Below are 288358 nucleotides of genomic sequence, written 5' to 3' on the forward strand. Positions count from 1 at the left end.
AATTTTTTTTTTTATTTTTTTTTACATTCAACACATTAGCCGGATGATGGGACTACTACTGTCCCATCATTGGCTAATGTGTCAATCACTGTCATGGTAGCAGGCATCGCCCGATGGGACTTGTAGTCCCATCGGACGATGCCTGTACAGACCACCGGAGCCTGCACAGACCACCGGCAGGCCGGCACAGACCACCGGAGCCTGCACAGCCCCCCGGCAGGCCGGCACAGACCACCGGCAGGCCGGCACAGACCACCGGAGCCTGCACAGCCCCCCGGCAGGCCGGTACAGACCCCCGGACAGTCGGCACAGCCCCCCCGAAGGCCCGAACTGACGGCGCATCATGATGCGCACAGACAGCGCATCATGATGACGTCATTTCGGCAGCCAATCGGAAAGCTCAACACTAGTCAGCAGGGGGACACAAAATCGCTAAGACTCCTATTTTTTTTTTTTCAGAGTTTAATACAAGCAATTCTAGTTTCTTAGCGATTTTGTGTCAGCAGGGGGACACAAAATCGCTAAGAAACTAGAATTGCTTGTATTAAACTCTGAAAAAACTAGGATTGCCATTCCCCATTCATTAACATTGGACTCGCTAGACTTGCAACGAATAGCGAGTTTCCGACTCGGACTCGTTACAGTCTAGCGATTCCGAGTATTTCAGGATTCGCCCATCCCTAGATCAGACAAAAGACAAGCAGATCAGGATCCAAGTCAAGTCAAAACCAGGGAGTCAGCACACTAAAGGAAAACACTGAGTCAGGATGGGAATAGAGGAAAACAGAGACACGGGATCAGCAAACGTAGAAGGACCAATCAGAGCAATCAGAGTCAGCTACAGCAACCATAGGCAAAAACTATCACTGACATCACCTGTGTAGTGACCCAGTCCAGACTAGGTATGTCCCTTTAAGTAATGATGGACCATACACTACAACTCACTCCTACGTTATGCTTTTACTGTTATATGGTTTAAATGAATTGAAAACTCACTAATCTCATATATTCCTCAGGTATGTGTTTCAGTGTTCTTTTAAGCGCACTTTTCATTTGGTGTGTTCCAGCACCATACACTGGTGAAATGCATGATTTATATATTAATCTCACAATGTGAAGTCTGACACCAGAATTGAGAGTTATCCTATTGGTCAGTGACCCTGTCACCAAGGTTCAATGAGAGGAGCTTCCTCTAGTGTCTGTCTAGACAAGACAGGGTTCTGGAAATTTCCCTGAGGATTCTGGTTGAAGATGTGACCCAGAGCAGACCTCATTTGAAGGGTCTCCTGACCCCCCTCCAGGCTCCAAGCCTGGAGGTTCATCCTTCTCTTCATCTCAAGACTAATGCCTTGGATCTTCCCCTGACTTCTACAGCCAAGATGGCTAAAGACTTTTAACCTTTTTTTTAGCCTTGGATCCCCGCTGTCCGGTTTAAGGTGTGCTTCTCCAGCTTTACGTTGCACTAATTGTGTACAGAAGAACCTATTGCTCCGCGTGTTGAGGAAATCGAGGGTCACCCGCCTCACTGCAAGTTATCCGTTATTTACTTCAAAGTATATTTCTGCACGTACCGTGACCAGCTGAGAAAATGAATACGGGATTTCAGGTCTGTAAATATTGTCATATATTCCATCTTCTGCCTTTATGCCACCAAGTGACTTTGAACTCTCTTATAATTACCTGCAAATACTGCTTCTAACTAATACAGATTCTTAAAGCTCCGGAACCTCAATTCTGTGCCAGAATCCAATCCTGAACTGTATTGGCCATGGATTCCCCACGTGAACTGTAAACTACTACTTCAATGTTATATCTCCCCATTCTGCTGAAGTAAAGCAGCTGTTATCCCCGAGACCTGTTGTCTGTGGTTATTCTATTGGCTGTGGACACTGCATGGGGGTGGATAGCAGTGAACAGAATGGCCCCATACCAGGGTTGTTGCAGCTGCAGGAAGCAGTGGAGATAAATAGCAAACCTGGTCCCAGACTGAGGCAGAGAAAGGTTAACTCATACATGACCAGACCGGGAAAAAGGAAAAACAGGACTCCAACCCAGGTCTGGATCATGACACTGAGATTGTTTTTCTTTCGTGATACATTGTACTTTATGTTTGTGGTAAATGTAAGTCAATATGTTTTGCATTTAATTGTGAAAAATTCGGAATTTTGGTGAAAATTTTGAAAATGTTGCCATTTTCAAATTTTCACATTTTACATCCTTAAACTAGCTAGTCATGCTGTACAAAATAGATAATACATAACATTTCACTTATGTGTTATTTACATTTGCATCATTTTTCAAATGTCATTTTTTTTGTTAGGCTGTTAGAGGGGTTACAAGTTTAGCAGCAATTTTATCTTTTTTTTTCAAGAAATTTTGAACATACAGTCATGGCCAAAAGTATTGACACCCCTGCAATTCTGTCAAATAATACTCAGTTTCTTCCTGAAAATGATTGCAAACACAAATTCTTTGGTATTATCTTCATTTAATTTGTCTTAAATGAAAAAACACAAAAGAGAATGAAGCAAAAAGCAAAACATTGATCATTTCACACAAAACTCCCAAAATGGGCCAGACAAAAGTATTGGCACCCTCAGCCTAATACTTGGTTGCACAACCTTTAGCCAAAATAACTGCGACCAACCGCTTCCAGTAACCATCAATAAGTTTCTTACAATGCTCTGCTGGAATTTTAGACCATTCTTCTTTGGCAAACTGCTCCAGGTCCCTGATATTTGAAGGGTGCCTTCTCCAAATTGCCATTTTTAGATCTCTCCACAGGTGTTCTATGGGATTCAGGTCTGGACTCATTGCTGGCCACCTTAGAAGTCTCCAGTGCTTTCTCTCAAACCATTTTCTAGTGCTTTTTGAAGTGTGTTTTGGATCATTGTCCTGCTGGAAGACCCATGACCTCTGAGGGAGACCCAGCTTTCTCACAGTGAGCCCTACATTAAGCTGCAAAATTTGTTGGTAGTCTTCAGACTTCATAATGCCATGCACATGGTCAAGCAGTCCAGTGTCAGAGGCAGCAAAGCAACCCCAAAACATCAGGGAACCTCTGCCATGTTTGACTGTAGGGACCGTGTTCTTTTCTTTGAATGCCTCTTTTTTTCTCCTGTAAACTCTATGTTGATGCCTTTGCCCAAAAAGCTCTACTTTTGTCTCATCTGACCAGAGAACATTCTTCCAAAATGTTTTAGGCTTTTTCAGGTAAGTTTTGGCAAACTCCAGCCTGGCTTTTTTATGTCTCGGGGTAAGAAGTGGGATCTTCCTTGGTCTCCTACCATACAGTCCCTTTTCATTCAGACACCGACGGATAGTACGGGTTGACACTGTTGTACCCTCGGACTGCAGGGCAGCTTGAACTTGTTTGGATGTTAGTCGAGGTTCTTTATCCAACATCCGCACAATCTTGCGTTGAAATCTCTTGTCAATTTTTCTTTTCCGTCCACATCTAGGGAGGTTAGCCACAGTGCCAGGGGCTTTAAATTCTTGATGACACTGCACACGGTAGACACAGGAACATTCTGGTCTTTGGAGATGTACTTGTAGCCTTGACATTGCTCATGCTTCCTCACAATTTGGTTTCTCAAGTCCTCAGACAGTTATTTGGTCTTCTTTCTTTTCTCCATGCTCAATCTGGTACACACAAGGACACAGGACAGAGGTTGAGTCAACTTTAATCCATGTCAACTGGCTGCAAGTGTGATTTAATTATTGCCAACACCTGTTAGGTGCCACAGGTAAGTTACAGGTGCTGTTAATTACACAAATTAGAGAAGTATCACATGATTTTTCGAACAGTGCCAATACTTTTGTCCACCCTCTTTTTTATGTTTGGTGTGGAATTATATTCAATTTGGCTTTAGGACAATTTTTTTTGTGTTTTTTCATTTAAGACAAATTAAATGAAGATAATAATACCAAAGAATTTGTGTTTGCAATCATTTTCAGGAAGAAACTGAGTATTATCTGACAGATTTGCAGAGGTGTCAATACTTTTGGCCATGACTGTATGTTTCTTTACGGACCTATTCAGATTTAAATAAACTTTGAGGGGTCTATATATTGAAATCTCCGCAAAAGTGATGCCATTATAAAAACTGCACCCGTCAAATACTTCAAAACTGTTGCAATTTTTTTGCGCAAAAGTAGTAAAGCATAAAAGGAAACTTGATAAAGTTGGTATACAAGGAATCGTATTAACCTGAAAAAATGGCAAGTAAACCTAATAGTAAATGGTGTTAGAAAAGCATGTACGGTAACTAAAATTTACATTTAATTGCTCGTTTTGCCTCCTAATTAGTTGAATGAAAAGTGACCAAAAAGTTTCACATACCACAAAATAGTACCAATAAAAACTGCAGCTTGTCAAGCAAAAAATAAGCCCTTATAAAGCCGACTTAAAATTTTAAAACTTATTTGCAGCAGAAAATTCCAGAAGGCGATTTTATTGCCAATTGTTCCAAACTCAATATCGGTGGAATATGCAGGAAAAAGGTGCAAAGAATTGACATTCTGCAGTTTCAAGGACACAATAAACAACGTGTTCATGAGACTTCAGGATTCTCATTAAATTTGCTGACCTGAAATCTTTCAGGTTTTGTTTCAAAACTAAACGAAAAAAAGAAACAACAAAAACACGTGGGCACATATACTTTCTCAGATAATGGAGACACAAAAACCGATGAATTTTTCTTTGAAGTTGTATTTATTGTACAAAATAATAAAATCTAAAACTTTAGAAATTTGGTATTGCCATAGCTATACCATCCTATCAAATAAAAGTTAGCAAATTTCTGCAAAGCAGTGAATCGTGCAAAATTTCAAATGGCAAAATATAAAAAAAAAACGCTGTATTCGAATTGTTAATTTATATTAGCTCCAATCAAGACTTAATAAAAGTTTGTTAATAACTGATATGTACCACAAAATGATTCCACAGGAAAAATACAGGTCATCCCCTACAAAAACAACAATCCCTGATAAGACTTTGCCGCCATAAAAAAAAGTTAAAACATAAAACTGGAAAAAATACTTATCAGTTCTCCAGAAGCGTAGTATAGCCCTGGGATCTTTCAATAAAGGTAGGGATGCGCGGAAGGAAAAAAATCCCAGCTGAATGATGGGAAAGGCAAAGGAGCAATAGAAAAAATCCAGCAATCCCGAAGGAAAAATGGAGAATATTAAAACTTCACGTTTAATGAAAAACAATTAAAAACATGCTAAAGGGGAATTAGAAAAGGAGGCTTTGTTCCCTCCATAAGTATCTGGTGATTTTTTTTGGGATGTAGTAGATTTTCAGCAGTACTCCTGCACCTGTTAGCTAAACTAGCTTACTTGCAGGTTTTTTTCATTGCGTTTTTAGTGCATTTTTTGTACATGCATGTTTATTGCGGTTTTGCTGCTGCGCAGCGTCACCTTTAGATATTTGAAATTTATTAGATAATTTCATATTTTACTATTTTAGGAACCTTGTAGGATATTTTTAACTGGACAAGCCCTAAAGAATTTGCAGCCATCTTACAAACACTAAATAATCATTTGAAAAATGCACCAGTTAATTATATGAGCATCACGTGGCATTTAAAAAAACAAAACAACAAACTACAAAAATCAAAATCATGGTCCGTTAACATGTTATGAATAGAGATGAGTGCATCAATTCGTAATTAATTTGGTATGAATTTCCCAAACAAGTATGAGGACCTTTAACGTGGGTTGCAAACCCTCTTCACCTTCAACCGTCTGGTCCTTGTTGCATCTTCTGATCCCAGCTGCTCGCGGTGAAATCCTGGGGCCTCTCATACAGAACACTAAGGTTTCTGCAAAAGCACATGGCAGGTCAAGACTAGCGTTGAGCATTCAGATACCGCAAATATCAGATATCGGCCGATATTAGCGGTATCGGAATTCCAATACTGAGTTCCGATACTTTAAGTATATCGGAGACCGGAATGGGAAGTTCCCATAATGCTATTGTCATGGTCACGTGTGTCAGGACGCAGATGATGCCGCAAGGCGAACCCATAACACACGTGACCCTGGATACACCGCCTCCAGTGGGGCGCATTTAAATAATAAAAACGTGCAGGTGGATACGCCACCTCCACCTGGCGAATTTAGGTATTACATGTTATACATACAATATCTGGAAACACCGCCTCCGGTAAGGCGTATTTAAATAATAAAGGAGGAAACCTGGGAAACTTTAACAATGGTGGGCCCTGCAATAGGGAAAAGGGAATTGGAGACCTCCTGAGCTCCCCTGAGCCAGTGTCCCTGCACTCCTAACGTTCCCTATGCCGGTTTCGCACCGGGCGCCGCATGCGTACCTCAACGCCCTTGCTCACCCTGAACCTAAACCCTCACTAGGGAATGGGTCGGTGCGGAGACTAATCCCACCACTGCACTAATAACACACATGAGGAAAGAGACAATACAGGGGCAACACCACTTAGCTTTGCTCTGTTGCGTGCGCTCCTAGCAACAGAGCCCACCACCTGCGTGCGTCTTCTCCTCCACCCAGATCCATCACCATAACAGGACCCTTCACCTTAGTGCAGCCTCGGAGCAGAGTCCAACACCAGTTGCAGCTGCTTAGAACCAGAGTCCCAAGGATGAGTTCAGCTGCTGACACGAAGTCGAGCATGCTTGAGTCCAGCTCAGCGGCCAAGTCCCACATGGTGAGTGCCACTCTCCATAGTCGCCACTCCACCAGCCCATGCAGACACTTTCTGCTGACACCATCACTGCGACTCCACCACGCCATGCCAGCCCTTCGTCCAGACACCATAGCTGACACTCTTCCCCCCTGGCTAAGCTGCGCAGGACTCCTCACCAGCTCCATTCTTCATCCAGGCTCTCCAAAAACAGAGTGAACACAAACTCACAATATCACAGGCAGTGATTGCACACCTCTAGCACACCTTTATAGGGTGTAACACCTGATACATGATTAAGTGCACAAAACCTAAAGTGCAATATCAAAACCACCACCGGGGACAGTCAAGACACCTTGGAACTTTCCAAAGTAAAAAAAAGTTCACCCAGTGATTTAAAACTGTCAGATCACTTCAGATCATGACAGTACCCCCTCCTTAATGAGGGGCCTCTTGACCCTCAAGACCACCCCTCATTAGGGAAACACCTACAGCGGGGACGCCCAGACCCTGAGTTCACCCCACCATTACCTGACACTTCAGGTTTATGACAAACGCACCGCTGGTATTGGCAATAAAGTTCATTTTGGAGGCACCACTCATCTCCACAGCGCCGACCTGGGAACGAGTTTATGTATGTGTATGTTTGTTTGTTATGAGCTGATCAGGCTCCACAACACACTTCCACAAGATGTTTTTTGGTGGCACACATACATGCTCGTTCACACACAGGTCCGGACCTGAACGTTTATTACACACATTCGTTTGTCAAAAAATTGGTGAACTCATTCAGGACCTGATCACAGAGGCGTCCCCCTGTGTCACCACACTCACACCCCCGCTATTCAGCAAGGGATCACCACCCTCCAACCCTCTACACCATGAGGTCTGCGCCTCCCAGGGTTGGTTTAATGGCGAGGGTTGAGATTTGTCCCTACTCCCCCGCAGCACACCTGCTGCTCACACCAGGAGGAGAGGGAACGCATATGGAGGAAATATACACTCACTGGCCGCCTCCACACGGCCAGGAGGGGCGGCTTCTACGGTGGTATTTGAAGATTTGGCGTAAACCCCGCGGACTCTACACCAGTCTGCTCATCACTGGAACGCACCCCTTCACCTCGGGGAACACCAAGCAGCTCCGTGGGGCACCATTCCTCCCACCTGCCTGGGTACGCCCACGTGCATGAGCAAGTCCCGCTCCCCAGCAGCGACTCCAGGGGCTTTTGCCAGACCCGCAATTTGCCAAAGCCGCCATTTTTGATTTCCTGGTTACCTGAGCAGAGGCCCCAGACCGTGATAACTGCTGCTGCAGCGGCTCTAACACACCATGCCGCTCCCCACTAACCTCAGTGAGGCCCGGCAGCAATAACTCAGCGGTCTCCACATGGCCAAAGCGCACCAGAAAAAAAAACTGTAGGGCCTGTGATAATGTCATGGTCACGTGTGTCAGGACGCAGATGATGCCGCAAGGCGAACCCATAACACATGTGACCCTGGATACACCGCCTCCAGTGGGGCGCATTTAAATAATAAAAATGTGCAGGTGGATACGCCGCCTCCACCTGGCGAATTTAGGTACTACACGTTATACATACAATATCTGGAAACACCGCCTCCAGTAAGGCGCATTTAAATAATAAAGGAGGAAACCTGGGAAACTTTAACAATGGTGGGCCCTGCAATAGGGAAAAGGGAATTGGAGACCTCCTGAGCTCCCCTGAGCCAGTGTCCCTGCACTCCTAACGTTCCCTATGCCGGTTTCGCACCGGGCGCCGCACGCGTACCTCAACGCCCTTGCTCACCCTGAACCTAAACCCTCACTAGGGAATGGGTCGGTGCGGAGACTAATCCCACCACTGCACTAATAACACACATGAGGAAAGAGACAATACAGGGGAAACACCACTTAGCTTTGCTCTGTTGCGTGCGCTCCTAGCAACAGAGCCCACCACCTGCGTGCGTCTTCTCCTCCACCCGGATCCATCACCATAACAGGACCCTTCACCTTAGTGCAGCCTCGGAGCAGAGTCCAACACCAGTTGCAGCTGCTTAGAACCAGAGTCCCAAGGATGAGTTCAGCTGCTGACACGAAGTCGAGCATGCTTGAGTCCAGCTCAGCGGCCAAGTCCCACATGGTGAGTGCCACTCTCCATAGTCGCCACTCCACCAGCCCATGCAGACACTTCCCGCTGACACCATCACTGCGACTCCACCACGCCATGCCAGCCCTTCGTCCAGACACCATAGCTGACACTCTTCCCCCCTGGCTAAGCTGCGCAGGACTCCTCACCAGCTCCATTCTTCATCCAGGCTCTCCAAAAACAGATTGAACACAAACTCACAATATCACAGGCAGTGATTGCACACCTTTATAGGGTGTAACACCTGATACATGATTTAGTGCACAAAACCTAAAGTGCAATATCAAAACCACCACCGGGGACAGTTAAGACACCTTGGAACTTTCCAAAGTAAAAAAAGTTCACCCAGTGATTTAAAACTGTCAGATCACTTCAGATCATGACAGCTATGAGCCAGTTTGCTTTGATTCAGCCAATGGGAACCTTCAGAAGTGTGGGCACATCCTGTTAGGCATGTAGGCATGTTAACTAATGGCACGGCTGTGATTGGCTGCTGAAATGATGTCATGATGCACTATAAAAGCTGCCGCAGCTGCCATTTCTGATTCACTCTGCTGTGAATTCAGTTAGGGACAGGCTGCTGTTGAAGACTGTGAGGGGCAGTTAGAGATAGTGATTGTCAAAATAAATTTGTGCTTTACCCAGGCTACATAATCAACCACTGTAGCTTTCTTTTGCCTAGCAGCGCTGTTCACAGCTGTCTGCAAGGGCTGTGTGAGTGCAGCTCACGCTGTGTAGTGTGTCCTTCAGCCACGTCTGGTTGTAGGCCGCCCAGCGTGTGTCACTGCCTCATACATATTTTTCTTTTATTGCTGCTTATTTTTCATAAATTCTATATAGTGTGCTTCCATCCGTATCCATATACGTTGGTTGCAAACACTAGTAGTAGACAGCGGAGCCTCTCTGCAGCCTTTCAGTGCTAGTGCCAAGTTATCTGCACTGTTCTTGGCTGTCTCAGAGGTCTCTGTGTGTGAGTGCAGCTCACGTTGTAGTGTGCTCTGCAGCCACATCTGGTTGTAGTCCGCTCAGCATGTGTCACTGCCTCATACGTAGTCCTTTTTTTATTTTTTGCAGCTCATTTTTCCTGATTTTTTTCTCCTATATTAGTGTGCTTCCATCTGTATCCATCTACATTGGTTGGTTGCAAACACTATATAGGAGTAGATAGAGGAGCCTTTTTGCTAGCTTGTGCCCTGCAGGCCCAGCCAGATTAGTATTACCCTATTTTTTGGAGCCTCATCTATTGCATTGTAGGTTTGCTTCCTGCATTGTAATAGCTCCAAAAAGTTTGTGATACTATCCCTTTCACATCTGTCACATCCTTATTTTTTTTTTTAAAAGAAAAAGGAAAAAAAGTTCACCAAACACTCCACTTTACAGTTGTGTAGGCCACAGGAGCTTATATTAAAGTGTAGTCCACACACTTTATAAAATTAGTGTTTCTTATCCCTGTTAGCAGCTGTTCAGGAATAAGCACACTAAGCCCCCCTTTTTTACTTTTCTGCCTATCTTTATCAGTCTGCCAAGATGAAGAAGGCAGGGAGTAAGGCACGTGGTCATGGGCGTGGAGTTGCAGCAGGGAGAGGACGTGGGGATTCAGCAGGGAGAGGACGTGGGGATTCTGTGCCTGCTGCGGGCACCAGTGACCCAGCATCCCCCAGTTTTATCAGGCAACAGTCCTTTATGCACAGCTTTGTAGGACCTCGCCGTACCCCACTGCTGCGGGATGAACAAATTGAAGCCGTTGTCGGATGGATGCTGGATGGCAGCAGAGGGAAAAGTGTCAGCAACCTCAATATGACAAATATGTGGAAACATGTGCGGGCCAAGCACGTGTTGGAGTTACAAAGACACAATGAAGACGTAGGCCACCCTACAGCACCACCTACCACCTCTTCAGCTCGTGTTGGTGCCTCTTCCTCCAGCTCACACACAGCTGGTTCGGCTTCCTCACAGGATCGCCATGGAAGAACCTCTAGCACTGTTGTCCAGAGACCCATTGACATTCCACCCACAGCACCACGTTCCCAGTCATCCTCACACTCCCAGGCCACTCTACAGCCATCGGTAGCACAGGCATGGGAGAAAAGGCGGCCATACTCGGCAAACCATCCCCGAGCACAGGCTCTGAATGCTGGCATAGCCAAACTACTGGCCCTTGAAATGCTGTCATTCAGGCTGGTGGAGACTGACACCTTCCGGAACTTCATGGCATTGGCAGTCCCACAATATACCGTGCCCAGCCGCTTTTATTTCAGCAGGCAAGCCGTCCCTGCCCTGCAAAAGCATGTGGAGGGAAAAATAAAACATGCGCTACTAAACGCCGTCAGTAGCAAGGTCCACCTGACCACCGATGCATGGACCAGTAACCATGGACAGGGACGATACCTTTCTCTCACTGCCCATTGGGTCAATGTTGTGGAGGCGGGAACAGATCTGGAGAGTGGCGCTGTACGTGTTCTGCCAACTCCAAGGATTGCAGGAATCCAGTCTGTACACATTGACTAATCCTCATACTCAAGTTCCTCAGAATCAGCGCAGCAGGAGCCTGTTACGACCGATATGAGCACAACCGTGGCCAAACGTCAACAGGCCGTACTCAAATTAATTTCTTTGGGGAATCAAAGCCACACAGTGCAGGAGCTCTGGAATGCCATCAATCAGGAGAGCGACGTGTGGTTTGTGCCAGCGAATCTCCAGCCAGGCTTGGTAGTGTGTGACAATGGCCGAAATCTGGTGGCAGCTCTGGGCCTAGGCAACCTCACTCACATACCTTGTCTGGCACATGTGCTCAACTTGGTCATGCAGAGCTTTCTGAGGGACTATCTGGATCTTGATGCACTGCTGCACAAGGTCCGCATAGAGTGCGCTCACTTGCGGCGTTCCAGCATGGCAAGATCGTGCATTGCAGCTCTGCAACGCCGATTCCGCCTTCCGGAACATCGCATCATATGTGACCTCCCCACCAGGTGGAATTCTACGTTACATATGTTGGAGTGGTTGTGTGAGCAGCAGGCAGCAGTAATGGAGTACCAGCTGCATCAGGCGCAAACAAGTCGCACTGTGCGTCGGTCACACTTCAGCACCACAGAGTGGGCCACTATGAAGGACATCTGCCAAGTTTTGCGTGCCTTCGATGATTCCACACAGATGGCAAGTGCAGATGATGCACTAGTCAGCATGACTGTCCCCCTTATCTGCCTGCTTCAAAAAACACTGCAAGCACTAAGGGACGAGGTTTTGGAAGAGGTGGAGGATGAGGAGTCACAAATGCCATCTGCTTCTGGACAGTCTGCGCAACGTGGTTCCTCACAAAGGCCTAGGCAGGGGACACTTTGTGAGGAGGATGAGGAGGAGTCAATGGAGGAGGAAGACATCTCTCCAGAGGAAGGAGGTACACAAGGCTCTAGTAGTTAGTATGTACAGCGAGGGTGGGGTGATGCAGAGCAGGCAGAGATGACGCCTCAAGCAGGGGACAGCGTTTCTTGGCCAGTTGGGAGTCTTCAGCACATGTTTGATTTCATGCTGCAGTGCCTGAGAAACGACCGCCGCATCGCCCACATTCTCCACACGGCTGATTATTGGGTGTACACCCTCCTAGATCCTCGCTACCGGGACAACTTACAAAGCCTCATAACACCGTTGAACCGGGAGCGTAAAATGCGGGAGTACCAAGACACACTGGTGCAGTCCATCATGTTCTCCATTCCACCCGAGAGCAGTGCTGCTAGTGCTTTTCAAAGCAACTCTGTGCGTCGAGGCAGTGGAGGAAGCTCTGCACAAAGAGGGAGCAAAGGCAGCGCCGCAGCACAAGGCAAGACCAGTATGGCCCAAATGTGGCAAAGTTTTGTGTGCCCGCCAAAAATGGCTACACCATCACAGACGGCTCCAGTCAGCAGGAGGCAACGTTTCCGTCAGATGGTGACAGACTACATGTCTTGCCCTGTCAGTGTACTCCAAGACGGCTCTTCCCCCTTCAAGTTTTGGGTCTCTAAGCTGGATAAATGGCCAGAGCTTAGCCAGTATGCATTGGAGGTGCTGGCTTGCCCTGCTGCCAGTGTATTATCGGAACGCGTCTTTAGTGCCGCAGGTGGTGTACTAACAGACCGTTGCACGCGACTATCCTCTGATAACGTTGACCGGCTTACATTTCTAAAAATGAACAAGGCCTGGATCTCCCCGGAATTTGCCAGTCCTCTTCCAGAATAAATAATTGGCTGGCAACTGTATCCAGGTCTCCTGTTGTGTTCATGTTTCTACCACCTGAACTGTAATACCTGGGCTCCCACACTGCCAGTTGTTGCTCAGAAGTGCTTTATGCACAGAACAAAACACTCGTTCCTGTGTAAGTGGGGTTCAGTAACGTCAGCTGTTCCCCTGCTGTGTGTACGGCAATATCTTCTGCTGCCTCCAAAATCACACACCCTCAGATATTAAACTTGCTCCTAGTAGGCCTCAGCCTACACCCTGATTGTTCCTGGGCTCCAACACCACCAGTTGGTGCTCAGAAGTGCTGTAGGCACAGAAAAACACAATCGTTCCTGTGTAAGTGGGGTTCAGTAACGTCAGCTGATCCCCTGCTGTGTGTACAGCAATATCTCCTGCTCCCTGCAAATTCAAAGTACATTATACATAAAAATTGCTCCAAGTAGGCCTCATTCTACACCCTGATTGATCCTGGGCTACAACACTGCCAGTGTGTGCTCAGAAGCGCTTTATGCACAGAACAAAACACTCGTTCCTGTGTAAGTGGGGTTCAGTAACGTCTGCTGTTCCCCTGCTGTGTGTACGGCTATATCTCCTGCTGCCTCCAAAATCACACTCCCTCAGATATTAAACTTGCTCCTAGTAGGCCTCATCCTACACCCTGATTGATCCTGGGCTCCAACACTGCCAGTTGGTGCGCAGAAGTGCTGTAGGCACAGAATAACACAATCATTCCTGTGTAAGTGGGGTTCAGTAACGTCAGCTGATCCCCTGCTGTGTGTACGGCAATATCTCCTGCTCCCTGCAAATTCAAAGTACATCATACATAAAAATTGCTCCAAGTGTCACGTCCGCCATGTCTGCCATGTCTGTTTGTCTCAAGAACTCCTGGAGCGATGTGCATGCGCATGTTTTGTCTGCTGTCCTGCATGTTCGCTAGAGCTGTGTGCAGACTCACCTCATGTCTGAGCTGCAGGATCCCTGCGTTTCTGCTCTGCCTTCTGTGATCTTCTCGTCATGTCTGGAGTCCTTGATCATGTGATGTTTCTTAAGATCCTGCACTGTCTGGTTCTGCAATCATCTCGTCATGTCTAGAATCCCGGATCATGTGTTCTTCCTAGGATCCTGCACTGGTTGGTTCGGTGATCATCTCGTCATGTCTGAAACCCTGATCATGTGACGTTTCCTAAGATCCTGCACTGTCTGGTTCTGCTATCATCTCGTCATGTCTAGAATCCCGGAAGTTCTCCCCTGGTCCTGACCTGGAGGAGGAGGTGCTATGCCCTATATCAGGCCGCCTCTTCCTATGCTCAGGGCCTGATTATTGTGTTGCTTCCCTGCAAGGCTCTGGGTCTGTGAGGTTGCTCCCTCTATTCTGTGCCCTTGCACTTTGCTCTGTAGTGCGTCTCTGCACACGCTCCGTGCTTGTATTCCGCCTCTTGTCTTGTGCCATGTCTTGTGTTGTCTCTCATGCCATGTTTGTCTTTGCCTTGCTTTGCCTTGTAGTCCTTCTGCTGTTCTTTGTCTTAGTCTGTTTTGCTATGTCTCGCCTTAGCTATGCTTTGACTTGTAGTCCTCCCTGTGTTCTCTGCCTTGCTATTCCTTGCTTTGTGTTCCTCCCTATGGTCTCAGTCTTTGCTTGCTCTGCCTCGCTCTCTCCTATGGTGCTCTGTAGTGCTCCCTGGCACACGCACCATTTCTCCTCTCCTTAGTGCTCGTTTCTTTGTCTAGTCCCAAGGTCTTCCCTTGGCCCGGCTCTGGGCTTCTGCCTACGCTCCGCTGCTAGACTCTGTCCTCTCTCTGACCTGGCTCTGTTTCTGCCTGTATTCCTTGCCTTGTCCTTGCATTGAACCCCGGCGTGGGTTCCCCTTGGCCGTCTCCTGTGCCGTGGTAAGTGCCACGTGTTTGTGTACAGCCGTGTGTACTGGCCAGTGTGGCGTGCCCCCTGCGTGGCTCCTAGCATGCAGCCCTTCCTTGTGCCCTGGCGTGGCTCCTAGCACGCACCCTGCCTTGAACCCTGGCGTGGCTACTAGCACGCACCCTGCCCTGAACCTGGCGTGGCTCCTAGCACGAAGGTTCCTTTGCCCCCTCCTGTGCCTTAGTCGTGCCTCGTGCTGGCGTTACAGCCGTGTGCATTGGCCAGTGAGGTGTGCGTCCCTGCGTGGCTCCTAGCACGCAGCCCTTCCTTGTGCCCTGGCGTGGCTCCTAGCACGCACCCTGCTCTGAACCCTGGCGTGTCTCTACACGCACTCTGTCTTGTGCCTTGGCGTGTCTCTACACGCACTCTGTCTTGTGCCTTGGCGTGTCTCTACACGCACTCTGTCTTGTGCCTTGGCGTGTCTCTACACGCACTCTGTCTTGTGCCTTGGCGTGTCTCTACACGCACTCTGTCTTGTGCCTTGGCGTGTCTCTACACGCACTCTGTCTTGTGCCTTGGCGTGTCTCTACACGCACTCTGTCTTGTGCCTTGGCGTGTCTCTACACGCACTCTGTCTTGTGCCTTGGCGTGTCTCTACACGCACTCTGTCTTGTGCCTTGGCGTGTCTCTACACGCACTCTGTCTTGTGCCTTGGCGTGTCTCTACACGCACTCTGTCTTGTGCCTTGGCGTGTCTCTACACGCACTCTGTCTTGTGCCTTGGCGTGTCTCTACACGCACTCTGTCTTGTGCCTTGGCGTGTCTCTACACGCACTCTGTCTTGTGCCTTGGCGTGTCTCTACACGCACTCTGTCTTGTGCCTTGGCGTGTCTCTACACGCACTCTGTCTTGTGCCTTGGCGTGTCTCTACACGCACTCTGTCTTGTGCCTTGGCGTGTCTCTACACGCACTCTGTCTTGTACCTTGAACCTTGGCGTGTCTCTACACGCACTCTGTCTTATACCTTGTACCTTGGCGTGTCTCTACACGCACTGTCTTATTCTATGCTTTGGCGTGGCTACACACGCACCCTGTCTCGTTTGCGAACCTTGGCGTGTCCCCTACACACGCACCTCGCTTTGAACCCTGGCGTGTCCCCTACACACGCACCTAGTCTTGGACCCTGGCGTGTCCCCTACACACGCACCTAGCCTTGGACCCTGGCGTGTCCCCTACACACGCACCTAGCCTTGGACCCTGGCGTGTCCCCTACACACGCACCTAGCCTTGGACCTTGGCGTGTTCCCTAAACACGCACCCTGCTTGGATATCTGTCGTGCCTCCTTGCCTGAACCCTGGTTTGCCTGCTGGATGCCCGGAACCAGATGACTACGGCCTGATGTCCGGAGCTGACGTCCGCAGCCTGATCCCTGGACCCTGTCGGTTTGCCAGCAGTCCGGAGTCCGATGCCATCTTGCCATTACCTGTGCCTAGGCGTGCCATCTGGCACGTACCATGTTATGGACCTTGGCGTGCCCACGCGCGCACCTTGCACGTTTTGCTTGTGTTCTCTGTATGTGATCTTGTGTTATTCTAATGAAGATACCTTGCACCTACGTCTAGTCTCGTCTTGCTTCCTGCTTGTCGTCAGACACTCGTCTAGTGTCCCCTGAGCCGGCCGTCTGGTCCCAGCAGTCGTGGTGGCTCACCCCCTTGGTCTTGCCCCTGACACTCCCTGTATAGGGGGTGGATTCTCACAAGGTCAGCTCGCCCTCGGTGGGTGGGTGCCACGACCCAGAGGGTCCACTCAAAAAATGGGCTCAGCAGGAGCTGAGTCCGTCACAGTTAATCAGGCCATGGACTCCGCTGGTACCTCGGCTACCCGTCTGATGACCCGTCTGTTATAGATTCTGATCTGCTCTGTCTCCTGGACTCTCTTGAATATGGCGGTACCCCGGCCACTCTTCTGATGTAAATCAGACCTGGCCCTTGACCTCTGGACTCATTTGGAAATGATGGCAGCCAGAGTAAGAAGACTTGCTTGTCTAACCGCAGTCCTCCCCACTGGATCTTCATGTCTCGTTAGCGGCTCCTGTGTCTTGACCGGTGCAGGTGTCCGTTTCAGATGTCGGATCAACATTGTTGGAGTGGTTTGTACTAAACTCTGGTTTCTGCCGAAGAAAATTTTTTTTTTTTTTTTTTTTTTCTTCTTTCCAGCCCCGGTGAGAGGGGGCTTAAAGAGGGGGGTACTGTCACGTCCGCCATGTCTGTTTGTCTCAAGAACTCCTGGAGCGATGTGCATGCGCATGTTTTGTCTGCTGTCCTGCATGTTCGCTAGAGCTGTGTGCAGACTCACCTCATGTCTGAGCTGCAGGATCCCTGCGTTTCTGCTCTGCCTTCTGTGATCTTCTTGTCATGTCTGGAGTCCTTGATCATGTGATGTTTCTTAAGATCCTGCACTGTCTGGTTCTGCAATCATCTCGTCATGTCTAGAATCCCAGAAGTTCTCCCCTGGTCCTGACCTGGAGGAGGAGGTGCTATGCCCTATATCAGGCCGCCTCTTCCTATGCTCAGGGCCTGATTATTGTGTTGCTTCCCTGCAAGGCTCTGGGTCTGTGGGGTTGCTCCCTCTATTCTGTGCCCTTGCACTTTGCTCTGTAGTGCGTCTCTGCACACGCTCCGTGCTCGTATTCCGCCTCTTGTCTTGTGTTGTCTCTCATGCCATGTTTGTCTTTGCCTTGCTTTGCCTTGTAGTCCTTCTGCTGTTCTTTGTCTTAGTCTGTTTTGCTATGTCTCGCCTTAGCTATGCTTTGACTTGTAGTCCTCCCTGTGTTCTCTGCCTTGCTATTGCTTGCTTTGTGTTCCTCCCTATGGTCTCAGTCTTTGCTTGCTCTGCCTCGCTCTCTCCTATGGTGCTCTGTAGTGCTCCCTGGCACACGCACCATTTCTCCTCTCCTTAGTGCTCGTTTCTTTGTCTAGTCCCAAGGTCTTCCCTTGGCCCGGTTCTGGGCTTCTGCCTACGCTCCGCTGCTAGACTCTGTCCTCTCTCTGACCTGGCTCTGTTTCTGCCTGTATTCCTTGCCTTGTTCCCTGCCTTGTCCTTGCATTGAACCCCGGCGTGGGTTCCCCTTGGCCGTCTCCTGTGCCGTGGTAAGTGCCACGTGTTTGTGTACAGCCGTGTGTACTGGCCAGTGTGGCGTGCCCCCTGCGTGGCTCCTAGCATGCAGCCCTTCCTTGTGCCCTGGCGTGGCTCCTAGCACGCACCCTGCCTTGAACCCTGGCGTGGCTACTAGCACGCACCCTGCCCTGAACCTGGCGTGGCTCCTAGCACGAAGGTTCCTTTGCCCCCTCCTGTGCCTTAGTCGTGCCTCGTGCTGGCGTTACAGCCGTGTGCATTGGCCAGTGAGGTGTGCGTCCCTGCGTGGCTCCTAGCACGCAGCCCTTCCTTGTGCCTTGGCGTGGCTCCTAGCACGCACCCTGCTCTGAACCCTGGCGTGTCTCTACACGCACTCTGTCTTGTGCCTTGGCGTGTCTCTACACGCACTCTGTCTTGTGCCTTGGCGTGTCTCTACACGCACTCTGTCTTGTGCCTTGGCGTGTCTCTACACGCACTCTGTCTTGTGCCTTGGCGTGTCTCTACACGCACTCTGTCTTGTGCCTTGGCGTGTCTCTACACGCACTCTGTCTTGTGCCTTGGCGTGTCTCTACACGCACTCTGTCTTGTGCCTTGGCGTGTCTCTACACGCACTCTGTCTTGTGCCTTGGCGTGTCTCTACACGCACTCTGTCTTGTGCCTTGGCGTGTCTCTACACGCACTCTGTCTTGTTCCTTGGCGTGTCTCTACACGCACTCTGTCTTGTACCTTGGCGTGTCTCTACACGCACTCTGTCTTGTACCTTGTGCCTTGGCGTGTCTCTACACGCACTCTGTCTTGTGCCTTGGCGTGTCTCTACACGCACTCTGTCTTGTACCTTGGCGTGTCTCTACACGCACTCTGTCTTGTACCTTGAACCTTGGCGTGTCTCTACGCGCACTCTGTCTTATACCTTGTGCCTTGGCGTGTCTCTACACGCACTCTGTCTTGTGCCTTGGCGTGTCTCTACACGCACTCTGTCTTGTGCCTTGGCGTGTCTCTACACGCACTCTGTCTTGTGCCTTGGCGTGTCTCTACACGCACTCTGTCTTGTGCCTTGGCGTGTCTCTACACGCACTCTGTCTTGTGCCTTGGCGTGTCTCTACACGCACTCTGTCTTGTGCCTTGGCGTGTCTCTACACGCACTCTGTCTTGTGCCTTGGCGTGTCTCTACACGCACTCTGTCTTGTGCCTTGGCGTTTCTCTACACGCACTCTGTCTTGTACCTTGAACCTTGGCGTGTCTCTACACGCACTCTGTCTTATACCTTGTACCTTGGCGTGTCTCTACACGCACTGTCTTATTCTATGCTTTGGCGTGGCTACACACGCACCCTGTCTCGTTTGCGAACCTTGGCGTGTCCCCTACACACGCACCTCGCTTTGAACCCTGGCGTGTCCCCTACACACGCACCTTGCCTTGCACCTAGTCTTGGACCCTGGCGTGTCCCCTACACACGCACCTAGCCTTGGACCTTGGCGTGTTCCCTAAACACGCACCCTGCTTGGATATCTGTCGTGCCTCCTTGCCTGAACCCTGGTTTGCCTGCCGGATGCCCGGAACCTGCCGACCGTTGCCAGAGGTCCGGAACCAGATGACTACGGCCTGATGTCCGGAGCTGACGTCCGCAGCCTGATCCCTGGACCCTGTCGGTTTGCCAGCAGTCCGGAGTCCGATGCCATCTTGCCATTACCTGTGCCTAGGCGTGCCATCTGGCACGTACCATGTTATGGACCTTGGCGTGCCCACGCGCGCACCTTGCACGTTTTGCTTGTGTTCTCTGTATGTGATCTTGTGTTATTCTAATGAAGATACCTTGCACCTACGTCTAGTCTCGTCTTGCTTCCTGCTTGTCGTCAGACACTCGTCTAGTGTCCCCTGAGCCGGCCGTCTGGTCCCAGCAGTCGTGGTGGCTCACCCCCTTGGTCTTGCCCCTGACACTCCCTGTATAGGGGGTGGATTCTCACAAGGTCAGCTCGCCCTCGGTGGGTGGGTGCCACGACCCAGAGGGTCCACTCAAAAAATGGGCTCAGCAGGAGCTGAGTCTGTCACACCAAGTAGGCCTCATCCTACACCCTGATTGATCCTGGGCTCCAACACTGCCAGCTGGTGCTCAGAAGTGCTGTAGGCACAGAAAAACACACTCGTTCCTGTGTAAGTGGGGTTCAGTAACGTCAGCTGTTCCCCTGCTGTGTGTACGGCAAAATTTCCTGCTGCCTCCAAAATCACAATACTACCGATTTAAAACAGTCTCTGATTTGGCATCTGGCTCCACTCTGTCTCTAGTATTTCCCCTGGCCTCCAACACCGCCAGTTGCTGCTCAGAAGTGCTGTCTGCACAATCAACCTGCTCTGTCCACATTCCCATAACTAGTAGTGGGAATGTGGACAGAGAAGGAGACATTGCCGGACACACATTAGGGGATCAGCTGACATTACCGAATCCCAGTAACACAGGAACAAGTGTTGATTGTGCAGACGGCAACTCTGTGCATCAACTGGCGGTGTTGGAGGCCATGGTAAATACTGAAACAGAGTGGAGACAGAGGCCTAATTGGAGCACGTTGACAATCAGTAGTAGTCTACAACCGATATTAGACTTGATGCAAATAGGCCTCAGCCTACTCCATTATTGTTCCTGGGCTCCAACACTGCCAGTTGGTGTTCAGAAGCGCCGTCTTCACAGAGAAAAAACACTAGCTCCTGTGTTAGTGGGGTTCAGTAACGTCTGCTGTTCCCCTGCTGTGTGGACGGCGATGTCTCCTGCTGCCTCCAAAATCGCACTACATCAGGCCTCAGCCTGCTCCATGCTTGATCCTGGGCTCCAACAACGCTAGTTGGTGTTCAGAAGTGCCGTCTTCACAGAGAAAAACACTAGCTCCTGTGTTAGTGGGGTTGAGTAACGTCTTCTGTTCCCCTGCTGTGTGGATGGCAATGTCTCCTGCAGCCTCCAAAATCACACTACATCAGGCCTCAGCCTGCTCCATGCTTGATCCTTTGCTCCAACAACGCCAGTTGGTTTTCAGAAGTGCCGTCTTCACAGAGAAAAACACTAGCTCCTGGGTTAGTGGGGTTCAGTAACGTCTGCTGTTCCACTCCTGTGTGGACGGCAATATCTCCTGCTGCCTCCATATTCAAAACACATCAGGCCTCAGCCTGTTCCATGCTTGATCCTGGGCTCCGACAACGCCAGTTGGTGTTCAGAAATGCCGTCTTCACAGAGAAAAACACTAGCTCCTGTGTTAGTGGGGTTCAGTAACGTCAGCTGTTCCCCTGCTGTGTGGACAGCAATGTCTCCTGCTGCCTCCAAAATCACACTACATCAGGCCTCAGCCTGCTCCATGCTTGATCCTTTGCTCCAACAACGCCAGTTGGTTTTCAGAAGTGTCGTCTTCACAGAGAAAAACACTAGCTCCTGTGTTAGTGGGGTTCAGTAACGTCAGCTGTTCCCCTGCTGTGTGGACGGCAATATCTCATTCTCCCTCCAAAATCACACTACTACTGATTTTTAACCGTGCTCCAATTAGGCCTCTGGCTCCACTGTCTCTAGTATTTCCCCAGGCTTCCCACACCACCAGTTGCTGCTCAGAAGTGGCGTCTGCACAATCAACACTTGTGAACATTGACCTATTCAGATTTAATTAAACTTTGAGGGGTCTATATATTGAAATCTCCGCAAAAGTGATGCCATTATAAGGCTGAGTGCAAACGGACTTTTTGGCCCTGCGGATTTTTCCGCGCAGAATGGAAGAAATCCGCAGGTCAAATGACCTGCATTTTTCCTGCGGATTTCTTCCATTTTTCATGCGGTTTTCCTGTGTTTTTTGTGCGGTTTTCCATCGCGGTTTTTCCCCCTGTGGATTTGGTGACAGAGGATATGGAAAACCGCACAAAAGAAGTAACATGCTGCGGGTTTTGTACCGTGGGAAAACCGCGCGGAAAAATCCGCAGCGTCTGCACAGCGTTTTTTTTTTTACATTGATTTAAAGGCTACTGTACATCACAATGCGGATATGCAGCGTTTCTGCGCGGTAAAATCCGCTGCGGAACCGCTGCAAATCTGCATCGTGTGCACACAGCCTAAAAACTGCACCCGTCAAATACTTCAAAACTGTTGCCATTTTTTTGCGCAAAAGTAGTAAAGCATAAAAGGAAACTTTATAAAGTTGGTATACATGGAATCGTATTAACCTGAAACAAATGGCAAGTAAACCTAATTGTAAATGGTGTTAAAAAAGCATGTACGGTAACTAAAATTTACATTTAATTGCTCGTTTTGCCTCCTAATTAGTTGAATGAAAAGTGACCAAAAAGTTTCACATACCACAAAATAGTACCAATAAAAACTGCAGGTTGTCAAGCAAAAAATAAGCCCTTATAAAGCCGACTTAAAATTTTAAAACTTATTTGCAGCAGAAAATTCCAGAAGGCGTTTTTATTGCCAATTGTTCCAAACTCAATATCGGTGGAATATGCAGGAAAAAGGTGCAAAGAATTGACATTCTGCAGTTTCAAGGACACAAAAAACAACGTGTTCATGAGACTTCAGGATTCCCATTAAATTTGCTGACCTGAAATCTTTCAGGTTTTGTTTCAAAACTAAACGGAAAAAAAAAACAACAAAAACACTTGGGCACATATCCTTTCTCAGATAATGGAGACACAAAAACAGATGAATTTTTTTTTTTTAAGTTGTATTTATTGTACAAAATAATAAAATCTAAAACTTTAGAAATTTGGTATTGCCATAGTTATACCATCCTATAAAATAAAAGTTAGCAAATAATTTCTGCAACACAGTGAATCGTGCAAAATTTCAAATGGAGAAAAAAACAAAACTGTATTCGAATTGTTGGCTATTTATATTAACTCCAATCAAGACTTAATAAAAGTTTGTTAATAACTGATATGTACCACAAAATGATTCCACAGGAAAAATACAGGTCATCCCCTCCAAAAACAACAATCCCTGATAAGACTTTGCCACCATAAAAAAAAAGTTAAAACATAAAACAGGAAACAATACTTATCAGTTCTCCAGAAGCGTAGTATAGCCCTGGGATCTTTCAATAAAGGTAGGGATGCGCGGAAGGAAAAAAAATCCCAGCTGAATGATGGGAAAGGCAAAGGAGCAATAGAAAAAATCCAGCATTCCCGAAGGAAAAATGGAGAATATTAAAACTTCACGTTTAATGAAAAACAATTAAAAACATTGTAAAGGGGAATTAGAAAAGGAGGCTTTGTTCCCTCCATGAGTATCTGGTGATTTTTTTTGGATGTAGTAGATTTTCAGCAGCACTCCTGCACCTGTTAGCTAAACTAGCTTACTTGCAGGTTTTTTTCATTGCGTTTTTAGTGCGTTTTTTGTACATGCATGTTTATCGCGTTTTTGCTGCTGCGCAGCGTCACCTTTAGATATTTGAAATTTATTAGATAATTTCATATTTTACTATTTTAGGAACCTTGTTGGATATTTTTAACTGGACAAGCCCTAAAGAATTTGCAGCCATCTTACAAACACTAAATAATCATTTGAAAAATGCACCTGTTAATTATATGAGCATCACGTGGCATTTAAAAAAAAACAAAACAACAAACTACAAAAATCAAAATCATGGTCCGTTAACATGTTATGAATAGAGATGAGTGAATCGATTCGTAATTAATTTGGTATAAATTTCCCAAACAAGTATGAGGACCTTTAACGGGGGTTGCGAACCCTCTTCACCTTCAACCGTCTGGTCCTTGTTGCATCTTCTGATCCCAGCTGCTCGCGGTGAAATCCTGGGGCCTCTCGTACAGAACACTAAGGCTGTGTGCACACGCTGCGGATTAGGTGCGGATTTAGTAAAATCCGCAGGTGAAACCACAGGTCAAAAGACCTGCGGTTTTACCTGCGGATTGCTCTGCGGTTTGGCCCTGCGGTTTTTCATCTCCTCAATGGAGGAGATGGCAAACCGCAGGGGAATCCGCAGAAAGAATTGACATGTCAATTCTTTCTGCGGATTGAAAACCGCAGATAATCCGCGTGGAAAATTCCGCACCATCTGCACTGCGGTTTTTGATTCCCATAGGGAATCATGGTACTGTACACCGCAGCAAAAACTGCTGCGGGTCCGCAGCGGCCAAAACCGCTGCGGAACCGCAGCAAAATCCGCAGCGTGTGCACACAGCCTTAGGTTTCTGCAAAAGCACATGGCAGGTCAAGACATCATAACATGAGCCATAGCCTTGAGAGACCCAGAGCTTTCAGAGTGAGCAGCAGGGATCATAAGATGCCACGAGGATCAGACAGGTGATGGTGAGGAGTAGAGAAAATGGAGAGGTGAGCAGTCAGGTATGAATTTTTTTAACCTTCTGATGGTCCTTTATGCTTCAGAGAAATGGTGGCCAAGTGGAAAAAAACTGTATTTTCGTGAATGTGGATATATTAAAAAATTAAAATAGAAGTCAATTCCACTCGAATTTATTTGCTTATCTCTAGTAGACATGAATAAAATATTATGACATTTTTATATCCATATGTTAAAATAAGAGATGAGCATATTGATCCGCTGAGAATTAATTTTGAATTATATTTCCTAAAATTCTTAGGTCCCCACAAATTCAAACAAGTTACAACTCGATTGGGAGAATTGCAAAAAAAATCTGCCTGCACTCTGTTGTAAGAAGGACAGTACAGCGGGTATCTGTTCTGTGCCTGTTCTGGAACTTTCGGGGCTGTCTCCTCTGTTGTCCGGGGAAAAGCTTAAGGGACCGGACCAATCCTTGCATGCGGAATCAGGAGGCATGGTAAAGGGGGTACAGCTTCAGCACACGCAGGAACAGACAGCATGCAACTGGGACCAGCGAGTGCTCCGGCCCCGGAGTATCCATACAGCGCAGGCCCGCATCCAAGCAACACCACCTCCACCGCTGCTGGCAGAAACTGGCGGTCACCTCGAAGTGAGGTGTCATATGATCCAGGCCTGTGAGAACCGTGCATGTGCCGCCCAAGAGAGACCGGGTGTGGGACCATTATTCGCGCCCTGATTCCCAGTCTACATCCGTCGGATCACGGTGGACGCAGACAGTGTGGTGGCCCACACTCTCCTGGCTACATCAGTATATGGACTAGGGGCAGAGGAAGGTACCGGAGACCGACCGCTGCTGCAGAAGACAGATCTGCCTTATCTTCCAGACCCCCACCAGACAAGTACCACACCCACCGCTGTGGACATCATCTCCTGCTCTGTGATTCATCCCATCCTGGGGAATGTCTGACAAGATAAGTTACCCAACAAGAACTGTGATACCCTTCCAGCTGTTCTTTAACTCTGCATATTGATTAGACTTTGAATTGCTTACCATTTATCTCCCTGCATGGAGTATTAACCCTTGCTCTGCCTTCTGTCTGTCACCGCAACCCGCAGCCTGCTCACACTGTCATACACTGATGAAGATTGCAGCAGAAAAAGGGCTAAAGCAGTCAGGCGCTGCCACCTGTCACATCACATGGTCTGGTGCAGCCAATCAGGGGCACTATTACAGCAGGAAAAAAAAAGACCACTGCTGGCCATTCAGTGCCATTTTAGGCTTCTACAGTGTAGGACTAGGAGGTCAGAATGCACAGCTTATAGAAATAGAAAAAGGCATAAATCTGATCGTGGTGTACAACTACAGTGCTGAAGCAGATTAAAAACTGGTGTGGTAGTCTCAGTCTGTGAAAAATAGTCAAAAGATTCAAGTAATATACGGAGGTGCTGGACCTGCAGCGTCAGTGTGACTGTGAATTAATTAATATGTGATAGGCTGGAGTCACACTAACCAGCGCAAAATACGGTCCGTAGTTTACATGCGTAATACGGATGAATGACCCCTAAATAGTGCTCCGTAGGTCATCCGTAAGCCAGGTGCGGTCGCGTATTTTGCGCATGTCTGCATCCGTATGTAATCCGTATGGTATCCGTATGCAATCCGTACAGCGAGATTTTCTCGCAGCCTTGCAAAATGGACATTTAACGGTTTTGAGGCCTGCTAACTATTTAAATCATTAGCCTGCACCCTATTTCTACACTCAGAAACAGGTGGCTGCCTCCATACTGTCCATTTGTGAGCTTGCTTTCACGAGGTGTGTTGGTGTTCTTTGTGCAACATGGCAGAGGGTCTGAGATTCAATACAACTGAGCAGGTTCTCTTGAACTGGCTTTTGTCATGGCGCTTTGGGCAACCATACCCAGCGATAGTGGATCCGCGGAGGAGGAGACGCATGTGGGTCCATCCACTTTTGAGGCAATGACTCACAAGAGGTCATTTTCACCGCCTCTATTCGTCTCTGCGGGAGCATCCTGAGAAATTTTACCAGTACTGTCGCATGAGCATTTCCACATTTGATCGACTCTTGGAGACAGTGCGCCCTGGGATAACCTTTCAGGACACAAGGATGCGCAAAGCGATATCTGCAGAGGAGCGACTTCTACTCACAATACGGTATGTACTACACAACCACATTCTCTATGTTCATAATGTGTGTGCTAAAGTATGTTTTTTTGCCTTCTTGGACAAAGTTTTATGCCCTCATCTTACTCCAAATATGTTTCAACTTACACACCAGAATATTAGCTCTAATATGTCCTGCATATCACTTAGTCATTGTGGAACCAAATATGTGTGTGTTATTCTATCTCAATTCCTCCCAAGTTTGGTCGGCATGTAACTGATGTTTTTGGACTTAATGCATTCTAAACTTATCAATTTATGTTGTTCTACAGCTTCCTGTCCACTGGCCTGTCTTATGCCACCCTCCACCATGAGTTTCTCATTGGAAGATCAACCATTTCAGGCATAGTGAGGTCTACATGTACAGAAATCTGGACAAGACTCCATCAAGTGGTCATGCCCGAGCCCAGGATGGAAGACTGGTTGAGGATATCAAGGGACTTTGAGGAGGACTGCCAGTTTCAAAATTGTATTGGGGCCCTGGATGGCAAACATATCCGGGTGCGTAATCTGCCGAACTCTGGCTCCCAATTCTTCAATTCTAAACAATACTTTTCTGTTTTATTGTTGTCTCTGGTAGACCCTCAATACAAGTTTATAATTGGTGACATTGGGCCTATGGAAGGACGGGAGACACTAGAGTCTTCAAAACTTCCATAATGGCTCGGCGGCTACGCACCAACCAGTTGGATCTACCACCACCACGCCAGCTACCAGGCTCCCCTGAAGAATCAGTCCCTTATGTCCTTGTGGCAGATGAGGCCTTTCTGTTATTGCGCAATGTCATGAGGCCATATCCCCAGCGCAACCTTGACCACAGGCGCTGAATTTGTAACTTGCGCCTATCACGTGCTAGGCGACTGGTGGAGTGTTCCTTTGGGATTCTTTGTGCCAAATGGCGGGTACTACAGTAGGCATTCAGTTGAGTAAGCAAAATGTGAATGAAGTTGTGAAAGCCTGTGTTGTTCTGCATAACTTTACCAGGATACATGATTGTTCCTCCTCTGATGGTGTTGTGCGTAGGCCGGACAATGTGCGCAGGGTGAGACCACCTATGAACCCTCAACGTAGACCGCTCTCTGGCCTCAAAGTGCGTGATATTTTCACTAATTACTTTATCTCACCTGAGGGGGCAACTTCTTGGCAAGAGCATGCTGTGTCTATGTTATCATTTGTTTCTTTAAGTGTGTCTAAATATATATTACTCAACCCCTTATGATTGTATGACTGTTTCATTGCATTGGTTAGTGTATGTTAGTATGTGGTGAGGGATTGTGAAAAATCACACAGAGACGTTAGCTATAGTAGACAAATTTTTAGTTTTGCCTTTTTTTTTTGTTTGCTTAAAGGCAAACATAATATTGCCATAATAACATTTTGGCAATGGGCAAAATGACCCTTTGTGCCTTCTTTAACTTTTTTGAAAAGTAACATTACATAACATAACCCAAAAAAAGATTAGGCAATAACAACATTGCTGCCTGACAATATTAAACTAGAATAGAAAAAAAAGGTGAGCTCCATCACCAAAATAAATGCTAAAAGATAACACTCACATTTCTTCATAATGTTTTCCAATCATAGAAAGATTCCACCATGACAGGCAAGGCTACCTCATGGCTTTCAGACAGATATTACCTGTCTGTAGAACAGAGAATATTTAACCATGCTATACTGGAAAGGATGACAAAACAAAACTCACTTGTTAAGACATAGAGCGAGCGTGATATTCTGAAGGCTGGTCGCCTTGATTTGTTTTACTAGAGATTGCTAGCAAAAAAGGTGACTACTTCACTAAGGCCAGCACGCCTTTCCTAGGCATTAGCAAGTGAGTAGTGTATTTTCATCCTTTCATTTTACAGTATAGCGCGTTGAAATATTCTCTTTTGTACACACATGTAATATCTGTCTGAAAGGTGTGAGGTAGCCTTGCCTGTCATGATGGATTCTTAATATGATTGGAAAACATTGTTAAAAAATTAGAATGTTAAATTTGGTAACAAAGTTTGGTGATGGAGAACACCTGTTTTTTCCTTTCTATTTGGAGCACCAGTTAAACCGCACTGGACATCTCCGGCCATCAGACTCATAAATCCTCATAGGTTGGGGAAGGGGAACGTGGAAGAGCAGCCTGTGGGTGCTGCTGGACACTGTGGCCAACATCGCCCTGTGAGGGGCCATACTGTTGCCCATGATACTGGAATTGTCCTGCCTCCTGGGACTGTTGGGGATACTGGCCAGAGTAATGATGATGGTGAGGGGCATCTTGTTGGCTGTGGTAGGCACGTGGCTGATACCCACCAAGATAGCCAGATCATCCCCAACCAGGTTGGGACCAGCCTCCAACACTGGGTGGGTACAAGTGGCGATATTGGTGGGGTTGGCTAGAGGCTGACATTTGGGGCTTCGGAATAGAAGGTTGGGTAGTGGGAGGAAGGGGTTGAGGTGTTGGCCCACGTATTAGGGGCTGTTCGGACCCTGCTTGAGCAAGCATCTGTGTGGATGGTCTCATGCGCATTAGATTTTGGGGGGAGAGCTGCCACCTCTCCAGAAATTCGAAAACCTCATATGTGGTATTGAGGGGGGTGCTTGCATCAAGCAGGATCTGAATACATCCCCTAATATGGAGCCTGAGCTCACGGGTAAGGGCACGGAGATAAAGGGTGAGGCTACGTGCGTAGGCCTCCTCCCCATCATCTGCAGTTACTCTAGATAAATAATTGAGCACCCCTGTGTCCACATTGGTCCTGCTCTCTTGAATAGTGATCTGGCACCTTCTTCGTGTTCGGCGTGATGTAAGAGCAGCCTGTGGGGAGGCCCTGATCTGGCCAGTTGGGCTGCTGCTCAAGTTGCCCGGCTCTTCCAGGATGGGTGATGGGGCAGCAGCAGACCGTCCTGGTGGTGTTGTGTGTTGGGCAGCCATTGGGTTGTCCTGTGATGCCTCATCTTATGCCATCCTTCTTGTAGGGGGAGAAGATGGGCCAGCCACCTCATCCCCTACAGGATCTATTATGGGCTCTGCCTCTGAGGCCATTCCTCGATCTGTAAGGTTGGATTGAGTTCTGTTATGAAATAGAACAGAGGCAAAAATACATCAATATTTTTGGCCCTGTAAAGTATTTGTGTAATGTGGTGTGAGGTATCTACTTACGGTCTCAGATCCAGAATTGGGGCGAGGAAGGACAGCCGGTCATAGTAGATGTACTTCCTTTTAACATATCCAGCATCCCCACTCCTGGATGGCTGCTGGCGTTCCCGCTGGTCCCGGATGCTTCGCCAGCGTTTCATCACATCTTCCACTGCAATGTGACAGGAAATATTGTCAAATTCACATATTTGAGAGGTCACATTTTCTACCAGTAGTCTAGGCATGGGGCCTTCTTTCTACCCATGGTGGCATATGTAATTGGGCAGATACACAGGGTCTCTTTAGCTACACTTAATAATTGTTTTGTCTAGGAGGATGAGGAGCTTGTGGCCTAACCCCAAATTATGGCTGTGTGAAGCCACGTGTCACATCCAAATGTAACGGCCTCATGAGGCTAAAAGTACATGCACAGGAAGGGGGGTGCTGATTCTATATTCCTTTTTTGTTGCGCGCTAAGGTTACTGATGTTTTGCGTTGTACTTACGAATTTTATGCTGCTCCTCACGTGGTCGGTCACAAAAGTCATGGTACATCTGGCGACAGATGCCCCTCCATGACGCCTCCTTTCTTGCCCGGTTTGCATAATTTGCATCGCGTTGGTCCCAGATTTCGGGACGCTCCTGCACCAGGACAATGAGCATCTCAATATTTATGTACGTGGACGCCATGCTGCTGCTGTACTCCGTGGAGGCGTACTTCCTGGATGTCTGGAGCCCTTTTTGAGCTCATTTGCATGTCTAGGCTTCCTGATGATGGATTGGCCCATTTCCTGTCACCAGCCAAAAGACTTGCGTATTGCTCGCAGGTCACACGTCTGGTCCGTGTGTAATCCGTATTTGTTGCGCGCCCATAGACTTGCATTGGCGTACTACGGGCGTAGTACGCTGACTCTCGCAGCATGCTGAGATTGGCACGGAGCGTAGGATACGGATGAGAAATATACCGCCTGGTGCGAGTGACCCCATAGAGAATCATTTGTCCGTGTCTAATGCGTGCTTTTAGCGCCTCTCACTCGTCCATATTCCTCTCTAGTGTGACGCCGGCCATATACTGCAGTAACATGGCCTTAACCCCTTAACAACAAGGGGTATTTTTGGTTTTGCATTTTCATTTTTTGCTCCTGTTCTTCCCAGAGCCATAACTTTTTTATTTTTTTGTCAAAATGGCCATGTGAAGGCTTGTTTTTTGCAGGACAAGTTTTACTTTTGAAAATCACAATTGGTTTTACCATCTCATGTAACAGAAAATGGGGAAAAAAAATTCCAAGTGGGGTGATATTGCAAAAAAAAGTGCAATCTCACATTTTTTTTTTGTTTGGCTTTTTTACTAGGTTCACTAAATGCTAAAACTGATCTGCCATTATGATTCTCCGGGTCATTACGAGTTCATAGAGACCAAACATGTCTAGGTTCTTTTTTAACTAAGTGGTAAAAAAAAATTACAAATTTTGTAAAACAAAAAAAAAAGTTGCCATTTTCTGAGACCCATAGCGTCTCTATTTCTCAGGATCTGGGGCCGGGTGAGGGCTTAGTTTTTGCGTGCCAAGCTGACATTTTTATTGTTACCATTTTGGTGCAGATACAATCTTTTTATCGCCCATTATTGCATTTTATTGCAATGTTGCAGCGACCAAAAAAATGAAATTCTGGCGTTTCGATTTTTTTCCTCGCTATGCAGTTTACCTATTCTTTTTATGTATTGACAGATCGGCTGATTCTGAATGCGGCGATGCCAAATATGTGTATCTTTTGATTTTTTTTTTTGTTTTATTTTGAATGGGGCGAAAGGGGGTGATTTGAACTTTTATATATTTTTTATTTTTTTATATTTTTAAAAACATTTTTTTTTACTTTTTACTTGCTTCAATGGTCTCCATGGGAGGCTTGAAGCTGAACTGGTCTGATCGCCTCTGATACATAGAGCAGGACTGCAGCCCTGCTCTATGTATCAGAAATGCTCACTTGCTATGAGCGCCGACCACCAGGCATCACTCATCGCGATGCAGCAATGACAACCACAGGGGTCTTCTCCTGATCCTGGGTTGTCATGTCAACCCATCGGTGACCCTCGGTCATGTAACACGGGCGCCAATGGGAGCAGGATAGGACAAGCTTCCTGCACGTCCATGTTAAATGCCGCTATCAGAGTTTGACAGCGGCATTTAGGCTGAGTGCAGACGGAGTTTTGAGCCCTGCGGATTTTTTCGTGCAGAATGGAAGAAAACCGCAGGTCAAATTACCTGCATTTTTCCAGCGGATTTCTTCCATTTTTCACGCGGTTTTCATGCGGTTTTTGTGCGGTTTTCCATTGCGGTCTTCCCCCTGCGGATTTGGTAACAGGGGAGATAGAAAACCACACAAAAGAAGTAACATGCTGTGGATTTTGTACAGCAGGAAAACCGCGCGGAAAAATCCGCAGCGTCTGCACAGCGTTTTTTTTTTTTCATTCATTTTAAAGGTACTGTACATCACAATGCGGATATGCAACGTTTCTGCGCAGTAAAATCCGCTGCGGAAACGCTGCAAATCTGCATCGTGTGCACATGGCCTTAACATGTTAACAGCCAAGGGTGAATTGCGATTCTACCTGTGGCTGTTAGAATCATAGAATCATAGAATCGTAGAGTTGGAAGGGACCTCCTGGGCCATCTGGTCCAACCCCCTGCTCAAAGCAGGATTCGCTAAATCATCCCAGTCAGATGTCTGTCCAGCCTCTGTTTGAAGACTTCCATTGAAGGAGAACTCACCACTTCTCGTGGCAGCCTGTTCCACTCATTGATCACTATAACTGTCAAAAAGTTTTTTCTAATATCTAATCTGTGTCTCCTCCCATTCAGTTTCATCCCATTGCTTCTAGTCTTTCCTTGTGCAAATGAGAATAAAGTTGATCCTTCTACAATGTGACAGCCCTTTAGATATTTGTAGACAGCTATTAAGTCTCCTCTCAGTCTTCTCTTTTGCAAACTAAACATTCCCAAATCCTGCAACCTTTCCTCATAAGACAGGGTTTGCAGACCGGTCACCATTCTGGTCGCTCTTTTCTGAACTTGCTCCAGTTTGTTGATGTCTTTTTTAAAATGTGGTGCCCAAAACTGGACACAATATTCCAGATGAGGTCTGACCAAAGAGGAGTAGAGGGAAATAATGACTTCACGTGATCTAGACTGTATGCTTCTGTTAATACATCCTAGAATTGCATTTGCCTTTTTTGCTGCTGCATCACACTGTTGACTCATATTCAGTCTGTGATCTATTAGTATACCCAAGTCTTTTTCACATGTGCTGTCACTTAGCCCTATTCCTCCCATTCTATATATGCTTTTTCCATTTTTATTGCCCAGATGTAGTACTTTGCATTTCTCCCTGTTAAAAACCATTCTGTTTGTTGCTGCCCACTTCTCCAGTTTATTTAAATCTTTTTGAATCCTCTCTCTCTCTTCTCTAGTATTAGCTATCCCTCCTAGCTTTGTGTCATCAGCAAATTTAATCTGTTTACCCTCAATGCCTTCATCTAAATCGTTGATAAAGATGTTGAACAATACAGGGCCCAGGACAGAGCCCTGTGGTACCCCACTTGAGACATTCTTCCAACTGGATGTGCAGCCATTTACGACCACTCTTTGGGTCCGATCACTAAGCCAGTTATGAATCCACCTAACAGTTGCCTTGTCTATTCCATACTTAATCATTTTTTCAATAAGGATTGTATGAGAGACTTTGTCAAATGCTTTGCTGAAGTCAAGATATACTATATCTACAGCATTTCCTTGATCCACCCAATCAGTGATACCGTCATAGAAGGAAATTAAGTTAGTCTGACATGACTTATTAGTTACAAACCCATGCTGACTCTGTTTAATCACTTCATTCTTATCCAGGTATTGACATACATGTTGTTTAATAATTTGTTCAAAGATCTTTCCTGGTATAGAAGTCAGACTCACCGGCCTATAGTTACCTGGGTCCACCTTCTTCCCCTTTTTGAAGATAGGAACAACATTTGCTCTTCTCCAGTCTTCTGGCACTTCTCCAAGAATTTTCAAAGATTATAGAGAGGGGTTCAAAAATTTCTTCTGCTATCTCCTTCAGTACTCTGGGGTGTAATTCATCTGGACCTGGAGACTTGAATTCATTTAGGCTAGCTAAGTGTTTCCTCACTATCTTTCTGTTTATAGATATCCTGGATTCTTCTATTCCCTTAATAGGACAGTGAATAACAGTTGATGTTACATTTCCTTTCTGAGAGAAAACAGATGCAAAATAGGATCATGACAGCTGATCAGATCACTTGCCCGGAAAAGGTGCGGGCTCATCACCGGAGGCCACACCAAACAGGGGAAGGCCTCCAATGACGGACTGTGTCCGTCATTGGATGTTAAGGGGTTAAAGCACTTTTCCAGCAGTTTTTTGTATAACAGCACTGTAGTGGTGCAACTGATCTAAATTCCATGACCTTAGTATTATACTTACCAGCCGGCAGGTCACAACTTGAACAGATAAAGATGGCAGCTAGTAAGGATACTAAGTGACACGACTTCAGAAATAAAATTAAAAAAAACTGGAATTGGCTGTAAAAGAGCATTTTTATTCTTCACACATTGCAAACAAGGAGGGCAGTTCAGTATCCCTCTGTCTAAATTTTCATACAGAAGAGAAATCCCGATACCAATGCTTGTATTTCACAGAGAATGTATTGAGCTATGGGCAGACTATATTTTCTTCTTCTAAAATGGACAAAGGAAAAATAGTCCAATATTAGACTTTTATATAGCTACAGCAAGACAGGCATGTGCCCACTAAAATGGATAATTTGGGGGATGTTTTTACTACTTAAGTAGTCTAAAAAGTCTGATATTGCAGTTTGCTTTTACTTAGTCTCTTACCATCGGTTACCATCCGTTTTCCTCGAGTCAGATAAGTTGAGGTCAATTGGTCATAACGAAGCTGTGTTTGCATTAAAGGGGTTCAGAACAATGCTAGAAGATGTCAGTGTAATGCACAAAATTTCCGGGCGTTTAGCGGCTGTGCAGCAAATGAAATTTGTAGAGAAAATTTAGCAAAACTGATAAGTTCGAACTGTGAAAGATTCCTTCATCTTTTGTGAAAAAACATCAAAAACTCAAGGTGTTGCTGTAAAGATTGGCAAGAAATTAGACAGATTGATGACCTTTTTATTTTAGTCCAATAAACTCCTAGGGCTTTTTACATCTTACAAAGTGATGGCATATTGCTTGGACTATTCTTTGATTGGAGGTAGTGATGAGCGAGTATACTCGTTGCTCAGGTTTTTCCAAGCATGCTCGGGCAGGGCCGGGCTGGGACTAAAATTCAGCCCTGGCATTTGAAGTTACACAGGCCCACTAGTCACATGGTGACTATATAATAACTTTGTACACTTGTAGGTTACAAGAAGTGAGAGGAGATTAACACGACTATATAACATATAGTCACAGCTGCGCCTAGCATTTCAGGTCAGTCCTATTTATTGCTTTTAGTTGCAGAACTCCTCCCAAAGCTCTGTCCCCTTTTGTACGCACGGTGACAGAACTGCTATCCATTGAGCAACCAGACCCCCTGGTCATAGCCGCCCCTATCATACCTCCCAAGTTTTGAAGATGGGAAAGAGAGACAAAGACTGCCGCAGCAAATTTTAGGCTACGCCCCGGCCACATCCATTTCACAACTAGTCACACCCATGTCCACACCCAATCGCAGCCATTAAGCACTGCTGATCACACTGACTGGTACTGAGGGCACAGTGGCTGGCATTATGGGCACAGTGACTGGCACTAAGGAAGAGAGAAAACAGAGAGTGAGAGAAAAAAGAAAACAGAGAGAGAGAAAGATAGGAAAGCGAGAGAGAAAGAAAGAACAGGGAGAGAAAGAAGAAAGAACAGAGAGAAAGAAAGAGGGGAAAGAAAGAATTAACAGAGAGAGACAGAGAAAGAACAGAGAGAGAGAAAGAAAGAAGTAAAGAAAAGAAAGAAAGAACAGAGAGAAAGAAAGAGGGGAAAGAAAAAGAAAGAAAGAGGGGAAAGAAAGAACAGAGAGAGAGAAAGAAAAAAGAAAGATTAGAGAGAGAGAGAGAAAGAACAGAGAGAAAGAAAATGAGGGAAAGACAGAACAGAGAATGAGAAAGAAAGAAACAGAGAGAAAGAAATAAAGAAAGATTCTATAAAGACACTATAGCAGCCCGGCTCCCATTGTAATGCCCACCTGAGCCTCCCGGTGCAATCCCCACATGTATTCAGGCTGTCCAGCAGTCACAGCAGTCGCTGTCTAGCACGCCAAAATACTCGGAGGACACCCGAGCAGGCTTAGAAAAATGGTCCTGTGACCCTAACCTTAGGAAAGGCAGTACTTGCTGCAGTTGGATCCCAATGAAGTACTTTTGTTAAACTTTCATAGTCAGTAAAGTAGACGAGAGTAGAAAATGAAAAACTGAAATTAGACAATAGGCAACATGGTCTTAGAATAAACTGTGAAGCAGATTGAGTAATCTACCTCTGTAAAGACATTTATGAAGCAAGCCAACAAGCCTTTTTACACCTTTAAAGTAATAGATGAAGTTCATCAAAACTGACTGATTGAATTATCCGTACTGTGAGGAACAAGCTTAATATTATTAGCAAAGACATAACCTGGAGCAAATTGTAGAAGACATCAAATGGATTAATCTACCTTATGTACAAGATCCAAATGAAAGGTACATTCTAGAGATGACTGGAACTGTCATCAGATCAAACATCTGGGACCAACATCAGAAGACAAGCAATGTCAGATGAATCAGACAAAAAAACTTAAAAAAAAATGGAAACAGAATGAAACTGGAGAAGATAATGGAAATCAAAAAGGATGACAGTATTTAAAACACATACACTAAAGCATGTATAACTGGAGTGGAGAAACATTTGAGTTCCATTTTCCGTTGGTGACACACTACATCTAGTCAGGACTCAGTCAGGAAATACTTGGAATGTAAGTTGCATTGATGATCCGGGTGAGGGTGGTAGAAATAGCACTATCTGGACAATCCTAGGCCAAATAATGTCAATCATCCTGTTTTTCATCAGTACACAGTAGCAGAGTGATCATGCGGAGAAGCAGGGAGTGACCAATACTACTCAGTCTCCAAGTCTTGTCCAATCTCTTGGCTTCCTGTATGTGCAATTTCATGTAGAAAGCAATCGGAGGTTGTAGCTAGAGATGAATGAGACTTCCGAAATTCAAATCCATTAGATTCATTCAACTAGGTCTGGGAAATTCAATTTGCATTGAACTTATTTGATTTGAGTCAAAAATACCCCGATTGTCATTAATGGGACTCTGTCAGCACAGAATGAGTGTTCAAACCAAGTACAGGCGCTCAGTGCATCTTAGCATGGTCAAAAAATTATGTGCACCTTCCCACATGCTTGTTTTTCTCAATCTCCACCTCTCTTTTCTTTGGTCAACAGATCTGGCTTCATAGAGCCAGAGAAGAGCAGAAATAGATGGAAAATAAGCAGGTGGGAAGGTGCACTTAAACGCTAGGGCCCGCCATCATGCAGCGAGCACCTCTGTTTGATTTGAACAGTCATTCTTTGCTGACAGAATCCCTTTGAAATACATTTATTATGCTCTGAGTTCTTTCTTGACCCCAAAATATTAGAAATGGATGACTGGAAATAGGTTAAAAATAATTAAATATTATAATCGCCTGTCCGGTGGCTAAAGCTTTCCACCAAGTTCTCCACTAGTTCTATAATCTTCCAGCACTCACTCCTAGTCTTCCGGCACTTACCATATGTACTAAGATGCATATGCATGTCACTAACATCTATGAAATGTATTACGCACCCATGATCAAGGTATAATGGACGTCATGTCACGTGGATGCCACAACAGAATGGGACCAGAAGATTGTGGCGTCTGATTACACTTAATCTGCGCTAGTTAGAACTGCTTTGTCTTCCTATTAGCAGTTCAGGTTTTCCTTGCTCTGTTCTTGCAAAGGTTAATCAGTCCATTTTGTCTCTTGAAGCTTTCCATTTTGAGTTGTCTCAGCTGTTTTGAGTTCATCACTGTCCTCTGGTTTAAATACTCTCCTCTATGCTTCCGTTGTTGCCAGTGATAGCTTGCCAATACCTGGTTTGGAACTGAAGGAGTGAGCTGAGAAAGGAGCAGGCGTTTGGAGTTGTTTCAGGAGCAGGGCCGGTGTTAGGGGCAGGCAGACCAGGCAGCTGCCTAGGGCCCCTGCTCCCCCAGGGCCCCCCAGCTAGCGGCACATCACGCAGCCATTATGGGACCCCTGTGAGGCAGGGGCGCCCGCCTGCCCCCAGCATGGACTCCCCCCATCGCCGCTGCATTGAACTATACCGGTGACTGCATTATACTCTGTGGAGTGGCTGCATTATACTCTGAGGGGTAGCTGCATTATGTTCTAAGGGGTGGCTGCATTATACTATAAGAGGGGGGCTGCATTATATTCTATGGGGGTTACATTATATTGTATGGCAGGGCTGCATTATACTCTGTGGGGTGGCTGCATTATGTTATATGTGGGTTGCATTATACTGTATCGAGGACTATGGGGAGTACATTATATGAAGAACTATGGGGTGCATTATACTATGGGAAGGGAATTGCACTACATGGATGACTGTGGCGGTGCATTATACTATATGGAGCACTATGAGGAGTGTATTATACTATATGGAGGACTGAGCAGTGTATTTTAATGGAGGGCTATGAGGAGTGTATTATAGTATTTTGAGGACTGAGGAGTGTATTATACTATATGGAGGACTATGGGGCACATTATATTATATGGAGGACTATGGGGTGTAAACTGTAGATGTGCTGGTGATAACATGATACTGTATGGTGATCTGTTAGTGATCCATTAGTGATTGTTCTGTTCCCATCATTCTTTCTCAGATGGTGGAACGAGGCCGGGAAACAAGTGTTGAACGACTTCAATATTGTCGATGACACTCATTTAGCGTCCTGAACACAGCGCATGTAACTACAACCGAAATGCTTCTGTGTGACGTGCAATATATTAGCATTTGGGGCCCCATTTTAAATTTTGCCTAGGGCCCCACTTTGCCTAAAACCAGCCCTGTTCAGGAGATACTGTATCTGCGTGTCGTTGGGTGGTAATTAGGGTAAGACAGGGATAGATACGTGATTGTCACATGGGGTGAAATAAACTGTCTAGGGACACTAGGAAGCTCAGGGTGGCACAGGGCAAGTTTCAGTGGTCCCCCTTGTATCCTTCCCTAGTTGCAGAGCTTTCTTCCCCTTCTGTTTTTCCGTGTGCCATTTTGCTTCTGGTAGAAGCATGACATGTCAATGGCATGAATATGGCCTGATCCCTATGAGATGGACCCATTACCTAGGAGTCAGAGCCACAGAGAAGGGTGGATAAGGAGTGTAGCTGCAGTAGCATAGCAGGTGAGAGGCATGGTGTGAATAATGAAAGAGCCCAGCAAAAATGGTGCCTGGCCAAGTATCATTTTGTTGGATTCAAGCTAATTAATTGATGAAAGGAATTCGATTATGGCAAATCTGAATTTGTAGTCTCATGAGATACCACCATGGGGCAGAAAAATTATTTTTTCCAATTGAGCTTCCTTGACCTGTGTCGGGAGGATGGCATGGATCTGTCAGCTGTCCTGCGTGGTGTAGTAAATAGAGGATCTGTCAGCTAAGCACTGCATACCAGGAACACCCTTCAAGAACTATTGTTTTGTATTTTGATTCTACAGTTTCTCAGATCCTTAAGCTTACCCATTTTCCTGCTTTCTAAACATCAACTACAAGAACTGACTGTTCACTTGCAGCATGATATAGTGACAGGTGCCATTGTCACAAGATACTTAATCTTAAACGCTCCACCATTCAATGCTTTTCTTGGCTGATTTTTTCAGTAGATCATTAGTGCTTACCTTAATGCCACATTCAAAGTATTTGAATGACGTCACTGATGCTGCACAGACTCACAGCCTGACCTGCGAAGAACTCGGCAGCATGGGAAAATGAACTGTCACTTACCCACACTCAAGAGTTCACCTCGGGTCAGGCTGGGAGGTTGCGCTGACGTCACTGATGCTGACGCCGGCAGCTTCTCATTCATTCTTCAGTGGTTTACAGCCGGGGCAGTAGTATTATCACTGCTCCCGGTTGTAAACTATTTAACCCCCAAATATGGATTACGCCATGGGACTGTTCGCCAGTCAGGTATGGTGTATTGTTGTTTTGTTATTTATTACAGGAGATCGAGGGGATCGTTTGGATTAGCAGAAGAATAAAGATGGTAAAACTGTGGCAAATTTGTGTTGTTTAGTGTTCCCTTTATTTTTTTGAGCAGTATGTGTGTGTGTGTATATATACAGTATATATGCAGTATATCTGGTATATACTCGAGCATCAGCCGATCCAAGTATAAGCCGAGGCCCCTAATTTTGCCACAGAAAACTGAAAACTTATTGCCTCGAGTATAAGCCTAGGGTGGGAAATGCAGCAGCTACTGGTGAATTTCAAAACTAAAAATAGATACCAATAAAAGTACAATTAATTGAAACATCAGTAGGTTAATCATAGAATCATAGAATCATAGAATTGTAGAGTTGGAAGGGACCTCTTGGGCCATCTGGTCCAACCCCCTGCTCAAAGCAGGATTCGCTAAATCATCCCAGTCAGATGTCTGTCCAGCCTCAGTTTGAAGACTTCCATTGAAGGAGAACTCACCACTTCTCGTGGCAGCTTGTTCCACTCATTGATCACTCTAACTGTCAAAAAGTTTTATCTAATATCTAATCTGTGTCTCCTCCCATTCAGTTTCATCCCATTGCTTCTAGTCTTTCCTTGTGCAAATGAGAATAAAGTTGATCCTTCTACAATGTGACAGCCCATTAGATATTTGTAGACAGCTATTAAGTCTCCACTCAGTCTTCTCTTTTGCAAACTAAACAATCCCAAATCCTGCAACCTTTCCTCATAAGACAGGGTTTGCAGACCGGTCACCATTCTGGTTGCTCTTTTCTGAACTTGCTCCAGTTTGTTGATGTCTTTTTTAAAATGTGGTGCCCAAAACTGGACACAGCATTCCAGATGAGGTCTGACCAAAGAGGAGTAGAGGGAAATAATGACTTCACGTGATCTAGACTGTATGCTTCTGTTAATACATCCTAGAATTGCATTTGCCCTTTTTGCTGCTGCATCACACTGTTGACTCATATTCAGTCTGTGATCTATTAGTATACCCAAGTCTTTTTCACATGTGCTGTTGCTTAGGCCTATTCCTCCCATTCTGTATATGCTTTTTTCATTTTTATTGCCCAGATGCAGTACTTTGCATTTTTCACTGTTAAAAACCATTCTGTTAGTTGCTGCCCACTTCTCCAGTTTATTTATATATTTTTGAATCCTTTCTCTCTCTTCTCTAGTATTAGCTATCCCTTCTAGCTTTGTGTCATCAGCAAATTTAATCAGTTTACCCTCAATTACTTCATCTAAATCGTTGATAAAGATGTTGAACAATACAGGGCCCAGGACAGAGCCCTGTGGTACCCCACTTGAGACATTCTTCCAACTGGATGTGCAGCCATTTACGACCACTCTTTTGGTCCGATCACTAAGCCAGTTATGAATCCACCTAACAGTTGCCTTGTCCATTCCATACTTAGTCATTTTTTCAATAAGGATTGTATGAGATACTTTGTCAAATGCTTTGCTGAAGTCAAGATATACTATAGCTACAGCATTTCCTTGATCCACCCAATCAGTGATTCCATCATAGAAGGAAATTAAGTTAGTCTGACATGACTTATTAGTTACAAACCCATGCTGACTCTGTTTAATCATTTCATTCTTATCCAGGTACTGACATACATGTTGTTTAATAATTTGTTCAAAGATCTTTCCTGGTATAGAAGTCAGACTCACCGGCCTATAGTTGCCTGGGTCCACCTTCTTCCCCTTTTTGAAGATAGGAACAACATTTGCTCTTCTCCAGTCTTCTGGGACTTGATGCAAAATGCGTTTGATGCGTTTGATGCAAAAAACTTACGAATTGTGAGCCCACTCCAAGCGTCTGTCCACCCCTTCCTTCTTCTTCTGGGAGCTCCTCTTCATCTTGTGATTCCTGTTTTGAAATAAAAGGCAATGAATAGACATATATTACAGAGATGATGGATTTTGGAAATAAAAACTTACCGTCAAACGCTGACGATGCGAGGGAGGGCTCCCAGAAGAAGATGTGCTGTCCTGTTGATGGCCAGACTCCATGGCAGTGGGTATTGCTGCTGCCAGTGATGCCATTTCTGCTGCTGCTGCTGCATCTCTTTGGCGGCTGTTGAATAAAGAGAAACAAAGGGCCAATGAATATCTTGATATTCCATGGCCCTAGTTTGGAGGAATGGGGGATTTGATAATTACCGTCTCTCATCTGCTTCTGGACTCCCCTCCCGTTCAGCATGCTGCTCCATTTGGGGTGTTGCTGCTGCTGCTGCTGCATCTCTTTGGCGGCTGTTGAATAAAGAGAAACAAAGGGCCAATGAATATCTTGATATTCCATGGCCCTAGTTTGGAGGAATGGGGGATTTGATAATTACCGTCTCTCATCTGCTTCTGGACTCCCCTCCCGTTCAGCATGCTGCTCCATTTGGGGTGTTGCTGATGGTGCTGCTGCTGCATCTCTTTGGCGGCTGTTGAATAAAGAGAAACAAAGGGCCAATGAATATCTTGATATTCCATGGCCCTAGTTTGGAGGAATGGGGGATTTGATAATTACCGTCTCTCATCTGCTTCTGGACTCCCCTCCCGTTCAGCATGCTGCTCCATTTGGGGTGTTGCTGATGGTGCTGCTGCTGCAGATGTCTGCTGCCTTCTCCTGCGCCTGGTTGCTGTCTTGGGTGGCATGTTGGGTGTGGCTGAGGGTCCCATTGTCTTGCTTTTATATATCTCCTGTGGGCAGAGCTACTGAGCATGCTCAGACCAAAAAAAACGGATCCGGCCACCGGATCCGGCTTTCGCCGGATCCGGCGCATTGCGGCGCTCATAGGCTTTCATTGTGTGAAAAAGCCGGACGCGCCGGATCCGGCGTGTCCGGCTTTTTCGCCGGAGACAAAAAACGTTACAGTAGACGTTTTTTCCAGACGCCGGATCGCGACACATTGCGACACATTGCCGGATCCGGCGAAAACCGGATGAAACGCATGGCCATCCGGCGCGATCCGGCGCAAATGCAAGTCAATGGGGGGGAAACCGGATCCGGCATTGCATTTCGCCGGATCCGGTTTCTGTCAAAAGTGCCGGATCGCGCCTGACGGCGAAAACCTGATGTGTGAAAGAGGCCTTACCCAAACATTTTCCACCGAACTCCCAGTCTCTGAAGCTTCAATCTCTGTGCAGATATACGCGTTTCTAAAATACAATGCGACACCTCCTCCTCGTTTATCAAGTCTGTTTCTTGCAAATAAGTTGTATCCTTCTAGTCTTGTATTCCAATCATGTGTATTGTCCCACCACAAGTTTCAGTGATTCCAATGACATCATATTTATTTTCCTGTGTTAGTAGTTCCAATTCTCCTTGTTTGTTGCCCATGCTTTGTGCATTAGTATAGAAACATTTTAGTTTGTGATTGGTTTCTCTTTCTCCAATATTTTTATTAATTAGATTCTTTTGTCTTTGTTCTTCCTTTCCACTTCTAATAACATAGTTCTCAATAGCAATTGTCAGGTGTATGGCTTTTTCTGGTCTTTTGCTTCCCTTCCCATGTTGTTCTAGTTTAAAGCTCTCCTTACAAGTGTAGCAAGGCGACTTCCAAATACATGTTTTCCAGTCTTCGTAAGGTGCACCCCATCTCTAGCAAGTAGTCCATCGTAAAGGTAATTCACTCCGTGATCAATAAATCCAAATCGTTGCTGATGGCACCATCGATGTAGCCAGTTGTTCACTTGCAGAATCTTATTCCACCTCCTTGTTCCATGGCCATCCACTGGGAGGATGGAAGAGAAGACCACCTGCGCTCCCAGTTCTTTCACTTTCTTGCCTAAGTCTTCAAAGTCTCTGCAGATGGTTTCCAGGTCGTTTCTTGTGGTGTCATTTGTCCCCACATGTAGTAGCAGGAATGGGTAGTCATCTGTAGGTCTGAACAGTCCTGATATCCTGTCAGACACATCTTTAATTTTTGCACCTGGAAGACAGCACATTTCTCTTGAAGTTATATCCGGTCTGCAGATAGCGGCCTCTGTTCCTCTCAACAGGGAATCCCCCATGACCACCACTCTCCTTTTCTTCTTCACAACATTTTTCTTTCTCCATCCAGGAGGACTCTGAGGGCGTACAAGGTTGCTGTTTGTGGGCAAAGTCTTATCCTGATGTATTTCTTCATCATTTTCCTGCGTGAGAGCCTGGTACTGGTTCCTGAGAAGTATGGATGCTGACTGCCTCCTGATCCTCCTGCTTCTCTGGGTCACATGTCTCCATTCCTCTGTTTCTTCAGGTGCACTTCGAATTTCTTCTCTTTCTGTAACATGAAGAGATAATTCTGCTCTTTCTAAGAACTCTTCACCTTCCTTAATGATCTTCAACGTAGCTAACCTCTCTTCGAGATTTTGCAACTTTTCCTCCAACAGGGACACAAGCTTGCATTTGTGGCATGTGAAGTTTGGCTTTTCCACTGGTAAGTCTGTGAACATGTAGCAAGAAATGCAGCTCACCAAATGGCTCCTGGCCTCTTCCGTATTGAGATTTCTTAAAAACGATGAAAGATGAGCCAAAATTCGCGCACCGACAGGCCCGCGGTTTTCCGATTTCCTCTTTTCAGCTGCAATGGCCAAAATCCAGTGATCGTTGAGCTCGCTGAGTCATCTGTAGGTCTGAACAGTCCTGATATCCTGTCAGACACATCTTTAATTTTTGCACCTGGAAGACAGCACATTTCTCTTGAAGTTATATCCGGTCTTCAGATAGCGGCCTCTGTTCCTCTCAACAGGGAATCCCCCATGACCACCACTCTCCGTTTCTTCTTCACAACATTTTTCTTTCTCCATCCAGGAGGACTCTGAGGGCGTACAAGGTTGCTGTTTGTGGGCAAAGTCTTATCCTGATGTATTTCTTCATCATTTTCCTGCGTGAGAGCCTGGTACTGGTTCCTGAGAAGTATGGGTGCTGACTGCCTCCCGATCCTCCTGCTTCTCTGGGTCACATGTCTCCATTCCTCTGTTTCTTCAGGTGCACTTCGAATTTCTTCTCTTTCTGTAACATGAAGAGATAATTCTGCTCTGTCTAAGAACTCTTCACCTTCCTTAATGATCTTCAACGTAGCTAACCTCTCTTCGAGATTTTGCAACTTTTCCTCCAACAGGGACACAAGCTTGCATTTGTGGCATGTGAAGTTTGGCTTTTCCACTGGTAAGTCTGTGAACATGTAGCAAGAAATGCAGCTCACCAAATGGCTCCTGGCCTCTTCCATATTGAGATTTCTTAAAAACGATGAAAGATGAGCCAAAATTCGCGCACCGACAGGCCCGCGGTTTTCCGATTTCCTCTTTTCCTCTTTTCAGCTGCAACGGCCAAAATCCAGTGATCGTTGAGCTCGCAGAGACTCTTCACTTATCCCAGAAGGCACTGGGAATATGCAAATGATCTCCTCAAGACTCTTCCCCCTGGTTTTCTGATTTCCTCTTTTCAGCTGCAACGGCCAAAACCCAGTGATCGTTGAGCTCGCGGAGACTCTTCACTTATCCCAGAAGGCATTGGGAATATGCAAATGATCTCCTCAAGACTCTCCCCCTGGTTTTCCGATTTCCTCTTTTCAGCTGCAATGGCCAAAACCCAGTAATCGTTGAGCTCGCGGAGACTCTTCACTTATCCCAGAAGGCACTGGGAATATGCAAATGATCTCCTCAAGACTCATCCCCCTGGTTTTCCGATTTCCTCTTTTCAGCTGCAATGGCCAAAACCCAGTGATCGTTGAGCTCGCGGAGACTCTTCACTTATCCCAGAAGGCACTGGGAATATGCAAATGATCTCCTCAAGACTCTTCCCCCTAGTTAAATGTTTTTGAATATCCATATTGAATCAGGAGCCCCATATAATGCTCAATACAGTTCATGATGTGCCCCATAAGATGCTCCATTAAAAAAATACGCCCCATATAATGCTCCACAAAGTTCATGATGGGCCCCATAAGATGCTCCATACAAAAAATATGCCCCATATAATGCTGCACAAAGGTTAAAAATGGCCCATAAGATGCTCCATAGAATAATATGCCCCATATGCTGCTTCATAAAGGTTGATGGCCCCATAATATGCTCCATAGATATATATTTGCCCCATATGCTGCTCCATAAAGGTTGATGGCCCCATAAGATGCTCCATAGATATATATGCCCCACATGCTGCTCATAAAGGTTGATGGCCCCATAAGATGCTCCATAGTTATATATGCCCGATATGCTGCTCCATAAAGGTTGATGGCCCCATAAGATACTCCATAGATATATATGCCCCATATGGTGCTCTGTAAAGGTTAATGGCCCCATAAGATGCTCCATAGATATATATGCCCCATATGCTGCTCCATAAAGGTTGATAGCCCCATAAGATGCCGCATATAATGCTGCATAAAAGTTGATGGCCCCATAAGATGCTCCATAGATATACTGTATATGCCCATATGCTTCTGCTGCTGCAATAAAAAAAAGTCATACCTACCTCTCATTGCTGGGGGCCAGGTGCCAGTGTCCTGAGCAGGTGGGGACACCAGCGTGCTATGGGGGCCAGGTGCTGGTGTCATCGCTGGCTCAGGACCCAGGCACTTGTGATATTCACCTGTCACCGTTCCACCGCCGCACGCCGCTCTGTCTTCCGGGCCTGTGCAGTGACTGCTCATGCAGAGGGCGTGCACTAACCACGTTATTGCGCCCTCTGACCTGAACATCACAGCCACACGGAAGACAGAGTGGCGCACGGAGGTGGAACGGGGAGAGGTGAATAGCGCATGGCTCTTCTCCCGTCCTCCCCTTCATAATCACCCCCTAGTATAAAAGGAAAAAGATAGCCAGCTCACCTGTTGGCATGTGTTGTGGGAAGCACAGACCACATGCAATCATCACGTAGTAGTCAGAACAAAGTGGAAAAAAGGTCCAGCTTCACAAAATGTCCAATTCATTTATACAATATAGACCAGAAATTTACTCATGTAAATTTTACTGTTTCTGGACTATATTTTATACAATAAATTCGACTTTTGTGAAGCTGGACCTTTTTTCCACTTTGTTCATACTCACCCCCTCCTGACACAGTCTCTCGACTTCTTGCTTCTCCGATGGTCTCCGGCGCCGGCAGCTCCTTCCAGTGTTCAGCGGTCATGTGGTATTGCTCATAAAAGTAATGAAGCATGTAGAAGTGGTGCAAATGTTTCTATTATGGTTTTCCTCTGGTTCTTTGACTCCTGGTTTTGACTTACAAATACTGGGGTAAAATACTCACTAAATACTCAATGTGTGCACATGGCCTTACTAGATGCAAGGAAATCGCATCCTCGCATTGAAAACGGATTACATACGGATCACTGTTCAGGGAACATTTGTGCGATTCTCGGCCGTCAAAATCGGACCAATTTTTTTATACGGTAAGTGTGACTCCCAGCCTTAAAGTATAATACAAACACGTCACCACTTCTGCATTTTCACAAACACCTGATTTTGGCTTACAGATACGTGAACGTGGCCAAAGAGTATGTTCACACACTGCATTTTATTGTCCCAGCAAAGTAATGAGATTTCTGATCTCGTGCTCATGCTGCTTATTTCTCCATTGCAGATTTGAAGCAGTTTTAAATTTGCAGCATGACAATTCTTCCAGAGTTTTTACAGCGTTTTTCTTCTATTCTATTGAATGGGAAAAAAGTATTAAAAAATGCACCCAAAAATGTCACAAAAATGCACATTTGTATGCAGTGTTTTTTTTTTTTTGCCAGGCGACACATTTTTGATGCAGAAATGAGTGCTCCAAATTCTTTACGTGTCCACACACCCTAATGGTGAAGTCGCTAAGGGTTAATTGTTTTGTTCATTATTTCTTTTTAACGGTTTTGGAAATTTCTTCATGGATGTTAGCACTTATCTGTGTAAAATGTCCCACCTTGTCACAATGATTAGTGCAGTGAAGTGATATGATAAAAGCAAATGTCTTGGCACTCGTGGAGTCAGTTGGGGAAACCCTTTGCACAGCACGTACTGAAAGTGTTGCATGATATTTTGGAACAAAGCGGTCAATAGAAATATGAAAGCTCATGTATAAATCTAAATTATTGAGAATGAAAAGTATGACCAAGAAAAGCCTACATTTCTTTTGCACGTTTAGGAAGGACGAGATTTAAATGACTAGCATGAAGATTAAAGAGACTGCTCATTTTTTACTTTGATTGGCTCTCGATCTTATGTGTGAAGGGTGATATCCCGCGAGCCTTTAGCAGCAGATGTCATAGGGAAAAAGAATGAAAAATTTTTACATGATTTAACTTTTTATTCATACAAAAAAGAGGAGTCATTGCCAGGAATCTTTCCCCATGCAATTAAACATTCATGCTCATCATAACTAATTGTGTTTATTGGTAAATCAATGGGTAAAATTGCTGTAGAAACAAAGATTGTTTGCTGTCTCTTGTGTGCTGCTGACTTAAAAAGTTGTTCAGGTTTAAAAAGATTTTGCTTTCTCCGTGTCATATACTATATCTGATATTCCAGGACATGTCTATTTATTTGAACAGTGAACACCTGAAAAATCCTTTTAATGGGGCTATCCGACACATCGGAATGTGAGAAACTCTGCTGATGTGTTGAGAACCACCTAAAGCTAGGTTCACATTGCGTTATGGCAGTCCGTTTAACAGATGCGTTACAAAACGGCATCAGCGCGATGTAACGCAACCGTTAACGCACCCATAACCTAGCGCATCGTTAACGCATGTCAAAATCGGTATGCATTAGCGATGTCCCGTTATGCTGTGATGGACCCTCGGATGCAGTCTACCGCGTTCGAGGGTGCGTCACAGCTAGTGCAGAAGGAGCAGCTGCACTAATGTGATCGCTCAAACGCGATCAAAAGAAGACTAGTGTTAGCGCAGTCCGTTTAACGCATCCGTTAAACGGATTGTCATAACGCTATGTGAATCTGGCCTAAAGGGAGCCTGTCATTAAATTCATGCTTACCAAACCAGTTTGAAAATTTGGCCAAGGACTATAGAAAAAGACTTGTTTAGTCTGGTGTGACCCCAGGCCAACTTTTCTTTACTCTGTTTCAGTAGATTGACAGATCTCTCTCATGTATGTACAAGTGGAGAGACCTGTCTATCAACAGGTGCAGAGCACGAAGAAGCCGAATGGAGGCCGCAATGGACTAGTCAGGTCTCTCCTTACAGTCCCAACTGGTTTACCAAATAAGTTTTCTCTGAAGCGCCATAGCATTTCAGTGACAGACATATCTGCCTGCAATCATGCAGCAGCCAGGTTCTGATTCATGCTCAGTGTCAGACTGAAGAACATTGGGCCCACCAGAGAATTTGATTCTGAGGGCCCACCTTTCTCCCCCACTCAAGACACCCAATGCAGCTGCAAGGTTTGTACTATGAACTCTCCTGAAGAAGCCAGGGCCCACCGGAGGATTCTCCGGTTCTCTGGTGGGCCAGTCCAACCCTGTTCATGCTGCCCTTATTTTGGCCAGCATGAATCTAATGACAGTCATGACTTTATCAGGTCTTGTGCAAATGTGATGTTGTCAATAGCGGTAGTTATGACTGACCTGCTGTCGCATTATGCTCTGGCACTTTACAGGAAAACAGTGTCACAGTCCCAGGGTGCTATCAGGTGTAGGGTGCATCACACTTACTTGTAGACAGCATACCTTAGCTATCTCCAGGCCTTCCTCATCAGGAACCGCAGCACACAACTCAGGGGACACCAAGTTAATTTCAACCAATAGAAGTTTACAGGATAGTTCATGATTGTAGCATGTGGGATCACGGAATGTGGGAACACTTCTTGGTCCTTACTTCCTTGGAACAGCACATCTTCAGCCTTATCATTCATTCCACCTGCAGTATCCCTGTTCCCACTGGCTCTGTCAGCCGTAGGGATTTCCTGTACAGTTCCACAGTGCACCCGGGATCCACTACCTTCATTTCACACAGTTCAACATTCATCTTGCCCTGTGCATGTCACGATCCCACTTGGTACCACCGATATGTCACGGACCAGGGGATGTGACCTTTGGCCGCACACGGCTATCACAGGCACAGGGGGCTTATCTTAGTTATCCCACTGCTAGCAGCATGTGATAAAAACAGCAAGCTAGTCTTGCCCTAACAATTTACTGCAGGGGGGTTTATTTTGGTTATCCCACCACTGCCACAATATGTTACAAGCTGTCGGAATTTATGGATATCCTAATTTCCCAGTTCCACTTTGGAACTTGCAGCTCTCCGGCGCCCCCTCACCCTCAGGTCAGTCAGAGAACTACACCTAGGATAATTGGTTGCCGGACGGGCTGCTTGTTGTGCAATGGCTATTAGGCCCGCTTGCAGTGAGGAAGTTATAAATGCTTTGGTCACAGCCACACAATCAGCTTATAAAACCCGCTCAGTCACTGCCAGCCCTACCCACCTAGCCAGAACACACTTCGCTGCCACCAGCTAATAATTCCTCATATTAATATTTAAAATTAACAGAGGGGTTCGTAGCAAACCCGAATCAATAACGTAATTATCTTACAGGCACATGAATTCGTCTCAGAGCAAGGAGGCAGAACTAATAAATTTTATAGTTTATTGCCAAAAGATGGACAGTGTTTACAGACGATAAAAAGGCTTTACGAAATGAGACAATAAAAGATGTACAATATGATTACAAATAAAAGGGGTTTAAAAGCAGAGAGATACATTTACATATTGTTTAGATCACTTCAGGCAGAACCATGCTGGGGGTGGAGCCAGACATCGTAGTTCATGGAAGACGTCTTGTTGCACAGAGCTCCCAAGCAGCAAGTAAATAGGGGGCTCAGTTGCTGACTTATAAGTCTGGGCTTGTGACATCACCAAAAGGGGCTGGCTGGTGACGGTCCTTCCCTTTTTCAAAGTACAGATTTGGGTCCTGAAAACTTATAGCCATCAAATCTGGGCTTGAGAACCTAGCAGAATATCGGCAGAACCATCATTCATCTTATATTGAAATTAGCTTTGTAATGACATCAAACCCTAGCTGTTTATTCCGCTCTGTTCAGGAGAACTCCGTTTCTCGGATTCTGTTGATGCTAGAATTTAGCAAGAACCACTGTAGTGAAACCCAATCGGCGCACATTACCAATATATAGTTTTCATATTTCTGTCATGGATGGGGTCTGAGGTACAGCCCCTTTAATATTTCCCACACTTATATCCACCACATGTTGAGGACAAAGGAAAATCTTCTCCTGGCTAATTAACATTCCTTGCAGTGAGGAGGGGAGGACAGGAAAGAGCGGGTGTAGGGTTACAGAGAGCGTGTGTGAAGCTTCAGATGCTGGCACAGAGCTGCAATATGTGACAAGGGGGAAAGAAGAAGGGGGGTCACCTGGCTCTGGGCTGCTATGAATAGAAGGGTCTGGAATGTTCCAGAAATAGGGTAATCAGGGGAATCTTAAGTCATATTTTACATTACCATTACAGTGCGCCAGAGAGCACAATGCACACTTTAGCCCCATGCCAAGCCTTGAGCTCCTGATGTTTACGGAATGTCTGCAATGGATTCAGGTATGGCCTCCCATGTCCTTGAAAGGTAGTTATATGCAGCCCATTGCACTTCAACTTGACCTTATCACTGTACTTCCCTACCTTACAACTTCCAGGAAGTGAGTCCCTTTTCTAGCCTCACCAACCTCTACCCACTATAGTCTAGTTCAAAACATTAACTATATATTATCCTATATCAGTATTTAACAAGCCTATTGATCTTATCCTTATACTTTGCACTATGTTCTATAACACTGCCAAGTTACATAACTTCAGTGAGGAAAAAAAGTATTTAGTCAGTCACCAATTGTGCAAGTTCTCTCACTTAAAAAGATGACAGAGGCCTGTAGTAGACCACAACTATGAGAGTAGTGATGTTTTGGGCCTGTCACTGGGCAACATGGATTTTCAAATCCCTCCAAAGATTTTCTATGGGGTTGATGTGACGCTAGTCACTTCTCACGGCCATGCCGCGAGTCAGAGTGGTCAAGGAGTCCAAGGTCAGAAGCCAGGAGGGTGCATCATAAACAGAAGGAAGAGACAAAAGCGTAGTCAGGTAATGTTCTGAGGTCAGAGTACCGGGAGGTTAACGGATAAGAGCTGAAGGGGTTAAACTGATGAATGGTCAGTACGAAGTCCAAAGTCAGGCAACAGATCAAGCAAGCAGAACACAAGGCACAGGAAAGCACAGAGCACAAACCTCACAAGATGAATGTATGTCTGGCAGTGGTGTGGGAGAAGCTGCTCAGTTAAGTAGGCATTGCAATTACTCGGGATAGTGAACACCGGAGACAGCCGACACCTCCCAGTCAAAAATTGGCTAGTCGAGCTGTCAATCAACACACTGACAGCTCAGCACGCCTTTGCACCAGATTGAATGGCCATGTTATCCATCAAACTACTGACAGCTTCAGCACGCCCCTGTATCTGATTGGACAGCCGAGCTGTCAGTTACTGCACCCCAGACACCCTGAGTGGTGGAACCGTGACAGTTGAGATCTAGAGACTGGCTAGGCCACTCCAGGACCTTCTTATGAAGCTACTCCTTCATTGCCCTGGTGGTGTGCTTCGGATCATTATCATGCTGAAAGACCCATCCACACTTCACCTTGCTGATGGAAGGATGTTTGCACTCAAAATCTCACAATACATGGCCCCATTCATTCTTTCATGTAGACGAATCAGTCGTCCTGGTCCCTTTGCAAAGAAACAGCCCCAAATCATGATGTTGCCATCCCCATGCTTCACAGTAGGTATGGTGTTCTTTGGATGCAACTCAGCATTCTGTCTCCTCCAAACACGATGAGTTTTATTTCTACTAAACAGTTCTACTTTGGTTTCATCAAACCATATGACATTCTCCCAATACTTTTCAGGATAATCCAAATGCTCTCTAGCAAACTTCAGACGGGCCCGGACATGTACTGGCTTAAGCAGGAGGACACTTCTGGCACTGCAGGACCTGGATCCCTGGTGGCGTAGTGTGTTACTGATGATAGCCTTTGTTACGGAGGTCCCAGCTTTACGCAGGTCATTCGCTAGGTCTCCCTGTGTGGTTCTAGGATTTTTGCTCACCGTTCTTGTGATCATTTTGATCCCACTCAGTGAGATCTTGCACAGAGCCCCAGATGGAGGGAGATTATCAGTGGTCTTGTATGTCTTCCATTTTCTTATTATTGCTCCCACAGTTGATTTCATCACACCAAGCTGCTTGCCTATTGCAGATTTAGTCTTCCCAGACTGCTGCAAGGCTACAATTTTGTTACTGGTGTCGTTCGACAGCTCTTTGGTCTTCACTAGAGATGAGCGACTTTGCCTTTTTTCGGGTCGAGTCGGGTTTCACGAAACCCGACTTTCACAAAAGTCGGGTCAAACGAAATCGGCCGGTTATCGTGACAAGTCGAAGAAACACGAAACCCAATGTAAGTCAATGGGGAAGAAAAGTTGGCAGTGAGTGGAGGACAGGAAACACACATAGAGTGCCCATTTTAATGACAAAAACATCCATTCTTATTCCTTAAGCTTGTCAACCTTAATTTACTTTATAAGAATAGTTAGGCATTGAAAACTGGGGGTTATTTGGCTAAAGTTGTGGGGGGGTAGTGCTGGCTCCAGATTTTCGTGGGCCCAGGGCGAAAGAGTGTCACTGGGCTCCTGTAACACATGCCACAATTCATGATCCTCTGATACGGCAGAGAAATAGCGGTATAGTACAATGAAAAATACTTCAATTCTTACATCACATGACTGATATCCATTTTAAATTCTCCAATAGCTCTAAAAACAGACAGTATATTCCTCCATACAGTATTATGGCCACCGCATAGTGTGCCATACAGAGTAATGAGGCATACAGTATATGATGAGCTCCACATAATGCTACAGTATATGTTGTTCACCATGGATGAAGCTCCAGTGTCTTATGGGCCCAAATAATGCTCCATATATAATGGGCCCCATTTCTAATGCTCCAGTGTATAATGGGCCCTGTAAATGCTGCTCCAGTGACTGATGTCCACCTTTGGAATGCTCCAGTGTATGGTGGGCCACAGATATCATTCTCCAGAGTATCGTGCTCCCCAAAAATTGCTCCCAACCTTTAAAACAATTGAATAAGTCTCCTCACTAGGGAATCCCTGTACTCTGGACTCCTCGTTGTCCCCATCTTCCTTCTCTCTGCACTTGGACTGTTTAGGCAAAGGGCGTACAGATGTGATGTCATCGCGCTCTTTGACCAGAATGTCACTGTCAGGAAAAGTGTTTGGTTTCCGGGGGCAGTATGGTTGCAAAACTGAACCTTAACGGAATGTCCAGAAGGGCACCACCAGGAGTGGAGCCTGCAGCTTAATTGGACTCAACACGGGCAATCTCAACCCTGCCATCTACAAAAAAGCTGCACAGATTGCAAGCTTAATTCCGTTAATGAACAAGACTCAGGCATGCCCCCGCGGTCCGCGTTCAGCTTACTAGAGGGACACGCGAGGCTCTGGCACGCGAGATCGGCCAATAACAGTTCTGTCATGCCCTTACATGTCCGGGGCTGCACACGTGCTGCAATGAAAGGACCAGCGTGTATCGCTTACAGGTGTGGATAACACTCTGACCCCCTTTAGTGATGGGAATCTGGGATTACAATTCTTCCCCGCGAACAAGCATTTCCCAGTAAGTGCAGGTCAACCATAATTCCGGAATTAGGCCTAAACGGCATTCCAGAAAGAATGTGAAAAAATTAAGTGTCCAAACCACAGGTGCTGTAGCTTGCTTAACAGCTGGGCTCCTCTGCTGGGTAGCGCACAGTTCTTACATAAACAGGCGGCATAGCTTGGTTCACGGGTGGCCAACTCTGCTGAGTGGCAAACACAGTTACTAGGCCCAAAGTATTAAGTGGTGTAAATGCAGTCAAAAACTGCACGTGAAGTCATTATTTCCCTCTACTCCTCTTTGGTCAGACCTCATCTGGAATATTGTGTCCAGTTTTGGGCACCACATTTTAAAAAAGACATCAACAAACTGGAGCAAGTTCAGAAAAGAGCGACCAGAATGGTGACCGGTCTGCAAACCCTGTCTTATGAGGAAAGGTTGCAGGATTTGGGAATGTTTAGTTTGCAAAAGAGAAGACTGAGAGGAGACTTAATAGCTGTCTAAATATCTAAAGGGCTGTCACATTGTAGAAGGATCAACTTTATTCTCATTTGCACAAGGAAAGACTAGAAGCAATGGGATGAAACTGAATGGGAGGAGACACAGATTAGATATTAGAAAAAACTTTTTGACAGTTAGAGTGATCAATGAGTGGAACAGGCTGCCACGGGAAGTGGTGAGTTCTCCTTCAATGGAAGTCTTCAAACAGAGGCTGGACAGACATCTGACTGGGATGATTTAGCGAATCCTGCTTTGAGCAGGGGGTTGGACCAGATGGCCCAGGAGGTCCCTTCCAACTCTACGATTCTATGATTCTATGATTCTATGATTCTATGATTCTACTCATCGCCATCAAATTTTGATCACAGGGAGAGATGTAGACAAGGTCCTCACTGCCTATCATGATCTGTCAGGTAACTTTGGAGTGCAAAAGACAGAAGCCACAGGCTGTAGGCGATTCTATTGGATTGGCATGAGAGGGCACATTTAAAAATGTGGGCAGGAATGTCACACGTCTGTGAGTAGGAAAACTGTGAAAGCTAATGATAAACCACCACTGCATCTCACTGTGAGTCGACGTCCATAAGAAATGGAAGCCATTGATCATCTGAAGCTAGAGCCCGGCCAGCAGGACAGGGCATAGCTACGTCTTAACCATCATCTATCTCATCTATCAGTTCACCAAATTTGTAGTGGCAGACCCAGGGAAGGATTTGACAGCCCAGACTACACAGCGGAGGAGCAGGGAGAGGTAAATATTACAAATTCTGGGGCCCTGCCCAAGCAAGGGGGGCCCACTCGTGGGCGTCGGTACTGGCACTGGGCCCTCTTAGTACGCCAGTGTGTCTGATGGCGGGTGTGCACCCCCACCATCAGAGACACTTGATTGCACTATGAGGGACCCTGTGCCAGTTCCGACGCCCAAGAGTTGGCCCACCCACCTGTCCAGGGCAATGGCACTCGCACGGTTGCGTGCGCTAGGTGGTGACCCCGGCCATGGGGGGGAGGCAGCCCAGTTAGGGAGGTTTAAAAAATGGCATATGTTGATGTTGGACATTCAGCAGCTGCAAATGGAGGAATTGGAGAAGTCTGAGGAAGAGGAGGACAAAAGCGAGCCATTTTTCTGGCAACCTATGTGTCATCAGGGGAAGGTGGGACAAAATCCTTTGAAACCCATGCATGGCTCATTTTAATGAAGGTTAGATCATCAACATTTTGGGTCAACAGACGGGTCCTTTTTTCTGTCAGGATTGAGCCAGCAGCACTGAAGACTCTTTCCGATAGCACACTAGCAGCAGGGCAAGCGATCTCCTGGATGGCATATTGTGCCAATTCAGGCCAGGCGTCCAGTTTAGAGGCCCAATAGTCAAAGGGGAATGACCTGTGAGGGAGAACATCGATATGGGACGAGAAGTAGTTTGTAACCATAGTTGACAACTGCTGTCTCCTGTCACTTTCAATCGATGCAGTATTACCAGTCGTGTGAGCGGGACTTGAAAAATCAGTCCACAACATGGTCATGAAACCCCTGTCTCCAAAGCCACTTCTGATGTGTGCACCACGAACACCTCTTCCATGTTTCCCCCTACGCCTCGTTGGAGAACCATCACCGCTTCTGTGTGCTGGGAATGCCTCAAACAAATGGTTTACCAGAGTTGCTTGTTTGTTAGCCAATATTAGGTCAAAGTTCTCCTGTGGCATGATGTTTTGTAATTTGCCTTTATAGCGTGGATCCAGGATTCTGGCCAACCAGTAGTCGTCATCGTTCATCATTTTGGCAATGCGGGGGTCCCTTTTTAGGATCTGCAAGGCATAAACTGACATGTGGGCCAATGTTCCAGGTGTCAATGATGCACCGTGAGTGCTGGGTGGAGGAGCACTTTCTGGCAAATCCACATCCCTCCAGTCACGCACAAACCCTGTACCAGACCTTGCCACGCCAACATTTTTTCTTGCCCCACGAGAAGCATCCTCCTCCCCTCCTCTTCCTCTTCTTCCTCCACCTCGTCCAGGAGAGATCCCGGAGCAGAGAATGGCTGACTGTCATCAAGGATTCCCTCCTCCTCTTCCTCATCCTCCTCGGCTGCAGACGCCTGCTCCTTAATGTACGTCAAAGTTTGCATGAGCAGACGCATAAGTGGGATGCTCATGCTTATGATGGCATCGTCTGCGCTTACCAGTCGTGTGCATTCCTCAAAACACTGAAGGACTTTACAGAGGTCTTTCAACTTCGACCACTGCACACCCGACAACTCCATGTCTGCCCTCAAAGTGCCTGGCCTTGTATCATCCCACAAATGCATTACAGCCTGCCTCTGTTCGCACAGCCTCTCAACCATGTGCAGGGTGGAGTTCCACCTTGCTGCAACGTCGATAATTAGGCGGTGCTTGGGAAGGTGGAGCAATTGCTGCAGCTTCTGCATACGACTGGAGTGTACGGGCGACCGGCGGATGTGCGAGCACAGTCTTCGGACCTTCTGGAGCAGGCCTGTTAACTCCGGATAATTATTGAGGAAGCACTACACCACCAAGTTCAAGGTGTGAGCCAGGCAAGGTATGTGTCGGAGTTTTGAAAGGGCTATGGCTGCCACAAAATTCCAGCCGTTATCACAAACTACTTTGCCTGCCTCAAGATGTAGACTGCCCAACCATGACTCAGTTTGTCGCTGCAAGTAGTCGGCCAGTACCTCCGCGGTGTGTCTGTTGTCACCCAAACACATCATCTTCAACACAGCCTGCTGACGCTTACCACTAGCTGTTCGATAGTGGGACACCGAGTGTGCAACACTGGCAGCTGCGGATGGAGTGCTCGTGCGACTGCGCTAGGTGGACGAGCTTTCACTTCTAGAGGTGGAGGAGGAGGCGGGTTGAACGCCTACATCCAACTGATTCCTATACCGTGGGCTAGGTAGCACTGTCCCACCGCCGCTGTCCCCTGTGGACCCTGCATCCACCACATTAACCCAGTGCACAGTGATGGACACGTAAAGGCCCTGGCCATGCCTACTGGACCATGCATCTGTTGTGAGGTGCACCTTTCCACTCACTGATTGCTTGAGTGCATGGACAATGCGGTCTTTCACATGAAGGTGGAGGGCTGGGATGGCTTTGCGCGAAAAGAAGTGTCGACTGGGTAGGTCATAGCGTGGTACTGCGTAGGCCATGAGTTCGCGGAAAGCTTCGCTTTCAACCAACCGGTAGGGCATCATCTCTAACGAGATTAGTTTGGCAATGTGGGCGTTCAAACCCAGTGTACGCGGATGAGAGGATGAATACTTTCTTGTCCTACTCATAGTCTCTGGTAGGGTGATCTGGACTTGAGAGCTGCATATGGTGGAACTAGCGGTGGACATGGCGGACTGAGAGAGGGTTGATGATGGTGATGGAGTTGGTGTTCTTTCTGATGGCCTAGATTCAGTCTTTCATAGCAATAACATTGTGATTCCCTGACTGCTTTGGCCTTGCAATGACACCTCAACATTTGCTGCTGGTGGTGTGCTAACCGGTGGGCTTACAGTGGGGGAAACGATGTAGCGTTGCTGACTACCTTCATTGGGAGCAGTTGCACATGTGGTACGTGCGGTTTGGTAGTCCGTCCACGCTTGCAAGTGCATGGTGGTTAAATGTCTAAGCATGCAACTGGTATTCAAATTTGTCCGATTTTTCCCTCGGTAAAGGTCTTTGCGCACTTCTTACAGATAACCTTTGCCTGATCATTAGGATTTTGTTCAAAAAAGTGCCACACTGCACTCTTCCTACTATGGAAGACATTTTGAGGCCTTGCACGCTGTGCTAATTTGACCGTCTGGCCTAGCTGTCCTGCAACTCTTTTAGTTTTTGTAACCCGTTTTTGGACTGCTCCGGGCCTGCCAGATAACAGCTGTTGTGATGTCGATGCCTGCTGCGGATGCTCCTCCTCCTCTTCTGAGCTATTGGCAGCAGCACCCTCTTCCCCCAATGGATGCCAATCTGGGTCAACAACTGGGTCATCCATCACCTCCTCTTCAATGTCATGTGCACCTTCCTCTGTGTCACGATGTAAGGTCGTATAGTATGCGGGAAGGGGCACCTGAGTTTCATCAGGGTCAGATTCTGGCTCAGTACACTGCGAGGACAATGTAGTGCTCAGAGTGAATGTACCAGCAGATAAATCTAGCAGTGGCTGAGCATCAGTGCACTCCATTTCAGATTCTTCTTGGACTGGGTAATTCACGATTTGACTTGATAACCCAGGCATGGTTTGTGAAAAGAGCTCCATGGAGTAATCTGTAGTGTGGCCTGCCGCATCCTTTACTTTTGGTAGGGGTGAAGGACACAAGGAAAGGTGTGGTTCCTGACCATGAGCCTCCAATGACGACTCAGTGCTTTTATTTTTTGAAAGTTCAGAAGAGGAGGCGATAGAGCTGGAGGCTGCGTCAGCAATGTAAGCCAAAACTTGTTCCTGAAGCTCCGGCTTTAAAAGCGGTTTACCTACTCCCAGAAAAGGGAGCCTTCAAGGCCTTGTGGAGCCAGACGATGACACAGGCTCAACACCTCCTGCATTAGGTGCTATTGTGCTTTTGTCACTACCAGCAGATCCACCACCACCAGCAACACCATCATTACCAGCCGGCAACCCACGTCGACTTCCACGGCCTCTTCCAGCACACTTCCTCATTTTTGGGAAAATGTACCCAAAATACCACTAGCAATATGGTACTGTAAAACAAGGTACAAGGTGTATATAGTAATGGGGAGAATTTGAATCTCCCTACAGACTTGAGGACACTGAACTAATATCTCAGGCCCAGTGTAGATTACACCTCAATATAACAGGCTGAAATTGGATGAGGTATAAAATGTCTATATAGGACTGGGGAGAATTTGAATCTCCCTACAGACTTGAGGACACTGAACTATTATCTCAGGCCCAGTGTAGATTACACCTCAATGTAACAAGCTTAAATTGGATGGTGTATAAAATGTCTATATAGGACTGGGGAGAATTTGAATCTCCCTACAGACTTGAGGACACTGAACTAATATCTCAGGCCCAGTGTAGATTGCACCTCAATATAACAGGCTGAAATTGGATGGTGTATAAAATGTCTATATAGGACTGGGGAGAATTTGAATCTCCCTAGAGATTTTAGCAAGCTGACAATGATGCTCTCAGTCCCAAGTATGGCAGCAGGCAGCCTAATAAGCAGGACTGCTGCACACAAAAGTGTGGAAAAATGAACGCTTGGTAACTGGGCAAAAAAGAGGATGAAAAGTATTTTTGCTTTTAAAAACGCAGTTTGCACTATCAGTATGAAAACAGCAATGCAGCTATCAGGGAGCCTTATAAGGCAGCCTAATAACCAACAGAGCTGATGCACCAAAATATAGCCTCCCCTTGCACTGCACACTAACTGGTGTGTTGTACAGGCAAAATCGCTAGCAGCAGAAGCAGTTTTTTGTATCTTCTTCCCTGCCTAACGCTCTCCCTACAGAATCAGCAGCAGCAGCAGCTCTCCCTATTCTGAAATCAGGAGAAGTAAGATGGCGGCCAGCGTGCATGCCCTTTTATAGCCCCTGTGACGCCACACAAAGCAAGCCAATCACTTGCATACCCTTCTCAAAGATGGTGGTGACCGCTGCCTATGTCATCGTGTTGCCCACAGTGTGCATCCTCCATCATTGGCTGAAAAAGGGCGCTGAAGCATCATTTGAAACGCAACTTTGGCGCCATGGTCGCCAACCTCGTGGCCGACCTCACGCTATGGTCGGGTTTCGTTTCATGAAACCCGACTTTTGCGAAAGTCGGCGACTTTTGAAATTGACCGACCCGTTTCGCTCAACTCTAGTCTTCACCATAGTGGAGTTTGGAGTGTGACTGTTTGAGGTTGTGGACAGGTGTCTTTTAAACTGATAACAAGTTCAAACAGGTGCCATTACTACAGGTAATGAGTGGAGGGCAGAGGAGTCTCTTAAAGGCATGTTTTTAGGTGACCAAATACTTATTTTCCACTATAATTTGAAAAATAAATCTTGCCAAATCAGACAAGGTGGTTTTCTGGATTTGTTTTCTCATTTTGACTCTCATAGTTGTGGTCTACCTATCATGTCAATTACAGGCCTCTCTCATCTTTTTAAGTGGGAGAACTTGCACAATTGGTGGCTGACTAAATACATTTTGCCCCACTGTATATTAACAGTACTTATATTATACCTTATTGGTAGCTGTCTCTTTCGCTCAGCTACCCGCTCAAAAAACAGAAACAATTCTACATCATCACCCGGGGTCATTTTCTGCATCATATCGCCTTCTGTACGTACTTGTCATCACCTGGAATTGTGGAATGGGTTTCCGGACTCCCACGAACCGCCTCGGAGAGCAACTCAATCTGCTGCTGCTGCTGTTGTCTGAACTGGTCCGGTTGGTATTGCTGCAGTTGTTGGAGCTGCTGCTGTTGCATCTGCTGGATAAGCAACTTACTCGTTTCCTGATGTACCAGCTGTTGATGCTGCAGCGTGTTCACCAGATGCTTGATCAAGTACTCCATTTTGCCTGACGTCTGCTGGCTTGTGGTTTCCTTTACCCAGGACATGTGGTTTGACCATGGCTGCTACTGGTGTTCCTGGAACTTTGACTGCATCCTCAACCACTTGTGGTAGTTCAACTCACTTGGCGGTAAATGGAGGTAGTAAAAAGGAACACTGTCTCTTTAAGTCTTCAGTTGGTTTGTTATATGGCAGCATAAACCAACCAGAAGGGGAAAGTAAACAGCCTTTCAGGCAAAAACAGGAAAACAACAAAGAAAACAAAATGCTCTAACAGAGTCCATAGGTTGCGGGTAACATCCCGCTCTGGAGCAACACGGCTTTAGTCTTTCTTCCACAAGACACCAACCACTAGAGAATCCTCCTCCAGTCTTGCTTTAAGCCCCAGGCCATGTGACTCTTCCCCCATGTGACTGAACACATGACTGTGACATCACACAGGTCCTGTCAGCACATGACTGTGCTGGCTCTGCAGTTGGAGATAAGATGGACACTCTTCCACCCACTCTATGGCTGTCGACATAAAAGCCAGCTCATTACGGAACTTAGCTTAAACCTCACAGCACATAGGGTGCTGGAGGAAAACACTCTGGGTTTTACATCACTGACACCATTAAGCGTAGTGACACATATCAGTACTTTAGTATTTCAGTACTGGTTAAGTACTTTATATCAGTACTTCAGTGCTTAACCAGTGTCACATAGGGTAGAGGGCTTTAAACATTTCCCCATTCATCTACACGTTAAGGTCTCTTACATGAAAGAAAACAGACAAATTATTTTGATCAGACTTTGATCAGTGTGGTAAGAGTGTGGTTCGGGTGTCAGCAGTTTTTATTCGTATATGAAGAAAAAGAAAAAAAAAAGTTCTCCTTTCTGACACTGCGTGAAAATCGGAAAGCACTCGGATGTCAGTGCGGTATGATTTTTTTCACGGACACATAGACTTACATTGCTTATTTTGACCCTTAAATCAAAATCAGACATGTTACCATGATTTTATGTCGTCTACTCAGTCCACGAAAAATGACATGTAAGTGGCCCCATGGACTTCCACAGATATGAGTGCTATCCGTGAAAAATACAGCACTCAAACGCAAAAAACGGAAATCGGAATGAGGTCTAATTTATATATCAGAAAGAAACTTTTCAGCATCTGTGGAGCCGGACGTGAAGAACAGAACTTGGTGGACTTCTCTGCAAGACTCCAGTCTGTCACCTCTCACAATGTGTCACCTCATATTTTTCTTATTATACACTTTCCAATTTTAGTCAGATAATCATAAAAGGTCAAAAAGAGAATTACAAATTTCATGAGACAATTGATTCCCGCAGTGAAGAATGACAGATTATAATGTGTCACTGGCAAAATTACTGACAAGGATACCTGGTCCATCAAAGGAATGTCTCATCTAATTATGAAGAGCCTAAGTAAAAAGTAACGGACTGTAAATACGTAGTGACTTACAGGAAAGTATATCCATCTTATCTTTATTACCTTTACTGAACAGTTACTAATGAATGACATAGAATTGACATGCACCACACCAGCAACTGACCTTTACTATATTTGCTGACATTATACAGTATGCTGTCAGAGGCCTTGTAACTTTTAAGGGATTTTCTCAGCACTATCAATGGTTAAAACAACCAACTTTCCAATTTACTTCTTATTAAAAATCATCCCAATTATGAAGAATGAAGGTATTTTTAATTTAATTGTTTATTGCTTCTTTTTAAGGTCACCGCCCACCACGGCCGGGACAAAGCATTTTGATGTCCTAGGCAGATGATGCCAATGGCACAACTCCCCACCCACCCCCTCCCCAAAGCAAAGGAATTGCACAGAGACTAAGGTAACAGGACCCCTAAAGCCATCTCCCCCTTCAATGTCGATGGGTTAGGGAGCAAACTCAGATGACCACTTCCGCTAGAATTGTTACCTTTTTCACAAAAAAAGTTATCAAAAGTAAAAAAGTGGTGTAATTTAGAAATGTGACTTAACGGGGAGTGCAATTTCAAAGTTAGATAGAGAATCAATGATTTTTGCCTGGTCATTTACACAATACAGAGGGAAACAATATATGGTCAAATTGAGGTACCACTGCCTTTCCCATGACCCATGCGTTACATTCATCTTGGCCAAAAAAGAGTAACAGTTGTTCACTTTGCTAGACTTATGCTGCAAGGAAAACTTTTCATCTCTTTCTGTGGGGGAGAGGTCTACTAAAGTGGAGACAGGGAAGTGTTGGCTGAAGGTACCTTGGCATATATGGCCGACGTTATGTACGGATGCCTTTCCCATGACCCTCACATTATTTTCATTTTGGCCAATAAGAGTACTGGTTGGTCACCCTGCTAGACCCACACTACAAGGGCAACCTTACATCTCTCCTTCCTGAGGGGGAGAGGTCTTCTAAAATGGTACTACACCAGAAGGCCATTGTGGAATACATGTTGAAAAAATTTGCGTTAATGAGATGCTCATGCTCAGGGGTGGGACTGTAGGCAAAGTCTTATCTTGGTGCTCCAGGCCAGAGAAACCAAGAAGAGACTGGCCCAAAAGCCCGTTTCAAAGCACAAACATGTTCTTCATCATAGAGACAGAGGGAGAGAGAGACAGACTACTTGTGCTTCGCGGCGTCCAGTGGGCAGGTCTCTTCTTGGTTTCTCTGGCTTAGAGCAGGGAGAGAATACTCTGCTTACAGTCCCGTCCCAGAGCACGAACATGTCATTAACTGAAAACTCTAGCACTATATACACAAGAGCCACAACATGGATTTCTTCACCCCGTGTATCATTTTAATCAATATAAAAGTGCCAACCTGACAATGCCTGTAGTTTTGAAAACCTAGGCAGAATGCAAAGAGGGTCTATCAAGTAAAAAAACAAGCAACTCTAAAAAAAAAACTTAAAAAATAACTTTTATTAGTATTCTCAACCCCTTTCCGACATCGGGTGTAATAGGACGCCGATGTCTGACTCCCTCCCTTTGATATGGGTTCCGACGGTGAGCCCACATCTTTCCTGGGACATGTCAGCTATTTTAAACAGCTGTCATGTGCTCGCAATAGTCGTGGGTAGAATCGCAATCCACTATTACCTAGTTAACCCCTTAACCCCCAAGGGTTGTTTGCACTTTCATGACCGGGCCAATTTTTACAATTCTGACCACTGTCCATTTATGAGGTAATAACTCTGAAACGCGTCGGATCTGATTGGTTCTTTCCAGGGTACTGGAAGGTCCCGGAAGCGCATGGCTCTAAAAAGCCCTCATGGCGGCTCGGCCATGCGCTAGTGTAGCATATTATGCTGAGTGTGAATGGTGATGGATGCATGTTCTGGTGACTGACTTATTAAGAAACCCCTTCCCTCTGATAATACGAATAGTGACAGAGTGTTAGTTCTAGTCAGCGCCAGGTAGTGGCAGGCTATACGCCACTGTGTTCTCCACACCTAGCACTAGCGTCCGACAGTGTCCGGCTCCTCCGGCACTGTCGTCAAGCAACTTCTGTTTACGTTGCGCTGCAGTCAGCAGCACCTCTTGGCATTCGCGGCTGCGACGCCACACGCTGGCTGGCCCTGTGATGTGAACAGGCCCAGTGTTTATTTCTAAATTACTCTAGGGCCTCTGTGCCTTAAACAGAGCCACTCCTAGCACCTCGGGTGACGCTAACCCGAGCGCTGTACTCCGCCCTCTGGCGAATCTGCCATTATCCAGCAGCGGTCTTTACACCTACTGCACGGTGGACCCTGGGCGGCAAACGCAGCTCCTATTATTTATATTTGGTGCGTTCCACCGTCCCTAACATTACACCAGGGTCTGGCTGGTAATGGCAGACGTGCAGCAGTTGCAGCGCTATATTCGACAGCTGGAGAGCAGGTTGGCGGCTATTGAGAGCGCCAACTCAGCTGCGAATACTGCACTAGCTGCTGCTCAGACAATTGCTGAGGCTGTCACACGTGTGCCCGCACTTTTCCCACGCGGACAATTACTCGCCTCCCGCTTCCCGATAAGTTTTCGGGTGATAGCGCCACCTGTAGGGGATTCGTGAGCCAGTGCTCAATTCAGCTCGAGTTACTGGCTGCACGGTTTCCTACAGAGCGGGCTAAGGTGGGCTTTATTGTGTCACTCTTGTCTAGCCAGGCATTACAGTGGGCTACACTGTTGTGGGAACGTGATGATCCGGTGGTTCAGGGTGCTGCTCAGTTCCTCGCGGCCCTGAATCAGGTCTTTTTGGGACCACGGATCACACACGACACCTCTCTTCAACTTCTGTCCCTAACACAGGGGTAACTCTCGGTCAGCTATTATGCTGTCCGATTGCGGACATTGGCTTCCGAATTAGAGGGCCGGACAAAGCATTAGTCCCGGTGTTTTGGAGAGGGTTGGCTGGGCATGTAAAAGATGCTCTAGCTACTAGAGAAGTTCCCACAAGTCTGGAGGAATTGATTGCAGCTTCCACCCGCATTGACCTCTGGTTTACGGAGCGCGGCTTGGAACATGCACAATCCAGACGAAGGGTTAATTTGGCTCCCACTTTCACCGAGCCGCTGAGTTATCCTGCACAGGAGCTCGTACCCTCTGAACCTATGGAGGTGTCTCGCACCGACTCCAAGCCACCACCGGTGCGAAGCTATGTACGCTACTGTCAGTGCCGACAATTTGGTCACTCGGCTAGCACGTGTCCTTTGCGGGCGAAAAAACGCCTACTTCCTGTGGTCATAGGAAGTGGTCAGTCCAACATGAAACCCTTCTCACCCAAACCGGTATTCCGTGGCATCTTAGACAGTGGGTCCTCCACCTGGGAGGCAGAGGTTACTGTGGATTCTGGGGCTGAGGGGAACTTTATGTCTTCTACCTTCGCCCTGAAACACGCCATTCCCCTGGTACAATTACCACAGCCTCTGACCATCAGGGTGGTTAACGGAGCACCGTTACCCTCTCAGGTGACTCATCAGACAGCTCCACTTGGGCTCTTTATCTCACCCTCTCATCATGAGACTCTGTCCCTGCTCATGTTGCCAGATGGCATCGATCAGGTGCTTCTCGGGGTTCCCTGGCTCCGTTGCCACTCGCCTCATATTGAGCGGGCGACAGGGAAGATACTCGCCTGGAGCAAGGACTGTGAGGGAAGGTGTCTGAGGGGCAGTCTTCAGGTGGCCTCCACTGAAGTACCTGCGGATCTCTCTGCGCTACCTAAACCCTACCACCAGTACGCGGACGTCTTCTCCAAAAAATCTGCGGAGACGCTCCCGATGCACTGTCCATACGATTGCCCGATAGACCTCATGCCAGGCACAGAATCTCCTAGAGGCTGTGGGTATCCACTATCACTCCCCGAGACAGAAGCTATGCCACAGTATATCCTGGAGAACCTGGCTAGGGGTTTTATTAGAAAGTCGGTGTCGCCAGCTGGTGCAGGGTTCTTCTTCATTCAGAAGAAGAGCGGAGAGTTACGTCCCTGCATTGACTACAGAGGTCTCAATGCCATAACTAAAAAATAAATACCCTCTTCCGCTGATCTCTGAACTGTTTGACAGGTTGCGAGGGACCTGGATCTTTACAAAACTAGATCTACGGGGGGCATACAACCTGATCCGCATTTGCGAAGGAGACGAGTGGAAGACAGCCTTTAATACCAGGGATGGCCACTATGAATATCTGGTCATGCCCTTCGGCCTTTGTAATGCACCTGCTGTCTTCCAGGATTTCGTCAACGACGTCTTCCGCGACATGCTCTCTACCTCGGTGGTGGTCTATCTGGATGACATTCTCATCTTTTCACCAGATTTGGCCACTCACTGAAGAGACGTCTGCAGGGTCTTCGACCGTCTACAGGCGAACTCCCTTTTCTCCAAGCTGGAAAAGTGCCAGTTTGAGCAGGAGTCCTTGCCGTTCCTGGGCTACATCATTTCGGCCCAGGGGTTGGCTATGGATCCTGCCAAACTGCAAGCGGTAATGGATTGGCAAGAACCTCATTCACTCAAAGCGATGCAGCGCTTTTTAGGGTTCGTCAATTATTACCTCCAGTTTATACCTCTCTTTTCTACACTGGTTGCTCCTTTGGTTGCTCTCACGAAGAAAGGAGCTAACCCTAATGCTTGGACTGAACAGGTCTCCAAGGCCTTCTCGGCTATAAAATCTCATTTTGCTGGTGCTCCCATTTTACATCGTCCCGATGTGAACAAACCATTTATACTGGAGGTAGATGCCTCTTCTGTCGGTGCAGGAGCAGTTCTTTTCCAAAAGGATGCTCAAGGTCGGAAGCATCCCTGCTTCTTCTTCTCAAAGACCTTTGCACCGGCGGAGAAGAATTACTACATCGGGGACAGGGAGCTGCTAGCCATGAAGTTGGCCTTTTCAGAGTAGAGACATCTCCTTGAGGGATCTCTGTTTCCCTTCCAGGTCTATACGGACCATAAAAACCTGGTCTACCAACAAAAGGCCCAACGCCTGAATTCTCGTCAGGCCAGGTGGTCGCTCTTTTTCTCCCGCTTCCGCTTCACCTTGCATTACCTATCAGGAGAGAAGAATGTCCGTGCGGATGCTCTCTCACGCTCAGTGGTCTCGGCAGACGAAGGGGAGGCTGAGCCTCGGTTAATCCTCCCGCGAGAGTTTTACGACCGTGGCTCCAGTGACTCTCGAGTCAGTGCCACCAGGCCTAAGGTCCTCGCTTGGGCACATGCCTCCAGGGTGGGTGGTCATTTTGGTAATAAACGGACCACCGAACTCCTGGCAAGGTCAAATTGGTGGCCACATATGGCTCGAGATGTTAAGGAATACGTGCAAGCATGCATCTCGTGTGCTCGGAACAGACCCTCTAGACAGAGGCCGGAGAGGCTGCTGTATCCCCTGCCAGTGACAGATAGACCTTGGGAGATGGTTGGCATGGATTTCTTGGTTGGCCTGCCCAAGTCTGGTGGCAGAACGGTCATCTGGGTGGTCACCGACCATTTTTCCAAAATGGTGCATTTGGTGCCACTCGCACGGTTGCCGTCCGCTCGTGGTCTTGCCACTTTGTTCATCAAGCACGTATTCTGCCTACATGGCATGCCGGACAAAATTGTTAGCGATCGAGGTCCCCTGTTCGCGTCTCGGTTTTGGAGGGAGCTCTGCAGCTTACTCAGCATCGAGCTAAATCTGTCCTCCACTTATCATCCCGAGACGAACGGATTGGTCGAGAGAACCAATCAGACCTTGGTCACCTACCTACGGCATTTTGTTTCTGCCAGGCAGGATGACTGGCCATCCTTGCTACCATGGGCCGAATTTGCCCTAAACAATGCGGTGGCTGATTCCACTGGTCAGACGCCCTTTCTCCTGAACTACGGCCAACATCCACACGTCCCTGTCCCGATGCCAGTCTTCTCCACTGACTCCAGGGTGGCATACTGGGCAGTGGAGGCCCGGGACATTTGGGATTGCACTCAGGATGCTATCCGTCCTTCTAAGGAAAGGATGAGGACGTCCACCGACACGAATCGGCGACCCGCTCCTAGCTTCTCCCCTGGCGACATGGTGTGGCTCCCCACCCGAAATATCAAACTGCGGGTCGAGTCCCCCAAGTTCGCGCCACGCTACATTGGACCTTTCAAGGTCCTCGAGCGAATTAGCTCAGTAGTCTATCGCCTTGCTCTTCCTCCACATTTAGCCATTTCGGACGTGTTTCATGTGTCCCTCCTCAAACCAGTTCACATGGCCCGGTTTTCTGAGTCATCGGCCGGGTCGTCTGACGAGTTTGAGGATAATGCCATTGTAGGGCGCAGGTTTGTCCGTGGCAAAAAATTTTATTCAGTAGATTGGACGGGTCATGGGCCCGAGGCTCGAACCTGGGAGCCGGTGGAAAACATCCACACACCACTCCTGATTGCGGCCTTTGAGCACAGTTAGGCGGTAATGTTAGGCACCAGATTTCTGGCTCTGCATAGCGGGAATCCAGAGCCGTACATTCAGCGGTCTCCCATTCCGCTCCAACCACTCAGGGCCCTGCTCAGCAATCACGGCGAGCCAAGCGTGCTGCTCAGACTTGTTCTGTGAGCCTGGATGTTGCTGCCTCCTCTGGTGCAGCAATGGTAGCGCAACCTGCTCAGCAGGGTATTGCTCCAGAGGCTAAGTCCTCGTGCCATGCTACTGAGCATGCCCGCAACCTGACCGCTAACTGGAGAGCAGGGGTCATGTGCTCAGGTCCTGCGTCGGATCTGATTGGCTCTTTCCAGGGTACTGGAAGGTCCCGGAAGCGCATGGCTATAAAAAGCCCACATGTCGGCTCGGCCATGCGCTAGTGTAGCATATTATGCTGAGTGTGAATGGTGATGGATGCATGTTCTGGTGACTGACTTATTAAGAAACCCCTTCCCTCTGATAATACGAATGGTGACAGAGTGTTGGTTCTAGTCAGCGCCAGGTAGTGGCAGGCTATACGCCACTGTGCTCTCCGCACCTAGCACTAGCATCCGACAGTGTCCGGCTCCTCCTGCAGTCAGCAGCACCTCTTGGCATTCGCGGCTGCGACGCCACACGCTGGCTGGCCCTGTGATGTGAACAGGCCCAGCGTTTATTTCTAAATTACTCTAGGGCATCTCTTAAACAGAGCCGCTCCTAGCACCTCGGGTGACGCTAACCCGAGCGCTGTACTCCGCCCTCTGACGAATCTGCCATTATCCAGCAGCGGTTTTTACACCTACTGCACGGTGGACCCCGGGCGGCGAACGCACCTCCTATTATTTATATTTGGTGCGTTCTGCCGTCCCTAACACTAACTCACCAGTGACATCTCTAGGTGAAGTCCTTCATCCTTGCTTTTCATTCATCCAGCACAGATCGCCATCACATCTTCCAGCCAGGACTCATCTCTGCAGGAAATAACACAGTTATCTAGAGCTCCGCTTGCAGAGCACAACTTCTACATTACACCACATGAAGAAAAAAAGGTGACATAGTGTCGCTCTGCACAGTAACAGGACCGCCCCCCCATTTAAAACAGTATCCTCAAAAAATTAAATACATCACTGCAGTAATAATATCCCTTAATTAGCCCCTATGGTAATAATATCCTCCATCCTGACCCCCGTGTGTCTCATTCCTGGCTTTAGCCATATGTTCTCCCATCCCGCCCTCATGAGTATCCATTCTGCCCCTATATGATCTCCATCGTAACCATCCTGCCCCATGATCTTGTGCGATCTGTCTCCAATCATGCCCTGTATCTCCATTCTGCCCCAGTCTCCAGCATTCTGCCCCCATGTTCAGCATTCTGCCCCATGTTCAGTATTCTGCCCCAGTCTCCAGCATTCTGCCCCCATGTTCAGCATTCTGCCCCCATGTCTAGCATTCTGCTCCCATGTTCAGCATTCTTCCCCAGTCCAGCATTCTGCCCCAGTCCAGCATTCTGCCCCAGTCCAGCATTTTGCCCCATGTTCAGCATTCTGCCCCATATCCAGCATTCTGCCCCATATTCAGCATTCTGCCCCATATCCAGCATTCTGCCCCATATCCAGCATTCTGCCCCATATCCAGCTTTCTGTCTCATGTCCAGCATTCTGCCCCCATGTCCAGCATTCTGCCCCCATGTCCAGCATTCTGCCCCATGTCAAGCATTCTGCCCCCAGTCCTGCATTCTGCCTCATGTCCAGCATTCTGCCCCATGTCCAGCATTCTGCCCCAATCCAGCATTCTGCCCCATGTCCAGCATTCTGCCCAAGTCCAGCATTCTGCCCCATGTTCAGCATTCTGCCCCAGTCCAGCATTCTGTGCCATGTCCAGAATTCTGCCCCCGGGCCCCCTGGATCGCTGCTGTCAAAAAAAAAGTTCTCCTTACCTGGCAGCGGTCCAGCGGTGGGCGAGGCTCCCTCCGTCCCTCCACGCTGCAGCGCTCTCTAGCCGGCGACTGACACTGACGTCAGACGCCAGCGAGGTGTGCGCTGCGGCTGACATCCGATTGGCTGGCAGCTGTTAACTACTGACGTGCGGGCCACCGGGCCCGCATGTCAATAGCGTTTAGCTGCCAACCGCAGCGCCGCTAGCCAGGGCCCGGTTTACCTGCCAGTAGGGGCCCGGTGAGCAGAGGAGACTGGGCCCGATGTGGGCCCCCTCTGCCCGCCAGGCCCCATACACCAGTCAGGGCAGTAATGCCCTGATGGCGGCCCTGATCCTGCCCCATGATCTTACCCCATCTGTCTCCATCCTGCCCCATGATCCTGCACCATCTGTCTCCATCCTGCCCCATATTCCTGCCCCTGCTGCTTCCATCCTGCCCCATGTCTCCATTCTGTCCCCGTGTCTCCATTCTGCCCCTTGTCTCTATTCTGCCCCTTGTCTACATTCTGCCCCTTATTTACATTCTGACCCCGTGTCTCCCATCCTGCCTCAATGTTTCCATCCTGCCCCGTGTCTCCAATCTTGCCCCCTTGTCTCCAATCCTACCCCGTGTCTCCATTCTGCCCCTTGTCTCAATTCTGCCCCATATCTCTAATCCTGCCCGTGTCTCCCATTCTGCCTCCATGTCTCCATCCTGCCCCATGTCTCCAATCCTGCCCCTGTGACTCCCATCCTGCCACCATGTCTCCAATCCTTCAATCTTGTCTCCAATCCTGCCCTATGTCTCCAATCATGTCCTCGTGTCTCCATTCTGCCCCGGGTAGGATGGAGACACATGGACCATGTGTCTCCATCCTGCCATTGAAACATATTGTGGCTTGCTGCTTTCAATAAAAATAAAAAACCTTTCTCCTAACCTGGCTGCGCTCCTGCGATATTGATCTCTCCAGGCGTTTCAGGCGCAAACTTGCCGGTGAATGACAGTGATGTCATACGCCAGTGACGTGCGCACTGACGTCAGCTGCCAGCCTCTGATTGGCTGCTGGCTTTAACTGTTACTGCACCAGCAGAATCCTGCTGCTGGGGCCCGATCAGCAGAAGAGATAGGGCCCAATGCGGGTGCCCCTCTGCTGATCGGTCCCCATACGCCAGTAAGGGCAGTAATGCCCCGATGGCGGCCCTGATTTCAAGTGTTTATTTCTGTTAATGTGGATGATTATGGCTTACAGCAAATGAAAACCCAAAAGTCATTATCTCAGTAAATTAGAATACTTTATAACACTAGCTTGAAAGTACCAGCTGTAAGTCATTATACAGGAGAGAATGTTTCTTTACTTTTTTTCCTGTAAAATGCAATTTGTATTATTTGCTTGTCAGTCCTTAAAGTGGAGTAAAAGTGTGACACCATTGTTCTCAGCAGTGATTTGGAAGTCAGGGCTCATACCCACTTGCGAGAAACTTGCACGATTCTCGTGCTAGTCTCTCGTATGAACACCCGACAGTGCTGCCGGCACTGGGACCGGAGCATGTGGTTGCATAGAAATACATGTAGCTGCATGCTCCGGTCTCAGTACCGGCGGCTGTGCCAGGTTTTCTTGCGAGAGACACGCATGAGAATCGTGTGAGTCTCTTGCAAGTGAGTATGAGCCCTAAGGCCGGAGTCACACGACAGCGAGATACGGCTGAGTCTCGCAGGTTAAAACCAAGCTCTGGCACCAGCACTCCAGAGCGGAGCGTGCAGCTCCATGTATTGCTGTGCGGCTGCACGCTCTGCTCCGGAGAGCCGGCGCCAGAGCTTGGTTTTAACCTACGAGACTCGGCCGTATCTCGCTGTGTGTGATCCCGGCCTAAGAGATGTTCCAGGTGTCTTTCCCATGCTGTTCTCCTCCCATTTAGCACTTTTCACAACCCTTTGAACATTTCCACTGACCCCAGTATTGTCTGCCGGAAAAAAGCTTGGCTTTCCTGTTGACTCCCATTATACTCGGTACTTGAAATGAGCATGCAAGCATTAGGAATTGCTTGGTTTGAGTAACAAGCATCTGAGCATTTTAGTGTTCGCTCATCTCTAGTAGCTTCACTATATGACATCTGACTTTTTTTGTGTCTGTAAGGCCGTGTTCACACATTGTATAAATACTGTTCTTTTTTGGGGGGGTTTCTGCAAGTGTCTGCACTAAATAATAACAATCTTCCAAATTTTTGCTGCATTTTTAGGCCTTTTCACACTTATTTTATGTCTTTAGTGCAGATGTTAAGCCGCGTTTTTAATGTGTTTTTTTATCATTCAGAAAAACTTTGGTTTTAGGCCGGGGTCACACTAGCGATTAAATCGGACAAATGCAATGCGATAAAAAATTGCATTGCATTCGTCCCAATGTTATTCTATGGGGCAGCGCACATCATGCGATTTTTTTATCGGATCCGATCCTCGGACCGAGACAATCGCAGCATGCTGACCGGAGGGGGCGTGGCAGGGGCGGAGCTTAGCAGCGGCCCAGCGCTGTGCCTCATAACGCAAGTGTGCAAGTAGCCTTATTAAGTCCCTGTGAGTATGCGATAGTGGAGTTGATGGAAGGCATTACTAGCGCAAATCAGCAAGAAAGAGATTTAAATGTCATCATCAGTGGTTTACAGCAGCATCTAAATCATTAAATAACATTGATTGGTGCTAGCTGATGTTAGAGTTCAGTGCCAGCAGTGTAACACAGCTTGCATCTGGCTCAAATATATCACAAGCTCCATGCATTCCCACAAGATATGTGCAGTACTGTAAATGTCAGGAAGGGGTTAAAGGGAAACCTTCTGGACAGTTTTTCTATTGAAACTACTGGTTTGTCTGTATAATACTAATACAACACTAAAAAAATACAAGAGTACGAAAAATAAGCCTGCTTGTATTAATCTGATGTTCCAGTGCTGAGAAATCATGCTGCAAGCGCATGCAGGGAAAAACCTGTCACTCCAGAGCAGCAGGCAGGAAGAAACCGCCGGCGATTAAACTATGTTTTCCTCTGAAACACCGCAGAATTTCACAGTATAAAATAAATGGCTGAAATCATGCAGCCAGTGTCTGATACACTCTGCCTGCGGCTCTATACTGTCATAGAATTGGTTTTAGTAACAAAATCTCTGTGACAAGTTCCCTTTAAGTGCATTTTGTTTTGATTGGACTATGACATTTTTAAAGGTGACCGCCACCATCTCTATGCTGCCTTAGGCTGTGGCTACATGACGATATGTGTTACACAATCAATTCTGATACAAGTCTCAAAAGTGGGCAAGTTGTACAACCAAAAACATTTATCAGTCTTTCTAAAAAAAAAAAAAATTAAGTCAATCTGCATGCAGCTGGCATTGATGTTCATGGCGAGTGACTAGGAAACTTTTGTGACTCTGTGTTGCACTCGTGGTAAGTTACAGACATCATAGCAAATCATTGGATGCAATGTCATAATTCAACATCACGATCTCAATGTCACACGATACATATTGCCATAAAGTAGAATGCCACATTTTATGACATCATGAGTTATTAACATAGAGCTCAATTTATGGCTTTGGTTACAGAAGTTGATGGGTGGTGCGCTGTACTCTTAACCCAGTGAACTTCATCTATTTGCACACTGTGTCTGTCCATATACTGTTATATTAGAATGGTGATGATTGCAAGAACTATAAAAATCCTCAACAGGCTGCAATTCAGGTCACAACCTTTGTATTGCCACATACAGGACAAAGCATACCTCCCAACCATTCCAGATTCGGCGGGACTGTCTCGATTTGAGAGCTTGGTCCCGACTTCTAAGGCCGGAGTCACACTAACCTGCGCAAAATACGGTCCGTAGATTACTTGCGTAATACGGATGAATGACCCCTAAATAGTGCTCCATAGGTCATCCGTAAGAAAGGTGAGGTCGCGTATTTTGCGCATGTCTGCATCCGTATGTAATCCGTGTGGCATCCGTATGCAATCCGTATGGTGAGATTTTCTCGCAGCCTTGCAAAATGGACATTTAACGGTTTTGAGGCCTGCAAACAATTTAAATCATTAGCCTGCACCCTATTTAGACACTCAGAAACAGGTGGCTGCCTACATTCTGTCCATTTGTCACCTTGCTTTCACTAGGTGTGTTGGTGTTCTTTGTGCAGCATGGCAGAGGGTCTGCGATTCAATACAACTGAGCAGGTTCTCTTTACCTGACTTTTGTCACGGCGCTTTGGGCAACCATATCCTGTGATAGTGGATCCGCGGAGGAGGAGACGCATGTGGGTCCATCCACTTTTGAGGCAACGACTCACAAGAGGTCATTTTCACCTCCTCTATTCTTCTCTGCGGGAGCATCCGGATAAATTTTTCCAATACTGTCGCATGAGCATTTCCACATTTGATCAACTCTTGGAGACAGTGCGCCCTGGGATAACCTTTCAGGACACAAGGATGCGCAAAGCCATATCTGCAGAGGAGCGACTTCTACTCACAATACGGTATGTACTACACAACCACATTCTCTATGTTCATAATGTGTGGGCTAAAGTATGTTTTTTGGCCTTCTTGGACAAAGTTTAATGCCCTCATCTTACTCCAAATATGTTTCACCTGACACAGCAGAATGTTACATCTAATATGTCCTGCATATCACTTAGTCATTGTGCCACCAAATATGTGTGTGTTCTTCTCTCTCATTTCCTACCAAGTTTGGTCGGCATGTAACTGATTTTTTTTTACTTTAGCCATTCTAAACTTTACTATTTCTGTTGTTCTACAGCTTCCTGTCCACTGGCCTGTCTTATGCCGCCCTCCACCATGAGTTTCTCATTGGAAAGTCAACCATTTCAGGCATAGTGAGGTCTACATGTGCAGAAATCTGGACAAGACTCCATCAAGTGGTCATGCCGGAGCCCAGGATGAAAGACTGGTTAAGGATATCAAGGGACTTTGAGGAGGACTGCCAGTTTCCAAATTGTATTGGGGCCCTGGATGGCAAACATATCAGGGTGCGTAAGCCACCGAACTCAGGCTCCCAATTCTTCAATTATAAACAATACTTTTCTGTTGTATTGTTGGCTCTGGTAAACCCTCAATACAAGTTTATAATTGTTGACATTGGGGCCTATGGAAGGACGGGAGACTCTAGAGTCTTCAATACTTCCATAATGGCTCGGCGGCTATGCACCAACCAGTTGGATCTACCACCACCACGCCAGCTACCAGGCTCCCCCGAACAATCAGTCCCTTATGTCCTTGTGGCAGATGAGGCCTTTCAGTTATCATGCAATGTCATGAGGCCATATCCCCGGCGCAACCTTGACCACAGGCACAGAATTTTTAACTTGCACCTATCACGTGCTAGGCGACTGGTGGAGTGTTCCTTTGGGATTCTTTGTGCCAAATGGCGGGTACTCCAGTCTGCCATTCAGTTGAGTGAGCAAAATGTGAATGAAGTTGTGAAAGCCTGTGTGGTTCTTCATAACTTCACCAGGATACATGATTGTTCCTCCTCTGATGGTGTTGTGCATAGGCCGGACAATGTGCGCAGGGTGAGACCACCTATCAACCCTCAACGTAGACTGCTCTCTGGCCTAAAAGTGCGTGATATTTTCGCTAATTACTTTATCTCACCTGTGGGGGCAACTTCTTGGCAAGAGCATGCTGTGTCTATGTTATAATTTGTTTCTTTAACCCCTTCACCCCCAAGGGTGGTTTGCACGTTCATGACCGGGCCAATTTTTACAATTCTGACCACTGTACATTTATGAGGTCATAACTCTGGAACGCTTCCATGGATCCCGGTGATTCTGACAGTGTTTTCTCGTGACATATTGTACTTCATGTTAGTGGTAAAATTTCATTCAAATAACTTGCGTTTATTTGTGAAAAAAATGGAAATTTGGCAAAAATTTTGAAAATTTTGCAATTTTCCAACTTTTTATGCCCTTAAATCACAGAGATACGGCACACAAAAAACTTGATAACTAACATTTCCCACATGTTTACTTTACATCAGCACAATTTTGGAACCCAAATTTTTTTTTGTTAGGAAGTTATAAGGGTTAAAAGTTGACCAGCGATTTCTCATTTTTACAACACCATTTTATTTTTAGGACCACATCACATTTGAAGCCACTTTGAGGGGTCTATATGATAGAAAATACCCAAAAATGACACCATTCTAAAAACTGCACCCCTTAAGGTGCTCAAAACCACATTCAAGAAGTTTATTAACCCATTAGATGCATCACAGGAATTTTTTTGAATATTTAAAAAGAAATGAACATCTAACTTTTTTTCACAAAAAAAATACTTCAGGTTCAATTTTTTTTATTTTACCAAGGGTAACAGGAGAAATTGGACTGCAAAAGTTATTGTGCAATTTGTCCTGAGTACGCTGATACCTGACATGTGGGGGGGAACGACTGTTTTGGCGCATGGCAGAGCTCAGAATGGAAGGAGCGCCGTTTGACTTTTTCAATGCAAAATTGGCTGGAATTCAGATCGGACACCATGTCGCGATTGGAAAATCCCTGATGTACCTAAACAGTGGAAACCCCCCACAAATGACACCATTTTGTAAACTAGACCCCCCCAAGGAACTTATCTAGATGTGTGGTGAGCACTTTGAACCCCCCAGTGCTTCACAGAAGTTTATAACGCCCGGGCGTGAAAATAAAAAATTTGTATTTTTTCCACAAACATGATCAATTAGTCCCCAATTTTTTCATTTTCCCAAGGGTAACAGGAGAAATTGGACCCCAAAAGTTGTTGTCCAATTTGTCATGAGTACGCTGACACCCCATATGTGGGAGAAAATTACTGTATGGACACACGTCGGGGCTCGGAAGGGAAGCAGTGACGTTTTGGAATGCAGACTTTGATGGAATGGTCTGCGGGTGTCATGTGCGTTTGGAGAGCCCCTGATGTACCTAAACTATTGAAACTCCCCACAAGTGACCCCATTTTGGACACTAGACCCCCCCACGGAACTTATCTAGATGTGTGGTGAGCACTTTGAACCCCCAAGTGCTTCACAGAAGTTTATAACGCTCGGACGTGAAAATAAAAAAATCATTTTTTTCCACAAAAATGATATTTTTGCCCCCAATTTTTTATTTTCCTAAGGGTAACAGGAGAAATTGGACCCCAAAAATTGTTTTGCAATTTGTCCTGAGTAGGCTGATACCCTACATGTGGGGGTAAAACACTTTGGGCGCATGGCAGAGCTTGGAAGGGAAGGAGCACCATATGACTTTTTCAACTCAGAATTGGCTGGAATTGAGATCAGACGCAATGTTGCATTTGGAGAGCCCCTGATGTGCCCAAACAGTGGAAACCCCCAATTCTAACTCCAGCCCGAACCCCAACACACCCCTAACCCTAATCTCAGCCCTAACCCTAGCCCTAACCCAAGCCCTAACCCTAGCCCTAACCCTAACCCTAACCCTAGCCCTAACCCTAGCCCTAACCCTAATGGAAAAATGGAAATAAATACATTTTTTTTATTTTATTATTTTTCCCTAACTAAGGGGGTGATAACGGGGGGTTTGTTTTACTATTTATGGCGGTTTTTATGTTTGGCAGCTATCGCACGCTAAAAGACGCTTTTTATTGTAAAAATAGTTTTTGTATCACCACATATTGAGAGCTATAATTTTTCCGTATTTTGACCCACCGAGTCATGTGAGGTCTTATTTTTTGCGCGACGAGTTGATGTTTTTAATGGTACCATTTTCAGGCACGTGACATTTTTTGATCGCTTTTTATTCCGATTTTTGGGACGCAGAATGAACAAAAACCAGCGTTTCATGAATTTCTTTTGGGGGAGTGCGTTTACACCGTTCCGCGTGCGGTAAAATTGATAAAGCGGTTTTATTCTTCGGGTCAGTACGGTTACAGCGATACCTCATTTAGGTCGTTTTTTTATGTTTTGTCGGTTTTATGCAATGAAAACTATTTTATATAAAAAATAATTATTTTTGCATCGCTTTATTCTGCGAGCTATAACTTTTTTATTTTTTCACTGATGATGCTGTGTGGCAGCTCGTTTTTTGCGGGACAAGATGACGTTTTCAGCGGTACCATGGATATTTATATGCATCTTTTTGATCGCGCGTTATTACACTTTTTGTTTGGCGGTATGATAATAAATCATTATTTTTTGCTTCGTTTTTTATTTTTATTTTTTAAGGGGTTCGCTAAAGGGGTTAACTAATGGGACAGTTTTATAGGGCGGGTCGTTACAGACCCGGCGATACCAAATATGTGTACTTTTATTGTTTGTTTTTTTTTTTATTTTCAAAAAATGAATTTATTGGGGAATATTTTTTTTTTTTTTTACTAATTTATTTGGCGATTTTTTTTAAATTATTTTTACACTTTTTTTTTATTTTTTTTTTACTTTATTACATAGTCCCAGGTGGGACATCACTGTCCTGTGACAGATCGCTGATCTGTCACATCACAGTATCACTGTGACAGATCAGCGATCTGTCACAGGGAGTGCCGAAGGCTTCCTCATGCCTGCGCTTTGCAGGCACTGAGGAAGCCAGCTTCCTGCAGGCCCCCGTCGCCATCTTGGATCCGGGGGCCTGTAGGGAAAGAGCCCCCCGCAGCAGTGCTGCACATTGCGCTGCCGTGGGGGGCTCAGGGAAGCACGGAGGGAGCCCCCTCCCTGCCGATGCTTCCCTTTAACTCCCGGTACACCGCAATCATGTTTGATCGCGGTGTGCAAGGGGTTAACGTGTCGGGGGCGGTCCATTGTGCCGGGTGTCAGCTGGGATAATCAGCTGACACCCGGCCGCGATCAGCGGCGCTCACCACGTGGGCGCCGCTGATCGCGGTAGACGTACTATCCCGTCCACGGTCATATGGGCCCGGGTACCGTGGACGGGATAGTACGTCGGATGTCAGGAAGGGGTTAATTGTGTCTAAATATATATTACTCAAGCCCTTATGATTCTATGAGTGTTTCATTGCATTGGTTTGTGTCTGTTATTATGTTGTGAGGGATTGTGAAAAATCACACAGAGACGTTAACTAGAGTAGACAAATTTTTGGTTTTGCCTTTTTTTTTTTTTGCTTAAAGGCAAACATAATATTGTCATAAGAAAAATTTGGCAATGGGCAAAATTACCCTTTGTGCCTTCTTTAACTTGTTGTAAAATTAACATTACATAACAAAACATCAACAATGATTAGGCAATAACAACATTGCTGCATGACTAGATTAAACTAGATTTGCCAACAAAAGGTGAGCTCCTTTACCAAAATAATGGCAACAAGATAACACTCACATTTCCTCATAATTTTTTCCAATCATAGAAAGATTCCACCATGACAGGCAAGGCTACCTCACAGCTTTCACACAGATATTACCTGTCTGTAGAACAGACAATATTTAAGCATGCTATACTGGAAAGGATGAAAATACAAAACTCACTTGTTAAGACATAGAGAGAGCGTGATATTCTGAATGCTGGTCGCCTTGAATTTTTTTACTAGAGATTGCTACCAAAAAAGGTGACTACTTAACTAAGGCGAGCACGCCTTTCCTAGGCATTAGCAAGTGAGTAGTGTATTTTCATCCTTTCATTTTACAGTATAGCGCATTTAAATATTCTCTTTTCTACACACATGTAATATCTGTCTGAAAGGTGTGAGGTAGCGTTGCCTGTCATGATGGATTGTTTCATATGTTTGGAAAACATTGTTTAAAAATGTGAATGTTAAATTATGTTCTAAATGTTGGTGATGGAGAACACCTGTTTTTTCATTTCTATTAGGAGCACCAGTTAAAACTCACTGGACATCTCCACCCATCAGAATCATAAATCCTCTTAGGTTGGGGAAGGGGAACCTGGAAGAACAGCCTGTGGGTGCTGCTGGACATTGTGGCCAACATCGCCCTGTGTGGGGCCATACTGTTGCCCATGATGCTGGAATTGTCCTGCCTCCTGGGACTGTTGGGGATACTGGCCAGAGTAATGATGATGGTGAGGGGCTTCTTGATGGCTCTGGTAGGCACGTGGCTCATACCCACCAAGATAGCTAGATCGTCCCCAACCAGGTTGGGACCAGCCTCCAACACTGGGTGGGTACAAGGGGCCATATTGGTGGGGTTGACTTGAGGAAGACATTTGGGGCTGCGGAATAGAAGGTTGGGTAGGGGGAGGAAGGGGTTGAGGTGTTGGGTCACGTATTAGGGGCTGTTCGGACCCTGCTTGAGCAAGCATCTGTGTGGATGGTCTCATGCGCATTAAATTTTGTGGTGAGAGCTGCCACCTCTCCAGAAATTCAAATAAGTATTGGGGGGGTGCTTGCATCAAGCAGGATCTGAATACATCCCCTAATACGGAGCCAGACCTCACGGGTAAGGGCACGGAGATAAAGGGTGAGGCTACGTGCATAGGCCTCCTCCCCATCATCTGTAGTTACTCTCGACAAATAATTGAGCACCCCTGTGCCACATTGGTCCTGCTCTCTTGAATAGTGACCTGGCGCCTTCTTCTTGTTCGCCGTGATGTTAGAGCAGCCTGTGGGGAGGACCTGATCTGGGCAGTTGGGCTGCTGCTCAAGTTGCCCGGCTCTTCCAGGATGGGTGAGGTGGCAGCAGCAGACCGTCCTGGTGGTGTTGTGTGTAGGCCAGCCATTGTGTTGTCTTGTGATGCCTCATCTTCAGCCATCCTTCTTGTAGGGGGAGATGATGGGCCAGCCACCTCATCCCCTACAGGATCTATAATGGGCTCTGCCTCTGAGGCCGTTCCTCGATCCGTAAGGTTGGATTGAGTTCTGTTATGAAATAGAAGAGAGGCAAAAATACATCAATATTTTTGTCCCTGTAAAGTATTTGTGTAATGTATTTGTGTAATGTGGTGTGAGGTATGTACTTACGGTCTCAGATCCAGAATTGGGGCGAGGAAGTTCAGCCGGTCATAGTATATGTATTTTCTTTTGACATGTCCAGCATCCCCACTCCTGGACCACTGCTGGCGTTCCCGGCGGAACTGGTCCCGGATGCATCGCCAGCGTTTCATCACATCTTCCACTGCAATGTCAAATCACATATTTGATTCTAACAGTAGTCTAGGCATGGGGCCTTCTGGGGTGTGCGTTATACCCATGGTGGCATATGTAATTGGGCCGATACACAGGGTCTCATTAGCTACACTTAAACTAATTTTTATTGGCTAGGAGGATGAGGAGCTTGTGGCCTAACCCCAAATTATGGCTGTGTGAAGCCACGTGTCACATCCAAATGTAACGGCCTCATGAGGCTAATAAAAGTACATGCACAGGAAGGGGGGTGCTGATTCTAGATTCATTTTTTTGCGCGCGCTAAGGTTAATGATGTTTTTATGGTTGCACTTACGAATTTTATGCTGCTCATCACGTGGTCTGTCACCAAAGTCATGGTACATCTGGCGACAGATGCGCCTCCATGACGCCTCCTTTCTTGTCCGGTTAGCATAATTTGCATCGCGTGGGTCCCATATTTCGGGACGCTCCTGCACCAGCACAATTAGCATCTCAACATTAATGTATGTGGACGCCATGCTGCTGCTGTACTCCGTGGAGGCGTACTTCCTGGATGTCTGGAGCGCTTTTTGAGCTCATTTGCATGTCTAGGCTTCCTGATGATGGATTGACCCATTTCCTGTCACCAGCCAAAAGACCTGCGTATTGCTCGCAGGTCACACGTGTGTTCCGTGTGTAATCCGTATTTTTTGTGCACCCACTGACTTGCATTGGCGTACTACGGGCGTAGTACGCTGACAATCGCAGCATGCTGCGATTGGCACGGAGCGTAGGATACGGATGAGAAATATACGCCTGGTGCGAGTGACCCCATAGAGAATCATTGGTCCGTGTCTAATGCGTGCTTTTAGCGCCTCTCACTCGCCCGTATTCCTCGCCAGTGTGACTCCGGCCTAATACTCAACTCTCTCCGATGGTTTCATCGCTCCGTTGATTCTCTTTCTCCAGGGGGCAGGACAGCATTTCTCTGCTCAGTGCCTAAAAAATAACTCACTTCTGTCATAACGTTTCCCCAGGATTCAAACTTGCATCTCCATGATGCCAGACGGCAACACTGTCGTTGAGCCCCAGCCCACAATGATAAACATAGGAGAATTTGGAAATCTTGACCTGTATTGCAGGCAGTGAACTCAGAAGCAGATCATACTATTATTCATAGAAATTCATTGCATATAACAATGTAATTCTATGTTCCCTGTATACCAAGGTGAAGAAAAAGTTGAATTCTTTTGCTACTATAAAATTACTGAAAATAATAAAGAGCAATTACAAAAGTGATTTTTTTTTTCTTTTTAGTGAATCTTTCCGGTATTTGAATCCACAACCTTTAACGTTACAAGCAGGAGCTAAAGCTGCTGAACCAGAGGCTCCAGTGATATAACATTTTGTGTACTTGATCTATATTGCAGGATCTGACTCCACAGTCAGATTGTACTGATAATTTGTATATAGCCATTTATTTCTATGTATTTGTATTCTAGAGGGAGAATAAAAGAGATTTTTTTTATCCTATAAAATTATTTAAAAATTATGAAAAACAATTTAAAATAATGCAAGAAACAGAAAAAAAGGTGTTTCAGCTCGCCAAACATTCATCCAACTGAGGTCACTCCAGAGTTAGTAGAGTGCAGTGCACGGACATGGAGCTCCTGAGCCGACTCCCAAGTGAATAAACCATATACAAAAAAGAAAAAAAAAAGGAGGAAGTCCAGCCCCCAGCAAAATGGCGTATTTAGATAGAGGAAAATTAGGCTGTGATATAAAAAAAAACCTTTATTCTTAAGGCTATGTGCCCACGTTACGGAATTGCCACGGAAATTTCCTCGGGAATTCCATAATTTCATTCCGCGGGAAATATGCGAGAAAATTCCCACCTATTTTCCGCAGAAAAACTAGCGATTTGCAAGCGTAATTAGCTTGCAGAATGCTAGCGTTTTCCAAGTGAACTGTAGCATCGCTTGGAAAACTGATTGACAGGTCGGTCACACTCGTCAAACATAGTGTTTGACGAGTGTGACCAACTTTTTACTATTGAGGCAGCATCAGTAGTAAAAGGATCTAATGTTAAAAATAATAAAAATAATAAAAAATGGTGCTTTTCTCAGCTTCCGACGTCCCGCGCAGCGTTCCCGATCGTGAGACTGCGACGTCATCAAAGGTCATTGTAACAATACATCACTGGGAACGGGACCTGCCGGGTGCATCGCAGAGGCCTGGTGACGCTGCGAGGGACATCGGAAGGTGAGAATATGACAATTTTTTTATTTTAATTCTATTTTTTACAGGGATATGGTACCCAGAGCCTGAAGGACAGTCTCCACTCCTCCACCCCCTGGACACCATCCGCAAATGTTCTGCTTACATTTTGCATGGTGTGCACAGCCACGTGCGGAAAGTAAGCAGAACAATGCATTCCTATGGGTGCAGAATCACCGCGATTCCGAAAAATTAATGAGCATGCTGCGGATTTTTCTGCGATGCGATTCCGCCATGGAAAAATCCACAGCATTTGCACAGCATTGCGGAATCCCATAGGATTGCATGGGATGCTTATTTTTTGCGTTTTCGCTGCAAAATCGCACGTTTAAAAAGCCGCAAAAAAAAAAGCTACGTGTGAACACAGCCTAATTTTAGTTTAGTTTCATAAAAACATCTTGCTTGTGCCATTTTAGCCCACACAGGGTCCTTAGTCATAGCAAAAGCAAGTTTTTTTTTATATCATAGCCTAATTTTCCTCTATCTAAATGCACCATTTTGCTGGGGACTGGACTTCCTCCTTTTTTTTTTCCATATGACTTAAAATAATGTAATTATTAATTTTTTTTTAAAAATGCTAAACATCACAAATAACACTGACATATTTGATGTCCTTGTAATCGTAACAACCCACACAACACAGCGATCCGATTTTTTATGGGGATCGGGTAAATGACGTAAGAAAAAAAAAATGGTGTGATTGATATTTTTTCTATATCAGGCTAGTTTCACACTAGCATTCTTGGGCGCAGCGCAGGGCCGCCGCTAAGCCCCGCCCCCGGTCATGCCCCCTCCGGTCAGTCCAGTCAGCGTTGGATACGCTGATTGTGCGCTGACCGTGCGCTGGTCTGATTTTGCTGGCGCTGCGCCCAGCGCACAAAAATGCGCTGTGTTGCATTTTTGTGCTCTGGGCGCAGCGCCAAAAGAGTGTGGCGCCAGCAAAGTCAAACCAGCGCACGGCCAACGCACGGCCATGCGCTGGTATGCTTTTGCGGGCGCATGCGCCTCTTTGGCGCTGTGCCGAGCGCACCAAAATGCAACACGGTGCGTTTGGCGCACATCGGCGCAGCGTCAAAAGCATACCAGCACATGGCCTGCGTACCCAACACTAAATATTGGGGACACAGGTCGCATGCAGCGTCATGTGCCCATAGGAGGAGCTGACCGGAGGGGGCGTGGCAGGGAGTGGAGCTTAGTGGCGGCCGAGCGCTGCGCCTCATAACAAAAGTGTGCAAGTAGCCTTAGAAGGGAAGTTGGTGATACCATGGAATGTAAGAGTTTGGGCACCCCAGTTCAAAATGACTGCTTTTGTGAATAGTTAGGGTATGTGCACACGTTGCGGATTTGCCTTCCGCACAGTATCCGCATCTCTTGCCAGAAAATGCAGGTGCATTTTTGATGCAGTTTTTCATGCGGATTTGTATGCATTTTTGTAAGCTAAATAAAGATATGTTATTTAACAAAAAAAAGATTTGTGATGTAATTTCTGTCCAACCTCCTCTTTTACATTTCTCCAACCCACACTCCATTACACACAGATAGACAGATAATAGATAGATATGGGATAGATAGATAGATAGATAGATAGATAGATAGATAGATAGATATGGGATAGATAGATAGATAGATATGGGATAGATATATCTAGCTATAGATATATCCATATCCATGTTTATTAATGAACACTGTTTCATAAAATAAAAAAAATGGCGTGGGCTCCCGCACAATTTTCTGTGCCAGAGGGGGAAAGGCAACAGCAGGGGCCAATATTTGTAGCCTGGGAAGAGGGTAATACTCTAAGATGCGCCAATTCTGGCACTTAGCCCCTCTCTTCCCACTCCCGTGTAGCGGTGGGATATGGGGTAATAAGGGGTTAATGTTGCTATTGTAAGGTGACTAGTGTTGAGCATTCCGATACTGCAAATATCGGGTATCGGCCGATATTCGCTGTATCGGAATTCCGATACCGAGTACTGATATTTTTTCAATATCGGATATCGGAATCGGAAGTACCCATAATGCAATGAGCCATTGTTTTGGCTCTGATTGGCTGCCGAAATGACGTCATCATGATGCGCGGTCTGTGCGCATCATGATGCGCCGTCAGTTCGGGCATTCCGGGGCATCTGTGCCGGCTTGCCCGAGTGTCTGTGTCGGCCTGCCCGGGTGTCTGTGCCGTCCTGCCCCGGGGTCTGCACCGGCCTGCCCGGAGGGTCTGTACCGGCCTGCCCGGGGGGTCTGTACCGGCCTGCCCGGGGTCTGTACCGGCCTGCCCGGGGGTCTGTACCGGCCTGCCGGGGGTCTGTGCCGACTGCCGTGGGTCTGTACCAGCCTGACGGGGGGTTGTGCCGGCCTGCCGGTGGTCTGTGCCAACTGTCCGGGGGTCTGTGCAGGCTGCGGGGGTCTGTGCAGGCATCGTCCGATGGGACTACAAGTCCCATCGGGCGATGCCTGCTACAATGACAGTGATTGACAAATTAGCCAATGATGGGACAGTTGTAGTCCCATCATCCGGCTAATGTGTTGAATGTAAAAAAAATACATACATACTACATATATACTACATGCATGCAACATACATACTACATACATACTACATATATACTACATGCATGCAACATACATATACTACATACATGCAACATACATACTACATACATGCTACATACATACTACATACAGTATATACTACGTGCATGCAACATACATACTACATATATACTACATGCATGCAACATACATATATATTACATATTTACTACATGCAACATACATACTACATATATACTACATGCATGCAACATGCATACTACATATATACCACATATATACTACATGCATGCAACATATATATATACTACATGCATACTACATATATACCACATGCATGCAGCATGCATACTACATGTATACCACATATATACTACATGCATGCAACATACATACTACATATATACCACATGCATGCAACATACATACTACATATATACCACATGCATGCAACATACATACTACATATATACTACATACATGCAACATACATACTACATACATGCTACATACATACTACATATATACTACATGCATGCAACATACATACTACATATATACTACATGCATGCAACATACATATATACTACATATATACTACATGCAACATGCATACTACATATATACCACATGCATGCAGCATGCATAATACATATATACCACATATATACTACATGCATACTACATATATACTACATGCATGCAACATACATACTACATATATACCACATGCATGCAACATACATACTACATATATACTACATGCATGCAACATACATATATACTACATATATACTACATGCAACATACATACTACATATACACTACATGCATGCAACATGTATACTACATATATACCACATATACTACATGCATACTACATATATACCACATGCATGCAACATGCATACTACATATATACCACATATATACTACATGCATACTACATATATACCACATGCATGCAACATGCATACTATATATATACCACATGCATGCAACATGCATACTACATATATACCACATGCATGCAACATGCATACTACATATATACCACATGCATGCAACATACATACTACATATATACCACATACATACTACATATATACTACATGCATGCAACATACATATATACTACATATATACTACATGCAACATACATACTACATATACACTACATGCATGCAACATGCATACTACATATATACCACATATACTACATGCATGCAACATATAAATACTACATGCATACTACATATATACCACATGCATGCAACATGCATACTACATATATACCATATATATACTACATGCATACTACATATATACTACATGCATGCAACATACATACTACATATATACTACATGCATACTAAATATATACCACATGCATGCAACATACATATATGCAACATATATACTACATGCATGCAACATGCATACTACATATATACCACATATACTACGTGCATGCTACATGCATGCAACATACATACTACATATATACCACATATATACTACATGCATACTACATATATACCACATGCATGCAACATACATATATACAACATATATACTACAAGCATGCAACATGCATACTACATGCATGCAACATACATACTACATATATACCACATATATACTACATGCATACTACATATATACCACATGCATGCAACATATTGTACATATATACAACATATATACTACATGCATGCAACATACATATATACAACATATATACTACATGCATGCAACATACATATATACAACATATATACTACATGCATGCAACATGCATACTACATATATACCACATATATACTACATGCAACATACATACTACATATATACTACATGCATGCCACATGCATACTACATATATACTACATGCATGCAACATACATATATATACACAACATATATACTACATGCATACTACATATATATATACCACATAGATACTACATGCATGCACCATACATATATACTACATGCATGCAACATACATATATACTACATATATACTACATGCAACATACTACATATATACTACATGCATGCAACATACATACTCCATACAGACTACATATATACTACATGCATACTACATATATACCACATGCATGCAACATACATATATACAACATATATACCGCATGCATGCAACATGCATACTACATATATACTACATGCATGCAACATACATACTACATATATACTACATGCAACATACATACTACATATATACTACATGCATGCAACATACATACTACATACATACTACATATATACTACATGCATACTACATATACCCCATGCATGCAACATACACCCCATGCATGCAACATACATATATACAACATATATACTACATGCATGCAGCATAAATACATACTACATATATACTACATGCATGCAACATACATACATACTACACACATACTACATGCATACTACATATATACCACATGCACGCAACATACATATATACAACATATATACTACATGCAACATACATACTACATGCTACATATATTGCACATGCATGCAACATATATACTACATATATACTACATGCATGCAACATACATATATACTACATATATACTACATATATACTACATACATGCAACATACATATATACTACATGCATGCAACATACATACATACTACATACATACAACATACATACATACTACATACATACTACATATATACTACATGCAACATACTACATATATACTACATGCATGCAACATACATACATACTACATACATACTACATATATACTACATGCATACTACATATACCCCATGCATGCAACATACATATATACAACATATATACTACATGCATGCAACATACATACTACATATATACTACATGCATGCAACATACATACATACTACATACATACTACATGCATATTACATATATACCACATGCACGCAACATACATATATACAACATATATACTACATGCAACATACATACTACATGCTACATATATTGCACATGCATGCAACATATATACTACATATATACTACATGCATGCAACATACATCTATACTACATATATACTACATATATACTACATACATGCAACATACATATATACTACATGCATGCAACATACATACATACTACATATATACCACATGCATGCAACATACATATAGAGTTGAGCGAAACGGGTCGAAAAATTTCAAAAGTCGCCGACTTTTGGCAAAGTCGGGTTTCATGAAACGAAACCCGACCCTAGGATGAGGTCGGCCACGAGGTCGGCGACTTACGCGCCAAAGTCGCGTTTCAAAAGTTTGTTTTGCGCTCTTTTTCAGCCAATCAGGATCCACGGACACTGTGGGCAACGTGATGACATAGGCAGGGGTCACCACCATCTTTCAGAAGGGCATGCAAGTGATTGGCTTGCTTTGGTGGGCGTCACAGGGGGTATAAAAGGGCGTGCACGCCGACCGCCATCTTACTTCTGCCGATCTCAGTATAGGGAGAGGTTGCTGCTGATTCTGTAGGGAGAGCGTTAGGCAGGGAAGAAGACAAAAAAACTGCTTCTGCTGCTAGCGATTTGGCCTGCACAACACACCAGTCACTGTGTGTGCAGTGCAAGGGGAGGCTATATAGTGGTGTATCAGTGGTGTTGGTTGTTGGGCTGCCTTCTAAGGCTTCCTGGCATTCCTGCATTGCTGTTTACCCACTGCTCCGCAAACTGCTTTTTTAAAAGCAATCCCAATTTTTTTTTTTTGTCCTGCTGAGAAGAAAAAAAAACTGCTTCTGCTGCTAGCGATTTGGCCTGTACAACACACCAGTCACTGTGTGTGCAGTGCAAGGGGAGGCTATATAGTGGTGTATCAGTGGTGTTGGTTGTTGGGCTGCCTTCTAAGGCTTCCTGACATTCCTGCATTGCTGTTTACCCACTGCTCCGCAAACTGCTTTTTTAAAAGCAATCCCAATTTTTTTTTTTTGTCCTGCTGAGAAGAAAAAAAAACTGCTTCTGCTGCTAGCGATTTGGCCTGCACAACACACCAGTCACTGTGTGTGCAGTGCAAGGGGAGGCTATATTGTGGTGTATCAGTGGTTTTGGTTGTTGGGCTGCCTTTTATAGCTTCCTGACAGGCTGGCATTGCTGTTTACCCACTGCTCTGCAAACTGCTTTTTTAAAAGCAATCCAATCTCCCTTATCCTCTAGTCACTTTTGTCACAGCTGTGCCATCGAGCCTGTGACATAGCGCTCAGATATCAGTGGCCCTCACACAATCCAAAAGTGTCCAGTGTCCACAAGTGTCTGCAGAAATTCAAAATCTCCCTTATCCTCTAGTCACTTTGGTCACAGCTGTGCCATCGAGCCTGTCACATAGCGCTCAGATATTCATTGGGCCTCACACAATCCAAAAGTGTCCAGTGTCCACAAGTGTGTGCAGAAATTCAAAATCTCCCTTATTCTCTAGTCACTTTGGTCACAGCTGTGAAATCGAGCCTGTCACATAGCGCTCAGATATTCATTGGGCCTCACACAATCCAAAAGTGTCCAGTGTCCACAAGTGTGTGCAGAAATTCAAAATCTCCCTTATCCTCTAGTCACTTTGGTCACAGCTGTGCCATCGAGCCTGTCACATAGCGCTCAGATATTCATTGGGTCTCACACAATCCAAAAGTGTCCAGTGTCCACAAGTGTGTGCAGAAATTCAAAATCTCCCTTATCCTCTCGTCACTTTTGTCACAGCTGTGCCATCGAGCCTGTGACATAGCGCTCAGATATCAGTGGGCCTCACACAATCCAAAAGTGTCCAGTGTCCACAAGTGTGTGCAGAAATTCAAAATCTCCCTTATCCTCTAGTCACTTTGGTCACAGCTGTGCCATCGAGCCTGTCACATAGAGCTCAGATATTCATTGGGCCTCACACAATCCAAAAGTGTCCAGTGTCCACAAGTGTGTGCAGAAATTCAAAATCTCCCTTTTCCTCTAGTCACTTTGGTCACAGCTGTGCCATCGAGCCTGTCACATAGCGCTCAGATATTCATTGGGCCTCACACAATCCAAAAGTGTCCAGTGTCCACAAGTGTGTGCAGAAATTCAAAATCTCCCTTATCCTCTAGTCACTTTGGTCACAGCTGTGCCATCGAGCCTGTCACATAGCGCTCAGATATTCATTGGGTCTCACACAATCCAAAAGTGTCCAGTGTCCACAAGTGTGTGCAGAAATTCAAAATCTCCCTTATCCTCTAGTCACTTTGGTCACAGCTGTGCCATCGAGCCTGTGACATAGCGCTCAGATATCAGTGGCCCTCACACAATCCAAAAGTGTCCAGTGTCCACAAGTGTCTGCAGAAATTCAAAATCTCCCTTATCCTCTCGTCACTTTTGTCACAGCTGTGCCATCGAGCCTGTCACATAGCGCTCAGATATCAGTGGGCCTCACACAATCCAAAAGTGTCCAGTGTCCACAAGTGTCTGCAGAAATTCAAAATCTCCCTTATGCTCTCGTCACTTTTGTCACAGCTGTGCCATCGAGCCTGTGACATAGCGCTCAGATATCAGTGGCCCTCACACAATCCAAAAGTGTCCAGTGTCCACAAGTGTCTGCAGAAATTCAAAATCTCCCTTATCCTCTCATCACTTTTGTCACAGCTGTGCCATCGAGCCTGTGACATAGCACTCAGATATCAGTGGGCCTCACACAATCCAAAAGTGTCCAGTGTCCACAAGTGTCTGCAGAAATTCAAAATCTCCCTTATGCTCTCGTCACTTTTGTCATAGCTGTGCCATCGAGCCTGTGACATAGTGCTCAGATATCAGTGGCCCTCACACAATCCAAAAGTGTCCAGTGTCCACAAGTGTCTGCAGAAATTCAAAATCTCCCTTATCCTCTCGTCACTTTTGTCACAGCTGTGCCATCGAGCCTGTCACATAGCGCTCAGATATCAGTGGGCCTCACACAATCCAAAAGTGTCCAGTGTCCACAAGTGTCTGCAGAAATTCAAAATCTCTCCTGTCCTATAGACACCTTGTACCTTGTTTTACATTACTATATAGTTTGTTGGATTTTGTCTACATTTCTACCAAAAATGTGCAAGGCTGGTGGAAGAGGCCGTGGAATTGGGCGGGGGTTGGCAGCTGGTAATGATGGTGTTGGTGGTGGATCTGATGGTAGTGGCAAGAGCAAAATAGGACCGAATGCAGGAGGTGTTGAGCCTGCGTCATCGTCTGACTACATAAGGCCTCGAACGCTTAGTTTTCTAGGAGTTGGCAAACCGTTTTTAAAGCCAGAGCATCAGGAAAAAGTTTTGTCTTACATTGCTGACTCAGCCTCCAGCTCTATCGCCTCCTCTTCTTCAGTTGTAAAAAGTAAAAGCACTGAGTCGTCATTGGAGGCTCATGTTCATGAACCACACCTTTCCTTGTGTCCTTCACCCCAACCAAGATTGAAGGATGACGCAGGCCATACTACTGATTACTCCATGGAGCTGTTTTCACATACCATGCCTGGATTATCAAGTCAAATGGTGAATTACCCAGGCCAAGATGAATCTGACATGGAGTGCACTGATGCACAGCCGCTGATGGATGATTCTGCTGGTACATTCACTCAGAGCACTACATTGTCCTCGCAGTGTACAGAGGCAGATTCTGACCCTGATGAGACTCAGGTGCCCCTTCCCGCACACTATACCACCATACACGGTGACACAGAGGAAGGTGCACATGACATAGAAGAGGAGGTGATGGATGACCCAGTTGTTGACCCAGATTGGCATCCATTGGGGGAAGAGGGTGCTGCTTCCAATAGCTCAGATGAGGAGCATCCACAGCAGATATCGACATCGCAACAGCTGTTATCTGGCAGGCCCGGAGCACTCCAAAGACAGGTTCCAAACATCAAAAGAGTTGCTGGACAGCTTGTCCAGAGGGTCAAAAGATCACAGCGTGCTAGGCCGCAAAATGTCTGTGTCACGGGGGCTTAGTTCAACTAAGGCTGAAATACCCGGGGCCCCTGTGGTGTCCCTTTTACTAGGGGAAACCCTGTCTGACCCTCAACCCAGGGTTTTTGCTGAAGGTGCAAATGCCTGAGCCTCCGACCTTTCCTTATCTCCTGCTCAGCCCTGCACTTAACCCTCCACCCTCCACCCAGTGAGGAGTCACACCACCAAAGCCCCCACACAAATAATGACAGACAGGGAGAACTTAAACTGCACTGCGCCGCACACACACAGGAATAAACAGTAATGTGAACAGGGCACAACTAAACACAAATATGGGACGGAGAAAGGATAACGACGGATCATACGACACCAGATATGAATCTCTCTCTCTTGAACACCTCCACTCCAGACCGGAACCACTTGGTATGAAACACAAGCTATAATCGGCGACGCCCATATGCCAGTATGACTATTTAAAGACCGTGGGCATGACTAACCTTCCAACCTGGTCTCCAGCAGGATTAACCCCTGAGAGCCTGAAGATCAAGCCGGCGCCACTGAGGCTATAGTGGCTGGAGGTGGAACTACCTCTGCCTGCCGGACGCTGTGGTGTGAACAGCGTCCGACATGACAGTACCCCGTCTTCTACGAGGGACCCCAGGGCCCTCAAGACTCATAGGACCCGTCTTGTCCGGATGACGACGGTGAAAAGAACTGACCAGCCGATCCGCATGTATGTCTGAGGCTGGAACCCAAGACCTCTCCTCCGGACCATACCCCCGCCAGTGCACCAAATACTGAAGAGTACGGCGTACTACTCGAGAGTCCACTACCTTGGCGACCTCGAACTCTAAATCGCCATCCACCATGACTGGAGGTGGCATCGGCGTCGTGTCCACCAAGCCTACCACCTTTTTCAATAAAGCCCTGTGAAAAACGTTATGTATTCTGTACACCGCAGGAAGTTCCAACCGATAAGCCACTGGGTTAATGATGGCAGAAATCCTAAAAGGCCCAATAAACCTTGGACCCAGTTTTAAAGTTGGGATTTTGAGTTTTATGTTCTTCGTAGCTAACCACACCCATTCACCCACACACAGGTCCGGACCTGGCACGCGTCTACTGTCAGCCACCCGTTTGTACCTGGCACTCATGCTCAACAAACGCTGTTTCACCCGCCTCCAGACTGATGACAATTGGGCTCCTAGCTGATCCTCCTCCGGGACACCCCCGGAGTCACCCTGACGTAAGGTACAAAACTGAGGATGTTGACCGTACACACAAAAGAATGGAGACTCTCCTGATGACTCTTGGCGGTGATTATTTAACGCAAATTCGGCCAGAGGAAGGAAAGTAGACCAATCCTCCTGGTTGTCGGACACAAAGCATCGTAAATACTGTTCTAGATTTTGGTTCATGCGCTCAGTTTGTCCATTAGACTGTGGATGAAACGCCGATGAATGTGACAACTTGATCCCCAACCTTGAGCAAAAAGCTTTCCAAAACCTCGCCACAAATTGCGTACCCCTATCAGATACTATGTCAGACGGTACTCCGTGGAGTCTGACCACCTCCTTCACAAATACCTGAGCCAACGTCTTAGCATTGGGCAAAGAAGACAACGCCACAAAATGCGCCATCTTTGAAAAACGGTCAACCACCACCAGGATGACCGTGTTCCCTGCCGAGGCTGGCAAGTCAGTGATAAAATCCATGGAGATTTCTGTCCATGGCCTATTGGCTGTAGCGTGCCAGCAGGACGGGTTCGGGGTGACTTAGCCTTAGCGCACGTGATGCAAGCTGCCACGTACGAGACCACGTCCTGCCGGATTTTGGGCCACCAGAAACGACGCGATACCAGCTCTAAGGTGCCCTTCACCCCTGGGTGACCAGCCAGTACCGAATCGTGGTGTTCCTTCAACACCTTAAGCCGAAGATGCAGGGGTACAAATGATTTGTTGGCGGGAAGACCTGTTGGTACCTCCTCTTGGGCCTCGGCAATCTCCGCCTCTACCTCAGTCGTGAGAGCCGAGACCACTACCCCTTTCTGGAGGATGGGTACCGGCTCTTCCCGAGGTTCTCCCCCGGAAAACACCTAGACAAAGCATCCACCTTGGTGTTTTTAGCCCCGGGACGGTACGTCACAAGAAAATTGAAACGAGTAAAAAACAATGCCCAGCGAGCCTGCCTAGGAGACAGACGCTTGGCCGACTCCAGGTAGAGCAGATTCTTATGGTCGGTGATAACTGTGACCTGGTGAGCCGCCCCCTCCAAGAAGTGTCGCCATTCCTCAAAAGCCAGTTTGATGGCCAACAACTCCCTGTTGCCGATATCATAATTCCGTTCGGCCGGCGACAGCTTCTTGGAGAAGTAGGCGCATGGATGCATCTCGCTCAAGGACGAGCCTTGAGACAGTACTGCCCCCACTCCCACCTCCGACACATCAACCTCTACCACAAAAGGTTTAGACACGTCTGGTTGCACCAGAATGGGGGCTGAAGCAAAACTATTCTTCAGACGCTCAAATGCACGTATAGCCACCTCAGGCCAGTTCGCCAGATCGGCACCCTTTTTTGTCATGTCCGTGAGCGGTTTGGCGACAGTCGAAAAGTGTTTTATAAATTTCCTATAATAATTCGCAAACCCAAGGAACCGCTGGAGTGCTTTCAGACTCTCCGGCCTCTCCCATTGCAGCACCGCTTGCACCTTGGCGGTGTCCATTTTAAAACCGGCTGCGGACACAATATATCCCAAAAAGGGCAACTCCTGGACAAAAAATAAACATTTTTCCAGCTTAGCATAGAGCTGGTTCTCCCGGAGCAACTGTAACACCTGCCTAACCTGCTCCAAATGAGTGTCCCGATCGCTAGAATAAATGAGGATATCATCCAGGTATACAATCACAAATCTCCCCAGGACATGAGCAAATACATCATTAATAAAATGTTGGAAAACGGCAGGCGCGGTGGTCAACCCAAACGGCATAACCAGACTCTCAAAATGACCCTCAGGAGTGTTAAACGCCGTCTTCCACTCATCCCCCTGACGGACCCTTATGAGGTTATACGCCCCCCTGAGGTCCAGCTTGGAAAACCATTTCGCCCCCGCTACCTGGTTGAACAAATCCGGGATCAACGGCATTGGGTAGGGATCACGGATAGTAATCTGGTTTAACTCTCGGAAATCAAGACACGGGCGTAACCCCCCATCTTTCTTCTTAATGAAGAAAATCCCCGCAGCTACAGGCGAGGACGAAGGCCGGATGTGACCTTTGCTCAGACTCTCCGCGATGTAGTCTTTCAGAGCTTGTCTCTCAGGACCAGAAATATTAAACATCCTGGCCTTAGGTAATTTGGCCCCGGGTTTTAACCTAATCGTACAGTCATGGGCTCTATGTGGAGGCAGTTCTGAGCAACCCTTCTCAGAGAAAACATCCGCGAAATCCTGCAAAGCCTCCGGCAGGCTGGGCGTCACGGCGGACACACATGTGGCCAAGCATATTGTCTTGGCAGAAACCACTCCATTGTACTATGTCCTGAGTTTTCCAATCAATTACCGGGTTGTGCCTGGACAGCCATGGAAAACCCAGGACCATTTGAGCTGGGAGATTACGGAGGACCCTACATGTAACCGACTCAGAATGTAGGACCCCAATGTGGAGTTTCACCTCTGCCACAAACTCAGTAATCTCCCCTTGAGGGAGGGGAACAGCATTAATGGTCACCACCTGTATGAGGTGAGGAAGTTTTTCGATCTTAAACCCGGCGGTGTGTGCAAACTCCTCATCAATGAGATTGGTGGCGGAACCGCTATCCACAAACACTGATATAGGTAGCTCTCTGCCGGCGATAATAACCTTGGCAGGGAGCATACATTGAGATATCATGGAGGATATGCATACGCTCAGTTGGGTCTCCTCCATACCCTCTGAGCTTAACAGTTTTCCGCCGGTGTGACCCTCTTAGGTAGTACCGGGCAAACGTTAACAATGACCTCCTTTACCACAGTAGACACATGCTCCGGGCTTCCGGAATCCCGGAGCGCGAGGCTGAACCTGTGCCATGCCAGCAATCTGCATAGGTTCAGGGGACTCATCTACTTCAACCACACCTGCACCTCTGTTTTCCCCCAGAGGTAGCGTCTCCTGTGCCCCCTGACGAAAACGGCGATCAATTCGTATCACCAAACTCATGGCAGACTCCAATGATGCCGGAGTCTCATACATCAGGAGGGCTTGTTTCACCCTCCCTGATACCCCATGAATAAACTGGCTCCGCAGTGCTGGGTCATTCCACTGTGTGTCTACAGCCCAGCAGCGAAATTCCGAACAATAGTCTTCTGCCAAGCGCTCCCCCTGGCGGAGGACGCGGATTTTAGATTCCGCTAGAGCCAGTCGGTCAGGGTCATCGTAAATGAGCCCGAGGGCAGAAAAAACATTATCGACTGAATGAAATGTAGCAGAGTCAGCTGGTAAGGAAAATGCCCATGCTTGGGGGTCACCACTCAGTAATGACAACACCAGCCCTACTCGCTGGGCCTCATTACCTGAGGATATTGGCCGCATGCGGAAGTATAATTTGCAGGCCTCCCGAAATACGACAAATTTGCTGCGATCGCCTGAAAATCGTTCTGGCAGCAGAAACTTCGGCTCTGCACCGATACCTGCAGATGCCGTTTGCACCTTTGCTACTACCAGGCCCTGCTGCTGAACTGCCCCTTTCAACTCGGAGACCTGTATGGACAGCGCCGCCAACTGGCGGGTTATGGAATCTAATGGATCCATGGACTCCTGAAAAAATGTGGGCCGATTATAATGTCACGGGGGCTTAGTTCAACTAAGGCTGAAATACCCGGGGCCCCTGTGGTGTCCCTTTTACTAGGGGAAACCCTGTCTGACCCTCAACCCAGGGTTTTTGCTGAAGGTGCAAATGCCTGAGCCTCCGACCTTTCCTTATCTCCTGCTCAGCCCTGCACTTAACCCTCCACCCTCCACCCAGTGAGGAGTCACACCACCAAAGCCCCCACACAAATAATGACAGACAGGGAGAACTTAAACTGCACTGCGCCGCACACACACAGGAATAAACAGTAATGTGAACAGGGCACAACTGAACACAAATATGGGAAGGAGAAAGGATAACGACGGATCATACGACACCAGATATGAATCTCTCTCTCTTGAACACCTCCACTCCAGACCGGAACCACTTGGTATGAAACACAAGATATAATCGGCGACGCCCATATGCCAGTATGACTATTTAAAGACCGTGGGCGTGACTAACCTTCCAACCTGGTCTCCAGCAGGATTAACCCCTGAGAGCCTGAAGATCAAGCCGGCGCCACTGAGGCTATAGTGGCTGGAGGTGGAACTACCTCTGCCTGCCGGACGCTGTGGTGTGAACAGCGTCCGACATGACAGTCTGCCAAAGTAGGAAGAGTGCAGTGTGGCACTTTTTTGACCAAAATCCTCATGATCAGGCCAAGGTTATCTGTAAGAAGTGCGCAAAGACCTTTAGCCGAGGGAAAAATCTGAAAAATTTGAATGCCAGTTGCATGCTTAGACATTTAACCAGCATGCACTTGCAAGCGTGGACACAACACCAAACCTCAAGTGCCACATGTGCAACTGATCACAACGAAGGTAGTCAGCAACGCTACATTGTTTCCCCCACTGTAAGCCCACCGGTTAGCACAGCAGCAAATGTTGAGGTGTCGTTGCAAGGCCACAGCAGTCAGGTAATCCCACTGTTATATCAACGAAAGACTGATTCTAGGCCATCAGAAAGAACACCAACTCCATCACCATCATCAACCCTCTCTCAGTCCGCCCTGTCCACCGCTACTTCCACCATATGCAGCTCTCAAGTCCAGCTCACCCTCCCAGACACTATGAGTAGGTCAAGAAAGTACTCAGTCTCTCATCCGCGTACACTGGGTTTGAACGCCCACATTGCCAAACTAATCTCGTTTGAGATGATGCCCTTTCGGTTGGTGGAAAGCACAGCTTTCCGCGAACTCATGGCCTATGCAGTACCACGCTATGACCTTCCCAGTCGCCACTTCTTCTCTCGCAAAGCCATCCCAGCCCTCCACCATCATGTGAAAGACCGCATTGTCCATGCACTCAAGCAGTCAGTGAGCGGAAAGGTGCACCTCACAACTGATGCATGGTCCAGTCGGCATCGCCAGGGCCATTACGTGTCCATCACTGCGCACTGGGTTAATGTGGTGGATGCAGGGTCCACAGGGGACAGCGGTGGTGGGACAGTGCTGCCTAGCCCACGGTATAGGAAACAGTTGGCTGTAGGCGTTCGACCCTCCTCCTCCTCCTCCTCCAGAAGCGAAAGCTCGTCCACAGAGCGCAGTCGTACGAGCACTCCATCTGCAGCTGCCACTGTTGCACACGATGTGTCCCCCTATCGAGCAGCTAGTGGAAAGCGTCAGCAGGCTGTGTTGCAGATGATGTGTTTGGGCAACAGACACACCGCCGAGGTGCTGGCCGAGTACTTGAAGCGACAAACTGAGTCATGGCTGGGCAGTGTACATCTTGAGGCAGGCAAGGTAGTTAGTGATAACGGCCGTAATTTTGTGGCAGCCATAGCCCTTTCAAAACTCAGCCATATACCTTGCTTGGCTCACACCTTGAACCTGGTGGTGCAGTGCTTCCTCAAATATTATCCGGAGTTAACAGCCCTGCTCCAGAAGGTGCGAAGACTGTGCGCGCACATCCGCCGGTCGCCTGTACACTCCGTTCGTATGCAGAAGCTGCAGCGATTGCTCCACCTTCCCAACCACCGCCTCATTATCGACATTGCAACAAGGTGGAACTCCACCCTGCACATGGTGGAGCGGCTGTGCGAGCAGAGGCAGGCCATAATGCATTTGTGGGAGGATACACGGCCAGGCACTTTGAGAGCAGACATGGAGTTGACAGGTGTGCAGTGGTCGAAGCTGAAAGACCTCTGTAAAGTCCTTCAGTGTTTTGAGGAATGCACACGGCTGGTAAGCGCAGACGACGCCATCCTAAGCATGAGCATCCCACTTATGCGTCTGCTCATGCAAACTTTGACGCACCTTAAGGAGCAGGCGTCTGCAGCCAATGTTGATGAGGAGGAAGAGGAGGAGGGAATCCTTGATGACATTCAGCCATTGTCTGCTCAGGGACCTCTCCTGGACGAGGTGGAGGAAGAAGAGGAGGAGGAGGAGGATGATGGGGATGATTACTTAGGGGAGGAGGATGCATCTCGTGGGGCAAGTGAAAATGTTGGCGTGGCAAGGTCTGGTACAGGGTTTGTGCGTGACTGGAGGGATGTGGATTTGCCAGAAAGTGCTCCTCCAACCAGCACTCGCAGTGCATCATTGACACCGGGAACATTGGCCCACATGTCAGATTATGCCTTGCAGATCATAAAAAGGGACCCACGCATTGCCAAAATGATGAACGATGACGACTACTGGTTGGCCAGCATCCTGGATCCACGCTATAAAGGCAAATTACAAATCATCATGCCACAGGAGAACCTTGACCTAATATTGGCTAATAAACAAGCAACTCTGGTAAATCGGTTGCTTGAGGCATTCCCAGCACACAGCAGCGGTGATGGTTCTCACACGAGCCGTACGGGCCGGGGGCAGCTTGGCAGAGGTGTTCGTGGTGCACACAGCAGAAGTGGCGTTGGAGACAGGGGTTTCATGACAATGTTGTGGACTGATTTTTCAAGTACCGCTCACTCAACTGGTAATACTGCATCGATGGAAAGTGACAGGAGACAGCAGTTGTCAACTATGGTTACAAACTACTTTTCCTCCCATATCGATGTTCTCCCACACAGGTCATTCCCCTTTGACTATTGGGCCGCTAAACTGGACACCTGGCCTGAATTGACACAATATGCCTTACAGGAGCTCGCTTGCCCAGCTGCAAGTGTGCTATCGGAAAGAGTCTTCAGTGCAGCTGGATCAATCCTGACAGAAAAAAGGACCCGTCTGTCAACCCAAAATGTGGATGATCTAACCTTCATTAAAATGAACCACGCATGGGTTTCCAAGGATTTTGTCCCACCTTCCCCTGATGACACATAGGGTGACAGAAAAATGGCTTGCTTTGGTCCACCTCTTCCTGGGACTTGACCTATTTCACCTTTTGCATCAGCTGAATGTCCAACATCAACATATGCCACTTTCTAAAACTCCCTAACTGTGCTGCCTCCCCCCCCATGGCCGGGGTCACCACCTAGCGCACGACACCGTGCGAGTGCCGTTGCCCTGGACAGGTGGGTAGGCCGACTCTTGGGCGCGGGCACTGGCACAGGGTCCTTCATAGTGCAATCAAGTGTCTCTGACGGTGGTGGTGCACACCCGCCGTCAGACACACCGCCGTACTATGAGGGGCCCAGTGCCAGTACCGACGCCCACGAGTGGGCTCCCCTTGCTTGGGCAGGGCCCCAGCATTTGCAATCTTTACCTCTCCCAGCTCCTCCGCTGTGTAGTCTGGGCCGTCAAATCCATACTGTGCCTGACACCGTCTGAGCCTGCCTCCTGATGTATAGACATATATTTTGAATGTGTACGCTATCCATACATGTTATCTGGGGATACGGTACCCTTTCTAACCTTTGTGCAATCACGTGCAATCCATACTGGGCCTAACACCGTCTGAGCCTGCCTCCTGATGTATAGACATATATTTTGAATGTGTACGCTATCCATACATGTTATCCGGGGAAACGGTACCCTTTCTAACCTTTGTGCAATCACGTGCAATCCATACTGGGCCTAACACCGTCTTCCTGCCTCCTGATGTATAGACATATATTTTGAATGTGTACGCTATCCATACATGTTATCTGGGGATACGGTACCCTTTCTAACCTTTGTGCAATCACGTGCAATCCATACTGGGCCTAACACCGTCTTCCTGCCTCCTGATGTATAGACATATATTTTGAATGTGTACGCTATCCATACATGTTATCCGGGGAAACGGTACCCTTTCTAACCTTTGTGCAATCACGTGCAATCCATACTGGGCCTAACACCGTCTTCCTGCCTCCTGATGTATAGACATATATTTTGAATGTGTACGCTATCCATACATGTTATCCGGGGAAACGGTACCCTTTCTAACCTTTGTGCAATCCATACTGGGCCTAACACCGTCTGAGCCTGCCTCCTGATGTATAGACATATATTTTGAATGTGTACGCTATCCATACATGTTATCTGGGGATACGGTACCCTTTCTAACCTTTGTGCAATCACTTGCAAGCCATACTGGGCCTTACACCGTCTGAGCCTGCCTCCTGATGTATAGACATATATTTTGAATGTGTACGCTATCCATACATGTTATCCGGGGATACGGTACCCTTTCTAACCTTTGTGCAATCACGTGCAATCCATACTGGGCCTAACACCGTCTGAGCCTGCCTCCTGATGTATAGACATATATTTTGAATGTGTACGCTATCCATACATGTTATCTGGGGATACGGTACCCTTTCTCACCTTTGTGCAATCACGTGTAATCCATACTGGGCGTGAGAACGGCTGGCGAGCTGTTAAGCAAGCTACAGCACCTGTGGTTTGCACACGTAAGTTTTTCATTTTTTCAGGAATGACGGTTAGGCCTAATTCCGGAATTGCGGTTTACCTGCACTTACTGGGAAATCATTGTTCGCGGGTAATAATTGTAATCAGTGATCCCCATCACTAACGTTGTTCAGCGGGTTATCTGCACCTGTAAGCGACAAACGCTGGCCTTTTCAGTGTAGCGCACATGCAGCCACGGACATGTAAGGGCATGACACACCAGTTATTGGCCAATCTCATGTGCCAGAGCCTCACGTGTCCCTCTAGTAAGCCGGACTCGGACCGCGGGGCATGACGGAGTCTCGTTCGTTAACGGAATTAAGCTTGCAATGTGTGCATCTGTTCTGTAGCTGGCATGGTTGAGGTTTCCCAGGTGGAGTCGAATTTAACCGAAGGCTCCACTCCTGGTGGTGCCCTTCTGGACATTCCTTTAAGGTTCAGCTTTGCAACCATACTGCCCACGTAAAACAAACACTTTGCCTTCATGAACGCTGTTTGGAGGGTCATGACTCGTGGGAATAACGCCGCCCAATCAGTTAACCTGCTAGAGAGATCGATCGTTGCTCCCAAGCATGACATCACACTCCCTAGGAAGAAGGTAATGCCACTGTGGCGACCATACTCCTGGGGGCGACACAAGTGCACTGATGCCCAGCCACTGCTCGATGAATCTGCTGATACATTGACCCAGACCACTACATTCCCCTCGCACGCTACACGACCTGAATCTGACCCTGATGAAACTCAGGTTACCCTTCCCATATACAATTCCATCTTACACGGTGACAAAGAGGAAGCTGCAGATGAAAGTGCAGGTTCGGCCCACCCGCCATCAGACACACCACCGTACTATCAGGGGCCCTGTGCCAGTGCCGTCGCCAACGAGTGGGCCCCCCCTGCTTGCTCAGGATCACAGCACTTGCAAAGTTGAAATACTGTGCAGTGAGATGGAAGATGGGGACGACGAGGAGTCCATACAAGTACAGGGATTCCCTAGCGAGGAGACTTATTTGATTGTTTTCAATGTTGGGACAGCAATTTTTGGGGAGCACTATACTCTGGAGAATGATAGATGGGGCCCACCATACACTGGAACATTCCAAAGGTGGACATCAGACACTGGAGCAGCATTTACAGGGCCCATTATACACTAGAGCATTAGAAATGGGGCCCATTATGTTTGGAGCATTATTTGGGCCCATAAGACAGTGGAGCTTCATCCATGGGGACCAACATATACTGTAGCATTATGTGGAGCTCATCATATACTGTTTCAAACATTATATGGGACCAATGATTTTGTATGGAGAAATAGATGGGCCTCGTCATGAGATGTAAAATGTGAGGTATTTTTCATTGTACTATACCGCTATTTCTCTGCCGTATCGGAGCATGATGAGTTGTGGTATGTGTTAAAGGGGCGCTCTTTCGCCCAGGGCACATGAAAACCTGCAGCCAGCCCTCCCCCCCCACAACTTTAGCCAAATAACCCCCATTTTTCAGTGCGTAACTTGTATTATGAAGTTAATTAAGGTTGACAAGCTTAAGTAAGAAGAATTGATGCTTTTGGCATTCAAATGGGCACTGTAGGTGTGTTTCCTGTCCTCCTCTCACTGCCGACTTTTATTCCCCATTGACTTACATTGGGTTTCGGGACGACCCCGACTTTTCCCTATAATCGGACGATATTGCTCGACCCGACTTTTGGAAAAGTCAGGTTTCACGAAACGAAACGCGACCCTAAAAAACCAAAAGTCGCTCAACTCTACATACATATATACTACATACAATACATTCATAAAATACATACATATAGACATACAGTACATATAACATAGAGTACATACTCACCATCACTTGTCACTTTGATCCCTGAAGCCATTGTCATCTGAGGAATAAATATTAAAATAACAAACCACCAATATACTTACCCCTGATCCGCAGATGTCCACGAGTGTCCCACGACGATCATGCGTGGAGAACAGCAGCATCAGCTGATGCTACCGCTCTCTACGGGCCCCAGGAATCCAGTGTCAGGAGGTAGGTATCCTTCCGCACTGTATTCCTCCGCCACTGTAAAAAGAAAAATTCCCTGGTCTCACTTTATGGCATTGCTGTGTGAGAAATTTCCCACGCAGCTTTTGCCATAAAGTGAGACTAGGGACTTTTTTTTTTTACAGTGGCAGAGGAATACAGTGCGGAAGGATACCTACCTCCCATCATTGGATTCCTGGAGCCCGTAGAGAACGGTAGCATCAGCTGATGCTGCTGTTCTCCATGCAAGATCATCGTGGGACACTCGTGGACTTCTGAGGATCAGGGGTAAGTATATTGGTGGTTTGTTATTTTAATATTCATTCCTCAGATGACAATGGCTTCGAGGATCAAAGTGACAAGTGATGGTGAGTATGTACTCTATGTTATATGTACTGTATGTCTATATGTATGTATTGTATGAATGTATTGTATGTAGTATATATGTATGTTGCATGCATGTAGTATATATGTAGTATGTATGTTGTATGTAGTATATATGTGGTATATATGTATGTTGCATGCATGTAGTATATATGTTGTATATATGTATGTTGCATGCATGTGGTATATATGTAGTATATATGTGGTATATATGTAGTATGTATGTTGCATGCATGTAGTATGCATGTTGCATGCATGTAGTATATATGTAGTATATATGTAGTATGTATGTTGCATGTGGTATATATGTAGTATATGTATGTTGCATGCATGTAGTATATATGTGGTATATATGTAGTATGCATGTTGCATGCATGTAGTATATATGTTATATATGTATGTTGCGTGCATGTGGTATATATGTAGTATGCATGTAGTATATATGTAGTATGTATATAGTATGTATGTATGTTGCATGCATGTAGTATATATGTAGTATGCATGTTGCATGTAGTATATATGTATGTTGCATGAATGTAGTATATATGTAGTATGCATGTTGCATGCATGTAGTATATATGTTGTATATATGTATGTTGCATGCATGTGGTATATATGTAGTATGCATGTAGTATATATGTAGTATGTATGTATGTTGCATGCATGTAGTATATATGTAGTATGTATTTATGTGGCATGCATGTAGTATATATGTAGTATGTATGTTGCATGCATGTAGTATATATGTAGTATGTATGTAGTATGTATGTATGTTGCATGCATGAGGTATATATGTAGTATGTATGCATGTTGCATGCATGTAGTATATATGTAGTATGCATGTTGCATGTAGTATATATGTAGTATATATGTATGTTGCATGCATGTAGTATATATGTGGTATGCATGTAGTATATATGTGGTATGTATGTTGCATGCATGTAGTATATATGTAGTATGTATGTTGCATGCATGTAGTATTTATGTAGTATGTATGTTGCATGCATGTAGTATATATGTAGCATGTATGTAGTATGTATGTAGTATGTATGTTGCATGCATGTAGTATGTAGGTAGGATGCATGTAGTATATGTGTAGTATGTAGTATGTATGTATGTTGCATGCATGTGGTATATATGTAGTATGCATGTGGTATATATTTAGTATGTATGCATGTTGCATGCATGTAGTATATATGTAGTATGCATGTTGCATGTAGTATATATGTAGTATATATTTATGTTGCATGCATGTAGTATATATGTGGTATGCATGTAGAATATATGTAGTATGTATGTTGCATGCATGTAGTATATATGTAGTATGTATGTATGTTTCATGCATGTAGTATATATGTGGTATGCATGTTGCATGTAGTATATATGTATGTTGCATGCATGTAGTATATGTCTAGTATGTATGTTGCATGCATGTAGTATGTATGTTGCATGCATGTAGTATATATGTAGCATGTATGTAGTATGCATGTAGTATGTATGTTGCATGCATGTAGTATATATATATATAGTATGTATGTAGTATGTATGTATGTTGCATGCATGTGGTATATATGTAGTATGCATGTGGTATATATGTAGTATGTATGCATGTTGCATGCATGTAGTATATATGTAGTATGCATGTTGCATGTAGTATATATGTATGTTGCATGCATGTAGTATATATGTGGTATGCATGTAGTATATATGTTGCATGCATGTAGTATATATGTAGTATGTATGTATGTTGCATGCATGTAGTATATATGTAGTATGCATGTTGCATGTAGTATGTATATATGTTGCATGCATGTAGTATATATGTAGTATGTATGTTGCATGCATGTAGTATATATGTAGCATGTATGTAGTATGTATGTAGTATGTATGTTGCATGCATGTAGTATGTATGTAGTATATATGTATGTTGCATGCATGTGGTATATATGTAGTATGCATGTGGTATATATGTAGTATGTATGCATGTTGCATGCATGTAGTATATATGTATGTCGCATGCATGTAGTATATATGTGGTATGCATGTAGTATACATGTAGTATGTATGTTACATGCATGTAGTATATATGTAGTATGTATGTAGTATTTATGTATGTTGCATGCATGTGGTATATATGTAGTATGCATGTGGTATATATGTAGTATGTATGCATGTTGCATGCATGTAGTATATATGTATGTCGCATGCATGTAGTATATATGTGGTATGCATGTAGTATATATGTAGTATGTATGTTGCATGCATGTAGTATATATGTAGTATGTATGTATGTTGCATGCATGTAGTATATATGTAGTATGCATGATGCATGTAGTATATATGTATGTATGTTGCATGCATGTAGTATATATGTAGTATGTATGTTGCATGCATGTAGTATATATGTAGTATGTATGTTGCATGCATATTGCATATATGTAGTATGTATGTTGCATGCATTTAGTATATATGTAGTATGCATGTTGCATGTAGTATATATGTATGTTGCATGCATGTAGTATATATGTGGTATATATGTAGTATGCATGTTGCATGCATGTAGTATATATGTTGTATATATGTATGTTGCATGCATGTGGTATATATGTAGTATGCATGTAGTATATATGTAGTATGTATGTATGTTGCATGCATGTAGTATATATGTAGTATGTATTTATGTTGCATGCATGTAGTATATATGTAGTATGTATGTTGCATGCATCTAGTATATATGTAGTATGTATGTAGTATGTATGTATGTTGCATGCATGAGGTATATATGTAGTATGTATGCATGTTGCATGCATGTAGTATATATGTAGTATGCATGTTGCATGTAGTATATATGTAGTATATATGTATGTTGCATGCATGTAGTATATATGTGGTATGCATGTAGTATATATGTGGTATGTATGTTGCATGCATCTAGTATATATGTAGTATGTATGTTGCATGCATGTAGTATTTATGTAGTATGTATGTTGCATGCATGTAGTATGTATGTAGTATGTATGTTGCATGCATGTAGTATGTATGTAGGATGCATGTAGTATATGTGTAGTATGTAGTATGTATATGTTGCATGCATGTGGTATATATGTAGTATGCATGTGGTATATATTTAGTATGTATGCATGTTGCATGCATGTAGTATATATGTAGTATGCATGTTGCATGTAGTATATATGTAGTATATATGTATGTTGCATGCATGTAGTATATATGTGGTATGCATGTAGAATATATGTAGTATGTATGTTGCATGCATGTAGTATATATGTAGTATGTATGTATGTTGCATGCATGTAGTATATATGTGGTGTGCATGTTGCATGTAGTATATATGTATGTATGTTGCATGCATGTAGCATATGTCTAGTATGTATGTTGCATGCATGTAGTATATATGTAGTATGTATGTTGCATGCATGTAGTATATATGTAGCATGTATGTAGTATGCATGTAGTATGTATGTTGCATGCATGTAGTATATATATAGTATGTATGTAGTATGTTTGTATGTTGCATGCATGTGGTATATATGTAGTATGCATGTGGTATATATGTAGTATGTATGCATGCATGTAGTATATATGTAGTATGCATGTTGCATGTAGTATATATGTATGTTGCATGCATGTAGTATATATGTGGTATGCATGTAGTATATATGTTGCATGCATGTAGTATATATGTAGTATGTATGTATGTTGCATGCATGTAGTATATATGTAGTATGCATGTTGCATGTAGTATGTATATATGTTGCATGCATGTAGTATATATGTAGTATGTATGTTGCATGCATGTAGTATATATGTAGCATGTATGTAGTATGTATGTAGTATGTATGTTGCATGCATGTAGTATGTATGTAGTATATATGTAGTATGCATGTAGTATGTATGTTGCATGCATGTAGTATATATGTAGTATGTATGTAGTATTTATGTATGTTGTATATATGTAGTATGCATGTGGTATATATGTAGTATGTATGCATGCATGTAGTATATATGTATGTTGCATGCATGTAGTATATATGTGGTATGCATGTAGTATATATGTAGTATGTATGTTGCATGCATGTAGTATATATGTAGTATGTATGTATGTTGCATGCATGTAGTATATATGTAGTATGCATGATGCATGTAGTATATATGTAGTATGCATGATGCATGTAGTATATATGTATGTATGTTGCATGCATGTAGTATATATGTAGTATGTATGTTGCATGCATGTAGTATATATGTAGCATGTATGTAGTATGTATGTTGCATGCATGTAGTATATATGTAGCGTGTATGTAGTATGTATGTAGTATGTATGTTGCATGCATGTAGTATATATGTAGTATGTATGTTGCATGCATGTAGTATATATGTAGCATGTATGTTGCATGCATCTAGTATATATGTAGTATGTATGTAGTATGTATGTATGTTGCATGCATGAGGTATATATGTAGTATGTATGCATGTTGCATGCATGTAGTATATATGTAGTATGCATGTTGCATGTAGTATATATGTAGTATATATGTATGTTGCATGCATGTAGTATATATGTGGTATGCATGTAGTATATATGTGGTATGTATGTTGCATGCATGTAGTATTTATGTAGTATGTATGTTGCATGCATGTAGTATGTATGTAGTATGTATGTAGTATGTATGTTGCATGCATGTAGTATGTATGTAGGATGCATGTAGTATATGTGTAGTATGTAGTATGTATATGTTGCATGCATGTGGTATATATGTAGTATGCATGTGGTATATATTTAGTATGTATGCATGTTGCATGCATGTAGTATATATGTAGTATGCATGTTGCATGTAGTATATATGTAGTATATATGTATGTTGCATGCATGTAGTATATATGTGGTATGCATGTAGAATATATGTAGTATGTATGTTGCATGCATGTAGTATATATGTAGTATGTATGTATGTTGCATGCATGTAGTATATATGTGGTGTGCATGTTGCATGTAGTATATATGTATGTATGTTGCATGCATGTAGTATATGTCTAGTATGTATGTTGCATGCATGTAGTATATATGTAGTATGTATGTTGCATGCATGTAGTATATATGTAGCATGTATGTAGTATGCATGTAGTATGTATGCTGCATGCATGTAGTATATATATAGTATGTATGTAGTATGTTTGTATGTTGCATGCATGTGGTATATATGTAGTATGCATGTGGTATATATGTAGTATGTATGCATGCATGTAGTATATATGTAGTATGCATGTTGCATGTAGTATATATGTATGTTGCATGCATGTAGTATATATGTGGTATGCATGTAGTATATATGTTGCATGCATGTAGTATATATGTAGTATGTATGTATGTTGCATGCATGTAGTATATATGTAGTATGCATGTTGCATGTAGTATGTATATATGTTGCATGCATGTAGTATATATGTAGTATGTATGTTGCATGCATGTAGTATATATGTAGCATGTATGTAGTATGTATGTAGTATGTATGTTGCATGCATGTAGTATGTATGTAGTATATATGTAGTATGCATGTAGTATGTATGTTGCATGCATGTAGTATATATGTAGTATGTATGTAGTATTTATGTATGTTGTATATATGTAGTATGCATGTGGTATATATGTAGTATGTATGCATGCATGTAGTATATATGTATGTTGCATGCATGTAGTATATATGTGGTATGCATGTAGTATATATGTAGTATGTATGTTGCATGCATGTAGTATATATGTAGTATGTATGTATGTTGCATGCATGTAGTATATATGTAGTATGCATGATGCATGTAGTATATATGTAGTATGCATGATGCATGTAGTATATATGTATGTATGTTGCATGCATGTAGTATATATGTAGTATGTATGTTGCATGCATGTAGTATATATGTAGCATGTATGTAGTATGTATGTTGCATGCATGTAGTATATATGTAGCGTGTATGTAGTATGTATGTAGTATGTATGTTGCATGCATGTAGTATATATGTAGTATGTATGTTGCATGCATGTAGTATATATGTAGCATGTATGTAGTATGTATGTTGCATGCATGTAGTATATATGTAGCGTGTATGTAGTATGTATGTAGTATGTATGTTGCATGCATGTAGTATATATGTAGTATGTATGTTGCATGCATATAGCATATATGTAGTATGTATGTAGCATGTATGTAGTATGTATGTTGCATGTATGTAGTATGTATGTTGCATGCATGTAGTATATATGTAGTATATGTAGCATGTAGTATGTATGTAGTATGTTTTTTTTTATATTCAACACATTAGCCGGATGATGGGACTACTACTGTCCCATCATTGGCTAATGTGTCAATCACTGTCATGCTATCAGGCTTCGCCCGATGGGACTTGTAGTCCCATCGGACGATCCTGCACAGACCCCCGCAGCCTGCACAGACCCTCGGACAGTCGGTACACACCACCGGCAGGCCGGCACAGACCCCCGCAGCCTGCACAGACCCCCGGATAGTCGGTACAGACCACCGGCAGGCCGGCACAGCCCCCCCGGCAGGCCTGTACAGACCCCCGGCAGTCCGCACAGACCCCCGGGCAGTCGGCACAGACCCCCGGCAGGCCGGCACAGACCCCCGGCAGGCCGGCACAGACCCCCGGCAGGCCGGCACAGACCCCCGGAAGGTCCGTACACACCCCCGAGAGGCTGTACAAGGACAGAAAAGGGTTTTTCTTATTCCGATACCGGAAGTCCCATAGACTTGAATGGGACTTCCGGTATCAGAATCGGCGATACCCGATACTTTTTTCATATCGGGCCGATACCATCCGATCCGATATTTTAGGGTATCGGATGGTATCGCTCAACACTAAAGGTGACGCTAAACCCGGTTAATAATGGAGATGAGTCAATAAGACACCGATCCATTATTAATCTTATAGTTTGAAAGGGTTAAAAAAACACACACGCATAAGACTAAAGTATTTTAATGAAATAAAACACAACAGGTTTTCATATTTTTCTTGCACGCCCAGATCCAAGCGATGCCCTCGGTCTCCTATATTAAAAAGTAAAAAAAAAACGTATACTCCCTGTCTGACACAGTCCAAATAGTAACGAGTGTCCCACGTCGATTTCCCCCTATAGAACAGTCAGGTGATGTCACTGCTCTATAGGGCCTCCCAGTGATGAACTGACAGGAGACAATAGACCCGGCAGAGCATCACTGAGATTACCTGAGTTCAGGCTCTCACTTTACAGCAATGCTGTGGGAGAATTAGGGTTAGGGTTACGGGACCTCTTTCCCAGCGGTGGAGGGATACACAGCGGAGGATTACCTCCACCTGTTATTTCATCGCTGGAGCCCCTGTAGAGCACTGACATCACCCGATGTCAGTGTTCTACACCAGAGATCATCATGGGACCCACGTTATTAACTGGACTATGGCGAAAAGGTGAGTATAGGTTGTTTTATTATTTTATTTTTATTAAAGGAGACGAGGGCTTCAGGGATGAAGTGATTGGTAAGTATGTGTTGTATGTTATGTGTTGTATGTTATATGTATGTTCTGTATGTTATATGTTGTATGATCTGTATGTTTTTGTTTTTTTTTACATTCAACACATTAGCCGGATGATGGGACTGTTACTGTCCCATCATTGGCTAATGTATCACTCACAGTGTAGCAGGCATAACCCGATGGGACTTGTAGTCCCATCGGACGATGCCTGCATACAGACACAGCCCATGCATACAGACCCCCCCGGCAACCCCCCGCAGACCCCCCCATGACAGCCCCGACAACCCCCGCACAGCCCCGGCAACCATACGCAGACCCCCCCTGGACAGCCCCGGCAACCCCTGCAGACCCCACACACACACACACACACATAGCCCACACATGCACACAGTCACTGCCCACACTCTATACACACAAACAGTCACCGCCCACACTCTTCCCTCCTCCTGATCTGCAGCGTTTCATCCGCAGCAAAACCGCAGATCTTTTTTAGTCCTGCGGTTTTGCTGCAGATGTGCCTGACTCAATGCAAGTCAATGGGTGCAGAAACGCTGCAGATCCGCACAAAGAATTGAAATGCTGCGGAAATGAACCCGCAGCATTTATGCTGCGGATTTTTTCGCAATATGTGCACAGCGTTTTTCATTTTAGATTGACATTAATGGTACTGTACAACGCAGGAGAATCTGCTGCAGATCCACAGGGCCAAATCCGCTGTGGATCCGCAGTAGAATCCACAACATGTGCACATACCCTTAAGTAAGTTGAAGATGAAGTGATCTCTAAAAGGCCTAAAGTTAAAGATGACAAGTTTCCTTTATATTTTAGGCAAAAAATATACATATTGTCATTTTTTACATTTTAAAAATTACAAAAAAGAAAATGGGCAGTCTCAAAAGTTTGGGCCTCCTTGAAGCTGGTGCCAAAAAACTGCAGCCGTAGGTTCTTCTAAGCAGCTGCCTAGCACTCTGTAAAATGATGGAGGCCCACAAACCAGGAGAAAGCTATAAGAAGATAGCAAACTATTTTCAAGTTGCCCTTTCCTCAGTTTGAAATGTAATTAAGAAAAAGCAGCTAACAGGAACAGTGACAGTCAAGATAAGGTCTGAAAGATCAAGCAAAATTTCAGTGAGAGCTGCTTGTAAGATTGCTAGAGAGGCAAATCAGAACCCCTGCCTGACTATAAAAGACCTTAAGAAAGATTTAGCAGATTCTGGAGTTATAATACATTGTTCTTCTGTTCAAAGACACCTGTGCAAATATGGTCTTCATGGAAGAGTCATATGAAGAAAACCTTTCCTGCATCCTCACCCAAAAATTCAGAGTCAAAAGTATGCAAAACAACATCTAAACAATTCTGATGCATTTTGGAAACAAGTCCTGTGGACAGACAAAGATAAAATTGAACTCTCTTGCCACAGTGATCAAAGGTAAGTGTGAAAAAAAATGGCACAGAATTTTAGGAAAGGAACATCTCACCAACCCTTAAGCATAGATGTGGATCAATCATGCTTTGGGGTTGCATTGCAGCCAATGGCATGGGGAGCATTCCCCAGGAAGAATGGATTCAATGAAATTTCAACAAATTCTTAATGCAAACCTAACACCATCTGTAAAAAATAAAAAAGTCAAAGTTGAAAAGAGGATGGCTTCTACAGATGGATATTGATCCTAAACATTTAAGCAGGTTGCGGAATGCAGTGACGGGCAGGAGGCAGAGCAAGGGTTAACAATTTTTAATAACAGGGGAATACTCCACGCAGGGAGGTTCACAGTTACACGGGTGGTTAAACAGTACAATTGGCAAAGGATATTCTGAGTTAAAGAGTAAAGGTTCAGGGAATGACATTTCTGTTGAATTCTGCCTAGAAAGTCAGTAACTCCTCAGACTATGAAGTCAATAGCGCTGACAACGGCAGGTGCGGTGTCTTTTCCAGTGGTAACCTGTAAACAATGCCTCGTCATCTGGCGGCAGCGGTCGGTCTCCGGTACCTTCCGCTGCCCCCAGTCCATATGCTGAAGTGGCTGGCAAGGGTGCGGGCTAGAGTCCTGTACGAGCCCGACTTGGCTCAGCAAATAAAAACTGGCAGAACTCAGGGCACAAGTGTCAGTCCCGTACCTGGTCCATCTAATGTGGCACGTGCACTGTACTCACGGACCCAAAGTGTTTTGCACCTTGTTCTCTGTAGTCACCGTGCACACACTGCACCTCGCTCTCTTTCTGGTCCCTGCTGTTGGCGGCTGGAGACGGTGGATTCTGGTCTGCACGATGCTGATGCTCCCAGGACAAAGCACGCCTCTCCCTGGCTGCTGCTGGACACACGGCTCCCCGCAGCACAGCGGTCCCTCTGCAGACGGCAGGGGACCCTCTCAATGTGGCCTGTCGTAGCGACAGTACTCTGCGTGGGGAATGAGGCGCACCGATCACCTGACTGTGTGCTGCCCCGGATTGGTGCCAAGCTCCCCTTGCTGCATCCACTTTTTCCTTTATATTCCCCCACGGTCAGAAGATTGGTCCAGCTCGCTCTTGGTTTCCCCAGAGAATAGAGGTGCAGCCCTAAGAGTTCCGGACTCGGCACGCTGGTACCCGCGGTCTGGTCACCCCCCTCCCCTTACAAGCACACGTCAAACTCCACAATAGACGACCTCAAACGACACAAGCTGAAGGTTTTACAATGGGCCTCACAGTCCCCTAATGTGAACATCATTGAAAATCTGTGGCTAGACCTCAAAATAGCAGAGTATGCAAGACAAACGAATGCGATTACAAACTGTGATACTTTCAAAGCCCATTTTTTTTATGTAATTTTTAAAGTGTAAAATATGAAATTATAAATTTATCTACCTAAAATACAGAGGAAATGTGTCATCTTTCAGTTTAGGCCTTTAAGAGATCATTTCAAAACAACTTTCTTAGGCTGGTTTCACATTAGCGTACCAGGGCTCTGCAGAGGGCTGCGTACTTACTCCCTGAAGCTCCGCCCACTTCCGCACTTCTTCCATTTAGGTCCGCCTACTTCTGCATGCGTCCTGTGTACCTATATTTAACATTGGGTAAGCAGGACATGCGGATGCGTCGTTTTGACGTGCCCGCTGTCTGCGCAAAGCGCAACTTGCTGCATTCCCGTGCAGTCAGTGGGCGCGTCAAAAAAACGCATCCGCATACATCCGCATGTCCTATGTACCCAATGTTAAAAATAGGTATGCAGGACGCCTGCAGAAGTAGGCGGACGTAAACGGAAGAAGTCTGGAAGTGGGCGGAGCTTCAGGGAGGAAGTACGCAGCCCTCCGCAGAGCCCCAGTACACTAATGTGAGCCTAGCCTTAACTGTTTACCATAACAGTAATTCTGACAGGGGTGTCTAAACTTTTACATTCCACTGTATCTTCTCACTAACATTATTTCTTTTTGGTGTATTTACTGGTTTCTTTACTCATTATGTTTGTATTAGACTGTGTCCACACTATTTAAATACCTTGATTATACTCCACTGCATGCTGTGTACGCTTTATTCAATGTTTATTACAATATCATATGTTGTTAACCCGCCTATAGATGTGAACCTATATCTGATATAATTCATAGTCTTTCGTGTAGCTCCCCATTTTATTTTTATGACTTTTTCCGTATTTTTTTTTAAATATATATTTAGATTTAATAAAACTATATTTGCATTAATCGGTAGTTGTTATACTTTATTTATAGGTTTTATTGCTTTGCTGTCCCATAGCAACACATGGTCAGGTTGTTGCTTTTTGTAGGTACTAAGCAATCCATAACTTGTCAGATAATGTACTACGTGGTTATGACAATAAAGTATTGTGCTGCCTGACTAGTTAAGGATTAATGCTTCTGTATTTTTGCTAGGAGCATTAAAACTTTGTATTTGAAGGCCCCATTACTGCCCTCTTGCCCCCCTGTGCCACAGGATGAATTTTATAGTTTTTATACACTGCATTCCACTAGTCCCCTAAGGGGACTAAAAAATGTAAAAAAAAAGTATTATTTTTAAAAAACTCAATCACCCCATTTTTTGCATTGTTAAAAAAAAGACATTGTTGCACCCATCAAAGTCTGGCTCTACAAAATTCTCAAAATCTAAAAGTAATTAACACATGCGAAAAGAGAAAAAAAATGTAAATAGCACAACTGCAATTTTTTCACCTCAGTTCCCTTAAAAAGGGCAATGTTGATCCGTATAAACATCAGCCCACCACACAGAAAACAAAAGGCCTCATGCACCTCCATGGAAGGAAAAATAAAATATTACGGTTCTCAAAAAATGGAGGCACAAAGTAAGAAAAAGTTTTCATCAAAAAAATGTATGAAAGTTTGGTGTTAACATTATCCCACTTAGGACGGGGTCACATTAGCAAGAAACTCGAATGAGTCTCGTGTCTCAATACCCGGCATTGCCACCGGCACTTGGGACCGGAGTGTGCAGCTGCATATATGCAGTGCCGGGTATTGAGACGCGAGACTCGTGCAAGTTTCTCGCAAGTGTGAGCCCGGCCTTACCTGAATAATCATGTTGATAGGTCATTTTTAACATTCAATGAATACTGTATAAGTAAAACCTGAAGAACAATGACTTAATTGCTTTTATCCACTGCAGGTCTACGTTGCACTGGGGGAAGGGGTGCCATTTCAATTTTTGAATCAAGCAGTAAGAAAGCTTAAATTGGTCCTGCATTGGAGAATGTTAATTTCACTATATACTGCAATACAATATAGAATAAGACATGCATAGAATAAGGCATTATAGGCTTAAATCCCTTAGAGGGACTAAAAAATAAGGTAAAAATTTGAAGAAGAAAAAAACATTAAAAAAATACAAATCACCCCTCTTTCTGCATTTAAAAATGCAAACACTAAAAAAAAAAAATAACTGCTATCACATTATTATTATTATTATTTATTATTATAGCACCATTTATTCCATGGCGCTTTACATGTGAGGAGGGGTATATATAATACATACAAGTACAGTAATCTTAAACAATACAAGTCACGACTGGTACAGGATGAGAGGACCCTGCCCGCGAGGGCTCACAATCTACAATAGATGGGTGAGGATACAGTAGGCGAGGATAGAGCTGGTTGTGCAGGATTTGGTGGATCGGTGGTTACTGCAGGTTATAGGCTTGTCGGAAGAGGTAGGTCTTCAGGTTCTTTTTGAAGGTTTCAATGGTAGGTGAGAGTCTGATATGTTGTGGTAGAGAGATCCACAGTAAGGGGGATGCGCGGGAGAAATCTTGTATGCGATTGTGGGAAGAGGAGATAAGCGGGGAGTAGAGAAGGAGATCTTGTGAGGATCAGAGGTTTCGTGCAGGTAAGTACCAGGAGACGAGGTCACAGATATATGGAGGACTCAGGTTGTGGATGGCTTTGTATGTCATGGTTAGGGTTTTGAACTGGAGTCTGCATCCGTGAAAATACACTGCTCAAAAAAATAAAGAGAACACTTAAACAGACTATAACTCCAAGTAAATCAAACTTCTGTGAAATCAAACTGTCCACTTAGGAAGCAACACTGATTGACAATCAATTTCACATGCTGTTGTGCAAATGGAATAGACAACAGATGGAAATTATTGGCAATTATCAAGACACCCTCAATAAAGGAGTGGTTCTGCAAGTGGGGACCACAGACCACATCTCTGTACCAATGCTTTCGGGCTGATGTTTTGGTCACTTTTGAATGTGGGTTGTGCTTTCACACTCCTGGTAGCATGAGATGGACTATACAACACAAGTGGCTCAGGTAGTACAGCTCATCCAGGATGGCACATCAATGCGAGCTGTGGCAAGAAGGTTTGCTGTGTCTGTCAGCGTAGTGTCCAGAGGCTGGAGGCGCTACCAGGAGACAGGCCAGTACACCAAGAGACATGGAGGGGGCAGGAGGAGGGCAACAACCCAGCAACAGGACCGCTACCTTAGCCTTTGTGCAAGGAGGAACAGGAGGAGCACTGCCAGAGCTCTGCAAAATGACCTCCAGCAGGCCACAAATGTGCATGTGTCTGCACAAACGGTTAGTAACTGACTCCTTGAGGATGGTCTGAGTGCCCGACATCCACAGATGGGGGTTGTGCTCACAGCCCAACACCGTGCAGGATGCTTGGCATTTGCCACAGAACACCAGGATTGGCAAATTTGCCACTGGCTCCCTGTGCTCTTCACAGATGAAAGCAAGTTCACACTGAGCACATGTGACAGATGTGACAGAGTCTGTAGACGCCATGTAGAGCGATCTGTTGCCTGCAAAATCCTTCAGCCTGACCTATTTTGGCAGTGGGTCAGTAATGGTGTGGGGTGGCATTTCTTTGCAGGGCTGCACAGCCCTCCATGTGCTCGCCAGAGGTACCCTGACTGCCATTAGGTACTGAGATGAGATCCTATGGCCCCTTGAAAGACCATATGCTGGTGCGGTTGGCCCTGGGTTCCTCCTACAACAGGACAATGCCAGACCTCATGTGGCTGGAGTGTGTCAGCAGTTCCTACAAGATGAAGGCATTGAAGCTATGGACTGGCCCACCCATTCCCCAGACCTGAATCTGATTGAACACATCTGGGACATCATGTCTCGCATCATCCACCAACGTCATGTTGCACCACAGACTGTCCAGGAGTTGGTGGATGCTTTAGTCCAGGTCTGGGAGGAGATCCCTCAGGAGACCATCCGCTGCTTCATCAGGAGCATGCCCAGGCATTGTAGGGAGGTCATACAGGCACATGGAGGCCACACACTACTGAGCATTATTTCCTTGTCTTGATGCATTTCCACTGAAGTTGGATCAGCCTGTAATTTGATTTTCCACTTTGATTTTGAGTATCATTAAGCATGCAGATCTCCGTGGGATATTAATTTTGACTTACATTGATCATTTTTATGTTTTATTGTTCTCAACGAATTCCACTATGTAATGAATAAAGATTTGCAATTGGAATATTTCATTCACTGATATCTAGGATGTGGTATTTTAGTGTTCCCTTTATTTTTTTGAGCAGTGTATAAAATTGTTTAACCAGTATGTTAAACGCCATAAAATATAAAAAATGATTAATTGCCAGAATTTCTGTTTTTCAGACGCTTCTTTCCCCAATGCAATGAAAAGCAATCAAAAAAACGTATTAACCTAAAACAAGCCCTCATACGACTACGTCAACCGAAAAATAAAAAATGCATGACTTTTGAAAGGTGGGGATAAAATAACAAAAGCACAAACATGAAAATTGATTAACATAGGTATGAATTTGAATTCTTAGAGTTAGGGTAAGATTTTTGACATTCTGACAGAAATAAAACCCGAATATGCTGATTTAAGACAGTTTAAAAAATCCGAGATACATGTATTTGATCCTGTAAAAGAGTGGGCAGTGTGCAGAAAACACGACTGCAACTGAAATGTGAAATCTCAGAACAGGAAGAATTCTCTTAAATTCTGCTTTCTAAGGAAGATCCGTCAATACATCAGCATCAAGAGATAAGATTGATAATTTAAATTTTAATTGTAAAATCGATTTTCGCTGTTTTGCCCTCAGGTCACATATTAAAGGCAAATTACAAATCCAGCGTTTCCTGTGTCATCCCGATCTTTGTAATTCATCTATTGGTGACAGTTTGTGTTAGAGAATACAGCGCCAAAAGTAATGCAAATGACAATCTGGTGAAGGAACAGTGAATAAAGCTCAGCAGGGCCTTTGGAAAACATGTAGACATTATACAGTATAAGGCTACTTTCACACTTGCGTTTTTTTGCGCTGCGCACCGTGCACAGTGCAAACGCACATAAAAAACGCATCGTCAGCGCACCCATAGACTATAATGGGTGGTTGGGTGAAAAAAACACATTGCGTGCGCATGCGTTTTTTAGGGGCAAGTCAGACAATCAAAAAATGCAACAGAGTGCATTTTGTGCACCCGAGCGCACACTACAAAAAAAGTATGCGCATACAAATGCGTACAAACGCATGTGTATGCACACCCATGTTAAGAATAGGAAAAAACCGCATGCTTTTTTTTGCATGAAAAAACAGCGCAAAAAAACACAAGTGTGAAACCAGCCTAAAAGCAGGAACCCCTTTTGAAGTTTGGGTTCCCGTTCACAATTTGTGAGGTCTTTTGAGTAACTTTTCTTTTTTGTCTTGTAGTATTAGTTTTTTGCACCAAATTCTACTAAATGGCGCACGTGATTCATGGATTGTGGGAGAAGTGAAAAATAGATTTTATTTTTCCTTTAACTCAAAAAGCCACACTTTTCTTAAAATGTTGAAAAATTGGTACCACCATACATGGTGTACACAAAGTCACCGGAGCAGGGGGGACTGGATTACATGTTTGCCACATGTTCATAGAATCATAGAATCATAGAATCATAGAATCGTAGAGTTGGAAGGGACCTCCTGGGCCATCTGGTCCAACCCCCTGCTCAAAGCAGGATTCGCTAAATCATCCCAGTCAGATGTCTGTCCAGCCTCTGTTTGAAGACTTCCATTGAAGGAGAACTCACCACTTCTCGTGGCAGCCTGTTCCACTCATTGATCACTCTAACTGTCAAAAAAAATTTTCTAATATCTAATCTGTGTCTCCTCCCATTCAGTTTCATCCCATTGCTTCTAGTCTTTCCTTGTGCAAATGAGAATAAAGTTGATCCTTCTACAATGTGACAGCCCTTTAGATATTTGTAGACAGCTATTAAGTCTCCTCTCAGTCTTCTCTTTTGCAAACTAAACATTCCCAAATCCTGCAACCTTTCCTCATAAGACAGGGTTTGCAGACCGGTCACCATTCTGGTCGCTCTTTTCTGAACTTGCTCCAGTTTGTTGATGTCTTTTTTAAAATGTGGTGCCCAAAACTGGACACAATATTCTAGATGAGGTCTGACCAAAGAGGAGTAGAGGGAAATAATGACTTCACGTGATCTAGACTGTATGCTTCTGTTAATACATCCTAGAATTGCATTTGCCTTTTTTGCTGCTGCATCACACTGTTGACTCATATTCAGTCTGTGATCTATTAGTATACCCAAGTCTTTTTCACATGTGCTGTCACTTAGCCCTATTCCTCCCATTCTATATATGCTTTTTTCATTTTTATTGCCCAGATGTAGTACTTTGCATTTCTCCTTGTTAAAAACCATTCCGTTAGTTGCTGCCCACTTCTCCAGTTTATTTAAATCTTTTTGAATCCTCTCTCTCTCTTCTCTAGTATTAGCTATCCCTCCTAGCTTTGTGTCATCAGCAAATTTAATCAGTTTATCCTCAATTCCTTCATCTAAATCGTTGATAAAGATGTTGAACAATACAGGGCCCAGGACAGAGCCCTGTGGTACCCCACTTGAGACATTCTTCCAACTGGATGTGCAGCCATTTACGACCACTCTTTGGGTCCGATCACTAAGCCAGTTATGAATCCACCTAACAGTTACCTTGTCCATTCCATACTTAGTCATTTTTTCAATAAGGATTGTATGAGAGACTTTGTCAAATGCTTTGCTGAAGTCAAGATATACTATATCTACAGCATTTCCTTGATCCACCCAATCAGTGATACCGTCATAGAAGGAAATTAAGTTAGTCTGACATGACTTATTAGTTACAAACCCATGCTGACTCTGTTTAATCACTTCATTCTTATCCAGGTATTGACATACATGTTGTTTAATAATTTGTTCAAAGATCTTTCCTGGTATAGAAGTCAGACTCACCGGCCTATAGTTGCCTGGGTCCACCTTCTTCCCCTTTTTGAAGATAGGAACAACATTTGCTCTTCTCCAGTCTTCTGGCACTTCTCCTGTTCTCCAAGAATTTTCAAAGATTATGGAGAGTGGTTCAAAAATTTCTTCTGCTATCTCCTTCAGTACTCTGGGGTGTAATTCATCTGGACCTGGAGACTTGAATTCATTTAGATTAGCTAAGTGTTTCCTCACTATCTTTCTGTTTATAGATATCCTGGATTCTTCTATTCCCTTAATAGGACAGTGAATAACAGTTGATGTTACATTTCCTTTCTGAGAGAAAACAGATGCAAAATAGGAATTTAAAAGTTCAGCCTTCTCAACATCCTGTCTTACCATTTCATCATTTTCATCCTGTAAAAATCCTATAGCATCTTTGACTTTTCTTTTACTTTTGACATATCCCCAAAATCCTTTATTATTGCTTTTGACATCTCTTGCAAGCCTCAATTCATTTTCAGCTTTAGATAATTTGATTTGTGCCCTGCAGGTTCTGCAGACAGCATTATATTCTTCTTTAGATATGCCTCCCTCTTTCCATTTTATAAACATTTTTTTCTTCCTTTTTAGCATGTGCTTAAGTTCTGTGTTCATCCATCCTGGTTTCCTTAAATGCTTCCTATTCTTCCCACTTTTCGGAATTGTTAACGATTGTGCTTTGAGAATTTCATTTTTCAAGATTTCCCATCCTTCCTGGACATTTTTGTCTTTAAGGATATCCAGCCATTGGATCCCTCCAATTCTCTTTCTGAATCCCTTAAAATCTGCCTTTCTGAAATCTAACCTTGACGTCTGAGTCTTCACAGGTCTTCCGCCTCTAGTTATCCAAAATTCTAAAATAGCATGGTCGCTACCTCCTAGGGTCCCAGCCACTTTTACCTCCTCAACCATTTCCTCCCTGTTTATAAGGATTAGATCCAAGGTAGCAGTTCCCCTTGTTTTCTCCCCTACCTTTTGGAAGATAAAGTTGTCAGCAAGAGAGGATAAGAATTTCCTTGACCTGTTAGTTTTGCCTGAGAGAGATTCCCAACAAATGTCTGGATAGTTGAAATCTCCCATGACAACTATGTCATATTTTTTGGAGAACTTGGCCATTTGATGCATAAAGAGTTCATCCATATCTTCAGTTATAACTTTTAAAATAGTTGCAATTAATGAAACAGGGCAAAACATTTTCACTGGGATTTTCCAAGATTGGAATCAGGCCATGTTCACACGTTCAGTATTTGGTCAGTGTTTTACATCAGTATTTGTAAGCTGTGGAGACAGGAGGGTCAGTGGGTGCTCTCCTCTGCTGGATTGGCTGTCATTAGAAACACAGCATGGAACAGGACTAATCCCACCTAATAATTGTTCTTCTCTGTGGGCAGAATACTACTCAGACAACACTTAGGAGGGTAACACAATGGGGTGATATTTTATTGGATCACCAACATTTACTAATATATAGTAGATTCCCAGCAAGTACTTAAGATGGTGCAAGTAACAAACTCTCACCTTTCCACTGGCTCACTGGGAATTAGAACATCTGCTACTTCAGGGCTTCCAGGGTCAAGTGCTCCAACCAGTAGCACCCCTCTTTTGGTGGGCACCCACAGAGAGGATCTAGTGGCAAGCTTAGTAGTCTTTTGAGGTATGTAACCAGGTGACCTGTTTGTTGTCCCAACTTGGGTTCTTCAAATGTTTTCATGGGTTCAGTGACAGGCAGTGGATCAAATCTGTTTTCCTCCAGTTGAAACCATGATGCCTTGGTTGCGATCCTATAGGGTCTCTCTGTAGAAGGATACAGATACCTTTTTATAATCACAGCTGTCCTTAAGGGCAGTATCCACAGGTCTTGAGGGAGGTGGGAGGAGGTCATGTTTCATTCTTTGAGTGTTCAATTAACCTGTATATTTTGTTCTTCAATGTTTTCAGAACAACAAGCTGCATGGACTGAGAATAGGTAGTCAGCAGGCATTCACCAAATTAACAAACATTGATTGTTTAGTTAACCTGCACCTTCTGTCTCTCAAGAAGAGCAGAACAATAAGCTATGGGGGCTGATAAAATAATCAATCAGCAGCCATTCAACAAAGCAAAAAACATCACTTCAACCTACAACAAGAATCAATGTTCTGGCTCATATGAACAAAGGTTCATGTTGCTGGGCCTACTAAATAATATGTTGGCATAATTAAGAATAAAAGCGGGGTGGTCACATAAGGTAAACCAGGAGTGGGTGAAAAATGCAGAAGTGGTGCTTGTGTTTCAAATATACTTTTCCTCTATTTGTTCCACTTCTAGTTTTGACTGAAATAGACTGATGTGAAATACTGAACAAATACTGAATGTCGCCTAAAGGTGAGAGAAAATACCATAGAAAAAGCAAAAACCAGCAATTGCTTGGTAAATTCACTCTGTTTTAATGCCCCACCCTGGTGCTCCTTTTTAGTCTGATTACTTTTCTCGAGCAATGGCATTCTTGTCTACATGCATGGCAATTGCAGCCAAACACTGACCTCTGAATTCTCGTGCAAGGGCACATCATCACTGCAAACACTGATGGGGAAGGATGGCACTCCAACAGCAGGGAATTTATGTATTAAGAAATGTTTTTCTTTTGTCATTTTTTGGGGGGGATTTCCCTTTTAGGCTACATTTCTTACCATGAGCTTTTAGTGAGTTTCTGATGTGGCAGATTTTCTGAAACATTTCTACATCCATTAAAAATAGGTTACTTGTGATTTATTGAAAATCTGTAAGGGTGTGTTTCCACGATCAGGTTTACATCAGGATTTGCTGCGGATTGAACGCTGCGTACAGCTGCAGCGTTTAATCCGCAGCGTCCAGATGTTGCAGCATAGTGGAGGTGATTTTATGCAGTGTGGATTTTATTCATGCAAGAACGCGGGTGACACACCCGAAATTACGGACATGCGGCACGTCTTTTTAGACCGCAGCACGTCTATTTATCTTGCGTAGATGCTCCATCTTCGCAAGATAAATCACACCGTCTACACATACGATGCGGTGATACCGCATGTGTTCAATCAACACATGCAGGTATCACCGCGCATAGAAAGGGGGGTGGCGCTTTGCGCGGAGCGGGGTTTAATATTAATATTAAAATCCATAATACATCTCCAGTGAGAGGGGAAAGGACACATGGGGAAGAGGGAGAATTACATATAGCTAGGAAGTGAGGAAAACTAATTAAGATAGGAAGAGCAAACCATTCAAGTTCCCTTTGAAGCCATGACTCCCTGCAGTGTACAGGTAATAAAACAGGACATTCTCTGGGAAAAGCTAGTAATCCTGAGATTTGTTTATGCATAGGAGGAGAAGTGGAGAGATGGGCTTTGTCCAAGGAATGAAGCATCTTCAATTCAAAGCATTTGTATGAGAGTGCAACTAGACGACTGAGGTCCAGATTTATGGAATATAGATTTTCAGTGTTTTAGCGAAGGCACAGACTTGACGCATTGACTCTCATCAACGTAGGGCCACTAGAATTCCTCCGATTTAATAATGCCTGATAGATGATGCTACACCTGTCATATTTGGTCTGTATGTAACGTGAAATCATGATTTAACAGATCCAGCACATCCCACAATCCGACACGCATGAGGTCATCAAGAGGAAATGTGTGGATATAACTTGGCAGCTAATAAAAAATAGAAACTGAGTCTGGAACATTGTTGGTACTTAGAAGCACAGTTTGCTGTAGGTTCTTCTTCTTTTCCAATTGGATTGCCTCCCTCTGCTAAGCTCTGAGCCATATCCGTGACATAAGGGTTAGTAAGTCGCTTTCATTATTCCTTATTATTTTATGTAATTGTAATATATTGTATTGTTTTGTTCCCATTTTGTATCATCTTGTATATTTTTCTAAACACTGCCTATATTTCTGGATTAAATATAAAATTTAATAGCTCTTTTTCTTTCTGTAAACCTCATCTTGGAAGCCATACTCTGCCTATAATGGGTGTCCAAAAGGTCTGTATAAAGAACTGGTGGCGGCAGCAAGTTGGTAGTGACCATACCAGGGAATATACTGTGGCAGGGTCACTGATAAGTGGAGAAGTGTGTCGCAAAGGTTGCTTTCCTGCGTGATGTGAAAGCCATAAGTGTTTTCTCCAGCATTATATGTGCTGAGAGCAATCCAGTCGCTATATGGGCCTGACTTTCACGGAGGGTAGATCAGAGATGGATGGAACGCCTACACATCATATCTCCACCTCCAGGATTTGGCTGGAGGGAGTTAAATGTCCAGCTAGTTTTTTTTTCTCTGTCTGTGTTGTGTGGTGGTAGGAAGCCTCATGACTGCTAGCCCATGTGAGAGCTGCCATATGTGTTATCCCAGAGGAACCCGGCAGGAGTTTATATGAACTTTTCATTTTCATTTGAGCCAGACAGGCTGTTTTTTGTTACCAGTTTGGGCTTTTGGTTTATGATGCAATAAACCACCTAGAGACTTTAACCACATGTGTGCCTCTGTCTACCTCGAGGAGCAACTAAGTGAGCTGACCTCCCACAAGTGGTGTTTCAGATGTGGACAACGTTCCAGGAACATGTGTAGCAGCGGTGGATAAACCGTATGTCCTGGGTGAAGGCAGCTACAGGGATGGAACAGCGGTCAAACAAAATGGAGGAGCTACTGAAGCACCTGATCCTGAGCCAACAGCAGCAGCACCAGGTACAACAGGAGACAAATAAACTCCTAATACAGCAAATTCAACAGCAACAAAGGCTGATGGAACTTCTGGTGGAAGATATATGAAGCAGAGAACCTGCCCCTCCCCCACATCAAGGTGTTACGGGCTGGCGGAACGCACCACATAATAAAGATGGTATTTAGGTGCGTTCGCAGCCCGGGGTCCACCATGCAGAGGTGTTAACTGCTGCTCGGTAATGGCGGACACTATATGGCGGTATAATAAGGGGACACACGGGGTTAACCTCACCCAATGTGTACAGAGGCAGACTCTTATCTCTCAGAGCCGCACAACCACCAAATAATAAATGCCGTAGCCTGTTATTGCTCACAGAGCTCGGCTGTGTGAGCGCTAGCGTATAGTCACAGAACTCAGCCCTTAGACCGCAGGACTGAAGTCCCTCTAGACCGCTGGGCTGTTTGCAAGTGTGCACAGTGCCACTCAGGTGGACGCCACTAATCGCCCTGGGTTGGGCCAGGTAAGCGCACCGATTGCGCAAGACGTTGCACCGGCGTGGCTGTCACTTGCCACGGTTCGATAGTGCCCTGCAGTGGGTGACACCATCGGACGCTAGTGTGCAGATGGCTGGTATGCACTGTGGCATATAGACTAGCCACTGACAGGCGCTGACTCGGACTCTAAACCCTAACCACATTTCTATTATCAGAGGGAAGGGGTTTCATAATGAGTCAGTCACCAGATACATGCATCCATCTTCATACTCTCCAAACTATTTCAGTCTATACTAGCGCATGGGTGAGCAGCCATGCGAACCCTTTATAGCCACGGGCGTCCGGGACCTTCCTGGCTCCTCAGATGGGCCAATCCGAACACGAGCAGGACCTGAGCACGTGACCCTCGATCTCCAATGGGAGATCACTCCAAGGGCATGCTCAGTGGCCCGATATGAGGACTTAGTCCCTGGAGAATCTTGCTGCTGAGCAGCATGCATTGTCATAGCTGTGCCAGAGGTGGCAGCAGCAAGCAAACCCACGGAGTTGGCCTGGGCAGAGCGCCGGGACCGATGAATCTGCTGAGCAGGCTCCACTGCGGCCGAAGAAGAATGGGAGACCACTGGGTGCAAAGCTCTGGATTCCTGCTGTGCAGTGGCAGGAACCCGACGCCTAACACAAGGTTATCACTCCTGCATCTGGAAAGGGGTCAGACGAGCCATTCAAAAGATAACCCCAGGGCATGATGTGGAGGCATATTTGACTGTGTTTGAGTGGGTGGCAGATCGTGAGAAGCTACCACCAGAGCAGAGGGTAGAGGTACTGGCCCCCTATTTGACTGGTGAGCCCCAGAAGGCGTATTATGATTTGACATTACAGGATGAGCAGGAATATGCCAAGTTGAAAACCAAAGGGTTCAACACTGGCCGTATTATGGTGATAAACCTCCTTGCTCACAAATGTTTAACTTATTGCATTTGGTCCAGAAATTGTTGAAGCCAGAGTCCTTAACTACAGCCCAGATGGTTGAGTGAGTGGTTGTGGACAGGTTTATTCACTATTTTTACCCGGCCGATGCATACGTGCATTGCCAGGGAGAGGCCTGGAATGCAAATGGCTTGGTGGGCCTAGTAGAAAGGTAACAGGTGCTCAAGAGGTCTCTAAGGAAGTCAGGGGTTGGTACATCTCCATACCGGGGTACCCAGCAAGAGCCCAAGTCCCAAAAGAGGAGTAACAGAGCCACCACTGGGGGGAGTCCGTGGTCCCAAGGAGCCACTGAAGGGTTACCAAAAGCTGCTGCTAAAGACCTGATCTGCTGGCGTTGTCACGGTCCTGGACACATAGCGGCCCATTGTCCTATATCTTCCAAGCAGATGGATTGTAGCCTACGCAGGCGCTGCTTGTATTATGCCTACCCCGCCTGCAGTGTGGACTATCAGCCTGGAGAGAGGCAGCAGTCATGTGCCGTGACCATAAACAGAGTACTGATGTCAGGACTCGGACTCCGGGAGTTTGATGACCCTGATAAGGGCCACCCTTCGCCACCAGTTATCCCAGGGAAACATGTGGGTGTTCGCTGTATCCATGGGGATGCCAAAGACTACCCTGTTGCCAGAGTGATGATTAAAATGAGCCATGGTATGGAGTTTTATGAGGTTGGGGTAGTCAGATAATTGCTGCATCTCGTGATAATTGTGTGGGTCTGTTCTGGAACTTGTGGGGAAAGGCAGGGGTACCCAGTGACCCAGGCAGGAGCCAGCTCAATCCTGATGAATCCCCAACGGAGGTGGAGGAGTTCCCCTTGTGTCCTAGTTGGTGATGAAGATGATCCGGTGACCAGTGAGGCCGAGATTCCTGAGCTGAGGTTGTCTGGGGAAATTTTTGGGACTGCACAAATGCGGAATCTTATCTTAAAAACGGCCTTTGAAAATGTGTCTGTGTTTGATGGGATTGCTCAACAGCCGGGGGCTGACACCAGTCAATAGCAAATTGTTCGAGTGACTACACTGAGGGGAGGTGAAATAGTGGGGCAGCTGTTGGTTCCCAGGCCATACTGGTGGAGGGTTCTAGACATGGCCTATTTGCATGTTTTGGGTGGACATCTGAGGGTGTTACCGGGAGATCATGAATTATTGAAGGTTCTGCCCTACCTGCCAGAAAGCCTCTTCCTCTTCTCACTTTAGAAGTACTCTAGTGCCGTTACTGGTAATAGAGATCACGTTCGAGTGAATTGCCATGGACCTAGTAGGTCCTTTAGGTAAATCTGCATGAGGGCACCAATATATTCTAGTGGTTATTGTCTATGTGACCCGGTACCCTGAAGCAGTACCCCTAAGGAATTCCTCGGCTAAGAGTATCACCTGGGAACTTGTCCACATTTTTGCTAGGACAGGCCTGCCAAAGGAGGTTTTGACAGACCAGGGAATCCCCTTCATGAGCAAGGTAATGAAAGAACTGTGTAGGGTCCTCCAGATTGCCCAGCTGTGAACCTCAGTGTACCATCCACAGACCGACGGCCTAGTAGAACGCTTCAATAAAACCTTGAAAGCCATGCCAAAAAAGGTCCATTGAGAAGGATGGTCGAGACTGGGACTACCTGTTTCCGTTTTTGCTCTTCTCCATCAGGGAAGTTCCCGAGGCTTCTACTGGCTTCTCGCTGTTCGAGCTCCTGTATGGTTGACATCTGCAAGGACTCTTGGACATCACCAAGGAAACGTGGGAAGCTGAGGTCATGCCACACTGGAGCATCATAGAGCATGTCACCCAGCTGCAGGAGAAAATGACAAAAGTGATGCCTATTGTGAAGGAGCATATTCTCCAGGCACAGGCAAGGATGTATAACCGAGCAGCTAGATGGGATTTGGATGTTTCGCCCCCAGCAGTTCGCCCCCAGCAATTCGCCCCCTGCAGTTCGCTCCTGGGTACATTTCGCCCCCACAGATTTTGTCCCCAGCATTTGACCCCAAGGATGTTTCACCCCCGCACATTTCACCCCCAATCCCCCAAATTCGAACTCCAACCCTAATCCCAACCCTAGCTATAATCCTAACCACAAACCTAACCCTAACACACCCGTAAGCCTAATCCCAACCCTCTAACCCTAATCCTAACTTTAGCCCCAACCCTAACAGTAACTTAAGCCCTAACCCTAATGGGGAAAATGGAAATAAATACATTTTTTTAATTTTATTATTTTTCCCTAATTAAGGGAATGATAAAAGGGGGTTTGATTTAATATTTATAGACTGTTTTTATAGCGGGTTTTTATGTTTGGCAGCTGTCACACACTAAAAGATGCTTTTTATTGCAAAAATAGTTTTTGCATCACCAAATTTTGAGAGCTATAATTCTTCCATATTTTGGCCCACAGTCATGTGAGGTCTTGTTTTTTGCGGGATTAGTTGACATTTTTATTGGTACCATTTTTGGGCACATGACAGTTTTTGATCGTTTTTTATTCCGATTTTTGTGAGGCAGAATGAACAAAAACCAGCAATTCATGAATTTCTTTTGGATGGGGGTGTTTATACCGTTCCGCATGTGGTAAAATTGATAAGGAAGTTTTATTTTTCGGGTCAGTATGATTATAGCGTTACCTCATTTATATCATTTTTTTAATGTTTTGGTGCTTTTATACAATAAATACTATTTTATAGAAAAAATTATTATTTTTGCATCGCTTTATTCTGAGAGCTATAATTTTTTTTATTTTTCCAGTGATGGAGCTGTATTGGGGGCTTTTTTGCGGGATAAGATGATGTTTTCAGTGGTACCATGTTTATTTATATCCATCTTTTTGATCGCGTGTTATTCCACTTTTTGTTCGGTGGTATGATGATAAAGCATTGTTTTTTTTGCCTTGCTTTTTTTTTAATCGTGTTCAGTTTTATAGGTCGGGTCGGTACGGATGCGGTGATATTAAATATGTGTACTTTTACTGTTTAGATTTATTATTTTTTATTGAAATATTGATTTCATGTTTTTAAAAAAATTTTAACCCCTTCGCACCTGAGCCTGTTTTTGCCTTCGTGACCGGGCCAATTTTTTCAATTCTGACCAGTGTCACTTTATGAGGTCGTAACTCTAGAACGCTTCAACGGATCCTACTGATTCTGACATTGTTTTCTCATGACATATTGTACTTCATGATGGTGGTAAAATTTTTTTAGATATGATCTGCGCTTATTTGATAAAAAAATCAAAATTTGGCGAAAATTTAGAAAATTTTGCAATTTTCAAACTTTTAATTTTTATGCCCTTAAATCAGAGAGTCATATCGCACAAAATAGTTAATAAATAACATTTCCCACATGTCTACTTTACATCTGCACAATTTTGGAAACATAATTTTTTTTTTAGGAAGTTATAAGGGTTAAAAGTTGACCAGCGATTTCTCATTTTTACAACAAAATTTGCAACATCATTTTTTTTAGGGACCACCTCACATTTGAAGTGAGTTTGGGGGGTCAATACGACAGAAAATACCCAAAAGTGACACCATTCTAAAAACTGCACCTCTCAATGTACTCAAAACCACATTCAAGAAGTTTATTAACCCTTCAGGTGATTCACATGAATGAATGGAATATGGAAGGAAAAAATAAACATTTAACTTTTTTCACAAACATTTTACTTCAAAACCATTTTTTTTTATTTTCACAAGTGTAAAAAGAGAAAATGAACCACAAAATTTTTTGTGCAATTTCTCTCGAATACGCCAATACCCCGTATGTGGGGCTAAACCACTGTTTCAGCACACGGCAGAGCTCAGAACGGAAGGAGTGCCGTTTGACTTTTTCAATGCAGAATTGGCTGGAATTGAGATCGGATGCCATGTCGCATTTGGAGAGCCCCTGATGTACCTAAACAGTGGAAACCCCCCACAAGTGACCCTATTTTGGAAACTAGACCCCTTAAAGAACTTATCTAGATGTGTCATGAACACTTTGAACCCCCAAGTGCTTCACAGAAGTTTATAACGTAGAGCCATGAAAATAAAAAATCATTTTTTTTCCATAAAATGATCTTTTAGCCCCCAATTTCTTATTTTCACAAGGGTAACAGGAGAAATTGGACCCCAAAAGTTGCTGTCCAATTTGTTCTGAGTACACTGGTACCCCATATGTGGAAGAAAACTACTGTTTGGGCACACGGTGGGGCTCGGAAGGGAAGTAGTGATGTTCTGGAATGCAGACTTTGATGGAATGGTCTGCGGGTGTCATGTCGCGTTTGCAGAGCCCCTGATGTACCTAAACAGTGGAAACCCCCCACAAGTGACCCCATTTTGGAAACTAGACCCCCCAAGGGACTTATCTAGATGTGTGGTGAGCACTTTGAACCCCCAAGTGTTTCAGTAAATTTATAATGTAGAGGCGTGAAAATAAAAAAATCATTTTTTTTCCACAAAAATGATCTTTTAGCCCCAAATTTTTATTTTCACAAGGGTAACAGGAGAAATTGGACCCTAAGAGTTGTTGTCCAATTTGTCCTGAGTACGCTGGTACCCCATATGTGGGAGAAAACTACTCTTTGGGCACACGGTGGGGCTTGGAAGGGAAGTAGTGACGTTCTGAAATGCAGACTTTGATGGAATGGTCTGCGGGCGTCATATTGCATTTACAGAGCCCCTGATGTACCTAAACAGTGGAAACCCCCAATTCTAATTCCAACCCTAACCCCAACACACCTCTAACCCTAATCTCAGCCCTAACCATAACCCTAACCACAAACCTAACGCCAACACACCCATAAGCTTAATCCCAGCCCTAGCCCTAACCCTAACCCTAGCGCTAGCCCTAGCCCTAACCTGTGTACCTGCTTTTTTTTCTTTCCTTTTTTTCTTTTTGTGACAAGATCGCTGCCCTGCGATCTGACTCATAGTAACGCCACTTCTCCTCTGATCTCACACTGACAGATGATCAGAGGTGAAGCAGCGTTACTATGTGACAAGATCGCTGTCTGGCACATAATAACGTGACTTCTCCTCTGATCTCACAATGACAGATGATCAGAGGTGAAGCAGCGTTACTGTGTGACAAGATCGCTGCCTGGCACAGCTGTGCCAGGCAGCAATCAGCTGTGCCAGGCAGCTATCTAGTCACACAGTAGCGCTGCTTCACCTCTGATCATCTGTCAGTGTGAGATCAGAGGAGAAGCCGCGTTACAATGAGTGAGATCGCCGGGAAACAAGCAGCTTTCCCAGCGATCGCTCCCATTGGCTGCTGTGACGCTGACGTCATCAGGACCTGAACCAATCAGGTCTCGATGACGTTGGGGGTCCCAGCATGCATTGTGCACCGGGATCCCCGCGTTGTAAGGTATGTTGGGGTCCCGGGGGGCACAAAACCGCCGACAGTAGATAAACGTCGGCGCTGCACAAAGCCCAGCAAGTGCCAACATTTATCTACAGTGGGCAGTCGGGAAGCGGTTAAATACTTTTACAATTATTTTAAATTTTTTTTTTTTTATTTAATTCTTACTTTTACACATCATCCCACTATGGGACACTCATTTTGTGCAGGCTGATCGCTTATATGGCATGCAGATCTGCATGCCAAATAAGCTGTCAGCGCTGCACTCTGTGCACACTGACCTCAGAGACTTCCTGACATGCACTGCGCATGACAGGAAGTCTCTGAGCTCTGGTAACCTGGATGTTATCAAGACGACATTGGGTCACCATGGGAGCGATCAGGACCCCGCATCATGCCGCGGGGTCTCTAATCCAAAGGCCCCTCTGCTGTCTCCGGAATGCTGTGATCATATTTGATTGCAGTGTTTCGGGGGAGCAGTCCGTGACTTAGTACCAGGTGTCAGCTGTGAGAATCAGCTGACACCCGGCCGCGATCAGCCACGCTTCCCCCGTGAACGCGGCTAATCACGTATGACGTTCTATTCCGTCCAGGGGCATTAAGTCCCAGGGCACAGGGACGGAATAAATCCAATGTCGGAGTAAGTCCAATGTCAGAAAGGGGTTAAATTCCATTTTGCTTTTTACTTATTTAGTTACAGTAGGGTTTATGTTTATTTTGCTTCTTGTAGGTTTTGTATGCTTTATGGCCAAAGTGAACATGCGTTTATGTGCTGCATGTATAACAATTTAAATCAAGCTCAATTTTTGTGTTTTATTTTTTTAATTTCAAGAGCAAGCAGAGCAACAGGTCCAGGCCGAGAGAGTCAAGCGCAAAGCTCAGAGAAAGCAAGAGCTGCAGATGACCCAACTCCAGGTGCAGAGATCTTCCCCATTGAAGTGTGAGTCCAGCAATGCCAAAAGGTTAATCCCCCTCCCCTAGCATTTTCTTGATGGAAAGGGACAAGGACTTGGACTTCTGCAGTGGTTTGAAAATACTTGCAGACAGTACCAGTTACCCGATAACCAGTGGGCAAGATACTTAACCCCAGGGAGGCAAGGCAAAACTCTGGAAGTGTTCGATTTTCTCTCGAGAGACCAAGGAGGAGATTATGAGGCCATCAAGCAGGTCCTGATTAAGAAATACCAGCTTACTCCTGAGGTGTAAGACAAAAAGTTCTAGGCTCTCCAACGTTAACCTCATGACAGCTACACATTGATGTGATGAACGTGCTTAGAACCATCTACAAGCAGTGGGCCTAGAAGCTATCAGTTAACACCTTCAAGGAATTGAAGGATCTGATGGTGAAGGACCAATTTATTCTTCTTTGCCCTGTGAAGGTGCGACAGCTCGTGATGGACTGGGAGCCAAAGTAGGTCGCCAAGGACACACAAATTGTAAACATCTATGAAGCCAACCATACACCTGAGGTGTGGAAATCAGCAGTCGCCAGCTGAAAAGGGGGTAGGCCGACACCCAGTGCCCCTGCCACTAAGTCCTCAGGGGATCTTGTCCATTTTTCCAGCACTTGGCCTGCATCTGACTCCTGCTGGTGCTGTACTTATGACTGAACTAGTCACATCAGCCTCGCCTGCCCAGAGAGGCAGAAAAGGAACCCCACATCCAAAGCCCAGGGACTTACTGCAGCAGTTCTTTTTGTGGGTGGAGCAGTTGGGAGTGTCGGTGAAAATTTGTAACGGTTACTCTGGGAGACACCGTTACTGTGGGGCTCAAGAACACCAGCACAGAATGAACCCCTATCCGCCCTGAGTTTGTCACCTGAAGAGATCATCCCTTGGAAGACCCTGACTGTCACTGATTTTGGGAGTGTTCGCTGACCCTTACCATTGATCTGGGTCTTCCTGGATTGGGGTGCTGGAAGGGGGATTAAGAGAAGTGGGGGTGGTTGATAGCTCTCTACAAATCTTTTAGTGTGAACTGAATTGGGACAATTGGTTACCCAATACATTCCTGTCAATACTGTGAATGTCAACGTCATACAAAATGATAATGTGTTTTGTGGTACAGGAGAACTAAGTCATGTCACGATGTCAGGTGATGTTGTTGAGGATCCTCTTAAAGAAGCAAGCATTAGTGCTAAGGGTGATGGGAACAAGCATGGAGATCATGAAGCAAAAGGTCCCTTGCAGCTGACCTGTGTCACGGTTAGCATGATTAGTGTGGGAGGAATGGCCCCGTCGAGTGTCCGGGCCGGAACCAAGGGAGCCGTCATCTGGGTTCCAGGGGAAACTGTCCCCGGGGGACAGAGTTCGAGGATAGATCGTTGTGACAGACAGATGGGCTGGGGGAGGGACCAGTATAAAGGAGGCGGGGAATCCCCAGGACGATGAGTCAGCAGACCGGGACAGAGGCAGCAGGAGACTGTGGGAGTGACTGCAAGATAGAGCCACCTACCAGTGCCAGGGAAGACGCCGACTGAGGACTCCAGATGGACGGCGCCAGGGCGATCATCCGAGATTTGCTGCCCCGCTCCAGCCCGCGGCCACTGCGGCCCCAGTTCGACCCATGGCCGCTGCCAACTCACCTAAGCCCGCCCTGCTCTCACCAGTGGCCGCGGCAAATGCAGTGCCACCGGCAGCCACCACTGTCCCGCTCCGATCTGCAGCAGGGGCCGAGCATCTGCTGGCCGCGGACTCCCCGTCGCAGCCATTAGCTGCGCAGGTGGTCTGTGATTCGCCACCCTACATCGCTGCCGCTTGCCCCAGTCTGGAGACTGCGGCCCATCCGTCCAAGGACTCCGCCGGGGTCTGTGGGGCTCCAGTGTCATCAGCGCACCGGAGCGCACGAAGACTTCGCCAACGCCTCAGCAACTGGGCCCAGAGACTACTACACGGAAAGACCACCATCCCAAACGACGAGGGACGTCTGGATGGCTAAGTTGACTATATATTTACAGACCCCTGGTCGGCCATACCGCGGCCCTATAGTGACCAGCTATTGCCGGAAGTAGTCGCGTTCTACCTGTTTGTGTTTGCTTGTTTTAGAGTCGCTGCGAGGGCAACCCATGTTACCCCTTTTCGTGATCAAGCCGTGACTGAGGAAAGTTCCCTCTAGTCTTATAAACGTTATTATAGAAAGCACCAAATTGTCTCGCGACTCGTCACTGCATCCTGCGTACCTGTAATTGCCACATTTGGCGTAGTCGGCAGGATGCAGTCTCCGAGCGCAGACAACAAGGGCCCCTGGCTCAGCATTTCTTTGGGGGCCATGCTAAGCAATCTACCCAGGTTCTCTGGCAGCAATACTATGCTGTGGAATTGGACTGAGCGAATGCGTGGGTTATTCAGAATGCATCCGCTTACCCCTGACCTAGAGGCAGAAGTGGCCCTGATGGCGTTGGACGGGGAAGCCCGGGATACCGTAATGTTGAGGCCCCGGGGGCAGCGAGACACCTTCGTCAGGGTGTTACAGGTCTTAGAAGAGGCCTATGGGGACCCGACCAATGTGGGGGAACTGAGAACCCAGATGTTTAGACGCATGCAGAAAGAGGGGAAAACAGTGACCCAGTATATGAATGTTTTGCAGGAACTGTTTTTAGCCATTGAAAGGAAGGATGGAGTCGGCGTGGGGACCGTGGACGTAACATTACATGACCTGTTAGTGACTGGGTTATAAGACACCCTGACAACACAGGCTTTGCGAGAGCGGGTGCGAGTGGACCCACATCTGACCTTTTCAGAGATAGGGAAGGAGGCACAGGTTCGGGAGCAGGAGCAAGAGGTGACGGTCCCCGTGGGGATGGCTCGGAGTATCGAAGCATCTGTAAGCGCCCTGAGCGAACCCCACTGGGTACAAGAGGTGAAGCAAGAGATACAGAGTATTAACGGTGAACTGGCCGAAGCCAAGAAAGCGGCCACAAGGAGTCGGCCAGGGCCGGGTAAAGGAGGCATGAACCATCGCGGCCCCCACCCAAGTCGGTCCCTACGACCATTTGCCTGTTACGATTGTTGAGAATTGGGACGCTCCGCCCGAGAGTGCCCACGTTCCAGGGGGAACCTGCCCCGCTGGCCAAGAGGAGCAGAGGAACCTGAGTCATGGGGATGCCGCCCAGAGCTGGAGCTCATCACACGGGGTGGAGGAAGTCACGAAGACCTGGTCGCGCGGTGCCCAGTGGTATGGGTAGAGATCGAGGGCCGTGCCGTAGATACGGGATCGCAAGTTACGACCATGCCGGAGACTTATGTTTGGCAGCATTTTCCCGAAGCAGTGAGACCTCAGTGGGGGACAGTGATAAAGTTGGTAGCCGCCAACCAGCTACCAGTTCCTGTTGTCGGAGTAGCCTGGATGCAGATTTCGATAAGCGGCAAATCACTCGGCCACCGGGGAGTGGTCCTGACCCAGGGAGACACAAACAGCAAACATCCGGTTATTCTGGGTATGAACATACTACGAGAGTTCGACAACCTCCTCCTCAATGAACCCACACAAGAGACTCTGAGCCACTGGGGTTCTCGCACGGCCCAAGGGCAGGTCTTCCAGCGGTTGGTGCGGGAGGCGCGAGGGCTCCAGGAGTGCCAGGAGGGTGAGGTGCTGGACAAGGTCATCGCACCGGCACCCCCCCCACTCGTGCTTCCTCCAGGGCAGATGGTGGTAGCTCTGCCGATCAGTGCCCCGATGCCACTGGAGGGCGTGGAGGTGCAGGTGGAACCATGTTACTCGGAGTGCCTGCACTCTGGCCTACTGGTAGCCTGCTCCCTGGCCACGGTGCAGGAGGGGACCGTCCTGGTGCGTTGTGTCAACCTGGAAGACCAAGATATCGCCCTGAAGCCCCTGGCCAAAATGGCCAAACTAGTGAGGCCTTTGGAGGAGATGCTGCCGGACCCCGCAGTCCAGTTGAAGGTGCAGCCCGAAGATCCTTGGACAGTAACGGTACGAACCCAACAGACTGCCGTATCCTCGACCCAGGAGAAAGGTCGAGCCATCCTGGAGAGAATGCGGGCCGAACTTTCCGGCCTAGCGCCAGCCCAACTTCTCCAGGTAGAGACACTTCTTGGACAATTTTACAGTGTCTTCGCCAGCCACGAGGACGACTTCGGATGTACCACAGCCATCACGCATGGGATCCCCATGGCAGGAGCGGCCCCCATCCGGGAGTGATATCAGCAAATACCACAGCAGCTATACCAGGAAGTGAAGACTCTATTAGCCCAAATGCTCTGGAAGGGGGTCATACGAGAAAGCCAGAGCCCTTGGGCGGCCCCTATTGTCCTGGTTCGGAAAAAAGATGGCACTCTGTGTTTTTGCGTGGATTATCGGAAGTTGAACGCCTGCACCATCAAGGATTCGTATCCATTGCCCCGCATAGAAGAGTCTCTGTCCGCCCTGGGGAACGCAATGTACTTCTCAACCCTAGACCTGGCCAGTGGGTACTGGCAGGTGCCGATGTCGGAGGAAGACAGAGCCAAGACGGCATTCATCCTTCCCATGGGACTGTTCGAGTTCAATCAGATGTCGTTTGGGCTGGCCAACACCCCAGGAACTTTTCAGCGGTTGATGGAGCGGTGTCTAGGAGACCTCAACTTTGAAGCCACGTTGATATACCTGGACGATATTATCATCTATTGCGCCCCGTTCGAGGACCACCTGAAGCAGTTGGGGCAGGTGCTCGGCAGGCTGCAGAAGTACAGGTTAAAGGTAAAGCCCCAGAAATGCCACCTGTTCCACACCCAGATTGAATACCTGGGGCACACCGTCTCGGCAGAGGGCGTCCGACCATCCCTGGAAAAGGCCACCCCCGAAACGGTAAAGGACGTGCAGGCGTTCTTGGGGTTGGCCAGCTACTACCGTCGATTCGTGAAGAAGTTTGTACGCTGAGCTCGAGCCCTGCAAGACCTGCTGAAGGGGGCTCCCGCCGGGGCGAATGGATGGAAGATCCAGTGGCAGCAACCGCAAGAGGATGCGTTTCAAGATCTCAAAGCTGCTTTCTCGGACGCCCCGGTATTGGCGTATGCAGATTTCTCGCAACCGTTCATCCTGCATACCGACGGGAGCCTCCAGGGACTAGGAGCTGTGTTGTTACAGATGCAGGACGGCCGGGAGAAAGTGATCGCCTACGGTAGCCGGTCGCTGCATGACTCAGAACATAACCCGGACAATTATAGCTCCTTTAAGCTCGAGCTCCTCGCGGTAGTGTGGGCAATGACGGAGCGATTCGCAGAGTACCTGGCGGGCTCCGAAGTAGTAGTGCGGACCGATAACAACCCGTTAGCCCATTTGGAGAATGCCAAACTGGGGGCCCTAGAGCAGCGGTGGGTGGCTCGGATGGCCAAATTCAAGTATAAGATCATCTACAAACGGGGTGCTGAAAACATGCATGCTGATGCGCTCTCCAGAATCCGACACACCACCCCAGGATGAAGTCGAGATGACGAATTAGAAGCAGACAAGATGCCGTTCGCCCTCACCACCGCCGCGCCTACAGTCAACACGCAGGAAGTGCCTCACCCGGGGCTCCTAGGAGGGATGCTGGAACAGCCCCGTGACAAATGGATTCAGCAGCAACAGGAAGATACAGAAGTTGGACTACTGCGCCGATGGGTGGCCACCAGTAAATTGCCCACGGGCTAACAGAGACAGGCTTTGACCCAAGATATGTTGCTAATGTTGCGCCAATGGGAAAAACTAATCATCAAAAAGGGACTTTTATATCGAAAAGCCATGTCACGAACCACATCAGCTACGATATGGCAGGTGATCATGCCGGGAGCCCATTTCAACCAACTGGCCCGGGAAGCCCATGAGAAGGGGGCTCATTTTGGGGCTCAAAAGACTTCACAATGATATCATACCACCCACGCTTGCACGCTGCTGTAGAAGAAGTTTGCCGAACCTGCTGCTCGTGCGAGCTCGCTAAACCCCCCCGTGCAACGAGCCCCGGTGCAAACTATCATAACATCAGCCCCTCTGGAGCTTCTTATGGTGGACTATCTGACCATAGGTCCTGCCTATCAGGGATATGAACATTGTCTCGTTATGGTGGACCATTTCATCAAGTTCGCCGTGGTCACCCCCACTCGAGACCAAACAGCGGAGTCGGCCGCCTATGCGATTTGTAAGAACTTTATTCAAGTGTATGGCTGTCCACAACGAATATGTATCACTCCCAGGAGTATGGTCGCCACAGTGGCATTGCCTTCCTCCAGGGAGGGTGATGTCAGGCTTGGAAGCAATGAAGGGTCTCTCTAGCAGTTAACCATAACATGCAACACAGTTCCCACTCCGGGCCAGCAGAGGGAGCTCTGAACCAGAATTGGGGGAGGAGTGCTCTCTAAGGGCCAGGAAGGAAAATGAGTCAGTTCTGTGAGGAGGCGAAGGGTGTAGAAGTGGAGAGAGAAGCTGGGGGACTGAGCGTAGTTAAGAGCTCGTTCCCAGCTGGATCGCATGATCTGGAGCCTGGTCTCCAAGTTTGTATGGATACTGACGGTCCTGCAACAGAAACCAGAGGAATAGGAAGCTGTAAATGCTCTATTCCCACCTATGATTCGGAGGCACAACAGCAACGGGTGAGCCAAGAGAAGAGATAGAAGGCTACAGCTGTCTGCCATACGAGGTAGATCTGAGAGGGAACAAGAAGGAAGAACTTCAGTGTAACACAGTACTGGATGTACCTCAAGTAAGCGCTAGGAAGGAGACTACACAACCTATCTGCATAGAGAGATTCCTGAGTTGCTTCCAGGCTAATCAGCTCCTGTGCCATCTGTAATCTGGACCCTGGACTGCACTTACAAAGTAAAGATAAAGAAACTACATTCCGCTGTGTCCTTGCCTTCTTTCTGCAACTTCTAAAGCACTGCTACATTTCTGTGCCAGACACTGCACCCTCTTCCCCAACACCGATCTACACTGCCCTGGGACTACAGCCCTGTCTGTGGAGGGCTACACCATCATTGCTGCACCACACCATCTGTCCCAGAGGATCTGTCTGCAGCGTCGGCTTAACATCTTCACTGCCGAATACCACAGGTGGCGTCACGAATCACTCATAAACTTTATTCTAACACTCAACCCTTTTACATTGGCGCCCAGGGCCACGGACCGGGTCACCGCTGCTGTGACATTCCCCTCTGAGAGACCGGCCCGGTACCGAGTACCCCACAGCCCTGGGAGGGCGACCCAAATACATTCGGACCAAGTAGCGTGCTTCGTAGGAAAAGTCAAGGAAGAGCTACACCATCTTTATGGTATCGATAAATCGCGGACTACGCCGTACCACCCGCAGGGAAACGGAGCCTGCGAACGATTCAATCGCACACTAATCCAAATGCTGCAAACCCTGGAGAGCGATCGCAAGGCCCGCTGGCCTGAATATGTCCCCGAGCTGGTGTGGATATATAACAATCGGGTGCATCAAGTGACTGGTTACACCCCCTGCTCATTGCTGTTCGGCCGGGAAAGCAAAGGAATTACGGAAGTGGAATTGAACCCGGAGGAGCGCCAACCCTGGACCGGGGTATCCTCGTGGGTCTGCAACCACCGGCAACGACTGCAGACCTTCCACCGTATCGTCCATACGAAGCTCCAGGATCTATAACACCAAGGGGGAGCACTGCCCCAGCCCATTGACTTTGAGACTGGGGATCGGGTACTCGCACTTGATCAATGTCCCCAAATCAAGTTAGAACCACGGTGGGAGGTGAACCCATACCAAGTGTTGCGCCGAATACACCCCGACAGGCCCGTGTATGAAATACAATCTGAAGGAAGCAACGCGCGCCTCACTCGGGTTGTGCACCGTAACATGTCACGACCTTGTACGTCTACCTATACCCCACGGCTCGAACCGACCCTCCAGGTCCCCGACCCCCCGCCCACGGTCTGGGACCTGGATGACGAAGAGGACTTCCCCGTCACAGCTGCGGGTCGCCCCAGTATTGGCACGACAATAGACCTGGGAATTCCACCAGAACCAACAATGCGACCACCCTCCACCACCCCAGAAGACTCCACTACACCCGAGCTTCGACGCTCCGAGCGGTCAACAGCTGGCAAACCCCCTGAATGTTATGAACAGGACCAGTTCGTATGGCTACAAGGACTGTCGTCCCAAAAAACTAACCTGAGTCTACGAAAACCCTCGCCCGAGGGCTGGTGAGCATACAGGGCGGGGGAGTGTGGGAGGAATGGTCCCCGTCGAGTGTCCGGGCCGGAACCAAGGGAGCCGCCATCTGGGTTCCGGGGGAAACTGTCCCCGAGGGACAGAGTTCGAGGACCGACCGTTGTGACAGACAGATGGGCTGGGGGAGGGACCAGTATAAAGGAGGCGGGGAATCCCTGGGACGATGAGTCAGCAGACTGGGACAGAGGCAGCAGGAGACCGTGGGAGCGACTGCAAGATAGAGCAACCTACCAGTGCCAGGGAAGATGCCGACTGAGGACTCCAGACGGACCGCACCAGAGCTATCATCCGAGATTTGCTGCCCCGCTCCAGCCCGCGGCCACTGCGGCCCCAGTTCGACCCACAGCCGCTGCTGCCTCACCTCAGCCCGCGGCTGCGGCCTACCCACTGTTGACCACGGCCGCTGCCATATCGCTCCAGCCCGCGGCTGTGGCCTACCGGCGGTCACCCGCGGCCGCTGCCATCTCGCTCCAGCCCATGGCTGCGGCCTACCCGCAGTCGTCCACGGCTGCTGCCATCTCGCTCCAGCCCGCGGCTGCGGCCTGTTCCCCGCCACCCGCAGGCGCCCTGCTCTCACCAGTTGCCGCGGCAAGTACAGTGCCACCGGCGGCCACCACTGTCCCGCTCCGGTCCGCAGCAGGGGCCGAGCCTCTGCTGGCCGCAGACTCCCCGTCGCAGCCGTTAGCTATGCAGGTGGTTTGTGATTCACCACCCTACATCGCTGCCACTTGCCCCAGTCTGGGTACTGCGACCCATCCGTCCAAGGACTCCTCCGGGGCCTGTGGGGCTCCAGTGTCATCAGCGCACTGGAGCGCATGAAGACTTCGCCAACGCCTCAGCAACTGGGCCCAGCGACTACTACGCTGAAAGACCACCATCCCGAATGGCGAGGGACGTCTGGACGGCTAAGTTGACTATATATTTACAGACCCGTAGTCGGCCATACCGCGGCCCTATAGTGACCGGCTATTGCCGGAAGTAGTCGTGTTCTACCCGTTTGTGTTTGCTTGTTTTAGAGCCCCTGCGAGGGCAACCCATGTTACCCCTTTTGGTGATCAAGCCGTGACTGAGGAAAGTTCCCTCTAGTCTTAAAAACGTTATTATGGGAAGCACCAAATTGTCTCGCGACTCGTCACTACATCCTGTGTACCTGCAATTACCACATTAGCACTGCTCCTGAGGTAACAGGGGAGGCGGAGAAAGTTTTATCCCCAGCCTGTCCGGATGGTGGGATAGGAAAGTATGTCTCACAGCCCGTCAGAGTTAGGGAAAAGTGCTACCCATAGTTTTTTAGGATGATGGGAAAATGGTACTCATAACCTGACAGGGTGGTGGAAATTTAAAGTCCACAGCCTGTCAGGGGGTTGGGAAAGTAGAGTTCACTGCTTGTTAGGGGAATGGGAAAGTAGAGCTCACAGCCTGTCAAGGGGGTGGGAAGGTAGTGTTCACAGTATGTTAGGGTGGTGGGAAAGTAGCATACCCAGCCTGTCAGGTTGGTATAAAAGGGTTACTTACAGCCTGTCGGGCTGATGAGAAAGCGTTATTATCCGCTGGGGAGACGGCCTGCATAGCTGCTGTCATCCACAGTCAGAGTGCCCAGAACATAGGTAACAAACTGCCTTCTGCACCCTAATCAGTCAGTGGGATAACAAGACCAGTTACTGACCCAGAGCAGGTTCCTAAAGGTTCCTATGAGGTTGGGTCCTCAACGTCGCATCTGTTTGGGGAGGTTGACCTGACAGAGAAATCTCCTTTTAATAAAAGGCAGAGGGAATAATTCAGTGTAGAAATAGAGGCACTGAGAAGGAAAAAGGGTGCCATATTGAGTTTGACCATTAGAGGGCAGTGGGGAGCACAGAAGAGAGTGGTTACATAATTGCCACAGGTCAAGTTCACACTCATTGGTCAAAGGTGACTGTCAGGTGACAGTGGGCGGAGCTGCCTAGGCTGGGAGTATAAAGGCTGGGAGAAGCTTCCAGAAAGTCAGTCAGCCAGGGGAGCTCACTAGTAAGCAGGGTCTGCTGCGCATTGGAGAGCCCTCAGCGAGCACCAGACAGTAGAGACGGTCACATGGGGGTGACCCAGGAACAAAGAAGCATCAGACGGAGACAGTCTGGGCGAATTAAGGGACAGTGTACTCTGATCAGGGAAACACTGTGGTGGAAGTACCTAGGGCAGCCACAGTGAGGAGAACCGCAGAGGACACCACGACGGTGACACAGACCCGGGTCTGTGTGAAAAGGGATTGCCAAAAGTCCTGTCAAGGTTTGTGGAAGTCGTCAAGGAAGCTGGTGAATAAAACACGGACCTGTTGAATGCACTTTCCTGTCTCAGTCTCCAGTCTGTTTGCATCAAGAAGTGGGTAACCCCCCAGCCCTGTTGGATCAGCACACCTCCCCTGCCTATCAGCATCAGCAGCACCACCTAATTATCCCATCCTCCTCGCCACCCCCCCCTACATCTGGCTATCTCTAACCAGGAGTTTCAGACTTGTCTGAAGTTGCTGAGTGACCTCATAGAGAAGTCCATCTCCAAGTCCCAAAAGGGGAGAGTACTGTCAGATCCAGGGAAGTTGGACCGTAGGGTTGGCATGGAGGATGATCTGTAAATCCGTCTCCCATGCCACCTCAAAAGGAGTAAGGTGTCATAGAGAGAGAGACTAAAATCCATAAGTCACCTCTAGGGTGGGAGCAGACCCCCTCCATTTTGCAATCAAAGCACCTCCCTCAGCTAAGCTCTGAAACATGTCCATGACATCAGAGTAAGTTTCTTTCTTTATTCCTTTCATTATTGTTTTTATTTTTTATCTTATGTAATTGTATATATCGTATTGTTTTGTTCTCATTTTGCATCATCTTGTATATTTTTATAAACACTGCCTACATTTCTGGATTAAAAATAAAATGTAATAGTTCTGTTTTTCTTGCTGTGTAAACTGAACCCCCGGAAGCGATGCGCTACCTATACTGGTTGTCCAATAGGCCTGTATAAACGATTGGTGGTGGCAGCGAATAGTTTCTTTGGATATTGCGGAGTTGGTAGTGACCTTACCAGGGTATATACCGGGCTATATAGTCCATGTGTTGGAATCGGAGATGTACTGTATATACCATACACTCACCGCGATTTCCCCATAACTGGCCTAGTAGTGGAAGCAGCTGCAGTCTCATCTTTCATGTGCCAGACAATTACGTAACTTCTCTGACGATTGGGGGTAGTGAACCTGCGGTTTCCTGACGAAAAGGTATCGGCATGTGCATCTGCGTGACCTTGTCGGCTATCTTTGACAATTTCTATAAACTTTTTTTTATTACATTTGGTTTTTTTTTTGGAATCCGTTAGGAAAATATACCCCATAAATCTCATATATGGGCACGCAGGTGTTCAAAAGCTAAATGCACCAATACTTTTATATATCTTCTATCTTTTGCTGCGTTCCTAGGTAGTTAGTCTGTGTGACATCAAGAGCAGCAAAGGGAATCCTACAGTGATGGGAAGGCCTCCGGTTTACATGATAACACAACAGCAGGTGGCTCTTTATAAAACGTTTAAATGCCGCTTGAATGATTGACAGCAGTAGGTAAATGGTTAAACATTCGTGATCAAAGCGCTCACTTTGGGTGTCACAACCTGATCAACCTGTTGGCAACAGTGGAGTGACCAAAACGTATCCTAATTGATATGTACCTGCATCAGTTCATGAACAGAAGATGCGATAAGGTACATTTCTCATAATAGGAGAATCCTGAAACACAGAAAATTAATTCTTTGAGTTGACCCTGGTCTAACGGCCGTGGTGGTAATTCGTCTCTGTCAGACCAGAGCCTTGTGAACTGCCTCATTCTTCCCGGTATCCCTGGCCCTTCTTCTGACTTGTAGGCCAGGTGTGACATCATACATGCATCACATTGCAACAGGCCTACCATTAAGAAGAGGCACCAGCCAAGCCAGCAAGTAGGAGATGCTCCACTCTGGTCTGGCAGTTACGAAATGCCAACGTGTCCACTGGATCAAGGTTCTTTTGATTAACGCTAGTGATTTTTTTAGTCACGGTATGCTTATCGCATGTTACTTCATTACAGCAGAAATTATGTTTGGATTCCTCTTTGTCTATGAATTCGGTATTATTCGCCATTCTTTTAGATATGCCAAGGAAAAAGAGAAAAAAGTAACTTTTTTCTTGTAGGAATCTGCTTCTTCTCCCGTTTAGAAAGTCACGCTGTTCCTCTCCAGATCTCGCTGTTATGTAAAGTAGCTTTAATTAATGATCTATCAAAATGAGGTCATGATCTTTCTCGGTGTAGGACATAATGCCTTCCTCCTACACAGAACATCGGATACATAAGAATATAAAAACTTTAGGATTATTGTCAGTGTATTTGAGGTGGGCAGATATGATACAAGAGAGACAGAAAAACAATGGAAAATGGAGATAAAATAAAAAATTGACCATGTCCCTATTGGTAGAATGAGAAAATGTAAAAGAAAATGACAATAAAAGAGACAACAAATGCATGGACTGGGCAGATAAAAGGAAAGAATATGAATGATGTGGTAAATGTTAATAAGAATACTTCGGGCTGGAGATTACCTGGGCATAGAATAGTGACATTTGGTGCCTGTGCAATTTCATTGCTATGGAAATTAATTTATTAGCCAGACACAAAATTCATCGTCCTGTAGAAATTATTGTTAACATCCCTTAGTATGATTAACACAATGGTAGAAGCTTCTACATTCATAAATGATACAGTTAAAAGGAAGTATTGTAGCACTAGAAGGACAGGTGAAGAAGGAACATATATCAAGGGGATTCTTCATCAGAAATTGACTATTCACAATAGGTGATGTCACAGCTCACCTCCTCCTCTCTTGTATAATGATTGATAACACCTCGCTATACAGTAGATAACTCAGTAACTCAGGATTTTCCATTCACAATCATTGATATCACAGCTCACCTCCTCCTCTTCCTCTACAATGACTGGTAACACCTTCATATACAGTAGATAACACAGTATCCATCATTCATAATAGGTGATGTCACAGCTCACCTCCTCCTCTCCTCTATAACGACTGATAACACCTCTATGTAGAGTATATAACTTAGCATCCACCTTTCGCATTAGATGATTTCACAGCTCACCTTCTCCTCCTCCTCCTCTATAATGACAGATAATATCTCTCTGTATATAAATAACACAGGATCCACTATTCACAATTGGTGATGACACAGCTCAACTCCTTCTCTTCCTGTATAATGATGAATGATTCCCAATAGGCAATGTCACAGCTTACCTCCTCCTTCTCTTTAAACAATAGATATCACAGGGTCCACCATTCATAATAGGTGATAACACAGCTCACCTCCTCCTCCTGTACTATGACTGATAACACCTCTATATACAGTAGATAACACATGATCCCTTTTTCCCTGTAAAATGACTTTTGCCATTATGGGTGCATACTCTTATTAGAAGCTCAGGATGCTTTGATACAAACAAATGGGATCTGAGTCACTTTATTGCAGCTGATGGCCATGTGCCAAATGGATAGTAGGAATCTAATATTAGGCCGGTATGTGAGTAATTATTTATTATTATTATTATAGAGCCATTTCTTCCATGGTGCTTTACATGTGAAAGGCCATTTCTGAGAGCTGCTATTGCACAGGCGCAGGTGGAATTTTTTTTGCAGCAAGATGGCACCATCAGCACATGCGCAGTAGCAGCGCTCGGATGAGCTATGTACACTGAGAGCTGCTACTGCACAGGCGCAGCCGGCACCATTTTAAAATTTATTTTTCTATCTGAATAATATCAGCCACATTTATTACTGGGACATTAAACATATGATTATGCTGCAGCACAGGGGCCATGGCCGACACCTGCCTGCAGAAAGGTTTTTTTTTGTTTTTTTTAGTATGTACAGATATTCATTATGCAAGCTAGGGGGCAGAATATCTAATCAGAGTACCACATGAAGACCCCCCCCCACAGGCCGCCCCGGGGCACAAGCATATCGTTAACTCAAAACTGAAAAGAAAGATTAAACAACCACAAGACAGATTTCATCACCAGGTATCATTGTAATCAGTATAACGGCGCCGACGTGACACTGTCTGTAGGTTACTATGCACAATCCTGCTGACAGATTCCCCATAAAGACTGACAATAAAACATTCCAAACTGAAAAAAAATTGCATTTTACGGGAAAAAAAAGTTAAGAAACATTTTTACCTGTATAATCACTTGTATATAAGGCACATATTCACTTGAATCCATAAAAAAATTAGAACGAAAATATTTTGAAAGTGTAGCTGATGTAATAATAATAATAATAATAAATTTTATTTTTATAGCGCCGACATATTCCGCAGCACTTTACATTTCAGAGGGGATTTGTACAGACAATAGACATTACAGCATAACAATAATCACATACAGTAGATTATAACAAATACCAAGAGGAAAGAGGGCCCTGCTCGCAAGCTTACAGTCTATGAGGAAAGAGGGAGACACGAAAGGTGGGTGGTAACAGTTACCCTGATTGTATGGACCAGTCATAATGTTAAGTGTGTAACAGTACAGACACAGAGGGCTAATGGAGGCATAAAGCATGTGGGAACATGATGCGGGGAACATGGTTATGGTAAAACTTTTGGCTCTGCCACACAGGGTTAGATTAGGTTAATGTGTTGGGGTGGTAGGCCAGTCTGAATAAATGCGTTTTCAGGACACGCTTAAAATTGTGGGGATTGGGGACTAATCGTATTGACCTGGGAAGTGCATTCCAAAGAATTGGCGCGGCACGTGTAAAGTCTTGGAGACGGGAGTGGGAGGTTCTGACTAGTACTGATGTACTTATACACAGTCATAAAGGCTTTGCAGAAAGTGCAAAACCAGACAGAAATTATGAGAAGGGTCATCCAAACACTCCTGAGAGGCAACAACTGGTGGACCTCATTAAAATATTGAATATTACAAACTCTTTATGAGATGCTGGCATCTGGTGGTGTGGAAAAATGTAGGTTAATCCAGGCTTTTTTCACTTTTATGAGAATGAGCCTGTCTGCATTCTCTGACAGACAAAAGCCCCTCTGGCGGCACTAAATACCCACTCAGACAAGACACTAGTGGCAGAGTAGCACAACACCTCCAAGGCATAGAGGAACAGCTCATGCCAGGTGTCTTGCTTTGAGACCCAGTAGTTGAAAGCCACAGATGAATTATGGAGTATGCTGGTTTCCTTAGCCTGGTATTGTTTGACCATCTTTAAAAACTTTTCCCTCCTTGTCAAAAATACCTGGTCTTCAGGCCCTGGGAGCTGGGCTTGTGTAATAAAATTGGTCCATGCTTTTAACATTATACCCCTGCTTCTGCTGTGTCTCTCTGGCTTTTGGTTGGGCAAGAAAACTTGCCTCCTGCTGCTAGCATTATGGGAATTTTTTTAACTTATTTTCCACAATGGCCCTCTGGTAGAGCACTATTCTAGAAGACCTCTCCACCTCAGGAAGAAGAGATGAAAGTTCTCCTTGTAGAGTGGATCTAGCAGTGTGAACAACCAGTACTATTTTTTTTTGGCCATTGTTCTGTCCTCACTGAATAAGGTGTAGGATAGGTGAGAGAGTGATCAAACAGGAATGGGGGGTGACCCATTTCTTGCCGCCGACAGACACGAGACTGAGACAGGGGTTGTATTCAACAGGTCCATTTTTATTGGCCACCTCTCTGACGACCACCGCAATTCAATACAGGAATTTCACACTACTTTTGTTCACAGACCCGGGTACCTTCACTAACTTATTTTTATCGTCGTGGCGTCCTTTGAGGCTCTTCTCACTTCGGCTGCCCTAGGCCCATCCACCACAGCGCTTCACCATTCCAAGTACGCCATCCGCTTGGTACCCCCAGACCGTCTACATCTGCGGCTACTGTCCTCAGGGCCCCCCCCGTGACCGCCTCAGCTGTCAGTCCTCTCTGGAGCCTTTCTACCATCTCTCTCTCTACAGCAGAACCTCCTTACTAGTGAGCTCCCCTGGCTGACTGGACTTTCCAGAACCTTCCCTCAACCTCATACTCCCAGTCCTGGTAGCTCCTCCCACTATCACCTGACAGTTTCTTTGACCAATGGCAGTTACACAGTCACACTCCTACACTTCCCACTGCCCTCTAATGGTCAAACTACAACACGGTACCCCTTTCTCTTTATCTCAGCGCTTTTGTACCTACACTGCGCTACCCCTCTGCCTCTTACTAAGGGCAGATCTGTCCATCAGTTCAACCTCCCTACAAAGGCAGACTTTTATTTGCAGCTATACAGATCAGCTAAACCGCTATACCAGGGTCCAATAAGGAGACTGTAGGTTGAATCTGTGCTTTATTGAACATGATGGTATATTGATGTGGTGAAACTACAATACAAACATATATATGCTTAGTCAGTACGGGGTACATTGGAATACATATATACATTATAAATCAACATCTGCACTACTAGCTGAGCAGGGGAAAACTAACTAAGCAGGCTATATGGGACAGAAATTAGATACAGGAAGCATGATTACATACCAGCGATGCACTCACAAGGGGAAAAGAGAAATAAGATGCTTCCAGGGTGCAGGCTGAGGGAACATGGTGGACTGGAGGGAAAATAGGGGCTGGACTAACCATAATCCTTTGCAAAGGCTTACCAGAATGCCTTGCAATGGAGGGAAAAGAGATTCCAAAAGTGAAAGTAAAATAACACAGTAACGCTGCGGTTATGAATCTGTACACGAGAGGGAGTCAGAAACAATGAAAACAACAGAATCTATGGAAAAGACTTAACATTCTGAATATTCACTGGTAATCACTGTAGATATTATGAGACAGACAATCAAAGATTATGAATTAAATGTCGGAGACAGAACAGCCATCATGGATGTAATGCGAAGGTCACGGGAAAGGAGCGGTACATAAACTCATCGATATGTGCCAAGCTCCATATAGACAACACTTCCTTGTCTCCACCATGATGACAACTATTCATCACTTCCTATTCATTCCCATACTCAGCCCATCCATGTAGGAGAGATGGAACGAAGGTTGTGTGACTACCAGTCTCTGTTGTGCTAGCCACCTGCTCCTGTTCCTCCTCCTCTGCGTCCATCTTCTCATTGATGCCCAATCCACACTGAGCATATGAGATGAGGCAGGACTCGCTACAATCTCTCTGTGTTATGTATTTCTCCATCCCCACCTGGTCCACATGCAAAGCTTCATGTTTAATTGTGAGCAGCGACTGTTTAAGTAGACACAGAAGTGGGATAGCTGTGCTGACTACGACGTCATTTTTGCTCACCATCTTTGTGGAGTCCTCAAAGTCTTGGAGAGTCAAAAAAAATGTCAGACATCCATGCCCATTCTTCATTTGCTATGTGCGAAGGTTGACCAGAATGCCGACGAGCGTGTTGGAGCTGGTACTGAACCACTGGTCTCTTCTGCTCACAAAGCCTTGCCAACATGAGCATTGTGGAGTTCCAGCGCGTGGTGGTGTTGCCCACCAGCCGCTGAGCTGGCACTTGCATGCGCTGCTGCAACCCTACCTGAGCGACAGCAGCTGTAATCAACTTGCGGCGTACCTTGATCAGAAGCTCTGGAAAACATATGTATGTTATCAGAAACCACAGAACTAAAAAGTTGAGCACATATGCCAAGCATGGTACTTGTGTGAGCTTGCCAAGCTTCACAGCTGCTACCAGCTTATGCCCATTATCACACATGACCATGCCTGGATGGAGGTTCAGTGGCAAAAATCACAGATCTGTGTGGTCTGTTATTCTTTTAAGTAACCCTGCCACGGTGTATGGTATGTCTCGTAGACAAATTATCTTCAGCAGAGTCTGAAGTTGAGAAGGTGCAGCAGAGCTTCCAGCTTCTGGCTGATGTAGACAATGTGCTTTGAGACAGCACATCAGTGATGGAGGATCAGGAGGAGCAGGAAGGGGGTACAGGAACTGCTGCAGGAGGTGGAAGAAACGCTGATTGAAGTAGGGCAGGCAATAATCAGCATCGGGAGCACATGCGCGTTCCAGGATGTGACTCAACCTCAGCCTCGACAATGTTCACCCAGTGTGCTGTCAGGGAAATGTAGCATCTCTGTCCATAAGTGCTTATCCACGTGTTGGTCATTAAGTGGACATTGCCAGTAAGTGCGTTGGTAAGGGCACGGGTAATGTTGCCGGACACATGCTGGCATAAGGCAGGAGCACCACACCAGGAGAAAAAGTGCCTCCATGAGCCAGCGGAAATCCTCCATGTCTACCAGCCTAAATGGCAACATTTCCATGGCAAGCAGCCTGGAAATGTGCCTGATTAACATTTGGGCCTATGGGTGGGTGGCTGAGAACTTTCTTTTTTGTTCCAAAGCTTGGGGTAGGGACAGCTGAAACCTGTGCTGACACAAGGATTTGTAAGAGCCTGAAGATGGTAAGTCAGAATGTGCAAGGATTTGTTTTGGACAGGGGACTGGGAAGCACCTAGCCCAGAGGAAGAGGCAGTGGTGTCACTCAATGGTGCAAATCGTTTACCCATGTGTTCTGCCCACCAAGTTGGGTGCTTAAATGACATGTGCCTGATCGTGCTGCTGGTGATTAGGATCTTAGTGGTCAGACCCATGCAGATCTTTGCATGGCACATGTTGCAAATGGCCATTTTGTTTGTCTCAGAACTGGGGAACATCTAACTCTTTAATAGAGAAATTTAGGAGTGTCAGTGCTCTGCAGAACAGTTGCCCGCTTTCTCACTCTGATCACCCCACTGCCTCTTCTTGTCTGTTTCAGTGCTGCCGATCTCACCCTCAGCAGTGGTGGCCTCACTCTGCATGCCAACTTCCCAGGTTGCGTCTGTGACTACATCTTCCACCACACCTCATCTTCTACTACCTCACTGTGGTTTTCCAGACTTCATCACTTAGCAACAACAAGATTTGGCAACAAATGTGAGGACAGCAGTGGGTATTAAAAAGGATTTTCTTTCCTTCTGGAGAAACAGAGAGACTTTCCAAAATCCACAGCCAGGACCACATGGCTTCATCAAAAAAGACACAGATTTGACTTTGTACAAGATGCCAGCTTAAAGGACCATGGCTGGAAGAATACAGATCTGCTTCATTGACCATCATTGAACCCTGAAAAACATTTGTAGAGTCAAGGTTGGGACAATCAGGTTGCCTGGCCATGTACCTCAATGGACTGTCAGCTTCCTAAGCTTGTCGTTACCACCTAAGTGTGGGTGCCCTCCATAAGTGGGGTGGAACTGGTAGGAGTAGTCGGCCCTGCAAGCCCCAAAGTAGCTGCTCTAATCCTGGTGAGTATGCGGAAGGGTGATAATCTGTAATTTTGCACCATCTTGTGGACTTGCTGGGACTATTCTATATGTTATTGTCTGTTTTGTGGTTCAACAAAGTATTCTACTGTTTTACCCTCACCCTGTGTTGTCTGAGTAGTATTGTGCCCACGGTAAAAGGAGAAAGGGGCGTTCAGTGGTATGAGCTCTGGTCCATGCGGTCTTGGGCCGGCGGACGAGAGCACCCGCCGACCCCCCATGTCTCTACATTTGGATGGTATGGCCGTTTCTCCAAAGTGCTCCAAGAGACGTTTTTCAACACGACGTTACGCCGCATGTTGCTCGTGCTGCTGTGAGCAACCTGTGTGGCCTAAAAGTGCTGTCAAGGTCAATGGTATCTCTAAATTTGTCTTACAATGAGCAGATATGAGATATCATTGGTCGTAAATTGCAAAAGGAGCTTCCAGTCGTCGATCTTGAGTGCATTTAGTGTCAGGGAGCCTTTTACCAACAGAACAATGCCAGGCCGCATGTTCCTCCTACTACTCTGAGCGGCCTGTGTGGTTTAAACATGCGACCATGACCTGTAGCACCTCCGGACTTATCTCCCATTGAGCACATCTTGGACATCCTTGGTCGACAATTGAAAAGAAGCTGCCAGCAGCAGATTTTAATGGATTTTCATAACTGCATTCAGTGAGGCAGAACATTTCTCAGACACCCATTAGTAACCTCATTGATAGCAGCCGAAGGTGTAAGTGTGGGAAATGGTGCTCATACTTGATACCTAATAAATTGAGATAGTTTGAAAATTTGGTTTTCCTTTTCTTCATCATTTACATGACTTTTCCTACTTAATGCTATAATGGAGGGTTCAAAGTGGTCGCACAATGCAACACTAATAATATGGTAAGTCATACAATTAAGAACAGTGAAACAAATGGAAAAATTGAAAAGTTATCTGTTTCCATTTGTCCAATGAAACAAAAATATTTGTGCTAAAATAAAAAGAGCCATATGAAATCCTTGATGAATTGTTTCCACTTCATGAAGTATTCATAAGTCAGTTCCTTAAAACCACAATTTTATTTAATCTCCCTGAATTAGATCTATGGAAAACTGTTTACCGATCAACAGTTTTGTTCGAAATGATTTGATAGCATCGCCGGTATCTTCTAAAAAAAATCTAAATTCCATTGATTTTTCCAGATTTAATTTATCATTTGCTGAACATAATTCTTTAAAAATGAACTTTTGCAGCTCCTGGAAAAGCTTGACATACTAGTTGACAGAAAATCATTTAGCGAGGAAGGAGAATGTTTAATATTGCCTCGAGGCCTTGCTGAGGTACTTACTCTAATACACGCATTAATGCCATGGGTGACTGATAAAAACCAAGATATGGGAAGGTATTGAAACACAAATGAGTCTTCACTTAAGAAACGATGACAAAAAAAGTTTATACTTGAGTTTTAGAAATAAATGTCTTAAAGGGGTTGCCTATCTTTGGGGACTTTTTTTTTTCACTTACAGTGGATGCAAGTATTTGGGGCTAAAAATAATTGGTACTGCAATTGTGTTCCATTAAAAATGTTGCACCATTTGGCTTTTTCAGGCTTTTTGTGTCCTTTTGTACATAGATAAAGCTATATTCTGCTCACCCTCCGATAGCTTCAGTAGGAAGAGGAAACCATAATATTCCAAGCCAAAATATCCCTTGAAAAATACTGTTTGTCGTCAGGATGAGGTGCAAGTCGGGGTGTAATGCAAGAAGTGTGGAGAACCCACCAGACTGCCTTTTTCTGGTACTAATGAATGAAACAAAATCCAAGGTTTGGCTCCAGCATCAAAAGGAAAAAAATAAAACATAACTTTTACTGTGGATTTAAAAAAAAAAACAGCTATGAAAAAGGGTTGTTAATAGAGATGAGCAAACTTGTCCGGAGACCATTTGCCAAATCCGAATGTGCCATATTTCGTGGCAAATTTATCTTTGGCAATCGTTTTCCGAACGCATTTACTCATACAAGTAGAGATGAGAGGATATGTTTGGAAACGACCGCCGAGCATAAATTTGGCACGAATATGGCACATTCAGATTCGGCAAACAGTTTCCGAATAAGTTAACTCATCTCTACAGTAGTTGTTAACTCAAAATGTGTAAGCTTATAGATCCTAATATGTTTTAATCTTTTTCCCTATGCCATGTTTTTTTAAAACCCACAGTAAAAGTTATGTTTTAATTTTTTTCTTTTGGTGCCTGAACCGATCTCTTGGACTTTTTAATCTTTTGTATTCTTGCTCATTCAAATTTGATGTGGATTGTAATAATAAATCAGGTGAAAAAACAGATAAAAGAATTAATAACTACCCATAATTGTGGGCTGACTACCGAATTATCAGTTAGCTCATTCTTCAGCCTACCATAGCACTGTAAGACAGACCGTACAGAAGGCAAAAGATGCCACATTTTTAAAGAAACCCAATTCAACCCAAAATTAAGGTTTTTTTTAGCCTTAAGTGTCTGGTTCTCAGCCTATTAGTTACACCCCTACTATTCGATTAGGCGGGCTAGCCAGCACTCTCTCAATGCATCCCAATGTGAACACCCCTGTATACAAGACCAAACGTGCTGGGCTTGGCTGCACCCTGAAGTAGTTCCTATCAGTGTCATGGGTGTGTCAGAAACTGCAGACCATCGCTCTGCATCTGACTGCAGAAGGTCTCAGCAGTTTGCTTTGCAGACTCCTTCCTGGGCTTTCTTAATCTAGGACCCGGTGGCAACCTTCCCTGGCTCTAAAAGATAAACACCTAGTTCACACACCCGGACCGGGGTGTTTATAACTTCCAGCTTGCTGCTGGAAGTTGCGGTTGATATTGCTATTTCCATTTCACTGTTGAGGCTTTGAGCTATAGTAGTCGGCTATCGTCCTCTCTGTTGTTTGGAGGACCTCCGTGTTTCTTCTGAGCCCTCTTTTCCAGACAAGAGCCTGGTGTTGGAGGGAAGGTCCGGGGGTGAACCTATACTTGCATTGTTAGAAGAAACCCATGCAGTTGGGGGTGCATTCACGTCTTATTTTCCCTCAACATTTGCAATAAAAAGGGTGTATGTTTTTTTATGGGAAGAAGGGACATTTTGTTGGGGCATGTCCTGTAATTCCAAAGCAAAACGAGACTCGATTAACGCTTGGTAGCCTTGAGCTTGATAATCATGGGGTGTGTTCCTCTTCAAAAAACTATTAGCAAAGCCACAAAAGATGACTAAAATCCTCCAAAAATTAAAAAAACAGCAGAAAAAAAAGACAGCACCGCTTACCTGCCCAGGTCTTTAAACAAATGCACTACAGGATGCAGCCAGCCCATATAGCAAGGTGTTGGCAACACTGGTCCAAAATACTAAATAGACAGCCACTCACTGCCTACCCATTCAAGGAGGTGGTGACTGCTTCGCATACCTTTGCACAATAAAGGCCTGTATATGGCGCTGTTCTCAGCCTATTAGTCACGCTCCTACTATTCGATTAGGCAGGCTGGCCAGCACTCTCTCAATGCATCTCAGTGTGAACACCCCTGTATACAAGACCAAACGTGCTGGGCTTGGCTGCACCCTGAAAAATACAGTGCACAAACTATATAAAATTAGTGAGGTATTGGTCAATATTTTTCAGGGTGCAGCCAAGCCCAGCACGTTTGGTCTTTCTAAATTCTGAAATGTCCAGCCGGATCCAGGTCAGTTGGGACGTATGCCAGAACCTCACGTTGCAACTTTTTGATGGGGGTTACAGAAGACAGACCATTGCAATCTCAACATTTAAGAGAGATGTTTTATGATAGATATTGATGTCATATCACTATGATATGCAAGTTAACTCTGTCACAACATATCCCCTACAATGCCTCCATGACACAGATATTTGAAGGCCCACAAAGAAGCTTATCAGAAAACACCAGAAAGTCATTTTTCTGAAAAAGTACTAATTATTAAACTACGGTACCTTAAATGCAATTTGGTAGAGTATTTTGTGGCCTCTAATTACAGGGCCATTGCACAGTTGCGCGGTCGGTAGATGTTATTAGATGCAAAAATACATCAGGAAATGTGAATAGAGACTTAAAATGGCTCATAATTGTGACCAGTCTCTCCCTCCTATACTGGTGATGCCTCCATGCCAGGTGCTTTTATGTGAGCAACAGTTCAAAGTAAAAACCTTATTTCCACCATCTATGATGTCTCCTGTTGAACAACGGTCTTACATTTGTATGTGTTCTCAGCAGCCGGGGAATACTTTTGCCTTGAGTTTTTCCAATATTTTAAACATTACACTCCAAATTTATTTCCCCGCTAACTACGCCACTCTAGGAATCACAAGAAACATTTTATTATCATAAGGCTAACCATATTTTTGCAACTGCAATACATATTTATGATATCGGCCTCTTTAAAGTCCTATAAATAGTTAATTGTATCATGAATTTTGGAATTTTTTCGTACTTTGGGAATTATTCATTTCAATAGTGTTTTGACAACATCACCCTAGGATATTTGCAGAGCGAGTAGATATGAAGTTCAATGGATCATTTAAAAACAATTTCTCGTAGCTAGCTTTTCCTCTGGTATTTGTTCTGTAAAATCCTGAGGAACGCAGTTCTGCAAATACTACAGGGAGCAGGCAGGACAAAACCAGCACGTCAGCAGCGATCAGTTCCCAGAGATAGTGTATAGTGCTGCCTTCAAAAAGGGAGAATAACCTAATTTTACTTCATTAGGTATAGGCATAACCGAGTGCATGACCGTGGCAGGACCTGGGCTCTGGAAAGGACTACAGGGTGGAGGGTGAGGCCATTTTTAAAAAGTAAAATCAAAGATGAGGTTCTGAATGCGTTATTGAAAAGGCAGACTAAGGACATAAATTTAGTTACTTAGTGAGGAAATAAGGTAGCACTGAGTGCCAGCCAATGTCTTTTCATGCATAGAATCGTAAAGTTGGAAGGGACCTCCTGGGCCATCTGGTCCAACCCCCTGCTCAAAGCAGGATTCGCTAAATCATCCCAGTCAGATGTCCGTCCTGCCTCTGTTTGAAGACTTCTATTGAAGGAGAACTCACCACCTCTCGTGGCAGCCTGTTCCACTCATTGATCACTCTAACTGTCAAAAAGTTTTTTCTAATATCTAATCTGTGTCTCCTCCCATTCAGTTTCATCCCATTGCTTCTATTCTTTCCTTGTGCAAATGAGAATAAAGTTGATCCTTCTACAATGTGACAGCCCTTGAGATATTTGTAGACAGTTATTAAGTCTCCTCTCAGTCTTCTCTTTTGCAAGCTAAACATTCCCAAATCCTGTAACCTTTCCTCATAAGACAGGGTTTGCAGACCGGTCACCATTCTGGTCGCTCTTTTCTGAACTTGCTCCAGTTTGTTGACGTCTTTTTTAAAATGTGGCGCCCAAAACTGGACACAGTATTCCAGATGAGGTCTGACCAAAGAGGAGTAGAGGGCAATAATGGACTTCACATGATCTAGACTGTATGCTTCTGTTAATACATCCTAGAATTGCATTTGCCTTTTTTGCTGCTGCATCACACTGTTAACTCATATTCAGTCTGTGATCTATTAGTATACCCAAATCTTTTTCACATGAGCTGTTGCTTAGCCCTATTCCTCCCATTCTGTATATGCTTTTTTCATTTTTATTGCCCAGATGTAGTACTTTGCATTTTTCCCTGTTAAAAACCATTCTGTTAGTTGCTGCCCACTGCTCCAGTTTATTTATATCTTTTTGAATCCTCTCTCTCTCTTCTCTAGTATTAGCTATCCCTCCTAGCTTTGTGTCATCAGCAAATTTAATCAGTTTACCCTCAATTCCTTCATCTAAATTGTTGATAAAGATGTTGAACAATACAGGGCCCAGGACAGAGCCCTGTGGTACCCCACTTGATACATTCTTCCAACTGGATGTGCAGCCATTTACGACCACTCTTTGGGTCCGATCACTAAGCCAGTTATGAATCCACCTAACAGTTGCCTTGTCCATTCCATACATTTTTTCAATAAGGATTGTGTGAGATACTTTGTCAAATGCTTTGCTGAAGTCAAGATATACTATATCTACAGCATTTCCCTGATCCACTCAATCAGTGATTCTGTCATAGAAGGAAATTAAGTTAGTCTGACATGACTTATTAGTTACAAACCCATGCTGACTCTGGTTAATCACTTCATTTTTATCCAGGTACTTACATACATGTTGTTTAATAATTTGTTCAAAGATCTTTCCTGGTATAGAAGTCAGACTCACCGGCCTATAGTTGCCTGGGTCCATCTTCTTCCCCTTTTTGAAGATAGGAACAACATTTGCTCTTCTCCAGTCTTCTGGGACTTCTCCTGTTTGCCAAGAATTTTCAAAGATTATGGAGAGGGGTTCAAAAATTTCTTCTGCTATCTCCTTCAGTACTCTGGGGTGTAATTCATCTGAACCTGGAGACTTGAATTCATTTAGGTTAGCTAAGTGTTTCCTCGCTGTCTTTCTGTTTATAGATATCCTGGATTCTTCTATTCTCTTAATAGGACAGAGAAGAACAGTTGATGTTACATTTCCTTTCTGAGAGAAAACAGATGCAAAATAGGAAATTAAAAGTTCGGCCTTCTCAACACCCTGTCTTACCATTTCATCATTTTCATCCTGTAAAAATCCTACAGCATCTTTGACTTTTCTTTTACCTTTGACATATCCCCCAAATCCTTTATTATTGCTTTTGACGTTTCTTGCAAGCCTCAATTCATTGTCAGTTTTAAATAATCTGGTTCATGCCCTGCAGGTTCTGAAAACAGCATTATATTCTTATATAGATATACCTCCCTCTTTCCATTTTATAAAAACTTCTTTCTTCCTTTTTAGCATGTGCTTAAGTTCTGTGTTCATCCATCCTGGTTTCCTTAAATGATTCCTATTCTTCCCTCTTTTCGGAATTGTTAACAATTGTGCTTTGAGAATTTCATTTTTCAAGATTTCCCATCCTTCCTGGACATTTTTGTCTTTAAGGATATCCAGCCATTGGATCCCTCCAATTCTCTTTCTGAATCCCTTCAAATATGCCTTTCTGAAATCTAACCTTGACGTCTGAGTCTTCACAGGTCTTCCTCCTCTAGTTATCCAAAATTCTAAAATAGCATGGTCGCGTCCTCCTAGGGTCCCAGCCACTTTTGCCTCCTCAACCATTTCCTCCCTGTTTATAAGGATTAGATCCCATTTTCCCCTTGTTTTCTTCCCTATCTTTTGGAAGATAAAGTTGTCTGCAAGAGAGGATAAGAATTTCCTTGACCTGTTAGTTTTGCCTGAGAGAGATTCCCAACAAATGTCTGGATAGTTGAAATCTCCCATGACAACTATGTCATATTTTTTGGAGAACTTGGCCATTTGATGCATAAAGAGTTCATCCATGTCTTCAGCTTGCACAGGCGGCCTGTAGTAAATGCCTACGATGGTGTCCTTTCCATTGTTCTGTCCTTGTATTCTTACCCAAACAGTTTCCACAGAACTCCCAGTCTCTGAAGCTTCAATCTCTGCAGATATACACGTTTCTAACATACAATGCGACACCTCCTCCTCGTTTATCAAGTCTGTCTCTTGCAAATAAGTTGTATCCTTCTAGCCTTGTATTCCAATCATGTGTATTGTCCCACCAAGTTTCAGTGATTCCAATGACATCATATTTCTTTTCCTGTGTTACTAGTTCCTATTCACCTTGTTTGTTGCCCATGCTTTGTGCATTAGTATAGAAACATTTTAGTTTGTGAATGGTTTCTCTTTCTCCAATATTTTTGTTATTTAGATTCTTTTGTCTTTGTTTTTCCTTTCCACTTCTAATAGCAGAGTTCTCAATAGCATTTGTCAGGTGTATGGCTTTTTCTGGCCTTTTGCTTCCCTTCCCACATTGTTCTAGTTTAAATCTCTCCTGATGAGTGTAGCAAGGCGACTTCCAAATACATGTTTTCCAGTCTTCGTAAGGTGCACCCCGTCTCTAGCAAGTAGTCCATCGTATAGGTAATTCACTCCGTGATCCAGAAATCCAAATCCATGCTGACTGCACCATCGACGTAGCCAGTTGTTAACCTGCAGAATCTTATTCCACCTCCTTGTTCCATGGCTATCCACTGGGAGGATGGAAGAGAAGACCACCTGCGCTCCCAGTTCTTTCACTTTCTTACCTAAGTTTTCAAAGTCACTGCAGATGGTTTCCAAGTCGTTTCTTGCTGTGTCATTTGTCCCCGTGTGTATTAGCAGGAATGGGTAGTCATCTGTAGGTCTGAAGAGTCCTGATATCCTGTCAGACACATCTTTAATTTTTGCACCTGGAAGACAGCACATTTGTCTTGAGGTTATATCCGGTCTGCAGATAGTGGCCTCTGTTCCTCTCAACAGGGAATCCCCCATGACCACCACTCTCGGTTTTTTCTTCACAACATTTTTCTTTCTCCATCCAGGAGGATTCTGAAGGCATACAAGGTTGCTGTTTGTGGCCAAAGTCTTATCCTGATGTATTTATGTATTTCATCGTTCTCCTGTGTAAGAGCCTGGTACTGGTTCCTTAGCAGTATGGGTGCTGACTGCCTCCCGATCCTCCAGCTTCTCTGGGTCACATGTTTCCATTCCTCTGTTTCTTCAGGTGCACTTCGAATTTCTTCTCTTTCTGTAACATGAAGAGATAATTCTGCTCTGTCTAAGAACTCTTCATCTTCCTTAGGCTACTTTCACACTTGCTTTGTTTTGCAGCGCGTTTTTCCATAAAAAAACGCATTGAAAAAACGCATACAAACGCATACAAATGCTGCGTTTTTTTTCAAGCATTTTTATGAGCATGTATGAAAAAACCGCAGCATTTTTATGCATTTGTATGCGTTTTTACCGCGTTTGCGTTTTTTTCCAACATTAGGTGGCCCTTACACTAACCCAAACCATGACTTTACTAACCCTAACCCTAACCCTGACCCTAACCCTGACCCTTACCCTAACCCTAACCCTTAACCAAACCATACCCTAACCCTGACTCTAACCCTAACCCTGACCCTAACCCTAACCCTGACCCTAACCCTTAACCAAACCATACTAACCCTAACCCTTACCCTATCCCTTAACCAAACCCTACTAACCCTAACCCTAACCCTAAACCCTAACTAACCCTAAACCCTAACTAACCCTAACCCCCCTTAACTAACCCTAACTCTAACCCAAACCCCTAAATTCCATTGTCTAACTAATGGTTAACAAAAAAACACATGCGCAAAAAAACGCATACATAAGCATGCCAATGCGCACATATGCGCACCCATAGACTTATAATGTGTGTCTTGCTGTAAAAAAACGCATTGCAGGCGCATGCGTTTTTTGAGGCAAGTCGGACGCCCAAAAAATGCAACAGGATGCATTTTGTGCGCCCGAGCGCATACCGCAAAAAACGCATGCGCGTAAAAATGCATACAAACGCATGTGTATGCGCACATAAGCGCATCCCATCCAAAATATAAGGAAAAAAACACATGCGTTTTTAACGCTAAAATACAACGCAAAAAAACGCAAGTGTGAAACCAGCCTAATGATCTTCAATGTAGCTAACCTCTCTTCGAGATTTTGCAACTTTTCCTCCAACAGGGACACAAGCTTGCATTTGTGGCATGTGAAGTTTGGCTTTTCCACTGGTAAGTCTGTGAACATGTAGCAAGAAATGCAGCTCACCAAATGGCTCCTGGCCTCTTCCATATTGTTATAGTTAAAGAGATTTCAAAGCGATGAAAAATGAGCCAAAATTGGGAATATGCAAATTCTCTCCTCAGGACTCTTCCCCTGGTTTACCGATTTTCTCTTTTCAGCTGCAAATCCAGTCATCGTTGAGCTCACGGAGACTCTTAACTTATCCCAGAAGGCACTGGGAATATGCAAATTCTCTCCTCAGGACTCTTCCCATGGTCTCCAAACATCTCACCAGCACATCATGATAGCCACATTTTCATATTAGACATATTAGATATCTACCTGATAGATCGCAAGGTATATAGGTCGAAGATTGTGTCAGGATACAATAAATTTGATATAAATCAAACGGATCAAAAGTCTCTCTTATGTTAAACATAAGTATGGCCACAAAGGACATCAAAAACACACTCATTCATGAATGAAAACCCATATAGGTCAGTTATCTGTGCACAATGTTGCCCGATTGGACAACATATAAATGGCGCTCATATAATGAGGTTATAATCATTAATTTTGCCAATAGTCATTACTTTTGCAGAACTGTACTCAGATACAGTATGTTTGACAACAGTAAATTTGTATAAGGTATTTACCCATCATATAGTCCTGCCTGGCCTGCACCTTGGCCTTGTTCCCCAACATGCGTTTTGCATTAATGTTGCTTCCTTAGGGGGGTGCGCCATTTATATATTGTCCAATTGGGCAACATTGTACACAAGTAATTGACCTATATGGGTTTTTCATTCATGAGTGTCTTTGATGTCCTTTATGGTCATAGTCATACTTATGGTTAACAGAAGACAAACTTTTGGTCTGTTTGATTTACATCAAATTTATTGTATCTTGATTCCTGACCCAATCCTCAACGTATATAACTGGGGATCTAATCATTGATCAATATACACTCACTGGCCACTTTATTAGGTACACCATGCTAGTAAGGGGTTGGACCCCCTTTTGCCTTCAGAACTGCCTCAATTCTTCGTGGCAGAGATTCAACAAGGTGCTGGAAGCATTCCTCAGAGATTTTGGACCATATTGACATGATGGCATCACACAGTTGGCGCAGATTTGTCGGCTGCACATCCCTGATGCGAATCTCCCGTTCCACCTCATCCCAAAGATGCTCTATTGGATTGAGATCTGGTGACTGAGGAGGCCATTTGAGTACAGTGAACTCATTGTCATGTTCAAGAAACCAATCTGAGATGATTCGAGCTTTATGACATGGCGCATTATCCTGCTGAAAGTAGCCATCAGATGTTGGGTACATTGTGGTCATAAAGGGATGGACATGGTCAGCAACAATACTCAGGTAGGCTGTGGCGTTGCAACGATGCTCAATTGGTACCAAGGGGCCCAAAGAGTGCCAAGAAAAAATTCCCCACACCATGACACCACCACCACCAGCCTGAACCATTGATACAAGGCAGGATGGATCCATGCTTTCATGTTGTTTACGCCAAATTCTGACCCTACCATCCGAATGTCGCAGCAGAAATCGAGACTCATCAGACCAGGCAACGTTTTTCCAATCTTCTACTGTCCAATTTCGATGAGCTTGTGCAAATTGTAGCCTCAGTTTCCTGTTCTTAGCTGAGAGGAGTGGTACCCAGTGTGGTCTTCTGCTGCTGTAGCCCATCTGCCTCAAAGTTCGACGCACTGTGCGTTCAGAGATGCTCTTCTGCCTACCTTGGTTGTAACGGGTGGCAATTTGAGTCACTGTTGCCTTTCTATCAGCTCGAACCAGTCTGCCCATTCTCCTCTGACCTCTGGCATCAACAAGGCATTTCCGGCCACAGAACTGCCGCTCACTGTTTTTTTTTTCTTTTTCGGACCATTCTCTGTAAACCCTAGAGATGGTTGTGCGTGAAAATCCCAGTAGATCAGCAGTTTCTGAAATTCTCAGACCAGCCCTTCTGGCACCAACAATCATGCCACGTTCAAAGGCACTCAAATCACCTTTCTTCCCCATACTGATGCTCGGGTTGAACTGCAGGAGATTGTCTTGACCATGTCTACATGCCTAAATGCACTGAGTTGCCGCCATGTGATTGGCTGATTAGAAATTAAGTCTTAACACACAGTTGGACAGGTGTACCTAATAAAGTGGCCAGTGAGTGTATATAGACTATGTCTATATTTAGAAACAAAGTCAAACAAAGCAGTCCAAAATAACCCGGCCGATTAGGACCAAAGTCTAGATCCCAAAATAAATGCATAAATGGAAGGAATACTCCCACAGAATATAAAACACCAAAAAAACTGGAGTACATGAAACCACCACAAAGAATAATAATATCCAAGAAAGTTTATTGAACTAAATTAAATACAAAGACATAGAAATAGCCATGCATACTGGCAACAAGGAGGGGAATAGGTATGGAAACACACTGGTACAGCAAAGGAGATGAGCAAGGACGGAAAAGTATCCAGGAGTGAGACAGATCATTAAACATAAAAAAACCATAACACCAATGAAGTCAATTGAAAAGGTTAATAGATAAAATCACCAGTACATATCAATCCTGCTCACCCATTATGTCTGGTACCGTCCTTGCGTCTCCCCGCTGACCCCCTGACGCGCGTTTCGCGTAGATGCTTTCTCAAAGGGAACTTTCTTGGATTTCATTATTATTCTTTGTGGTAGTTTCATGTACTCCAGTTTTTTTGGTGTTTTATATGTCTATATTTGTCTATCTATATCATTTGATAGTAATACTGTAGCTGTTTTGCACCATACAATCTTTAAATATCGGATATGCATTTCTCATGTGGGCCATAATACCACCCAAATATGTCTGCTTTCTACCCTATTAATTATTTTTTTAAGCTATTCAGCACATTACGTGAAGCGCACAGTTAAGTGTTGTGTACTTAGCACTTCTATCAGCCTCCGCAGTCAACCTTTTTACCCATTTACTTATATTTTATTGTATGTATATTGAATAAAGATTATTGCTATTCTAAAAGGGAGTTTCTCTTTTTTTGGCTATTTTGGCTCCTAGTTCTCTCTTCGGTGGGAGCCCAGTCACATACTGGGAGCAAGATTGGGTCTCCCTTGCCTTCGGCTGGATGAGGATACTTGTTCCTGTCCCTCGCTATGGCTTTCTGGTTCGGAGGGACTGGGAATGGATATTGGGGGCCTTTCACCTGTTGGAGAGGGCTATTATTGATAGTGCACTTCTTTGTGGCACCAATTAGTTGCTTTTTTAGCACACTAAGGTATTGATTACAATCTCGGGCTTTCTTCAGAAACCTGATTTATCAGAGGATCCAGGTTACAAATCTGTTGGTTCCACAGGATTGTAGGAGGATGGGCTAATATTGCGTATTTTAAAACATTTTAGGGCAATGTTCATTGTAATTGTAAAAGTTTCTGGCCAGATACAATACAATTTAATAGTCCTATTAAAGGCATCTCCTTACATTGCAGAATCCGAGTCATTCTCATCAAAATTATTAAACACAGCATGGTACACGTAAAAGCGACGGCCCGGACGCTGCTAGATTAACAGAATTCATTTCAGGCAGGAGGGGAAAAGACAATAACATTTTGGTGATATTTAGCATTTTTTAGGAAGCGCACAATTATCTTAATTAAAACAATTAACAATTCAGCATATGTTAACTAATAATGGTTATTTATCTGTAAGAAAAATTAGACGAGCGAATAATGGGAACGGCAGCACTATAGACAGATTACCGCTCATATTTCGCATCTCTCTCAATTAAAGAAGTTCTTTTTGCTCCGACCAGAACATTCTAGAAAGCAAAAGAAATATGTATTAACTGACTACATATTAATTACTCTAGTCCTCGTTCAGAGGGGCATAAAATCAGTTTGTGTGACCAGTGGACTGAAAGCAGACAGCACACTGATCAGTCAAAGTCACTGTGCTAGTCAGTATGTTGCTCAGACCAATGGTCATTGTTACCACTGACACTACACAAGCTGAGCGCACACACTAGGTCGGTGAAGGCGTCCTCTGATCCCTCTCTCCTGTGTGTTTTGGATGCTCACTGCTCACAGGATTGCTTAGTAACAATCTAGTATAATGGGGTACTAAAGTCATTCAAATGAGGAGATTATAAATACCTTAAAATTGCCAATTTTATGGGATATGCATTAAAAAAACTGGATACAATACAAAAAATTACTTCCCTGGTGGGATGGATATATTTCTTAACACCGGGCATCACCAAAAAATCCAAATATACCCTACAGTGTTATCCTATTGAAATAAAACTTCCTAGCCGCGGAGGTTGGCACTCTATAAGAAAGTGATAAATGGTGACCCCCGCTCACCGGTGGATGTCCCCAAATGACGCTATATCACCATAAACTAATAACCTTAATGTACAATGGTTATACAAGAGGGGTATAAAGGGTGGATGCATGAGGGTTACAAAGGATAAAGAGAGGTGAATCTGTAGTGTTAGATACTGGTAATATATAACACTACTGATTCACAGTTATAACTCTGTGTTGTCGTTGATCAGATACACCCTTCCTCCACTCTATAATTGATGAACATTACGCTGTCTGCATTTACAGTTAGTAAATCCGGTTACTGATCACCGGTTACTTATCTTTTGCCTTTCATGCCTTGACGCGTTACCCCATATCTTGGTTCATCAGGAGGCCTGGATAGTAGATGGAAAAATGCCTAAAAGTTCCAGCATGGTGTGTCTGAAGGAGGTTATAGTCAACTTTAAATAGCTCAGTCCGTCTCAGATAAGAAGCTCATACATGCCCCATTAAAGCGCATGTGTCAACCCAAATCAAACATCAGAAGTAAACGTGGGCATATTCCCTTATTTATCCAGTATCCACCCATTATACACCTCGTGTATGACCTTCAATCATAATTTTCATAAGGTTATTATTAGTTAGGGTGATGTAGGGTCATCTCGGGACAGCCACCGATGAGCGGAGTGCCATTATATATCGCTTTATTGTAGGGTGCCAGCTTCCGTGGCCAGGAAGTTTTACTTTGAGAGGATAACACTGTAGGGTAGGTTAGGCTTTTTTGGTTTTGGTTGGTGTCAAGAAATCTATTCATCCATCTAGGGAAATTATTTTTGGTGTTTTTTGTTTGGTGTCCATTTTTTTAATGTATATCCAATAAAATTGATAATGTTAAGACTTACTTGTTGCTGACAAGGGCAGAACATGAGAACATGCCCATTCTAACATATCATTGGCACTGTGTGCACATAGCCCATCTGTCCATGCTTTTGCCTCCATCTCCTGTCACCGTCTGTGTGATCCTATGTGCAGTGAGCGGCCTCTGCACAGAGGAGACTTTTGAGAAGAGAGCTGCACCCACTGATACTATGTGTGCTATCCGCTCCAACAGTGTCAGTGTGTGCAGGGCTGGGGATTCAAATCCGAAATGTAATAGTTTCACTAATCTTTGTTTACATGAAAACTAACAGTTATGGGTTTTGTCAAGGCTAAATCCCCTACATGAATGTATACAATTTTACGGTGGCTGTAGGAGGGACTCCGTCTGATGATCCACCTTCTTAAAATGGATTCTTAGAAAAATTGCTGCGGACTGCATAATCCTAATGTCTTGCTTCTAGCCGCAGAAATAAGGCAACGAACAAGACTAAAAAATGTGGGTTTTCAATCATTTAACTTATTAGGTTCTCCCGCCATTTGTGAACACAATCTCTTACGTGCTTATCAGCCACCCAACAACCCTTCTTTCTCACAATCCAATTATAGGATTCTTGTCGGTGGTAGTGCGGCGTCAGAGAGGCTAAAAATGGCCATCTACGTCCCAAATCATGGACTAGTAGATTTGAGAAGTCCAGCAAAGAGAAATCACACAAGAGCCACTTCTGCCTGGTGTGGCACATGGAAAGAAACCTTGGTAATGGTAGAGATCCTGGTGACAATATTGCACATGCGCCAGCACAGGCGGCTACAGGTCCTTGAGTGAGATCCCGACAAAGCGAGGCAAATGACAGAGTCTGGACAGAAATATCCATCACAGGTGGGAGAAAAGCGAGAATAAGGCGGGAGGAAGACAAGAAGTGCACTCAAACGCCCATGCGCATTTTAAGCTAATTTGCATATAACTTCTATGACAGATTTCTGAGCAAATCTCAATAGTGATTTTGTAAAAAAAAAAATATATATTGATTTGCTTAGGGTAATAGCAGCTGTACCGCCACACCGCAAGGTATTAGTTTTTGCAAGCCATAAAGTTAATATGTTAATTCAATTTGAAAAGTAAATCGTTTCTGCAAAACTTTGCAATGCAAGTTACTTACAGTGGCATGTAAAAGTTTGGGCAAAATTACTGTTATTGTGAACAGTTAGAATAAAAATAATCTTTATTTTTATATAGCGCTAACATATTCCGCAGCGCTTTACAGTTTGCACACATCATCAGTTAAAAGGGTTTTCACATGAACAAAAGTTGATTTTAATCAATAGATCTTGAAGCAATAATTTATTCCACAATTGGATGTGTTTAAATAAAATGTTCCTGTGCTAAGATAATCTTATGTGTCCCTGCTGCGTACTGTGTAATGGCTGTGTCTGACCGTACAGGGACGTGGTCTGATCATACCACAGCTCCTGACCAGTGTGAACATGCTCTCGATTTGCTTGCATTCCAACTTGTACTCTAGTTAATTTTTTTCAGTTTGGTTTTAGGTTTCTGCCTTTAGTGCAGGTAAGGGTACGGCCTCCCTTCCTTTCAGCTGCATTTTAAATGTATAAAGCTCCTCACTAGCTGTGTGTCCATGTTCGGGACCCGGTCCTGCTCAGCCCTTATTCACGCAGGACATCACTATAACGCATGGTGAGGTTTTAACCCCTTAACCCCCAAGGGAGGTTTGCATGTTAATGATCGGGCCAATTTTTACAATTCTGACCACTGTCCCTTTATGAGGTCATAACTCTGAAACGCTTCCATGGATCCCGGTGATTCTGACATTGTTTTCTCGTGACATATTGAACTCCATGTTATTGGTAAAATTTCATTCAAATAATTTGCGTTTATTTGTGAAAAAAACAGAAATTTGGATAAAATTTTGCAATTTTCCAAATTTGAATTTTTATGCCCTTAAATCACAGAGATATGGCACACAAAAAACTTAATAAATAACATTTTCCACATGTTTACTTTACATTAGCACAATTTTGGAACCAAAATTCTTTTTTGTTAGGAAGTTATAAGGGTTAAAATTTGACCAGCGATTTCTCATTTTTACAACACCATTTTATTTTTAGGGGCCACATCACATTTGAAGTCACTTTGACGGGTCTATATGATAGAAAATACCCAAAAGTGACACCATTCTAAAAACTGCACCCTTCAAGGTGCTCAAAACCACATTCAAGAAGTTTATTAACCCTTCAGGTGCTTCACAGGAATTTTTTGAATGTTTAAAAAAAATGAACATTTAACTTTTTTTCACAAAAAAATTACTTCAGGTCCAATTTTTTTATTTTACCTAGGGTAACAGGAGAAATTGGACTGCAAAAGTTATTGTGCAATTTGTCCTGAGTACACTGATACCTGATATGTGGGGGGGACCACTGTTTCGGCACATGGCAGAGCTCAGAAGGGAAGGAGCGCCGTTTGACTTTTTGAACGCAAATTTGGCTGGAATTCAGATCTGAAGCCATGTCATGTTTGAAGAGCCCCATTTTTTTATTTTACCAATGGTAACAGGAGAAATTGAACCACAAAAGTTGTTGTGCAATTTGTCCTGAGTGCGATACCCCATATGTTAAGGGGAACCATTGTTTCAGTACATGGGAGAGCTCGGAAGGGAATGAGCGCCATTTTGGAATGCAGACTTTGATGGAAGGTTCTGCGGGCATCATGTTGCGTTTGGAGAGACCCTGATGTGCCTAAACAGTCGAAACCCCCCACAATTGACCCCATTTTGGAAATTAGACCCCCCAAGGAACTTATCTAGATATGTGGTGAGATCTTTGAACCCCCAAGGGCTTCACATAAGTTTATAACGTACAGCCATACAATTAAAAAATCATATTTTTTCCTCAAAAATTATCTTTTCACCCCCAATTTTAATTTTTCCAAGGGTAACAGGACCCCGAAAGTTATTGTGCAATTTGTCCTGAGTACGCTTATACCCTATATGTGGGGGTAAATTACTATTTGGGCGCATGGCAGAGCTCGGAAGGGAAGCAGCGCCATTTGACTTTTTTGGCTGGAATTGAGATCGGACGCCATGTTGCGTTTGGAAAGCCCCTGATGTGCCAAAACAGTGGATACCCCCCACAAATGACCCCATTTTGGAAACTAGACCCCCCAAGGAACTTATCTAGATGTGTGGTGAGCACTTTGAACCCCCAAGTTCTTCACAGAAGTTTATAACGCCCGGGCGTGAAAATAAAAAAAATCATATTTTTTCCATAAACATGATCTTTTAGTCCCCAATTTTTTATTTTACCAAGGATAACAGGAGAAATTGGACCCCAAAATTTGTTGTCAAATTTATCCCGAGTATGTGGGAGAAAACTACTATATGGGCACATGTCGGGGCTCGGAAGGGAAATAGTGACGTTTTGGAATGCAGACTTTGATGGAATGGTCTGCGGGTGTCACGTTGCCTTTGGAGAGCCCCTGATGTGCCTAAACTGTGGAAACCCCCAACATGTGACCCCATTTTGGAAACTAGTCCCCTCAAGGAGCTTATCTAGATGTCTCGTGAGCACTTTGAACCCCCAAGTGCTTCACAGAAGTTTATAACGTAGAGCGATAAAAATAAAAAAATCATATTTTTTTCCACAAAAATGATATTTTTGCTTCCAATTTTTTATTTTCCCAAGGGTGGGACCCCTCCTTCTCTCCTATGCCCCTGGTGCACTGCGATCATGTTTGATCGCAGTGTGCCAGAGGTTAATGTGCCGGGGCGATCCATTACCACCCCTGACATATATTGCCGGGTGTCAGCTGTGATAATCAACTGACACCAGGCCGCGATCAGCGGCGCTCCCTCCGGGTGGGCGCCGCTGATCGCTGACATACTATCCTGTCCATGGGAATTAAGTTCCAGGGCACATGGACGGGATAGTACGTCATATGGCAGAAAGAGGTTAATATTAGCGGTTAGGACCATCCCGAACTTGGGTACACCTTGACGTTGGTTTTACGCTTTTTTATATCAAAAAAGGATATTTATTAAGTACCCTATTATTTATATGCATGATTGGTTTTATTTATTTACTTACGGTAGGTTATTTTTTCACTTTGTTTCTGTCTTGGGTTTCGTACAGGAACATGGTCTGATCATGCCACAGCTCCTGGATAGGGGAGCAAAAGAGTATACCGACCTTACAGCACAGGATCGTAGATTATTCTTTTTGTGAGGTAAAACATTTCCCTGCCTATTTTTAAACAATGTTTTACTTCTAAAACAGAAATATTTGCGATCCCGTGCTGCAATGTCTGTATACTTCCCCCCAACCCAAAGCCCAGGATATCAAACACAGCCATTACACAGAACACAGTAGAGACACAGATATAAGATTATCTCAGCACAGGAACATTTTCATTTAAACACATCCAGTTGTGTAACTTATCAATATTCCAAAATCTATTGATTACTGTAAAATCAACTTTTGTTCGTGGGACAACCCCTTTAATCAAGTTTAAATTATCTCTGAAAGACCTAAAGTTAAAGAAGACTCATTTCCTTTGTATTTTAGGCAAAACAAAATTGTCATTTTCCACATTTTAAAAATTACAAATAGGAAAATGGTCCCATGTAAAAGTTTTGGCACCCTGCATGGTTAGTACCTAGTATCAACCCCTTTTGCAAGCATCACGGCTTGTAAATTTTTTTATAGCCGGCTAAGAGTCTTTCAATTCTTGTTTGAGGGATTTTCATCCATTCTTCCATTCAAAATTCTTCCAGTTCTGTGAGATTCCTGGGTCGTCTTGCATGCTCTGCTATTTTGAGGTCTAGCCACAGATTTTCAACGATGTTCAGATTAGAGGAGGGTCATTGTGAAACCTTCAGCTTGCGCCTTTTGAGGTAGTCTATTGTGGATTTTGACATGTGTTTAGGGTCATTACCAGAGGCGTAGCTAGGGTTTTAGTTCGGGGGGGTGAAACTTCTGAGTGGGCCCCTAACCAGAGAATCTAAGCAGATCACCACGCTGTTGCCAAAAATAATCTATATATAAAAAGACCAATATTGATATTACGTCACCGCTGTGTGCCGGTCTGCCTGCAGCGCAGTTCTTGACATCGGAGCAGAGTCGCCGCCGAAATCAGCGTGGGAGCAAGGAGAAGAGGTGAGTATAGTGTTTTTTTTAATTTATATAGTGAGTCCTGGTTGCATGATTATGATACCCCATATGGGAAGGGGGCGGCAACATGATTCCCATATGAGGGGGCAGCATGATATACCCCATATGAGGAGGGGGCAGCATGATACCCAGTATGATGGGGGGCAGCATGATACCCCATATGAGGGGGGTAGTATGATACCCCACATGAGGGGGGCAGCAAGAAACCCCATGAGGAGGGGCTGCGTTATATTCTGAAGGGGCTACATTATATTCTTTGGGGGGGCTGTATTATACCAGATTAAGGGGGCTACATTATAAAGAAAGAAAGAACAGAGAGAAAGAAAGGCGGGAAAGAAAGAGAACAGAGAGAGAAAGGAAGAGCAGAGAGAGAAAGGAAGAACAGAGAGAAAGGAAGAACAGAGAGAGAAAGAAAGAAAGATTAGAGAGAGAAAGAAAGAAAGACAGAAAGAACAGAGCAGAGCGAAAAAAGAACAGAGAGAGAGAAAGGAAGAAGGGAAAGAAAGAAGAGAGAGAGAAAGAAAGAAAGAGAACAGAGAGAGAGAAAGAAAAAGATTATAGAGAACGAAAAAGCAGAGAGAGAAAGAAAGAACAGAAAGAGAGAAAGAAACAGAGAGAGAAAGAAAAAAAGATTCTATAAAGATACTATAGCAGCCCGGCTCCCATTGTAATGGCTACCTGAGTCTCCCGGTGCAGGACATATCATGATCCGCTCACATGGCCGACATCCCCGAGTCAAAGGCAATCCCGCTGTCCACGCTGAAGGAGAACACAGTGATGGATCTGAAGCATTCCCTCAAGTGCATCCATGGTTTCGTCACAATCTCCTCCTGAAATTTCCTCCTTTCCGGTCAGCTTCTAGCACGTCATTTCCGGTGGAATGTCACTTGTGAATTTTAAAGTGCTCCTCAGGGCTCCGCCATGTACTCCTGTGTCCGAGGGAAAATTAAGCTCCCGGCCGGGGCAGACTCTCTCAAAATCGGGACTGTCCCGTTGGATCCGGGATGGTTGGGAGGTATGAATGCTCCCCACCATAAACCTTGTACATGCATGGCTCTGCACACCTCATACACACATGGTTCCGCTTTCTATACCTCGTACACACACGGCTCTGCTCCGTACACCTAGCACACACACGGCTCCTCTCAGAACTCACATGGCTTCACTCCGTAAACCTCGTACACATGTGGCTCTGCTCCGTACACCTTGTACACACGAGGCCACGCTCTGTACACCTTGTACACACATGGCTCCACTCCGTAAACCTTGTACACATATGGCTTTGCTCCATACACCTCGTACACACGCGGTTCCTCTCAGTACACCTCGTACACACGCGGATCCGCTCCATACACGCTCGTCTTCACTCCGTACACCTCGTACACACATGGCTCTGCTCAGCTCCTTACACTTGGTACACACAGGGCTCCTTTTCGTATGCCCCATACACATGCAGCTCCGCTCCGTACACCTCGTACACATGCAGCTCCGCTCCATACACGCTCGTCTCCATTCCGTACACCTCGTACACACATGGCTTTGCTCAGCTCCTAACACTTGGTACACACAGGGCTCCTTTTCGTATGCCCCATACACATGCGGCTCCGCTCCATACACCCCATACACATGGCTCCACTCCATACACCCCATACACACACGGCTCCGCTCCATACACATGTGGCTCCACTCCGTACCCACACGGCTCGGCTCCGTACACTTTGTACACACAGGGCTCCATTCTGTACACCTCGTACACACACGGCTCTGCTACGTACACCTCGTACACACACGTGGCTCCGCTACGTACACCTCGTACACACACGGCTCCACTATGTACACCTCGTACACACAGCTCCGCTCCATACACATGTGGCTCCACTCCGTACACCCCGTACACACACGGCTCCGCTCCATACACATGTGGCTCCACTCTCTACACACATGGCTCAGCTCTGTACACTTTGTACACAGGGCTCCGTTCTGTACACCTTGTACACCCACGGCTCTGCTATGTACACCTCATACACACACGGCTCCGCTACGTACACCTCGTACACACACGGCTCCGCTACGTACACCTCGTACACACACAGCTTCGCTCCGTACACCTCGTACACACACGGCTCCGCTTCATACACCTCGTACACACGGCTCCTCTCCGTACACCTCATACACATACGGCTCCACTCCGTACACCTCGTACACACACGGCTCTGCTCTGTACACTTCATACACACATGGCTCCGCTCCATACACCCCATACACATGGCTCCACTCCATACACATGTGGCTCCACTCCATACACACACGGCTCAGCTCTGTACACTTTCTACACACACGGCTCCGCTCCATACACTTTCTACACACACGGCTCCGCTCTGTACACCTCGTAAACACACGGCTCTGCTACATACACCTCGTACACATCTCCATTCTGTACACCTTGTACACACACGGCTCTGCTCTGTACACCTCGTACACACACGACTCCGCTCCGTACACCTCATACACACATGGCTTCACTCTGTACACCTCGTACACACATGGCTCCGCTCCGTACACTTCGCACACATGCGGCTCCGCTCCGTATACCTCGTACACACACGGCTCCGCTCCGTACACCTCGTACACACGCGGCTCCGCTCTGTACACCTTGAACACACATGACTCTGCTCAGCTCCATACATCCCATACACACACGGCTCCGCTCCATACACATGTGGCTCCACTCAGTACCCACACGGCTCAGCTCCGTACACACAGGGCTCCGTTCTGTACACCTCGTGCACACACAGCTCTGCTACGTACACCTCGTACACACACACGGCTCCGCTACGTACACCTCGTACACACACGGCTCCACTATGTACACCTCGTACACACACAGCTCCGCTCCATACACATGTGGCTCCACTCTGTACACCCCGTACACACACGGCTCCACTCCATACACATGTGGCTCCACTCCGTACACACATGGCTCAGCTCTGTACACTTTGTACACACAGGGCTCCGTTCTGTACACCTTGTACACACACGGGTCTGCTATGTACACCACATACACACACGGCTCCGCTACGTACACCTCGTACACACACGGCTCCACTACGTACACCTTGTACACACAGCACCGCTCCGTACACCTCGTACACACACGGCTCCGCTTCATACACCTCGTACACACGGCTCCGCTCCGTACACCTCATACACACACGGCTCCACTCCGTACACCTCGTACACACACGGCTCTGCTCTGTACACCTCATACACACATGGCTCCACTCCATACACCCCATACACATGGCTCCACTCCATACACATGTGGCTCCACTCCGTACACACACGGCTCAGCTCTGTACACTTTCTACAGACACGGCTCCGCTCCGTACACTTTCTTGTTGTGAGTTTATTTTCCCCTTCACTACTGAGGCCCAAGGAACTCCCTCTTCTGGTAAGGAAAGGTAGTGAGCCTGATTATCAGACACCTGAGCCTAATGATGATGACTGGCTGAGTAGAGTTACGGACTGGATATAAGGCTGCCGACGCCCTCCTGCCCTGCGGGTGATTTCTCTGTGGGATCCTTGGAGACCAGTCTGAATTCCTGCTCGTCTAAAGCTAAGTTTTTCTGCGCTGCTCTTTGCATTTATGCTTTGACTTTGTTTGCTTTGTTTTTCTGGATTTCTGTCATTCCCTGCTGGGGTGAGCTGAATTCCTTTAGCTCTGTCTTCTGAAAATACTGGAGTGCTGATATAGTTTTTTGAAGCCTAGCTGCTTCAGGGTCTTTTTCCATATCAGCTGTTGGCTTATGTCTTTGATAGGGTTTTTGGCAGATTGCAGACAGCAACCGTCCTTTCCTGTCCTGTTTAGTTTAGCTTGGGCCCCATCGTTTGCTCAGCCTATCTTTCTATCTGTGTGAGTGTTTTTTCATCTTGCTTCACCGTCATTATATGTTGGGGGCTGCCTTTTACTTTGGGGTCTGCTCTGGGGCAGTTTAGATTTCCTTTTCTGTCTTTAGGCTATTTAGCTCTCCGGCTGTGATCGAGGGGTCTAGGGCACCGTAGGAACCCCCCACGGCTACTGCTAGTTGTGTTGATAGGTTCAGGGGTCTGCAATCTGATAGTTGCCAACTTCTCTGGTTTTCTGGACGTAGCTTCTATTTTTGTGTCTGCCTCCTACGGTGACTCAATCATAACAGAATCACCCGCCATACCACAGATCCTAGGGTACTCAATAGCAGGAAAGAATTGTAAAAAAAAAAAAAGTGTGTATATTTTTTCCTCTATATCTCTGAGGCCGTAGGGGGGATTTTTTTTTCTCTCAATGGAGATAAAGCAATTGTCTGATCGTGTGGAGCAGCTCGCTGCGGAAGTGCGGGGAATTTCCGCCTACCTTGCTCATTCACATGCTGCTGAACCAAAGATTCCTACACCTGATGTATTTTTTGGGGATCGGTCTAAATTTTTGAATTTCAAAAATAATTGTAAATTATTTTTTGCCTTGAAACCTAACTCGTCAGGGAGCTCCGCGCAGCAGGTTAAAATTGTCATCTCTTTGCTGCGTGGCGATCCCCAGGATTGGGCGTTTTCTTTGAAACCAGATGATCCTATTCTGACTAATGTGAACGCATTTTTTCAAGCCTTGGGCTTGTTGTATGACGAACCTAATGCCATTGATCAGGCTGAAAAGACCCTGCTGGCATTGAACCAGGGTCGAGATTCTGCAGAATTGTACTGTCAAAAATTCCGAAAGTGGGCGGAACTTACTACCTGGAATGATAATGCCTTGGCTGCTCTCTTTCGGAAGGGTTTGTCAGAAGCCGTAAAAGATACTATGGTGGGATTTCCTGTTCCCTCTGGTCTTGACGATGCTCTGTCATTAGCCATTCAGGTTGATCGGCGTTTACGCAAACACAAAACTGCACGAGAGGTGTTGCCACCTGTTGAACAAATGTCTGAACCTATGCAATGTGATAGAGTTTTGTCCAGAGAGCAGCGTCAGGAGTTCAGAAGGCATAATAAGTTGTGTTTTTTCTGTGGAGATGCCTCGCATATTATTTCTGTCTGTCCTAAACGAGAGAAACGCTTTGCACACACGTTTTCTGTTGGGGGGGGTTCAACCTAAGTTTCTTTTGGCTATTACTCTGATCTGCTCCCTGTCCACATTTTCCGCCAAGGCTTTTGTGGATTCGGGAGCAGCCCTAAACCTAATGGACTTGGATTTTGCTAAACGTTGTGGATTTCCTATGACACCTCTGCAGACGCCTATCCCTTTGAGGGGGATTGATGCTACTCCTTTGGCTAAAAATAAACCTCAGTTTTGGACCCAGGTGGTAATGCGGGTCGCCCCAGACCATCAAGAAAATTGCAGATTTTTGGTGTTACATAATCTGCATGATACCATTGTTCTGGGGTTTCCCTGGTTACAAATTCATAATCCAGTTTTGGATTGGAAATCTGTGTCTGTGGTGAGTTGGGGTTGTCGGTGTGCCTTTAGTGAGGCTCCGGTGTTTTCCACCTCTCCTCAGTCGCATAATGTTCCTGATTATTTGGCGGACTTTTATGATGTATTTAGTGAGAATGAGTCTGCGTCTCTGCCTCCTCATAGGAGTTATGACTGTGCAATTGAACTGAGCCCAGGGTGTCAATTTCCCAAGGGTCGGCTCTTCAATTTATCTGTACCCGAGCACGAGGCTATGCGATCCTATATTAAGGAGGCGTTGGAGAAGGGTCATATTAGACCATCCTCGTCACCCTTAGGTGCCGTTTTTTTTTTTTTTTGTAGCCAAAAAGGATGGATCATTAAGACCTTGTATTGATTATCGTGCCCTCAGCAAAATTACTGTTAAATATCAGTATCCGTTACCCCTGATTTCGGATCTATTCTCTAGAGTTAAAGGTGCTTGCTGGTTTACCAAGCTTGACCTCAGGGGGGCGTATAATCTTATTCGCATTAAGCAGGGGGATGAATGGAAGACGGCGTTTAATACTCCGGAGGGACATTTTGAGTACTTGGTGATGCCTTTTGGGCTCACTAATGCCCCTTCTGTCTTCCAGTGCTTCATGAACGATATTTTCTGAGATTTTGTCGATAAATTTTTGATTATCTATCTGGATGATATTTTGATATTCTCCAAGGATTGGGATTCTCATGTGGAACATATACGGACTGTGTTCCGGATCTTGAGGGAGAATTCCCTGTATGTCAAAGGATCTAAATGCCTTTTTGGAGTACAGAGGATTTCTTTTTTGGGATTTATTTTGTCTCCGTCAACTATTGAAATGGACCCGGCCAAGGTACAGGCCATTTACGATTGGGTTCAGCCCACTTCTTTGAAGGCTCTCCAGAAGTTTTTGGGTTTTGCTAATTTTTATCGGAAATTTATAGCAAAATTTTCTAGTATTGCCAAGCCATTGACTGATTTGACTAAGAAGGGTGCTGATGTGTTAAATTGGTCTCCGGAGGCTGTTTCTTCCTTTCAGGAGCTGAAGCGAAGATTCACCTCCGCCCCGGTTTTGCGGCAACCTGATGTCTCACTTCCGTTCCAGGTAGAGGTGGATGCTTCTGAGATTGGTGCAGGAGCTGTTTTGTCCCAAAAGGATCCTGTAACATCTAAAATGAATCCCTGTGCTTTCTTTTCCCGAAAGTTCTCTCCATCTGAACGTAACTATGATGTGGGGAATTGGGAACTGTTGGCCATGAAATGGGCATTTGAGGAGTGGAGACATTGGTTGGAGGGAGCTAAGCATCAAGTCGTGGTCCTCACTGACCACAAGAATTTGATTTACCTAGAGTCGGCTAAGCGCTTGAACCCTAGACAGGCTAGGTGGGCCTTGTTTTTTACACGTTTTGATTTTGTGGTTTCTTTTCTTCCTGGAACTAAGAATGTCAAGGCTGACGCCCTCTCTAGGAGCTTCTTTGCTGATTCTCCTGTGGTGACCAAGCCTGCTACCATCTTAGGCGAAGGGGTAGTTCTTTCTGCCATCTCGCCCGATTTGAGACGTGCTCTGGAAGAGTTCCAGGAGGACAAACCTGAGCGTTGTCCCAGTGGAAAGTTGTATGATCCTGACCAGTGGAAGAAGAGAGTGATGTCTGAAGTTCATTGCTCTGCTTTGGCTGGTCATCCAGGTATTTTTGGTACTAGAGATCTTGTGAGTCGGTCCTTTTGGTGGCCCTCCTTGTCTCGTGATGTCAGGAATTTTGTGCAGTCCTGTGGGACGTGCTCCCGGTCTAAATCGTGTTCTCGCTCTAGTGGGTTGTTGATGCCTTTGCCTGTCCCCAAGAGTCCATGGACCCATATTTCAATGGATTTCATCTCTGATATGCCTGTCTCTCAAAGGATGACTGTTATTTGGGTGGTTTGTCTTCCTCTGAGTTGGTGCCCCTGTTTTTTCAACAGGTGGTTCGCTTGCACGGGATTCCTGAGAACATTGTATCTGACAGAGGAGTTCAGTTTGTGTCTAGATTTTGGAGAACTTTCTGTTCCAAGCTGGGAATTCAGTTGTCCTCCTCTGCTTTTCACCCTCAGACCAATGGGCAGACAGAGAGAACAAACCAGACCTTGGAGTCATATTTGAGATGCTTTATTTCCGCTGATCAGGATGATTGGGTTTCATTTTTGCCCTTGGCCGAATTTGCTTTAAATAATAGAGCTAGTTCTGCCACTTTGATGTCACCTTTTTTTTGTAACTTTGGGTTTCATCCTCGATTCTCTTCAGGGCAGGTGGAGCCCTCTGCCTGCCCAGGTGTTGACACTGTGGTGGAGAGAATGCACCGGATCTGGTACCAAGTGGTAGATAAGTTATCTCTCTCCCAGGAAAAGGCCCAGCGGTTTTCCAACCGACATAGGACCTTTGGTCCTCAGTTTAAAGTTGGTGATATGGTGTGGTTATCATCAAAAAATATTGCTATGAAGGTGGCTTCTCCTAAGTTTAAGCCTAGATTTATTGGACCTTGCAAGATTTTGGAGATTATTCATCCGGTCTCTTTTTGTTTGGCTCTTCCTGTCACATTTAAAATCCATAATGTGTTTCATAAGTCCTTGTTGAAGAGGTTTGTTGAACCTGTTGTTCCGGGGGTGGCACCTCCAGACCCTGTATTGGTTGAAGGTAACATGGAATATGAGGTAGAGAAAGTACTGGATTCTCATCTGGCGAGACGGAGACTCCAGTATTTGGTTAAGTGGAAGGGTTATGGTCAGGAGGATAATTCCTGGGTCTCTGCCTCTGATATTCATGCCAAAAGATTGGTGCGTGCCTTCCATCGGGCTCACCCTGCTCACCCTGGTGGCGTGGTTGAGGGTTCGGTGACCCCTCCTCAAGGGGGAGGTACTGTTGTGAGTTCATTTTCCCCTTCACTACTGAGGCCCGAGGAACTCCCTCTTCTGGTAAGGAAAGGTAGTGAGCCTGATTATCAGACACCTGAGCCTAATGATGATGACTGGCTGAGTGGAGTTACGGACTGGATATAAGGCTGCCAACGCCCTCCTGCCCTGCGGGTGATTTCTCTGCGGGATCCTTGGAGACCAGTCTGAATTCCTGCTCGTCTAAAGCTAAGTTTTTTGCATTTATGCTTTGACTTTGTTTGCTTTGTTTTTCTGGATTTCTGTCATTCCCTGCTAGGGTGAGCTGAATTCCTTTAGCTCTGTCTTCTGAAAATACCGGAGTGCTGATATAGTTTTTTGAAGCCTAGCTGCTTCAGGGTCTTTTTCCATATCAGCTGTTGGCTTATGTCTTTGATAGGGTTTTTGGCAGATTGCAGACAGCAACCGTCCTTTCCTGTCCTGTTTAGTTTAGCTTGGGCCCCATCATTTGCTCAGCCTATCTTTCTATCTGTGTGAGTGTTTTTTCATCTTGCTTCACCGTCATTATATGTTGGGGGCTGCCTTTTACTTTGGGGTCTGCTCTGGGGCAGTTTAGATTTCCTTTTCTGTCTTTAGGCTATTTAGCTCTCCGGCTGTGATCGAGGGGTCTAGGGCACCGTAGGAACCCCCCACGGCTACTGCTAGTTGTGTTGATAGGTTCAGGGGTCTGCAATCTGATAGTTGCCAACTTCTCTGGTTTTCTGGACGTAGCTTCTATTTTTGTGTCTGCCTCCTACGGTGACTCAATCATAACACTTTCTACACACACGGCTCCGCTCTGTACACCTCGTAAACACACGGCTCTGCTACATACACCTCGTACACATCTTCATTCTGTACACCTTGTACACACATGGCTCTGCTCTGTACACCTCGTACACACATGACTCCGCTCCATACACCTCATACACACATGGCTTCACTCTGTACACCTCATACACACATGGCTCCGCTCCGTACACTTCGCACACCTGCGGCTCCGCTCCGTACACCTCGTACACATGCGGCTCCGCTCTGTACACCTTGAACACACATGACTCTGCTCAGCTCCTTACACTTCGTACACACAGGGCTCCTTTTTGTATGCCTCGTACACACGCGGTTCCGCTCCGTACACCCCATACACATGGCTCTGCTCCGTACACACATGGCTTTGCTTCATACACATGTGGCTCCACTCCGTACACACGGCTCAGCTCCATACACTTTGTACACACAGGGCTCCGTTCTGTATACCTCGTACACACACGGCTCCGCTCTGTACACCTCGTAAACACACGGCTGTGCTTCGTACACCTTGTACACACACAGCTCTGCTTCATCCACACTGTAAACTCCTCCTGACCCCACACATAAACTTCCCCTCATCTAGCAATATGACAACCAGCACACTGAGGCCCCTGATCATGTGACCCCTGACTCCTCCCCTCCTGTGACCTCATCACAGGTCCTGCGCACAGAGGAGAGAACATAACAGAGCAGGGAGAGAGATGATCGATTCTCCCTGAGTCCCTGCTCTGCCATACAGTTACAGTGGGTGGGCCCCCTCAGAGCGCGGGGCCCGGGGCCACTGCCCCCCTTCCCCCCCCGGTAGCTATGCTACTGGTCATTACCCATTTGTATTGGCCATCCTCTTCTCACCTTCAGCCTTTTTTTACAGATGGTGTTATGTTTGCATCAAGAATTTGTTGAAATTTCATTGAATCCATTATCCCCTCTACCCGTAAAATATTACAGTGCCTTTACCTGCAACACAACCCCATAGCATGATTGATACACCCCCTTGCTTAATGGTTAGCAATGTGTTCACACGTACTTTGATCATTGTGGCCATTATTTTAACTTCATTGGTACATAGGTCATGTTTCCAAAATACATCAGGCTTGTTTAGATGTTGTTTTGCATACTTCTGATGCTGAATTTTATGGTGAAGACGCAGGAGAGGTTTTCTTCTGATGACTCTTCCATGAAGTCCATATTTGTGCAAGTGTCTCTGAACAGTAGAACAATGTACCACAACTCCAGAGCCTGCTAAATCTTTCTCAAGGTCTTTTGCAATCAAGCAGGGGTTCTGATTTGCCTCTCTAGCAATCCTACAAGCAGCTTTCATTGAAATTTTGCTTCATCTTCCAGACGTTATCTTGACTGTTCCTGTTAAGCTGCCATTTCTTAATTACAATTCAAACTGAGGAAAGGTCAACTTCAAAATGCTTTGCTTTCTTCTTATACCCGTCTCCTGCTTTGTGGGCCTCCACCATTTTCATTTTCATAGTGCTAGGCTTAAAAGAACTCATGGCTGCTGTTTTTGGTTAGAGGAGGCTGTGTTTTTATAAAGCTTGGAAATTTGCATCACTTGGCCTTTTCTAACGATGATAGTGAGCAAGCCATAACCCTAACAGGCTATTTAAGGTTTGAAAGTTTGGTCAAAGTTATCTGAGCACACAAATCTCCAAAGGGGCCCAAACTTTTGCATCGTCCCATTTTCCTTTTTTTTAATTTCTAAAATGTTAAAAATGACTATATATTTTTTGTTTCCTAAAATACAAAGGAAATGTGTCATCTTTAACATTAGTGCTTTTAGAGATCGTTTAATTTTCAACTTGCTGTTCACAATAGCAGTAAATTTGACCAACGGTGCCCAAACCTTTATATGCCACTGTATATCATGTCATGTGATTGCTCCATTTTTACACTAATTGCACATAACACTTTGGAAATTACCACTTATTCCTCAAATAAAATCTCTTTCAATTTTGTCCCCATACTTTCTATGAATAGGACACATGTAAGAAAAAAGAATGCAGCTAATATTCCAGTTAGTGACAATAAAGTCTAGATTGCCCAGGCTCTCATAAATTCCCATTACATTCCCTGCTTTCTATAGCAATAAACATTTATTTAGTATAATTGGCTTCATTCATTTTTTTATCATCTGCATGAAGCCTTGCGGGGATTACTCAGTCATTACAAAAAATTGATGAGTCAGGTAACAAAGAATTCAGCGAGTCACGTAAGGATAGATGCAGAAATAGAATTTGATTTCAAAACCGCACCAACTATTTATGATCTATAACAATTAGTTACAGCTAAAGCCAGCAAGCTGTGAAAATAGTCATGCTAGTATTTTAATATGTACTAGAAGGCGTTGTTTCTGCAGTCTTAACGCTGTGAAATGTTTGCACCAACTTTCATTAAATTTCATAGGTATTTCCTCATGTATAGGGATGAGCGGACCAGTGGATGTTCGGGTTCGTCTGGTTCGGCCGAACTAGAGTTGAAAGTTTGGTTCGGTATCTGAACTTGACCCGAACTTGACCCCAAACCCAATAGTAGTCAACAGCGACTCAAACTTTGGTGCTTTAAAATGTAAAATGGTCATAGTAAGGGCTAAGGGTGGGCAAAAGGAAGCTAAATGGGGGTAAAGTGCCCTGCAAACTAATTTGGATAGAGAAATTACTTACAATAACATAGAATAAAAAAATAAAAATAAATAATATTTTTGAAGAAGGAGGTGGAGGTCCAAGTGGAGGAGGAGGTTAAGGAGGAGGTGGACATGGTGGGGTTGGTGGAAAAGGCAAGGGAGGAGTAATCCTACACTGTTTTTTTGTTCGTTTTTTAATGTTTTTATGAACATAGAAGTATCTTTATGGAACCTTCTATCTACTGGCTTACACGGTACAAAGATATATATCTTTCCTGTATCTTAATGTTTTTATGGAACTGATTTAAAACTAGCTAGAATGGTGTACGTGGCAGTATAGATGGAAGAGGCGGAAGAGGAGGTAGTGAATACAGTTTATTTCTTTTTTTTTGTTATTCGGAGAGGAGGCACCCAAATTAAGCGAATGGCAAATAGAGTAGAATACAGGTTAGGTGCAGCTGGTATAGTTGTCTAGTGATCCAAAGGTATGGACAAGTCCTGTGGGATTTTCACCTGGTTCATTTTAAGAAATGTTGGCTTCCCCACCTTGGATGTGGAAAGGTGGATGTACCTGTCTATGATAACAACCCCTGTCTTGCTAAACACACGCTTCAACAGTACACTTACCGCAGGGCAGGCCAGCACCTCCAACGCATTAAGGGCAAGCTCAGGCCATGTGTCCAATTAGGAGACCCAGTAGTTAAATGGGATAGAACCATCAATTAGAATATGGAGACGTGTGAACAAGTACTCTTCCACCATGTTGTTGTACCTCTGACTCCTGCTGATTTGGAGCATACTAGATGGTGGTGCTGGACGTTCATGAGAAAGTTTTTACATATTTCAGTCATACTAACATTACTTTCCGAAGTGGTGGAGTTGCCTCAGCTGTGTTGCTGATTTCCTCCTCCACGTCTGCTTTGTTCTTCCACTGAGCCACCGCTGTCAGGTGGGAAAACCATCTGTAGTTTCTCTACCAGCATGTGCTTGTTTTCACTCATTTTGCAATCCCTTTCCAGTGACGTAAGTAATGATGGTATGTTGTCTTTGTAGCAGGAATTCATCAGGGTGGCCACCCAGTAATCAGCAGGGGTAACAATTCGGCCTACTCGGCAGTCATTGCGCAGGTACAGTAGCATGTCTTGGCTCATGTGTGCCTGGCTGCCTAGAGGCAATAATAAGCAGTCCTTGGTGGGAGGTGTATTGTCAGAGTCCTCTGTATTCCCCCAGCTACACTCCAGTGATGACCGTGAACTGCTCTAGGTGCCACCCTGCTGTGAACATGGTTGTTCCTCATCCTCATCATCATACTGTCCCCTGGCTGTACAGTTGGGCACCTGGCTGCTGTTGGGACAGTAGCTTATCTTCAGTGCCATATGTAGATGACAGGCATGATAATGGTGTGCATTGGTGCTGCTCCTCTGTAATGTGAATATAAAGATATTTTGAGTCCATTTTGAAATATACAGAATTCATTCAGACCATGGCAGAGCAGCATTGCTGGCCATACATTTACACACAGACAATGTTCATAGTGACACAATCTTGAGAGCTGTTTACTTCATTGTCTGAAAGGTTTTACCTCACAAATAGTTCTGTTTTTAAATGTTTGTTGTTTGTTATTGTAAAACATGGAGCTTTATTTAACTTCTGTTTCTTGTTGACTTATCTATTCCTTGAGAGCTTTTGATTTGTCAGGGTTTATTGCCCATTGTCTCATGTTTGCCTGGTATCTCTGATTCATCTTATCCTGAAAGCTGGCCACTGGAGGGAGAGGCGGAAATCAGAGTTACACAGTGTAAGTCACTATATCAGGCCAGAGAAACATGACTAAAGGCCCCGTCTCACATAGCGAGTTCGCTAGCGAGATCTAAAACTTAACATGTTTACGTGAGTGGGACATCTTTCCACTGTCTTACTCAACCACTCCAACAGACCTATCCTACAAAGTCAATGGCCACCCACTCTTCCCAGTCCCACAAGCTGCAGACTCCAATTCAAAAATATCTCCCAGATCCGCACAATCCTTAACCAAGAATCTGCAAAAACAATAGTGCATGCCCTCATTATCTTCCACCTTGACTACTGCAAGCTCCTGCTTTGTGACCTCTTCTTTAACACTCTCGCACCCCTCCAATCTATCCTAAACTTTGCTACTCAACTAATTCATCTATCACACCGATATTCCCTGGTCTCTCCTCTGTCAATCCCTTCACTGGCTCCCAATGCATGAGGTATCAAGGTCTGGGCAAGCATTTATAGATTTGAATTTAACTTTAAATTAAGACAAGGTGGGTGAGGGACTGGTTAAAGCCTGCTTTGTTGGGAGCCCTGATACCTCATGCAACAACTCAAACTGATTTCTTTCTCAACCAAACTCAGGTGGTGCAAATAACAGCTTGGGAGACCACTAATGTTATAAAAATGTAAGTTGACTGCTGATCAATTCACCCACAGAATAAATTTGATAGTGGCTCAGCAGTAGTCAACCATGGGCCATGCATGAGGTATCAGGGTCTGGGCCAGCATTTAGAGCTTTAAATTTAAGTTTAAATTACGATGAGGTGGGTGAGGGACCAGTATAAGCCTGCTTTGCTAGGAGCCCTGATATCTCATGCAACCGCTCAAACTGCTTTTCTGCTCAGCCACAGTCAGGTGACACAAATATCAGCTTCGTAGACAACTATTGTTAGAAACACTTAAGAGTAGTAACACAGGTAGTTGACTGAAAGTAAGTGCAGATCTGAGAGCCCTACTGCTGCAGACAACACATGAAGGAGACCCAACTTAGAGTCCAAACATTTAAAAAAATTATTGCCACACACCACTAAAGTGGCATCAGTTTTCCCAGAATAGAAATAGTATTATGGGCCTCTGACACCCCTTACAGTACAGGCTACACACCAGATGGAGACCCAACTTGGAGTCTTCACATTTCAAAAAATTGTTTGTAACATCAGCAGCAGTAGCAACAGCAGGTGCAGAAATCATGACAAAGGTGTCAAAGACTGGAATAATGCAAGATCAATGCATCACATTAAAAATTACATGATCGCCTAGTTTGCCCAGTCTGCGACTAGGGTACAAAAGTCATTGGAGATTCATGACTTGCTCATCTTATTGAAAATAAGGTGGTCTACACTTTTAGGGGATAGGGGGATTCCCTTATCCATCAAGATACCACCAGCAGCGCTGAAGACACTTTCTGAGAGAACGCTGACTGCCGGGCACGACAAAACCTCCAAGGTGTGACAGGTGAGCTCAGGCTACTCTTCATTTTTTGAAGACTAAAATGAAAAAGGATCAAGATTCCCCTGATGGCATTGATTTTGATCTTGAGATACTCCTGCAGCATAATTTTAAACTAAAATTGTACTTGAACAGAGTGCAAGTCTGAGACGTTGTGAACAACTAGAGAGGAAGAAGCTTGGGCGAAAGTCGCGTTGGGGTGAGGGAGGTCTGTTGGTTGGCTCTGGCCCCACACTGGTCCCGGTCTTACTGCACAACAAGTAAAATCATCTAATTTGGGTATTATTTGTTACTGTGTAAAGTTTGCCAGTTTGTGTATGGAGGAATTCACATAGTTTTCACTGCATCCCTGGGGTTGTATTTATGCAGTATGATTTAATGTATATAACGAGTTCCTCTTTCATGGCAGGCCTCAATGTTGGAGGCTTTTGTATTTTCCTCTTACAGTTCATATTGAAATTGGCTATTATGCTTATTACTGTGATGAGTGACTTTATGGGGACTTGCCATACTGGACTAGTTGGCTTCTTATTTCTATGTGCCATTCTGAGAGCCCCCCCCCACTGGACACTTGGTTTTTCTTATATTTCTTTTGTATTTTAATAATAAAATTCAGTGTTTTTACTAAAATATTCAGGATTGAGAGTCCTCAGTAGTTGATACCTTTTAATGGCTAACTGAAAAGATGGTAACACATTGCAAGCTTTCGAGACTACTCAGGTCTCTTCATCAGGCTAGACTAATACAAAATCTGAAGTCACATATTTATGCACAATACAGCCTAGAAAAAATGCAATAGATAAGACAAGTGACGTGAAGCAGAACTATCAATATGGGAGAGGGAGAAACATAAATATAAACATTGGACCAGTTCATAGATAAGGAGTCCGGATGTTTTATGGTCCTCTGATTGGGGTCTAGTTCTGTGTTGTGATGCCCCCACAAGGTTTTAAAAGGAAATTCCTTAATTGATGTAAAAAGACATAAATCCATGCGACACATTCATTCCAGCACTGAGAGTGTCAAAGTTCGTCATAAATTTGTACTCCCAAACTCGTCTCTCTCTCTGAGAATTGAAGTTACCTTTCAATACCAGTAATTTCATATCCACGTTGCTGTGATCAGGGATACAGAAATGTTTTGCCACAGGTAGATCCATTCTTTTTTCTCTTATTATGTGACGATGAGCATTCATCCTTGTTCTAAGCTTTTGCCCTGTCTCCCCCACATACAGACCCCCAGTTGGACATTTAGTACAAATAATTAAGTACACCACATTAGATGTAATGCAGGTGAAAGTACCTGGGATCTATCTTGTAGTCCTGATGTGAGTTGGGGATCTTTATCTTGTCCGTGGTCATTATAAATGGACAGGTTTTACATTTTTTCTGGTTGCAAGGAAAGGTTCCTGCAGCTGTTGGAGAGGACAGGGAGCTTCTGACAATGATGCTTCTTAAATTTGAGGGCTGCCTAAAACACAGCAGTGGGGGGTCTGGAAAAATGGATTTTAATCGGGCATCTTTTTGTAGTAAAGGTTGTAATTTCAGTGCAGCTCCCCTTAGCACCTCCAGATTTGGGTTGTAGGTGACCACTAGAGGCATCCGGTTATTTTCTTCTTTAGCTTTGTAATGTAGCAGGTGATTCCTTGACAATCTGGTGGCTCTTGTAATTTGGTTTTCAATTGTTCTTGGATGGTAACCCTGATTCGAAAAGGTCTTTTTGAGGCGACCAAGGTGTTTGTCTCTATCCATGGGGTTGGAACATATACGATTGTATCTGATGGCTTGGCTATAGATAATAGAGTTCTTTATGTGTTTTGGATGGAAACTGTCCCATTTAAGGTATGTTGGACGGTCGATTGGCTTCTGATACAGGGATGTCTCTATTTCATTGTTTTTTAGCCTAATGATGGTGTCCAAAAAATTAATCTCAGTACTGGAGTAGTTGAGTGTTAAATTGATGGTGGGATGAAATTGATTAAACTATTCGTGGAACGTCTTTAGCTGTTGCTCAGACTCCGTCCAGATGATTAAAATATCATCAATGAAGCGGTAGTAGGCCAGGGGCCTGATGGGGCATGAGGATAAAAAGTCACTTTCAAGCTTGGCCATGAAAAGATTTGCATACTGTGGAGCCATTTTACTTCCCATAGCTGTGCCAGTCTCCTGTAGATAGATCCTGTTGTCAAATTCAAAGTAATTGTGGGTGAGGATGAATTTTATAAGTTTCAGCACAGCATCAGCATCAGTCCCTGTGTTTTCCATGAAGAATTTGCAGGCATTTAAACCATCTTGGTGTGGGATATTAGAGTACAAAGATTCCACATCCATGGTGGCCAGGATGGTTCCTTCTGGTAGAGGACCTATTGCTGCTAGTTTATTCAATAGGTCAGTTGTGTCCTGAATGTAGCTGGATGTATCCTTCACCAGTGGTTTAAGAATACCCTCTACCCATCCAGATACCTGCTCAGTGAGGGTGCCCACACATGAAATAATTGGTCTTCCTGGATTTCCAGATTTGTGGATTTTGGGAAGCATGTAGAATGTCCCTATTCTTGGAGTCTCTGGTATCAGGTCATCGCCAGCTCTTATGGACTGGTCAGGCAGACAAGAAACCAACTTGTTTAGTTCCTTGTAATAGTCCTGTGTAGGATCCGACTCCAATTTTCTATAGTAGCGTGTGTCCATAAGTTGCCTGTTTGCTTCCTTCATGTAGTCTGACGTATTCATCGTGACTATTGCACCTCCCTTGTCAGCAGGTAGGTGTAATGATGATTTCTTTGTTGGTTTTTAAAGACTGTATGGCCTTTCTCTCCTGGGCACTGATGTTGGATGCTTGTCTCCTGTTAGTGTCTATGATTGTGGATTTTATCAAATGTCTGAAGGAGTCTATGTATTTATCCAAATGAGGGTTGCGTCCAGGTGGAGGTGTCCAGTCTGACCTTTTCCTAGTTGTTCCGATCCCTTTTCCTTCGGTCTGGGTGTTTTCTGAATCTTCTGTATCATTGAAATATTCCCTCAGGCGCAGTCTCCTGAAATACTGTTCCATATCACTGGAGAGTTCAGTTTTATCTAGGGCCTTAGTGGGACAAAATGAGAGTCCTCTAGTAAGCACGGCCAGTTCCACTTTGTTGGGTTTATAATCTGAGAGATTGATGACACAGTTAGATGCTTTTGTGTCTGGAGTGGAGTGGTTGTCCAAGTTGTCAGGTTTTAGATTTGTTTTGTATCTGTTTGTATAGAGTCCTGAATTGAGACGCAGTCTGTGTAGTTTCTTTTCCTTGTTATGAACCAGAAAGGTCCGTAGTTTGTTGTAGTATTGTTGTAATTTTTGCTCTGTGCTTTCTGTAAGTGTTTTCCTCAGAGTTTCAAATTGCCCCTGGACTTTACTCCTTATGCTGTAGCAGACATGCAAAAGGTGGTTCCTTAGTCTCTCAGAAGTCCTGTGACAAAGGTTTTGTGCATAATGGGTATTGTAGGTATGAAGAATTGGGTTTGTAATCCAGAGTCCTTTGGGAATTAGATTCTCCTTTTTGCATTTAGATAAGAAAAAAATGTCGCTGTCCATTTGTGCACGTTTCTTCAGAAGTGGTTTTAGTTCCATAAAGATGCGGTACATTCTGGTATCCTCCATTTTGATACAGGAAAGATGTATATCTTTGTACCGTGTTAGCTAGTAGATAGAAAAATATTCAGGATTGAGAGTCCACAGTAGTTGATACCTTTTAATGGCTAACTAAAAAGATGGTAACACATTGCAAGCTTTCGAGACTACTCAGGTCTCTTCATCAGGCTAGACTAATACAAAATCTGAAGTCACATATTTATGCACAATACAGCACAGAAAAAATGCAATAGATGAGACAAGTGACGTGAAGCAGAACTATCAATATGGGAGAGGGAGAAACATAAATATAAACATTGGACCAGATCATAGATAAGGAGTCCGGATGTTTTATGGTCCTCTGATTGGGGTCTAGTTCTGTGTTGTGATGCCCCCACAAGGTTTTAAAAGGAAATTCCTTAATTGATGTAAAAAGACATAAATCCATGCAACACATGATGGTTTGCTTCTTTGGGCTACGGATCTGTAAGTCCACTTGGGTGAGTATGTTGTTGGAAGCGCCATATTTATTGTGATACTTTGGGACAAATCAAGATATAACTAATAGTGTCTATTGTGTCATCTGGTGACAGAGCCATCGCAAGCTTCTGTAGCATGTCTGAATGATCACTTACACCAAAGTGTCATGTCTCTGAAGGGATAAAAATAAGGTTTAATGTACATTACTTTGTCTTTTTTTTCTAAATTGCTACAAATTGTCATATCCATTTGCAAAAAAATCATATATATTTTCAGCAGTTCAGTTCTTGTTTCTGTAAAGCTATTTCTTCAGCCAATTTGGCTGAATATCTCTTCTACACTCTTCGGCTCACTACTTTCTTTTTCACCTGCGGTAAAAGCATTTACCAATTACCATTTGCAGTCTTTCGAGCTCACACACACTTTGCCAGATGTTCACGTAAAATACATGTCCTGTCTGGCTCTTTCCAAAAAAGGAAAATGGTCAGATTCTCAACAGTGAAATTGACATCAGTTTTCAGCCTTTGGGCTCTTTATAAAGCAACATTTTTGACACTGTCAAAACAAAGAATGACATAAATGCTTGGTACAGTGCAAGCTACATTTGGGTTCACGGATTGTGTATTTTATGTAGATACAATTGTGCCCAAAACTTTACATACCCCGGCAAAATTTTTGCTTTCTTGGCCTTTTTTCAGAGAATATGAATGATAACACCAAAACTTTTTCTCCACTCATGGTTAGTGGTTGGGTGAAACCATTTATTGTCAAACTACTGTGTTTTTCTCTTTTTAAATCATAATGACAACCCAAAACATCCAAATGACACTGATCAAAAGTTCACATACCACATTTCTTAATACCTGTAACGAATGGAAGCGCAGGCAGAGATGGTGAAGTTCACATTCGTTTTTTTATTTTTAAAGTGTAACCTCGGGACCACGGTCCGGTGGGCTCTGAAGGGGGTGTGACTAGTGAGCCACGGGTACCCGTAGTAAAGCCCCTCAGACAGGACCAGAATGGAATACCCGGAGGACACAGGTGCTACCTCCAGTTAGACCCCGGACACGTGGCAGCTGTCCCAGCGGGACCTAAAGGGATAACAGTAGTTACAGCAGAGTCCGTAATGAGATGGGTCCTGGATCCGGGCAGTTGGTAAGTAGTTAGTTCCAGTGACCTTCACACAGACCTCAGACTCGGATGGCTGTTGGCAGAACAGGATGGCTTTCGCCCAGATGGTTGCAGATATAACCAGGAAGATCAGGATACTGATACTCTGTGGAGACAGATAGCATTAGAGAATGCACAGAGACTGCAGACACAGCGCAGACAGGTTAGCAAGAGAACCGGATGTAGCAATGATTGATACTCGTTGCTCCAGCGCTCTCCCTATGGAGGAGAGGCCAGAAATAGCAGCCAGTGCGCAGCCATTGGTTAATTGTTCTTTTTGAAAAATGCACGCTGTCCCTTTAAGAAGGCAGGAGAGCCCGCGGGCGTGCCCTAATAGCTTTAGTTACAGATCTGCTGACAGGACGCCAGGAGGTGGAGGCAGGGCAGAGACCTGAATGCTGAGCAGCAGCATGAAACACAGAGGAGGCCAGCTGCTGCCTAAGGACAGCGTACGAGGCACGAGGTGAGTGCCCACAATGGGGGCAGCGGCAGACCTGGACGCAGCACCAGGACGAGGACCAGGTGTAACAGTGGCAGACCTGGGTGCTGCACCAGGACAGGGACCGGGTGTTACAATACCATATATTGTCCCCTCTAACATCAATGACAGCTTGAAGTCTTGTGTGGTAGTTGTAGATGATGTTCTTTATTTTATTAGATGGTAAAGCTGCCCACTATTCTTGACAAAAAGCCTCCAGTTCCTCTAAATTCCTCTGCTGTCTAGCATGAACTGCTCAATTGAGATCTCCCCAGAGTGGCTCAATGATATTAAGATCAGGAGACTGAGATGGCCATTCCAGAACCTTTGTCTTTTGGATCGCTGTTGTGGCAAACACCTGTGGGATCAAGGAGGGAGCAGTAGTCTAGAGTCAGAACATGCGGCCGTATTCTCAGTGCGAGCCGCACGGGAGCAGGACCTGAGACACGAGACCACCGGTGGAGTGGCCGGAGGTGGAGCTAACTCCCATACGGGAGAGAGAATGACAGCGGAAGCCGGCGGAGCCGGGAGCGAGGTCAGGCAAGCCGAGATCAGTAACCGGAGGGTAATGCAGGAGCCCATGGATGAGACAGAAGGATGGTGTAATACAAGCTGAAGTCAGAGCCCAGACAGGGATGTGGTAACCAGGGGCGTAGACAGGAGGGAAGTCAGAGAACTAGCCAAGGGTCAGAACCGTAGATATAACAGCATTACAGAATCACCAAGCAGAGACAGAATGTGGGACAAGCCAAACCATACACAGAACAACCACACAGAGGAACAAACGGTATACACCAGAGTCACTAGGTCAGCTTCTTAGCCAAGAATGGAAGTATCAATGACAAAGAGCCCAGCACCAGAATGAGTACAAATAGCCCTCCCCATACCAAAGGGAGGCCATGCAGAGTTAACCCCCATAAACCCAGGATGGAGAAGGAAATTCGGTCTTGAGCCATGACAGTTGTCATGCTGGAACGTCCAAGTACGTCCCATGCGCAGCTTCCAGGTTGCTGATTGCAAATTTGTCTCCAACATTTGCTGATAACATGCTGCATTCATGTTTCCTTCAACTTTGGCTAAGTTTCTTGTCCTTTTGTAGCTCACACATCCCCAAAACAGCAGCGATCCACCTCTGTGCTTTACAGTAGGAATGGTGTTCCATTCATCATAGGCCTTTTTGACTTTTCTTCAAATGTAACGTTTATGGTTGTGGCCAAAAAGTTCAATTTTGGTCTCATCACTCCAAATTACCTTGTCTCTGTGCTGTTTTGCGTATTGTAGTCAAGATACTTTGTGGCATTTGCGCAGAAATGGCTTTCTTCTAGCGACTTGACCATGCAGCCCATTTTTCTTCAAATGCCTCATTATTGTGCATCTTGAAACAGCCACACCGCTAGTTTTCAAAGAGTCCAGTATTTCAGCTGATGTTATTTGTGGGTTTTTCTTTGCATCCCGAACAAATTTCCTAGCAGTTGTTTACAAACTTTTTGTTTGTCTACCTGACCAAGGTTTTGTTTTTACAGAGCCCCTGATTTTCCATTTGATAATCACAGTTTGAATGCTGCTGACTGTCATTAGCTATTCCTTAAATGGTTTCACCCAACCACTAACCATGAGTGGAGAAAAAGTTTTGGTGTTTTCATTCAAATGCAGAAATTCTGCCTGGATATGTAAACTGTATGTTTTCATTGGTTAGAATAATTAGTATTTCGACACCTTTGCAAGGATTTATGACATCATCAAGGATGTGGAGACTATCTTCAACTTTTGCATCATTCTACTCCTACTCAACGGCTCAGCTCCAATGCTTTGCTACTAAATCTCATGTGGTGTAGTGAGTTTTCTCAGTGTTGTCAGGTGCCCCAGATATTTAGTTATCAGCTCAGTTGATCCTATCATGCTTCAATAAACTCTGGGGCCAAGGTTCTTGACTTCTTTGTGCTGATCATTTGGCATCCCGGTTATTGCTGCGGTCTACCAGTCGCTGGTTTCATACATGTTGGCTACACTTTTGTCTACTAATTTGGTAATACAAACTCTTTTCCTGAACTATTTTGGGGGTCTTTGTAAGTACTAGTAATGCGCGAGCACTAAAATGCTCAGGTGCTCATCGCTCAAGTCGATCAAATCGTAATGACCCGAGTAACGAATATAAAAGAAGTCAATGAGAAACTTGAGCATTTTACCTGAGGCCCCCCCCCCCCGAGACCTGAAGTGGTCTAAACTTTGCTCAGATCAATGGAAACAGCACTGAAATGGCATGGGAACAGCACGGGGAAGACCCCTGGAAGCATCTCTGAATCTCAGGTCGCTGCAGAGAACAATGTTGTCAGAGTATTATGCCACTTTAGTATATTAATGGAAAGATGAGTGGAAGGAAAAACTGTGAAAGAAAAAGGTGCACAAGTAACCGGGATAACTGCAGGTGTTGTGAGCTCATCTGTTTATTCATCTTTTGTGTCCGAGGATCTCCCTCTTCTGGTGAAGGAAGGTAGTGAGGCTGATTTAGATGAAAGAAACTAAACACCTGATTAGGTGGATGGTGACTGGTTAACGGGAACTTCAGACTGGATATAAGGCAGCCGACGCCCTTCTGAGTCGCTGGTGATTTCTCTGCTGGATTCTTGGAGACCAGTCTGATTCCTGCTTCCCAAAGATAAGTTTTTGCTCTGCTATTGAACTTATTAGTTTTGGTTTTGTTTACTTTGTTTTTTGGAGTTCAGCCATCCCCGGCCGGGGGTGTGCTGGATTCTTTTTCCTTGATCAGTGTTCTCTTTTGCTCTGCTTCCAGAATATTCTGAGTGCTGATATAGGGTTTGAAGACTAGTGACTTCAGGGCCCTTTTTGCTTATCAGTTGTGTTGGTAATATTTTTAGCAGGGTTTTCTCGGATTGCAGACAGCAGCTTTTCTGTCCTGTCCTTTTTAGTTAGCTTGGGCCCCATTGTTTGTTCAACCTATCTTTCTATCTGTGTTAATGTTTTCATCTTGCTTCACCGTCATTATATGTTGGGGGCTGCCTATTGCTTTGGGGTCTGCTCTGGGGCAGTCAGTTTTTCCCTTTTCTCTCTTTAGGCTTATGTAGATCTCCGACTGTGACGAGGTGTCTAGGATCACCGTAGGAACACTCCACGGCTACTGCTAGTTGTGTGATAGGATTAGGGGTCTGCAATCCGCTAGTTTCCAACCTCTCTGATTTTCTGGGCTGAGCTTGTGTTTTGTTTCTTCCTCCTCGGTGACTTAATCATAACATGCAGGCTTGAACGGATTGTTAAGAAGAGGCCGTTCAAAAATTTGGGGGAGATTCACAAGGAGTGGACTGCTGCTGGAATCATTGCTTCAACAGCCACCACACACAGACTTATCTAGGACAGGGGCTACAAGTGTCGCAATCCTTGTGTCAAACCACTCAAGACCAATAGACAACGCCAAGGAGAAAAAGGTCTGGACTGTTCCTCAGTAGTCCAAGGTGTTGTATTCAAATGAAAGTAAATTTTACATTTCATTTGCAAATCAAAGTCCCAGGGTCTGGAGGAAGAGTAGAGAGGCACATAATCCAAGCTGCTTATGGTCTAGTGTGAAATTTCCACAATCAGTGATGGTTTGAGGAGCCATGTCATCTGCTGGTGTAGGTCCACTGTGTTTTGACAAGAACTAAGTCAGCGCAGCTGTCTACCAGGAAACTTTAGATCACTTCATGCTTCGCTCTGCTGACAAGCTTTTTGGAGATGGAAATTTCATTCTCCAGCAGGACTTGGCACCTGTCCACACTGCCATAAGTACCAATACCTGGTTTAAAAACAACAGTATCACTGTACTTGGTCAGCCAACAAACTTACATGACCTTAACCCCATAGTGAATCTATGGGGTATTGTCAAGAGGAAGATAAGAGACACCAGACCCGACAATGCAGATGAGCTGAAGGCTGCTATCAAAGCAGTCTGGGCTTCCATAGCACCTCAGCAGTGCCACATGCTGATCGCCTCCATGCCACGCCCCATTGATGCAGTATTTGATTCCAAAGGAGCCCCGACCAAGTATTGAGAGCATTTACTGAACATACATTTCAGTAGGCCAACATTTCGGATTTTGAAATCATTTTTCAAGCTGGTGTTAAAAAGTATTCTAATTTACTGAGATAATGACTTTTGGGTTTTCATTGACTGTAAGCCATAATCATCAACATTAACAGAAATAAACACTTGATATAGATCACTCTGCTTGTAATGACTCTATAGCAGGGTTCCCCAACTCTAGTCCTCAAGGCCCACCAACAGATCATGTTTTCAGAATTTCCTTTGTATTGCACAGGTGATGCAACTATCACCTGAGCAATACTCAAGAAATCCTGAAAACATGATCTGTTGGTGGGTCTTGAGGACTGGAGTTGGGAAACCCTGCTCTATAGAATATATGAGTTTCACTTGTTGTATTGAAGAACTGAAATAAACTTTTTGATGATATTCTGATTTTGTGAGATGTACCTGAATTTGTGTGTGTATATATGTATATATCTGTAGCTTAAAAGGAGGGAGTCCTAGACACATTTTTTGCACAGGGGCCTCAAGCTGTCAGTGCCTCTGAATCAAGTGAGTGGGACCGGAACCAATTAGTTCCTGATGATGTCACTGGGGAGGACAAAACGCCATTGGTAACAATTGCTCTCATTGTTGGCGAAATCCAAATAACAGTAGTAGAGTGAACATAAATACAAATTGGTCAGGGAAGCAGGTAGGTAGAAGTGGGAATTGCATATGTGTTCTGATACCTTAGTGGGTCCAAGTTGACATTTTGCCATGTAAGAATATACCAGTATTAAAATGACTTCTTGCAGGTAAGTGTCACAGTTACAGATTTTGCATAGGGAAATAGAATCAAACAGTTACCCCGCTGATAACGATGCTATATAAAACTCAGCAATTTTGGACTTAAATTCTTTGCAGTTGGTTCAAAAATGGTTAAAACTTTACAAGTACAATTTTCTAAAAACTAATAAACTAATTAACAAAAAAAGTACACGAAAAAAATTAAATAAATAGCCTGTTTTAATACCTGGAACAATTATTTTCCATTTTGGCAATATCAGATTATTTCCCTATTAACACACATTGACCTTATCTTCTCTCATCTCGTTTTAATCACAGAGCCCTCTAGATCCCTGTGGGAATGATAACATCAGACGCCTTATACCTTTGCTGGAAGCCAGGATTAGAATTTTTCATCTATCACAAAGACTAAGAAGCCATAGAGTTCTGAAAATAACCCCAACAGACACGGGGTCAGATGCTCTGCTCATTAAGATGTCAGTGACTGGACAATATGGTGACCGTTAAACCAGAACCATTTATCTTGATGCATATTGAAGGATGTAATAATGAACCGTGAAACCATTAGACGGAAATATTGACTTTCCAACTAGATTTTGTGTTGGGACATTAATCTACCGGGTGACTGTCACTTCTCTTCTGCCATCATCATTGGTTTTGTAGCCTGAGCTATTGATTACTGTTTATGGAATAATCTTTATTCGTCAACTTCCATCTATGATAGAGGTGATCTACGACATACTACCTACCAGAGCACAAAGCACTGAAAATGTACACCTTAATTCAGGAAAAAATGCCGGGTTCTACTGAATGCCAATCTTTCAGGACAACTCTTGGCCATAGTCTAGTCTACAAGGGGCGGTATGCAACTTTTACAGTTTGGCCAAAGGTGCATTAAAAGTAATAATTTTTCTGATCAAGAAATGTGTTCAGAGCACTTGTCACCACGTGTCCTCCACCTCCGTTACAGGTCACAGTAAATTAATTATTAGACGTTAGGGGCAACAATGAGCTTCAGGATACAAGTTTTAAAGTGAATTTGTCATAGATTTATAAGTAACATCAATAATTCAATTGCATTTGCTAAACTCCAAGAACTATTCAAAGAGGCATACCTTTTAAAGCAATGTCACGTAAGAGTTAAAAGAGAGGCAGGAAGGCAACACATTTAAAACAATAGAGTTTTGAGACCATCAAAAAGTGCCGGATGCAGGAACTTTTAAGGGAAAGAGACTTTATTATTATTATTATTATTTATTGTTATAGCGCCATTTATTCCATGGCGCTTTACATGTGAGGAGGGGTATACATAAAAACAAGTACAATAATCTTAAGCAATACAAGTCATAACTGGTACAGGAGGAGAGAGGACCCTGCCCGCGAGGGCTCACAATCTTCAAGGGATGGGTGATAATACAGTAGGCGAGGGTAGAGCTGGTCGTGCAGCGGTTTGGTCGATCGGTGGTTACTGCAGGTTGTAGGCTTGTCGGAAGAGGTGGGTCTTCAGGCTCTTTTTGAAGGTTTCGATGGTAGGTGAGAGTCTGATATGTTGTGGTAGAGAGTTCCAGAGTAGGGGTGATGCACGAGAGAAATCTTGTATGCGATTGTGGGAAGAGGAGATAAGAGGGGAGTAAAGAAGGAGATCTTGTGAGGATCGGAGGTTGCGTGCAGGAAAGTACCGGGAGACGAGGTCACAGATGTATGGAGGAGACAGGTTGTGGATTGCTTTGTATGTCATGTTTAGGGTTTTGTAATGGAGTCTCTAGGCAATTGGGAGCCAGTGAAGGGATTGACAGAGGGGAGAAGCTGGGGAATAGCGGGGGGACAGGTGGATTAGTCGGGCAGCAGAGTTTAGAATAGATTGGAGGGGTGCGAGAGTGTTTGAGGGGAGGCCACAGAGCATGAGGTTGCAGTAGTCAAGGCGAGAGATGATGAGGGCATGGACTAGGGTTTTTGCAGATTCTTGGGTGAGGAATGAACGGATGCGTGAAATATTTTTGAGTTGAAGTCGGCAGGAAGTGGAAAGGGTTTGGATATGTGGTTTGAAGGAGAGATCCACAGAAAGAAAGATCCACAAGTGCAGTCGCAAAAAAGGAGATCTGTGCGGTAGAGGTGAGCAAAAAGATTCACAGGACAATGGTCCATTAGCCTCGTCTTTAGTCCATGACTGCCAGACCGGAACATTGGAAACCTCTTACTACCTGTGCCTTTTCTGATTAATATGCTCCCGTGTGTGCCAGGGAAGCCACAGTTTGTGGAAGGTTCCCAGGGCTCTGGCCTGGCAGCTATGAACTACCAACATGATCGCTGGACAAGAGTTGTGCAAATCTTTTTCTCAACTCTAGTTTGTAGCAGTCCTGAGGAAGAACCCTGGCAATCAGCAGCTTTCTAATCATCAACTGCCATTTAGCGATCAATGATTCAACAAGTGAAGTACTGATAGGGGCACTTTAAAGGGATTCAGTTCTCTGATTCATGCTGCCCATACTGCCGAAACAAGTCCACACCAAGAGAAAACAGCCGCACTCAAAAAAAAATGTTGCTATAATTGCAGATAGAAAATACTAGAGTTTATTTTGTGTACAATATAATTTCACCAAAAGAAAATTATCAAGGTAGCGAGGGAAACGAGGTAACGTTTCGACCCAGTTCTGGGTCTTTATCAAACCTCACTTAAGAAGTAGAGAAAGTCACCAATAAGTTGTACTAGACAAATAGAAAACAGAAGTGAAAAGAAGAAAGGAACCAGCTCACCTGCTGCAGCATGCGGTGTGAGGAAGCAAGGAATCCATGTAGTTTCATGTGCAATAAATCCAAAAAAATAAAAAATTAACCAGCTTCCAAAAAATTCCAAAGTGTATTTGTTCACAGATAAAAGCAGGATGAGACAGGACATCGTTCACATGGTGAAGTGTAGCAGCTACGCGTTCCAAACACGCTAGGTGTTCTTTCTCCAAGTTCAGCCTGCACCTAACAGACTGCGCGTCATTTACCTCTTTAGAAACAAGTCTACAGTCACTCTATATGAATGTAGACCTGTAAACCCTCACCACACACATAGAGAGCACAGTCCGCATTCTGAGGTACTGGTGCCTGGAGCAGGTGATATTTTAATCACAAGCATGTGATTTGCATACTTTCAGCAACAATCCAAGTAGACTATGTCCGAACTCGGTCAATACACTTGCATTAAGCAAGTCCACAACCATCTAGTCGGCATGTGACTGCATGTAGTAAATTCACATACATGTGGTCATGCACCGCCCGTGCTGGGCCCAGGCACTGGAGAATCCTGACAAAGCATAATGTGTTCTGTGAGGATTCACAAATCTGCAGTCACATAGAGTGACTGCAAACTTGCACCCGAAGGCTGGACAACCCCTTTAAAGATTTTCTCTATCAGTCAATTAATGGGTTATGAGTCAAGTGCCACGAGTTCCACAATCTTTCAAAGTAAGAAACTACTTGAATGCCTGGGAGTGCAATCATTAAAAGAAGAACATTTAGGAGCATACGGAGCTACACTTTATTTGTGGGATCAGTGGGGTGGATCCGCACTGATCAGAAATGTATGGTATAATAAAGCAATTTAAAGTCATCCTTTATTGCTATTCCTTAAAAAGAATCCATCAGCAGGTTTTTGCTAGGTCATCTGACTGCACTATCATGTAAGCAAAGAGACCCTAAATCCAACAATCTGACACAATCAGACTTTTTAGGTTTTACAATGCAGCAGAGCTGAGAAAGCTAACCCCGCCCACACCAGGATCTGTATGTCTGTAGGCAGTGAGCTGCTTATCCAAGAAGGTGGCAGAGATCTGCTAGCACTGCTGTAATCCAAACCTGTGGCACATCACTGTAATCTGTGGTTTAACCCCTATCTAATACTGTCCTCATATTACTTAGCAAAATGCTGCTGATAGATTCCCTTTAATATACTAATATAAAATTTGTCTATAATAGTTTGACTTCAATAGATCATGTGTAATTCTTCACTTCTCCTGTGGAGGCACTGCAGGAAAAGTATGCACTTACTGGCTACGTGCATGCAGCATCTTTTTGACACCAGGGCAGCTGCCGAGTTTTACCAGATGAAGCCACTTCAGGAAAAAAAATGTCATCTATTTTCCTGAACTGGCTCTACTAGCAGTTTTGCCTTCATTTTCATGGTCGGCGCCTTTTCCCTTTTATCTTCAATATGAGAAAGAGGTTCCCGAAAGTATGAACATATTATTTCTTTTAACCCCTCCAGAGTTTCCTAACTCCAAAACAGATAAAAGAAGTGTGAACATTGCTGTGCATTATGTCCGTATTTTGCGGAGCTTTTTCAGGTGGATTCTGGACGTGTGAAACCCGGACACATTCCGGGCACATAGTCACAGTCAGATCACTCTTCTGATCTCAGAAATAAGACAATCTGTGATCATCTTCTGAACAGGACACTAGTCTAATAAAAATAGATTTTGGAAATCAGACAACCCTTTTTTAAGTCTTGTACATTATTATCGCTATTTATAAAACTTTTCTATGGAGAAGAAAAAGTCACAAGAATATTACAAAAAAAATGGAATGCGCGTTTTTTATACTGTCTATTAGGTGCTTAGTGCACCTCTTGCCGTAAATGAAGCAAGCAACGTATATCCATAAAAGACAAAGCTAATAAAATGGTCTTGGCAGCCAGTAACCTATTATAGGGGGCTTTTAATTACTGGTAAAATGAACAAGAAAATAATACCAACTGCATAAAATATCCCAGAGCAGTAAAGCAAATCAGCAAACATCTGTGCGAGTCATAATCTTCTCATTTAACCTTCACAGTGGCGCCGCCATCGCATTTAACGCTGTCAGAGCTAAAATAAATAGTCGTCGACTAGATGTTCAACATTTTCCTTTTTTTTTTTTCCGAAAAGCTAATCACCTCCCATCAATAGCTGGTCGGGTACCGCCGTGGACCCCGCATACGGAGCGTAATTTTCACGCCAATTGAAGCCCAATGAATTGCACAGTCTTAAACAACAGATACAGCGGGTCCATTTACACACAACACTCGAGCGGGTTTCAATATATTACTGGGCCGCGAATTGTCAAATTTCTGCCTAATGTGTGTATGGACAAATAAGTCGTCTTATCTCCGACTCCATCTCCTTATCCTCCAAAGTAATTCTAACATGGAGATTTTAATGTTATTGCTCATTTTTACAAATAGTAATATGGCAGCAGACAGCGAGACCGGGCCATTTTACAATTTTGTGCTTTCATTGTTTCTGCCTCTTCTTTCAAGAGCTATAACTTTTTTACTTATAATTTTACCATATAATGTACTGAAAAACACAATTTTACTTTTTTTTGTTTTGATTTTACACTATTTATTGTGTTTACCCCTTAACGACATATGACGTACAGGGTACATCATACAGTCATATGTAAAAGTTTGGGCACCCCTATTAATGTTAACCTTTTTTCTTTATAACAATTTTGGTTTTTGCAACAGCTATTTCAGTTTCATATATCTAATAACTGATGGACTCAGTTATATTTCTGGATTCAAATGAGGTTTATTGTACTAACAGAAAATGTGCAATCTGCATTTAAACAAAATTTGACCGGTGCAAAAGTATGGGCACCCTTATCATTTTCTTGATTTGAACACTCCTAACTACTTTTTACTGACTTCCTGAAGCACTAAATTGGTTTTGTAACCTCATTGAGCTTTGAACTTCATAGCCAGGTGTATCAAATCATGAGAAAAGGTATTTAAAGTGGCCACTTGCAAGTAGTTCTCCTATTTGATTCTCCTATGAAGAGTGGCATCATGGGCTCCTCAAAACAACTCTCAAATGATCTGAAAACAAAGATTATTCAACATAGCTTTTCAGGGGAAGGATACAAAAAGTTGTCTCAGAGATTTAACCTGTCAGTTTCCACTGTGAGGAACATAGTAAGGAAATGGAAGAACACAGGTACAGTTCTTGTTAAGCCCAGAAGTGGCATGCCAAGAAAAATATCAGAAAGGCAGAGAAGAAGAATGGTGAGAACAGTCAAGGACAATCCACAGACCACCTCCAAAGACCTGCAGCATCATCTTGCTGCAGATGGTGTCACTGTGTATCGGTCAACAATACAGCGCATTCATAACGCCTTTTTGTATGACCAAACAACTCAATCTTTGTTTCATCAGTTCACAGGACCTTCTTCCAAAATGTAACTGGCTTGTCCAAATGTGCTTTTGCAGACCTCAGGCGACTCTGTTTGTGGCGTGCTTGCAGAAACGGCTTCTTTCGCATCACTCTCCCATACAGCTTCTCCTTGTGCAAAGTGCGCTGTATTGTTGACCGATGCACAGTGACACCATCTGCAGCAAGATGATGCAGCAGGTCTTTGGAGGTGGTCTGTGGATTGTCCTTGACTGTTCTCACCATTCTTCTTCTCTGCCTTTCTGATATTTTTCTTGGCCTGCCACTTCTGGGCTTAACAAGAACTGTACCTGTGTTCTTCCATTTCCTTACTATGTTCCTCACAGTGGAAACTGACAGGTTAAATCTCTGAGACAACTTTTTGTATCCTTCCCCTGAAAAGCGATGTTGAATAATCTTGGTTTTCAGATCATTTGAGAGTTGTTTTGAGGAGCCCATGATGCCACTCTTCATAGGAGAATCAAATAGGAGAACTACTTGCAAGTGGCCACTTTAAATACCTTTTCTCATGATTTGATACACCTGGCTATGAAGTTCAAAGCTCAATGAGGTTACAAAACCAATTTAGTGCTTCAGGAAGTCAGTAAAAAGTAGTTAGGAGTGTTCAAATCAAGAAAATGATAAGGGTGCCCATACTTTTGCACCGGTCAAATTTTGTTTAAATGCAGATTGCACATTTTCTGTTAGTACAATAAACCTCATTTGAATCCAGAAATATAACTGAGTCCATCAGTTATTAGATATATGAAACTGAAATACCTGTTGCAAAAACCAAAATTGTTATAAAGAAAAAAGGTTAACATTAATAGGGGTGCCCAAACTTTTACATATGACTGTATGTCATCTCCCTAACTCGTAAGTCAAGCCTGCATATTTGTCGGCAGATGATGGCTGATTTAATCATCTGCCTCTGACCCCTATTAACCGTTTATAATGCCGCTGTCAATCTGTGACAGTGGTAGTGACAACGCACCAGCAAGGAGGCACTCTGATCTATGAGCCTATCGGAGCACCTAGGACATGACTGCGGGGAGCCTAAGGGTTGGCATGACATGCTCAGGTCTGCTGAAGGCCCCTATGCCTGTCATGACAGTACTCCTGTGAAAGCCAGCTTGTAGCTGGCATGCATAGTCAATCGCGATTTTTGCTATAAACCGCAATGCTATGGTTTTATTGTATATAGCACAAACAATCACCAGTTTCAGCTTCAAGTCTCCTAGGGGGACTAATAAATATAGTAAAAAGTAAAACAAAATGTTTTTAACAATATGAAAAATTACAAAAATGTAAAAGTTCAAATCACCTCCATTTTCCCCTATTAAAACTTAACAAATAAAAAATGCACATATTTGATATCGCTGCATTTGTAAAAGTCCTTTCTATCAAAATATGAAATAAATTAATCCAACTGGAAAATGGCATAACAAATAAAAAAATCCAAATATCAGAATTGTGATTTTTAGGCCGCTGCTTCACTATAATAAAATGAAATGAGAGGTGACATAAACATTATACCATTCAACCCCAAAATATTATCAATGAAAACACCAGCTCGGGGCTCAAAAAACAAGCCCTCATCTGGCTCCATATCCCAAAAATGTAAAACATTACGGCTTTCAGAAGATGGCGTCACAAGCTAAATTTTTTTTTAACATTCTGAATTTTTTTCCCACCATTTTCATTAAAAAAAAAAAAACTATGTATATTTGGTATTTCAGTAAATGTTCTGACCTAGAGAATCATATTGCCAGGTCACTTTTACTGTAAAATAAATGATATAAAGAAAATTAAAAAAAAAAAAATTATGGCAAAATTGCAGTTGTTTTGCTACTTAGCCACACTTGGAATTTCTTTCCCACTTTCCAGTACATCACATGATAAAATGGATGGTGATATTCAAATGTACAATTTGTCCCGCAAAAAAAGCACAATTATGAAAAATTGCCGGTCCTTAAGGGGTTAAAAATGATCTGGCATCATGATGCTTTTGGTCAAAATAATTGTGACAAGATCAAACTAGTTTCTTTATATATATATATTACAGGTAAAAAAAAAACAGAACTTTGTAAAAAATAAATAATATATTTTCACCAGTTTCTGAGACCTGTAAATTTTTAACCTTTTCATCAGTGGGCTTGATTTTTATTGACATTACTTTGAGTTACATACAACGTTTTGATCACTTTCTACTGCACAAGTTTGGAGAGGTACGGTGACTTTACGTCATTTACTTTGCTAAAGTTTTATAGCTTGGACTTTTATGGGCATGAAACAAAATATATATTTTTTAGCTTTTTAATTTCTTTAGTATTAATTTGGGACAATCATTTTTTTTTATAAGTTTCATGTTATTTTTTTGTCCACCTAGAAGGCATGAACCATGCTATTGTATTCTAATCTGTAATCCACAGTATTGCACTGTAAGGAGGTGGTGGAGAACCTCGTTTGCCACTCCCCCACGCGGAGCCCATGCGGCCCTGTTTGCAACATATTATATGTTATCCTACTATGTACTACTGTGTATTACCCTGATGTTATATATACAGTATGCATTGCATTGCATTTGTCATGTAGTTTTAATGTATTGTACTAAGTGCGTTTTGCTGTGTTTGCATTGTTCCAATTGTAATATGCTTTGCTGTGTTTGCCCTGTTTTGCTATGTTCCTATATGTGTCATTGTTGTAGAATTAGGGAAAGCAAAGAGTTAATGATATGGGCTAGGCCAGCTCGGAAAAGGCGGTGGGAGGCTGCTGCTCCTGGTCAGAAGCTCAGGCACGTTCGCCCTGGGTAGACATGTGGATAGCAGCTACGGCATTGCCAGACTCCCAGGAGGAACAGGATCTGCTGCCCCGGGCCAAAGGACACAACAGAACATTGCCAGACTCCCAGGAGGGAGGAAATATGCTGCCCCAGACTAGGAACTAAGAACTAAGCTCTAAAGGACCACAACACGGGCCCCAGGACTTCGGATGAGCCTCAACTGAAGGGACTATAAATGTCCAGATTCCAGCGAGTGGACTGACTGCCTGATCTCGGCTACTGTGGCTGTTGTGGGTACAGCCGCAGATAGTGTCAGGGAAAGAGCAGGAATCCAGTGTTGTATCTTCTTGACTACTACCTGTTCCTACTTTACTATTGCAAAGCATAAAATAAAATTATCCCTGTTGGATCACAGCGGTGACCCTGGATTTTGATTGCTTTACTACAGTGGCTGGAATGAAAAGGTAACTCGTGGGATGGAGCTGTGTCAGTCCTGTCTATTTATGTACAAGGGGCCGTGGGTGCTCGCTGACTGTTTGCTGAGTGGACTCTGTCTGTGGACTGTGCTTTTAAGTAACTCGGCCATAACTACCCCCTCCCCCGTGCCATCTTGTTACAGCACTATATAGAAAAATTACTAGTTTTTCATGGCCCTCAGCTGCCATGGCCACCTAATGACACCCCATGATTTTGTTTCCCAGGAGGAAGGGGCGTTGAACATTAGAATGCACACATGAGAGCAATAGAACCGTTTAAATGCTGCTGTGAATGACGGATGTCAAAGAAGTGTCACACCTAGTCAGCATTGAAAAACTCAAAGACCAGAGGCCGGACGAGCCTAAGTGAAGAGCATAGGACCAGGCGGGCCTGAAGCATTTCCTATGACTTTTATCCACTTTCAGACCCTCAAAGGAAACCAGCAAAATGGTGTCTGAGCGGCCATCATTTTGCTGCATTCATTAAAAAAAAAAACAGTTTAACCTCTCTCTGTTAAATCAGTTTAGCTCATTAATTGTCAAGGGTAACTGCAGCATTTAAGAGGCTCCAATATGGTGGTCGTTACTTCTGATGTAGGGAGGAGGACCCCCGCAGAGTGTCTGAACCAGAACCAAGGGGACCGCCATCTGGGTTCCTAGAGAAATGGTACCCGGGGGACAACGGAGGAGAGCGGGCTACTGAAAGGGACAGGTCAGCAAGGGGCGGGGCGAGCATAAAGGGACAGGGAGCGCGCCGGGAAGTCAGTTGGTAGTATGCCAGACAGAGAGAAAGAGACTGTGGGGGTGTGACAGAGCCAGAGTGACTGACGGCAACCAGAGGAGAGATCAGCAGGAGAGAGGAGATCTACGGCGACCTTCCGAGAGGATGTACCGAGCTTACCGGCAAGAGACTGTCGCCCCTCTCCAAATTGGGCCCGCGACCTGCCCACGGTCGTCCTCAACCGCTGCCGCTGCACTTCAGCCCGTTACGACCTGCCCGCTGCCACCCCGCCTCCGTCTTTGGTTGCGGCCTGCTTATCACCGCCCACAGCTGCCATTACCCCGCTGCAGTTGGGGCCTGCTCCTCGCCTATGGAGAGACTCTTTGCACAGGCCCAGTCCGTGCGCGTGGCCTACCAACCGCCACTCTTCCAGACTACGTCACTACCCTGCTGGGGGTGACTGGAGTTCCTGTGGACTCGCTAACAAACGGGACCCTGCTGTGGCTACAGGAGGTTACCACAACTAAAGACTTCCTTAGGGCCTGTTGTGCCCCAACTTCTCCTGAGACGCCTGAAGACTACTACAGTTCCTCAACAGCTGGGCCCAGCGGCTGCGACACCAAAGCAGCCACATCAGCGACACCAAAGCAGCCACATCAGCAACACCAAAGCAGCCACACCAGCGACACCGAGGGACGTCAGGAAGGATAAGTTGACTTTAGGAAATAAGGACCCGTAGTTGGCCGTTTCGTGGCCCCAGAATAGCCGGCCTTGCCGGGTCAGTCGCATTCTCATTAAAGAAAAGTGTTGTTATTGTTGTTGAGTCCCTGCGAGGACAATTAGTGTTACCCCTTTATGGTTGCTCAGTATAGCCCTAGCGGCTCCAGTTCATAAACGTTACTTTCCAAAGCAACACTCAGTCTCGTGTCTCGTCACTGCATGCTGTGAACCTGCTGTTACCTACATTTGGCGTAGTCAGCAGGATGCAGTATCCGAGCGCAGACAATGGTGCCCCAGACCAGGGCAAGGCTGTGAACTCTACAGATAATGAGGGCCCCCGTTCCAGCATTTCGTTGAGGGCTATGCTGAACAACCTGTCTAGGTTTTCTGGCTCCAATACTATGCTATGGAGCTGGACAGAGCGGATGCGGGGACTCTTTCGGATGCACCCAATGACTCCTGACCTGGAAGCTGAAGTAGCTGTCTTGGCAATAGACAGGGAGGTTCAGAGGTCAGTGTTGTTGAGGCCCCCGGGACACCGCAACACCTTTGATAAAGTTTTGCAGATAGTAGAACAGACCCATGGGGACCCAACTAATGTGGGAGAATTAAGGACCCGGTTGTTCAGTCGAATGCAGGGGGAGGGGGGAGACTATCACCCAATATATGAATGTCCTCCAAGAATTGCATATGGCTATTGAAAGAAGGGACTGAGTAGGGGTAGGACCTATTGACATTACCCTACGCGACCTACTGGTGACTGGTCTGCGAGACCCGTTAATAAAACAGGCATTACGGGAGCAGATCAGAATGAATCCCCGTATAGACTTTTCAGAGGTGGGAAGTCAAGCACGGGCTCGAGATCAAGAGCAGGGGATGGAGTGTGGAGGCTTCCGTGAACGCAGTCGAGGAGCCTCAATGAGTGGAAGAGATGAAACAAGAGTTGAAGAACATCAAGGGCGAGTTGGCCGAAGTGAAGAGAAGGACCGAGTCCGGGACTGGACGGCCTAGTTTTAATCCCGGCCCCTGGGGGTCCCGCTCCCCGTGGGGCGGTCGGTCTGCACAGGCCCGGTGTTATGAGTGCGGAGAACCAGGCCACTTTGCCCGAGAGTGTCCGTGGAGTGGGAAATACCCACCCCGGCGGCCATTAAACTAGAGGGCTCCGGGCTGGGGGGACGCCGCTCGGAGCCAAAAACCACAACTAGGGGTGGTGGAAGTCCCGAAGATTTGGTCGCAAAATGTCCGGTGGTTTGGGCAGAAGTAGAGGGCCGGGCCGTCCGGTGCCTGGTGGACACGGGGTCACAAGTAACCACTATGCCCGCTACTTATATTCGACAAAATTTCCCTGAGGCAGCGAGACCCCAGTGGGGGCCCATGATCAGACTAGTAGCCGCCAATCAACTACCAGTCCCGGTTGCCGGGTGGTGTGGGTGCAGGTGATGTTGTGCAGTAAATCCCTTGGTCGCAGAGGGGTGGTACTGACTCATGGAGAAACTGATAATCAGCATCCAGTCATCCTAGGCATGAACATACTACGGGAGTTCGGCAACCTGCTCCTCAATGATCCTACACATAAGATCCTGAAGCAGTGGGGTTCTCGCATGGCCCAGGGACAGGTAATCCAGCAGTTGGTGCAGGAAGCGCGGGTACATCAGGACTGCTAGGAAGGCGAGGATCTGGGCAAAGTCATCATGCCAGCGGCTCCCCTGCTTGTGCTGCCTCCTAGGCAGACTGTGATGGTCCTGCCAATTCGAGCCTCGATACCCTTGGAGGGCGTGGAGGTGCAGGTGGAGCCATGCTGCTCAGAGCGCTTACCTCCTGGCATACTGGTGGCCCATTCCCTGACTATAGTGCGAAAAGGGACCGTCCTGGTGCACTGCGTCCACCTCGAAAACCGAGACATCGTCCTAAAAGCGCGGACCGTACTGGCCAAGCTAGTAAGGCCTTTAGAGGAAGTGCTGCCAGCTCCTACGGTTCAATTGAGAGTACAATCCAAGGATCCTTGGGAAGTAACGATTCGAGCTCTACAGGCCACCGAAGTCTCGGCTCAGGAGAAGGGTCAAAACATCCTGAAACAGATGCAGGCTGAGCTCTCCAGGTTAACTCCAGCCCAGCTCTCACAGATAAAAACATTTCTCGGACAGTACCATGAGGTATTTGCTAGTCATGAGGAAGATTTTGGGTGTACCACCGCCATCACTCATGAAATCCCCACGGCAGAGGTGGCCCCCATCCGAGAACGATATCGACAGATTCCTCCACAACTCTACCAAGAGGTGAAAACTTTGTTGGCCCAAATGTTGCGAAAGGGGGTGATATGGGAAAGCCAAAGCCCCTGGGTGGCCCCCATTGTGTTGGTCCGTAAAAAGGATGGTACATTACAATTCTGTGTGGATTATCCAAAGCTGAATGCTTGCACTATTAAAGACTCATACCCACTGCCCCGCATAGAAGAATTCTTGTCCGCCTTGGGGAAGGCAACGTATTTTTTGACCCTGGACCTGGCCAGTCAGTACTGGCAGGTGCCCATGCCAGAAGAAGATAGGGCCAAGACGGCGTTCATACTGCCTATGGGACTATTTGAGTTCAATCGAATGCCATTTGGACTGGCCAATGCCCCGGGAACCTTTCAGCGGTTGATGGAGCGGTGTCTGGGAGATCTAAATTTTGAGGCCACGTTGATATACCTGGACGATATCATCGTCTATGCTGCCACATTTGAGGACCACCTAAAGCGGTTGGGACAGGTGCTCGGCCGGTTGCAAAAGTACGGGTTGAAGGTAAAACCCCAAAAATGCCACCTATTTCGCTCCCAGATTGAGTATCTGGGCCATGTCGTCTCGGCAGAGGGTGTGAAGCCATCTCAGGAAAAGGTTGCTGTTATTCAGGGATGGCCTACCCCCGAGATGATAAAAGACGTGCGGGTATTCCTGGGGTTGGCCGAATACTACTGTCGTTTCGTAAAGAATTTTGCATGTCAAGCTTGAGCCCTGCACGACCTGCTGAAGGGGGCTCCCACTAGGGCAAATGGACGGAAAATCCAGTAGCAACAATCTCACTAAGAGGCCTTCCGAGACATCAAGGCTGCGCTCTCGGATGCTCCAGTGTTGGAATATGCGGATTTCCCGCAACCATTCATCCTACATACTGACGGGAGTCTTCACGGGTTGGGGGCTGTGTTGTCACAAATTCAAGACGGCCGGGAAAGAGTGATCGCCTATGGAAGTCGCTCACTCCATGACTCCGAGCGCAACCCTGACAATTACAGCTCCTTTAAGCTCGAGCTCCTCGCAGTGATGTGGGCCATGACGAAGCGGTTCGCAGAGTACCTAGCGGGCTCCGAGGTAGTGGTGCGGACCGACAACAACCCGCTGCCAAAATGCCAAATTAGGGGCTCTGGAACAACGATGGGTGGCCCGGTGTCATGATCCATGCTGGATCATGACAGATAAAATGCACTAGTAACCTTTTTTCTTGCACTGTGGTGGTTTCAGTTCTAGTTTTGCCCCCGGTGGCTGTTAGGGTCATTGCACTTGATGTTTTCTTTGCTTTGCCTTTTGCCCCCGGTGGTCACAGGGATTATAGCAGCCTTTAGCTCCTGATCATTTGACCATTCCCTTTTCCTATATAGGGTCACATGGTCTATGAGCAGGTGTTGGTGATAGCGTCTTTTTGGGATTCCAACCACGGTGAAGGGAGCAGCTGGCTGAGGTGTGAAGCCACTGCAGAAACCTGGTGAAGTTAGCAGTTGGCTTGAAGGTTGGAGCCACTGCTGAAACTGGTGTTGAACTCTGGCTGCCCAGTGTCTGCAGCAGAGTGAGATGGTGAAGGTGGCAGCTGGCTCTGAGGTGTCGAGCCACTGCAAAAAGTTAATGCGGTGATGCACTCAGCTGCCGGGTGCTACAGCAGAGCAAGATAAGTCTTTTTGATGTTTCCCCTGTTTGTATTTTTCCCCTGGTGTGCATTAGTACAGCGGTGGGACCAGTGCCTGCACCACCCAGCTCCCTAGCAAGGGATAGGTGTAGGGTGTGCTAGAGTGACAGGTATCCTGATCGGTGCCCGGTGCGGAACCGGCCTAGGGATCTTTAGGAGTGGAGGGACACTGACTCAGGGAAGTGCAGGAGGTCTCCACGTCCCAGTTCCCTATCGCAGGGCCCACCGTTGTAACTGATGCCCCTTTCCCCGTGTCTTGCTGTTTTAGTTACCGACCCTGCTGGTCGTGTCACACAGGACGGGTCCACATGACATTATCACCAACCACAACATTTTTTTCTCTGGTGAGCCATGGGCCAAGTTCAGACCAGTGAGCAGCAGCTGCTGGCCCTCACTGAGGTTAGTGAGGCGCTGAATGATGTGTTTCAGCAGCACCTGCAGCGGAATTATGGGTCTGAGGCCTATCTTCTGCCTCAACTAGAGGGTCCATATACGGCTTTGGCGAGGATGTGCCGTGGAGTCCCTGCTGGGGAGCAGGACTTGCTTATACAGGCGGACGTACCCAGGCAGGTGGGTGGAGTCGGTGTCCCCATGGTGTTGCCTGGTGTTCCCCAAGGTGAAGGGGTACGTCCCTGTAGTGAGCAGACTAATGATTTAGTCCTTGGCACTGACGCCGAAATTTCTGCACTATCAGAGAAGCCTGCCCCCCTGGTCGTGTGGAAGAAGACGACCTGGGAGTGTATATTTCCTCCTCGCCCTCAGAAGGTACTATGACAACAGAGGTGATTGTTGACGAGGTACCTGAGGGCATAGGGGTGCTTGTGTACAGCGGAGCAGAAGTCAGTCTGGTGGATGCTCAGGTTGTCCAGACTCATAGTCTGAGGTGTAAGATGCTGGACAAACCCATAAGTGTCCAGGCCATTAACTCTGTCCCACTGAGCAAGGCGGGGTTAAACCAAGTCATAGAAGACATTGAGCTGCATAGCAGACATCAGCATGTGTCCCAGCCATACTACGCCTTGGAGGGAAATCCAGCACCTATCGTTGTGGGCCCCCTTGGTCTAAAAAACACAACACGGTCTTAGATTGGCGGACTAGGGAAGTAGTCAGCTTGGAGCAGTCGTGTGAGGGCTGCTGCCTAGGGGCTACTGTCTCTGCCGTCTCTCTACTAACGTCCCCTTCCTCTCCAGTGGTAGCAGCTGAGGTGCTGCAGGAGAGTAGAGGCAAGGCTCAACCCTCGCCATTAGCCAACCCTGAGAGGCACAGACCTCGTGGTGGAAGGGGTAGAAGGGTGGTGTTTCCCTTGGTGAATTGAGGGGGTGTGAGTGTGGTGACACAGGGGGACGCCTCTGTTGTCAGTTCCATAGAGAGTTCACCGTTTTGTGACAAATTAATGTGTGGCAATAAATGTTCAGGTCCGGACCTGTGTGTGAACGAGCATGTATGGGTGGCCACCAAAAACATCCAGTGGAAGTGTGTTGCGGGGGTCTGGAATTCTCAGGTGATCGGGCTGTATCTGGTGTCGGCTGTCCAGCGCCTGGAGACTTACCAGCTGGAGTTACCTACATAATTGCCCATACACCTCTTGCTCCCCAGATCGGCGCTTTGGAGATGGGTGGTGCCTCCGGAACATACATTGCCAATACCAGCGGTGCTCGTTTGTCATAAACCTGAAGTGCAGGTAGTTGCTGGGGTGAACTCTGGACCTGGGCATCCCCACTGTAGGTGGTTCCCTGATGAGGAGCGGTCTTGAGGGTCCCAAGGCCCCTCATTAAGGGGAGGGTACTGTAATGATCCATGCTGGATCATGACAGATAAAATACACTAGTAACCTTTTTTTTTCTTGCACTGTGGTGGTTTCAGTTCTAGTTTTGCCCCCGGTGGCAATTAGGGTCATTGCATTTGATGTTTTCTTTGCTTTGCCTTTTGCCCCCGGGGGTCACAGGGATTATAGCAGCCTTTAGCCCCTGATCATTTGACCATTCCCTTTTCCTATATAGGGTCACATGGTCTATGAGCAGGTGTTGGTGATAGCGTCTTTTTGGGATTCCAACCACGGTGAAGGGAGCAGCTGGCTGAGGTGTGAAGCCACTGCAGAAACCTGGTGAAGTTAGCAGTTGGCTTGAAGGTTGGAGCCACTGCTGAAACTGGTGTTGAACTCTGGCTGCCCGGTGTCCGCAGCAGAGTGAGATTGTGAAGGTGGCAGCTGGCTCTGAGGTGTCGAGCCACTGTGAAAAGTTAATCCGGTGATGCACTCTGCTGCCTGGTGCTCCAGCAGAGCAAGATAAGTCTTTTCGGTGTTTCCCCTGTTTGTATTTTTCCCCTGGTGTGTATTAGTACAGCGGTGGGGCCAGTGCCTGCACCACCCAGCTCCCTAGCAAGGGATAGGTGTAGGGTGTGCTAGGGTGACAGGTATCCTGATCAGCGCCCGGTGCGGAACCGGCCTAGGGATCGTTAGGAGTGGAGGGACACTGACTCAGGGGAGTGCAGGAGGTCTCAACGTCCCCGTACCCTATCGCAGGGCCCACCGTTGTAACTGTTGCCCCTTTCCCCATGTCTTGCTATTTTAGTTACCGACCCTGCTGGTCGTGTCACACAGGACGGGTCCACGTGACACCCGGATGGCGAAGTTCAACTATAAAATCATCTACAAAAGAGGGGCCGAGAAAGTCCATGCTGACGCCCTCTCCAGGATTCGACATACAACCCCAGGAAAGAATCGAGACGACGAATTAGAAGGGGAAGAGATACTGTTTGCCTTCACCGCTGCCATGCTCACAGCTGCCACCCAAAAAGTATCTTCCCCAGAGACCCCAAGGGGCATACTGGAACAGTGGATACAACAGCAACAAGAAGATGAAGAAGTTGGACTTCTCCGGATGTGCGTCGCCGCTGGCCAACTACCCACTGATTCCCAACGACAAACTTTGACTCAAGATATGTCACTGATGTTGCGACAATGGGAGAGGCTGGTAATCCGAAAGGGACTATTGTACCGTAAAATAACATCACAAACAACCTTCATGACGTTTTGGCAGGTGGTTACGCCCGGAGCCCAACTCTACGAACTGGCTCGAGAGGCCCACGAAAAAGGAGCTCATTTCGGAGTTAAAAAGACCTTTTAATGGTTGCAACAGAGAGTTTACCACCCACGCTTGCCGACTGCTGTGGATGAAATTTGCCGGACCTGTCGCCTATGTGAATTAGCCAAACCGCCCACTCAGCGAGCCTCAGTACAGACAATCGTTACCTCTGCACCCCTTGAGCTCTTGACGGTAGATTACCTGACCATTAGTCCCGCATTCCAGGGGTACGAACACTGCCTCGTCATGGTGGATCATTTCACTAAGTTCGCTGTGGTCACCCCCACTCGAGACCAGACCGCGGAGTTGGCCGCCTCTGCAATATGCAGAAACTTCATACAAGTATACGGCTGCCCCCAACAAATACATTCCGATCAGGGAGCATGTTTTTTGGGAAAAGTTATGGAGGAACTATACCATCTCTATGGGATTGACAAATCCCGGACCACACCATACCACCTGCAAGGAAACGGGGCCTGTGAACGATTTAGTCGGACATTAATCCAAATGTTGCGTACTCTGGAGAGTGACAAGAAGGCCCGTTGGCCCGAATATGTTCCTGAATTAGTATGGGTCTATAACAACCGAGTACATTGAGTTACCGGCTACACCCCCTACTCTCTGTTGTTCGGACGAGAGGGCAAAGGGACCACGGAGTTGGAGTTGGACCCCGAGGAGCCTCAGCCCTGGACCGGAGTATCATCCTGGGTCCGAAATCATCGTCATCAGCTGCAAACTTCATCGAATCGTACATACCAAATTCCGAGACTTGGAACACTCGGGAAAGAATATAACTCCACCTCCCCACCTCCAAAATGAGGACCCTGTACTTGTATTAGATCAGCGCCCCCAGAACAAACTGGAACCGCGCTGGGAAGAGAGTCCCTATCGGGTCCTACGCGTATCAATCCTGAAGGACCTGTGTACGAAATACGACCTGAGAAAGATGAAACGCTGCCTACCCGCATTATGCATGGTAATATGTTACGCCCGTGTATTTCCAATGACCCGAAGCAACCGGATACTGCCCCTCCGGCCTATGAACCGCTGCCCATGTTTTGGGACCTGGACGACGATGAAAACTTTCCTCCAACATCCAGAGGCCCTCCACTCAATGACGAGCCAACTGACACAATTAACCCACCACCGTCCACCACCCCAGAAGACCTCACCCCAGTTGAACTAAGACGTTCCGAGCGGTCAACAGCCGGCAAACCCCCCCGAACGATACGAACAAGACCAGTTCATATGGCAACAAAAATTGATACCCCTACAGACAAATCCCAATATACTGAGACCCTCGCCCGAGGACTGGCGAGCTTACAGGATGGAGGAGTGTAGGGAGGAAGACCCCCGTAGAGTGTCTGAACCGGAACCAAGGGGACCGCCATCTGGGTTCCTAGAGAAACGGTACCAAGGGGACGACGGAGGAGAGCGGGCTACTGAAAGGGACAGGTCAGCAAGGGGCGGGGTGAGTATAAAGGGGGCAGGGAGCGCGCCGGGAAGTCAGTTGGTAGTACGCCAGACAGAGAGAAAGAGACTGTGGGGGTGTGACAGAGCCAGAGTGACTGACGGCGACCAGAGGAGAGATCAGCAGGAGAGAGGAGATCTACGGCGGCCTCCAGAGAGGAGGTACCGAGCTTACCGGCAAGAGACTGTCACCCCTCTCCAAATTGGGCCCGCGACCTGCCCACAGTCGTCCTCAACCGCTGCATTTCAGCCCGTTGCGGCCTGCCCGGTGCCTCCCACGGCCGCTGACACGCCACTTCAGCCTGTGGTTGCGGCCTGCCCGCTGCCGCCCCGCCTCCGTCCTTGGTTGCGGCCTTTTCATCACCGCCCACAGCTGCCATTACCCCACTGCAGTTTGCAGTTGGGGCCTGCTCCTCGCCTACGGAGAGACTCTTTGCACAGGCCCAGTCTGTGCGCGTGGCCTACCAACCGCCACTCTTCCAGACTACGTCACTACCCTGCTGGGGGGGACTGAAGTTCCTGTGGACTCGCTAACAAACGGGACCCTGCTGTGGCTACAGGGGGTTACCGCAACTAAAGACTTCCTTAGGGCCTGTTGTGCCCCAACTTCTCCTGGGTGCTGAGACGCCTGAAGACTACTACAGTTCCTCAACAGCTGGGCCCAGCGGCTGTGACACCAAAGCAGCCACATCAGCGACACCAAAGCAGCCACGTCAGCGACACCAAAGCAGCCACATCAGCAACACCAAAGCAGCCACACCAGCGACACCGAGGGACGTCAGGAAGGATAAGTTGACTTTAGGAAATAAGGACCCGTAGTTGGCCGTTTCGTGGCCCCATAATAGCCGGCCTTGCCGGGTCAGTCGCATTCTCGTTAAAGAAAAGTGTTGTTATTGTTGCTGAGTCCCTGCGAGGACAATTAGTGTTACCCCTTTATGGTTGCTCAGTATAGCCCTAGCGGCTCCAGTTCATAAACGTTACTTTCCAAAGCAACACTCAGTCTCATGTCTCGTCACTGCATGCTGTGAACCTGCTGTTACCTACACTGACAACCATCATGGAGTGCCAATCGGTTGCCATGGCAGTCGGGAGCCTTCTGAAAGCTTTCGTGCCTGTCATGTGAAATCTATGAAGACCAGGCTGGACCTTTTTAGGGGAACAATGATTTCACAATACACTGTAATACTACAATATTATAGTGTATTGTATATTGTTATCAAGCAGTCTCCTAAAGCAGAGATGGGTAATTAATTTTCCCAAGGGGTCCACATGAGAAACCATTACTGTTATGGAGGGTCGAGGCAATAAGCTGAAGTTAATTTTGTTCAATATTAATATTTTAATTAACCTATAATTGTAATTTTATATTAATATTAACTTTATCGCTTACTTTTGAGCAGAAATATGTCTGTGACTCAGTGCTAATGCTAACAGGTTACCATAGACCTTATTGTAACGTGTATTCTCATCAGTAACATCACAGACTTCTTACCTCTGCTCCTAGTATTCACTTGGTATGTCTTTCAACCTCTGCTTTACCCCAGTGTTATTTATGACCTTGTTTACTTTAGCTTGATCATATGCATCTGGTTCACTCTTAATTCACTGACCAAGATGAGCACAGACCACTCCTCTCTGCTTCACACCTGAATGCACTTTGTAGCAAATATATTGCCTGGCACAAATCTGCCAAGACTTTAGTCTGCAGTGTGTATCATACAAGTGTGAGATATGAATTAATCCAGAATTGAACCAGAAGGGAACTGAATGTAACTGGATACAATCACTGTAAACAATGTTTGTTTGTTTTCACTCTCACCCCTATAATCCTTCACTCTCTGCTAACCCTCCTTAATCCCTACACCAAGTAAGTAACTGTTCATTTCTTTTTCAATCATCCCCATCCATCTCACCTCCCCCTCAGAACTGGTCCTCAACATACAATCCTCTGTCTCCAAACACAGACAGCCGCCTCATGCCCTCTCCTGCTCCCACCTGCTAACACTTTCTCTGCTCCTTCTCACTGCTGGTGATATCTCTCCAAATCCTAGTCCTCCTCACCACATCCCCACAGTCATTTCCACCTCCCATCCACACTCTAGCTCAACTTTCCGTAACCTCTCTAACCTTGTACCCATTCACCCGGCCCCCTGCTTCCCCTGTCCCACTAACAGGAGCTTAGTGGAATGCTCGCTCTGTCTGCAACAAACTTTCCTACATCCATGATCTTTTTATTACTAACAAACTTCCCTTCCTCGCCATCACCGAAACCTGGCTCACCCCCTTTGACACAGCATCTCCTGCTGCACTTTTGTATGGTGGATTCCAACTTTCCCACACTCCCCGCCCCAGCTGCAAGCATGGTGGAGGAGTAGATTTTCTTTTGTCAGATAACTGCTCCTTCACCCCAATCCCACTACCACCCTCTGTTACCCTCCCTTCCTTTGAGGTGCACTCTGTGCGCATCTACTCCCCTCCAACCTCCAATTGGCTGTCATTTGCCACCCCCCAGGGCCAGCCACCACCTTCTTTGACCACTTCATCACCTGGCTACTTCATTTCCTCTCTGCTGACATCCCCACTATCATCTTGGGTGACTTCAACATCCCCATTGACACTTCCCTCTCAGCTGCCACTAAGCTTCTATCTCTCACTTCCTCCTTTGGCCTCACTCAATGATCTTCTGCAGCCACTCACAAAGATGGCCACACACTGGACCATCTTCACCCGCCTCTGCTCCCTATCTAACTTCTTTAACTCACATCTTCCTCTTTCTGACCACAACCTACTTACATTCTCTTCCCTCTCCTCTCCTGGCCCACAATCCCCACTCCACAAACTTGCACATCCTCGCAGAAATCTTAAACACCTCGATCTATACTCACTGTCTGAACCCCTTCTCCCTCTTACAGACATAAGTTCCCTACACAATGCGGATGCTGCTGACACTCTATATAACACCACAATAGCTGCAGCTCTGGAATCGGTTGTCCCTCTCACACATACCAAAGCTTGCAAAATCAACAGACAGCCCTTGCACACCAGCCTGACCAAAGAACTGAGACAGGCTTCCAGGCTTGCTGAGCGGAGATGGAAAAGATCCCACTCCAACTGGAAAAGATCCCACTCCAACTGGAAAAGATTCCACTCCAACGAGCACTTCATCGCCTTCAAACAGCCCTCACTACTTTCAAGGCCACACTCGCCACAGCTAAACAAATCTACTTCTCATCTCTCATATCCTCCCTGTCTCACAACCCTAAACAGCTATTCAACACCTTCAATTCTCTCCTCCATCCTCCAGGACCTCTTCCCTCTCCAATCATCTCAGCAGAAAGACTTTGCCTCATGTTTCAAGCAGAAAGATTGATAACATCAGAGACAGTTTTGGTTGACAACGCCCAGAGCCCTTCCTCCTAACTGCCCAGCCCTCCTCCTCCAAAACCAACTTCTCCACCATTACAGAAGATCGACTCTCCACTCTACTCTCAAGATCACATCTCACCACCTGTGCGCTTTACCCGATCCCATCCCACTTCATCCCTAACCTCACCACAGTATTCATCCCAACCCTAACCAATCTCTTCAAACTTTCACTAACAACTGGTGTTTTCCCCTCAAGCTTTAAACATGCCTCAATCACACTTTTCCTCATAAAGCCGTCTCATGATCCATCTTCCGTATCTAGCTATCGCCCTATATCACTTATCCCCTATGCCTCAAAACTACTGGAGCAACATGTCCATCTTGAACTGTCCTCCCACCTATTTTCTTGCTCCCTTTTCAACCACTTACAATCTGGCTTCCGACCGCATCACTTTACTGATAATGCCTTAACTAAGGTCACCAATGACCTATTAACCACCAAGGCCAAGCGACACTACTCTATCCTCCTCCTCCTGGACCTGTCCTCTGCCTTTGACACACTGGGCCATTCCCTATTGCTACAGACCCTCTCATCTCTTGGCATCACAGACTTGGCCCTATCTTGGATTGCATCATACCTAACAGACCGGACATTCAGCGTTTCTCACTCGCACACCACCTCTTCACTGCACCCCCTATCTGTCAGAGTCCCGCAAGGTTCAGTCCTAGGGCCCCTGCTCTTCTCCATTTACACATTCGGCCTGGGACAGCTCATAGAATCTCACGGCTTTCAGTATAACCTCTATGCTGATGACACACAGATCTACATCTCTGAACCAGATATCACCACCCTACTAACCAGAATCCCACAATGTCTAGATTTCTAAAACTTAATATGAACAAAGCAGAACTCATCATCTTTCCTCCATTTCACTCGATCCCCACAACGGACCTATCCATTAAAGTAAACGGCTGCCCACTCTCCCTAGTCCCACAAGCTCATTGCCTCGGGGTTATCCTTGACGCTGATCTCTCTTTCATACCACATAATCCAGCCCTTTCCACTTCCTGATGACTTCAACTCAAAAATATTTCACGGATCCGTACATTCCTCAGCCAAGAATCTGCAAAAACCCTAGTCCATGCCCTCATCATCTCTCGCCTTGACTACTGCAACCTCCTGCTCTGTGGCCTCCCCTCTAACACTTTCACACCCCTCCAATTTATTCTAAACTCTGCTGCCCGACTAATCCACCTGTCCCCCCGCTATTCCCTGGCCTCTCCCCTCTGTCAATCCCTGCACTGGCTTCCCATTACCCAAAGAATCCAGTTCAAAACCGTAACCATAACATACAAAGCCATCCACAACCTGTGTCCTCCATACATCTGTGACCTTGTCTCCCGGTACTCCTCGTGTTTCTTCCCTTTACTAACCTACCTATGCCCGACATTGCCATTTCCGTGTGTGGCTCCACCATTACTCACAGTAGAGGGTTGGTTCAGCTCACCCTTTATATTCCAGCGTGACTTCTCAGCACGGACCACGTCTCTGTCAGATGGGGAACGGAATAACTCTTGGAAGGAAAGATCCAGCTCAGAAGAATAAAATCCAAAAATCTTTATTCAAATCCATAAAACATGAACAGGCTTGTAACGCACTCGACCGGTATGCCTGGAGGAAAGGTTGCTAATGGGAGACTGGACGCGTTTCAAACAGCAAGTGTTCTTAGACTCTGAGTCTGGATTTTATTCTTCTGAGCTGGATCTTTCCTTCCAAGAGTTTTTCCACCATTTCTCCCCAGCAACATGCCCATTGTCTTGGGGTTATACTTGATTCCGAGCTTTCATTCACCCCCCACATCCGACCACTGTCTTGCACTTGTTATATGCACCTCAAAAACATTTCTAGAATTCAACCTTTTCTTACTTTCACCTCTGCAAAAACTCTTACTGTTTCTTTTATTCATTCACGTCTGGACTATCTGTTTTGAATGCTGCAGCCAGGATCATATTCCTCACCAATCGTTATACCGATGCATCTAACTTGTGCCAGTCATTACACCTATCCACTTCAGAATCCAGTGCAAACTTATTACCCTCATCCACAAAGCACTTCATGGCTCAGCACCACCCTACATCTCCTCCCTCGTCTCAGTCTACCACCCTACCCATGCCCTCCATACTGCTAATGACCTGAGGTTAACATCCTCAATAATCAGAACCTTCCACTCCCCTCTCCAAGACTTTTCACATGCTGCACCAATTCTTTGGAATGCACTACCAGGTTAATATGATTAATAACCCAATCCCCACAGTTTTAGCATGCCCTAAAAACGTATTTGTTCAGACTGGCCTCCCGCCTCAACGCATTAACCTAACTAACCCTGTGTGACCCATTCAAAATTTTACCATAACCAGGCTCCTCACATCATGTTCTCACATGCTTTTTTCATTTAATAACCCTCTGTGTCAGTACTTTTACACGTACTGTTACATACTTAGGCCGATAACCAATTCATGCAGCATTACAGGAACACCCAATTCTTACACTATGGCTGGTCCAAAAAACGAAAGCAATTGTTACCATCCACCTTTCATGTCTCCCCTTTTTCCTTATAGATTGTAAGCTTGTGGGCAGAGCCCTCATTACTCTTGGTATCTGTTTTGTTCTGTGTTTGTTATGCTGTCTATTGTCTGTACAAGTCCTCTCTCTATAAAGTAAAGTGCTGCAGAATATGTTGGCGCTATAGAAATAAAATTATTATTATTATTACTTACTTGTATGTAACCTCCGATCCTCACAAGATCTCCTTCTGTACTCCCCTCTTATATTCTCTTCCCACAATCGCATGCAAGACTTCTCCCGCGTATCCCCCCTACTCTGGAACTCTCTACCACAACATATCAGACTCTCGCCTACCATGGAAACCTTCAAAAAGAACCTGAAGACCTACGGTACCTCTTCCAACAAGCCTACAACCTGCAGTATCCACCAATCCACCAAACCGCTGCACCACCAGCTCTACCCTCAGCTACTGTGTCCTCACCCATCCCTTGTAGATTGTGAGTCCTCGCGGGCAGGGTCCTCTCTCCTCTTGTACCAGTCGTGACTTGTATTGTTTAAGATTACTGTACTTGTTTTTATTATGTATACCCCTCCTCACATGTAAAGCGCCATGGAATAAATGGCCCTATAATAATAAATAATAATAATCATATAATTTACTTCTTTTTATATAGTTTATAAATCATACTCTCCTAAAATTCAGCCCTTGTACCTTAATAAAAAGCTCCCCCCACACAGTATGATGCCCCCACACATACTATAATGCCTTAAAAGTCCCACACACAGTATGATGCTCCTACTATACACACAGTATGATGCCCCCAAAGCTCCTCACATGCAGTATGATCCCCCATACACAGTATAATGACCATACAGTGCCCAAACAATGTGATCCTCCACATCCCCCAACAGAGTTTGATGGATTTCACCCCCAAACAGTATAATCACCTACAGTTCCTCACATGGTATGGTAACCTCACAGCATCCCCCCCACTATGGAACTCTCTAGCACATTTTCTCAGTGGCTTGCGCTTCCATGTGGCTCGACAGAAATGCTACTCCAGTTGAAGACTGGAGTAGCGTATCTGGCATAAGAAATGCCAGCTCTTTTGCTAAATTTGATGTGTCAGCGTAGCCATGCCCGTGATGCCCTGGCATCTCTCCAGCTCTGCCCATTTTGGTAGAGCTACTTCAAACATCCAAAGTCGCAACATTTTTATAGTGTTTTACTACAGATTTCTGGCAAAAACATTTTGATGTATCACTACTAGAGATGAGCGACTTTGCCTTTTTTAGGGTCGGGTTTCATGAAACCCGACTTTCTCAAAAGTTGAGTCGAACGAAATCGGCCGACTATCGGGAAAAGTCGAAAGTCCGACTGAAACATGAAACCCAATGCAAGTCAATGGGGAAGCAAAGTCGGCAGGGAGTGGAGGACAGTAAACACACACCTCTCTCTCTCTGGACGCTGCACATGTCATCTCGTTGCCCACAGTGTACGTCCTTGCTCAGTGGCTGAAAAAAGTCACGTGCAAGCATTCTGGGAAACCCGACTTTGGCGCTCGTTTTGCCGACCGCATGGCCGACTTCACGCTGTGGTCGGGTTTCGGTCAGCGAAACCCGACTTTGCCATAAGTCGGCGACTTATGAATCTGGCCAACCTGTTTCGTTCGACTCTAATCACTACCATAAATTAACACATAAAAATATTCATCCTACACAATGAATGTCAAAGTAGATTTAAAAAAATCAGAAACGCCAGAATTGGTTATTTTTCTTAGTCATTACAATTACCCCCAAATATACAATACAAAGTGATTAAAACATCACCTAGACTCCAAAATGGTATTAATAAAAACCTAATGTCACGTCCGCTATGTCTGTTTGTCTCAAGAACTCCTGGAGCGATGTGCATGCGCATGCTTTGTCTGCTGTCCTGCATGTCCCCTAGAGCTGTGTGCAGACTCACCTCATGTCTGAGCTGCAGGATCCCTGCGTTTCTGCTCTGCCTTCTGTGATCTTCTCGTCATGTCTGGAGTCCTTGATCATGTGATGTTTCTTAAGATCCTGCACTGTCTGGTTCTGCAATCATCTCGTCATGTCTAGAATCCCGGATCATGTGTTCTTCCTAGGATCCTGCACTGGTTGGTTCGGTGATCATCTCGTCATGTCTGAAACCCTGATCATGTGACGTTTCCTAAGATCCTGCACTGTCTGGTTCTGCTATCATCTCGTCATGTCTAGAATCCCGGAAGTTCTCCCCTGGTCCTGACCTGGAGGAGGAGGTGCTATGCCCTATATCAGGCCGCCTCTTCCTATGCTCAGGGCCTGATTCTTGTGTTGCTTCCCTGCAAGGCTCTGGGTCTGTGGGGTTGCTCCCTCTATTCTGTGCCCTTGCACTTTGCTCTGTAGTGCGTCTCTGCACACGCTCCGTGCTCGTATTCCGCCTCTTGTCTTGTGCCATGTCTTGTGTTGTCTCTCGTGCCATGTTTGTCTTTGCCTTGCTTTGCCTTGTAGTCCTTCTGCTGTTCTTTGTCTTAGTCTGTTTTGCTATGTCTCGCCTTAGCTATGCTTTGACTTGTAGTCCTTCCTGTGTTCTCTGCCTCGCCTGTTTTGCTATGTCTTGCTTTTGCTATGCTTTGACTTGTAGTCCTCCCTGTGTTCTCTGCCTTGCTATTCCTTGCTTTGTGTTCCTCCCTATGGTCTCAGTCTTTGCTTGCTCTGCCTCGCTCTCTCCTATGGTGCTCTGTAGTGCTCCCTGGCACACGCACCATTTCTCCTCTCCTTAGTGCTCGTTTCTTTGTCTAGTCCCAAGGTCTTCCCTTGGCCCGGCTCTGGGCTTCTGCCTACGCTCCGCTGCTAGACTCTGTCCTCGCTCTGACCTGGCTCTGTTTCTGCCTGTATTCCTTGCCTTGTTCCCTGCCTTGTCCTTGCATTGAACCCCGGCGTGGGTTCCCCTTGGCCGTCTCCTGTGCCGTGGTAAGTGCCACGTGTTTGTGTACAGCCGTGTGTACTGGCCAGTGTGGCGTGCCCCCTGCGTGGCTCCTAGCACGCAGACCTTCCTTGTGCCCTGGCGTGGCTCCTAGCACGCACCCTGCCTTGAACCCTGGCGTGGCTCCTAGCACGCACCCTGCCTTGAACCCTGGCGTGGCTCCTAGCACGCACCCTGCCTTGAACCCTGGCGTGGCTCCTAGCACGCACCCTGCCCTGAACCTGGCGTGGCTCCTAGCACGAAGGTTCCTTTGCCCCCTCCTGTGCCTTAGTCGTGCCTCGTGCTGGCGTTACAGCCGTGTGCATTGGCCAGTGAGGTGTGCGTCCCTGCGTGGCTCCTAGCACGCACCCTGCCTTGAACCCTGGCGTCGCTTCTAGCACGCACCCTGCCTTGAACCTTGGCGTGTCTCTACACGCACCCTGTCTTGTGCCTTTGCGTGTCTCAACACGCACTCTGTCTTGTACCTTGAACCTTGGCGTGTCTCTACACGCACTCTGTCTTATACCTTGTACCTTGGCGTGTCTCTACACGCACTGTCTTATTCTATGCTTTGGCGTGGCTACACACGCACCCTGTCTCGTTTGCGAACCTTGGCGTGTCCCCTACACACGCACCTCGCTTTGAACCCTGGCGTGTCCCCTGCGCACGCACCTTGCCTTGCACCTAGTCTTGGACCCTGGTGTGTCCCCTACACACGCACCTAGCCTTGGACCCTGGCGTGTCCCCTACACACGCACCTAGCCTTGGACCTTGGCGTGTTCCCTAAACACGCACCCTGCTTGGATATCTGTCGTGCCTCCTTGCCTGAACCCTGGTTTGCCTGCCGGATGCCCGGAACCTGCCGACCGTTGCCAGAGGTCCGGAACCAGATGACTACGGCCTGATGTCCGGAGCTGACGTCCGCAGCCTGATCCCTGGACCCTGTCGGTTTGCCAGCAGTCCGGAGTCCGATGCCATCATGCCATTACCTGTGCCTAGGCGTGCCATCTGGCACGTACCATGTTATGGACCTTGGCGTGCCCACGCGCGCACCTTGCACGTTTTGCTTGTTTTCTCTGTATGTGATCTTGTGTTATTCTAATGAAGATACCTTGCACCTACGTCTAGTCTCGTCTTGCTTCCTGCTCGTCCTTGTCGTCAGACACTCGTCTAGTGTCCCCTGAGCCGGCCGTCTGGTCCCAGCAGTCGTGGTGGCTCACCCCCTTGGTCTTGCCCCTGACACTCCCTGTATAGGGGGTGGATTCTCACAAGGTCAGCTCGCCCTCGGTGGGTGGGTGCCACGACCCAGAGGGTCCACTCAAAAAATGGGCTCAGCAGGAGCTGAGTCCGTCACTGTTAATCAGGCCATGGACTCCGCTGGTACCTCGGCTACCCGTCTGATGACCCGTCTGTTATAGAATCTGATCTGCTCTGTCTCCTGGACTCTCCTGAATATGGCGGTACCCCGGCCACTCTTCTGATGTAAATCAGACCTGGCCCTTGACCTCTGGACTCATTTGGAAATGATGGCAGCCAGAGTAAGAAGACTTGCTTGTCTAACCGCAGTCCTCCCCACTGGATCTTCATGTCTCGTTAGCGGCTCCTGTGTCTTGACCGATGCAGGTGTCCGTTTCAGATGTCGGATCAACATTGTTGGAGTGGTTTTGTACTAAACTCTGGTTTCTGCCGAAGAAAATTTTTTTTTTTTCTTCTTTCCAGCCCCGGTGAGAGGGGGCTTAAAGAGGGGGGTACTGTCACGTCCGCTATGTCTGTTTGTCTCAAGAACTCCTGGAGCGATGTGCATGCGCATGTTTTGTCTGCTGTCCTGCATGTTCGCTAAAGCTGTGTGCAGACTCACCTCATGTCTGAGCTGCAGGATCCCTGCGTTTCTGCTCTGCCTTCTGTGATCTTCTCGTCATGTCTGGAGTCCTTGATCATGTGATGTTTCTTAAGATCCTGCACTGTCTGGTTCTGCAATCATCTCGTCATGTCTAGAATCCCGGATCATGTGTTCTTCCTAGGATCCTGCACTGGTTGGTTCGGTGATCATCTCGTCATGTCTGAAACCCTGATCATGTGACGTTTCCTAAGATCCTGCACTGTCTGGTTCTGCTATCATCTCGTCATGTCTAGAATCCCGGATGTTCTCCCCTGGTCCTGACCTGGAGGAGGAGGTGCTATGCCCTATATCAGGCCGCCTCTTCCTATGCTCAGGGCCTGATTCTTGTGTTGCTTCCCTGCAAGGCTCTGGGTCTGTGGGGCGCTCCCTCTATTCTGTGCCCTTGCACTTTGCTCTGTAGTGCGTCTCTGCACACGCTCCGAGCTCGTATTCCGCCTCTTGTCTTGTGCCATGTCTTGTGTTGTCTCTCGTGCCATGTTTGTCTTTGCCTTGCTTTGCCTTGTAGTCCTTCTGCTGTTCTTTGTCTTAGTCTGTTTTGCTATGTCTCGCCTTAGCTATGCTTTGACTTGTAGTCCTTCCTGTGTTCTCTGCCTCGCCTGTTTTGCTATGTCTTGCTTTTGCTATGCTTTGACTTGTAGTCCTCCCTGTGTTCTCTGCCTTGCTATTCCTTGCTTTGTGTTCCTCCCTATGGTCTCAGTCTTTGCTTGCTCTGCCTCGCTCTCTCCTATGGTGCTCTGTAGTGCTCCCTGGCACACGCACCATTTCTCCTCTCCTTAGTGCTCGTTTCTTTGTCTAGTCCCAAGGTCTTCCCTTGGCCCGGCTCTGGGCTTCTGCCTACGCTCCGCTGCTAGACTCTGTCCTCTCTCTGACCTGGCTCTGTTTCTGCCTGTATTCCTTGCCTTGTTCCCTGCCTTGTCCTTGCATTGAACCCCGGCGTGGGTTCCCCTTGGCCGTCTCCTGTGCCGTGGTAAGTGCCACGTGTTTGTGTACAGCCGTGTGTACTGGCCAGTGTGGCGTGCCCACGCGCGCACCTTGCACGTTTTGCTTGTTTTCTCTGTATGTGATCTTGTGTTATTCTAATGAAGATACCTTGCACCTACGTCTAGTCTCGTCTTGCTTCCTGCTCGTCCTTGTCGTCAGACACTCGTCTAGTGTCCCCTGAGCCGGCCGTCTGGTCCCAGCAGTCGTGGTGGCTCACCCCCTTGGTCTTGCCCCTGACACTCCCTGTATAGGGGGTGGATTCTCACAAGGTCAGCTCGCCCTCGGTGGGTGGGTGCCACGACCCAGAGGGTCCACTCAAAAAATGGGCTCAGCAGGAGCTGAGTCCGTCACACCTAAGCTCAAGAAGCCAAAAACAAAATTAAGAAAGTTACACATAAACCTAACATTTTTCTTTTGCAAAGTTCTGAATTTTTTAGATAAAACAAAAACATATGGGTTTGGTATCACGGTAATTTCACTGACCTTGAGAATCAATTTACGAGGTGATTTTTATCACACGATGAATGTCTTTAAAATCAAAACATAAATATCAAAGGCAGAATTGCGTTTTTTTTCACCATTTCACCACACTTGGAATAATTCCCAATTTTTCAGTTCAAGATAAGGTTAAATGAATGATGTCAATCAAAACTGCAACTTGTCCCACAATATACCCTCATATGTTGATGGAAAAATTAAAAAAGTTTTTACTCTTGGAAAAGCGGGAGAAAAAAAACAGAAGCACAAGAATGAAAAATTGCCCTGCTTTTAAAGGGAACCTGTCAGCTGTTTTGGCCGCTATAAGATGCGGCCACTGCCTTTCAGGGCTTATCTACAGCATTCTATAATACTGTAGATAAGCCCCCGATCTGCCTTGCAAGATAAGAAAAATAAGTTTTATTATTCTCACCCGGGGGGAGGTCCAGCGCAATGGGTGTCGCCAGTCCGGGTCCTGCGCCTCCCATCTTCTTGTGATGCCACCCTCCTGCTTGCGTCATGACTTCTCGGCATCGCGCTCCTTTGCAAGCGTACTTATCAGCACTGTTGAGGGCAGAGCAGATTCCTGCAGTGCGCAGGTGCCAGGAAAGGTCAGAGAGACCCAGCGCCTGCACACTGCAGTACTTTGCTCTGCCCTCAACAAGGCAGAGAAGTGCACCTGCGCCGGAGTGTGATGCCGAGGAGCCATGAAACACGCAGGAGGGCAGCATTGCAAGAAGATGGGAAGCCCCAGACCCGAACCTGCAACACCCATCAGACCGGACCGCACCGGACCGCCCCTCCCCAGATGAGTATAATAAAACGTATTTTTCTTCTCTTGCAGGGCGGATCGGGGGCTTATCTACAGCTTTATAGAAAGCTGTAGATAAGCCCTGAAAGGCGGTGGCCGTATCTTATAGCGACCAAAACAGCTGACAGGTTCGTTTTAAGAAGAAAAAATAATCATTTAACACATGAAAGAAAGTAACAAAAAAAAGTAATATATTTATAATGTGTATAACTATTTTATTAGGTGTATCAGTCTTTTATTCTATCAGTGCATTATCTATGGGGTAACAATGAATATACTGTAGTATTGTACATGCTATGAATAAGTGTAAAAACTTTTGTATTTTTTTATGTGACTTATTTGGGAACTGTCAGTAATGCAAACTTTCTGTTTATGTTGTTGGAACAGATGAGGATTATTTTCGGCTGCGGTTTGTAAGGACACATCGGGTGAGACGGTGACATATCATAAATTATAGTTCCTGCTATGAAGTTTGTTATGGCGTAACATACGTCAGGCATGGTGATGGAGCATGGCAGATAGTAATCTGTCTACTGAAGCATCCTTTGATTTATTCCAAAAGAACTCCTTCTTGAACTGTACAGGAAGGTTTACAAAGATTCTCTGCATCTTGGCAGGATGGAAATTGTCCTTGAAGAAACGTTCAGCCCCTTTTTTTGTTTTGGGTTTCAGACAACCATTATTTTCAGTTTAGCCGTGATCTACAAATGAGGTTTTTCTGACATTTTGAATTCCAGCATTTTGGATTTTTGTTTTTTGCTTTTTTTAAAGATTTGTGGGCAGACGAGAAATACAAGATGTCAAACTTTTGTCATTTTCATTATAGTTGCTTTCTGTTAAAATAGAGAAGACAACTAGTATTATGGAGTAGAGGAAGAAGTGTCATTGTTTCTGGCTAGGCAGAATAAAATGAGAAGATTCTCTTATGTTGTTGAGCGTGAAATGACATTGCAAGAGTAATATTTGCAATATATAAAGAGGAGGCAAATTGAACTTCGAGGGGAAACAAAAAGTTTCAAATAAGATTGTATTTAGTTACTGTATTTTAATGGGCTTTTCTGGTTAAAAAACCCACAAATTGTAAAAAAAAAAATAAACAGTGCTTTTACTCCCAAGGACTGGCATTGAATCTCCCGCATAGGGATGAGCAGACCAGTTGATACTCTGGTTCGTCGGGTTCGGCCAACCTGTAATTCAAAGTTTGGTTCGGCATCCAAACTTGACCCTGAACCCTAAACTAACACAAGTCAATGGCAACCTGGGTTTCGGTGCTTTAAAATTGCTGTAACATGGTCATAGTAAGGGCTAGGCGGTTGCAAAAGGAAGCAAAATGTTGATAAGAGCAGGACAAGTGCCCTGCAAACAAATGTGGATAGAGAAATGACTTAAAATAACAAAATGAAGAAAGAAAAAGGACCCCAAAGAGCAGAGGCATTTTTAAGTCTGACAGAGGTGCCAAATGGGCCCCCAAGCCCTCTCCCCTCTCCCAAGCGACACCAGGCTGTTTGGCCACTCTGCATTAGGCTGTTAGGGCATGCTACATCTGGCTGTAAGGGCAATGTGCACCAGGCTGTAAGGGCACTCTAAGAAAGGTTGTTAGTGCACTGTGCACCAAAATATTAGGGTATGCTGCACTAGGTTGTTAGCGCACTCTGCATCAGGCTGTTTGGGCACTAACTATACGCCAGGCTGTTAGGGCACGCTGCACCAGGCTATTAGGACAGTGTGCACCAGGCTGTTTTGGCACTCTGCACCAGTCTGTAAGGGCACTGTACACCATGTTGTATGACATTCTGCACCAGGCTGAGAATAGAACCCATGATCCAGCATTTATACAGGCTGGATCACATGGGGCACTGGCCAGTCACAGCTATGACAATACTTGGCATGGCTTGATGGGTCCAGAAGTGCTCACAGCCTAAAATCTTGTTGACTGCTGTTGTGAGTTCATTTTCCCCTCCGTCACTGAGGCCTGGTGAACTCCCTATTCTAGTGAAGGAAGGTAGTGAGCCTGATTATCAGGCACCTGGGACTAATGAAGACGATTGGCTGAGTGGAGTCACTGACTGGATTTAAGGCAGCCTACGCCCTTTCTGCTCTGTGGGTGATTTCTCTGTGGACTCTTGGACACCAGTCTGATTCCTGCTCTCCAAAAACTAAGTTTTCTGTTTTGCCTTTTTGCATCTAAGATTTGTTTTTGTTTTTCTTGCTTTTTGGATTCTGCCACTCCCTGCTGGAGTGTGCAGTGTTCCTTGAGCTCTGTCTTCTGAAAGTACCTGAGTGCTGATTTAGTTTTTGAAGCTTAGTTGCTTCAGGGCCATTTTTATATCAGCTTGTTGGCTTTTGTCTCTGATAGGGTTTTGGCAGATTGCAGACAGCAGCCTTCCTATCCGTTCCTATCTAGGTAGTTTTTGGGCCCCGTCTTTGCTCAGCCTGTCTTTCTGTCTGTGTAAGTGTTTTCATCTTGCTTCACCGTCATTATATGTGGGGGGCTGCCTATTGCTTTGGGGTCTGCTCTGGGGCAGTTAGATTTCCCCTTTCCTTCTTTAGGCCTATGTATCTCTCCGGCTGTGATCGAGGGGTCTAGATCATCGTAGGAACCCCCCACGGCTACTGCTAGTTGTGTTGATAGGTTCAGGGGTCAGCAATCTGATAGTTGCCAACTTCTCTGGTTTTCAGGATTTAGCTAGCATTTCTGTTTTTGCCTCCTACGGTGACTCAATCATAACAGAATCACCCGCCCAAACCGCAGATCCTGGGGTACTCAATAGCAGGAAAGAATTGTGTTTAAAAAATAAAAAAAAAAAAGTGTGTGTATATTCTTTCCTCTATATCTCTGAGGCCGTAGGGGGAATTTTTTTTTCTCTCAGTGGAGATAAAGCAAGTGTCTGATTGTGTGGAGCAGCTCGCTGCTGAAGTGCGAGGAATTTCCGCCTATCTTGCTCGTTCACATGCTGTTGAACCAAAGATCCCCACACCTGATGTATTTTTTGGGGATCGATCTAAATTTTTGAGTTTCAAAAATAATTGTAAATTATTTTTTGCTTTGAAGCCTAACTCGTCAGGGAGCCCCGCGCAGCAGGTTAAAATTGTCATCTCTTTGCTGCGCGGCGATCCCCAGGATTGGGCGTTTTCTTTGAAACCAGATGACCCTATTCTGACTAATGTGAATGCATTTTTTCAAGCCTTGGGGTTGCTGTACGACAAACCTAATGCTATTGATCAGGCTGAAAAGACCCTGTTAGCATTGAACCAGGGTCGAGAATCTGCAGAGTTGTACTGTCAAAAGTTCCGAAAGTGGGCGGTCCTTACTACCTGGAATGATAGTGGCTTGGCTGCTCTCTTTCGGAAGGGTTTGTCAGAAGCCGTAAAAGATACTATGGTGGGATTTCCTGTTCCCTCTGGTCTGGACGATTCTATGTCTTTAGCCATTCAGGTTGATCTGCGTTTACGTGAACGCAGGATTACACGAGAGGTGTTGCCACCAGTTGAACAGACGTCTGAACCTATGCAATGTGATAGAGTTTTGTCTAAGGCGCAACGTCAGGAATTCAGAAGGCGTAATAAGCTGTGTTTTTTCTGTGGAGATGCCTCACATGTTATTTCTGTTTGTCCTAAACGTGAGAAACGCTTTGCACACACGTTTTCTGTTGGTGGGGTTCAGCCTAAGTTTCTTTTGGCGATTACTCAGATCTGTTCCCTGTCCACATTTTCCGCCAAGGCTTTTGTGGATTCGGGAGCAGCGCTAAACCTAATGGACTTGGATTTTGCTAAACGTTGTGGATTTCCGTTGACACCTCTGCAGACGCCTATCCCTTTGAGGGGAATTGATGCTACCCCTCTGGCTAAAAATAAACCTCAGTTTTGGACCCAGTTGGTCATGCGGGTCGCCCCAGACCACCAAGAAAATTGCAGATTTTTGGTGTTGCATGGTCTGCATGATGCCGTTGTTCTGGGGTTTCCCTGGTTGCAGATTCATAATCCAGTTTTGGATTGGATGTCTGTGTCTGTGGTGAGTTGGGGTTGCCGGTGTACCTTTAGTGAGGCTCCGGTTTTTTCCACCTCTCCTCAGTCGCATGAGGTTCCTGACTATTTGGCGGACTACTATGATGTATTTAGTGAGAATGAGTCTGCGTCCTTGCCTCCTCATAGGAGTTATGACTGTGCTATTGAACTAAACCCGGGGTGTAAAATTCCTAAGGGTCGGCTCTTCAATTTATCTGTACCCGAGCACGAGGCTATGCGGTCCTATATTAAGGAGGCGTTGGAGAAGGGTCATATTATACCATCCTCTTCACCCTTAGGTGCCGGGTTTTTTTTTGTGGCCAAGAAGGATGGTTCTTTACGGCCTTGTATTGATTATCGTGCCCTCAATAAAATTACTATTAAATATCAGTATCCATTACCCCTGATTTCGGATCTATTCTCTAGAGTCAGAGGTGCTTGCTGGTTTACCAAGCTTGACCTCAGGGGGGCGTATAATCTTATCCGCATTAAGCAGGGGGATGAATGGAAGACGGCGTTTAATACTCCGGAGGGACATTTTGAGTACCTGGTGATGCCTTTTGGGCTCACTAATGCCCCTTCTCTCTTCCAGTGCTTCATGAATGATATTTTCCGAGACTTTGTCGATAAATTTTTGATTATCTATCTGGATGATATTTTGATCTTCTCCAAGGATTGGGATTCTCATGTGGAACATATTCGGACTGTTTTTTTCCGGATCTTGAGAGAGAATTCTCTGTATGTCAAAGGATCAAAATGCCTTTTTGGAGTACAGAGAATTTCTTTTTTGGGATTTATTTTGTCTCCGTCAACTATTGAAATGGACCCGACCAAGGTACAGGCCATTTATGATTGGGTTCAGCTCACTTCTTTGAAGGCCCTCCAGAAGTTTTTGGGTTTTGCTAATTTTTATCGGAAATTTATAGCAAAATTTTCTAGTATTGCCAAACCATTGACTGACCTGACCAGGAAGGGTGCGGATGTGTTGAATTGGTCTCCGGAGGCGGTTGTTTCCTTTCAGGAGCTGAAGCGTAGATTTACCTCCGCCCCAGTTCTGCGGCAACCTGATGTCTCACTCCCGTTCCTGGTAGAGGTGGATGCTTCTGAGATTGGTGCAGGAGCGGTGTTGCCCCAAAAGGATCTGGTAACATCTAAAATGAATCCCTGTGCTTTCTTTTCCCGTAAGTTCTCTTCATCTGAACGTAACTATGATGTGGGGAATCGGGAACTGTTGGCCATGAAATGGGCATTTGAGGAGTGGAGACATTGGTTGGAGGGAGCCAAACATCAAGTTGTGGTCCTCACTGACCACAAAAATTTGATTTACCTAGAGTCGGCTAAACGCTTGAACCCTAGACAGGCTAGGTGGGCCTTGTTTTTTACACGTTTTGATTTTGTGGTCTCTTTCCTTCCTGGAACTAAGAATGTCAAGGCAGACGCCCTCTTTAGGAGTTTCTTTGCTGATTCTCCTGTGGTGACCAAGCCTGCCACCATCTTAGGCGAAGGGGTAGTTCTTTCTGCCATCTCGCCCGATTTGAGACTTGCTCTGCAAGAGTTCCAGGAGGACAAACCTGAGCGTTGCCCCAGTGGAAAGTTGTATGTTCCTGACCAGTGGAAGAAGAGAGTGATGTCTGAAGTTCATTGCTCTGCATTGGCTGGAAATCCAGGTATTTTTGGTACTAGAGATCTGGTGAGTCGCTCTTTTTGGTGGCCCACCTTGTCTCATGATGTCAGGAATTTTGTGCAGTCCTGTGGGACTTGCTCCCGGTCTAAATCTTGTTCTCGCTCTAGTGGGTTGTTAATGCCTTTGCCAGTCCCCAGGAGGCCATGGACCCATATTTCAATGGATTTCATTTCTGATATGCCGGTCTCTCAAAGAATGACTGTTATTTGGGTGATTTGTGATAGGTTCTCTTAGATGGTTCATCTTGTACCACTCCCTAAGTTGCCATCTTCCTCTGAGTTGGTGCCTCTGTTTTTGCAACAGGTGGTTCGCTTGCACGGGATTCCTGAGAACATTGTATCTGACAGAGGAGTTCAATTTGTGTCTAAATTTTGGAGGACGTTCTGTTCCAAGTTGGGAATTCAGTTGTCCTTCTCCTCTGCTTTTCATCCTCAGACCAATGGGCAGACAGAGAGAACAAACCAGACTTTGGAGTCGTATTTGAGATGTTTTATTTCCGCTGATCAGGATGATTGGGTTTCATTTTTGCCCTTGGCCGAATTTGCTTTAAATAATAGAGCTAGTTCTGCCACTTTAATGTCACCTTTTTTTTGTAACTTTGGTTTTCAACCTCGATTTTCTTCAGGGCAGGTGGAGCCTTCTGCCAGCCCAGGTGTTGACACTGTGGTGGAGAGAATGCACCAGATCTGGGACCAAGTGGTGGATAAGTTATCTCTCTCCCAGGAAAAGGCCCAGCGGTTTTCCAATCGACATAGGACCATTGGTCCCCAGTTTAAGATTGGTGATATGGTGTGGTTATCATCAAAAAATATTGTTATGAAGGTGGCTTCTCCTAAGTTTAAGCCTAGATTTATTGGACCTTACAAGATTTTGGAGATTATTAATCCGGTCTCTTTTCGTTTGGCTCTTCCTGTCACATTTAAGATCCATAATGTGTTCCATAAGTCCTTGTTGAAGAGGTTTGTTGAGCCAGACCCTGTATTGGTTGAAGGTAACTTGGAATATGAGGTAGAGAAAATTCTGGATTCCCATCTGGCTAGACGGAGACTCCAGTATTTGGTTAAGTGGAAGGGTTATGGTCAGGAGGATAATTCCTGGGTCTCTGCCTCTGATATTCATGCCAAAAGATTGGTGCGTGCCTTTCATCGGGCTCACCCTGATCGCCCTGGTATCGTTGTTGAGGGTTCGGTGACCCCTCCTCAAGGGGGGGGTACTGTTGTGAGTTCATTTTCCCCTCCGTCACTGAGGCCTGGTGAACTCCCTATTCTAGTGAAGGAAGATAGTGAGCCTGATTATCAGGCACCTGGGACTAATGAAGACGATTGGCTGAGTGGAGTCACTGACTGGATTTAAGGCAGCCTACGCCCTTTCTGCTCTGCGGGTGATTTCTCTGTGGACTCTTGGACACCAGTGTGATTCCTGCTCTCCTAAAGCTAAGTTTTCTGTTTTGCCTTTTTGCATCTAAGATTTGTTTTTGTTTTTCTTGCTTTTTGGATTCTGCCACTCCCTGCTGGAGTGTGCAGTGTTCCTTGAGCTCTGTCTTCTGTAAGTACCTGAGTGCTGATTTTGTTTTTGAAGCTTAGTTGCTTCAGGGCCATTTTTATATCAGCTTGTTGGCTTTTGTCTCTGATAGGGTTTTGGCAGATTGCAGACAGCAGCCTTCCTATCCATTCCTATCTAGGTAGTTTTTGGGCCCCGTCTTTGCTCACCCTGTCTTTCTGTCTGTGTAAGTGTTTTCATCTTGCTTCACCGTCATTATATGTGGGGGGCTGCCTATTGCTTTGGGGTCTGCTCTGGGGCAGTTAGATTTCCCCTTTCCTTCTTTAGGCCTATGTATCTCTCCGGCTGTGATCGAGGGGTCTAGGTCATCGTAGGAACCCCCCACGGCTACTGCTAGTTGTGTTGATAGGTTCAGGGGTCTGCAATCTGATAGTTGCCAACTTCTCTGGTTTTCAGGATTTAGCTAGCATTTCTGTTTTTGCCTCCTACGGTGACTCAATCATAACAGACTGCACTGCAGCCTTTCAACAAACTTTTTTCGGCGTCCGAACCCAAACAATACAATGGACTTCTGGGAGATGTTCGTGTTCGGAGTTCAGCACCAGACACTTTACAGTTTGGGTTCACTAATCTCTAGTGATAGTTGATTCCGAACATTAAAGTTCGGGATCAGTAATGAACACCTAGTGTCCGTACACGAACACGGACTTCTCAGGAACACGGACTTCTCCAGGAACTATTTTTGTGTATTACAATGGGGTTAGTAATGGACGCTTTTTATAAATGATTCTTCATTGCTAACCTGTGGGCTTGATGACAGCTGAAATGGCAAAGCTGACATCAAATCCACAAATATTACCCCACATGCCCAACTTGCCACTGCACCAGGACAAGTGGGAAGAGCAGAGCAAAGATGCACTTTTTCTGGGGCATCTGTGGGCTTCTTATTTTTAGGTTGGAGAGGGACAATATCCATGGCCTCTTCCCAGTCTGAGAATATCAGCCCCCAGCTGTCATCTTTAGCTTGGCTGATTATCAAAAATAGGGGTATCCCATGCTGTTTTTATTTAATCTATTTTTGATATCTGGCCAATATAAAGCTGACAGCTGGTATTTACAGCCTGCTGCGATCAGCTTTACCTGCTCTGTTTATCAAAAATAGAGGGGAACCCACGCAATTATTTATTTATTTATTTATTGCACAGGCACCGGCTGAGGACTACTCTCATCAGCCTCACCTGCTCTTGCTTCTATCAATGAGAGCAGGTGTAGGATGTTAAGAGTAGTACTCTCATCAGCTGACGCCTGTGACCGGCGGTAACTTGTTCGGACCCCCATTCATGTGAATGGGATCCAGGTTCTGGTGCCCGAACCAAACTTTTTAAAAAGTTCAGCAGAGCCCACCAGACCCGAATATCCACAGGTTTGCCCATCACTACTCATCTCTAATTGCAATATACTAAGATGATAAAAACTTTGACTGAAGCGCTTCTTTAAATTGTCTTTTCTTTATCTCGCTATGTTAGTTTAATTACGTTATAGTTTTGGAAAATAGCACACATGTTTCCACTGCATTATACTGCAAAATCTAAACTATGCTTGGTATGCCTCAAATTGTCGATTTTCTGTACAACAGTAATGAATTCCAACTACACAAGAATTCACCTACAGCACAATCTTAGTTTGCTAGTGTTAGGCTAGTTTCACACTAGCGTTTATGAGCGCAGCGACGGCCTGCGCACGGCCGCCGCTAAGCCCCGCCCCCTGCTGTGCCCCCGCTGGTAGCTCCGCCCACCGGCGCATGACGCTGCATGCGCCCTGCGTCCCCTATCTTTATCACAGGGGGCGCAGGCCATGCGCAGTATTCGTTTGGCGGCGCATGCGCCTTTTTGACAGTGCGCCGACGCAACCAAACTGCAGCAGGTTGCGTTTGGCGCAGGTCGGCGCACCGTCAAAAGGACGCATGCACCGCCAAACGCATACTGCGCACGGCCTGCGCCCCCAGTGATAAAGATAGGGGACGCAGGGGGCATGCAGCATCATGCGCCGGTGGGCGGAGCTACCGGCGGAGGCGCGGCAGGGGCGGGGCTTAGCGGCGGCCGTGCGCAGGCCGTTGCTGCGCTCATAAACGCTAGTGTGAAACTAGCCTTAGAGTCACTTACCATGAGAATCAAAATCTTCTTCCCACCAAGAAGAGAGTACAATAATATGTGTTGCAAAAGAATTTCAAGCGATACATTTTTAATGAACCAAGAATAGAACATGTACTGCCACTACAAGAAACAAAACTGCTTCAGGATGAAAATTAGGTGATTTTCCCTAGGATCATTTCTCCTAATAAGCGACGCTGTTTGCACTACAGAATTTTTTCATAAGCTTATTTCAAAATTAATTGCACCGTATCTAGTTTCCAATGATAAATAAAAGTTGATATGCTGATCACTTTAAAACCCCGATATACAAGAAAATCTAATCTGCATTAAGTTACCAACTTATTTTTATTTTTAATTTTTATCACAGTCACAGTTTCCAGTCGCTGTAACATTATAGGCTATAGTTATCAGTGCACCTAAATATTGAATTCTCTCCTCTAACAAATAACAATTCTATTCCCAGGCAACAATATATATATATATATATATATTATTAGATTAGATATAAAAAAAAATACATAAAATTTGAAAAGAAGTTATCAGTAATACATAAATTAACACTAGCTCCTGTTTTAGTTTATACTGGCAAACCAAAACATAAACTTCATTATTTGTGGGGTTTTTTATTTTTATATTTGGTACATTTTAATAAACCCTTTATTTTTCTTTTCTTTTTTCTTATTTTTGTTGTTCTACTTTTGGACCTGATATATTGTGTATGTCAATGTTAGACCATGTTCACCGCCAGTATTTATTTAGTATTTTACATCAGTATCTGTAAGCCAAAACCAGGGGTGGAACAATCAGAGGAAAAGTAAAATAGAAATACATCACCCTTTCTGCATTTTTCATCCACTCCTGGATTTGCCTTACAGATACTGATGTAAAATACCTAACAAATACTGAACATGTGAACGTAACCTAACTTGTTCACATACATAAAAGACAAAGTATGTCAGAAAGAAAAATCTCAGCCTGTTTCTATCATCCTTTCTCCTGTAAAGTCTCCAGTGATCCCAAAGGAAAGGAGAGAAGGAAAGGAACTTTTCTTTATGTTGTCACCCCTCTTATTAACCAATCCTTTACTGACAAAGGTGGGGGTGGGGTAGATATTCAAGAGCTTTTCTTCATGTCATCACCTCTCTTATCAATCAAAGTTGGTCATCATCATATCTCCTACTAGTCACCCTTCATAGACACCAAGGAAGAGCACAGTGGTGGTGTCAGGGTCCTGGCAGCGCCGGCGTACAGCCTCCGCTAAGCAGGGACTCACCAGCACCGTAGGGACCCCTGGGGACAAGAACAGCTGGAAAATAAAGATGCACAGGACCTGAATGTAGAAGTTTAGCAAGCCGGCACAGGACCTACGGTCATGTGACTGCAAGGGGGCGGGGCTTAGCGTCCTGCTTTCAAAGAAGGTAGAAAACTCAAAGTCAGGCAAATCGGGGGTCATGCACAGTACAGGCAAGCGAGGTACAGGAGGGATAAACAGACGGGAGGTCAGACAAAGCCAAAGGTCATACACAAGATATCAGTAAAGTACCAGGGATGAGACAGAACGGATAGTCAGGGCCAAGCAGAGATCAAAACCAAACAGACGTAGAAGGTACCAGGCAGAATCCAAAGCAAAATCCAGAGAACAGACCAAGTCATACACAGAGAATCATGCAACCAGAACACAGCACAAACACACTCAGGGGTCACCACACAATGCCAAGGGCGAAAGTATAACTGACGGGGGATGGGAGCTTCCTGTGGCTATAAGAAGCCTCCCCAGAACCAATGAGAGGCCACCATAATAGGTCCCAGGTGTGCAGGTGAGAGTCTGCACTGAGGTCAGAACATTAACCCCAGCAGTGCCAGTCACCCAGTACTGGTATCATGACAGTACCCCCTCTCAACGGGGGGCCTTTGGACCCCCAGGCTTGCCCGGGTATCTAGCATTGAAAGCCTGAACCAGACAATCCACATGCATCAACCAGGCCAGCATCCAGGACCTGTCCTCCGGCCTATACCCCTTCCAATGAACTAGGTACTGTACTGACCGCCGTACCAACCTAGAATCTACGATGTGACCAATCTCATATTCCACATGTCCCTCAACCGAAACTGGAGGAGCAGCGGACTTGGATTCTCCCCTGACTGCTTCAAACGGTTTCAGTAGAGATCTATGGAAGACGCTTGGGATCTTGAAAGAGGGTGGAAGGCACAGCCTGTACGCTACTGGGATGATTTTTTCCACAATCTTGTACAGGCCAATGAATTTGGGGCCCAACTTGGCTGACGGAATCTTTAACTTAATGTTTCGAGTGGAGAGCCAAACTTTCTCTCCAATCTGAAACATGGGACCAGGTGTTCGTTTCCTGTCCGCGAAAAACTTATACCTGCCTTGAGACCTAGATATACGCCGCTGGACTTCTGCCCATGTATCTTTTAACCACTGAACAGAGTCCTCAGCCCCAGGACACCCCGAATCCAGACGAGAAAACTCACCAAAATGAGGACTGAACCCATAGTTGATCAACAAAGGGGACATACCAGTGGATTGACTCACCCAACTATTGAAGGCAAATTCAGCCAACGGCAGTATATCACACCAGTCATTCTGTCTAGCAGAAGTCAGACATCTGAGGATCTGTTCCAGAGACTGATTAGTGCGTTCCGTCTGACCATTACTCTCAGGAAGGTATGCAGACGAAAAGGACAGAGATATCCCTAATTTTTGGCAGAAAACACGCCAAAACTTAGCCACAAACTGCACACCACAATCAGACACCACATTCAGGGGTACCCCATGCAAGCGGACCACATGCTGCACAAACAATCTGGATAAGGTCTCAGCAGAAGGTAATGCGGACAGGGGTACAAAATGAGCCTGCTTTGAAAATCTGTCCACCACTACCCATACCACCATATTACCCCTGGAAGAGGGAAGATTGTTAATAAAATCCATGGACAGATGGGTCCACGGTCTTTTGGGAACTTCCAAGGGCATCAGCTCCCCCGCCGGCCAGCTATGGGAGCTTTTAGAATGAGCGCAGACCCCCACAACCAGAAATGAATTTCTTTATATCAGAACCAAGAGTAGGCCACCAGAAGATCCTAGCCACCGCCAGTCGCGTGGCTGATATACCAGGGTGAGCACACAACTTGGATTCGTGGAACTCTTGCAAGAGTTTAAGGCGAAGTTGCTCTGGGACAAACAACTTGCCCCCTGGCTTGGCCGCAGGAGCCAGCGACTGGTCCCCCTCAATTTCCGGTTCCAATTTAGACGAGATCCCTGCTAACACCACCCCAGGGTGCAGGATGGAGGACGGTGGCTCAGGGGCAGACACAGGATGAAAACTACGAGATAAGGTGTCAGCCTTGACATTCTTTGACCCTGGACGGAATGTAATAGTAGACTGGAAACGAGAAAAAAAAAGTGACCAACGGGCATGTCTGGGCGTTAATCTTTTAGCAGACTCAATGTATGACAAATTTTTGTGATCAGTGATCACAGTAACCGGGTGACTGGCCCCCTCCAAAAAGTGCTTCCATTCCTCAAACGCCAACTTGACCGCAAGAAGCTCTCTATTGCCTACATCATAATTTCTTTCAGCAGCAGAGAACTTCCTGGAAAAGAAAGCACATGGCCTGAGGTTGGTTAGAGTGGCAGACCCTTGGGATAACACTGCCCCCACCCCCACCTTGGAGGCATCCACCTCCACCACAAATGGTTTGGAAGGATCTGGCTGTACCAAGACAGGAGCAGACATAAAACATTTTTTCAGCGTCGCAAAGGCCTCTTTTGCGAGTGAGGACCAATTTCTCACATCCGCACCTTTGCATGTTAGATCCATGAGAGGTTTGACCACTTGCGAAAACCCCCGGATAAATTTGCGGTAATGATTGGCGAACCCCAAGAAGCGCTGAAGACCCTTAAGATCTCGGGGTTGCACCCAATCCGCAATGGCCTGCACCTTCTTGGGGTCCATGCGAAATCCCTCACCGGATGCAATTAATCCCAAAAAGACAATTCTTGCACACAGAATACACATTTCTCCAATTTGGCATACAGATGATTTTCTCTCAGTCTTTGGAGAACAGTTCGTATATGTTTCAAATGAGAATGCTTGTCGGAGGAGTATATCAAAATATCATCTAACTAGATAACGACAAAACGACCAATGAGATCCGAGAATACCACGTTGATGAAATTCTGAAATTTGGCGGGGGCGTTGGTAAGACCAAACGGCATGACTAACTTTTCAAACAGTCCCTCGGTCGTGAGGAACGCGGTTTTCCATTCATCCCCCTCTTGGACCCTTATCAAATTATATGCCCCCCAAAGATCCAGTTTAGAAAACCACTTTACCCCTGATAGTTGGTTACACAAATCGGGAATCAACAGAAGGGGGGACGTATTCCGTACCGTAATCTGATTAAGCTCCCAAAAATCGAGACAGGGACGTAATCCGCCATCTTTTTTCTTTACAAAAAAGAAACCTGCCACCACAGGTGAGACTAAAGGACGTATGTGTCCTTTGCGCAGACTTTCAGCAATGTACTCCTTCATAGCCAAGCGCTCAGGACCGGACAAATTAAACAGACGGGCTTTATGAAATTTAGCCCCCAGGACCAGCTCAATAGCGCAGTCAAAGGGTCTATGTGGCGGTAACGTCTCGGCCTCGCTTTTCGGAGAATACATCTTCGAAGTCCTTCAGGCATTCCAGAATACCTTCCAGCTTGACAGATGATACAGACACAGATTTAACAGGTTCAACCAGCAGTGCGAATTTATCACATAACTTAAAATCATTAAACATTGAACAATCTCCCCCCGTTTTCCAGTTAAGAACTGGGTTATGACGTTGTAACCAGGGCATGCCCAACACCAACCCTGCAGGTAGATTGTCCAGAACAAAACAACTTAGGTTTTCCACATGAGTAGCGCCCACTCTGAGCGAAAACAAGTCAGACATAAAGAGAATTACCTCCTTAGTGAGGGGAGTGGAGTCAATGGTCATCACCTTGATCGGAACCTTGAGCCTAACTGTCCCTATCTTACAGTGTGTGACCAATTGGGAGTCAATGAGGTTAATCGACGATCCGCAGTCCACGAAGGCTGTAGAGGAAAAAGAACTACCATCCACAAACAGTTCCACATGCAGTAACACTTTAGAAAACGAGGAAAAGGGTACCTGAGGGTCTGAGTAGTCTCCCCGTTGACTACCCAGACCTAGTCGTTTCCCGCAGACCGGGTTGAAGACGGGCAATCAGGACACTCCCTTTTACAATGTCCTGTTTTACCGCAGTAAAAGCATAGCTGCTTGTCCTTCAGGCGTTTCCTCTCCGTATCCTTCAGGGAGAGGGCGCCTACATCCATGAGCTCAGGGGCAGTCTCTTTTCCACTAGGGAACAATGGAATTTCCACCTGCATCACCCCTCTGGCCAGCAGCCTGCGGTCCATCCGGACGGCCTGGGTCATGGCGTCCTCGAGAGAGTTAGGTGGGGGATATAACGCCAAGGCATCCTGCAGCCGCTCGGACAAGCCTCTGCGAAAGAGTCCTCAGAGTGCGGCATCGTTCCAAGAGACCTCTGCGGCCCAGCGGCAGAATTCAGTACAAAACCACTCAGCTGAGTGTTTCCCCTGACAGATGCTCATCACCATGTCCTCTGCCAATCGCACTCGGTCAGGCTCATCATAAATGTGCCCGAGGGCCTCAAAGAATGCATTCACAGACACTCTCTCAGGGGCAGTGGGAGGAAGGGAGAAAGCCCAAGCTTGTAGGGACCCTCTTAACAGAGACATAATGACCCCAACCTTCTGACTTTCGTCCCCAGAGGAACGTGGTCTCAAACTAAAAAAAAGTTTGCACCCCTCCATGAAGACCCTGAACTCCTTTTTGTTTCCAGAAAAAAGTCAGGCAGTTTAACAGGTGGTCCTGGGGACACCAAAACAACATCACTCGCCCCAGCCCCCAGAGACTCAGCAGCTAGAGCTCCCCGCACTGTCTCAGAAACCTGCTGCTGAGAATGAGCCAGAGCTTGCTGCTCCAGAGATAAACCCTGAAACATCTGACTCAGACTTTTCATCTGGTCAGCCAGAGACTGTATGGGATCCATAACTCTCTGCATAAAAACCCCCCAAAAAACTTAATGGTCAGTTATAATGTCAGGGTCCTGACAGCGCCGGCATACAGCCTCCGCTAAGCAGGGACTCACCCGCACCATAGGGACCCCTGGGGACAAGAACAGCCAGAAAATAAAGATGCACAGGACCTGAATGTAGAAGTTTAGCAAGCCGGCACAGGACCTACAGTCATGTGACTGCAAGGGGCGGGGTTTAGCGTCCTGCTTTCAAAGAAGGTAGAAAACTCAAAGTCGGGCAAAGCGGGGGTCATGCACAGTACAGGCAAGTGAGGTACAGGAGGGATAAACAGAAGGGAGGTCAGACAAAGCCAAAGGTCATACACAAGATATCAGTAAAGTACCAGGGATGAGACAGAACGGATAGTCAGGGCCAAGCAGAGATCAAAACCAAACAGACGTAGAAGGTACCAGGCAGAATCCAAAGCAAAATCCAGAGAACAGACCAAGTCATACACAGAGAATCATGCAACCAGAACACAGCACAAACACACTCAGGGGTCACCACACAATGCCAAGGGCGAAAGTATAACTGACGGGGGATGGGAGCTTCCTGAGGCTATAAGAAGCCTCCCCAGAACCAATGAGAGGCCACTATAATAGGTCCCAGGTGTACAGGTGAGAGTCTGCACTGAGGTCAGAACATTAACCCCAGCAGTGCCGGTCGCCCAGCACTGGTATCATGACAGGTGGGACAAATGCATAAACTTTTTTATTTTGTCATCCTCTTATCAATCAGGGAGGAGATGTTACAATTCCATTGGAGATGAGCCAAAAGATTGATTTAATTCTATTACTCACAATAGCCAGACCTAGGCACTACCAACTATCTCAGCTGCCACTCAAATGCAAGTATGCTGAGAACCTCTTGTGCTTACTAGGTACAGTTACGTCATAACATTTTGGTGTGAAACGTGTCATTACCTCACATGAGACATATGATATTGCGAGAGCCTAGTCATTGGAACAGGTGCCTAATATGAGTTTGAAGTCTTGATGGAGCTGCCATGGAGGACGTCACCTGCCACTCAAATGCCGATATGGTGTGAACCTCTTATGTTTACTAGGCACTGTTACGTCATGACATTTAGGTCTGACATGTGTCATGACGTCGCATGATGCTTATGATGTTTCGGGAGCCTAATCATTGCAACAGGTGCCTAAGATGGAAGTTTGAAGTCTTGGTGGAGCTGCCATGGAGGACCAAAATGGATGTTGGAGTGGTGTAAGGGGGTGACTTGGCTCGTCATGTGCATTCCCCAGTCTGAATACGCACATATGTGTCACCTGCGGCACACTAAAGTGTTAATACCCTACTGTTATTTAAGGTGTGTTATATTTTGTAATGTGGTGTATTTAATGTCTAAGATTAGGGATAAGATAGGGCATAAGTTAGTATAGAACTATAGTGGGGTTAGTTTAGAGGGGGGCATATTAGAGCAGGGAACAGGGAAGGAAGGTTAATAGAGACAGGCAGCACAGGGGTTAAGGAAATGAGAGGGACAATATAGAGCTGAAGGACTTTAGTGAGGATGCTTCCTGTTTAGGATCAGAAGCCCAGGAATCTTTCCCAAGGGCAGTGAACACACTGTTAATGGAGCAGCCTTAGGCTCTAAAGGAAGAGCTGATAAGGAGGAGAGGGGCCTCAGGCCTTGGGACAGAGTGATCGGGCACCAGCTTAGTGAAACTATCTCCAGGAAGGATCCGGGGTCTATGACCAGGACAGGAGCAGTTAGAATAGTGTTCCCGATGCCCTTCTCCACGGGAGCCGGACAAGGGTATTGCAGTAAGCTGGTGACGCAGGAAGAACAGATGGGACAAGAAGTGTCCTTAGAAGCAGCTGGGATGACTGAGAGAAAGAAAGGAAAGGTCACAGGAAAGTTGGAGTTCGCATGGAAGCCAGGGAATGGACAGGAGATGAAACCTTGTATGAAATGTGTTGCCAAAGTGTTATGTGCCTGTGTTTCCAGTAAATTTGAATTGTTTGCAAAGGACTGTCACTCTGAAGTGATTCCCTGAAGCCAGAATGGCAGAAACCATAAGGGTATGTTTCCACGGTCAGGATTCCTTCAGGATTTGCTGCGGATTGGACGCTGCATACAGATGCAGTGTCCAATCCGCAACATCCATATATTACAGCATAGTAGAAGGGATTTTATGAAATCCCATCTCCACTATGTGTGCACGGCCGCATCCGGTGGCACTGCGTAACCGGACATGCGGCACGTCTTTATAGACCGCAGCATGTCTATTTATCTTGCAGAGACGCTCCGTCTCCACAAGATAAGTAACCTGATCTCTGAATAGGATGCGGTGATTCCGCATGTGTTCAATGAACACATGCGGAATCACCACACGTACAAAAGGGGGCAGCACTTTGGGCGGAGCCGGGTTTCCGCTGCGTCCAAAGCGCTGCATATCCAGACCCTGGACACATACCCTTAGTGCTATGCTGCATATACAGCTGAAGGAACTTTATATTTCACCTGTGAGGCGCCAGGGTGAGGGAACGCTAACCCCTGTTGCCACGGCTACCACCCTGGACCCCTTACAGTGGGATAGCTTGAATCTTTTTGTTCATCTCTAATTTCCATGCAAAATTGCAAAAGGGGTTATGTGTTTTAAGTGCTGAGTGACATTTGTACAAAGTCTAAAGTATCTTTTTTCATAAAATACATAGGTATGGGGTAAAAAAAATATTTAAAAATGTAAGTTTATTTTGTTTTTGGATGTTAAAAGTGTGAAAATGGCTAAAGGTAATTCTACAATATGTGCAAAATCCTTAGTTCCTCATCAGTATTCTGCATTGCTCGGATCTAAATCTGATTTAGTTCCTTATTTGGCACCTTCTCAATAAAGTATAATGAAGTGTTAAAAATATAAGGAGCTGTCAGAGGAAATATTTGCCACCATTGATACTAAAAAATCAAAGCTGGATAATTTGTACTCAGGAGTAAAACGAAATATCGATGTTGTTTAATTAGACAATATTTTCCGCATTGATATTGAAGATTCATAAAAGTAAAATATCGTCACTGACTACAGGACTTTAGATGTTTTCTGCCATTGCCAGACATTGACGGAAATGAAAAACAAGATGATTGCCCAACTTTTATATATAAACAGCACTAACAGAAGCGAAATCTGCACCTCAGCGCCAACGCCGCCAGATAAGAAGAAAATCTTCTAATCCACCCGTGTAATTCTTTACGGCTTTTGGCTTGTACATGAGCCTGGTGCCATTTTCCTAACCTTTAACTTGATAAAGTTCACAGTGGAAGGTATAATTACGATGTCCTTCACTAATTTCAAATGTAATATATTTGCCCTGCAGTTTTACGCTGTCAAATTAGAATTCAGAAGGCTCCTGCCTGGCTCATTTGTATGCCGCCTCGTATAAATAGCGTATCAGTTTGTGCATGAAATTACTTCTCACATTTTCCGACAAACCAGTAGGAGAAATAATATATTTGTTTTGTATGGGATCAGAAACTCCTCGAAGGGATTCATTGCCCAAAGTACGTAGCGCGGCTTTGCTTCTCTATTACTGGAAACACATTTTACACATCATGTTTACCACTTAATAGAGGAAGTTTACAAGTGCATGACATTTAGATCGCGTAGGTTCACCCGTCCGGCTCCACTCTTCAGTCTTTAGCCGAGGAAATGTTCACTTGGCTAGTACTTCTAATACTAATGTATAACGCTCTTATTATAGAGGTAGATTTATATATGGATGCGCTAATTTACTTTATTATCTCTTTCGAGCCCCAAGTGACCAGAACCTCAGTTTCACCTTAGTAACTTTTTTTTTTACCTAAGTAACTTTTCACTTTAGGTATTCTTTATATTATATTATTTTGTAGCCTAGGACTTATTACATTGTACGTACAGGTATTTACTGTATTTTTCGGACTATAAGATACACCAGACCATAGGATGCACCCCAAATTTTCAGAAGGAAAGCAGGGAAAAAAAATGAATGTGTCAAATGGGGGTCCGTCTTACATTCCGAATTCAGTTTACCAGGGGGGATCGGCAGCGCTGGTGCAGCGTGGTCACAGGGGGTGTTTGATGGTCCAGTGATATGACTCCCATGCCAGACTGGTGCAGCAGGTTCGGTGGTGCTGGTGGTGCGGGGGCTCCGCTGACATTGTCTGAAAGCCCAGAGCCCCCACACATCCATTGTTGTAATGCGGTGGCCTCCGGGAAATCCCATCCCAGGCTGGTGCGGCAGGTTCGGAGGTGGTCTGTGGTTCGGCAATGCTCTGAGCATGCGCTGCCCTGGCTGCCATTTTCCTGGAGGCCACCGCATCACAGCAATGTATGTGCAGGGGGCCTCCGGGCTTTCACTAAATGCCGGCGGAGCCCCCCACACCACAGAGCACCGCCAAACTTGTTGCACCAGCCTTGGAAAGGAGTGTGATCACCATGCAGCGTTGAATAGGGACCGTCATAGAATGGCCCAACTCCTGCTGCCGCCACACTGTCTGTAAGTATATTCCAACTATAAGACGCACCCCCATTTTGCCCCAAAATTTTTGGCGAAAAAAGTGCATCTTAGGCTAGTTTCACACTTGCTTTTTTTTGCAGCGCGTTTTTCCCGCAAAAAAACGCATTGAAAAAACGCATACAAAAGCATACAACTGCTGCGTTTTTTTCAAGCATTTTTATGAGCATGCATGAAAAAAACGCAGCGTTTTTATGCGTTTGTATGCGTTTTTAGTGCGTTTTTACCGCGTTTGCGTTTTTTTCCAACATTAGGTGGCCCCTCACACTAACCCAAACCATGACTTTACTAACCCTAACCCTGACCCTAACCCTAACCCTGACCCTAACCCTTAACCAAACCATACTTAACCCTAATCCTGACCCTAACCCTGACCCTAACCCTTAACAAAACCATACTTAACCCTAACCCTGACCCTAACCCTAACCCTGACCCTAACCCTAACCCTAACCCTGACCCTAACCCTAACCCTAACCCTAACCCTGACCCTAACCCTTAACCAAACCATACTTAACCCTAATCCTGACCCTAACCCTGACCCTAACCCTTAACAAAACCATACCTAACCCTAACCCTGACCCTAACCCTAACCCTAACCCTGACCCTAACCCTAACCCTAACCCTAACCCTGACCCTAACCCTTAACCAAACCATACTTAACCCTAATCCTGACCCTAACCCTGACCCTAACCCTTAACAAAACCATACTTAACCCTAACCCTGACCCTAACCCTAACCCTGACCCTAACCCTAACCCTAACCCTGACCCTAACAATAACCCTAACCCTGACCCTAACCCTTAACCAAACCATACTTAACCCTAATCCTGACCCTAACCCTGACCCTAACCCTTAACAAAACCATACCTAACCCTAACCCTGACCCTAACCCTAACCCTAACCCTGACCCTAACCCTAACCCTAACCCTGACCCTAACCCTTAACCAAACCATACTTAACCCTAATCCTGACCCTAACCCTGACCCTAACCCTTAACCAAACCATACTTAACCCTAACCCTGACCCAAACCCCAACCCTAACCCTGACCCTGACCCTAACCCTAACCCTAAACCCCCTTAACTAACCCTAACTCTAACCCAAACCCCTAAATTCCATGGTTAAAAAAAAAAACGCATATGCAAAAAAACGCATACATGAGCATGCCATTGCGCACATATGCGCATCCATAGGCTATAATGGCCATTTTTAGCGCAAAACGTGCGCATATGTGCGCATGCGCTTTTTTGCAGGGCCAAAAAATGCAACATGCTGCGTCTGGAAAATCCAAACGCACACCCCAAAAAAACGCAGCGCATGAAAATCACATACATGCGCTTACAAGCGCGCAGGTATGCGCACCCATGTTAAATATAGGGGAAAAAACGCATGCGCACATATGCGTTTTTTTCCAGCGCTAAAAAACGCAAATGTGAAACCAGCCTTATAGTCTGAAAAATACAGTAATTTTTTTAAATTATTTTATTTTATGCTATAGGTTTTATATTAAGCTACATGTCAAGAAAGAAAGAAGACACTTTCGTCTGACTTTGCAAAAAAGAGTCTTAGGCCTCGATTTATCAAGTCTGGCCATTTTCATAGTCATGATGAACAGTGCCATGGCATAAGATGTTGCATGTGCTTGTTAAAGATTTTGGTGCATTTCTCAGCTGCCATTCGCCACCAAAGGAAATGTGCTCCAGTTTGAGACTAAATAAAAGGTACAAAAGAGCTGTCATCAACTGTGCTGCAGATAATGACTGCATAGCACAATAAAATCAACAGATTTTATTAAAAGGTTTACGTGTTTCAAGGTCACACACGACCTCTTCATCAGGTCAAAAACCTATAAGTTTACCGCGGAAACATTGTGACCGTTGTCCTGCAGCAGCTGAAATACATGTTTATCTCATGTTGCTATTTGCAACCACATCTGTTGAGTGGTCTCACATTACTTATTCCACCATATTGCGCTCCTTTTTGTTTCCTTGTCCTTTTTCTTCCAGTTAGGGACTGTCATAATTTAAATCTAACTTTAAATTTGCGACCACAACAGGATGCGTAGTATGTGAACATACAACAGTATTCTGTGCACAACTGAAAACTTCTTTTATCTGCCTGAGATAAACATGGGACCAAGAGATGTGTCTTACTGCAGAAGGAGGCTGTGCATAGAGGGCTGAGGAGTGATGTACTGCAGAAGGAGGCTGTGTATAGAGGGCTGAGGAGTGATGTACTACAGAAGGAGGCTGTGCATAGAGGGCTGAGGAGTGATGTACTGCAGAAGGAGGCTGTGTATAGAGGGCTGAGGAGTGATGTACTACAGAAGGAGGCTGAGCATAGAGGGCTGAGGAGTGATGTACTGCAGAAGGAGGCTGTGTATAGAGGGCTGAGGAGTGATGTACTGCAGAAGGAGGCTGTGTATAGAGGGCTGAGGAGTGATGTACTACAGAAGGAGGCTGTGCATAGAGGGCTGAGGAGTGATGTACTGCAGAAGGAGGCTGTGTATAGAGGGCTGAGGAGTGATGTACTGCAGAAGGAGGCTGTGTATAGAGGGCTGAGGAGTGATGTACTACAGAAGGAGGCTGTGTATAGAAGGCTGAGGAGTGATGTACTGCAGAAGGAGGCTGTGTATAGAGGGCTGAGGAGTGATGTACTGCAGAAGGAGGCTGTGTATAGAAGGCTGAGGAGTGATGTACTGCAGAAGGAGGCTGTGTATAGAGGGTTGAGGAGTGATGTACTGCAGAAGGAGGCTATGCATGGAGGGCTGAGGAGTGATGTACTGCAAAAGGAGGCTGTGCATAGAGTGCTGAGGAGTGATGTACTGCAGAAGGAGGCTATGCAAAGAGGGCTGAGGAGTGATGTATTGCAGAAGGAGGTTGTGTATAGAGGGCTGAGGAGTGGTGTACTACAGATGGAAGCTTCATATAGAGGGCTGAGGAGTGGTGTACTACAGAATGAAGCTGAATATAGAGGGCTGAGGAGTGGTGTACTGCAGAAGGATGTTGTGTATAGAGGGCTGAGGAGTGGTGTACTGCAGAAGGAGGTTGTGTATAGAGGGCTGAGGAGTGGTATACTACAGAATGAAGCTGCATATAGAGGGCTGAGGAGTGGTGTACTGCAGAAGGATGTTGTGTATAGAGGGCTGAGGAGTGGTATACTACAGAATGAAGCTGCATATAGAGGGCAGAGGAGTGGTGTACTACAGAATGAAGCTACATTTAGAGGGCTGAGGAGTGATGTACTGCAGAAGGAGGTTGTGAATAGAGGGCTGAGGAGTGGTGTACTAAAGGAGGAAGCTGCATATAGAGGGCTGAGGAGTGGGGAGAGATTTAATAGGAGGGAGGGTGGATGAAAGGCAGGCGCCTGGGTGTTCTCATTATTGCAACTACATGCTGCAGCTCCCGCTATTTTCCACTTAAAATACCTAATATTTGTCTAGCAGTTGTGCGACTGGCGCAATCTGGTAGAGGTAATGATACGGGACAATTTAGCAGGGGCAATATTCTTCATTTCTCCACATTTGGAGTGTGTCAGCAAGGGAATCGATAGGGAGTACAAGTTTCACTATGGCACAATGTGCCAAGTTTTCACAAAGTACAAAACATTAGCCATGTGGGGTACACATACACAACCACTAAGTACTTGTTGCAAAAGCAGGACGAGGTGATTTCATGAACAAAATGGGTTTGGATAGAAAGGAATGGATGTTAAGACAACTTCCCAAACAAAACATTTGGGCTGCTTTTAAACTACATTGCTGTCATCTGTAGGGCTTACAAAGTTGCCAAAAATCCAGCCCTTGTTCAATTTTAGAAGAGTCAGCCTGTCTGAATTTTCCGATGACAGGCATGTGTGCCTATCCATTATGATTGCACCAGCCAAGCTAAAAACCCGCTCAGACACACACACTCACACTTGCAGCAGGGCATGGCAGCACCTACAAGGTGTAGATGGAGAGGTCGGTCCATATGTGGAGCTTAGACAACCAATAGATAAAGGTCACTGAAGAATAAGGAAGGACACTGATATGGTCAATTAAGTAGTCTTTCACCATCTTGGACTACTTCTCCCTCCTCGTCATAGTTACACCCACAGATAGCCCTTGCTGATGGAAGGTCTCGTGAAAATGTGTCAGTTGGTGGACATTTCCCCCCTGAGTTGCACCTGTTGTGCATGGTCCTCCCCTGTATGTAATCCTTGTGGGTGAAAATAGCCGGTACCTCTGCCAGCAGCATTGTCTGAGGGTAATCTTTTTAGCAAGTCTTCCACAACGGCCATCTGGTATACATGCACTGAAAATGGCACATCTGCCTGTGACATGAGAGAAGCAAATTTCTCCTTGTACCGTGGATCAATAAATGTGCACAGCCAGCCAGTATTTCATGTTAGACAAAATGTGTTTCATGCGAGGGTTTTGGGAAATGCATCTGGATGTGAACTCTGCCATGTATGGCAGACTGCAAAGAGTCAAACGTTCAGTGTCTTCACTGGGAAGAACTCTAACCATCCTCTCCTCCTCACTCCTCCTCATGACACATAGCCTCCTCCTCCTTCTCCTCTTCATGCCATCCAGGCTGGACAGGCATGAAGCTGGGATTGGGAGTCCCCACTGTAGCGCAGACCATAAACTTCTGTTCCGCCTCAACCTCCTCCTCCTCTTCCTCATCATTACCAAATGTGGCTTCAGAATATTGTGTGAGGCTGGGCTGTGTGGTATCAGCCACTAAAATCTTGTTCCATAGCCACCTGCTTGGCATCTAAAGGTCTTTGAGATTGTGCAGCAAACGTTTTACTAGACAAAGCAGCGGTTTGGTTACGCTGACAATAGCGTCATCAACACTCACCATCTTGATGCAGTACACAAAATTTTGAAGAACAACAGCAATATCATTGATCCACACCCACTCAGCAGTTGTTATGTGTGGGGGCTGAGTGTTACTCTGACAGGCATTTGGAAGCTGGAATTCAGACACTGCTCTCTGCTGCTCACTAAGCCTTCGCAATATATGAACTGCCTACCTAATCAACACATTTAAGTAACTATCCCTGTGTTGCCCATTCAAAATTTTCTTCGTAACCAGGATCCTTGTATCATGTTCTCACACGCTTTATGCATTTAATAGCCCTCTGTGTCAGTACTTTTACACATACTGGCTGGTAATGGTTCATGGGTAATATAAGGGGAAATATTTCCTGTTTTTTCTTAGCGTTTGAGTTAGGGTTGGTTAAAGGACATAAGAGTTATAGCAGCAGGTGTTTGGGGCTGAAAAATATGTGGATACTGACGGAAAGGGAGCAGCTTAAGTGTGAGACTCACATAGCCTCCTATATACAGTGTGAGACCCACATAGCCTCCTATATACAGTGTGAGACCCACATACCTCCTATATACAGTGTGAGACCCACATAGCCTCCTATATACAGTGTGAGACCCACATACCTCCTATATACAGTGTGAGACCCACATACCTCCTATATACAGTGTGAGACACACATAGCCTCCTATATACAGTGTGAGACCCACATAGCCTCCTATATACAGTGTGAGACCCACATACCTCCTATATACAGTGTGAGACCCACATACCTCCTATATACAGTGTGAGACCCACATAGCCTCCTATATACAGTGTGAGACCCACATACCTCCTATATACAGTGTGAGACCCACATACCTCCTATATACAGTGTGAGACACACATAGCCTCCTATATACAGTGTGAGACCCACATAGCCTCCTATATACAGTGTGAGACCCACATACCTCCTATATACAGTGTGAGACCCACATAGCCTCCTATATACAGTGTGAGACCCACATAGCCTCCTATATACAGTGTGAGACCCACATACCTCCTATATACAGTGTGAGACCCACATACCTCCTATATACAGTGTGAGACACACATAGCCTCCTATATACAGTGTGAGACCCACATAGCCTCCTATATACAATTGAAAAAAAGAGAAAAGTCCATGTTCACATATGTTCAATTCAGCTTGTGGAGGTAATCTTGGCCTGTGCACAGAGTGCTGTGTTGGCAGAAAAGCAGAAGAAGCAAACTGAAAATCCAGCATCATGTCCATGGATAAAAAATGTGCTTTCTTTATTAGATCATGTTATTACTAATAATAATAATAATAATAATAAATGTTAAAATCCCTTTCGAGGAAAGTTACTGTACTTATGGACATGGTGACCTTACTCTGCCCTGTTCCTAGTAGAAAACAAAGATTGTTGATTGCCAGCTGGAAATAGAACAGGTCAGAAAAAATGACAAACAATGGAGAGTAAATTGACTTTTATTAACTATTTTAAATGATTTCTAGTTTTTTGTTTCTTTAAAGTTTGGTATAATAGACATTAATTGAAACATAGACCTTAAACGAGACTTTAGAACTTGGGCTGACTCTGTAAAACTATCTGTTCCTTTAATCACACCTGTATAACTGATGACGGGTTAACAAAAGAAGTCCCCTGTCTCTTGATATAAAAATTGGTATTATAAGGGATTAAATGTATGTGCATTAATTCCCACTTGCCAGATTCATACATATAGGTGCATCTCACAAAATTAGAATATCATCAAAAAGTTAATTTATTTCAGTTCTTCAATACAAAAAGTGAAACGCATATATTATATAGAGTCATTACACACAGAGTGATCTATTTGAAGTGTTTATTTCTGTTAATGTTGATGATTATGGCTTACAGCCAATGAAAACCCAAAAGTCATTAACTCAGTAAATTAGAATGCTTTATAACACCAGCTTGAAAAATTGATTCTAAAATCCAAAATGTTGGCCTCCTGAAATGTATGTTCAGTAAATGTAGATGACATGGTTCCCCAAAGCATCACTGATTGTGAAAACTTCACACTACACTTCAAGCAGCTTGGATTGTTGCCTCTCCACTCTTCCTCCAGACTCTGGGACCTTGATTTCCAAGGTCTAGTGTAAAGTATCCATAATCAATTATGGTTTCGGGAGCCATGTCATCTGCTGGTGTAGGTCCACTATGTTTTATCAAAATCTAAGTCAGTGCAGCCCTCTACCAGGAAATTTTAGAGCTCTTCATACTTCCCTCTGTTGACAAGCTTTTTGGAGATGGAAATTTCATTCTCCAGCAGGACTTGGCACCTGTCCATACTGCCAAAAGTGCCAATTCCTGGTTTAAAAACAATGGTATCACTGTGCTTGATTGGCCAGCAAACTCGCCTGACCTTAACCCCATAGAGAATCTACGGGGTATTGTCAAGAGGAAGATGAGAGACGCCAGACCCCACAATGCAGATGAGCTGAAGGCTGCTATCAAAGCAACCTGGGCTTCCATAACACCTCAGCAGTGCCACAGGCTGATCGCCTCCATGCCACGCCGCATTGATGCAGTAATTGATGCCAAAGGAGCCCCGACCAAGTATTGAGTGCATTTACTGAACATACATTTCAGTAGGCCAACATTTCGGATTTTAAAATCAGTTTTTCAAGCTGTTGTTATAAAGTATTCTAATTTACTGAGTTAATGACTTTTGGGTTTTCATTGGCTGCAAGCCATAATCATCAACATTAACAGAAATAAACACTGAAATAGATCACTCTGTGTGTAATGACTCTATATAATATATGAGTTTCACTTTTTGTACTGAAAAACTGAAATAAATTAACTTTTTGATGTTATTCTAATTTTGTTAGATGCACCTGTATATGGCAAAGAGAAGAAGTGTTGACATATGCTTCTGTTTTCATCAGTGTACTACTTTCCCCTGTTTCTTATTATCTTTATCCTAAGTCCGCTTTATACTTTATCCTCCTTCCAGATCGCCTTTTTTGAAATTTTTCACCTCTAGCAAATTTCTTACATTGCAGGGGTATTATTTGCTAAGATCATCAAAAAAGTCTTTTTCCATGATTAAGATATCTACTGTTCTTGATTCATAAATTTTTCATCATAAAAGTGCATAAATGCAATGGAAGACTAAAAGGCATTAAGGACAAACTAAATAACTTAAGTCCTGTATTTTAAAGAGGTTTAAGCACTAAAAATGTGAAGGTTATTAGTAAGTAGGAAGTAATAAAAGAAGCATCAGAAGAAGGTGTAACTTATTGTAGATGAAGCATGCAGAATTATAGATTTTAGCATCTAAGAAATTTAGGTTCTAAGAAAATATTTTTTAAGTACCATATAAAGAAATTATGTTAGTAAATAGGTGATCTATTGCGCTGGAGAACTCATCAGTGCAATATCTCATTTCTCTTGTGGTGGCACTGCAGGAATATTTATAGATTTTTTGCATCTAAGAAACTTAGGAATTAGGATAAAAGATTTGGAAATATATTAATAGTAGAGATGAGCAGCAGATCTTTTGAAACTTAAATTTGCCTGCTTTCCCCAAAATTGGACTTGCAGCTAATATATTTGCTGGAATCTCAATACTAGAAAGCTTGGAATTGCTCCGCAAATACACATGGGGGAGAGAAGAGAAAATCAGAGAACTCCGCTGACTATAAGAGCTTACACTCTACAGGAGAGAGAGGACCTCGCTGACCATAAGAACTTACACTCTACAGATGAGAGAGAGGACCCCACTTACCACAAGAGATTACACTCTTCAGGAGAGAGAGGACCTCGCTGACCATAAGAGCTTACACTCTACAGACGAGAGAAAGGATCCCGCTGACCATAAGAGCTTACACTCTACAAGAGAGAGAGAGAGGACCCCGCTGACCATAAGAGCATACACTCTACAAGAGAGACAGAACCCCACTGACCATAAGAGCTGACACTCTACAGAAGAGAGAGAGGACCCCACTGACCATAACAGCTTACACTCTACAGGAGAGAGATAACGCCACTGACGATAAGCGCTTACACTCTACAGGAGAGAGAGAATCCTGCTGACCATAAGAGCTTACACTCTACAGGAGAGAGAGGACCCTGCTCACCATAAAAGCTTACACTCTACAGGAGAGAGAGAAGACTTCACAGAACATAAGACCTTATACTCTATAGGTGATAGAGAGAACCCGCTCTGACCATAAGAGCTTACACTATAGAGGAAAGAGAGAGAGGACCCCGCTGACCATAAGATCTTACACTCTACAGGAGGAACAGACTTACCAAGTGACTTTGGAGATGGAAAACGATTCTGCCATACAAACTGTATTCTATAGAAAACTACTGATTTGTGATGGCCCTGCAGAGCATAAGAGCAGAAAAGAGGCAGAGGCGAGAGAGAGAGATTGAGGACCCCGCTGACCATAAGAGCTTACACTCTACAGGAGAGACTTAGGCCTGAGTCACACTGCCACACAATACGGACGAGTGCTATGCGATAAAACATCATATAGCACTCAGGCCAGTTTCACTCTATGGGGAAGCTCACATCTGCAATTATTTTCTCATGCTGAATAGGGCATGCGAAAACAACAGCATGCTATGGGTGAGAGTGGCACAACGCATACCATCCGGGTGCAGTGCAATATATGCCGACGTTGACAGCGGAGGAGATGGAGAAATTACTTTCTCCGCCTTTTCCACAGCTGTGCGAGCAGATCGGAGCACAGTAGCATGATACTTGACTCCTGCTCACAGCAGAGCAGGAGCCGAGTGTCATTAGCATATGCTCCCACATCGGATGCCATACGCTACCGTGACTCCACTAGGTAAGGTATGATAATCCACTAGATTTCACAGCTGCATTATGGGAGACCTGTGCAGAAATGGAAAATGACCTTAGCCTCAGCTCTCTGATGCTTCAGCAGTGTGGGATGTGGTGCCAGACTTTTCTTTTTTTGCAGCAATTGGAATCTGAAAATATTTGAGCTTGCAATAAACTGCTGATTTCAGGAAATTCGACTCGAACCTGATTCTCTGTGGCTCAATCCACTCATCTCTAGTCAACAGCAGATGGGGATTTATTACTCTGGAGGAGTCTTCAGTGTAATGCCTCATTTACCCTCTGGTGGTGCTGCAGGAAAATTGAACACTTCCTGCCTCACTTCCCAACAGATAGTATTTGATCACTCTGGGTCTCAGCAGCAAGGCAATCAGTACAAACTCTCAATGTCAATTTGTGAACTGTATTTTTAATCTTACCAGTGGAAATCAACATAGTTGAAGTATCAGTCGTGTGGTCTGCTCATAGTATTAATTTTGAGTTATTTTTTTTCATTTTTATTAATAGTTTATGGCATTTGGTATAAAAGTCTCACGTTCTCATTCCCAGGATAGGATACAGTGATGAAATTGCCTTTTTTCTTAGTTTGTGCATCATACATCACCACCACTAATATCTATTGATTGTTTTTCAGCATTTTTGAACTATTTTTTCCCTATAAAGACAGGTTTATCTCTGCCTGACTACACTTGGTATTTTCTTGCTTGCTATTCTGTTGCTCTTGACCAAATTTCACACTTGATGGTTTTTTCCCATTAATTTTTTTTTTTCTGTCCACTAGCCTTTATTTTCTAATTCCTGTTTAGTCTATATTTTCATATTTCTTTTTTGACAAATTGCAGGCAATGGCCACGATGCATAGACATAACATCTTTTTTGATAGCTATTTTCATCCTCTTTTATCCATTTACAAAACTATTATTAATTTATCATGCATGAGGACGGAACTGTATAATGTGACTTCTGCAAATACGCCTTGAAAAAAAAAATTTTTCTTCCCCCTTCAAGGTAATAGCCGGTGCCTTAATAGATTTTATTCTACCATCACGTGTCGCAATTTTCTAAATTATAAATGGTATACCGGAGCTATGAAAAGAGTGAAAAGAAGTAAAATTTCTGTTTCTTTCAGAAGTTGCACAATCCAAAGTTTTGCTTTGTGCAGGGTAAACTCCAGAGGGCTGGAGAATACTTTATCTATTTGTAAATGTTTTATGAGAAGAAGACATGTTAAAGTTTTAATTTTTGAATGCCCCCACAGACAGAAAAAAAATGCTTTCTATAAAGTTTAGCTTCACATTGGCGAATATAAGAAGTTACTTACACGGAAACTTAAGAAAAAAAATTACAATAAAAATTTTGAGCAATTTTTTGGTTTGCATCATTTATTAAGCAGTGGATTGAAAGAATTTAGGCCATGGTTTAATGAAAATATACATTTCATAAATGACCCACTTTGTAAATCCGGTTTTTATTTTACCCTTTTCATGACCTCGAGATTCCCGTTTTTGAGCTTTCTTTTTTCCTCTACATAATTTTTTTTTTATATTTCCCTGCCCATAGTCATATAAGGGCTTGTTTTTTTTGCGGAACAAGTCGTTTTTGAATGAGACCATTCATTTTATGATGTAATGCACTGGAAAGTAGGAAAAAAATTCTAGGTTCATTGAAATTGGAAAAAAGTGCAGTTCTACAATAGTTTTTGTTTTTTTATTTACCATGTTCACTATATGGTATAACTGACCTGGCAATAAGACCCCCCCAGGTCAGTTCGAGTACGCAGATACTAAATATGTATAGGGATTTCTTTTATCTAACTGGTGAAAAAAAATTCTGAACTCTGTAAGGGTATGTTTCCATGGTCAGGATTGCATCAGGATTTGCTCAGGATTTGATGCAGGTAAAATCTGCACCAAATCCGCACCTGAAGTCACTGGCAGGTCATCTGTGTTTTATTATGTGTTTTTGATTCGTCTTTTTCATGCGGATTTGTATGCTTTTTTTGTAAGCTAAATAAAGATATATTATTTAACAAAAAAAAAGATTTGTGATGTCATTTCTGGTCCAACCTCCTCTTTAACATTTGTCCAACCAACACTCCATTGCACAGACAGACAGACACAGACAGACAGACATATAGATAGATAGATAGATATGAGATAGATAGATATGAGATAGATAGATATGGGATAGATAGATAGATAGATAGATAGATAGATAGAAGGAATGAGATAGAATAGATAGATAGATGGAATGAGATAGATAGACAGAAAGATACAGTAGATAGATCTATTTATTTTAATTAAATAAAACACCACAGTTTTCCATATTTTTATTGCACGCCCAAATCCAAGCGAAGCCATCGATCACCTGGAAAAAAAAAAAAAATAACAAGTGAATACAAATACTTCCTGTCCGACGTAGTCCAAACAACAAGTGTTCCACAACGAGTCCAGCACTGCTACATCTGGATGCCTTAAAGGGCCACTTAATATGGTGGTAATGGTTGTTTCCGAAAGGAGCCACCCTTTGGCTGGGTCCTTCCCTGGAGGAAAATCTGGCTAGTCCCGTGTTTGAGACTCTTAAATGAGGCTCCACGGACTTTATTTGCATATTCATATTTCCCAGGGAGCAATGCACCTAGAATTTCACTGTGATTGAGCGCCTTTGCCGGCTGCCGCAGTGTTTTCTTTGACTGGTCTCCCTGAGGTCAATGATTGTTTCGTGATGTTGGTCTACTAGACATTGCTCCCACCTAGCCAGAATCCTACTCCACACTGATGAGGGGCAACACCCCAAAACAGCTGTCTTTGGATGGATACCTGGCCTTGGTATTTCCCTTGTCATATCTGTAAACTCGTAAAAAACGGGATATTGACTTAAAGGGCCACTTAATATGGTGGTAATGGTGGTTTCCGAAAGGAGCCACCCCTTGGCTGGGTCCTTCCCTGGAGGAAGATCTGGCTAGTCCCGTGTTTGAGACTCTTAAATGAGGCTCCACGGATTTTATTTGCATATTCATATTCCCCAGGGAGCAATGTACCTAGGATTTCACTGTGATTGAGCGCCTTTGCCGGCTTCCGCAGTGTTTTCTTTGACTGGTCTCCCTGAGGTCAGTGATTGTTTCGTGATTAGTGTTGAGCATTCCGATACCGCAAGTATCGGGTATCGGCCGATACTTGCTGTATCGGAATTCCGATACCGACTTCCGATATTTTTTCAATATCGGAATTCGGCATCGGAATCGGAAGTTCAGTTGATTGACGGCCTGACGTCATCATGATGCGCGGTGTGTGCGCATCATGATGCGCCATCATTTCGGGCCTTCCGGGGGTCTCTGACGGCCTGCCGGGGGGCTGTGCCGGCCTGCCGGGGGGCTGTGTGGACTGCCCGGGGTCTGTACCGGCCTGCCGGGGGGCTGTGCCGGCCTGCCGGTGGTCTGTGCACCCTGTGGGGGTCTGTACCGGCCTGCCGGGGGGCTGTGCCGGCCTGCCGGGGGGCTGTGCTGATGTCCGGGGGTCTGTGCAAGCATCGTCCGATGGGACTACAAGTCCCATCGGGCGATGCCTGCTACCATGACAGTGATTGACACATTAGCCAATGATGGGACAGTAGTAGTCCCATCATCCGGCTAATGTGTTAAATGTTAAAAAAAAAAAATACTACATACATACTACATGCTACATACATACTACATGCTACATACATACTACATATATACTACATACATACTACATACATGCTACATACATGCTACATACATGCTGCATGCTACATACATACTACATACATACTACATACATACTACATGCATGCTACATGCATGCTACATACATACATGCATGCTACATACATACTACATGCATGCTACATACATACTACATGCATGCTACATACATACTACATGCTACATACATACCACATACATACTACATACATACTACATGCTACATATATACTACATGCATGCTACATACATACTACATGCTACATACATACCACATACATGCTACATACATACTACATATATACTACATACATACTACATGCATACTACATGCATACTACATACATACTACATGCATGCTACATACATACTACATGCATGCTACATACATACTACATGCTACATACATACCACATACATACTACATACATACTACATACTACATATATACTACATGCATGCTACATACATACTACATGCTACATACATACTACATGCTACATACATACCACATACATACTACATACATACTACATACATACTACATATATACTACATGCATGCTACATACATACTACATGCTACATACATACCACATACATACCACATACATGCTACATACATACTACATGCATACTACATGCATACTACATACATACTACATGCATACTACATACATACTACATGCTACATACATACCACATACATACTACATACATACTACATACATACTACATGCTACATACATACTACATATATACTACATGCATGCTACATACATACTACATGCTACATACATACCACATACATACCACATACATGCTACATACATACTACATGCATACTACATGCATACTACATACATACTACATACATACTACATGCATGCTACATACATACTACATGCTACATACATACCACATACATACTACATACATACTACATACATACTACATGCTACATACATACTACATATATACTACATGCATGCTACATACATACTACATGCTACATACATACCACATACATACTACATACATGCTACATACATACTACATATATACTACATGCATGCTACATACATACTACATATATACTACATGCATGCTACATACATACTACATATATACTACATGCATGCTACATACATACTGCATGCTACATGCATGCTACATACATACTACATACATACTACATGCTACATACATACCACATATATACTACATACATACAATACATTCATACAATACATACATAGACATACAGTACATATAACATAGAGTAACATACTTACCAATACTTGTCACATTGTTCCCCGAAGCCATTGTCTTTTCCGGAATAAATATTAACATAACAAACCACAAAAATACTCACCCACGATCCGAAGCAGTCCACGAGTGTGTCCCACGACGATCTTGGGTAGAGAACTGCAGCATCAGATGATGCTGCCGTTCTCTACGGGCTGCAGGAATCCAATGACGGAAGGTAGGTATCCTTCCGCACTGTATTCCTCCGCCACTTAAAAAAAAAAAGTCCCTAGTCTCACTTTATGCCATTGCTGTGTGGGAATTTCCCACACAGCAATGGCATAAAGTGAGACTAGGGACTTTTTTTTTTTTTAAGTGGCGGAGGAATACAGTGCGGAAGGATACCTACCTTCCGTCATTGGATTCCTGCAGCCCGTAGAGAACGGCAGCATCAGCTGATGCTGCAGTTCTCTACCCAAGATCGTCGTGGGACACACTCGTGGACTGCTTCGGATCGTGGGTGAGTATTTTTGTGGTTTGTTATGTTAATATTTATTCCGGAAAAGACAATGGCTTCGGGGAACAATGTGACAAGTATTGGTAAGTATGTTACTCTATGTTATATGTACTGTATGTCTATGTATGTATTGTATGAATGTATTGTATGTATGTAGTATATATGTGGTAAGTATGTAGCATGTAGTATGTATGTAGTATGTATGTAGCATGCATGTAGCATGCAGTATGTATGTAGCATGCATGTAGTATATATGTAGTATGTATGTAGCATGCATGTAGTATATATGTATGAATGTATGTAGCATGTAGTATGTATGTAGTATGTATGTGGTATGTATGTAGCATGTAGTATGTATGTAGTATGTATGTAGCATGCATGTAGTATGTATGTAGTATGTATGTAGTATATATGTAGTATGTATGTAGCATGTAGTATGTATGTAGCATGCATGTAGTATATATGTAGTATATATGTAGCATGTAGCATGTATGTAGTATGTATGTGGTATGTATGTAGCATGTAGTATGTATGTAGCATGCATGTAGTATATACGTAGTATGTATGTAGCATGTAGTATGTATGTAGCATGCATGTAGTATATATGTAGTATGTATGTAGCATGTAGTATGTATGTAGCATGCATGTAGTATATATGTAGTATGTATGTAGCATGTAGTATGTATGTAGCATGCATGTAGTATATATGTAGTATGTAGCATGTAGTATGTATGTAGCATGCATGTAGCATGTACTATGTATGTAGCATGCATGTAGTATATATGTGTTATGTATGTAGCATGTAGCATGCATGTAGCATGCATGTAGTATGTATGTAGTATGTATGTAGTATATATGTGGTATGTATGTAGCATGTAGTATGTATGTAGCATGTAGTATGTATGTAGCATGCAGTATGTATGTAGCATGCATGTAGTATATATGTAGTATGTATGTAGTATATATGTAGTATGTATGTTGCATGTAGTATTTATGTAGTATGAATGTAGCATGTATGTAGCATGTATGTAGTATGTAGTATGAATGTAGCATGTATGTAGTATGCATGTTGTATGTATGTAGCATGTAATTTTTTTTTTTTTTTTTTTTACATTCAACACATTAGCCGGATGATAGGACTATTACTGTCCCATCATTGGCTAATGTGTCAATCACTGTCATGGTAGCAGGCATCGCCCGATGGGACTTGTAGTCCCATCGGACGATGCCTGCACAGACCCCCGAAGCCTGCACAGACCACCGGCAGGCCGGCACAGCCCCCCGGAGCCTGCACAGACCACCGGCAGGCCGGCACAGCCCCCCGGCAGGCCGGCACAGCCCCCCGGAGCCTGCACAGCCCCCCGGCAGGCCGGCACAGCCCCCCGGCAGGCCGGCACAGCCCACCGGAGCCTGCACAGACCACCGGCAGGCCGGCACAGCCCCCCGGCAGGCCGGCACAGACCACCGGAGCCTGCACAGACCCCCTGGCAGGCCGGCACAGCCCCCCGAAAGGCCCGTACAGACCCCAGAGAGGCTGTACAAGGGCAGGAAAGGGTTTTTCTTATTCCGATACCGGAAGTCCCATAGACTTGAATGGGACTTCCGGTATCGGAATCGGCGATACCGATACTTTTTTTAAAGATCGGCCGATACCATCCGATACGATACTTTGAAGTATCGGACGGTATCGCTCAACTCTATTCGTGATGTTCATCTGGATGCATGACATCACACAGCGTTTCCTGACTGTGGAAACATGCCCTAAGAAAATTGTTTTTAACAACTAGCAGTTATACAGTGTGAAGGTTTTTGTGGGGTCCATCATGCTGTGTAGAGGGCTATGTAGAGGGCTGTGTAGGGACCATTATACTGTTTGGAGGGCTAGTGGGGGCATTATACAGTGTGCATGGTTGTGTTGGGGCAATCATACTGAGTGGAGGGGTATGGGGCCATTATACTGTATGGAGGCCCATTATACTTTATGGAGTACTATGTTGCGATCACATGATTCTTCACATGAACTCAGCAGATTTTTTACCCTACACTAAGATTTGTAACCCACATGCACCACATGCACTACTCTCGCAGGGGACACTTAGACTCCCATTCTCAACAATCCGACCTCTAGCAATCATGCAGTTATTATTTATACTAAAAGTTCTCTATGGGACACTCCCTTTAATGATTACTATTTACTATATTTCTACAAACTTTCATAGATGGAAATACTCGGAATTTAACTATTTAATGACACCATTTCTTTCCCTTTAAATCGTGATTATTTTTATGATGTATTTCTTAAGCAAGTTTTCTGCTTCATTAACAGAACAGACTGAACTCTTCATTTTTTTTCCCCCCGGAGATCAATGCCTCGGATATACTTTTTTTTTTCCTTTTGTTCCTCTGGGTTCTGCATTTTACAGCTTGTTGAGCTTTTCTTTGGCCAATTCATCTTGTTCAGGTAGATAAAATGAGTGCCAACAAGAACTCTCGGAAAGTAATTACATTAAAATATCCTAACAGCTTTACTACCAAATTACCTGGAAAAAGCGACTTACACAGGGGGCTGCATGACCTCTGGTGGCAACTTGACAAATGTTTTATGAGTGTGACTACTTCAAGCATGTTAATTACCTAAGTGACATCAACACAAAAACGAAAAATCTAACATTCTTCAGCGTTCATAATGGATTTATATTGAACAAAGTTGTGAAGCTGAAAACTTTAGAATTCAGTTAATTTGCAGAGAACTTCAGAAACACTATGAGTACAGTACAGAAGTACAGAGGTGACTACTGTTCACTCTGACCCATCTGTGACTTTCAATAAAAGGTTCACTCTCATCTTCCTGGATGGACTTTGTTGGATAGTTCTTGTAAAAACAAGCACTTTTGCAATTTATTGCTTATTAAAATGTGCATTCGTTCTTAAGATAGTAACTCTTTTTTTGTTTACAGTTCGTTGCCTAGGGAACCGACCACCGCTGCTGTGTAGCGTTTAAGAACTGCACTGAAGCTGACCAGGATTAACAGATAACACTGTGCTCCAGCGATCTTGGTCAGTTTCAAAACAGATCTTATTATTTCAATAGAAAAGAGCTTGTAAGCACTGCGCATGTTCTGCTGTCTAGCAGTGGTGGTCGGTACCAAGCTGTAAATAAAAGAAAAATGTTAATATCTCAAGAGCAACTCAAGATTTTAATAATCAGCTAATTGCAAAATTGCTTCGATTTACAATTATATCCAACAATATCTATCTACATTAGAAAGATAGGCATAAACCTTTAAGGACACCAATTTCGCTTAGGCTAGTTTCACACTAGCGTATGGCCAAGCTGCATAGGAATGCGGGATTCCTCTGTGAAGCTCCGCCCCCTGCCATGCCTCGTCCGGTCAGCTCTGCCTGCGTCTGCATGCGGCCTGCATACAATATGTTTAACATTAGGTACGCAGGCCATGCCGATATATGCGGATGTCTTCACATGCGTTGTTTTCACGGTGTGGCGAACACGTCGATAGCAACGAGTTGCATTTTGGTGCAGTCGCCGCACCATCAAAACGACGCATGTGGAGGCATCCGCATACATCGGCATGGGCTGCATACCTATTGTTAAAGATAGAGTAAAAGAACAGATTAATCCAGCTCACCGCACTGCCTTGCTGGTAGGATCCAAATCCTGCGCATGGATTTGACTAGGCAGTCAATCAATAGTAGAAAAAAGGGAAGAAAGTTCCAGCGCTAGGAATGGAAAATTAAAAATCCATTTTATTGTGCCAATGCATATTAAAATTCCAGCAGGTACAGCATATCAGTCGGATGACTGCAGAACAACGCGTTTCGACGCCTCAGGTCTTAATCATGTTCTACATGAACATGAACATGATTAAGACCTGAGGCGTCGAAACGCGTTGTTCTGCAGTCATCCGACTGATATGCTGTACCTGCTGGAATTTTAATATGCATTGGCACAATAAAATGGATTTTTAATTTTCCATTCCTAGCGCTGGAACTTTTTTCCCTTTTTTCTACTATTGTTAAAGATAGAGTACGCAGGCCGCATGCCGACGTAGGTGGAGCTGACCGGAGGAGGTGTGGCAGTGGGCGGAGCTTCAAGGAGGAAGTCTGCAGCTCGGCCATACGCTAGTGTGAAACTAGTGATTCTGAGATTGTTTTTTTTGGGACACGTTGTACTTTATGTTAGTGGTAAATTTAGGTCGACAGATTCAGCAATTTTGATGGAAATATCTGACATTTAGCAAAAAATTAGAAAAATTTTCAGTTTTATAACTTTTAATGCTTGTTTTCTTAAACCACATAGTCATATCACACAAACTAGTTAATTAGTAAAATGTCCCACAAGTCTACTTTACGTCAGCATCATTTTATAACTAATCTTTTATTATTTATTTTTTTTTAGGAATCTATAGGGGTTCAAATTTAAAAGCAATTTTTTTAAAAATATTTCCAAGGAAATTTACAAATCCTATTTTTTAATGGAATTATTATTTTAAAAACTTTAAAAAGCTCCCCTCAAATTATTCAAAACCGTTCCTAAAATATATTTTAAGCCTTCAGGTGCTTCACAGGAATTAACACAAATGGGAATGAAAAAATTAAAAATGAAATGTTACAATAGAAAGGATAATAGCGGAAAATGGACCCCACAATTTGTTACACAAATTTCTCCCAAATGCGGAAATATTCCTTATGTGGTCAAAACCTGGTGTTTGAAGAGAAGGTGGAGCTTGATAGGTAATATGCACTTTCTGACTGTGAGAATTGATGGACAGGTCTGCCTGTGGAGAAAGGCAGAGGGATAGAGCAGTGTAGGCTGAGATACAGAGAAAGGGGTGTCATGTGGTAGTTTGACCATTAGAGGGCAGTGGGGAGTGTAGGAGAGAGTGACTTTGTAACTGCCATGGGTCGAGGTAACTGTCATTGGTCAAAGATAACTGTCAGGTGATAGTGGGCGGAGCTACCAGGACTGGGAGTATAGAGTCTGAGGGAAGGTTCTGGAAAGTTCAGTCAGCCAAGGGAGCTCACTAGAGAGGAAGATCTGCCGTAGAGAGAAAGATGGTAAAAGCCTTCAGAGAGTAACTGACAGTGGAGACGGTCACCGGGGTGACCCAAAAGGACAGTAGCTGCAGACGGAGATGGTCTGGGGGTACCAAGTGGACGGTGTACTTTGAAGGGTGAAACGCTGTGGTGGAAGTGCCTAGGGCAGCCATGGTGGGAAGAGCCACAAAGGACGCCACGAAGCTTGCAAGAGATGTCAAAAGCAATAATAAAGGATTTTGGGGATATGTCAAAAGTAAAAGAAAAGTCAAAGATGCTATAGGATTTTTACAGGATGAAAATGATGAAATGGTAAGACAGGATGTTGAGAAGGCTGAACTTTTAAATTCCTATTTTGCATCTGTTTTCTCTCAGAAAGGAAATGTAACATCAACTGTTATTCACTGTCCTATTAAGGGAATAGAAGAATCCAGGATATCTATAAACAGAAAGATAGTGAGGAAACACTTAGCTAACCTAAATGAATTCAAGTCTCCAGGTCCAGATGAATTACACCCCAGAGTACTGAAGGAGATAGCAGAAGAAATTTTTGAACCCCTCTCCATAATCTTTGAAAATTCTTGGAGAACAGGAGAAGTGCCAGAAGACTGGAGAAGAGCAAATGTTGTTCCTATCTTCAAAAAGGGGAAGAAGGTGGACCCAGGCAACTATAGGCCGGTGAGTCTGACTTCTATACCAGGAAAGATCTTTGAACAAATTATTAAACAACATGTATGTCAATACCTGGATAAGAATGAAGTGATTAAACAGAGTCAGCATGGGTTTGTAGCTAATAAGTCATGTCAGACTAACTTAATTTCCTTCTATGACGGTATCACTGATTGGGTAGATCAAGGAAATGCTGTAGATATAGTATATCTTGACTTCAGCAAAGCATTTGACAAAGTCTCTCATACAATCCTTATTGAAAAAATGACTAAGTATGGAATGGACAAGGCAACTGTTAGGTGGATTCATAACTGGCTTAGTGATCGGACCCAAAGAGTGGTCGTAAATGGCTGCACATCCAGTTGGAAGAATGTCTCAAGTGGGGTACCACAGGGCTCTGTCCTGGGCCCTGTATTGTTCAACATCTTTATCAACGATTTAGATGAAGGAATTGAGGGTAAACTGATTAAATTTGCTGATGACACAAAGCTAGGAGGGATAGCTAATACTAGAGAAGAGAGAGAGAGGATTCAAAAAGATTTAAATAAACTGGAGAAGTGGGCAGCAACTAACAGAATGGTTTTTAACAGGGAGAAATGCAAAGTACTACATCTGGGCAATAAAAATGAAAAAAGCATATATAGAATGGGAGGAATAGGGCTAAGTGACAGCACATGTGAAAAAGACTTGGGTATACTAATAGATCACAGACTGAATATGAGTCAACAGTGTGATGCAGCAGCAAAAAAGGCAAATGCAATTCTAGGATGTATTAACAGAAGCATACAGCCTAGATCACGTGAAGTCATTATTTCCCTCTACTCCTCTTTGGTCAGACCTCATCTGGAATATTGTGTCCAGTTTTGGGCACCACGTTTTAAAAAAGACATCAACAAACTGGAGCAAGTTCAGAAAAGAGCGACCAGAATGGTGACCGGTCTGCAAAGCCTGTCTTATGAGGAAAGGTTGCAGGATTTGGGAATGTTTAGTTTGCAAAAGAGAAGACTGAGAGGAGACTTAATAGCTGTCTACAAATATCTAAAGGGCTGTCACATTGTAGAAGGATCAACTTTATTCTCATTTGCACAAGGAAAGACTAGAAGCAATGGGATGAAACTGAATGGGAGGAGACACAGATTAGATATTAGAAAAAACTTTTTGACAGTTAGAGTGATCAATGAGTGGAACAGGCTGCCACGAGAAGTGGTGAGTTCTCCTTCAATGGAAGTCTTCAAACAGAGGCTGGACAGACATCTGACTGGGATGATTTAGCGAATCCTGCTTTGAGCAGGGGGTTGGACCAGATGGCCCAGGAGGTCCCTTCCAACTCTACGATTCTATGATTCTATGATTATGACGGTGAAGCTAAGAAGTGAAGGTACCCGGGTCTGTGAGCAAGAGAACAGTGAAATTCCTGTGATGAAGTGCGGTGGTCGTCATAGAGGCGGCCAGTAACAACGGACCTGTTGAATATAACTCCTGTCTCTGTCTCGCGTCTGTCAGCGGCAAGAAGTGGGTCACCCCCCATTCCTGTTGGATCAGCATTCTCCTCGCCTATCCTACAAGAGCACAAACTTGGTTTAATGGATTGCAGATGACGTCTCACATTTGCAGAGTTCCTAAGGTGCTAAAACAGCGTAAAGCCCCACAAGTGACCCGAAATTGAAAAGTGTGTTTAGAATTTTGAAAAAAAACAGGTGCTTTACAGAACTTTATCGCAATGAAATGTTAAAGTGAGAAAATATTGTTTTCCCAGTAAAATGTTGTGTAAACTCTAAGTTTTACATTTTCATAAGCGGTAATGGCTACAAATTGGACCCCGCAATTTGTTACACAATTTTTGAAACACACAGCATTGCTCTGAAAAGAAAAAGTGCTATTTCATTTTTGAGCACAAATTTGACTGCAGTATGTAGATTGTTGTAAGGCAAAAACTCCACAGAAGTGATCCCATTGGTTTGGTGAGCATTTATTACCCACTGCTTCTCAGAATTTTATAAGACTAGGCTGCGGAAATGAAAAATTCTGTAGCATTTTCCACTAAAATGTTTCTATAGCTTCATATTTTTTTCTCACAAGGGGTAATAGAAGAAAGAGGACCCCACAATTCAGCAGTGCATCTAGGGGCTCCAGCACCCGGGACAAGAGCTCAGTTTGCCCCCCCCCCCCCCCCCAGCACATATGCGATTTGCAAATTAATCACATGCCAATTAGATGTTCTCTAATTCTCTCAATTCAGTGAAAACTGAGAGAAGAAGGAAGAAAAGCTCGTTGTCATATGACAGTAAGTATGAAATTCACATATAAATGAAATAGCCATGTGATAACTGCTGGAACCCGCAAGCAGAGCTGAATCCTGACAGTGAGTATATAACACGCTGTTAGGATTGGCATGCCACAGTGCTTCATTTTATCATTTAAAGGCTTGTATAGGTTTGAGAGGAAAGTTTGAGCTAAAAGTCTGCAGTCACTCTAGGTGACTGAATGCTTCTGAATTCTCACTGTGCGGACAGCTGTCAGGATTCTATGGTGCTGGAAGTGAGATTGGACAGTCATGAGAGCACAAGTATGCGATTTGCATATTTCTGGCTATATTCCAACTAGACATATGCATGTCTAGTCGGCACATGACCACATGCATGCAAATCGCATGCTTGCGGTTTTGTGAACTCCTACTCTCACTGACGGCACCAGAGAATTCAGACATCTACAGTCATATAGAATGTCTGCAGACTCATCACAAACTTAGACAACCCCTTTAATGCTCCTGACTAGAGTTGAGCGACTTTTGGTTTTTTAGGGTCGCGTTTCGTTTCGTGAAACCCGACTTTTCCAAAAGTCGGGTCGAGCAAGATCGTCCAATTATAGGGAAAAGTCGGGGTCGTCCCGAAACACGAAACCCAATGTAAGTCAATGGGGAATAAAAGTCGGCAGTGAGAGGAGGACAGGAAACACACCTACAGTGCCCATTTGAATGCCAAAAGCATCAATTCTTCTTTCTTAAGCTTGTCAACCTTAATTAACTTCATAATACAAGTTACGCACTGAAAAATGGGGGTTATTTGGCTACAAACTGTGGGGGGGAGGGCTGGCTCCAGGTTTTCATGTGCCCTGGGCGAAAGAGCGCCCCTTTAACACATACCACAACTCATCATGCTCCGATACGGCAGAGAAATAGCGGTATAGTACAATGAAAAATACCTCACTTTTTACATCTCATGTCGAGGCCCATCTATTTCTCCATACAGAATCATTGGTCCCATATAATGTTTGAAACAGTATATGATGAGCTCCACATAATGCTACAGTATATGTTGGTCCCCATGGATGAAGCTCCACTGTCTTATGGGCCCAAATAATGCTCCAAACATAATGGGCCCCATTTCTAATGCTCTAGTGTATAATGGGCCCTGTAAATGCTGCTCCAGTGTCTGATGTCCACCTTTGGAATGTTCCAGTGTATGGTGGGCCCCATCTATCATTCTCCAGAGTATAGTGCTCCCCAAAAATTGCTGTCCCAACATTGAAAACAATCAAATAAGTCTCCTCGCTAGGGAATCCCTGTACTTGTCTGGACAGGTGCTGTAGCTTGCTTAACAGCTCGCCAGCCGTTCTCACGCCCAGTATGGATTACACGTGATTGCACAAAGGTGAGAAAGGGTACCGTATCCCCAGATAACATGTATGGATAGCGTACACATTCAAAATATATGTCTCAGGAGGCAGGCTCAGACGGTGTTAGGCCCAGTATGGATTGCACGTGATTGCACAAAGGTTAGAAAGGGTACCGTATCACCGGATAACATGTATGGATAGCGTACACATTCAAAATATATGTCTATACAGCATGAGGCAGGCTCAGACGGTGTTAGGCCCAGTATGGATTGCACGTGATTGCACAAAGGTTAGAAAGGGTACCGTATCCCCAGATAACATGTATGGATAGCGTACACATTCAAAATATATGTCTCAGGAGGCAGGCTCAGACGGTGTTAGGCCCAGTTTGGATTGCACGTGATTGCACAAAGGTTAGAAAGGGTACCGCATCCCCGGATAACATGTATGGATAGCGTACACATTCAAAATATATGTCTATACAGCATGAGGCAGGCTCAGACGGTGTTAGGCCCAGTATGGATTGCACGTGATTGCACAAAGGTTAGAAAAGGTACCGTATCCCCGGATAACATGTATGAATAGCGTACACATTCAAAATATATGTCTATACAGCATGAGGCAGGCTCAGACGGTGTTAGGCCCAGTATGGATTGCATGTGATTGCACAAAGGTTAGAAAGGGTACCGTATCACCGGATAACATGTATGGATAGCGTACACATTCAAAATATATGTCTATACAGCATGAGGCAGGCTCAGACGGTGTTAGGCCCAGTATGGATTGCACGTGATTGCACAAAGGTTAGAAAGGGTACCGTATCACCGGATAACATGTATGGATAGCGTACACATTCAAAATATATGTCTATACAGCATGAGGCAGGCTCAGACGGTGTTAGGCCCAGTATGGATTGCACGTGATTGCACAAAGGTTAGAAAGGGTACCGTATCCCCGGATAACATGTATGGATAGCGTACACATTCAAAATATATGTCTATACAGCATGAGGCAGGCTCAGACGGTGTTAGGCCCAGTATGGATTGCACGTGATTGCACAAAGGTTAGAAAGGGTACCGTATCACCGGATAACATGTATGGATAGCGTACACATTCAAAATATATGTCTATACAGCATGAGGCAGGCTCAGACGGTGTTAGGCCCAGTATGGATTGCACGTGATTGCACAAAGGTTAGAAAGGGTACCGTATCACCGGATAACATGTATGGATAGCGTACACATTCAAAATATATGTCTATACAGCATGAGGCAGGCTCAGACGGTGTTAGGCCCAGTATGGATTGCACGCGATTGCACAAAGGTTAGAAAGGGTACCGTATCCCCGGATAACATGTATGGATAGCGTACACATTCAAAATATATGTCTATACATCAGGAGGCAGGCTCAGACGGTGTCAGGCACAGTATGGATTTGACGGCCCAGATTACACAGCGGAGGAGCAGGGAGAGGTAAAGATTGCAAATGCTGGGGCCCTGCCCAAGCAAGGGGGGCCCACTCGTGAGCGTCGGTACTGGCACTGGGCCCCTCATAGTACAGCGGTGTGTCTGACGGCGGGTGTGCACCACCACCGTCAGAGACACTTGATTGCACTATGAGGGACCCTGTGCCAGTGCCCGCGCCCAAGAGTCGGCCTACCCACCTGTCCAGGGCAACGGCACTCGCACGGTGTCGTGCGCTAGGTGGTGACCCCGGCCATGGGGGGGGAGGCAGCACAGTTAGGGAGTTTTAGAAAGTGGCATATGTTGATGTTGGACATTCAGCTGATGCAAAAGGCGAAATAGGTGAAGTACCAGGAAGAGGTGGACCAAAGCAAGCCATTTTTCTGTCACCCTATGTGTCATCAGGGGAAGGTGGGACAAAATCCTTGGAAACCCATGCGTGGTTCATTTTAATGAAGGTTAGATCATCCACATTTTGGGTTGACAGACGGGTCCTTTTTTCTGTCAGGATTGATCCAGCTGCACTGAAGACTCTTTCCGATAGCACACTTGCAGCTGGGCAAGCGAGCTCCTGTAAGGCATATTGGGACAATTCAGGCCAGGTGTCCAGTTTAGCGGCCCAATAGTTAAAGGGGAATGACCTGTGTGGGAGAACATCGATATGGGAGGAAAAGTAGTTTGTAACCATAGTTGACAACTGCTGTCTCCTGTCACTTTCCATCGATGCAGTATTACCAGTTGTGTGAGCGGTATTTGGAAAATCAGTCCACAACATTGTCATGAAACCCCTGTCTCCAACGCCACTTCTGCTGTGTGCACCACGAACACCTCTGCCAAGCTGCCCCCGGCCCGTACGGCTCGTGTGAGAACCATCACCGCTGCTGTGTGCTGGGAATGCCTCAAGCAACCGATTTACCAGAGTTGCTTGTTTATTAGCCAATATTAGATCAAGGTTCTCCTGTGGCATGATGTTTTGTAATTTGCCTTTATAGCGTGGATCCAGGATGCTGGCCAACCAGTAGTCGTCATCGTTCATCATTTTGGCAATGCGGGGGTCCCTTTTTAGGATCCGCAAGGCATAATCTGACATGTGGGCCAATGTTCCCGGTGTCAATGATGCACTGCGAGTGCTGGGTGGAGGAGCACTTTCTGGCAAATCCACATCCCTCCAGTCACGCACAAACCCTGTACCAGACCTTGCCACGCCAACATTTTCACTTGCCCCAGGAGATGCATCCTCCTCCCCTAAGTAATCATCCCCATCATCATCCTCCTCCTCCTCTTCTTCCTCCACCTCGTCCAGGAGAGGTCCCTGAGCAGACAATGGCTGAATGTCATCAAGGATTCCCTCCTCCTCTTCCTCCTCATCAACATTGGCTGCAGACGCCTGCTCCTTAAGGTGCATCAAAGTTTGCATGAGCAGACGCATAAGTGGGATGCTCATGCTTAGGATGGCGTCGTCTGCGCTTACCAGCCGTGTGCATTCCTCAAAACACTGAAGGACTTTACAGAGGTCTTTCAGCTTCGACCACTGCACACCTGTCAACTCCATGTCTGCTCTCAAAGTGCCTGGCCGTGTATCCTCCCACAAATGCATTATGGCCTGCCTCTGCTTGCACAACCGCTCCACCATGTGCAGGGTGGAGTTCCACCTTGTTGCAATGTCGATAATGAGGCGGTGGTTGGGAAGGTGGAGCAATCGCTGCAGCTTCTGCATACGAACGGAGTGTACAGGCGACCGGCGGATGTGCGCGCACAGTCTTCGCACCTTATGGAGCAGGGCTGTTAACTCCGGATAATTTTTGAGGAAGCACTGCACCACCAGGTTCAAGGTGTGAGCCAAGCAAGGTATGTGGCTGAGTTTTGAAAGGGCTATGGCTGCCACAAAATTACGGCTGTTATCACTAACTACCTTGCCTGCCTCAAGATGTACACTGCCCAGCCATGACTCAGTTTGTCGCTTCAAGTACTCGGCCAGCACCTCGGCGGTGTGTCTGTCGCCCAAACACATCATCTGCAACACAGCCTGCTGACGCTTTCCACTAGCTGCTCGATAGGGGGACACATCGTGTGCAACAGTGGCAGCTGCAGATGGAGTGCTCGTACGACTGCGCTCTGTGGACGAGCTTTTGCTTCTGGAGGAGGAGGAGGAGGGTCGAACGCCTACAGCCAACTGTTTCCTATACCGTGGGCTAGGCAGCACTGTCCCACCACCGCTGTCCCCTGTGGACCCTGCATCCACCACATTAACCCAGTGCGCAGTGATGGACACGTAACGGCCCTGGCCATGCCGACTGGACCATGCATCAGTTGTGAGGTGCACCTTTCCACTCACTGACTGCTTGAGTGCATGGACAATGCGGTCTTTCACATGATGGTGGAGGGCTGGGATGGCTTTGCGAGAGAAGAAGTGGCGACTGGGTAGGTCATAGCGTGGTACTGCATAGGCCATGAGTTCGCGGAAAGCTGTGCTTTCCACCAACCGAAAGGGCATCATCTCAAACGAGATTAGTTTGGCAATGTGGGCGTTCAAACCCAGTGTACGCGGATGAGAGACTGAGTACTTTCTTGACCTACTCATAGTGTCTGGGAGGGTGAGCTGGACTTGAGAGCTGCATATGGTGGAAGTAGCGGTGGACAGGGCGGACTGAGAGAGGGTTGATGATGGTGATGGAGTTGGTGTTCTTTCTGATGGCCTAGATTCAGTCTTTCGTTGATATAACAGTGGGATTCCCTGACTGCTGTGGTCTTGCAACGACACCTCAACATTTGCTGCTGTGCTAACCGGTGGGCTTACAGTGGGGGAAACAATGTAGCGTTGCTGACTACCTTCGTTGTGATCAGTTGCACATGTGGCACTTGAGGTTTGGTGTTGTGTCCACGCTTGCAAGTGCATGCTGGTTAAATGTCTAAGCATGCAACTGGTATTCAAATTTTTCAGATTTTTCCCTCGGCTAAAGGTCTTTGCGCACTTCTTACAGATAACCTTGGCCTGATCATGAGGATTTTGTTCAAAAAAGTGCCACACTGCACTCTTCCTACTTTGGCAGACATTTTGCGGCCTAGCACGCTGTGATCTTTTGACCCTCTGGACAAGCTGTCCAGCAACTCTTTTGATGTTTGGAACCTGTCTTTGGAGTGCTCCGGGCCTGCCAGATAACAGCTGTTGCGATGTCGATGTCTGCTGTGGATACTCCTCATCTGAGCTATTGGAAGCAGCACCCTCTTCCCCCAATGGATGCCAATCTGGGTCAACAACTGGGTCATCCATCACCTCCTCTTCTATGTCATGTGCACCTTCCTCTGTGTCACCGTGTATGGTGGTATAGTGTGCGGGAAGGGGCACCTGAGTCTCATCAGGGTCAGAATCTGGCTCTGTACACTGCGAGGACAATGTAGTGCTCTGAGTGAATGTACCAGCAGAATCATCCATCAGCGGCTGTGCATCAGTGCACTCCATGTCAGATTCATCTTGGCCTGGGTAATTCACCATTTCACTTGATAATCCAGGCATGGTATGTGAAAACAGCTCCATGGAGTAATCAGTAGTATGGCCTGCGTTATCCTTCAATCTTGGTTGGGGTGAAGGACACAAGGAAAGGTGTGGTTCATGAACATGAGCCTACAATGACAACTCAGTGCTTTTACTTTTTACAACTGAAGAAGAGGAGGCGATAGAGCTGGAGGCTGAGTCAGCAATGTAAGACAAAACTTTTTCCTGATGCTCTGGCTTTAAAAGCGGTTTGCCAACTCCTAGAAAACTAAGCGTTCAAGGCCTTATGTAGCCAGACGATGACGCAGGGTCAGCACCTCCTGCATTCGGTCCTATTTTGCTCTTGCCACTACCATCAGATCCACCACCAACACCATCATTACCAGCTGCCAACCCCCGCCCAATTCCACGGCCTCTTCTACCAGCCTTCCTCATTTTTGGAAGAAATGTAGACAAAATCCAACAAACTATATAGTAATGTAAAACAAGGTACAAGGTGTCTATAGGACAGGGGAGATTTTGAATATCTGCACACACTTTTGGACACTGGACACTTTTGGATTGTGTGAGGCCCACTGATATCTCAGCGCTATGTGACAGGCTCGATGGCACTGCTGTGACCTAAGTGACTAGAGGATAAGGGAGATTTTGAATATCTGCACACACTTTTGGACACTGGACACTTTTGGATTGTGTGAGGCCCACTGATATCTCAGCGCTATGTGACAGGCTCGATGGCACTGCTGTGACAAAAGTGACTAGAGGATAAGGGAGATTTTGAATATCTGCACACTGTCGGGATCCCTCAGATATCTCTTTCATCTGAAGGACCGATGTTCTTGGGTGTAAGGCACCATATGTCTCTAATTGATTGCTCCGTCGAGAAGGATAACACAGACACAAGCTGTATAATACCACTCGGGATGCCTGCCAAGACGCCTCTGGCTTATCAGTTAGGCTTCCATCTTTTATAGCAAAGAATTTAAACATTTACAGACATGCGCAGTATAAAAAATGATTTCACAACTTGTTTTCTACAAAGAAAGTCATGTAGGCTAAAAAGCAGGAGTATTTGACCTTGGTTCACAAGGGAACAGAAAAGATAAGTTTTAAACAAGAAAATGCAACATAGACAGAACTCAATTTAACTCCTTCAGTTCCTATCAACACACTTTTGGACACTGGGCACTTTTGGATTGTGTGAGGCCCACTGATATCTGAGCTCTATGTGACAGGCTCGATGGTACTGCTGTGACAAAAGAGACTAGAGGATAAGGGAGATTTTGAATATCTGCACACACTTTTGGACACTGGACACTTTTGGATTGTGTGAGGCCCACTGATATCTCAGCGCTATGTGACAGGCTCGATGGCACTGCTGTGACAAAAGTGACTAGAGGATAAGGGAGATTTTGAATATCTGCACACACTTTTGGACACTGGACACTTTTGGATTGTGTGAGGCCCACTGATATCTCAGCGCTATGTGACAGGCTCGATGGCACTGCTGTGACAAAAGTGACTAGAGGATAAGGGAGATTTTGAATATCTGCACACACTTTTGGACAGTGGACACTTTTGGATTGTGTGAGGCCCACAGTTATCTCAGCGCTATGTGACAGGCTCGATGGCACTGCTGTGACCTAAGTGACTAGAGGATAAGGGAGATTTTGAATATCTGCACACACTTTTGGACACTGGACACTTTTGGATTGTGTGAGGCCCACTGATATCTCAGCACTATGTGACAGGCTCGATGGCACTGCTGTGACAAAAGTGACTAGAGGATAAGGGAGATTTTGAATATCTGCACACACTTTTGGACACTGGACACTTTTGGATTGTGTGAGGCCCACTGATTTCTCAGCACTATGTGACAGGCTCGATGGCACTGCTGTGACAAAAGTGACTAGAGGATAAGGGAGATTTTGAATATCTGCACACACTTTTGGACAGTGGACACTTTTGGATTGTGTGAGGCCCACTGATATCTCAGCGCTATGTGACAGGCTCGATGGCACTGCTGTGACAAAAGTGACTAGAGGATAAGGGAGATTTTGAATATCTGCACACACTTTTGGACAGTGGACACTTTTGGATTGTGTGAGGCCCACTGTTATCTCAGCGCTATGTGACAGGCTCGATGGCACTGCTGTGACCTAAGTGACTAGAGGATAAGGGAGATTTTGAATATCTGCACACACTTTTGGACACTGGACACTTTTGGATTGTGTGAGGCCCACTGATATCTCAGCGCTATGTGACAGGCTCGATGGCACTGCTGTGACAAAAGTGACTAGAGGATAAGGGAGATTTTGAATATCTGCACACACTTTTGGACACTGGACACTTTTGGATTGTGTGAGGCCCACTGATATCTCAGCGCTATGTGACAGGCTCGATGGCACTGCTGTGACAAAAGTGACTAGAGGATAAGGGAGATTTTGAATATCTGCACACACTTTTGGACACTGGACACTTTTGGATTGTGTGAGGCCCACTGATATCTCAGCGCTATGTGACAGGCTCGATGGCACTGCTGTGACAAAAGTGACTAGAGGATAAGGGAGATTTTGAATATCTGCACACACTTTTGGACAGTGGACACTTTTGGATTGTGTGAGGCCCACTGTTATCTCAGCGCTATGTGACAGGCTCGATGGCACTGCTGTGACCTAAGTGACTAGAGGATAAGGGAGATTTTGAATATCTGCACACACTTTTGGACACTGGACACTTTTGGATTGTGTGAGGCCCACTGATATCTCAGCGCTATGTGACAGGCTCGATGGCACTGCTGTGACAAAAGTGACTAGAGGATAAGGGAGATTTTGAATATCTGCACACACTTTTGGACACTGGACACTTTTGGATTGTGTGAGGCCCACTGATATCTCAGCGCTATGTGACAGGCTCGATGGCACTGCTGTGACAAAAGTGACTAGAGGATAAGGGAGATTTTGAATATCTGCACACACTTTTGGACACTGGACACTTTTGGATTGTGTGAGGCCCACTGATATCTCAGCGCTATGTGACAGGCTCGATGGCACTGCTGTGACAAAAGTGACTAGAGGATAAGGGAGATTTTGAATATCTGCACACACTTTTGGACAGTGGACACTTTTGGATTGTGTGAGGCCCACTGTTATCTCAGCGCTATGTGACAGGCTCGATGGCACTGCTGTGACCTAAGTGACTAGAGGATAAGGGAGATTTTGAATATCTGCACACACTTTTGGACACTGGACACTTTTGGATTGTGTGAGGCCCACTGATATCTCAGCGCTATGTGACAGGCTCGATGGCACTGCTGTGACAAAAGTGACTAGAGGATAAGGGAGATTTTGAATATCTGCACACACTTTTGGACACTGGACACTTTTGGATTGTGTGAGGCCCACTGATATCTCAGCGCTATGTGACAGGCTCGATGGCACTGCTGTGACAAAAGTGACTAGAGGATAAGGGAGATTTTGAATATCTGCACACACTTTTGGACACTGGACACTTTTGGATTGTGTGAGGCCCACTGATATCTCAGCGCTATGTGACAGGCTCGATGGCACTGCTGTGACAAAAGTGACTAGAGGATAAGGGAGATTTTGAATATCTGCACACACTTTTGGACAGTGGACACTTTTGGATTGTGTGAGGCCCACTGTTATCTCAGCGCTATGTGACAGGCTCGATGGCACTGCTGTGACCTAAGTGACTAGAGGATAAGGGAGATTTTGAATATCTGCACACACTTTTGGACACTGGACACTTTTGGATTGTGTGAGGCCCACTGATATCTCAGCGCTATGTGACAGGCTCGATGGCACTGCTGTGACAAAAGTGACTAGAGGATAAGGGAGATTTTGAATATCTGCACACACTTTTGGACACTGGACACTTTTGGATTGTGTGAGGCCCACTGATATCTCAGCGCTATGTGACAGGCTCGATGGCACTGCTGTGACCTAAGTGACTAGAGGATAAGTGAGATTTTGAATGTCTGCACACACTTTTGGACACTGGACACTTTTGGATTGTGTGAGGCCCAATGAATATCTGAGCGCTATGTGACAGGCTTGATGGCACAGCTGTGACCTAAGTGACTAGAGGATAAGTGAGATTTTGAATGTCTGCACACACTTTTGGACACTGGACACTTTTGGATTGTGTGAGGCCCAATGAATATCTGAGCGCTATGTGACAGGCTCGATGGCACAGCTGTGACAAAAGTGACTAGAGGATAAGGGAGATTTTGAATATCTGCACACACTTTTGGACACTGGACACTTTTGGATTGTGTGAGGCCCACTGATATCTCAGCGCTATGTGACAGGCTCGATGGCACTGCTGTGACCTAAGTGACTAGAGGATAAGTGAGATTTTGAATGTCTGCACACACTTTTGGACACTGGACACTTTTGGATTGTGTGAGGCCCAATGAATATCTGAGCGCTATGTGACAGGCTTGATGGCACAGCTGTGACCTAAGTGACTAGAGGATAAGTGAGATTTTGAATGTCTGCACACACTTTTGGACACTGGACACTTTTGGATTGTGTGAGGCCCAATGAATATCTGAGCGCTATGTGACAGGCTCGATGGCACAGCTGTGACCAAAGTGACTAGAGGATAAGGGAGATTGGATTGCTTTTAAAAAAGCAGTTTGCGGAGCAGTGGGTAAACAGCAATGCCAGCCTGTCAGGAAGCCTTAAAAGGCAGCCCAACAACCAACACCACTGATACACCACTATATAGCCTCCCCTTGCACTGCACACACAGTGACTGGTGTGTTGTGCAGGCCAAATTGCTATCAGCAGCAGAAGCAGTTTTTTTTTCTTCTCAGCAGGACAAAAAAAAAAATTGGGATTGCTTAAGCAGTTTGAGGCCCAATGAATATCTGAGCGCTATGTGACAGGCTCGATGGCGCAGCTGTGACCAAAGTGACTAGAGGATAAGGGAGATTGGATTGCTTTTAAAAAAGCAGTTTGCGGAGCAGTGGGTAAACAGCAATGCCAGCCTGTCAGGAAGCCTTAGAAGGCAGCCCAACAACCAACACCACTGATACACCACTATATAGCCTCCACTTGCACTGCACACACAGTGACTGGTGTGTTGTGCAGGCCAAATCGCTAGCAGCAGAAGCAGTTTTTTTGTCTTCTTCCCTGCCTAACGCTCTCCCTACAGAATCAGCAGCAACCTCTCCCTATGCTAAGATCGGCAGAAGTAAGATGGCGGTCGGCGTGCACGCCCTTTTATACCCCCTGTGACGCCCACCAAAGCAAGCCAATCACTTGCATGCCCTTCTGAAAGATGGTGGTGACCCGTGCCTATGTCATCACGTTGCCCACAGTGTCCGTGGATCCTGATTGGCTGAAAAAGAGCACAAAACAAACTTTTGAAAAGCGATTTTGGCACGTAAGT

The sequence above is a fragment of the Dendrobates tinctorius genome, unplaced genomic scaffold (assembly GCF_039654945.1).
Source record: "Dendrobates tinctorius isolate UK_male_01 unplaced genomic scaffold, ASM3965494v1 ptg000075l, whole genome shotgun sequence".
Classification (NCBI taxonomy): Eukaryota; Metazoa; Chordata; class Amphibia; order Anura; family Dendrobatidae; genus Dendrobates; species Dendrobates tinctorius.